Here is a 220,423-nt window from a genome sequence, read left to right on the forward strand (position 1 = left end):
AAGCACCAACGAGGACGTCATTCTGTAGTCTCCGCCAATGAGCGGCTGGACGGGGGGCGGGGCAACAGGCGGACCAATTGCCACAAAATACAATCTGCACTACCACTGTTCTAACCACAGCCCTCGCCTCCCAAACCACTGGAACAAACTCCTGGACAAGGCGTTTGTTAAATGCTTTCTACCCTCCTCGCCCCGGGACAGTTATAGTGAAGTCCCTGCCTCATACCAGAGCTAAGGCCTTCTTCCCACCAGCTCCCATACACCCGCAGAAAGGAGAATTGCAACTTTGCACTTTTTGCCTTCACAGGAACTGGCCGTCCAGCGTTACCTGAGGGGGTGGGACCGTCCCAGTGCGCAGGCGTGCATGCCTTGTGGGGGCGAGGCTGTAGTGACGCAAGGCAATCTGGGAGTTGTATTTTTTTGTGCTGCTGAAACTCAAGTGTTCCTGGGGCTGCCTGAACTACATTTCCCAAGAGCCCCCGCGACATCGGGGCGGGAGGGCTGGTTTGTTAATGAGCTCGAGGAAGCCGCGGCGCGGCCCACCAGGTTCCAAAACAAGGAAATGAAGGGGGGAGGCGGGATTGGGGGTGTTTGCCGGAGCTGCCGCCACCGCCGCGGAGGAGGAGGAGGAGGAGGAGGAGGTGGCTGCGGGGACCGCCGAGGAATCCCCTGCTGAAGGCGGACCGCGGGGCGGCGGGTGTCGCGCGCGTGTGCGCGCGCCCGACTGGCGGCTGTTGGAGAAGTGGAGCGGCGGTCGCGGGGGGGAGGAGGAGGAGGGACTGAGCGGCGGCCCCCGCGTCCCGGTGCCTCTATGGGGGAAGCAGACAATGGATTATGATTTCAAGGCGAAGCTGGCGGCGGAGCGGGAGCGGGTGGAGGATTTGTTTGAGTACGAAGGGTGCAAAGTGGGACGCGGCACCTACGGGCACGTCTACAAGGCGAGGCGGAAAGATGGGTAAGAGCTGGGGCGGGGGAGTAGGCTGGCTCGGGTCCTCGCCCTGCCCGCCCGCGCGCGGGATGGGTGGGTCGGAGCCCGGCCCGGCCGTGCCCGAGGGGCGAGGCGGAGGTGGTCGCGACGCCGCGTCCTGGGACGGACTCGGAGGGACGCGGGTTCTGCTCGCCCTCTCCACCCTCCCGTGCGGCCCCGTCGCGCCCCTCGAACTCTCGCGGCGCAGCTTGGTCGGGGGGCGTCGGTCCCGTCCCGGAGGGAGATTTCCGTGGGCGAGGAGCTGGCGGCGGGGCGCGAGTTGGGATCTCGCTCGGAGGTGGAGTTTGTGGGGTCTGGTCTCCGGGGGAGACGCGGAGAGCTGGGAGCTCCGCCGAGGAGTTGCCGCTCGGGCCCTGCGCTGGTGACGGTCGTTCTGGAACTTCCAATCGGCTGGGCGCCTTCCGGGGGCGGCGGTTTGAAACCTCGCGGAGAGCCCGTCGGGCGGCCGAGCGCCGGCGCCCCTGACAGCCTCGCGGGTCCGGACCCGCTGGGCACCTCCGCCCGTGGGGTCGGCCAACCCGTGGGCCCTTTCAGCGTAGTTCCTCCCAGTGGTTTACCCGACGACTTCCCTCCCCCTCCCCTGGTTTTGCTTTCTCCCGTTCTGGGTTCTGCACCTTCCTCCAAATGTAGGCTCTCCTGGGAGATGAACCGCATTTTCCCCGCAGAATGTAGGAGTTCGTCTAGTTCTCCGGTAACTCATTCCCGCCCCCACCGCGGGGACTCTTAAGTCCTCCACTCCGTCCGCGGCCAGATGACTGCGGGCTGGGATGGTTCGAGCCCCCAGGATCCAGGACGGAATGCGGAGCGATACCGATCTGGGCCCGAACCTTTGTGTTCCTGGGAGTTGAGGGAGAACTGAAGGAACCCCTTAGGAAGCCCATGCTTATTGTTCTCTTAGGAGAAGGCGAGCTGGATAATGTGCTCTTGAGATCGCCTCTCCTTGGCCCTGCAGGGCTTGCGGGCTCGCACTGCCGGACAGGTGGAACCAGCTCAGCTCCCCGCCTGCGAAGAGGAGGCTTCAATCTGTCGTCCCCTCACTGCCCATCCTGGCAGGAATTCCCCTCCCCCCGAACGAGAGCGCCTGGGGACCTCTTAGCCTGCCCCTCTGAGCCTTTAAAGATGGTCAGACTATATGGAAGAGTGTTGTTTTTTTTTTTTAGGCTCAGCGGAACATTTCTGAATAAACTGAATGTCAGTCACAGTGACATCACTAAGTTTGAAGTGCTGCGTGTCGTTCTGTGCACCTTGTAACTGAAATGGTTGATAGGTGGACTCGAGGTAGTGTGTAGGTGTGTGTGTGCTGATTTCATACAGGGAATGAAAAAGCACACCTTATAAACTGCTTCATCATAAAACGTGAAAATTATAAGGTACTATATATAGTAAATAATTTTTTTCTCTTGTTATAACTGAACGGGCCCCATAGTATTCAGTTGTTTGTAAACTCCCCCCCCCCCCCCCCCCCAGATTTCTTTTAGTTTAATTGCCAGGTGTCCTTGAGGTACTGTAATTTGACTTGTATTTTGCTTTTGGATTATCCACTTTACTTGTTATACCGTTGTTCTGTGGGAATCTTAATCAGATACATTTTGGGAAAATACATCCAATTTTCCTAATTGGACATAGACATTACAAAACAAATCAGATGTGCTGTTTTTCATACTCCTCATGCTAACTTTGTAATATACTTGATCTGGAATTTTTAAAAATGTTTTTTGAATTTTTTTTGTTAAAATAGCAAGCAACTTTTAAGAAAAGTTAAAAATTCTGCTTCTGAATTGTATTTGAATAGCATAGGCTACAACAAAAAACAGATAATTTAATTCCTGCTTCTATTAGTTCTTTTAAAATATTTTCCCCTTCTAATAAAGTTATTGAGTTGAATACACTTTCTTCTTGCGTGAAATTTGTTTGACTAGGATTAATGGAGATTCTTTACTAAAGATCAGTTTGTGTATCTTCAAAATATGCTTTAAAGAAAACTTTCAGGATCTGAAAGCATTAGTTTTCCTTTTATTTTTTTTTGAAAGCATTAGTTTTTAACCACTACATTTATTACATGTAAGAAAAGTCAAAGTAAAGGATTTTTTTCTTGGACCAAAGGTCTAGTTGAAATTTAAGCTAAACATCCACATCTCTTGTGGGTTATGGCAGGTTCATTTTGATGTTCATTGATACCAGCAGTTTGAAAAAAAAAAGCGTGATGTTTTAAACTGTAATACGGATTTGCATAGTAAAGGATTTTACACTCTGATTATGGTAAATAACAGTTCAGCTCTTTCCAGAATTTATTTTGGTTAACTCAGAAAAATGTATAGTTCTATTTTAGGGAACAAGAAAAATCACATGGATACCTTAAAGAGAAATTGCTCTAGTGTGTGTGTGTGTATATATATATACTGTATAACCAATAAATTGCTCTAGTGTGTGTGTGTATATATATATACTGTATAACCAATAAATTGCTCTAGTGTGTGTGTGTGTATATAGTATACTGTATAACCAATAAATTGTTCAGGTCTTTAGAAGAAACACTGGAAGAACTAATGTAACATAAAACATCATTAGAAAAGCCTCTGTTTATAGTTTAATATTACAGTTTACAAAACCTTAGGCTGTTATTTCCTTTGAAATATATAATTTTAACTTAGACTATATTAATTATGCTCCATAAATTTAGAACAGACTGCAAAGTGCAAGATTTACATCTGGGGTTTTCACCTTTAAATGTTATTTGTTCCATCTTTTTGTTTTGAAGAAAGAGAATCTTTTCACTCAACTGTTGTCTTTTTTAAAACCAGGCTTAAATGTTATTCTTGAAGAGAAACAAGTTCAGAATATTTCTATATATTTTAGTATGAGAAGAATTTGTAATACAGTTTTTCTTTTAACATTAGTAAAAAGTCACACAATAGTTTATGGTTACAAATCTTGAGACCATATTTCTCAGTTTGAAACACTTTTTGTTTTGATTGATAAAGGAATATTGTTAAAAAGTTCTTTGTCAGTAAGAGGTTCAGACAAACATGATTCCATAGGATAGTGTTATGTCTGAAAACTTGTACCCAACAATACTACTATTCAACTTTGCAGACATTTAGTCTTTTGAACCACTCCAATAAAAGAATGCTCCTTTTTGGAGATGTTTTTGAAAGATACTTAGTAATTGAAAGTGAAATGGCTGACAGAGAAGTCTTACAGAGTTAGGGTTTCAGATGAGTAGTTGATGACTATATGTCTTTAATGTATGCCATGAAACCTTTTACAAATAAATGTAGTAGGTAAATAATAGAATAGTGTTTGCCTGGTTTTGATGGATTTTTCGCATTTGGTTGGTAGTTAAATAGATGATTGTATTTGCATTTTTTTGGAGACCTGAAAATTAAAGATCTATCAGTACGATCATAGCATTTTAGAACTTTCAAGAGTTTCAGGTCATCTTGTCTAATCTCCTCTTTTTACAAATGAGAAAATCAAAGCTTTTAGAAGCTAATTGTTATGCCCACAGTCTCACAGCAGAGACAACCTGAAATCCAGGTCTCTTGACTCTGAATTACTGCATTTCTAATGTGTTTTCCATCCTAATACCATGGGAGGAGAAACAAAAAAGGCCTTCAGTTTTGACAATCTTACTGCATAAACTTTTTCCATGCAAAGGATACATCTATACCAAAGAATATGGAAAAGGGAAAATAATCACATATGAGGGACATTTTTAAAAAGTAGGCATGTTGGCCTCTGGATTCTATCACTGAATCTCTTCATCTGGTTTCTCTTCATCCTCACTGTCATTACTTTTGGTCATCTTCTGATTTGCACAGTAGCTGATTGGTTTCTGCCATTGGTCTTCTTTCCTCACTGTTACCCAAGATCAAAGTTGCTGCAGCAACAGTGTCATTTTCCTACAAAATAAAATAAATCATGTCATATCTCTTACTGGAAAAACTGTACATTCTCTATGGCTCATACAGTCACATCCAATCTTAATTCTTTAGTTTGGCATGTAAAAGTATTTGCATTCAGATCCTAAAGTCTTTATTCTTCACAGTCTTTACATTGCCACCAACTCCCTCTTTTTTTCCAGTGTGTTCAAGCCCTATGCTTCTGTAGCATTGAACTACTCATTTTTTAGGACTTGCTAAGTCTTTTTCATGTTTCATTTTCTTTTTTCTATATTCAAATTAGAGTGGTGTTGCTCTACCATTCCGCCCTCTCTCTTCCTCTTACCCCATAGACCTGGCAAACTCCTGCTTATACTCCGATTTAAATAGTTTTTCTTTTAGAAGCTTTCCCTTATTCACCCAGTATACTCATTAGCTGTGCTTCTGTCCCTCTGTTCTTATGTGTATAATAGCAATATAAGTGATATTTATCTGCTCCTTCAACTAATAGCTACAAATGTGTGATCACAGGGTTGGACAGATAATGCACACTCAGAATTTTTATTTAATTTAAAAAATGCCCTAAATTGGTAAACATGCTTCACTGATATTTTTAGTAATAATTTTGAAAGCCTGAAATATAGTGATGTTGCATGAGATACTTGGTTAAATATAAATATTTCTGTAGCACTAACTAGGTCTAGTGTAATTTTTGTTCTAATAAATTATATGGTGCTTTTCAAGACATTTGAAAAATAGATTGATAAGGAGCATAGGTGAATTTTTTGAATTATTAGGCATTTTTTGGTCTTTTATGCTAGACTGTAGTTATCTATCTTCTGTGCTTTTAGTGCCTATTTTATAGAGATGCTTAGAAAATGTCAGCGTTCAAACATTTTAGGACTTTTTTGATAAAAATTTAAGTATCTTTAGCACTTAGTAAATCAAGCGTGCGTTGGTATATGTTTAATGGGTTCTTTATTTATGCATTGCAAGCCTTTAAAACTATTTTGAGACCCAGAAGAAATAAACGTTCTTTTCAATGAAATTGAGCAGTGGTTGACGAATTTCTGTAAATAGGCAGATGCCACATATTTTAGGCTTTGTGGGCCATACCTTCTATGTTGCAATTACTTGAATCTGCTATTGTAGTGCCAAGTATCAACAGATATTATGTAAACAAATACAAATTAGAATGGCTGTGTTTTGTAAGTAGAACTTTATTTACAAAAACAGGTGATGGGCTGGATTTGGCCCTGCAGACTAGTTTGCCAACCCTTAGATTAGAGCAGTGATGTTATTATTTCTGCAGTGATGAGAACACATTTGTGCTGTCCAATATGGTAGCCACTAGTCACATGTGGCTCAAGAGGCATGATTAGTGTGTCTGAGAAAGTGGCTAGTAGCTATAATATTGGAATGCACAGGTTTAGAGTTTTTGGAATGAGTGGTTTGGCAACACAGAATTCTCAAATCCATGGAGTGACCTTTTAATAAAAATGTGTAAATGACGGTGTGGACAAATGAAATAGGAAAGATGCCTTTTAAGTTATAGGTGAAAATTTGAGGCTGAAGTTGTTTGATAAAGCAAACCAAAGTTGGAACTGAAAAACTCAATTTGTGAGTGGAATCAAGGGTATCTACTTTTTCAAAAAACATTTTGTAAAAAAACAAAAAGAATGCATAATAAATGCATGTGCATAAAAAGGTATATAATGTAATGTAGCCTTCCCTTTGCCAGCCACCTTTTCCCCATTCTAGAAGCAACTTGGTTTTTCTTTTTAGAGAGGTTTTCTTGGGGGCTGTGTGTTTAGTGATAAATGGTAGTACACGTCTTTCTCTCTAGTTTTTAACCTTAAATACAACGGGAAGATTATTATGTATCTTATGTACTGAGATGCCTAGTTCCTCTTAATAGTTTCATTGTATTCTATTGAATTTGTCCTTCTTGATGGACATTTAGGCCGTCTCCAGTCTTTTGCTAGTACTAACACTGCAGTGAATATCCTAGTAGGTACAGTATTTTGTGTGTATTAATATAGCTGTAAATTAAATTCCTAGAAGTTGCTTACCCTTGGAAGTAATGGCTTGAAATGATTTGCTAATACGGTGCTGTATGAAATAAAAAATTTCAAAGACTAGAGACAGGGAGCTGAGAATAAAGAAGATAAATGTTATGGCTTTAAAAATAATTATTAATACATAAAAATGAGTTCTAAATCATTAGTTTGCTGTAGGAAGTGCAAGTTACTGGTTTAGCAGCATGGGAAAGGCATGTCTCTGAGTTTTTGATAGGCAAAAAGTAGACAGACCTATGGGGAGGTTGTTGTGTTTTTAATCCTTACCGGAGGATATTTTTTCCATTGCTTTTTAGAGAGAGTGGGAGGGAGAGGAGGAAGACAGAGAGAGAGAGAGAGAGAGAGAGAGAGAGAGAGAGAGAGACCAACAGACAGACATGGATGTGAGTGACAGAGACACATTGGTTGCCTCCCACCCCGCTGCCCTGCCCCCTCTCCCCCCAAAAGCAGGCCAGGCAGTGGTCGGCAAACTCATTAGTCAACAGAGCCAAATATCAACAGTACAACGATTGAAATTTCTTTTGAGAGCCAAATTTTTTAAACTTAAACTATATAGGTAGGTACATTGTTATTAACTTAATTAGGGTACTCCTAAGCTGGCCTTTGCTAAAAACTCAAGGGGCCAAAGAGCCGCATGTGGCTCACCAACCGAAGTTTGCCGACCACTGCATTGAACCTGCAACCTTGACTGGGAATCAACCTTGCGCAGGCCAATGGGCAGGGAAGATTTTTGATGAATTAAGAATTTTTATTTTTGTGTACTATATTTTTGAAATGGATATGCTGGATAAAGAAATTAATATGTTAAATTGTGTATTAGTTTTATAAAGTGCTCAAGTAGTGCAGTGAAGGTTAAGCATCAATGTAGAAGACTTAGGCAGTACATTAGAATTTGAAGTTTTCTTGGTGGTAAATGAATAGAATCAGAGTATTTGGCTAATGGGTTTTTAAAGATCAACTTGTTCCTTATCTTGTCGTGTTGTGACTGTGTAATGTTAGTGCTGCTTTTGGATTCCAAAACAAAAAGAACAAGATACTTGTTTTTCAGAGAGCATTTAAATATTTTTAAATACTAGTGTGACTGTGTCTTTAAAATCAGGTAGTCTTTTTGGTCTAGAACCATAAAGAGGTAGCTGACAAAGCTATTTAAAGATTTTTGACCATTTATAAATAGCTGATAGTTCAACAGTTCCTGTAATAGCTGTTTTGAGCATGCATTGTGCAGGATAAAAGAGAGTCTCAAGAGAGCAGACAGGATGTAATTCAGGATACAAGTGTGCAGCAGTAGTTTTTATTGAGGGTTTGAGTTCTTACCCAGAAGTCGGTGATTGATCAAAGAGAAATAAAAACCTGTGAAATCCTCAAATAATTGCTATTCTTTTAAAAATGTTTTGAATTTCTAATATATGAAGTCTTTCTAAAGGAAAAGCCTCCCTATAGAGGCTTTAACCTGTTGTGCATTATCTATTTAAAAATATTATTTCAGTGAGGTTCAGTTACCAAGATGAGTGTGATTAGCAGATAGCTTTAATTACCAAGTAGGCCAGCTACCCTAGTTTTGTTCTGTGACCACAGACCAAAGCCTGTCATAGCAAACTGTTTTGCAGATATTTACATTAGGACAGAAAGGTAAATCCATGGCTGTTAAAAAAATAAGGCAAAATTTTGGCCATATACTTGGGTTAATTGCCTCTTTCCGTAGAAAGTTATAATTTTTGTTGTGATTGTTAAGTAAGCTCACCCGTACAAGTACCAAGCAGTTTGAGGCACAAAGTATGTTACTTTTTACAAAAGTTAGTTTCCTCTTCCCCTTTTCCTTTTGCAATGTAATTATTATAGTTTCATTTTAAGAGTTATTTAAACACTGAGTGAGTCCTATTGTTTTGGATTTAGGTGCAAATTAAAAAAAATTGACCTTCCTTCTGAAAAGTTATATATTATAGGGCAGAAAAGTTATACATTGTAGGTTTACAGTTGTCCATATGGAAAATAATACAATAATTAAAAAATAATATAAGAATAAATTTTGCATTTTGTCTATTCACAACTATAAACCTACTTTTGCCCCACTCTGTGTGTAATGTGAGCTTGTGTAACTTAGAAAATCAGAGTTCTGTTAACTAATTTCTCAGCAATTTTTTGATTTTTATAGCATATTTGTATCAAAATAGAAATGTTTTTATGCTATTAAATTTTGTCAGATAATAGTAGCAAATGATTTAAAAAAACTCCAACAGTATAATTGTACTTAAAAGTAAAAGTAGCCGAAACCAGTTTGGCTCAGTGGATAGAGCGTCGGCCTGCGGACTCAAGGGTCCCAGGTTCGATTCCGGTCAGGGGCATGTACCTTGGTTGCGGGCACATCCCCGGTGGGGGTGTGCAGGAGGCAGCTGATCGATGTTTCTCTCTCATCGATATTTCTAACTCTCTATCCCTCTCTCTTCCTCTCTGTAAAAAATCAATAAAATATATTTAAAAGTAAAAGAAAAGCCTTCTTACTGTCCACTCGCAAGTCTCCTTCACTTCTCAAAGGAAACTAGTGTTAACTGTTTGTGTTTAAAGTTTTGCTGATGTTTAAAGTATCCTATATAATAAATTATTTTAAAGTATCCTATATAATAAAATTCTAATATGCAAATCTACCGAATAGCAGAATGACCGGTCGCTATGACATGCACTGACCACCAGGAGGCAAATGCTCAATGCAGGAGCTGCCCTCTGGTGGTCAGTGTGCTCCCATGGGGACCACCACTCAGCCAGAAGCCGGACTCACGGCTGGCGAGTGCAGTGGTGGTGGCGGGATCCTCTCCTGCCTCCGCTGCAGGTGGGCGGTAAGGAGCAAGGGGTCTGAAACTGTGAGAGGGTGCAGGCCGGGCTGAGGGACTGTCCCCCCCCCCCCCCCCCCAGTGTACGAAATTTTGTGCACCAGGCCTCTAGTATACATATAATTCTGTTTCTTGATTTATCCACATTAGGCAGTTTCTGTTGACTTTCCATTAGAAAAGTTGAGCAATTTTGTGAAATCTCACTACTTCCTATTTTCCCTTTTCCCATCTCAACCTTGAAATTTCTTTTTTTAACTTATGGCAAATACTTTTATGACTTTAAATTATAAACTTCAATTTCTTTTTCTTAATTTATCAGGATATTATATGGATCTTCCTGATATGAATATTAAAGAAAGTAACATATTTCTCTTATTCTTTTTTTCTCTGTCTCCCAATTTTTAAAGTGTAATTTTTATAGCATCCTGGTTTATTCATTGCTTTTTGTCTATGGGTTTATTCTAAAAACTGAATATTGGAAACCATTTAACAGTCTTAAAATATTATGATTATGAAAGTTATTTATTGCTGAACGAATTAGGGTATTGAGACCCTTAGAGAAGGAAGTGTAATCTTGTGTGTTAAATAATGCTTTTTGAAATAATCTAAGTTTTAAGGCCTAATGGAAGTCTTCTGGGCATAGTCAGCTAATAGTATTTCTTAATATCCCATGTGTGTTTTTTGTTGGATTCCTTTTTGTTTGTTTAGTTGATTTTTTTTTTTTTTTAGTAACTTTTTCATATAGGATGTGTAGATTTTCTGAGTTCTTGCATGTCCTCATACTTGATTGATAGTTTGGCTGAATATATAATTCTATATTAAGAATATTTTTTTCTCAGAACCCCAAACTATTGCTCTATAGCAATAGTTTTTGGTATATTTTGTTGGTCATGGGAAGTTTTTTAAATTAGAAGCTTGCTTGCTTCTCTGCAATCGCTTAGGTTTTACAAAAATAAAATTAAAATAGCCCTAGTCAGTTCGGCTCAGTGGATAGGGCATCAGCCGCGTTGATTCCAGTCAAGGGCATGTACCTTGTACCTCAGTTGTAGGCTCGATTCCCAGTCCTGGTCTGGGTACATGTGGGAGGCAACCAATCAATGTGTCTCTCTCACATTGATGTTTCTCTGTCTCTGTCTATCCGCCTCCCTTCCATTCCTTCTAAAAATCAATGGAAAGATATCCTCAGGTGAGGATTAACAACAACAAAATAAAATAAAATCTTCACACCTGACTTTCCAGGATGCACATTTTCCCGTGTAGACCAGTCTCCTCTCAATTTTGTGAGTTAAGTCAAAATTACGTGTTCCTCTTTTCCATATATTTTTGTTTGTTAGTGTATTTCTTCTTTTTTAAAATATATTTTTTATTGATTTCAGAGAGGAAGGGAGAGGGAGAGAGAGAAACATCAATGATGATAGAGAATTGATCAGCTGCCTCCTGCACACCCCCTACTGAAGATTGAGCCCACAACCCAGGCCTGTGCCCTTGACTGAAATCGAACCTGGGACCTTTCAGTCCACAGGCTGACGCTCTATCCACTGAGCCAAACCAGCTAGGGCTGTTAGTGTATTTATTGAGCTGTTTTCATATTATTTTTTTCCTTTATGTGAAATTTTTTTTTTTAAAAAAAACTTGGGACCACCAAGTTGTAAAGAGGTAGACTATTCAGTTAGGTTGAGAAGGGTGAATTGATAGCTTGTATTTGTTTTTATAAGTAAATTAATCTTGGATAAGAGTTGCTTTTTTATTTTTAGGAGTTAATACTTGACCACTAGTTTGATACATCTCTGTTTTGGGTGACCTGTTTCAACAGCAGGCCTGCTATTATTCTCCATGACTAACTATATTAGTGCTTATACTGTAATGGAATAAATTGCCTTTCTACATTAAAAAAAAAAAAGATTGGGCTTTGAAATTGTATTATCTGGATTCATAATCCCAGCTATACCACTTATTAGCTGTGTGACGGGCAAATTAACTCTGTGTCTTAGTTTCCTCATCTGTGAAATGGGGATAATAGTACTTACCTGATAGGATTGTTGTGAGGATTATGTAACAAGTGAAGTGCTTGAACCAGTGTCTGGCAGATAACAAACACTGCTATTAATCTTTTTACACGTTGTATTTCTATAGGATAAATTCCTATTAGGGTAAGAGTGTTTAAGACACCAAGTTTCTGTCTTAAAAAGTTGTTCCTTTTGCACTGAAACTGACATAATAACTTTTTAGTATATCATTATTATGATTGTGTCCAAGCTCTCTTTCAATGATCTGTTTCTGTATTTATCTATATTCTTGAGAAGTGAGAAGATTCATATATAAAATTGTAAAACTTTCAACTTTTGATTATAAAAACTTTCTAACATACAGAAGTTTATAGACTTAGTCCTATGATCACCTTTATATCCATTGTCTAGATCAGGAGTTAGCAAAAATTTTTTTCTGTAAAGGGCCAGATATTTTCTGTAAAGGACCAGTAAATATTTTAGGTTTCGAAGGCCATGTAGTCCATGTCACAACTACTCATAATTCTGTAGTTGTAGTGAGAAAGCAGCCATAGACAACAGGCAAATGAATGGGCATTGGCAGTGTTCTAATAAAAGTTTATTTACAAAAACAGGCATGGCTGGATTTTGTCTGGGCTGTAGTTTTCCATCCCAGAGTCTGATTAAGCAGTTAACAGATTGCTACATTTGATTTTTCTGTAAATGTATTTGCATATATATATATATATATATATATATATATATGTATATGTATATGTATATATGTATTTGTGAACCACTTGAAAGTAAGATGCAATCATTATGGCACAATAGCCTTAAATATTTCAGCATGCATCTCCTAAAAATAAACACATTCTCTTGCATAACCATAATATCATTATTTCAGCAAAGAACATTATAATTTTCTTCTTTTTAATGGAACCAAGATTATATAATGTAGCACAAAAAAATATGAAAATCCTTAGATTTGCTTCTCAATCATTGTAACATATTGAATTGTCTTTATCCCCATCCTCTTTTCCTATATTTTTCTTGATTTATTTCTGTAGGTAGAAATCTGGATTGGTAATGCTGTTTGCTAATTTCATCTGACCCAGTTACACAATCAACAAAGGAGAAGTTTTGATTTTTTCCCCATGTGTTTGGTTTATATTTTTTAAAATCTGGGTTATATTTCTTTTCTTTTAAAAAATATTTTTATTGATTTCAGAGAGTAAGAGGGGGAGAGGGAGAGGGAGAGAGAGAGAGAGAGGGAGGGAGGGGGAGAGAGAGGATGAGAGAGAATCATTGATCAGCTGCCTCACTGGGAATTGAACCATGACTTTCTGGTTTATAGATTGAATTGACACTCAACCACTGAACCATGCCAGCCAGGCTGGGTTATATTTCTGTGTTTTATATGATATGAAAGAGAGTTATGTGTGATTTATAATAAAAGAAGAGATCTCATTAAGTTGCTTATCCTACCTAATAATAGACAAATATGCAAATTGACCATACCTCCGACACACCCACAAGCCACGCCCTCATCCAATCAGAGCGAGCATGCAAATTAACCCAAACCAAGATGGCTACAGCCACAGAGAGCAAGGTTTCCTAGGTAGCAGAGGAAGCCAAGCTTTCCGCCTACCCTTGCCAGGCCTAAACTTCCCCTCAAGCTACAAAGTTTCAATTATAGAAGGTAAACAAATTCAAACAAATGGCTGCAGAATGGAGCTTCAGAGAGCAGGCCAGGGTTGCTGCCCGCAACAGGGGAAGCAAAGCTTTCCGCATACCCTGGCCGGGCCCACCTGCTTAAGGCAACAAAGTTTCAATTATAACCCCAACAGAAATGGCTGCTGGCCTCGGAGGGAGCCCCAGGCTTGGCTCCGCTCCAGGCTACAAAGTTTCAATTGTAGAAGGAAAATAAATTCCAGATACCAGGGCCTCCGCTTGCGTTGCCAGGGGGCGTGGCTGGCCTGCAAACCACCACAGGCCCCTCGATCAGGCCGCCCCACGCCCCAAGGGAACCCCCACCTGATCTGGGACACCCTTCAGGGCAAACCAGCTGGCCCCCACCCCTGTACCAGGCCTCTATCCTATCTAATAAAAGAGTAATATACAGATTGATCATCACTGCAACACACAATATAGCTGCCCCCATGTGGTCAAAGATCCTGCCCCCATGTGGACACAAGATGGCCAGCAGGAGAGGGCAGTTGGGAGGCACCCAGCCTGCAAGTGAGGACAGTTGAGAAGGACCAGGCCTGCAAGGGAGGGCAGTTGGAGGTGATCAACCCTGCAGGAGAGGGCAGTTAGGGGTGACCAGGCCGGCAGCGGAGGGAAGTTGGGGGTAAACAGGCTGGCAGCAGAGTGGTTAGGGGGTGATCAGGCTGGCAGGCAGAAGTGGTTAGGGGCAATCAGGAAGGCAGGCAGGCAAGCAGTTGGGAGCCAGCAGTCCTGGATTGTGAGAGGGATAACCAACTGCCCAGTGGGATCGGGCCTAAATGGGCAGTCGGACATCCCTTGAGGGGTCCCAGATTGGAGAGGGTACAGGCTGGGCTGAGGGACAACCCCCCTCCGTGCAAGAATTTCGTGCACCGGGCCTCTAGTAGTCTATAATTTACATTGGATTGTTCTTGTTACATAGTAGAAAAAAATAAGGAAGGTAAAGCCAAATACGTGCATTTAGGGAAACATCGATCAGCTGCCTCCTGCAACACCCCCCACTGGGGATGTGCCTGCAACCAAGGTACATGCCTTTGACCGGAATCGAACCTGGGACCCTTCAGTCCACAGGCCGATGCTCTTATCCACTGAGCCAAACCGGTTAGGGCCAATTATGTGCTTTTAAAGTGGCCAACTATTTTCAAAGTTAATTATGCTTTACTTGATACAAAAATTTATAACACTTTAGATTAAACTATTCCACTCTGTGACAAGTTGTGCTGTAAATTTATCTAGGGTCCTTGCCCTATTTTTCTCTATTCTCCTATCTTTTACCCAAATTTATGCCTCCTGCCATATCATCTCTTAGGCTAAGGATGCAAAGCATCATCTTATTTTATCCTTTTAAAAGCATCAGTTTCCTTGATTAGGAGGAAAAATTTAGTTTGTTGGTATAACTGTGGGACTGTAGGTTACAATGGCATACTGCAAGATGAGGTGCACCTTTCCTCCTCTCCCCCCACCCCTATACATTGCCTTTGCTTTTCTCTTTCCTAAACTACAAGGGCCCTTCTTTTGCTTCTATAACTTGCTTTCTGGGCCCATGCAGCCCAGTTGGCTCACTTCTACTACCCCTGTAACTTTTAAAATAAACTTTCTCTTATAATTTGAAAAAAAAAAAAGAAGAAGAGATAGGGTATATTTATTCTTTATTCTTCTTAGATTAATGATTTACTATAACTATTAGTGGAAGGCAGGTTGATTATTAGGGACAGACTCAAGATTATTGTTGTATCTCTATTCTACCCAAGGGAAACAAAATGTATAAAATTATGATATAAAGAAATGCACAGCAAGTGATTCAGATTGGCTAGAGTAAGTACTTAAGGTGGAGGTTGGAAATACATTTGAGAAAGACTGAGTATGATCATTACATGCCTGGCTAAAGAATTTGGACTTTAATCTGATGGAGAAGTGGAGTATAGTAATAGATTCTAAATGGAATGGAGTCCCAATAGTTCGCAAAATGGAAATAATAAACTTTTTAAAAATATATGTTTTATTAATTTTTTTACAGAGAGGAAGGGAGAGGGATAGAGAGTTAGAAACATCAGTGAGAGAGAAACATCGATCAGCTGCCTCCTGCACACTCCCTACTGGGGATGTGCCCGCAACCAAGGTACATGCCCTTGACCAGAATCGAACCTGGGACCCTTCAGTCCGCAGGCCAACGCTCTATCCACTGAGCCAAATCGGCTAGGGCACTTTTTTTTTTTTTAAATGTAAAAGGGACAAATGCTTGTAAAATGCAAACAAGTAATACAAAAATGTAGGCTTTCACTAGAAATAACCATCCTCTCTAATAAAATGGTAATATGCAAATTAACCACCACTCCGCTACATAAGCCACGCCCACCAGCCAATCAGGGCGAGTATGCAAATTAACCCCAATCCAAGATGGCTACAGCCACAGAGAGCAAGTTTCCCAGGTAACAGAGTAAGCCAAGCTTTCCATAGCCGTTGCAGGCCTAAGCCTCCACTCAAGCTACAAAGTTTCAATTATAGAAGGTAAACAAATTCAAACAAATGGCGGCAGAATGGAGCTTGAGAGAGCAGGCCAGGGTTGCCGGCGGCAACAGGAGAAGCAAAGCTTTCCGCACACCCTGGTCGGGCTCACCCGCTTAAGGCTACAAAGTTTCAATTGTAGAAGGTGAATTAACTGCCACAGAAATGGCTGCCAGAGCCCCAGGCTTGGCTCCGCTCCAGGCTACAAAGTTTCAATTGTAGAAGGAAAATAAATTCCAGGGCCTCCCCTTGGGTTGCCAGGGGGCGTGGCCGGCCTGCAAACCACCACAGGCCCTTCGCTCAGGCCGCCCCACACCCCAAGGGAACCCCCACCTGATCTGGGACACCCTTCAGGGCAAACCAGCTGGCCCCCACCCGTGCACCAGGCCTCTATCCTATCTAATAAAAGAGTACTATGCAGATTGATCATCACTGCAACACACAATATAGCTGCCCCCATGTGGTCAAAGATCCTGCTCCCATGTGGACACAGGATGGCCACCACAAGATGGCCAGCAGGGGAGGGCAGTTGGGAGGCACCCGGCCTGCAAGGGAGGGCAGTTGAGAGGGACCAGGCTTGCAAGGGAGGGCAGTTGGAGGTGATCAACCCTGCAGGAGAGGGCAGTTAGGGGTGACCAGGCTGGCAGAGGAGGGAAGTTGGGGGCAAACAGGCTGGCAGGGGAGCAGTTAAGCATCAACCAGGCTGGCAGCGGAGTGGTTAGGGGGTGATCAGGCTGGCAGGCAGAAGCGGTTAGGGGCAATCAGGAAGGCAGGCAGGCAAGCAGTTGGGAGCCAGCAGTCCTGGATTGTGAGAGGGCAGTCGAACAGGATTGGGCCTAAATGGGCAGTCGGACATCCCTCCAGGAGTCCCAGATTGGAGAGGGTACAGGCTGGGCTGAGGGACAACCCCCCACCGTGCACGAATTTCGTGCACCGGGCTTCTAGTTAACTAATAAACTGCTAACAGTTTGGTGTGTAGCCTCATAGAGGGGACTGTCATGATCAGTTTTGCAGCATTGTGGATAGTGGAGAGGACAAGGGCGGGATGAGAATGGAAGCAGGAAGGCTATTGGAGAGGTCCAGGTGAGAAGTGGATGACCTGTTTCTTAGCGGCAGTTGTGGGAGTAGAAAAGTAGGAAGGCTGGGATGAAAAGTTCAAGGAATATTTAGGAGAAAGATAGGATTCAGTGACTACTTGGATGAGTGGGGTGAAGGCCACCTGAGAGAAGAGGCCAGGATGGTAGTTGAGTTGATTTCCCAGAAGCTGGGACCAAATTGTAGGCTCACTTGAGATGACATTAAAAGGAAAAATAGTTTACCAACTGCATAATGCCAGAGTGGAAAGTGTATCTTTTATTGTTTTCTTCTTTTATTTTTGCAGGCTTATTTAGAAGGGGAGGATAAAAGTAATTTAATTCTGTTTTGATAGATAAGAGCTATTTTATCATGTCCCTTTCTCTTACTAATTGTTTCTTCCTTTAATTAGTTAAGGATAGCATCTTCCTTTGAGAAGTTGCTTCTGTTTTGGTGTGTATGCAAGCATTAGCTCTTGTATTTCACAAAGTTCTTGTTGGAGATTTTTATTCTGAAGAATTGGGATTGGGATTGGGGTGGGGTGAAGGAAGCACTTGGGCAAGTTATTGGCAGAGGTTCCTTGACTCTCAGGGCTGATTGGGCCTTTGAGAACTATCTTGCTTTCACAGAGTGCTGCTGTGTTTCTCACCATTGAGAATAGGGCTCTAGAATTCACATTGTGAAAACCCTGTTCTGTGTTACCTTCTCAATAATGCTGTTCGTATTGGCATAGACTGAGTTCTGGGACACAGTGAAGGACCTTCAGTTTCCAGGTAACTAAAGGATGATTGTTTAATGGCTGGGGGTTGTAGGACTAAGACATTCATTTCTGGGTGAGGAAGACTTAGGTCACTAACACTAACCTCTCTTGCTTTCAAATAGGATTAAACATGAACTTCCATATAGATAAAAAATTCTGTATTTTTAAATATTCCCATAGAAGGGAATTTTATACTCTTTTTTTTTTTTTTGGTTGTTCTTTGCATTAAATATACCAACCAAATCTTCCCTGTTGGGACATTTTTTATTCTAATTAAAATGCTTTGTGCCTCTGTTTCATGGCACTTGTTTGGTTTTATGTTATATCCATTCATGGACATCTTATAGAGTTGCCTGAACATACCTATGCTATCATCCTATATAATAAGAGAGGAATATGCTAATTATCCACTACGCCCTGAGGCGTAACAACCAACTGCATAACGACCTGATCACGGATCTGCAGGAGGGTGGGGCAGCGAACTACAAGCAGGCGGTGGAGAGCTATAGGAGGGGGCAGGGCAGCAAGCTATAGGGGGGGTGCGGGTGGAGAGCTGTAGGAGGGCAGCAGTGACCTACTGGCGCACGAATTTGTGCACAGGGCTACTAGTAGTAATATATTTCTTTTGAGGTTTGAGAAGATCTGGATAAGGACAGTAGTCATAGCATTCAGTTAATTTTCCCCCTAGAATGACTTTCTTGTTTAGACTCTATTATTATTACTATTTTTACTAACCTCTTATGGATGTAGTTATTCATCTGAGATATCCTAAATATGTGGTGAGAAAAACATATTTTGTAAAACAATCATTTGAATTTGACTTTTCTCAGGTGATATTGCACATGCTAAAGAAAAAAAATATATACTGTGCTTGAATACTTAAAACCATTTATAATTGTTTGGTTTCTTACATATAGATAAGTGCCTGGTTTGTGCGATTTTAATTCTATAGACTAGATGGTATAGTGACAAAGTGTGGCTCTAGAAGTAGACAGTCTGTGTTTGTATTGCAGGTCTGTCACACATATATGTCTTTGGTTTTTAGAAATACATGCAATATATATAAATGAATTATAAATGAATTAATACCTGTAGAGCTGTTAAAACTGTCTGGCCCATCATATATGTCTTTGGTTTTTAGAAATACATGCAATATACAAATAGTTATGTGCATTTAGCCAAGTTTCTTCTTTTTAAATGTTTTTATTGATTTTAGAGCGAGGAAGGCAGAGGGGTAAAGAGATGGAAACATTGATGAGAGAGAAACATCGATTGGCTGCCTCCTGCACGCCCCTACTGGGGTTTGAGCCTGCAACCTTGGTTCATGGACCGATGCTCAACCACTGAGCCACACTGGCTGGGTTATTTATTTTTTATTTTTAAAAAATTATTTATATATATTTTTATTGATTTCAGAGAGAAAGGGAGAGGGAGAGAGAGATAGAAACATCAATGATGAGAGAGAATCATTGACCAGCTGCCTCCTGCATGTCCCCTACTGGGGATTGAGCCTGCAACCCAGGCATGTGCTATGACTAGGAATCGAACCATGACCTCTTAGTTCATAGGTTGATGCTCAACCACTGAGCCATGCCAGCCAGACTGGGATCAAAAGTTTCTTAAGCTTCCTGTGTCTTAGTTTCTTCACTTGTAAAATGAGGATAATAATAGTACCTATCTCAGAGTTATAAATGAATTAATACCTGTAGAGCTGTTAAAACTGTCTGGCCCATCATATATCCTATATAAGCCTTTGCTGCCATTATTAATTTATTGGGTGGGCTCTTATGTCTTTGGTTTTTAGAAATACATGCAATATACAAATAGTTATTGTGTCTCAGATCTTAGCTTAGAATGTCACAAGCATTGCCTTAGAGGAGGGTAACCTATAAGGTTGTTTTGGGAATTAAGAGAAGATACATTTGAGATAGATAGTGCTAGGCAAATTGCTAAATTAGTAATATGATAAAACTATCTCTTGGGGACTGTGACCTTCTGGTTGTCATTTAGTCCTGATGACTACTCTAGGCTCTTTTGGTAAACTCTGCCTTTTTGCTTCTTTGAGCTTCCTTCCCTACACAGTAACCCAAATTCCTTAGCTTGGCACTCTGTATTCCCTCTATTCTTAGTTAACTTTCAAATTGTTAATTTAAGTCAAATGCACTGATTTAAGTTTTTGCAAAATATAACATTCTGTGATTTTTAATACCTTATTTTATTTGCTATTCAGTATAAATCTGAGAGATGATGAAGTTCTCATTGAACAACTGGTTGTGAGGAGAGGTTAAGAGACATGCCTGATGTCACAAAGCTATTAGGTGATTTAGCTGGAACTTGAACTCAAGCCACCTGACTTCAGGGCCAATGTATAATAATAGTATATTTCTTTTTTGTTGTTGTTGTTTAAATTTCTTTATTGATTAAGGTATCACATATTTGTCCTCATTCCCCCATTCCCATCCCACACCCCTCCCCACGCATGCCCCCACCCCCCTGTTGTCCTTGACCACTGATTAGGCTCATGTGTATGCACACAAGTCCTTTGGTTGATCTCTCCCCTTTATCCCCACCCTCCCATCCCCTCCCTCTGAGGTCCGACAGTCTGATCCGTGCCTCCTTGTCTCTGGTTCTGTTCTTGTTCATCAGTCTATGTTGTTCATCATTTCCCCTAGATGAGTGAGATCATGTCCTACTAGAAATACACTTATAAGAACCGAAAATGAGATAAGCAATAATGGTTATGCTGAAAGGCAAATGAATCAGTCTGTAGTGAGTTTCTTACTGGGCCAACAGGTCTTTTGAGACCCAATTTCAATGTCAAACAGTTCCTTATGTGTACATGTCAGCACTGACATTTCAGTTCTGGATGGTGGACAAATGGTGGTACTGCAGGTCCGACTTGGTTTGGTCCTGGGCAACCTGCAGTTGACGCACAGCTGATGACTGCTAGTATGGCAAGGCGACGTCAGCGTCTTCCATCTCTGGACTGCTTCTCTTCTGTCTTCATGGCTGCAGTAGTCCTGTCAATTCCTCTCTGTTGCAGGAATCCACATGGTCTCGGAGTTGTTTTCTGAAAATATACAAACATATTCTCGACCAAAAGTTAATAAAGGAATATTTTCTATAAATTTGACTTGGGATCCTTTTTTATTGTTTGCCCAAATGATTTTCCTCAGGTTTGTTTTGACACCATGTGTGTTTTTAATGGGTGTCTTGCTGTTAGCATTACAATTAATTTTCTAAAGTACAAATTTTCTAGATGTAATTTACTTACAGGATATTTTTCCTTACATGATATTCTTCTACTATCCCCCCCCCCCCTTTTTTTATTTAAATACTAGGAGGCTTTTGAAAATGTTATAATGTAGTCTTGATAGCTTTTAAATTTTAATTTTTTGCACTATAATATCACTGCTTTAGGTTCATTACATGTTATGCAATTTTATCATGAGATGAACTACCAATAAAAATTTTAGTTAACACTTTAGGAACTGCTTTTTGTCAAGTACAATTAATTTTTCTAGAATACTCGCTTATTTCAACTAGCCAATTTAAATTTGCCTGAAAACTTGACTACTATTTTACTATCAAATTTATTACTCTTAACAACAATCTTATTTTACCCTGTAAATATTAGTGGAAAGGATTATTTGCCTTCTTGAGTAGGCCCTGAGCATTCCTGGTGGTAGGCTGGATTTAGATATCAAAAACCCACTTCCCCACACCATGAGTACAAGACAACTCAGACAAGTCTTGTTGGAGTGAGAGGGCAGCTGCTGTCGGCCAAGTCTCTGTCTGTTACCCGGGTCCCGATTTGAGCTGGGCATGGGAAGTTAAGCAGCCCTGGGGGCAGGAGACTTCTCTCAGAAGGGGTGAGGGTTCAGGCCCCTGCAAAGTTGGCGGGGGGGTGTATATTTTTTTCTTGACATACCATCATGTTTTAAGATAATACTTTGTTCCTTCTTTCCTAATTTGATTATATTTTCAAGGATTTCTAAATATTACATAAAGATTATCTGCCACTCTTAAATTTAAGAACTACTAAAAATTATCTGATTTCTTTTCTTACATACCAGCTGTATTTTGTAATCTTTTATTTTTGTCATCAGAAAAGGAAGAGATGAAATCTGAGATCTAAATATTTTACCTGGTTAAATCCTTAATTTTTTTTACATGAATGTGTTCTGAAAAGCTTTTAAAGTTTCATACTTATATTTATTTTATAATATTGGGACAAGGTAGATTTCCCCCATACTGCTCAGCATATGTAGTATACCTTGCTCATTTCAACAGTATTGTCAGACTTAAATTAAATCTTGGCCTTAGACTGTCTTTACAGTTCTACTTTTCCCTTCTTCCCTCTGCTTTTGTCCATTTCCAGGTCTGTTTCTAATTGTTTTTCTCTTATATTCCCAACACTCTCTGGTCCTAAGAAAGAATGTACCTTGAGTTGTAGGTAACTTTCATTTTGTGAAGTATATTTTTCCATTTAATTTCTTTTATATTTCTCATATATGAATTGCCTCCTTCAGATACTTTTAAAGATTAAATTGTTACTTTCAGCATATATGAATTTATACATAGTTGGTCTGTTAGCATTTCTCATAGTGTAAATCACTTCTGTTGGTGAGAATATAAATTAGTTGAGGCTCAACTTTTTCCCCATATAATTAGCTGCATAATATATAATGAACTCTGAAAATTATCAACATACTGTTGATTTGCTCATCGTCAAAGCTAAAATCTGATTTCCTTGGCAGATATGTAGACTTGTGATAGTCATTTGGCATTTTATGTTTTGGGCAGTGTAACTTTAAATCTACATAAACTTCTCTGCCTTTTGCCTCTGCTGTGTTCATAGATTCCAGGAGGGCTTCGTGTATGGACCTCAAGCGTTGGAGGTTGCAGACTTTTCAGCAGAAGGTAAAGCAGAGTGTTTGCCTTCTGGTGTCATTGTGTGTGTGTGCTGGGGTGGGTATGTGACAGGTGAGAACTTTTCACAAATGTCATCATAAAATAATGTAGAATGATTCATTAGGTAATTCACTTTCACAAAAATTAAAACCAAGCTAATACTTGTATAATCTTATTCTGTATTACTAAATTCTATTAAAGAAAGGAAAACTTCCTCTCTGCTGTTAACTAAAGAGTAAGAGTGATTAAGAAAAGATAATGTTAGTGTAATTTGTAGTAAATGCTATCTAACTTTCTCAGACCTAACTTCACTATGATTTCTTCCTGGGAAGTTGTCCAAGTTATTATTCATATGTTGTATTCTTCCCTGCTGCTCCTTTTGCTGAAATATTGCTTCACAATATATAGAAAGGCAGCCTAGCGTATGACTCATTACTGGAGGATAGACATTCTTGCTATAGGTCCCATGTGCCAAAAATGTTAGTTTCCAATATGCTAATTAACTCTCTCTTCAGAACTTGTTAATATGCTCTTCTCTCAAGTTAGTTCTTGTTTCAGTAGAGAAACAAACACATCCCACATACTTGTAAGATATGTTTTTATAGAAACCTCTTAATGAGTTACTTTTTAAGAAAATAATGTGACATAATGCTTCTTTGGGTAATGTTTCTTTGATTTTTTTTACAAAAAATAGAAATATTTTTCCATTTATGTGCCAAGTAATATAGATACCGCTTTCTGTGAATTTATGAAACCATTTATGAACTTCTTTCAGGTAATACCTGAATAGTGTTTTTTTTTTTAAAGATCTATAGCAACTAAACAAAGTTCTAATCTTAGACATAAAGTTAATAATATGGCTAGTTGTTAGATTCTGAATGGGAATTAGAGGAATGTTTTCTTATTTTTTTCTGGAAATTATATGTGTTTTGATATCAAGTAAATGGCTGTACATTATACCTTATATTTAAATGTGCACCTTATGTAAAATTAGGATAGTACATATTTATTAAATTTCTACTATATGCCCCAAGCAGGACCACTCCATTTTATTATCAACCCTGTTTCACTATTTTTTTTCCTTTCCTCCTATTAAGAGAAGCTACTTTTTAAACTAGAGGGAATAGATGATTTTTAGGTATTTATTGAGGTTAGCTACAGTTTTACCTCTTAAGCTCTTTCTCCTTTCTTTTACTTTTTTCAATAGCCATTTTGAGGATATTTACCAATAATAGATTGAAAGTAATTTCTTGAAAGGCCTTTTTATATTTCACTTTCAGTCTAGTTGGTTGTTTTCACCACTATTGAATTATTCAGTGTTATATTTGTTTAGCTAAAATGAGTATGGTGTATTTTTCTTTTAAATATATTTTATTGATTTTTTACAGAGAGGAAAGGAGAGGGATAGAGAGCCAGAAACATCGATTCAGCTGCCTCTTGCACACCCCCTACAAGTACATGCCCTTGACTGGAATCGAACCTGGGACCCTTCAGTCCTCAGGCCAACGCTCTATCCACTGGGCCAAACCGGCTAGGGCGAATATGGTGTATTTTGTTGCTAATTGAGAATCTCAATGATAATTCTAATCAATAGTATAGTAATAGTATTAAGATGTATAAAGTACTGCCCATATTAAGGCATAGGAAGACTGCTCTCCGAGTTCTCATCTCCCTACTTCTATGAGAAAGATTGATGAAATGAATGGTTTAAAAGTATTTTAAAAAACATAATGGACTTTATTTTTTAGAGCAGTTTTAGGTTTGAGTGGAAAGTACAGAGTCCTTACCCTTCCCCCCACATCCCTATGATTAATATCTTGCTTTAGTGTGGCACATTTGCTACAATTGATGAGCTAATATTGTTACATTATTAATTAACTAAGATCCATAGTTTACCTTAAGGTTCACTCTTAGTGTTGCATTTTTGTGGGTTTGACAAATGTACAATGACATGTACCCACCATTACAACATCATACAGAATAGCTTTATTGCCCTAAACGTACTCTGTGCTCCACCTATTCGTCCCAGGCTCCCTCCTTCTGACAACCACTAATCTCTCTCTGTCTCTATAGTGTTTTTACAACTTTTCCACAGTGTCATCGTTGTAATCATATAGCCTTTTCAGATTAGCTTCTTTCATTTTGTAATAAGCATTTAAGGTTCCTCCATGCCTTTTCATAGCTTGATATCCCATTTCTTTTTAGCACTGAATAACATTCCATGGTTATTATCCATTCACCTATTCAAGGATATCTTGGTTGTTCCAAGTTTTGGCAATTAATGAATAAAGCTGCTATAAACATTTGTGTGCAGATTTTGTATGGGTATAAGTTTTCAGTTCATTTGGGTAAATACCAAGGAGTGCAATTGCTGGATTGTATGGTAAGAGTATGTTTCGTTTTATAAGAAACTGCCAAACTTCCTTCCAAAGTGACTTACCTTTTTGCATTCCCACCAGCAATGAATGAGTTTTCTTATTGCTCCATATCCTTCTCAGCATTTGATGTTGGCAGTGTCCTGGATTGTGGCCGTTCAAGTAGATGTGTATGTTGTTTAACTTGTAACCCTCTAATGACATGATGTTGAGTATCTTTTCATATGCATACCATCTGCATATCTTTAGTGAGATGTTTGTTCAGATCTTTTGCCCACTTATTTTGTTTTATTTTTCCATCACCATTTCTCCCTCCCCCATATTGTCCATTTTTAAATTGGGTCTTTTGTCTTATTGTTGAGTTTTAGCAATATTAAATCAAGTATTTTGGATGCAGGTCTTTTAACAGATACATGTTTTGCAAATATTTTCTCCCAATTTGTAGCTTATCTTTTTAGTCTCTTAGAAGTGTCTTTTGCAGAGATTCATTCTTTTATAAATTTTATTTTTCAATTACAGCTTACATTCAGTATTATTTTGCATTAGTGTCAGGCACACAGCACAGTGGCTAGGCAATCATACATTCCACAAAGTGTTCCCCCAACACTTCCAGCACCCACCTGGCACCACTCATAGTCACTTCAGTACCATTGACTATATTCCCTATGTGTACCTTACGTCCCTGTGACTATTTTGTAATTACCAATTTGTACTTCTTAATCCCTTCACTTTTTTTCACCCAGCTTTCCAACCCCTCTCCCCTCTAGCAACCTTCAGTCTGTTCTCTATGTCTATGAGTCTGTTTCAATTTTGTTTGGGGTGAATTGCTCTGAAAATTTCAATTAAATCCATCCGGTCCAGTGTGTCATTTAAGACTGCTATTTCCTTTTTGATCTGGAAAAATCTATCCATTGATGTCAATGGAGTGTTAAAATCCCCTACTATGACTGTATTACTGTCCTTCTCTGCCTTTATGTTCATCAAGATTGCTTTATATATTTAGGTGCTCCTATGTTGGATGAATAAATATTTATAAAAGTTATATCCTCTTGTTGGATTGATCCCTTTATCATTATGTAATGTTCTTCTTTGTCTATTATATCCTTGGTTGTAAAGTCTATTTTGTCTGTCCATCCAATTACTTTCAGTCTGTGTGTGTGTCTTTCCTTCTTAAGTGGGTCTCTTGTAGACAGCATATATATGGGTGTTGTTTTCCATTTAGCAACCCTATGCCCTTCCCCCCACCCCCCCTTAATCCGCGTCCAAGGATGTTTCTACTGATGTTTTAGAGAGAGAGGAAAGGGGAGGGGGGAAGAGAAAGAGGAAGGGGGAGAGAGAGAGAGAGAGAGAAATCCATTGGTTGCCTCTAGCACACGCCCTGACCAGGGATCGAACCCACAACCCAGGATGTGCCCTGACCAGGAATTGAACCTTCAACCTTTTGGTGCACTGAATGACGTTCCAACCAACTGAGCCACCATGTCTTTTGATTGGAACATTTAATTCATTTACCTTTATTTAAAAACACACGCGCGCGCGCGCGCGCGCGCACACACACACACACACACACACACACACATATATCTTTATTGATTTCAGAGAGGAAGAGGGAGGGAGAGACAGTAACATCAGTGATGAGAGAGAATCATCGATTGGCCGCCTTCCACAAGCCTCCCCCCACTGGGGATTGAGCATGTGCCCTGACCAGGAATCAGATCATAACCTCCGGTTCATATATCACTGCTCAACCATTGAGCTACACCGGCCAAGCTAATTCATTTACCTTTAAAGTGATTATTGATAGGTGTATATTATATTTACTGTTATTATATTCCTTATAATTATGTTTTCTTTTTACTTTTCTTTCTTCTTAAAGAAGTCCCTTTTAAACATTTCTTGTAATACTGGTTTGGTGGTATTTCTTGCCTGGGAAGTTGTGTGCTTCTCCTTCAATTTTTGTAGCTCCTTGCTTTTTATCCCTTTGAATATTTTATGCCAATCCCTTCTTTCCTGAAATGTTTCTGTTGAGAAATCAGCTGGCAGTCTTATGGGAGCTTCCTTGTAGGTAACTAACTGTTTTTCTGTTGCTGCTTTTAAGATTCTCTTTTTGTCTTTAACCTTTGCCATCTTAATTATGAAGTGTCTTGCTCTCTATGCTTCCTCGTCTTATGTGTCTTTTTCCTTGACTAGTGTAGGGAAGTTTTCAGTCATTATTTCTTCAAATAGGTTCTCAGTTCCTTGCTCTCTCTTTTCCCCTTCTGATACCCCAGTGATGCAGATGTTGTTATGCTTGATGTTGTCCCAGAGATCCTTGAAATTATTCTTATTTTTTAACATTTTTTTTCTTTTTTTTTGCTCTGATAGCATTTTCTGTTACTCTGTCTTCAAAATTGCTGATTTGATCCTCTGCTTCATCTAACCTGCTGTTGATTCCTTCTAATGTGTTCTTCTTTATAGGTACTGGGTTCTTCATTTCTGACTAGTTCTTTTTTATGGTTTCTATGTCCTCTTTTTTGCTTACTATCTCTTTGTGGAAGTTCTCACTGGGTTCATCTATTCTTCCCCTAAGTTCCTTGAGCATCCTTATAACCATAGATTGCTTGCCTCCATTTCATTTAGTTCTTTTTCTGGAGATTTTTCTTATTCTTTCATTTGGGACATCTTTCTTGGTCTCCCCATTTTGGCTGCTTCTCCATATTTGTTTCTGTGTGTTAGGTATATCTGCTATGTCTCCCAGTCTTGGTGGGATGGTCTTTTGTAGTGGGTGTCCTATAGGGTCAGTGGTGCAGTCTCCCTGATCACTTGAGCTAGGTGCTCCAGGAATGTCCCTGTGTGGGTATGGGAGCTCTCCTGTTGTAATTGAGCCTTGATTACTGTTGGCCCATCTGTGGGTGATGTTGACCTTCAGGCTGGCTGACTATGAGGATGGACCCTATAACAGTGTATGAACTGCTGTGCAGGGGGTTGACCCCCAAAAGTGGAATTTGTCCCAGCAGTGTCTGGTGCCTGCTGAGATCTCCCTTTGGGTGTGCCATTTGTGGTGCCAGTTAGGTCATGTTCTGATGTGGTCTGAAGTCTGCCCTGTGGTGTTTTGATTCTGGGGCCTCTTGGAAGGGCCTTTGGTGTAGATTATTGTCAGATGCTGCCTGTGACTAGCTCTGGCTACCTGTTTGGAGCTACAAAGTGATCCACAATTCGTGGTTGCCTCTGCTGGTCCTCGGTGCACCTGGGGGGAGGGAGGAAGCTGCATACCAAGGCTGGCTTCCACCACACTGAGTCCAGGGATAGGTCAGCAAAAGGCCCAAGGCACCTCAAGATCTGCCACCATCTGTTGGCTGTCTGTTAGGCTTAGTCACTGGAAGAGACTCTGGCAGTAAGTATGGAAATTGCATAAGGTAGGTTTTCAGCAAGTTACCAGGTAGGGGCCAGTGGTGTTCACCAGTTTGATACAGATTTAAACTATATACCAGTGGTGTGTCTAGGCCACTCTGCCAAAGTTTCATTGTATACCAAGGCCAGCCAGTACCCGCCTGGGGTCTGTGGACCGACCTTTGTGATGAGGTGGGGTCTTAGGGAGTTGGCAAGGTGAGGCCAGCCGACTTAATTAGTTTAACACAGATCAAGATTGACTTTTGTATATTAAAGTTGTATTCTACAACCTTACTATAATCGTTTTCTTGTTCTAGGAGTTTCTTGTTGATTATTTGGGATTTTCTCCAAAGACAATCACATCATTTGTGAACAAAAACAATTTTTCCCCCTTCTCAATTGGCATACTTATTTCCTTTTCTTATTTTATTGTATTAGCTAGGACTTCCAGCATGAGATTGAATAGGCGTGGTGACAACAGACATTTGCCTGATCTTAGTGGAAAAACCCCATCTAGTTTCTCTATATGAAGTATGATAATCTCGATAGGTTATCCTAATCAGTAGTATAAAAGATGTAAAGTAGTACTCATAGCATGTCAGAGGAGGACTCTTTCTCTCTTCCCAGCCCCTTCCCCTCACCTAAACTTCTGCGAGACAGATAGGATTAAATTGATGGTGATAAAAATATTTTAAATTATGGGATTCAGGCAGTTTTCATATAATGCCTTATATTTAGTAAATATGCACATGACTAAGTTCCTCTACACTCTTGTGAACTCCATTAGGGCAAACACTATACTAGTATATACCTCAGTATATTATTGCAACCCTCGAAGTATTCAAGATGCATAAGTATATATTGAATAACAAACTAATTCTAGACTCTCACTGTCAACCTCTATTTTATTAGAAAAGGCAGATAATAATATCAGCCCTCCAATCCATGAATTGACCAAATATTTGATTGTTAGTTGCAAGGTATTGTGATGTCTATAAAGACATACATGATAATGATAGAAACTTATTATCCATATAGGAAATGTGAATTTCAAATTTCATGTTCAAATTTTTTGCTGATTATCTGTTTGCTAAAAAGTCATATTCTTGTATCCTTCATGAATGTTCTAATTGAAGTATCTAGTCACAGATTTCTTTCATACTCCTTTAAGAAAAGTTTATAGTTTTGATGTAGGAACTGACATTGAGCATGAAGTGGGTGCTGACACTGTGCTAGGTCACTTAGTTATGTGATCTCATTTATCATTAAAATGATTCTGTTGTGTTAGATTTATTATTTCCAACTTGCATATGCAAAAACTGGTAACATGTGGGTATAACTTATTAGCTCCGTGACTCAGTGTAATAGATGTATGATTCCATGCCCTAAGCTCTTTAAATCACACACTACAGAAAAGTTACCATACAAAGTGGTATGGGATGAATGTCATGTCTATAGTATAGAGATGTGCTTGGAGAATGCAAAGAAGAGAGGTTTGGCCTTAAGCTAGAGCAGTGGTCGGCAAACTGTGGCTTGTGAGCGACATGTGGCTCTTTGGCCCCTTGAGTTTTTAGCAAAGGCCAGCTTAGGAGAACCCTAATTAAGTTAATAACAATGTATCTACCTATATAGTTTAAGTTTAAAAAAGTTGGCTTTCAAAAGAAATTTCAATCGTACTGTTGATGTTTGGCTGTTGACTAATGAGTTTGCCGACCACTGGGCTAGAGTGTTCATAAATTTCTGGAAGCTTGACATTGTTTGGAAGGAAGAGAGGAAGGGAGGAAAGGAGGAAGGGAGGAAGGGGAAAAGGGTACAATTTGAGAGATCAGGGACATCAGTGAGTGTGGAAAAGACTGAGAGCCAAAACAGCAAGTATTTTGTGATTTGACAGTATAATATAAAACTATAATAAAATTTATATCATAGTAGTAAATTCTATAGAACAAATTTTGTCTTATTTTAAATGAGTACCACTCTCCTCTGTTTTCCTCTTAAATTAATTTGCTATTAGGTGTTGAGTATGCGAGAGTAGATCACTGAACCATTATATAACTCCTATATTATCAGTTGTCTGCTGGGTTAGAGCAATTAGTGCAACAAGTACAGAGAGAGCGAAAGCCCAGAGAAAAAAATGGAAGATCAAAGGATTTTATAAAAGGATTTTCCTAAAATCAAGAATATTGAATTTATCTGTTCTTCATATCTCAGTTGGTTAAGTACCTCTAACAGCCATTAATATTCTAAAAGTTGTGGAATTGCAAAGGTCTATAGGAGGTATAACAGCTTTCAGAGAACTTAGTGGGGAGACCAGAGTGAAATAATTGGAAGCCACTTAGCAGTGTTAAGCATGAGATAATGTAGTATACATTATTAATACTGTAGTATCCTTTTTCTTAAATGATGTCCTTGAGTTCTATTCTCTCCTCTGTTCTTACATTTTCAATTTCTAAATATTTTCACATCTCTATCTCAGTCCATATCTTCCTTCTAAGTACAAATTCATCAAAATGCCTTGCGGACATCCCCATTTAGACAACACCACAGTACTCTCAGCTTCAATTTTTCTAAAACTACCCCAGTCTTTTTTCTTTTTCTTTTCTTTCTTAACTCAGTGGATGGCACCACGGTCACCCAGTTATCCAAGCCAGAAACAGAATCATTCTTGCTTTTCTTTCTCTTGTTTCTTAACCTCATGTTCAGTTGATACTGTTTCCTAATGGTATTTCAGAGCCATCCCTCTGCCACCATCCTAATTTAGATTATAATCATCTCTTAAATTACTGCAAAGACCTCTTAACTACCTCTTAAGTCTCCCTGTGTCCTCTTCACCCCCAAACTATTCACAAAAGCACAGAGTATTTAAAATCCTTTTTTCCTTGAGAGGAAGTCCAGTTTGTTTTTACTGTGGGCTTACCTGTTCTGCTTGATTTGGTCCTGCCTCCTCCTTCTTCAGCTTTAACTTACTTTCCTCTGTTCTAAGCCAGCCTTACTGAACGTCACATGCATTGTGCTCTTTTGTCTCTGAGCCTGACACATGCTATTCCCTTTTCCCAGAAGAGGAATATAAAGAAACGAAACTGTGGTGATTAAAAGCACACAAACTCTGGAGCCAGACTTCCACTTAACTAACTGGGTCATCTGTAGTGAGTTTCTTAACTTCTCTGCTCATTGGCCTCATCTGTACAATGGGGGTAGTAAAAGTACGTGCTTCACAATATGTTATGAGAATTAAGAGTTCATGTAATTGACGCTGTTAGAATGATGCCTGCTTCATACTAAGAATATATAAATGTAACAGTTATTAATAACTTATAAATGTGTTGTGATACTGGATAGTATTTTTATGTTTTAAAGATGATTCAATATTAAAAGAAAAAATACCGTTTTTCCTCGTAAATTATGAATTGATTGGCTTATTATTATTGATATTCTGTTCTTGGATGGGCAGTAGCTTTATTTTCTTAAATTCTTGTTTTTTTAGCTTTCTAGTGATTAGAATTTGATCTTAGGTTGACATTCCTAAGAAATGGACCACTTAACAACATTAGGTTTTTATACAGACTAATTCAGGTCAACCTATATGGAAACTTTTTAGAAGAAAAGTAATTCTTAATAGCTAATAGCTGACTTTATACTTTATGATTTATGTGCTATGTTGATTGAAGTTTCAAGTAAAGTTCTTTGAAGGAATTCACTTTTTTTCTTTCAAGTTTATTTAAGAAATTGTGGATTATAATGGTTCAAATGGTTTGGGTTCTGGTAAGGGTACTTAATATAATATTAGGAACTAGATTTTCTGAAAGAGAAAATTCTGTTTCTCTATTCACAACTCCACTTACATCCAACATTCCCCAAAATACTTCTGATACCAGATAATGTGTGTATTTTTTTCGATACTAATTCTCTGACATCAGCTGGGTATCCTACAGTTTAAATCAGTTTTGACACTAATTACTTGGAGTTGGTACAGACTCCACAGGTTAAGAGCCCAGTCCCACACAATTGTCCCCTAACCCCACTTCAGATGCTAGACACAAGTGTTGGGTCCCCAAGTTAGTTGTCCCCATCTTCTTTCTGACTTGGCTTCAAATCAGAAGTTCCCATGACTCCCTCCTCAGATTCAATCATTTATTAGAATGCCTCACAACTCAGGAAAACAGTTTACTTACTAGATTACTGGTTTATTACAAAGAATATATAAAGGATAAAAATGAACAGCCACATGAAGGATACATAGGGCTGGGCCTATACCTGGAAGGGTCCCAAGCACAGGAACTTTTATCCCTATGAAGTTTTAGGGTGTGCTGCCCTTCTGGCAAGTGGACGTGTTCTGATTCACCAACCTAGATGCTCTCTGAACTCTGTACTTTAGGGATTTTTATGGCATATTCAGTATGTAGGCATGATTGATTAAATTGTGACCATTGGTTATTAGTTCAACCTCTAGTCCCCCTCTTGGGGGTGGGAAGGGCTGAAAGTTGTAATCACCTGATATGTTTCCCTGACCAGCCGCCTGTCCACTGGTTATCTAGGGACTTTCCAAAACTCAGGTGTGGTTGAAAGGGGCTTGTTATGAATAAAATAACTTATTTCATTTATCCTTCTGGAGCTGTTCCAGGAATAAAAATATTATGGTAAAAGGTACTCCTATGCTCTAATCACTTAGGAAATTACAGGGGTTTTAGGAGCTGTGAGCCAGTGGAGGAAGTTTGAAATATATATTTCTTATAATATCACATTCTGTGTTGTCACAATAGTTAAGATAAGCTATGAAAAACATGCAAAACCTAAATTTTATCAAAAGAAGATTCCTCAGTAGTCTAGGTTTGGCAGAACGTTCAATAGTATGATGAAAAGCTATATATTTAAATATGAAGTATTGCTGTTGACATCTTGACTATTAATTTCTCTTTTGATATGCAAGGTTTCAGGTCTCTCTCCCTTCCTCTCTTTCTAAAATCATTTAAAAAAGACTAATAAGTTTATTTCAATTCAACAATAGTTGAGTTTCTACTATTTGCAAGGCACTTTGTTAGCTCCTAAATAATATACAGAAACTTTTATAGCTGTTTTTATTTTTTTGGTTAAAACTCACCAAGGATATTTTCCCATTGATTTTTAAAAAGAGTGGAAGGGAGAGGGAGATACAGAGAGGAACATCCATGTGAGAGAGACATATTGATTGGTTGCCTCTTGCACACACCCCAACTAGGGTCAGGGAACTTGCAGCTGAGGTATGTGCCCTTGACCTGAATTGAATGCGGGACACTTCAGTCCACGGGCCAATGCTCCAACTACCGCGAAACACTGGCCAGGCTGTCATTTATTTGCTCATTTTGGGAAAATTTCATGATAAAAAATTTTAAAATATTATGGTATGACATAATAAAGAAAGAGTTCCCAAGTAAGGAATCATTACTACCAGGCTGTGTGAATATTGAGTTTATGATATTGAATAATGACACCAATGTAAAACTAATCTTTTTTGAGTTTTGTTTTTCCAAGTTTTTTTCCTTATTTTGTATGTGTGATATGAAGGCTCTTAATCAGCTAAGCCAAATCATCACATATTAAAGAAGAGGGATATAACATTGATTTATGCCAACATTCTTCTTGAAGAAAAAAAATTGTTGGCAAGACTCAGGTGTCATATTGTTTGAAGAATGTCTTACTGGTAACACATGGTTATAAAAACTGGTCATACCGTACCATCTTGGATACTGTTATTCTGATGATTTAATTATTGGAATTTTACTCTTAGAGTTTTGAAAAGAAAATCTGAAGGATGAATTCATAAAATTGTTTGTGAGAGAGAAGTGCTCAGAAATTGTTCTTTCATCTCTTCTTTCCTCTCTCTGTCTCCTTTCCTCCTTGACTCAAGTTTTTTCCTGGGCACCAACAAAGTCATCTATGTGCTGCTTCCTCTAATCCAGTATCTCATGTAGGCTCAAGGCCTTTCAATCTGAAACTACTATGATAGGCCCTCAAGAAACATCTTTAGGATATCTCCTCTTGGAACTTCTCAGATACTTTCATTTTGGGTTGAAAATTTTTTCTATGTAAAAGAATCATTTATGAGTTGAAGAATATTCTGAGATCTGACCCAACTCTTGTTCTCAATGATACATCTTCCCCATCAACCAAGCTCAGAACCTCAGACTTAACCTGATCCAATCATCTTAGTCATTATTTATTCATTTGGTCCTGCCAATTCCTCCTTAAAAATTACTGTCACAAGTGTTCCTTCTTTTCTCTAGTCTTACTGTTACCACTTTGTTATGGAGAATGTTGTACTTGGAATTAGAAGATTTTGTCTCAACTCTGCTTCTAGCTGTTGGCCTAGCTTCTTCATCTTTAAAATGAGGAGGTTGTCTTAAGCCCCTTTTAGAGCTAACTTTCTATTTCACTAATCCAGGTTCTCACCTTCTTACATTTACAGTAACCTCCTAATTAATTAGTTTTTCACACTTCTAATTTCAGTTCTTCCTACTAAGATTAATCTTCATACATAACTTTCATTGCCTTTAGAATAGACTCATATTATCTGGTCTCCATTTTTTTTTTAATTCACATCATCATTTCTCTGGTTAATGGTGTTATCATTTGCACAATTAGACAAAGTAGAAACTTTATCTGTCTTCAGAATCTTTCTTTGATCTACAAAATCAAATTGGTTATCAAATCTGTCAGTTCTGATTCAAATGCCTTTTGAAATCCATATTTGTTCTCTGTCACTATTCTAATCTCCTTCATCTTTTCTAGTCTGAACATTTGATGCAACCTACCAAATATTTGGTCTACCATCACAGTTATCCTTCTGAGCAAAGATCTGTTAATGTACCTTCTCTGTTCTAAAAACCTCTGGCTCCACATTGTTTACATATGAAGTATAAGCTTCTTTGCTAGCTCACATGGTCCATTCCCTTTACTTTTCTATTCTCATCTCTTGCCTCTTGTTGTCATGCCCCCAGCTGCCAGCCATACTAAATACCAGTGGTTTTCTGAAGATGCCTTTTAATTTTCTCATGCTACACTTCTGCCTGGAATTCTGTATCTCCTCATCCCTTCTCTCTGGAAACTGTTCTCTTAAAGGCATTACTCAAGTAGTTAATTTCCTTTCTTAAAGCTCTGGAAGAAATTTTAGTTTCATTCTTTCTGTTCCTGTTATGCATACCTCTTGAGTGCAGAGGGAGTCATATCAGTTATTTATCTATATTTCCCACTCACCCAGAATCTCTTTCAGCTGGATTTTGAACTCAGCTATCCAGGGTAGTCTAATTTTGTTCACCCTCAGAGTTTGGCATAGTGTTGGGGCATGCAATATTTACTCAGTGTTTGTTTGTTGGTTGATGTAAAATAAGTTTGTAAGGTACTTCTGTTTTCCTTAGAAACAAAAATGGATTTTAACCCTATTAGTTTGAAGACTAAAAATTTTCTCTCAGCCTTGCTTGAGCTTGAATTCCCTCATCTTTTTTTAAAAAAGATACTTCTAGATTTTTGTCTGTCAAAGGTTCTTGGGACCAAAGATGGCTCAGAGCTGATCTGAACACCTTATGGTGTTATTGATAGGAGCCAAAAACAAGCCCTGGACCTGTTTAGTTCCGATGATAACAAATGGAGTTTTGGCCAGACCTTAACCATACTTGTGCGTACAGGCTGCTGCATGGTGCTTCACCTTGCTAAAAGTGACTGGAGGCTGGTCACCAAGTTTGTACGTTATTGAAAGGTATAAGACTATCTTTTTCATTAAACCAGTTCCTAAGATTTCATTTAAGACATGTTCCTACTGAACTTGTTTCTTTAGCTTGAGCAATTCTTCCCTGAATTACATTTAAATATTACTACTGAGTCTGGTAGAAATTTTAAGGCAATGATTTCTACAATTTGCACAACTATGTGCTTTTTATTGTTTCTTCTATCTATAGAATTGCTTGCATCAAGAGTTTTTCAGAACATAGTGTCTCAGAGGGAAAAAGTAATAGGATCACAGTGTCTGCCAAATTTTTTATTTTTTTGTTTTGTTGTTACATAATGTTCCTGTTGAACAAATACTTTCTTTGTGACTGTTGAGAGTAAAACCTTCATAGTTTTGCTACACATTACTAACATATAGGAGAAATGGCATTAAATTTAAAAAATTTCTATGTTAAATATATCTATGTTTATAGTACAAATTTATATATTTTTAGTTCTCCTGGATTTATTTAGTAAACTACTTTGATTATTTTCAATATGTAGGTGCTCTAACTTAGCATAGTATCTAATATGCCCTAAAATTTAGAAAGCAGTTTACCTGAAGGCTTTGAAATTGCTTTGTCTGTCTTTACTATAGTAAACAATAAACTACTTTTATTTAGAAATAAAATAGCTTTAAGAAAGAACTGAGCTGCCTGTAAAAGCCAGACCATCATAACAGTATAGGTAAGGTTCACCTCTTTTCAGCCTCTTATGTAAAAGAACAAATTATACCTATGGCATTTAATGTTATATATGCCTGAGGCATAGAAGCTGTGGGGATGACTTGTCACTTCCATTTGAAGGAATTCCTGGAGAGGGGCACTCACATGGATTGAGAGCAGTAAAGTTTCCCTGCCCCGTGTGCTAGTCATTGAAATATTTGTGGGCCTTGTGGCATGTGACCAAAGATTGGCACTGACATAGTACCATGGTGAAAGTGGGTCCCATATGCCCCCTGGGATTCTGCCACTTGTTCATATGGTGAACCTCAGAGGGGCCATATCATCACTTACTACCTGACAGTTAACATACAGGAGAAATGGTAATGATATATGTACTTGGATTCTCAATCTGAAAGTTGCAAATAATTCTTAAGTTTTCAGACCTTGGAGTATTTTATTAATTTAACAGATGGAAGTTATATTTAAATTTATTAAGTGAAATAATTACTGGGTTTGTTCCTAGTTCCTATCCACATAATTCAGAATAAGAAGCTTATACTTCAGTCTGTTCTGCTCAAGCTTTCAAATGCCTTTGACAGCCTCAATGTAAAATTCTGAAGTCATTAATGTGATGTGTTAATTTTGTACTTTTTGATTCACTGCAAAAATTTTATAGTTTCCATAGCAACGATAACCTATCCAGATTGTGTAATATTCTTTACAGTATTAAAAATAAAACTGTGCAATTACATGAGCTTCTGGAAGACTTTATTTAGGGAAACTGAGTATTGAAATACTTGTTTTAAAAAATTCTGCTTTCAAATTAAATTTTTTTCAGAAAGCTTATATAATTTTATTTTTATAATTTATTATACTTAAATATTCTGTAATAGATGCCTACTAGTTAATTTAATTGTTAAATTATGAACTTTACATTGTAAGCATTGTGTTAAGTTCTCAGGCACAAGGGCTCTCACATACCCACACATATATAGGGTGTACCCCCAAAATGCATATACTCTGTAACAGCTGATAGCTTAATTTTGAAAATGTAATGTATTTTAATAAGCGCTGCCTTTATAATTAATTATTCAAAGTGTGTATACATTTTTTGGGATACTCTATATTGTAGGTGAGGGGAGACATTTGGCTTTAATGACATTCAGTCACCTGCTGCTTGTACTTCTTAGTGGCTTCTGAGTAGTTTGAAAGTCTTGTTTTATGTTTGGAGGAAACAGGACAGAGAAAAAGGAAAAATGATCACTTAAGCTTTTCATGTTTTTTACTTTGCTCTTGAAAACATACCTAAGATAGCACTTTGAAAATACTAAAGATTGTTTTAGTAGGTGACTATTTTCTGAGTGTCAAATTATTTTGGCTCTTTTCTTTGTTCCTTCAATTCTTACTTAAAAGACATTTAGTAATGTTAGTACTAAAGCTAATTAACATAACTTTCTCCATCTTAACACAACTGCTTTTCATTAGTTATATTACCTCAACATATGTCTAGATATATGAATATTTTTATATGGTATAACTTGTGTAATTCTCAGTAGTAAATGGTAAACATTTTTCATGTTTCTAATGACCTTCATAATTATTATTTTATTAATTGATAGCAGTCCATCCTGTTGAAATATCTGGTGTGTTTTCTTTCTTTTTAAAAAAAATATATTTTATTGATTTTTTACAGAGAGGAAGGGAGAGGGATAGAGAGTTAGAAACATCGATGAGAGAGAAACATCGATCAGCTGCCTCCTGCACATCCCCTACTGGAGATGTGCCCGCAACCAAGGTACATGCCCTTGACCGGAATTGAACCTGGGACCTTTCAGTCCACAAGCCGATGTTCTGTCCACTGAGCCAAATCGGTTTCAGCTGGTGTGTTTTCTTTTTATTAAAATGCTGCTTATAAAAAAAAAAATAAAAAAATAAAGAAGAAAGTAAAAAAAATGCTTATTTATCTTGAATGCCATGTACTGGAAGAGTAATGGATATAATTTTCACACTGATTGTGGGGGAAAGTAACTGTTACTCAATTATTTGCCCAAAACATAGATGTTTGTGAAAACCTTCAAAAGGCATTTAAGTTGTTTTATTTTTTATTTATTTATTTTTTTAAATATATTTTATTGATTTTTCACAGAGAGGAAGGGAGAGGCATAGAGAGCTAGAAACATCGATGAGAGAGAAACATCGACCAGCTGCCTCCTGCACACCCCCTACCAGGGATGTGCCCGCAACCAATGTACATGCCCTTGACCGGAATCGAACCTGGGACCTTTCAGTCCGCAGACCGACGCTCTATCCACTGAGCCAAACCGGTTTCGGCCATTTAAGTTGTTTTAAATGCATATTATAAATAACCTCTTAATCTGATTTATCTGCTTGTAAACACAGAATGGGGAAAATGAGAAATAGGTATGTAGGACAGGGTGTGGCACCACTAAGGTACTATCATTTGGCAAAACAAAGCATCATGACATGGTGATACTTTAGTGAGGCTCTAATATAATCAAAAGACAAAATTTAGAGAGTATGGGTTATACTCCTCTTATCAGAACAACCCTCAATATGAACCACATTTGTGACATGCAGCTGGGGCCTTAGTGTGGCTGATTCTGGTGTCAGCACCCTGAGGATACTGTGTGGCCTAGCCACTCATCTGATATACTATTACTATTTTTATGAACTGTATCACCATTTTTGAACTGCTGTCTTCACTTGGTTAAGCATCCTGGTAACTACTGTGGTTCCCCACAATCCCTGATCCTACCTCCATTATTTGGAAAATTCACTGTAACTCCTGGGTTTTTCCAAGAGTTCTTGAGATGGTGGTGGAGTTTCTAAGTCTTTCCAAGGCTTTATGTTGAGTTAATGGGGCTTTTTTTAAAAATATATTTTATTGATTTTTTTACAGAGAGGAAGAGAGAGGGATAGAGAGTTAGAAACATCGATGAGAGAGAAACATCGATCAGCTGCCTCTTGCACACCCCCTACTGGGAATGTGCCCGCAACCAAGGTACATGCCCTTGACCGGAATCGAACCCGGGACCCTTGAGTCCGCAGGCCGACGCTCTATCCACTGAGCCAAACCGGTTTCGGCAAGTTAATGGAGCTTTTGAATGTTCCCTATACTATGTGAGAACTAGGGTGTCCCAGCGGGTCAATATTCTTCTATAGTTTCTCCCTCCTAATAAACGATTCTGAGACTATGAAATTACTTTAAACAAATATAGGAGTTTACATCTGGCATTTATTTTTGTAGTTAATGTTTATAAAATGCTTTCATAGACTTCAGATAATTAAGATAGGAGTAGAATTATCTTGCAGTATACTTGAGTTGATATTTATGTTTATTTACTTTTAAAAAATATTTTTATTAACTTCAGAGAGGAAGAGAGAGGAGAGAGAGATAGAAGCATCAGTGATGAGAGAGAATCATTAATCGGCTGCCTCCTGCATGCACCCTACTGGGGATTGAGCCCCAACCCAAGAATGTGCCCTGATGGGGAATCGAACCATGATCTCCTGACTCATAGGTTGACGCTCAACCACTAAGCCATACCAGTTTACTTTTTGAAACCAGTGCCTTGTTCAGTATCCTGTTCTGTTTTAATTTTGAATTTTATGTTTTGGCTCTTTCTGGTATTTTCATTGTGACATGAGTTTATTTTGGTATTTTGTATTTCTGTAGTTGAAGTATCAGAAACAATATGCAGTGCATGCATGTGAGAGTGTTTACATATCACTGAGAGACTAGTACATTTTCATTGTCTTTGTAATTACAATTTTAAATCTGAAAATATATAGAAAAAATAATTTTTTTTGTGTTCATATGCAGAAAAGATGAAAAGGAATATGCATTGAAGCAAATTGAAGGCACAGGAATATCCATGTCGGCTTGTAGAGAGATTGCAGTAAGTGGATATAAATATATTATTTATTCTGTTATTGATATTAGATGATGATTGATATTAATATAAAATAGTTTCATTAATATAAACAGTACATGGATATTTCAAAGATGTTAATGATATATAAGATGAGAAAAGCTGCATAAGCTTTTTGATTACTTGAAAACCATCTTTTGAACATTGATTGTCTTAATGATATTTAGGATTTATAATTTTAGAATTACTGAGCTAAATAATTACTGAGCACAATTAATTTAAATTGTGATGTAATGTAATTAATTTAAAAGGTTTTAAAAATGTATTTTTCTATTACTTTGAAAATTTCCTTTTTAAAAATGCCCTCACACCCCCCCCCCCGAAAGTTAAAATTGTTTGGGTATTTTTACAAATATAGGGTGTCATGGAGCATTAGTATATCTAGTTAGGTTATGTACAGGGACATTTACCATGCCATCTGTATTTATGTAGAGTTTAGTTTAAATGGAAAAATATTTTTACAGTTGATCTTAGCCAAAAGGCTCAGAAACTATGGAAACATGTTTTTGAAATACAATAAAAAAATGAAAATGGAAGCAGGACAAAAACTGTGTCCTTTGATCTTACTGTAAAGATTAAGTATACAGGGATACAAAATCATGCTTTTTATTGTAAGGCAATATTTGTGCTAATAGAAGCTAGAAGCCAACAAAGCTGAAGAAGCCTCTACTAGTATGTCTGCCAGCCAGAAAACATACTGGACAGTGTGAATTGTTTTGACAAGAAGGTGGTTTAATTTGAAAAGGCTGTAACTGCCCTGGCCAGTGTTGTTCGGTGGTTAGAGGGTCGACCTGCTCACTGAAGGGTCGCCAGTGTGATTCCAGTCAAGGGTGTTTATCTGCCCTGTTGGGGCACGTGTAGGAGGCAACCAATCCATGTGTCTCTTTTACATCAGTGTTTCTCTCTCTCTCTTTCTCTTTCCCTCTCTTCCTTCTACTGTCTCTAAAAATCAGTGGCAAAAACAACCTTGGGTAAGGACTAATAATAATAACAAAAGAAAGAAGAAAAGGCTGGAAACTTCCCTCTATTTGGATTTGCTCCAACACAAACGCCCAATCTTACAAAATCTTATAAGTAAAAGTAACAATCTGATGGGAGAGGTCCAGATGAAGCTCTCTGAAATCTGGATGTTTTGTGACTGGGAGCAGAACAGTGAAGGCCTCTTTCAGATGACATTATTCTTCCCGAATTATTCCCATTTTTTCCTTGTAGTTTCAAATCATGGTTTTAAAGGAATTGGAAGTTATGATGCCATTTTCTTTCCGCAAGTAACTGAATGAATTCTGATGTTTCTTAATGAAGCTAGTTTCTCTTTTTTGTCCTTTAAGAGCATGCTGATACCATCAGAGATTCTTGTTTTGTGAACACATTTTGGAAATTGGAAAGATTGTTGAGAGATAAAACAGTGAAAAGTGGCTTGCCATTAAAACTGATGGTACCTGGTAACACATCTGGTTTTGTTGTTGTGATGAAGGAAGCTCAATAGGTCACTATGAATCATTGCTTTTACATTAGCATCACAGACTGTGCCAAAGATCATGAAAAAAGTCTTGTCCAATGTCTTAAAAGTCACTCTTTATTCCTTGAATCATTACCTTGTCAAGAGCTTTTTTTTGAGAAATGGGAGTAGAATATTGCAGGGAAGGTCATTGATTCTCCAAAGAACAAGTCTTAATGCACTGGGGAATTCTAATTCCATTTGCTGCTATGTAACTTGATGTGAATCAGGGTTTTCAGAACAGTTGTCTGTGGGATTGTTAAAGCTACTGGCATATTGTAAAAAAACATATAACCATTCTGCTTACTGTTCTAGCTCTTTATTCTAGAGAAACAGTAGCACCCTTCTAATAGTGGTTGATTTTTGTGAAATTGATTTTTCTTTTAAATTTAATATCCTTTCTAATCTAAGTATCCTTTTTAAGTTGGGAAAGTTTAATCTGTTTACATTAATGTGTCTATTCATATATTTAGAATTCTGTTATCTTATTTTTAAATTATCTGTGTCTGATGCTTTGATTCTCCCCCTCCACCCCTTCTTTTCTGATTTATGAAGTATTGATTGAATTTTCCTTATTTCCTTTTTTCCTAAACTTCTGGTTTGGAAATAACTTATATTATTTTTAGGTTAGTAATTACTCTTGCATTTTTACACACATATTTGACTTAAATTCTCAAGTTTTTCCAGCTCCCTCCATGCAAGGACCTTAGAAGTTTTTAATTCAGCTATTTTCTTTTATTTCTATTATTTTACTTCTACCTTGTTTTCACTTAACCTCTTCCCCAAGCCCCTAGCCCCCAACTTTGTATATTTTTAGTTTCTTAACAGTCAGCACTTAATTAGATCTACTTGATTTTTTTTTTTTGTACACACTCCTTATTGGGGTATATTTTTAGTGTTTCTTTAATCAAGGGCTTGTTAAATGACAAAATTTTTAACGTTTTTGACCAAAAATGTCTACTTTGTCCCCACTTTTGAAATACAATTTAGCTGGATATACAATTTGAAGTTTGTTTCTTCAGCACTTTGAAGATTTCTCCATGGTCTTCTGGTCTTGGTTATTGATGATGTGATGTCTGTTGTCAGTGATGTCTTGCCTTTCTAGGAAGTCAGTGTTCTTCCTGTTTGATTTTAAGGTTTTCTCTTTGCCTGTGGTATGTTCTGCAAGCTCAGAAGAGAAGTTCAGTGTTATTTACATAACTCCTTTTAGTGGTCCCCATGGATTTAAAACATAATTAGCATTGTTGCACTTCTTTCCATAGAGACAATATATGCTTTCTTAATAAATGTAATATGCTTTTGTTCATGAAGAATGTTACTTAGTACTGCCAACTATTTTAGGTTGCTAAAATAAAAATATTTACAACCCAAGAATACTTTAAAATTATTCTTGTAAAAGAAAGATGTTCCATTTTTTAAAAAATATTTTTTGCTTTTTTATTTTATTTTATTTTTAAATTAATTTCTTTATTGATTAAGGTATCACATATTTGTCCTCATCCCCCCATTCCCATCCCACACCCCTCCCCATGCATGCCCCCACCCCCCTGTTGTCCTTAACCACTGGTTAGGCTCATATGTATGCACACAAGTCCTTTGGTTGATCTCTCCCCTTTACCCCCACCCTCCCCAACCCTCCCTCTGAGGCCCAACAGTCTGATCCATGCCTCCTTGTTTCTGGGTCTGTTCTTGTTCATCAGTCTATGTTGTTCATTATTTCCCCTAGATGAGTGAGATCATGTGCTATTAGAAATACACTTACAAGAACCGAAAATGAGACAAGCAATAATGGTTATGCTGAAAGGCAAATGAATCAGTCTGTAGTGAGTTTCTTTCTGGGCCAACAGTTCTTTTGAGACCCAATTTCAATGGGTACATGTGTACATGTCAGCAGTGACATTTCAGTTCTGGATGGTGGACAAATGGTGGTAATGCAGGTCCGACTTGGTTTGGTCCTGGGCAACCTGCAGTGATGCACAGCTGCTAACTGCTAGTATGGCAAGGTGACGTCAGCGTCTTCCATCTCTGGACTGCTTCTCTTCTGTCTTCATGGCTGGAGTAGTCCTGTCGATTCCTCTCTGTTGCTGGAATCCACATGGTCTCGGAGTTGTTTTCTGAAAATATACAAACATATTCTCGACCAAAAGTTAATAAAGGAATATTTTCTATAAATTTGACTTGGGATCCTATTTCATTTTTTGCCCAAATGATTTTCCTCAGGTTTGTTTTGACACCTTGTGTGTTTTTCATGGGTGTCTTGCTTTTAGCCTTACAATTAATTTTCTAAAGTACAAATTTTTTAGATGTAATTTACTTACAGGATATTTTTCCTTACATGATATTCTTCTACTATCCCCCCCTTTTTTGATTTAAATATTAGGAGGCTTTTGAAAATTTTATAATGTAGTCTTGATGGCTTTTAAATTTTAATTTTTTGCACTATAATATTACTGTTTTAGGTTCATTACATGGTGTGCAATTTTATCATGAGATGAACTAGCAATAAAAATTTTAGTTAACACTTTAGGAACACCTTTTTGTCCAGTACAATTAATTTTTCTAGAATATTTGCTTGTTTCAACTAGCCAATTTAAATTTGCCTAAAAACTTGACTACTATTTTACTATTAAATTTATTATTCTAACAACAATCTTATTTTACCCTGTAAATATTAGTGGAAAGGATTATTTACCTTCTTGAGTAGGTCCTGAGCATTCCTGGTGGTAGGCTGGATTTAGATATCATAAACCCACTTCCCCACACCATGGGTACAAGACAACTCAAACAATTCTTGGAGTGAGAGGGCAGCTGCTGTCGGCCAAGTCTCTGTTACCCGGGTCCCGATTTGAGCTGGGCATGGGACGTTAAGCAGCCCTGGGGGCAGGAGACTTCCTTCAGAAGGGGTGAGGGTTCAGGCCCCTGCAAAGTTGGGGGGTGAGGGTCTGTGCCCCACCTCAGTTGACCCCCAGGTTCTCTCCTGATGGCCTCTCTGTGACTGTGCCTGTCTTAGGTTGTTCCTTCCCTGAGGAATCTTACCCGTCTCTGGCTAACCAGCCATCCTCCGGGGCCAAGCAGGGTGATGTGAGGTTCAGTTCTGTCTCCTTGGTAGCCTATGCCCCCATGGCCTCCATGCCCAGCACCTGCCTTGGGATCCCCTCACCTGCTGGCAGGGTACCAGCACTGATCACATATCTTGGGTAACCCGGGTTTCTTCTCCAGGGTGTCCATTGTTTTTGGTTATTCATCATAAGAGAGTGCTGTGAAAAGCAAACTGCATGACATTTCAAGGTTTAGAGATTTGGTGATCATTTATTTTATTTTATTTTTATTTTTAAAATATATTTTATTGATTTTTTACAGAGAGAAAGGGAGAGGGATAGAGAGCTAGAAACATCGATGATAGAGAAACATCGACCAGCTGCCTCCTGCACACCCCCTACCAGGGATGTGCCCACAACCAATGTACATGCCCTTAACCGGAATCGAACCTGGGACCCTTCAGTCCGCAGGCCGATGCTCTATCCACTGAGCCAAACGGGTTTCGGCGAGATTTGGTGATCATTTAAATTAAGTTTTGCCAAGGTATTAGAACATATGAAATGAATGATAGAACCATTGTAAAGGCATTAAACAGTCATTGGACTTTTAATTAATTACATGCTTAAAACCCACATAATGTCTCATATAAAGGAGTTTTCAGAAAATGTTGGCTTGGTTTAAATGATCAAGTTACCATATTTTCCGGTGTATAAGACGACTGGGTGTATAGAAGATTTTCCTGGGTTAAAAAGTCGTCTTATACGCCGGAAAATACGGTGATTTTGATGCTCTTGACCTACTAACATAATGTTGTCTTTTTCACTTAGTGAGTAAGCTACTATCAGATATGTTAGACTTGTGAACTGGCCCTCAGTGCCCCAGAGGCATTGTAAAATGTAAACTCTGAGGAGAATGAAGAAAATATTAGCCCTGGCTGGTGTTTCTCAGTGGTTAGAGCATCAGCCCAGGCACAGAAGGGTCATGGGTTTCTATTCCTGATTAGGGCATGAACCTGGATTACAGGTGTCATCCCTGGCCATAGTTGGGATGCGTGTGGAAGGCAACCAATCGATATGTCTTTCTCACATCGATGCCTTCCCCTCTCTCTCTTTCTTCTCCTCACCCTTTCCACTCTCTCTAGAAAATCAATGGAAAAAATACCATCGGGTGAGAATTAACAACAACAAAAAGAACAATATATTATATATTAAAGGAAAATAGGAAATATCCTACCAAAATATTAACAAAACTAGAGGCCTGGTGCATGGATTCGTGCACATTGAAAGGAAATTAATTAGAAGAAATATTTTAGAGGACAGGGAGGGACCACTGGAGGTTGGCTTCAGGGCATGTCCGGCCCGCCTCACCCTGTCCCTATCAGCCTGACCCCAGCAGCAAGCTAACTTACCGGTCGGAACATCTGCCCCTGGTGGTCAGTGTGCATCATAGCAACTGGTCGAACGAACAGTTGGACACTTAGCATATTAAGCTTTTATATATATAGATAAGTCTGTAGACCTGAAGAATTGGAGAAAAGATGGTTGCCCAATGAATTTAAAAATGAGTATTCACATAAAGACAACCCAATTTAAAAATGGACAAAGCACTTGAATAGACAGTGCTTCCAAGAGTTATTTAAATGATCATTAAGCATTTGAATAGATACTTAATATCATTAGTTACTTAGGCAATCAAAACCACAATGTGGTAACTTCACATTCACTAAAATAGCAATAATAATAAAATGAAAATAAGGGTTGTTGGAGAGGATGTGGAGAATTGGAGCCTTCATACATTGCTGATGAAAATGTAAAATAGTTTAGATGTTATGGCAAACATTTTGGTGTTTCTACCAAAAGCTAAGCATAGAATTACCCTATGAGCCATCAGTTCTACTCCTAGGAGTATGCCCAATAGAACTGAAAACAGGTGTTCAAACAAAAACTTGTACACAGACGTTTGTAGCAGCATTATTTATAATAGCCAAAAATTGGAAACAATTTACATGTCCATCAGCTGATGAATGGATAAATAAAATGTGGTACATACATACAATAGAATATTATTCAGCCATAAAAAGAAGTGAAGTACTGATGCTTGCTATAAGATGGATAAATCTTAATAGCATTAGGTTAAAGAAGCCAGACACAAAAAGCCACATATGGTATGATTCCATTTATATGAAAAGTACAGAATAGGCAAATCCATAGAGACAGAAAGCAGATTAATGGTTGTCAAGGTCTGGGATGAGGGAGCATTGGGGAGTAACTGCTTAATTGGTATGGGATTTCTTTTTGGGATGTTCTGGAATTAGATAGTGATGATAGTTGCACAACATTATGAAGATACAGGAAGTTATTGAATTGTATACTTTAAAATGGTCAAGTTTATGTTATATGAATTTCAGCTTAGTAAAAGAAGAATAATTAATATGATTATAATAATTTTCTTTTTTTAAAATATATTTTATTGATTTTTTACAGAGAGGAAGGGAGAGGGATAGAGAGTTAGAAACATCGATGAGAGAGAAACATCGATCAGCTGCCTCTTGCACACCCCCTACTGGGGATGTGCCCGCAACCAAGGTACATGCCCTTGACCGGAATCGAACCTGGGACCCTTGAGTCCGCAGGCCGACGCTCTATCCACTGAGCCAAACCGGTTTTGGCTATAATACTTTTCTTAGTAAAACATTGCCAAAATAAAATTTTTAAAATCAAAGGAAACTTTCAACATTGGTATTTTGTGCTCAGACAATTTTTAAAATTATATTTGTTGAAATGTATATATGAAGTCAAATAAACATTCTTTCAGGTTTTTTGTTTTGGTCCTCATTCAAAGGAACTTTGATAGTTACAGAGAACCTTAGAATAAAGCACTACAGCTCTTTCTTCCTGTCACTCTGGAAACATGGCATCCCTCAAGGAAGGCACTGGCTGGACCACCAAGTCTTTTAGCTCCACCCCCTGCACAGCAGGGAAAGTCAAAGGTGGGTCTGTAGATTGAGCCATGAAGCAAGTGCAGCTAGATGGCTTGGTGGTATCAAAGATAATCAAACATTATCAAGAAGGACAAGGAGTGCTTTGGGAAAGCCCCAATAGGCCCTGATCTCAGGCCAGGCCTAGGGACCCTACCTGAGGAGTCCTGGATTGTGAGAGGGTGCAGGCCTGGCTGAGGGACCCCCGCAACCCCTGAATGCACGAATTTTCGTGTACCGGGCCTCTAATAAAATTATAGTTATAATCACATTTACATCTGGGGAGACAACACAGTATACACTTAGTTATGTTTTAACTTATATCTTTCATAATCTGGGCAAAAACAGTACATTTATTTCTATTTGAAAATGGTTCTGTTTTGTGATTGCTTATTTCTAAGGGTTTAAATCCAGTAGCTCTAAGGGTGATGTGGATTGTTGTTGGCAAAGCTATAGACTTCTGGTTAGGTATTGCTTTGGTGGATATTCTTGAATTTTGTATTTCCAAAATTTTTGTAACAATCTCTTGTATTTCACTTTGCTTAGAATCATGTATTTCAAGAAAGGATGGGTGGTGGGCAGAGAAAGATGGAATGGGGCTGTCAGGAAAAGGTTTCACAAAGGACAGAGGATGCTTGAGCTGAATCTTGAAGGTGAGTGTCTGAGTATTTGTGCTGGGCATCTAGAGGTAGTTTGGTGTGGCTTGAGGTAGTATGTAAGCAAGAGGCCAGCCAGTGAGAAAGCTGCAGAATCAGGTCAAGGAGCTTCAGTGTTACGTTCAGAAATATTTTTAGGATAACAGAAACTGCTAACACAGTACCACTATTTTTGTTTGATCAGATCTTTTAAAAATTGATCACATTTAATAGATACCATAGATTTCTAGAATTGAGGGATCCTGAAGCATGGAATTTTATGTGAGATTATGGTTTGTCTGTTTTTTTTAATGACTTGGGTCTTACCATGTCACTATATTAACAACTGAAGCTCTGTTGGTAGTTTATTTATTTATTTATTTTAAAATATATTTTATTGATTTTTTACAGAGAGGAAGGGAGAGAGATAGAGAGTTAGAAACATCGATGAGAGAGAAACATCCTGCAACACCCCCCACCGGGGATGTGCCCGCAAACAAGGTACATGCCCTTGACCGGAATCGAACCTGGGACCCCTCAGTCCACAGGCTGACGCTCTATCCATTGAGCCAAACCGGTCTTGGCTGTTGGTAGTTTTTTATTTTAAGAACAACACCCTTCCTTAAGGATCTTTCAGTTCTTTCTTTTTCTTGCCCTTTTCCTTAGTTGTTCCCCCTTCTAACCACCCCACCTTTACTGACCTCTGACTTTCACAAGGTCTTGTTGCCACTGCTTTAGGGGCATCTTTAAAGAATTTGTGAGTTAGAAGTAAAGGAAGGTAGGAAACTGGGGAAAAGATACAATGGTTTAGTAGCTGATTTTCCTATACTCATTTATAAGGAGCCCCTGTTCTGTATCATGAGCCAATGTTGCTTGATTTTTTTCCCCTACTCATTTTTTAAAATTTCAAGTCTTTAACAATTAGATATTTCTTTGAGCTAAAGTTAGCAAGTAATTCTGGAAGCAGTCATATGTGAAGTCTGAGCAGATGTTTATTTTCTGTTCCCCATGGATTGTTCACTCTCCATATTTAAAAAATGTTGAAGTCTCTCCTACCGAACAAAGCTGAACAATCTGAAACTACCTCTCTGAGCTCTTAGTGCTCTTCTATTTATAGCCAGGTGGTTTCTCCTCACCATTAACTATCAAGGACAGCTAGCTTTTGTTGCAATCTGATTTTATTTCCACTTTCAGTGTAGGTCAAAAAGCATTTAATGAATGTCCACCACATGACTGGCCTTGTTCTCTGTGCAATAAATAACTATAAACAAGACAGATGTGATATCTATACTCATAGAATTTATCTTTTCAGTGGAGAAAAACTGTTCTTTCAAAGCTTCCTGGATACCTCCAACAGAGGCTGAAAATCCAATAGACAGTTCTCTCAACACTTGAAATAGTCATCTGTTCTCCCTTGTGGGAGGAAGTAAACCCTTCTTGGTTTTTATAACAATACTAGAGACCCAGTGCACGACATTTGTTCACTGGGGTGTGTGTGTATGTGGGGTCCCTCAGCCCAGCCTGTGCCCTCTCGCAGTCCAGGACCCCTCGGGGGATGTGTGCGTGCCAACTTAGCCGGCAGTCGGACATCCCCCGAGGGGTCCTTAGCGCTGCCTTGGAGGCAGGAGAGGCTCCTGCCACTGCTGCTGCACTTGCCAGCCATGAGCCCGGCTTCTGGCTAAGCAGCGCTCCTCCTGTGGGAGCACACTGACCACCAGGGGAAGCTCCTATATTGAGCGTCTACCCCCTGGTGGTCAGTGCATGTCATAGCGACTGGTCGTTTCGCCGTTCGGTTGATTTGCATATTAGCCTTTTATTATATAGGATCCTTTCTTGGGAGAAGGAGGCTTCTCTTTCTCTGAGCACACATCCTGAGTCTTTATGTGATCCTTTTTTTCTTAAATGTCTCTTTCCCCAATGTTTCATTTCCCAAAAGAGCTCTCTACTAATTGTCTTTCTCATCTTTTCATGAAAAACACTTCCTGAGCAATCTTCTATCTGTCCTGATGACTCCTCTTTTTTTTTTTTTTTTGCCTCTAGTTGAGTTCTCTCATATCCAAGCCCACCATCGATATGCACCCATGAACATCTCAAACTCATCATATCTGATACTAAAATCAACATTGATCCTCATCTCAAAGCTGTAATGCTTTTCCTTGTCTCTAAATTGTACCACTATCTGTTGAGTTGCTTGTACCATCCTGGATCATTAGGCGTTAGTATATCAGTTACTAAGTCCTATTGAATCTGCCCTGCCCTCTTTTTTTTTATTTTTAAATTTAATAAGTCTTTATTGTTCAGATTATTACAATTGTCCCTCTTTCCCCCCCCCCCATAGCTTCCCTCCACCCGGTTCCCACCCCACCCTCTGCCCTTACCCCCCACCTCGCCCTCATCCATAGGTGTACGATTTTTGTCCAGTCTCTTCCCGTACCCTCCACACCCATTTCCCCGTGAGAATTATCAGTCCACTCCCATTCTATGTCCCTGATTCTACTATATTCACCAGTTTATTCTGTTCCTCATATTTTTAATTCACTTGATTTTTAGATTCACTTGTTGATAGATATGTATTTGTTGTTCATAATTTTTACCTTTACTTTTTTCTTCTTCCTCTTCTTAAAGAATACCTTTCAGCATTTCATATAATACTGGTTTGGTGGTGATGAACTCCTTTAGCTTTTTCTTATCTGTGAAGCTCTTTATCTGCCCTTCAATTCTGAATGATAACTTTGCTGGGTAGTGTAATCTTGGTTGTAGGTTCTTGCTTATTCATCACTTTGACTATTTCTTGCCACTCCCGTCTGGCCTGCATAGTTTCTGTTGAGAAATCAGCTGACAATCGTATGGGTGCTCCACTGTAGGTAATTAACTGTTTTTCTCTTGCTGCTTTTAATATTCTCTCTTTGTCTTTTGCCCTTGGCATTTTAATTATGATGTGTCCTGGAGTGGTCCTCTTTGGATTCCTTTTGTTTGGGTTGCTGTGCGCTTCCTGGACTTGTAAGTCTATTTCTTTCACCAGGTGGGGGAAGTTTTCGGTCATTATTTCTTCAAATAGGTTTTCAGTATCTTGCTCTCTCTCTTCTTCTGGCACCCCCATAATTCTGATGTTGGTACGCTTGAAGTTGTCCCAGAGGCTCCTTACACTATCTTCAAAGTTTTGGATTCTTTTTTCTTTTTGCTTTCCCAGTTGAGTGTTTTTTGCTTCTTTGTATTTCAAATCTTTGACTTGATTCTTGCGTTCCTCTAGTCTGCTGTTGGGTCTCTGTATAATATTTTTTATTTCAGTCAGTGTATGTTTAATTTCTAGTTGGTCCTTTTTCATATCCTTGAACTTGTTTCAGTGGGGCTTTGGTGCTCACTGAGTCTGCTCTTGAATGTGTCACTTATGAATGTGAGTAGTTGAAATCTGGTGTTGTCTCACACAGACCACTAGATACACTAGTGTCTGGATCTCCAATGGGGTGCAGGTCAGCTACTGTCTGAGGCCATCCAGCAGGAGCTACAGCGAGAACTACAATTTTCTCCTCTTTGCTTGGGGTTTGGAGGTTTTGGAGCTGTCTGACCAGAGCTGCAGTTTGTTAGGTTAAGCTACGATAGGGCAGGCCATTTATATGCAAAAGCCACTGCGTGGGGGCTTGGGTGGGTTTGTAGATTGTGCGGGGCGGGGTCTCAGGGCGTCACTAGGCTAGGGCGTGGCAAACAACGATGGCTGCCAGTCAGCCATCTCTGTGTTTCCGCGTTTCCAAGTCCCAATGTCCCGCGCCCCAGCGCAGTAAACAATGATTGCTGGGTGCACCTCTGCAAGAAAGTCGCCCTCACTTTCCGACCGATGGCCGACAGTCCAGCTTCTCCCCGTAGGAGTTTGGGTCCCCAGCGTCTCCCCAGAAACTGGAGTTCAGAGTAATCGGGAGCTTGTCTCCCTTCGGGTAAAAAAAAGCAGAACATCCAGTCGCCCACCACCAGCCTGATTCGCGCACCTCCGTACCTCAGCTTTTCAGCGCTTGTGCACGTCTCAATCCTCTTTTTCTCTTTCCTTCTAGTTGTAGAACTTCCACTCAGCCAGCTTTCCCGTGGTTCTGGGTGATAGACGTTTTGTCTTTTAATTGTAGTTTTGAAATTGTTGTGCGAGGCAGCAGTTTAGGTGTTTACCTACGCCGCCATCTTGGTTTCTCCTGCCCTGCCCTCTTTTTATTCACCTCTTCCTTTCTGTTCTTACTGCCATTACCCATATCAGGTACTATCTTCCCTCCCCCTCTTTCTTTTAGACTTATTGGACTCAATGCTTCCAGAGTTAGCCTGGGCCTATGGTCCCAATCTTCTGGACATATGTTGATTACCTGAATCTATTTTGTCATGGAACCCGTGCTCTGAACAACATTTGACTTCTGGATTATTTGAGAACTTAAAAATATAACTAAAAGGAGTTAGTGATATTGACCACACTTTTAATATGGAATGACCATTCAGTTTACCAAATAGTTAATATAAGCATATATCTATATGTGAAAACATTAGGATATATGGAAAAAAATAAATGATACAAGAAATAATTTGTTAAATTTCAAATGAGCGGTATATATAATTGCTATAGGGATTTGGAAGAATGAGAGCTCATTAATGAATGGAAAGGAACAAAGGAAGTAAAGAGCAAGCAAGGGTAGTAGAGGATGAGTGGTAGCTAATAGGGAGGGAGAGATAATGTAAGGTAAGTAGTAAAGATACATGAAATTGAAGTTAGTGAAAGTTAAAAAAACAAATGAGCTTTCTACAGATGGTATGACTCAGTAATATAGATGCTCTGGTTGTTATGTTGGTGAAAACAAAGTCTTAATTTCATTCTGCTGTAGTTCTTAATTTTACTTAATTTAGTGACTGAACTGTCTTCTTAACTCTGGCTAGTCATTTTGTAGTTACCTTCTTGATCAAACTGGTGATTGGGCAATAGATTGTATTTGTAACCTGAACAAACACATCCTTTGACACCAAAAAAACACACACCAAAAAACAAAAAAAACAACAACTAAAAATATGTGCCCTCATGATTTTTTGTTGTACATGTATTTGAACTATGTGGTTTTCTCTCAGTGTTCTGAAATGCTCAGCCTCATTTAAAAAAAAAATCTTTTATTTTGGTTATCTCTTTATGGATAAACAATCTTAACTAAACTTCTTTAATTTCAATATTGTCAATTTTAGAGATGATTAATGTGTATAACTTATACTATTCCCAATACATATATTCATTTTTAGAATTCATTCAAGTCTTACTATATGTTGTATAAGTGTCATCTTAGTACATCTTTTTAAGTTTTCTCTCTGAGTTTTCAGAAATTATATTTTTTCTTCATGACCTTTTCAAGTTGGTCATACTAAGAATCCACATGTAGCCGAAACCGGTTTGGCTCAGTGGATAGAGCGTCGGCTTGCCGACTGAAAGGTCCCAGGTTCGATTCCGGTCAAGGGCATGTACTTGGTTGTGGGCACATCCCCAGTGGGGGGTGTGCAGGTGGCAGCTGATCGATGTTTTTAACTCTCTATCCCTCTCCCTTCCTCTCTGTAAAAAATCAATAAAATATATTAAAAAAAAAAAAGAATCGACATGTAAAAACTCATTTTAATATAAAATGATTCTTATTTTTGAAATGGAAATTATAAGGCCATTAAGATTTTTTCTGAGTATTCTATTCAAAATACTTTTAACGTAATATTCTAGAGCAGTGGAATTCATACACACACACACACACCCCTAGACCATTTCACACACACACACACACACTCACACACACACACACAGACCATTACACACACATGCGCACACACACCTAGACCATCACACACACACACACACACACACACACACACACACACCATGCTGGAGAATCTGCAGGGAGAGGTAAGGGCTTTGCTTTCTGTAAGAACTTTTCTAATACATGTTGGATGCTCCACTTTTCAGAATGACTGGAATTATGGTCTCACACCCCAGCCCTGAAACTACAAGAAACTGTACTAACATTTACAATTCAAACCTAAGGATTTTAATTAATTATTAATTGCTAAATTACCAGTGCCAATAACTGAACGTGTTTCACATCACTATGCTGCTACAGAAGATAAACACAGTGAAGTCAAGGCTTAAATAAATTAATCATTTATAGTTCCTGAAGACCTCATAGGAATTTTAACCATAGTAATAAGCAAAGCTACTTAATGATCTGACCAAAATACAATCCAGGAAATGTCTACTGTATTGTTTCCATTAAGCAGAAAATCCACTTTGGTCCAAATCTGATAAGAAACCTTTATATGCATTATAAGAAAACAGAAGGGAGTGACTTTCCACAAAGGAATTGTTAAAGCATTAACACGTTAAAACGGATGGCCTTACAGGGAGACTGGACTTCAGACAGCATAAGCATTATGAATCTGAATTCAAGTCACTAAATAGTGCAGAAAATGGGTGAGGGGGTAGTAGTAGGAAGTGAGAGTCATACCCAAGAAAAATGTCATTTGTCCCATCAAGATGCCTAGGGCTGGTCCTGATTCATGTTCTTACTCTATTCCTATGTGTGTCTCGTTTTTAGTTGAAAAGAGAGTTGGTCTTATTTAACCAAATCTTTCCTCCTGCTCTCCAAGTGGGATCTATTCACCCCGGCACCAGGGCTACTTGTTTGCCTGTTTTTTCTATACTAAAGAAAATGTCAACTGTATATTTTAGAAATACAAGTTATAATGGTCTGGATTAGGTATAAAACCAAATAGCTTACTACTTTATTTTGCTCAATCAATTGCCAGTTTCAAGTTATTGTTTAGATTTATTAAATTCCTTGAACATTCCTAACACATTAAGTGCCCAGCCTGTTTTGTCTTCCGGATGGAAAGTATAGTGTCAGTCACCGGTGACTGACAGGGCACTTAATGTGTTAATCTTGTTTGCACATTTCTGGTATATAAAAGATAAACCACAGTTTTGAAATTAACATTCTTTCAATGTGGAATGTCATTTTACCAACATCTATATATATAAAAGCCCAACGACCAAACGGTGGAACGACCAGAACGACTGGTCAACCAGTCACTATAACGCAAATATTCCCATCTATTCAAAAGCTCAATTCAGGAGCTTCCCCCTGGTGGTCAGTACGCTCCCACTTTGCTGACTGGGATGAGCAGCTGCTCCCGCAGCAGGAGCAGCTGCTAGCAGGCCCAGGGTGAGGCCGAGTCTCTGCACCTATCAAATACCTGAGACAATCCAGACTCTGGCATGACCCTACCAGCTGATGCAGGCCCTCTAAGATGTGTTCTAGAAAGAGCACGGGGAGCTGGCATAGGCGGATGGCAAGAGGGGACGTGACTGTGGGCCCCCTGAGGAGGTTGTGCTGATGGCTGAGGATCCTGGAGGATGGCTGCCCTGAATATCCCCAATGGTGTCACCGACCTGGCATCACACATCAAGGACATTCACTGAGTGGCTTTGGGATGCAAAGCTCTCCGCCAGGTTCCTCCAGGACACAGAACACACCTTTACCCAAGACATTACCCCAAAATATCAGCTCAAACTAATTTTCTCATTCAGCAGCTGCTCAGAGGGTGGGTCCACAGCTGCTCAGCTGACTGGGATGAGATGCACTCCCACAGCAGGCTGATCCCTGCAGGCCACGCCTCCCCACCAGTGCACAAATCTGTGCACTGGACCTCTAGTATTTACATAAAAGCCATATTTCATGTACTATTGCTTTCATTTTCTCATTCAACAAAACTTGTTGAGTGCCTGCTTTGCAGGTCCTGTGCTAGGTGGTTTTATAAATATTCATCTGGAAAGAATAAAGGATGTGCTCTATTACCTAGTGATAGATATCTGCCATAGCAAATTTAGAATAAAGTAAGGATTTCATTTGATATTTGTTCCTACAAAATGAATGGTGAAGGAGTTCTTAGAATTAGTGTATTCATGACGTGATGAGAATAACCTGCTCTAGTATACTTTCTTGCTGGTTGAGGCTCTGTGATTCTCATTTTCCTCTTTCTTCATTAGGAGCACCTCCTCTGACTTTTCAGACTAGGTTATTTCTATTGTATTTTTCTTAGTAGCCTCATCATAATTATACTTTTAAAATTATTTGTTTAATCTGTCTCCTCTTTGATTTCCCTGTGCATGGAATATGCTGGGCACTTAAATGTTGATTAATACATTTTGACCCCCTCCCTCCCTCCCTCCCTCCCTCCCTTTTCTTTCCTTCCTCTCTCTCTCTCTCTCTCTCTCTCTCTCTCTCTCTCTCTCTCCCTCCCTCCCTCCCTCCCTCCCTCCCTCCCTCCCTCCCTCCCTCCCTCCCTCCCTTCCTTCCTTCCTTCCTTCCTTCCTTCCTTCCTTCCTTCCTTCCTTCCTTCCTTCTGTCCGTCCATCCGTCTTCCTTTCCTGGGTATTGTCTTTCACACTTCTGCCTCATCCTACAGGCTATAATATGTGGATATATCATAACTCAAACTCAGGTCTCTGAGTTCTAGGGCAAGGCCTTATGGGAGATAATGGGCAGAATTCTGTGCAGTGGAGACCTTGGGAGCTTATTCATGATGATTACCTAGGGTGTATCCTTAAGGTGAAGGCCACAACATATGCTAGTTATGATATTCCCCTTTGTCAGAGAAAAACTCATTCGTCCTTAACTTGTATCTTATACACCTGCCTCATTTTTGGTTAAAATGTTAGGGTTACTAAGCAGTTTTATCTTGAGTTTCAGCCTACTTCCCCCCTAAAAAATTATTTGTAGGAAAAATGGATTTAGCCTTTGGGGTGGATGGTTTTGAATGTTCTTTTTTTTTTTGTTTGGTGCCCTGATCAGGAATTGAACCCGTGACCTTTTGGTGCATTGGATGACACTGAACCAACTGAGCCTCACTGGCCAGGGTGGTTTTGAATGTTCTGTTGAGGAGTTTTAACTTTGAAGTCATTTAAGATTTTGGAATGAGAGAGCTAACATTATCAGACTTTTTATTTTAGCAAGATAATCTGATGTCAATATAGGATGTTTTAGAAGAGATAGGAGATAGATCTCATTAATTCTGCAGCATTTGTTGAATACCTACCAGATGTCTGGCTTGTACAAAGCAGTGGAAATGTAGAGATGGCAGACGTAACCGCCTGCACTCTAGGACCTTACAATCTATTAAGGAAGATAAATAGTTAAACTTTGTCATAAATTTATGCAGTTAAGTGGCAATGTTAAGGGAAATACAGTATGGATGGAAATACAGAAGAGACACATCCATTTCTGACTAGGAGTTTCAGGGAAGGTTTCTTAGAAATAGTAATAAATTAGTCCTACTTAAAATATTTTTCTTTTTTAATTACACTTTACATTCAGTATTATTTGTATTAGTTTCAGGCATACAGCTTAGTGTTTAGACAGTCATATATTTTATAAAATGTTCTCCCCAATATTTCCAGTGTCCACCTGACACCATAGTTATTACAATATTGACTATATTCATAATGCTGTACTTTACATCTTCATGACTGTTTTGTAACAACTAATTTGTATTCCTTAATTCCTTCACCTTTTTCTCTCAGTCCCCCAACCTCTCTCCCCTCTGGCAACTATCTGTCTGTTCTCTGTGTCTATGAGTGTTTCTGTTTTGTTTTTTCATTAATTTTGTTCTTTAGATTCCACATATAATGAAATCATATGTCATACAACTATTAAGTCAGGACTCAAACTCAGGTCTCTGAGTTCTAAAACCTGTACTTTTTGCATTATACCTGCTACCTCATTATCACTTCTACTGGGTGACAATGGGGAACATAGACATGCTTGAAAATTATGACTCCGTACCTAAGCAGTATCACTAAAGTAAAATAAAGCAAAAAATTTAAGGCCACTTTGAACCATGACTGGGTTACTGTTTTATAGACCCCTTTTCAGGGTATGAGTGCCACCTGCTGGAAGGTTATGATGTATTATTATGTGCTTGTAAAGACTGGCTTCCAAAAGGCCTGTCACAACTGTGAAAAAAAGTGTCAGGTTTCAAAATGCTAATTCTTAAATTTCAGTTTAGGAATATTGGGGAATTTCAGTTTAGGAATATTGGGGAATTTTGGAGTTAAGTAAATCTACCATAAAATACACTGCTTCATTTATTTTCATTTGTGGTGGTGGTGGGTGGCATAGGGTTTTTTTAAAAAAAATGATATACTCAGTGCTTTACTTGTAACATCTAATAAAAATAGAAAATTTGATTTACTTTGAGATAAGTGAGTTATTGAAGTACAAGAAGACTCTCCATTCAGATACCCTGGAAAAGGAATCTGGAATCCATGGGGACATCAGAGAACAGAAAATGGGAATGAAAGGGGAGGAAAATGTGCAGATAAATATACAAATGGATTCTGTAAACGTTAATCTATCACAAGGCTCCCCAAATTCAGTCAGGATCCTAACTAGTGCTTTAGAGGAAAAAGTTTAGGATTGTAACTTTAGATTGTTATAATTTAGGACAGTGGAAATTAGACACTTTTTATAGTCAGTTAAATACCCTGAATGGGGAATCAGATAAAATTTTGGCATGTTCACTGTATATTCTTCGTTAGGTTCCTCTGGGATCACGTTAGTACTCAGTGAATATCTGGCACAGGAAATGTCATTTAGTGTGGGATTGTTCAAGGAAAATGATGCTATACTTAACTCCTGTTTAGATGTGATTAAAACATATTTATAGTTGTATGATGTCATGTTGTACAAATATTTGTGTGGCAAGAGATTAAAGTCCTTTGGTGAAATAAAGAATTAAGGAAAGTACCTTTCATCTCCTTTCTTTGTGTAACTGCCTGAGAAGCTGTGATAGTGCAATGATACCTTATCTCAGCAGGTAAATTTCTGGAAAGGGCTATCTTTTGGGGTGTGTGTGTAAATTATAAAGGTAATGCTCATTGTAGAAAACTTGTAAAATAGAAAAACAGAAAGATCACACATAATCCCACCACTCAGATAACTATATTAATGCCTTATTAAATTTCCTGTTTTAAAACATTTATATTTTGTTGTCTTTTTATATTACATCACAATATTATAGCACAAGTCTTTTCTAATGGATCTAAAAACTTCCTCAGCATATATATTTGAGGCTATAATATGTGGATATACCATAATTTACTTATCAGTTTTATTATTATTGAACATTTATATTGTTTGCTGTTTTTGTTTCTTTAGTGGTAAAGGAATTTACTTTTTTTTGTTTTAGTAAATAGGGGTAAGGACTATAATTTTGTGTGGCAGTTGTTTAGGGCCTAGCATTTTATGAATACACCAGCCTTGAAAGTAACCAGTGATTGGATTAATATCCGCTTTAGTTCCTCAGGTGTGTTCCTCTTGGTCCCCTTTTCCTGTAAATCATTTTCTTTAGGATTTTATAGCATTTATTGGATTCACAGCCCTTTCAGGAAATGCCCTCATAGTACCCAGGTTTCAGTTTCTACACCAGGTTAAATATCTCACCCTGAGCTAGAGAGAGCTATGTTTCTGCTCTTTACATTACACCATCACATTTATGAGAGACAGTAGAACAGTGGTTACCAGGGGCTGGGAAAAGGGAGATGTTTAAGGTACAGAGTTTCAGTTTCAGATAATGAAAAAGTTCTGGAGAAAGGATATAAAGGCTAGTGATTGTTGCACAAAGTGTCAATGTACTTAAATACTACTGAACTGTATATTCAAAAATGGTTAAAATGGTAAATTTTATGTTAGTATATTTCACCACAATAATAAAAAAAGGTGACCTAGAAATACCATGCAGCTGGAAGAAATAGAAAGATTTCTAGTACTAATATTTTACTGATATTGAGAGATTTCCAAGATAGATTAAGTAAAAAAGGTAAAGTGCTATCTTTTGTGTAAATAAGGCAGACAAAAATATATATTTATATTATATTTGGATAAAGAAACACAGGAAGGATTAGCAAACAATAAAAATTGTTATCTAGTACAGCGATTTTCCACCGGTGTGCTGCAAAAATTTTAAAACATGCAGTACCTGACTATTTAGTCAGGGGCACTGACTCTTTTTCCTTAGATTGTCAAATCAAAAAAAATGACAACAGCCAACACAACAGTAGGCATCTGGTGTGAATGAATCAAAACTATACCTATTTTTTGTCAGATCAGCAAAAAAATATATACCTTTTGGTGTGCCACAGATTTTTATTAATTAGTTTATGTGTGTCATGAGATGAAAAAGGTTGAAAATCGCTGATGTAGGAGGCAGGAAGGACTGAAGTCACTGGGAGCAGAAGTGGAAATGAGACATCTCAATCTGCCCTTTTATATAATTTTGAGTTTTGAACCATGTAAATGTATTACCTATTCAAAATAATATCTAAACATGGGACTTAAGGTAGACTCCCTGTAAAGGTATCAACAAATTATAATTATAGAAAACATAATTTCTAGAGGTATTGATTACATGTTGCTCCATGTGATATCCTCTCTCCCAGACGTGTGGGGTCTAGGCTCTCTGCTCACATTTGGCGTTTTAATAGCCTGATTTAGATGCAGAAGTGAGTTTCAACTTCCCTTCCATTGCAGGCAGCAAAGAGAACATATTTTGGGTAGAGACTTAATAAAGTCAAACTGTCTAAGTTGACCAATACCAAGGAGTCATAAGAAAGGGAGACTAGTTGTGCCTAGAGCAAGGCCTCTTACTAGGATCCAAGTACTGCAAGCGGGGTCATTAAACATGCATATTACTCAGTCTGGGAGCCAAAAACGTTCAAAAGCAGAAAACTGAGTAAACTCTGCATCCCTCCAAAATGTCACTGTCTTTGATTCAGTCATCAATTAGGAGCATTTTATGTGTAACATTTGCATCTGAAGCAAGAAGTATGGTTGTTTAACATTTCTTAGGCAGTGGGAACAGAAATAGAAGCTGATAGCTGAACCAACATCCATCTAATCACCCCTGTCTCCCTCCCCACCAAGGGAGGACTATTAGTTCTTCCTTGGTCATTTCTCTTCCAGTTCCTTTTCCCCACCTAGATCCCCTGGAAATACAGAGACTAGCTGTAAAAAGTGGATGGCTGGCTAGGTGCAGCCCAGCCTATCCCAGCTCTTACCTCTTAGCTGTGTTCCAGGGCATGTGTGTTGGAGGGAGAAGAACTCTGGGAGTCATATTTGGGAATCCTGCTCAGATCATAGATGATAGAACACTTTCCAGCAAAGTTGTCAAGGTGTAGGTGAAGAGAAAGAGCTGAGGTGCAGAGCCAAAATGAGAGAACTGAGGAACTAGGAAATCTATCATTGAAAGTAGTAAAGAATTAGGCAACTGGGAAATAGTCTATAAAAGTTCCTTAGGATGGAGTTTTAGAAGATTTTTTCTTTTTACATGTTTCCAGCACAGGCACTTAAGGTATACTTTACTCATTTAAAGTTACTAGAATGGATAAGCAGTTTATTTATTTTTTGCCTCGTTGATCTGTTTGTATGTTTTCCTCACTACGTTCTGGACTTTGAAGACACAAACTTCAGCCATAGTGGAAAAAGCATGGACTTTGGAACCAGGCAGATCTATTTAAAAGCAAATCTCTTCTCTTTCTGGGTGTTTGGTTTTGGTCAAGATACTTTTATTACACCGAACATCAGGTTCTGTGTGCATCATAGGGTTGTTATAAAAGATTAAATGAGAGAAAACATTTATGTATAGTCATCTTGCACATAGAAAGTATTCGATAGAAGTTTTGTTCTCTCTTTTTTTGTATCTTCCATAGAGTTTCACATTTAAAAGGCATTCAATATATTATTCAAATTGAGTATGTTTCTCTGTACCTGTTAAATCTGAATCCTGGTTAAGGATAGCCTGAGGCAGGCATATTTATCGGGCTCTTACCTTGAGCAGCTAATGTTATTGTTGTTAAATATTTAATGAAGCATCTGCCTTTTATATATGTGCCAATGCTAATTTTTCACTTGCTGGTTTGGTCTGTCTTTCTTGTCATTATTGGAGTCCAGCTTGAAGCTCTTTTTTGTGAAGTCCTCTTCCTTTGCTCTATTTAAAGGACCATTTCACACCAATTTTTATCAGTGGGTATAAGAGTCATTCCCTTATATTCACTACTTTTCTAAAAGCTGAAGCCACACGCTTTACACATGGATGAGTGAAGGGCTTGTTAAATTATCTTTCCTTCTTTTGTCAAATATTTATTGAGTATATACTGTCTAGGGTGGATATAAACAATGTTAATACACAATTCCTGCCTCTCAAGAAGCTTTTCTTCTAGTGAAAAAAATGCACATATCAAAATATATTTAATTATTTAGTGATATGATAATACTTTTGTTTACTATTTCACATTTTACCATTTTAAAATGACCTCATTTTACACACACACACACACACACACACACACACACACACACACAGAAAATGGATTGGAAAGATATGCACCAAGATGTTGACAGAGCTTATCTCTGAGTAATGGTATTTTTGAGTGGTATTTTTTTCTTTTATTTTGCTTATCTGGATTGTCTAAATGTGCAAAAATTGCATTTTAAAGTTATAGGAAATTCATCATTCTCCCCTCCTTGTTAACAGAATAGTGACTATTCCTCTTGCCTGCAGCTTTTGCGAGAATTGAAGCACCCCAATGTGATCGCATTGCAGAAGGTGTTCCTTTCTCACAGTGACAGGAAGGTGTGGCTGCTGTTTGACTATGCAGAACATGATTTGTGGGTAAGTCTAGAATCACTTTCTTTTTAGAACTTTTATATAGGAACAGAGAAATAAATGGATGCACTACATATTGCTAATTCATACAAAGGACAACTTGCTTTGTTGATCGTAGTTCAAAACAAATATAATAAATATAAATGGAGATTTAAAAGAATTTGAGCAATACACATTATCATCTTACTTTACTGAGAAGATAGTATTTGTAATAACCAGAAATTTCACTTCCCACAATGCTAATGAGTGGGAGATTATACTTTTATGCAAGTAATTAATGGTAGTTTACTAATATGTCTAGTGAATTTTGCTCTCTTTTGTGGTAACACAGTAGTTCAAATTTAAGCAATTATGTACTAATAGTTTGTTTCCCTTTCTAAGATAAGGTTAATTTCTTTCAGCATCTTCTCATTTAAAACTGACTCCTCCAAATAGAAGTATTTATGTAGTTTTACAAATATTAGGGGTGTTTTATCAATATATAATGGGAGACAAAAATTCTAATTCCAATTCCAAACTTTTAAAGTTAGGATTCAGGGCATTTAAACATATTATCTGAGGCGTTTCTAAAAGTAAAAAAATTCAAACTTTGCAGTAAGTTTAAATTTTGGATAATAAAATTTTGACTTAATATAGTGTGGTTTGTCATATATGTCAGTTATAAATCTGTTTAGGAATAACTTCAACAGACTTACAGGTCTTGGAGTAACTTTCAGAGTTAATGCTATTACTGCAGATACTGACAAGAACCTCCATTCTTTTCGTGGATATTCAGTACCCATTTTGGCATGTTATGGACAAGGGTGGGGTGGAGATGGAGGTGGAAATGGTGGTGTGGGAGGCAAGTAGAATTTCATTCCTGTCACTCAATCTATAATAATAAAAGCATAATCTGCTAATTAAACCGGATGGCCGAACCACCTCCCGTCCTTCCAGATGACCTTCCGGACGAAGCTGAGGCTGCAAGGGCTGAGCCCCTTGCATGAATTTTGTGCATCGGGCCTCTAGTACTTTTATAATACACAATATGACATGTGGACATAAAAATTAGATTATGGTGATCCAATTTATTTATTTAAAAAGTAAATTCCCATTTTTCTCCTTCCTTTCCAGTAACTATTAGAAATATCTCCTAATTTCATTATGTGCCAAAAGAAGGTGGAACTTGACAACAATTCAAATATACATGTAGTCAGTGTGATACTCAAATGCACTATGTGCTAACTTTTTATAGAATAGTAAAGATTTACAGTTTTTTTCTTTTTTAATCTTTCATTTTGTCAGTAGAGACTATAATTAGTACTATTTTTAAGTAGGCTCTTAAATATCAATCCTTTTGAACCCTTTGGTCCTATTTAATGAAAATCTTAATGATTTCTGTAAATCTAGTCATTATACCCCATTAAAACTGTCACATTCACCCCCAATATCAATTCCATTTTATTGGTTGGCCTTGTTATTCAAATTATTGTTCTTTGTGTCATTATTGGCCTTTAATAAGTATTTTTTAAAATATAGAGAACTTACTACAGTCTTATTTATGTATTATTGACATGACAAAGACTCTTGTTATAGTATTTTATTTTTATTTTTAGCATATTATTAAGTTTCACCGTGCATCAAAAGCAAATAAAAAGCCCATGCAGTTGCCAAGATCTATGGTTAAATCATTACTTTATCAGATTCTTGATGGTATCCATTACCTCCATGCAAATTGGGTGCTTCACAGAGATCTGGTAAGTATGTTTATTTAAAATTAATATGTATTTCCCCTTTCTTTTAAAAGATATTTTTTTCTTGCTATAATTATGATAAACATAGAAAATTTTGAAAATAAGCAAAAAGCAAGAAAAGAAAAACCATTCATAAACCTATGATAAAAATTTACCATTATTAACATTTGGTGTATGTTCTTCCATTATAGCTATAAAATATCAGTGTGATTTTCAACAAGCGATTGGTATAATGTTAATGGGATAGTCATATGTGAAAAAAGTACCTTTTGATACATTTTGGTTTTTTTTACTATTGCTTATCATTAGTAAAAACATTAATAATTAAAAACTAAATTCTCATTGGGTTTTTTTTTTCTTATGAGCTAAACTGAAATAATGACATTTCATCCAGTAAATCGAATGTTGTTATTGGTATTCACAATAAATAAATGAATAAATCTCAAAGGTGGAATGTATTTATTAGGCTAATTAGCCACGATTCAAATGTTTGATTTTACTTTTTTATTCAGTACACATAAAGCAAACATTTATTAATGTCAAATTATATGCTACTCCTCTTTGCATTGTTGTCATTTTTAATTTATGTTGTTCTGGAAAGGCAGTGGGAACTGAATAATTGTAATTCCCATGAGTTTATAATGGGAAGTTTTATTTTGCCCCCTACAAAAATCATTTCATAATAATTTATTTCTTAGGCTTTTGGAGATGCTAGGTATATGGTAGATATCAATCTAAGTCAACTCAGTTTTATTAATTGAGGATAAGTACTTATTATAGAAAGGAATAAATATTAGTACACAAGGAGACCTAGTTAGGACCCCTTGCTACCTAGTCAGTCAGTCCTGTTCATCCATTGTACCTCAATTTTAAACTGAAAGGTTTAAAGACTTCCACATATCCACTTTACTATTAACCATGAGTTAGCATGGTTTTGATTCTTGGGTATGTGATGATGTTCTTAGATTAAAAACCTCCTACATGAATGGTTTTAGATTTTAAGTTTGCAATAATGTAATCTATGTGAGTTATATTTTTGAGGTCACAATCATTTTTGAATCATCAATCAGAATCTTTTATTGACAATTAACTAATTTCAGCTCATCTTTTTTTCACAAAATTATATACAGGCATACCTTGGCGATATTGTGGGTTTGGTTCCAGACCACTGCAATAAAGTGACTGTTGCAATATAGTGATTTTTTTGTTGTTGTTTCTCCAGTGCATATAAAAGTTACGTTTATACTATAGTCTGTTAAGTGTGTAATAGCATCATGACTAAAAAGACAATGTACATACCATAGTTTAAAATATTTCATTGCTAAAAATGTTGCTCATCATCTTAAGCCTTCAGTGAGCCCTAAATCTTTTTCCTGGTAGAGGGTCTTGCCTCAGTGTTGATGGCTGCTGACTGATCAGAGTGGTGGTTGCTGAAAGTTGGAGTGGCTGTGGCAATTTTAAAAAATAAGACGAAAGTGAAGTTTGCTGCATTGACTTGCTCCTTCTTTCACAATGATTTCTCTAGCATGTGATGCTCTTTGATAGCATTTTACCTACAGTAGACCCTCTTTTGGAGTCAGTTCTATCAAACACTGAAGCTGCTTTATCAATTAAGTTTAATCTTTCATTTTATCAATAGAGAATATAACTAGTAGAGAATATAACTATTCTAAGCTCTTTTTGTCATTTCAACAATCTTAATTGCATCTTCACCAGGAGTAGATTCCATCTCAAGAAACACTTTCTTTGTTAATCCATCTGAAGCAACTCCTTACCCATTAAAATTTTATTATGAGATTATAGCAATTTAGTCATATCGTTAGGCTCCACTTCTAGTTCTCTTCCTATTTCTACCATATCTGCAGTTACTTCTACCACAACTTGGTTGTTTGGCACAGGAGGCCTAGTTTTACATGTATCTTGGCTTTCAACATCCTTCCTCACTAAACTTAATCATTTCTAGCTATTGATTTAAAGTGAAAGACATGCAACTCTTTCTTTCATTTTAACTCTTAAGAGGCCATTGTAAGGTTATTAATTGGCCTAATTTCAGTATTGTGTTGCAGGGAATAAGTGGAGGCTGAGGAGAGAGAAAGAGACAGGGAAATGGTCTGTAGGTAGAGCAGTCGAAACACAACATTTATCAATTAAGTTTGCCATCTCATATGGGAATGGTTTGTGGTACCCTCCCCCAACTTATAATAGTAACATCTAAGATCACTGATCACAGATTGCTATGACAATATATACTAATAATGAAAAAATTTGAAATAATGTGAGATTACCAAAATGTGACACAGACATGAACTAAGCAGATGCTCTTGAAAAGATGGCATCAGGGAGAACCAAGATGGTGGCATAGATAAACACCAGTACTTACCACCTCCCACAACCACATCAAAATTACAACTAAAACACAGAGCAACCATCATTCAGAACTGCCTGAAATCTGGCTGAATGGAAGTCCTACAACTAGAGAAGTAAGGAAAGCACATTGAAACTGGTAGGAGGGGTGGAGGTGTGGAATGGTCTGGTCCAACACCCATGTGTGGTATTTTTTTCAATCAGGTGGGATATCTCAACTGCAGAGGCCTCCTGTGAGGAGCAAGGAGTCCCAGCCCCACACCAGACCCCAGCCTAGGGTTCTAGTGCCGTGAGAGAAGCCCCCGTAACTTCGGGTTGTGAAAATCAGGGATTGTAGCTGAGTGACACGGAGGCTGCTGGAGACCCAGGCAGTTCTCTTAAAGAGCCTATACATGAACTTACATGGTCCCACTTCCTCTGAACTCCAGCACTGGGGCAGTGGCTGGGAGGGATTCAGGGACATATGGGGAGGAACTGGATTGTCTGGCATTGGAGCAAGAACTCGGGAGTGGCTCTCTCCCAGACAGTGGTGCTCCCAGGGGTCATTGTTTCTATGCTGAGACCTCCCCCATTGCAGAGCTGACTGGCAGCCATAAAATCCTGCTCCATAGGGTTGCCTCCTGCACAGCAACTCTTACACTATAGTTGCAGCTAGTTCTCACAGCCAATTGGCCTGGAGGTCAACTCCTCCCAGTAATGTCAACAGCAATCAAGGCTCAACTACAACAAGACTGTGCACACCGCCCACACAAAGGCGCACCTAGAGTGCCCAGCTCAGGTGACTGGGGAGGCTAAGCCACTGGCCCCTCAAGACAACTCTTACACTATAGTTGCAGCTAGTTCTCACAGCCAATTGGCCTGGAGGTCAACTCCTCCCAGTAATGTCAACAGCAATCAAGGCTCAACTACAACAAGACTGTGCACACCGCCCACACAAAGGCGCACCTAGAGTGCCCAGCTCAGGTGACTGGGGAGGCTAAGCCACTGGCCCCTCAAGACACCTACTATGCAAGGCCACTCTACCAATTCCAGGAGACATAGCAGCTCTACCTAATACATAGAAATAAACACATGAAAGCAGCCAAAATGCGGAGACAAAGAAACATGTCACAAATAAAAGAACAGAAGAAATCTCCCGAAAAAGAATAAATGAATTGGAAGCAAACAAACCTTAAAACAGTGGTTAAGGATGCTCAAGGATCTTAATGAGAGCTTCAAGGGACTTAGTGAGACTTTCAAAGATCTTAGTGAGAATTTCAAAGACATGAAAAAGGATCAGTCAAATTAAGCATACACTAACTGAAATAAAAGATAATTTACAGGGAATCAGCAGTAGAGGATGCTGAGAATCAAATCAACGACTTGTAATATGAGGAAGCAAAAAAACACAAAACAAAAAAAAACAACAACACCCAATTATAGAAGAGCCAAAAAAAAAAATAAAAAAATAAAAAATATGAAAATAGTGTAAGGAGCCTCTGGGACAACTTCAAGCATACCAACATTCGCATTATGGGGGTGCCAGAAAGAGAAGAGAAAGAGAAAGATATTGAAAACCTATTTGAAGAAATAATGACAGAAAACTTCCCCTATCTGGTGAAAGAAGTAGACTTACAAGTCCAGGAAGTACAGAGTCCCAAACAAGAGGGACCCAAAGAGGCCCACACCGAGACACATCATAATTAAAATGCCAAAGGTTGAAGACAAGGAGAGAATCTTAAAAGCAGCAAGAGAAAAGCAGTTAGTTACCTACAAGGGAGCACCCATACGACTGTCAGCTGACTTCTCAACAGAAACTTTGCAGACCAGAAGGGAGTGGCAAGAAATATTCAAAGTGATGAATAGCAAGGACCTACAACCGAGATTACTATATCCAGCAAAGCTATCATTTAGAATTGAAGGTCAGGTAAAGAGCTTCACAGACAAGAAAAAGCTAAAGTATTACATGAAATGTTGAAGGGTATTCTTTAAGAAGAGAAAGGAAGAACAAAAATAAGGACAGTAAAATGGCAATGAGTACATATCTATCAACAATTAATCTAAAAATAAAAATAAACGAACAAGGAATCTAATGAACAAAATAAACCAATGAATAAAATAGAACCAGCCAAAACCGGTTTGGCTCAGTGGATAGAGCGTCGTTCTGCGGACTGAAAGGTGCCGGGTTCGATTCCGGTCAAGGGCATGTACATTGGTTGCGGGCACATCCCCAGTGGGGGGTGTGCAGGAGACAGCTGGTCGATGTTTCTCTCTCATCGATGTTTCTAGCTCTCTGTCCCTCTCCTTTCCTCTCTGTAAAAAATCAATAAAATATATTTAAAAAAAAATAGAACCAGAGGCATGGAAACATGGAACAGACTGGCGAATCTCAGAGAGAAGAGGGGAGGGGGGATGGGAAGAGATTAACCAGAGAACTTATATGCATATATGCATTACCTATGGAAACAGACAGTAGGGTGGTAAGGCCTGGGGCAGGGCAGGAACTGGGTAGAGGGGACAAAAGGGGGACATCTTAATACTCTCAATAATAAAGATTAAATAGAAAAATTAGAACTGCAATTTCCTCTCCAAAAAAAAAAGGGGGGGGGGAGAAGGAAGGAGGGAGGGAGGGAGGGAAAGAAGGAAGGAAGGAAGGAAGGAAGGAAGGAAGGAAGGAAGGAAGGAAGGAAGGAAGGAAGAAAGAAAAGGATAAGTTGGTGCCAATAGACTTGCTTGATACAAGGTTGTCACAAACCTTCAATGTGTAAATAATGCAAAGTCTATAAAGTGAAGGAAAATAAAATGAGACATGCCTATATTTTATTCTAAATAGCATAGATTAACACATTTAGTTTGTGATGTTATCACCTTAATGTTCACTGGCACTAAAACTCATTATGACCAGGACTCAGTTTTCTCCCATCCAGACTTGCTGCTGCTTTAGTGCCTTCTGTTTTGGTTGTGGCACTACTTTCTTCGTAGCCTAGAAACTTCTTTTATTCCTTGCAGACCCTTACACTCCATATCTAGAATTTGCCTAAAATATCTCCTCTGTTAATGTAATTTCATCTCTAGTGCCTTCTTCCTAGATTAGGCCTTTATTATCTCTTTCTTGTAGTTGGGTTTAGCCTCTTCACTTGAATCTTTGTCAATAGTCCCTTTCCCTTTCAGTCCACTTTAGACCTTTTGACCTCAGCTTCTGTTCAAGAACTTTGAAATAGTTCCTCATTGTTTACAGACTAAAGCTCTAGTTCCTTATTTGGCTTCTAGGATCTTATCAGATGTATCTCCAACTGCCTTTAAATATTTTCTTTAAATATGTACCCATATAATCTTGCACTTACACACTATTCCATTGAACTATTGATTGTTTCTTGTATCCTCCTGAGCTTTCCTGCTGAATGGCCTTTATTTCTCCGGTCTTAAAACTCCTTACCCCATCTCTACATATTCAAATACTACTTATCTTTCAGGACCCACACAGACATTAAAACTTACCCTCATATCCATTTCTATTTGGAAATCATCTTTCCTTCTTATTGGTTGCTATTGTACTTCATCTTTACTTCTCTTCTGGCACTTATCTATTAGTATCATAATAATTTATATAGATTTCTAGAAGATGCTGTTGACCATAAACTTCTTGAGAGAGTAGGGTTTAAGATTCATTTGGTATATCACTATTCCAGTACACAATGGGTACTGAGGAAACATTTCTTTAGTGAATGAAGATCAGTAAGAATATTATTATGGCATGTTTTTGGATCAAGTAACATATATTTTGCATTTCAATACAGTCTCCAATAAATACTTACCATTCCTTTATATGTGCCAAGCCTGGAGGGGGACAGTACAACTATGACTGCATCAAAGACCTCCGTAGGCATTTAGTTTGAGAGAAGAAATATGACATGCATACCGGTATAAACAGTTACACTGTAAGATAGATGAGAGAGAATGTGGTCATGGCTATGTGAGAAGTACAGACCTACATGCTTTCAAGGTTAGAAAAGGTTCTGAGTTGGGGGATAAGGGAAAGCTTCAGAGAGGTACCATTTGACCTGGACTTTGAAGGGTGAGTAGAATTTAAATAGAAATTTAAGGGGTGAAGTTAACCTATGGGAGTATTGACTGTGAAACTTCTGAGATGGGAAAGCACTTAAATTATCCCAAAAGGTTGTGTAGTTCTGTCTGGCTCAAAAATGGATAAGCTGAATTAGGGTAGTATGAGGTAAGACTAGAAAGATATGGGTTGGAGCCTTATTGAAGAAGGCCCTAAATATCAGGCTAGGGAGTTTGTTTGTGTTTAAGTGCTAAATGCTTGTGAGCAAGAGAATGAATTTTCCCTGGATGAATTATTGTTACCTTATCCATAGCATGAACACAATCTTGAAAATATGTTCTGAACATGGTTCTGACCTAGTATGGCACTTGCTTATATTTTACCCACACATTTATCAAATGCTTCTATTCCTTATGTAAGTAACTAATAAGTTACTTACATCCTTATGTAAGTAACTAATAAGTTACTTACATCCTTATGTAAGTAACTAATAAGTTACTTACATCCTTATGTAAGTAACTAATGTAAGTTTCTAATAAAATTTGAAACTTTGAACCAATAGGAATCTAGACTGTGACACACTACTCAATTCTTTTCATTGATCGTGAGTTCTGTTACCTGAACCATATTGTCATGGTTTTGCCAAAGTATTTCCAGGATAGAAGATTTAAGTTGTATGTTTACTTTGTACATATATTCTATAGTAGATAAAGAAATACAAAGTATAGATATGATCTTAAAAGGAGCATGTTGGAGACATTTGAAAAATTATTTTTTTGTGTGAGCTTAAGAGTAGATTTGCAATTTTAGTCAACAAGTAATTTTTTTTAATGCTTCATTTCCTATTACTGTAAGAAATCTGGCTTTACATTATTTGTTAGTTACAACTGTTTCAGAGTATGTACCATCTCTAAATTAAAGGGTTAGAGTGAATATAAATTTTTAATGTAATTAGTATAATTCCTAAAACTTAAAAGGTAAATAAAAACAAGTGTTTTAAACTTGACACACGTTACAAAATCTGAAGCATTACATCATCAACGAGGTTGGTGTTTTCATTGTGATTGATTTCCTGTCTGGAACAGTATTTTAATTATGTCATTTGATCCTAGAGTTTAACACAGAAATAGACTATTTAAAGTCACCAAAAAGATTACTCATATTGAGGAATTGCTTTAAAAGGAAAGGAGAAAAGGAGCTAAATATATTCATCTTGGCTGAGAGACAGTGAAGTAGAGACATAAGTCTATAAACATTTGGAACTTGTAAACACAAAGAGGGAAAAGATGTATTGTAATTTTATAGCAGGATGTAGCTAAGAGTAAGAAGATGAAATATAGTGTGACTCATTTTTATGAGACTACTATTCTGCTAGGTTGGAAGAATGCCAAGATATAGTATATCTTTTTCAAAATTATGGGTTTCTTGAGAGCAAGGATCATATCTCACTAATTTTTGTGTTCCTAGCATTGGCATATTGTTTCTGCTCATAAGTTACTTGAATTGCATTTTAGCAAAACATCTGGTAATTGCACATTTTTCTTTAGCAAGGGTAGAGAAATGCTGGCTAAAGGATAATATTGTTAAGTGGATTTATGGCTCCTTAGTTACAGAATACTGCTACTGAATCAATGACATAAACTGAACTATAAGTTAAACTCTATTTTTTATTTTCTTATCTTAGCACCTGGTACATGATAAATGCTATGTGTTTATTGAATGAAAGATTTGAATGAATGTTCAAAGATGGCCCTTTGTTTCTATGCAGTTGTGAAAAAAAGTGCTGTACTGTTAATCGTGATACTTTGATTAAAATAAGTGCTTGGAAGCTGGAGAATTGTCTAGGAATCTCTGTGCAGCACAGCTTCCTTCATACCTTGTCTGACAAGGAGATACAAGTTTTTAATTGTATTTGTGCTAAACAGGCCTGAGAAGGTAATTGTGTTATACCTAAAAGAAATCCTTAAAATCTTACTGTAGCCATCATGCACATTGCAAGCATTTTAATAATATTTCATAGTTTTAGCCTTGTGCAGTTCTCATGATATAGGAGCTTTGAGATCCTAGACTTAAAAAAATTTATTTTTAAGATAGCTAATCTTGATGATTAAGCCTCAGTTTACTCATTTGTAATATGAGGTTAATGATATGTACTTTATATGGTTGTTGACTTCCTACTCTTAGCCCAGAGTTCCTGAATTTCTCCTAATTTCCCTCTGTAGAAGCTCCTGTACTTTCTTTCTGGATTCCATCAGCAATCCTAAGATGCCCTTTCTTTGAACTGCTTTCTTCCCCAGAATTCTTGTAGCCTGATACTCTTCCTACCTTCTTCTGCTTTACAAAGTAGAGCCCTAATAGAAATATGTGAAAGATGCTCCTCTATTTTAAAAAAGAGTAATCCACATTTCATCCTGTTTATATCTAAATATTGCTAATATTTTTACCAAGTCTTCATATTTAAAAATATGAAAGTTTAAAAAACTTGCTAAAATGAGATCTAAATTAGAGAATCATTTAACTTAGTTTTCATTCTAACTGTCCCATGCTAATCAAATGAATTTCTATTCATTGTTTTTCATTTAACTTATTAACATTCTACTTACAGAATTATGATAGAATGCAGTATATATTTTAATATGACTTAATCATTTTAATTTATTTCAGACTGCAGAGCTAACTATGAAAAAGTAAAGTATGGCTTGGTTATCTTCTAACCTGCAATTTTAGGTGATTTTGGACAATTACAGATCTTGTCATGCTGAAGAATAACACTTAGGATTCCTGTTGAAGACCTCTGATCCCTAACTAGTTCCTTAGAGCCGGGTCCTCAGTCATCTGTGGCTTAGCCATTCATGTCTGCAGTCTGGAGGCCTTTGATTGTGGGGATGTCATCCATGTGCAGTGACTCCTGTCCTGCTGCCTCTACACAGGTCTTTTGAAGATGAGACGAGAGAACGTTTCTTACAATGCTCTGGATACTGTGATACGTACCTTAAAAACATAAGAGGTATTTTTTTAAGAAGGTATATTTGAAGTGTTTTTAAGTTACGGGTTGTGATTTTTCTGGCATGACAGCTTTTCCGTCATTCACACTGATAGCCAGATAACTGGAGCTTTCCGCAGAGTCCTGTACGGCTGTCTGAGTTAGAGCACAATGCTCTACCAGCTGTTTGATGCGCTAAGTATCACACTTCCAAGAGAACCAACTTCAAAGGAGATGTGTTAGACTCACAGTGGCCTATGAGGCCTCCTGAGGTTCAGCTTAGGGACAGGGCTCTGATGATCCCTGATTTGGACATAAAATTTTAGTGGCTTGTATTGACAAACACATGTATCTAGAAAGTTATTTGCCAACCTAAGTTCAAAGTGTTAAAAAACAAAATTCAGCTGACTAAATTGAAAGATTAAATTGGCTTTATTCAACTATTCATGAATCGAGCAGCATCTCATCTAGCAAATAAAAAGGAGCTCTCCTGAGCTATAGAGAAGAAAAGGTTTTAAAGGCAGAAAGGATATTATTAGCAAAGAATGCATTGTTTCAAGTAAGGGTCATGGAAGGGGCCTATCATGCAGATGACCTCACTATTACTGACCAGGTAATTCTACATTGACTGTTAAAGATTACATTTCTGGGAGTGGCTGAAACTGTAATTAGATTAAGTGTTAAATCTTGGTTTCCTGATGTGGAGCCTGGCACAAGTGACTCCATTTTGGACCTTTTGTCTCTCTCTCTCTTTTTTTTTTCTTAAACCTCATCGAAGATATGTTTATTGATTTTAGAGAGAGAGGAAGGGGGGATGGAAGGAGGGTAAGAGAGAGAGAGGGGGAGAGAGAGAGATTGGTTGCCTCCCTTACATGTCTTGACTGGGGATGGAACCCATCACCTAGGTATGTGCCCTGACTGGAATTGAACCTGCAACCCTTTGGTATATGGGACAATGCTCCAACCAGCTGAGCCACATGCAAAGGTTTGTCTCTTTTTTAACAGAGGGCTATGTACCCAACTGACTTTGAGGTCACTAAGAATATAGTCTATAATAATAAAAGCATAATATGCTAATTAGACTGGACAGCCAAACGACCTTCTGGACAGCCTTCCGGATGAAGCCTTCCGGATGAAGCCAGGGCTTCTAGGGCCGAGGAAAGCCGCAGCGGCTGCGAGGGCCGAGCCCCTTGCATGAATTTTGGGCTTCGGGCCTCTAGTTAAGATATATTTCACAGTGACAGCAGTGGCAGGAACTGGTTGGGAACCAAGGTCTACAGAAGGAGTCCCAGTACTTTTGAGGCCTGTGTTTAAAACTGAAGAATCAAGTCAGGTATACTATTTTAGTAAATTAATTGTATTGAGGGAGAACTTATATATAATAAGATACACCTATATTAATTATAAATTGATATATTTGGACAAATGTAATACCTGGGTAATCACCACCACAGGCATCCTATTTTACTGGCACTATAGGTTGGTTCAAGATCCCTTACTGATGGTATCTTCAAGAGGGGATCTTGCATGCAAGGTCTGATGATTCATTTTACTGAGAGATTACAGAGGATAGGTATTTTGTATGATTATATTCTCACTAAGCACACATCTGAGTAGAAGTCTTCTAGAGGTGAAGGCTATAAATCAAGTGATGTGCATTTTTCAAGTGTGTTTTTTTCTAATAACCCTAGCCTGGAGTGCATCTCTGAGAAATTTGGGTTCTAATCCTGGGTCTGCCACTGTTTGTGGATGGTGAACTTGGTTAAGGTTGTAGACCTTTCACCTCTGTTTCTTCATGAGTAAAGTCAGAGGGCTCATTTTGATAATTTCTACCTCTGACATTTGTAATTTCTCGTGATAATGAGACTGAAATTATTTTATTTGAATTGAATGTCACAAATGTAAATAGAAAACTTCTTTCTACCAGTATTGCTCTTCTGTGGATGTACTCCTTAATGAACGGGATAGAACTTGAATGTCTTTGCTGTCTATTTGGCATATATCTTGGTTATGCTCTCTTAAGTGACCTTGAAGTTAATTGGGTGAATAACCTTCTAGATACTTGTGTTTGTCTTGCATTAAGCTTTTCATAATGACTGCTCTTTATTGGTTCTTGTAAGAGAAAAGAAAACCTTATCTCTTCTGGTCAGGCCTGTGACCACTCCTAAAAGGCAAAGACAAAGAAGTGTATTGTTAACTGTTGTTCAGTGCCAGCTTGGCAGGCATTGTTTACTGTGAATACCAAGGTTTGATGAACAGAGTTACTTATTATAGATACCTCTAGGCCATTTTAAGGCAAAGTGAAATTAAGCACTGCTTTTAATATTATAGGCTGCTCCCGATTTACAAGTAGCCTGCACCTACTTGTAGATGTGTAGTTTCAAACTGGGAAGGCATTTTTCACTTAGAAACAGCATATTAAATAGTGATTAGGTTCTCTGAATATAAAGGCCTATTTAACCCTCAATATACATAAAGTATGACATTTATAGATCTATGGAACCTGTCATTTTTTAAACTAAATTATTAATTTATTTCTAGATTTCTGTGGGGGCAAGTACTGGTTTATAGACTTAAATATATGCTTTACAAACATATTTTGACCTCTTAATATATACCAGACATTATGCTGGACACTGGAAATACAGAGATAAATAAAATACAGTCCCTTCCCTCAATGAGGGATTGTATTTTGCCACTGCATGGCAGAAGATACACATAAATGAATCATCATAAAATAATAAGGTTTGAAAAAAATTATGAGGTATAGTCAGGGGTCAGCAAGAAGTAGTGAAAAAAGAGGCAGAAGTGAGAAGTAGGCATCAGATTATGGTGGATATTAATTGTCATGTTTAGAAGTGTGGATTTTTCCTGTGGCTAGTTGGAGCTGAGCAGGACAGATTTTTGCTTAAGAAATGCTCAGAGACAGGGATATGGAGAATTGGTTTGAGGGTGCAGGGACAGCAGCTTTATTAGTCTTGTAATCAGCTGGTTGAGGAATGATGAAGACCTGAATTAAGGTAATCAAGATAGCGGAGTAAGATACATATCTGAGGACTGATTAAGAACAGAGTATGCAGACTTCTTTTGTTGACTGAGTGACTGAGAAGGGAATACCAGAAAGAGACTGTAAAAGTTCAGGTTGAATAAGTTGTGTTTGAGATGATTGCGGAGATGGACAGCATACAGTTGACATATCGCTAAGATATATAAAATTTAGATAGTCTAGAACAGTGGTCGGCAAACTGCGGCTCGCGAGCCACATGCGGCTCTTTGGACCCTTGAGTTAGCAAAGGCCAGCTTAGGAATACCCTAATTAAGTTAATAACAATGTACCTACCTATATAGTTTAAGTTTAAAAAATTTGGTTCTCAAAAGAAATTTCAATCGTTGTACTATTGATATTTGGCTCTATTGACTAATGAGTTTGCCGACCACTAGTCTAGAAGGATAGACTTGGGAGTCATTAGCATATGGGTGATGGCTGAACCCTGGAATAAATTAGAATTAGGATTTTTAAAAAATCTATATTCAGAGGTAAACTTGCATATTTGGGGATAAGTGCTTATTCTAGTTTCTTACAACTTCTTTTAAAATGGAGAACTTACCTAACAAAGAGCCATGAGTACTAACCATTGGCAGTTTTTGTTCATTCATTCATTTGTTTATTCATTCAACAAATATTTATTAAACACTATGCATGGATTTCAACAGATACATAAGTGGTAATGGAAATATCTTCCCTAACCTTTAGGAGGTTGCAATCACAATGTCAAATTCCTTATATTTTTAAATCCTCTCCTATCAGTGAGGTTATTTTAATGGGTAAACGTTATGATAGACTGATGATATTAGCAAATGACTGTTGTGTTTGCTAAGAAAAGAAAGCATTTATAGTATCTTATTCTTAGATGGTCCTTTGCCCTATCTGTTACAACACAGAATCTTACTTGTTCAAGGTGAACAATGGAGAACAGTGTAACGAAAGGAACATAAACTGAGGGTTTTCTCCTGGGAATGTACTTCTGTATCAAATGTGAGGAGAGTTGTGGCACTTCTATATTTAAATAGAAGAATAGTGTACCCATTAATATCAGGGCAGCATTGTTCAGAAACTACTCCGACTGATATTCTGATTGGTTTTGTTCCTATTATTCAGGATTGTAGGCAGTTGCGTTTGTGTTTCTCTATCTTCTTTATTGATGCTGATAAGAGTCGTTTTGTGGGTTTCATATTTTGGTTCCTGGGATGGGGAGTGGAAAGCAAATGCAGATGGATAATTCTGTATCTTTAGACTGTTCTATTTATGATGTGCCAATTAATTGAAATAAATTTAACCTTTTGAAAAAAATTGATTCTATAAAAGGCAAAGGCAAATCCGGAATACATGTAGATGTAAATTCAAGAATTAACTGAATTCTGCTAAAATGCAGAGATTTCAAGAATAGTTTCTGAGGAATCATATTGTTTATCACATTATTTCCTTGACTTTTACCTTTAAAGTACAAATTAAATAAATCCCGAAGCCTTGATTTGTCTATCTGATTTTATTGCTGATAACTTAAATGTGAGGCATCCAACTCCTGCCATTGCTACTGTTTCTATGGTAACTAAAGTGTGCAAACCCCGCAGTATCACTTTCTTTCACAGCTGGCATTTTGTGTTCACAGTAAGAAGAGGAGTTTTTGTAAAGCATAGTCTGTGTTAATTGGGATGTAACTAGGTCAGAACAATTTTGGTATCCTTTATTCACTCTTTTAGGATTGTATGTGTGTTCATGAGCTGCAGTTGCCTTTATTTTCTTTTAAGGCATATACTCTCTTTCACTAAAATTAATCACTGTCAGAGTTAGCCTTTTGAAAATTAAGCATAATCTCTGTAAACACAGCCTGGTGTGGTATCTTGAGGATTATGTGGAGTCGTTCTGAGGTTTTTATTGTCAGATAGACAATAAAATCCTAGCCCTGTAAGCCCTTGAGTATTTCCATTAAGAAAAAGGAAATTTATGTGAAAATGCTTTGAAAAGTTAAATGTATTTTAATGGTCATTATATCACTTATTTTGTTACCATTATTTTGAAACGAGAATCTTATGACCTTGACATTTACAGTATTCCCCTCTTATTCTCAGTTTCACTTTCCATAGTTTCAGTTACCTGCAGTCAATTGCAGTCCTAAAATACTAAATGGAAATTCCAGAATTAATTCATGTTTTAAATTTCATGCCATTCTGAGTAGTGCGATGAAACCTCAGGCTGTCCTGCCCCATTCTGCTTGGGACGTAAATCATCCCTTTGTCCAGTGTATCCATGCTGTATAGCTACCTGACCATGAGTTAACTAGTAGCCATCTAGGTTATGAGAAAGAGAGACGGGCTACATTCATGTAACTGTTATTAACAGTACTAGAGGACCGGTGCATGAATTCGTGCACAGAAGGGGTCCCTTGGCCTGGCTGGCGATTGGGGCCATCTTGCCCAGTCCTGATCGAGGTAGATGGGGGCCGGCCAGCCGAGGAGGGACCGCAGGAGGGCTTCAGGGCATGTCCAGCCCTCTCTCCCAGTCCCAATCGGCCAGACCCCAGCAGCAAGCTAACCTACCAGAGCATCTGCCCCCTGGTGGTCAGTGTGCATCATAGCAACTGGTCAAGCGGTCGACATAATGGTTGACCCATCAGTCGGACACCTAGCATATTACGCTTTTATTATATAGGATGTTGTTATAATTGCTCCATTTTATTATTAGTTAATGTTAATTTCTTATTGCGCTTAATTTAAAAATTACACTATCATAGATATATGTATAGGGAAAACATCTATATATATAAAAGCCTAAGCGACCGTCACAACCGAATGACAAGAACGACCGGTTGACTGATTGCTATGATGTGCACTGACCACCAGGGGGCAGATGCTCAGTGCAGGAGCTGCCCCCTGGTGGTCAGTGTACCCCCACAGCAGGAGCACTGCTCAGCCAGAAGCTGGGCTCATGGCTGGCGAGCGCAGCTGCGCTGGTGGGAGCCTCTCCCACCTCCATGGCAATGCTACCAGGCAGTGCTACCGGGTGGCGGCAGGCGCAGTGGGGCCTGGCCCAGCTGGGGCTCCTCCCTTGCTGCCTGCGCTTCGGCACTGCTACATCCCTCAGGGGGATGTGGGATTGCCAGTTTTAGCCTGATCCCTGCAGACCTGGCCTGTGGGGATCCGGCCCAAACCGACAGTCCAACATCCCCCCGAGGGGTACCTGATTGCAAGAGGGTGCAGGCCAGGCTGAAGGACCCCACCCGTGCACGAATCTGAGCACCAAGTCTCTAATAATATATGTAGTGTTCGGTACTATTCATGGTTTCATGCATCCACTGGAGGTCTTTTCTTTTTCTTTTTTAAAAATATATTTTTGCCCTGGCTGGTTTGGCTTGGTGGGTGGAGCGTCGGCCTGGGGACTGAAGGGCCCCGGGTTCGATTCTGGTCAAGGGCATGTACCTTGGTTGCGGGCACATCCCCAGTGGAGAGTGTGTAGGAGGCAGCTGATCAATGCTTCTCTCTCATCAATGTTTCTAACTCTCTGTCCCTCTCCCTTCCTCTCTGTAAAAAATCAATAAAATATATTAAAAATATATATATATATATATTGATTTTAGAGAGGAAGGGAGAGAGATAGAAACATCAATGATGAGAGAGAATCATTGATCGGCTGCCTCCTGCACGCCCCCTATTGGGGATCAAGCCCACAACCTAGGCATATGCCCTTAGCTGGAATCGAACTTGGGACCCTTCAGTCTGCAGGCCGATGCTCTTATCCACTGAGCCAAACCAACTAGAGCTCCACTGGAGGTCTTGACACTTGTGTTTACTTGTTATGAAAGAGACAGGTGATCCCAATTAAAGGATGTGCATTTAAAAATGACTCTCTGCAATTCTAGATCTTTACTTGACTACAGGAGCCCTTCTCTGTGGATATTGCCCAAGTTCTGTGTTCCTTTCTGCTCCCCTAAACCCTGTCACTACCTTCACCCTCATCTCAGACTTTACATGGAGACCCCACACTTAGAGCTTCCACAGCCTTCAAGTATATCAAAGGTGTTCTCTACTAACTCTAATACTAGCTAGATCCCCCTTTCTCTCTATATATATCCTCATTCCATTGTGGTGCTCATATTCTCTGTTTCTACATAATATTGACTGCAGGAACTTCTAACAAGCATTAGCTCACATTATGTAAGACCAGCTTCCTGCTTTTCTCCTATTTAGCAGCTCATAATCTATTTTTATCTTTTTATATAAAGCAATTTTGCTCCCATATCATATACTTTTTGTTTTTGTCTTATATCATTATTTTTTAAAGGATTTAAGCTCGAAATTTAGGAAATTCAAATTATATAGCAAATGGTATATAAGATGGTTTATTTGATAATTTTACAGTTTTAAAAATTGTTATATCCTCTTTTCACTAAGGCCTTTAAAAGTATACTCTAATTTTGTCTTTATGTTCTTTCCACTTATTTGAGTATTATTTACTGTGTCTGGCTTCTGTAAATGCACAGAAATTAATTTTTTTCAGTCACCAATGACTTACTAATTGTCCAAAAGTTGCCTTTTCACAGCTTCATTCTGTTCTTCATAACAATCACCTCTTCCTTTCTAAACTCTCTTGGCTTCTAGAACCCTATGCTCTGGTTTTCTTAGAGTGGATGCTGTTTTGCAGGTTCTTTCATTGGCTTTTTCATCTAATCACCCTTTATTCCTCTCAGCATTATTTATTCTTTATTATATATTTAAAAATACTATTTCTCTAATGACAAGTAATACCAAAATATACAAAAGCAAACACTATAGAACTACATATTGTAGTAGTAAATGTCAGCGTCTCCAAACCCTGCTATCAGAACACCTGGGCAGAACACCAAAACCTACATATGTATTATACAACTTGTGGAAATTACAGGTTAGACAGGAGGATAAAAAAAATGATACCAATTCTAATCATGTAAAACATAAACTTTGTCCGTTTCACATCATTCTGTATGATTGACAACCCCCTCCTTAACCTTTGCTTTACCTCTCCATTGCTCCTCCTACCCTAACTCTCCTGTTACATTGACTTCTTTGCTCTTTCTCGTTTGCCAGCCTGCTGGCTCTCCCAAGTTTTTTCCTAACTGCTCCAAACACCATGACCTTGCCCTTCTGCAAACCTTGTGGCAGCCCTCACCAACTCACAGCACAGGCCAGAGTGTGCTCAAGTACTTGTCCAATTCTCAGATGAATTGTGCCCAAGGCAGAACAATTGGAAACAGCAAGCCAGCTCCTCTCTTGGGTTTCCTTCTCTAGAATCATTAGTGCCCCATCACTGTTCTTTCTGCTGCCCACTGTTTCCCCCTAGCATGTCTCCAGTTCACTAGGCAAACTCCTGCCTTGGGCCTTGCAAATTGCTCTTCCCTTGGCAGACTGTTCTTCCCTTTAGATTCCAGCAGGATTATACTGTACTTTCTTCAGATCTTATCCCAAAGGTCACCTTCTCAAGGAGGTGTTCTCTGAGTAATATAAAATAATGCTTAAATAATGCCGAAGAAAAAAAAAACAACCAAGATGGTGGCATAAGGTAAACACCTAATTGTTGCCTACCACAACAATTTTGAAACTACACCTGGAAAACAGAGCGCACACCGTCCAGAACCACCAGAAAGCTGGCAGAGTGGAAAACCTACAACTAGAGAAAAAAAGAGAGGGGGACGCTGAGCCTCAGGAGCTGTGGAGGTGCGGAGATCCGTGAGCGTGGAAAGGGCGGGCGACTGAATACACGGCAGGCTTGCTCGCAGCGCGCGGAGAGGGAGGGCAGCAGCCGCTGCATGGCTAGCTTTCTCGTTTGGGAGAAAAACAAAACCTCCCGACTGCACTGAAATCCAGCTGTGGTCGGGGAGAAACTGGTCTGTTTGGCAGCGGGCGAGGCTCGAAAGCTGCCTTCTCTCAGAGGTGCGCAGCCATTGATTAGGGCACAGAGAAACCTGCCCTCTTAGGACGGCGCGACGGAAACCAAGTTTGTCTGCGCCATTCTGAGACTCCGCCCCATCCAAGCTGAGCACAGCCCTCCCAGTGACTGGATTTCTCGTTCGGGAGAAAAACAAAACCTCCGGTCTGCACTGAAATCCAGCCTAAGCTGGGGAGAAACTGGTCTGTTAGGCAGCGGGAGAGGCTCGAAAGCTGCCTTCTCTCAGGCGCGCAGCCATTAATTCGGGCACGGAGAAACCGCCCCTCTTAGGGCGGAGCAGACGGGAAACCAAAGCTTGTCTGTGCCACCCTGAGACTCCGTCCCACCCAAGCAGAGCACAGAAGCTCTCCCAGCGGAGACACTGCTGATCCTCACAGCCAACTGGCTTGGAGATCAACTTCCGCCAGTGATACCAACAATCCCAACCACTCTGAACTCTAATTTCTGGGGACACGCGGGGGACCCAGACGCCTACGGGACTCTCGGCCATCGGTCGGAGAGTGAGAGTGACTTTTCTGTCGGTGTGGACGACACCAGATTTCAACCACTCTCATAAGGGACACATTCAAGAGGCAGACTCAGTGAGCACCAAAGCCCTACTGTGTCTCCAGCACAGCAATTCTTCCGTTATAGACACAGCAGGCCCTCACAACCAATTGGACCGGAGGTCAGTTCCTCCCAGTGTACCAACAGCAATCAGGGCTTTTAACTACACCAAGACTTTCCACTCATCCCACAAAGGGGAGTACCAAGACCGACCACCTAGGGTGATTAGGGAAACTGAGCTACCGGCCCCTATAGGTCACCGACCACACAAAGCCACTCCATCAACACAGGGAGGCAGCCAAAATGTGGAGACATCGAAGTATGTCACAAGTAGGAGAGATAGATGAAAGCAAACTAATGGACGACGACACAGTGTTCAGAACCATATTTATAAGGTTACTCAAGAATCTTCTAAAAACTGCTGAGAAACTTGAAGAGACCTTCAAGGACCTAAATGAGAATACCAAAAAAATGGAAAAGGACCAGTCAGAAATTATGCATACACTGTCTGAAATAAAGAATATACAGAGTAGACCACCGCACCCGAAGAGTCAAACCAAATATCTGGAATATGAGGCAGAAAAAAACACCCAACCAGAGAGGCGGAAAGAAAGAAGAATCCAAAAGTGTGAGGATAGCATAAGGAGCCTCCGGGATGGCTTTAAGCGTACCAATATCCGAATTTTTGGGGTGCCAGAAGAGAGAGAGCAAGATACTGAAAACCTATTTGAAGAAATAATGACAGAAAATTTACCCCACCTGGTGAAAGAAATAGACTTACAGGTTCAGGAAGCGCACAGAACCCCAAACAAGAGGAATCCAAAGAGGACCACACCAAGACACATCATAATTAAAATGCCAAGAGCAAAAGGCAAAGAGAGAATCTTACAAGCAGCAAGAGAAAAACAGTTAGTTACCTACAAGGGAGCACCCATACGACTGTCAGCTGATTTCTCAACAGAAACTATGCAGACCAGATGGGAGTGGCAAGAAATATTCAAAGTGATGAATAGCAAGAACCTACAACCAAGACTACTCTACCCAGCAAAGTTATCATTCAGAATTGAAGGGCAGATAAAGAGCTTCACAAATAAGAAAAAGCTAAAGGAGTTCATCACCACCAAACCAGTATTATATGAAATGCTGAAAGGTATTCTTTAAAAAGAGGAAAAAGAAGAAAAAAGTAAAGATAAAAATTATGAACAACAAATACATATCTATCAACAAGTGATTCTAAAAATCAAGTGAATTAAAAATCTGAGGAACAGAATAAACTGGTGAACATAATAGAATCAGAGGCATAGAATGGGAGTGGATTGATAATTCTCAGGGGGAAAGGGGTGTCTGTGTGGGGGGTATGGGAAGAGACTGGACAAAAATCATACACCTATGGATAAGGACAACGGCGGTGGGGGGGAATCGGGTGATGGGGAGATATGGGGGAAAAAAAGGATAAACAATTGTAATAATCTGAACAATAAAGATTAAAAAAAAGAAAAAAATAATGCCGAAAATAAGACCTCTCAACCCACTCCCAACAGTGCCTATTCCTATTCCTTGCTTTCTTCTTGTCTTTATTATATTCTTAATACCTCATATATACAAAATGATATTTGGAATATTTATGGATTTCACAAAGTTTAACAGTTAGGAGCCTGTAACTTAACCCAATATCTGGGACACAACCAGTAACTTGCTTCTACTCACGTTCTTCCCCTTCCTGTCCTCCTGCCCCCCTTCTGAGAGGTAACAAATATCCAGAATTTTGAATTCATTATTCACGTCTTCGTTAAAACAGTTCATTATATTTATACTAGTAGCCCGTATGCACGAACATTCGTGCAATAGACCTTCATTCACCTGGCTGCCTGCACCAGTTTTCTGCCGGCACCAGGGACCCAGGCCTTGGCTGTGGCCACCGCCTTCTGCCTTCTTTCAGGGTCGGGGCTTGGCCCCGGGCGGTGGCCTTGGGCTCGGCCGAACCCAACATCCCTGCTAAGGATGCAGGAGCCGACCCCCAGTGGTTTCCTGTGATCCGTGCAGGCTCCCCGCTGGTGCCTCGGGCGGAGGCTTTCCCGGCCTTGGGCTCTGCCACACCCCAATGTCCCTGCAATGGTTTCCTGGTGGGCGTGGTTGGTGGGCGTGGCTTGGGCATAGCGAAGGTGCGGTCAATTTGCATATTTGTCTATTATAAGGTAAGATGTATGGCTAACCAGTATATTTTTAAACTTTGCTTGATTTTAAGTTTTATGAAAATGCCATCCTGCTGTATGCAAAGCTTTTTTCACTCAATATAATACTTCCAAGATTTAAACTTTTTGTTGTTGTTGTTTGTTAATCCTCACCTGAGGATATTTGTCCATTGATTTTTAGAGTGGAAAGGGAGAGAGAAACATTGATATGAGAGAGACACATTGATTGGTTACCTACCACATGCACTCTATCCAGGACTGGGATCAAGCCTGTAACTGAGGTACATGCCCTTGAACCCAGGACCCTTCAGTCCGTGGGCCCACGCTTTGTTCACTGAGCCAAATGGGCTAGGACTGATTTGAACATTTTTTTAAATTTTGTTTGTAATTCACTTATGTTCACTGCAATTTTAAAATCCATGTATGACTCTACCACAATTAATTTCTCCATTTTCCTGTTAGCTAGGAATCTGGGTTGTGTCCATATTTTTTTACATTACAAACTGTGCTTCTATGAACATTCTCTAGTGTATCTAAAAATGGAATTACTGAGTTGAAGGCTATGTAATTTTTCAGTTTTTCAGGAAGATGTTGTACTAATTTATTTTCCCACCAGCAGTGTATTAGAGTTTCCCCAGACCCATTTACTATTCAGCAGTTCTTAGTTTTTAACCAATATACTAGGTATAAATGGTATCTGACTGTGATATTAATCTGCATTTCCCTTATTATTAATGAAATTGAGCATCTTTTCCTATGCTTAGTGGTTAAAGCATGGGTTTTTGTTGTTTTTTTGTTTTTGTTTTTGTTTTTTGTTAAATGCCTGTTTGGACATTTTGTCAAATTTTCTGTGTGGTTGTTTTTCATACTGATATGTAGTTCTTTGTTCTGGATAGTGTATCTTTGTTACTTAATGTATGCAACATATACTTCTGGCTTGTGCTTTGTTTTTAATTTTCTTTATCTTTGATGATTGGAAGTTATTTTTTTAATTTATTTTTAAAGACAGTTTTTAAAATTAATTTTAGAGAAAGGGAGAAACATTGATCTAAGAGAGAAAAATCAATATATTGACTCTTCTACCCACTCCAACCAGGAATCGAATTGCCCCCTTTTGATGTACGGGATGATGCTCTAACTGAGCCACAACAGCCAAGAGAGAAGTTACTTTAATAGCCAAATTTATCAGTCTTTTTTTTTAATGGTTATTTTTTGTAACGTGTTTAAGAAATTCTTCCCTACCTCAGGATCAGAAAGATTTTTTCCCCAATAAGTTGTAAAGTTTTGCTTTTCACATTTAAATCCTTAATCTACCTGAAATTCATATATGTTATAAGGTGAGGATTCCTTTTATTTATTTTCTCCATTTGGATAACCTGTTGTATCAGCACCATGTATGGAATAGTCCTCCTTTCTCCACTGATCTGAATATCTTCTTCTCTCACTATCATGGTTCCATCTAGATACTCTGTCCTGTCCCATTGATCATTTTGTCTGTCGCTGTACCAGTATCACAGTCTACTTTCACAGTATCTTGGTTAGTCTTAGCTCTTTGCTCTTTCACATACATTTTTAAAGCAGCTTTTCAAGTTCCACAATAAAAAACCTGGATGAGATTTTGATTGAAGTTGCATTGAATTTACATATAAGTATGGAGAGAATTGATGTCTTTACAGGGGTGGGCAAAAGTAGGTTTACATTTGTTCATATGGAAAATAATACAATAATTAATAAATAAAATATAAGAATAAGCTATTTTGCGTACTCACAATTGTAAACCTACTTTCTGAGACCCTGTATTGAGTCTTATCTATAAACATGGGCTCTTAATTTATTTAGGACTTCTTTTTTATTATTTTATTATTTTTTAAATTTTATTTTAGCCCTAGCTGGTTTGGCTCAGAATAAGTGGCCAGCTAAGAGGCCAAGTAATACGCTAAGAAAAGTGACCCTGCCCTAGCTGGTTTGGCTCAGTAGATAGAGTGTGGGCCTGTGGATGAAAGGGTCCCGATTCAATTCCGATCAAGGGCACGTACCTCAGTTGCAGGCTCCTGGGCCCTTCTGTTACATGCCCCCTACCAGGGCACATGGAGGAAGCAACCAATTGATGTGTTTCTCTCACATCGATGTTTCTCTCTGTCTTTTCTCTCTCTTCCACTCTCCCTAAATATCAATGGAAAAATATCCTTGTGTGAGGATTTAAGAAATAAAAATAATTATTTTATTTATTTTTAATTTTTTAATCTTTATTGTTGAAAGTATTACATATATCCCCTTTTTTCTCCCGTTGACCCATTATAGCCTGCCCCTGCCCTCTGCCCCAGGCCTCCACTGCCTTATTGTCTGTGTTTATGGGTTATGCATATATGCAAACAAGTTCTTTGGTTGATCTCTTCCCACCCACCCACCCCCAGCCTTTTTATTTAGGACTTCTTAATGTCATTTAATATAAGGTTTCAGGATGTTCTGTATAAAAATCTTGTACACCCTTTGATATTTTTATTCCCAGGCACCTTATACCTATTTTGTTGCTGTAGACAAATTATTAAATTACTAGAGGCCCGGTGCACGAAATTTGTGCACGGGGTGGTGGGGTGTCCCCCCTCAGCCCAGCCTGCACCCTCTTCAATCTGGGACCCCTCGAGGGATGTCTGCCTGCTGGCCCGATTGCCCCTAACTTCCCTCCCCTGCCAGCCTGGTCGCCCCTAACTGTCCTCCCCTGCAGGCTTGGTCCCCCCCAACTGCCCTCCCCTGTAGGCCTGGGTCCCCCCCAAATGTCCTCCCCTGCAGGCCATCTTGTGGCGGCCATCTTTGACTACATGGGGGCAGCCATCTTGTGTGTTGGAGTGATGGTCAATTTGCATATTACCTCATTATTATATAGGCCTTTTCCTAGCTTTTTCCCCCCCTGGCATATAGAAATACAGTTGACTTTTTCACATTGCTCTGTTAGCCAGACATCCTACTAAACTCGTTTACTATTGCTCATTTGTTTGTAAATACTTTGGATTTTCTATGTAGATAATTATGTCATTTCTAAATAAGAATAGTTTTGTTTCTGCCTCTCCAGTCCATATGCCTTTAATTATTGTTTTATAGCACTGGGCTTATAATAAAATGTTGATTTTAGTTGATATTAAAGGGAATGCTTTCATTGTTTCCTTCTTAGTTTTTGATACCCATTATTGGATGAAGGAAGTTTTTTTAGTCTAACTTGATAAGAGTGTTTATTATGAATGGGTGTTAAACTTTATCAACTGCTTTTTCACTCTCTCAAGATAATTATCTGTTTTTTAGCCACTATCAAGATAATTGTCTTTAATCTGTTAATATGGTGATGGCTTATATAGATTTTCTTAATGTTAAGCCATCTTGGCATTCCTATCTCTGGATTTGGCTTAATAATATTTTGTTTAATAATTTTGCATCTATACTCATGAGTGAGGTTGGCCTAAAATTTTTTTTTCTCATATGTTATCTAGTTTTGTTGTCAAGGTTATACTGGCCTTCTAGGATGTGTTGGGAGCATTCTCTCTTTTTCTATTCTCTGAAAATGTTTGAATAAAATTGAAACAATCTGTTCATTGAAAATTTGGAAAACTTGCCTCTTTGATCAACTAGGGTCTGGTGTTTTCTTGGCAGGAAGATTTTTAACTACAGTTTCAATTTATTCAGCACTTTCAGGTTTTCTAATTGATTTTGAGTCAATTTGTAGGTTACATTTTCTTGGCTTTGTCTATTTTTTATATGTTTTAAAATTAATAGATATAAAGTTCTTCGTATTCCTCTTTTATCTTTGTAACCTCCACTGGATTTGTAGTTATGTTCCTATTTGCAATTTGTAATGTTGTTTATTTGTACCTTCTCTCCTCTTGCTCTAGTTGTCCTAGAGGCTTCATAAATCCTCCCTATTCATAGATTTCTACCCTTAACTTTACCTTTTTTATTCCTACATTATTTTTGTTTATTCTGTTTAGCTTTTTTTTTTTTTAACTTGGGCACATAATTATTTTCATCTTTCCTCCCTTTCTAACATAAATATTTAAGGCTATAAATTTCCCTTGTAAGTACAGCATTAGCTGCATTCTATGGTTTTGATAGGTTGTACTTTTATTATTACATTTCTGCATATTTTTAACTTCTTCATAGTTTCTCCTTTTACCTCTAAGTGATTTAGGAATATTTTAAAAGTATTTTTTTAAATTGATTTTTAGAGAGAGGAAGGGAGAGGAAAAGAGAAAGAGGAACATTGACGTGAGAGCAGAACATCAATCTGCTGCCTTTTGCATGCCCTCTACCAGGGATCGAGCCCATAACCTAGTTATGTGTCCTGACCAGGAATCTAACCAGCAACCTTTTGGTGCATAGGCTGATGCCCAACCAATTGTGCTACACTGGTCAGGGCAATTTAGAAATATTTTTAAATTTCCAAATATATGGAATTTTTAGTTTATATACACTAATAAAAGAGAAATATGCAAATTGACCGTACCTCTGTGACACCAACCAGCCAATCAGGAGTGAGTATGCAAATTAACCCAACAAATATGGCGGGTTAATTTGCATGCATAGGCATGGAGTGAAGACTGAAGGCTCCAGCCCGAGTGAAGACTAAAGACTGAAGACTGAAGAGGCTTGGCTTCTCTGCTGCGGCTGGAGCGGAGAAGCCTCAAGGCTTGGCTTCTCCACTGCGGCCAGAGCGAAGGCCTGGGTCCCGGGTGCCGGAAGAAAACGGGTGCTGACAGCCAGGGGAAGGAAGGCCTATTGCATGAATTTTAGTGCAATGGGCCTCTAGTACTTTCATAATTGACTTAACGTAATTGCATTGTGATCAGAGAACATAGCCTGTTTGATGACAATTCCTTGGAATTTCTTGAGACCTGTTAGTACATGATCAGTATTTGTAAATACTCATGTGTGCTTGAGAAAAATATGTACTCTTCAATTAATGGGTAAGAAGATGTGCATATCACTGCTAAATCAACCTTGCTAATTGTGTCCTTTGGGTAGTCTGTACCTTACTAATCTTTTGTCTGCTTGACATACCAGTAAATGAGAAAAATATGATGTCATTGTTCTTTTCCCTCCCTGAAGTTATATCAATTTTCACTATGCATGTATATTTTTTCAATTACATCACAAGTTTAGGAGTTGCCTCTTCCTGGTGAATTGAACCTTGTATTATATAGTTACCATCTTTATACCTAATAATATTTTTGTCTTTAAGCTACTTTGTCTGACAATACTTAGCTGATCCAGCTTTCTTTTAGCAATTTGGTTTACTCTAGTCCCCTTGAGAGTCTTGGCTGATTGAGGGGTAGCATCTCAGCGTCCTTACTTTGTAGGTAGCCCAAGGTTCAGTGTTTGTTATTGGCATCTGCTTTCAGGCCCATCCCGCTTTTTGTCACTCTCCAACCACAAGGAAACATTATTTGGGCTGAGGTGTGGGATTGTGGACCTCTTGTGAGATCAGGGATCCTTCAAGGAATGTTTCTTATGTGGCATATGTTTTTTCTGTAATGACAGGGTCCCCTAGAGCATTTAGTCAGCCATAATACCAGGTGTGGAAACTTCTTGTATTCTCCTTGTTTTGTTTTTTCCACAGTACTTACCAATATCTGATGTATTGTACATTTGTTTATTGTCTTTCTCTTCTCACTAGAATGTAAGCTTCATGAGGACAAGGATTTTTCCTGGTTTTGTTTACTGCTGTATCTCTAGCATCTAAACTACTGCCTGATACTTAGAATGTGCTCAGTCAATACTTGTTGAATGGATGACTATGGAGCGGGAGAAAGTGGTGTAAAAAAGCCATGCCAAGTATTTACCTTTTACCTTAAATGCTCTGATTTGTTCCTCCATGACCATTGTCACAAGTTAGGGTGCCCTTACTTTTCCCTAGACTATTATAGCCCACTTCCGATTTGTCTCTCTGTCTGTACTTTGTGATTTATCCATCCCTTCCAATTCATTCTTCATACTGTTACCAGAGTTTTTTCCTAAATATAGATCTGATTACCTCACTAATCTGTGTTGGCTTAGCCCAGTGCTCGGCAAACTGCGGCTCGCGAGCCACATGCGGCTCTTTGGCCCCTTGAGTGTGGCTCTTACACAAAATACCACATGTGGGTGCGCACGTACAGTGCGATTGAAACTTCGTGGCCCATGCGCCCAAGTCAGTTTTTAGCTCTCAAAAGAAATTTCAATCGTTGTACTATTGATATTTGGCTCTGTTGACTAATGAGTTTGCCGACCACTGGCTGAGCCTATAGAATAAACTCCCATTTCTTTTTTCTTTTTTAATATATTTTTATTGATTTCACAGAGGAAGGAAGTGGGAGAGAGAGATAGAAACATCAATAATGAGAGTGAATCATCGATCGGCTGCCTTCTGCATGTCCCACACTGGGGATCGAACCTGCAAACTGGGCATATGGCCTGACCAGGAATCGAACCGTGCCCTCCTGGTTCATAGGTCAATGCTTAACCACAGTGCCACACTGACTGGGGTAAATTCCAGTTTATTTAATGTGGCATTTTATTTCCAACATTGTTTCCAGTCTTATTTCTGCACTGAGCATTCTATGCTCTAGTCAGATCAAAACATTTTAGGTTCTTTAAGTATACCATGTCTGTGATTTTATGTGACCACACCCTTGCTTTTAGGGAGTCCTGAGCCTGAAAAGTCATTCTTTTGTTTATGCTTATCAAAATTTTAGTCATCCTTAGTCACCTAAAGCCATCTCCTTGCTAAAGACTAATATTCATTGAGAAGAATCATTCTTTCCTGACATTTTATTTAGCTGTTTTGGTACTTTCATAATATGTTGTATTCTAAAAAGCTGTCTTACTAGATTTTAAACTCCTTGAGTCAAGAAATTTTCTTTGTTTCCTGAAAGTCTCCAATACAATGTTTTATACATAGTGGGTCTTTGATAAATAGTTGTCAAGCTTGAATTTTGAACGTTCTGTTTTTGTCTGATGCTATTTTTCTCTTCCTGCTATGGTAAACCAATCTTATCTTTTGTCTTCAGTTAACACACTCTAGTGACAATAACTTTCAAATCCAAATCTTCCTATTTTCACTACCCTGGCTAGTCTGACTTAGGCATCTCACCTTCCTCAAACTCAGTATGTCATCTCCTTCTCTTTGTTATTCCCAAACCAGTACTTCTCATAACTCTTCCAAAATAAAGGCATCATCATTCTTCCCAGTCAGATAAACTCAAAATCTTGGTGCAGTCTTTATCAACCTTTTCTTAATTTTCTGACTTTAGCTAGTCAGAAAGTCCTGCTAATTTTAATTTCTCCTTTAAGATGTTACCTCCCTCCGTAACTCCTCCATTTCACTGAGAAGACCTTGGAAATGGAGTTTACAGAGGAGACTCATTGTCTAAAGCCCTATCCTAGCAGTTTCTGTTTCCAGATGTCTACAAATGAGGACAACTTAACAGATGGACACATTTGCAGCCTACTCTTTTCTTTATGTAGCTTTGTATTAGCCTCGGTGTTTATTTTCTTACATCTTGAAATAATATTTTGAATTTCTCACTTTTGCATAAACTATAGCTGAAGCCATGTATGAATTTTAATGGAATCTGTTGAATGTTGATCATATTTTCTTACAGTAGTTTAGAAATATTTAGCAAGGAATATTCCATGTGATTATGTTGTGGTTTGAAATTTTATATAAAATTTTCAACCACAGACACTGTTGTGGGCAGCAAGCAGACAGTTATAATTTGTACAGGTTTTTACATTATTATTACTCATTACTTCTGTGGGATAAATAGAAATGACAGCTTTAATTCATTTGTAATTATTTGTATGATATAATTTTGAATATAAGATATTTCCATAGCAAGGGTGTTTATGGAAAGTTAGTGCTAACTTTAAAAATGTCAAATGCTTTAACTATGTAGAGGGTACTTAATATTTGATTATAGTTATGTTGAAAATACCAAATATTATAAGAACTTTTTCACATTATAAGAACTTTTTTCCATTTTAGAGCATGTCAAAAGAATAAGCATAGTAATTTGAATGCTCTATTTTTATTTCTAGAAACCAGCAAATATCCTAGTAATGGGAGAAGGTCCTGAGAGGGGGAGAGTCAAAATAGGTAGGTAATTATTTCTAAAATAATTTATTAAGAAACTGAAGTGACTGCAAAGATTGTTTCCCTTTTTAATATTCTTATTTAAGTAGTTAACTTAAAAATTACTTTCTCATATTTTTAGAAGAGATATTAGGAAATATAGATAGATAGTTTATAAAACCCCTCAGGTTTATTCCCAAAACAAGGTTTCATAATTCTAAACTGAGGCAAGCAAGCCCACAAAAATTCATTCCCAATCAAAATCCCAAGCATGTGTGTATGTCACTATTACTGTCCTGCACAGTCACCCTAAACATAATCCCCAAAAATGTTATTTTTGTCTCAGCTTTACCAAATGTTCTTTCCTTAAATACATCCCTCCCACTCTCACCTAATACATATAGAGCTTCACAGATATCTTTCCCCTGCCCCACGTATGTCCTGTGCCAGGTACCAACATATCTTTTCCAAATGGATATGTAAGTTTATAGGCCCTTTTACTTGCTAATCTTAGAGTAAGGCACTGAAAAGAGTCTTATCTGTATATTAAAATTTCCTTTTCAACTCTGAAGGATTCATTTATACCTGACAATATTTGGGTAGAAAATTAGCTAAGAAATGCTTTAATTTCTTTTACTAGAAATAACGTTTATTGAATGTTCAATGCTTTTTAGAAGGATTTGAAAATAAATTTTGTTTCATCAACCTGTTGTCTTTGCTATTAGACTATATCATGGTAGGGGTGGTACAAAGTTATGCTAACTTAACCTACTACAAATTCTTTCTGTCCTCCTTCAACCGAGCCAGCCCTGTTGCTTGGTTTTCTACTTCTTCAGTTAATACATCAGCCCAGGCCCTGAAGAAGCTGTTCTAAACCAACTTCCCTTTCTTTAAACCTCTATTCTGAGATTCAGTCATTCACTTATGTTGATGTTAATTAAGAACCAGGTCACTGCTTTCCTTCCCCTTCTCATTCCCTCCCCATCACCTTTACACCACTCCTCACTTGTTTCTCCCTCCCTCCTAACGTTCTTTTTCTTATAGGCATTTATTGAGTACCTACTCTTGCTAGACACTGGTGAAAGTGGAGATAAAGGATGGCTCTTTCCTGTGAGAGACAGTAAAATAAACAGATTACTATCCAGTGTGATACTTTCACATGTTAGTTACTTCGTTATTTTACACAACCACTCTGTATGGCAGATATTGTATATAAGGAGAGCTGGATTTAAGAGGTTGTAGCTTGTTCAGCCTTTCAAAGGAAGGACTTTGAATTCCAAGTCCAGAGTCTCTTTCCCTATCAACATTGCTACCTAGTGATAGCAGAGCTACCTGGTGTAACCTCATCAACCACTTTTTGTAGCACAGCCCTGCCTTAGAAACTGTCAGAGAAGGAATGACTCTTCCCTCCGAAGGCCCACCTGGTGCCCTTCTTAGCTTCAATAATCTTCCTGCTACCCTTCAGCTCCTTATATTATGGCATCACCAGTCTCCCCTTCTCATGTTTCTCCTCTTCACCTTTAAACATTCACGGTCCTCTTCCCAACTTTAAAATAAATCTCATATCCATTTTGTTTTCTGTACCATTTATTCTGTGTCCCCCACTTTGTTCTTACTTCTAGAACGTATATTCACCCATTGGTTCCACTAAAGCTGATTTGTTATAATCTGGCCTCTTAATTTCATTCCTCAATTGAAACTGCTCTCTAAAAAGACACCTTTGAACTCTGTCTTACCAAATCTAGTCACCGCTTTCCTTTACTGCCTTAGCTATTTGTTCTCCTAACCAGTTTGGCCTTGAGACTTTTTCTTGGTCTATATGACATATAATGCTGTTTTTCTATATACCACTTTTGCTGTTACTTCTGTATTTGATTCATTTTGCCTCTTTCTTCTATTAACCGTTTGTTTCAAGACACCCTGGGCACTGGCTGTGGACATGGCTTCCCTTTTCTACAGTTACTTCTTTAGGGAATTATTCTAGGATCTGGATCTCAGATTCCATTCTCTCACCTTAGCTGAAATTCTTATCTCTATTTGTTTTCTATTGGCAACCTACACTCCATTATTCCAGACCAAATTCATCATCATCTTATACTTTCCCTTGTTTGTACCTGTCATCACATTGAGCACAGTCACCCAAACTTAATATCTCCTCCTTACTGCTCCCAAATATCTCTACTATTTCTCAGCATAAAATTCTGTATCCTACCCTGACCATTAAGAGTTTTAGGATTGAAATTCGATCCAAGATTAAGGATAAAACCAGGGATAAAAATTAATTTTAAAAAGGTCAAGTAAACAATCTAGTTGAAAGATTGCTTTAAATTTTAATAACACATTATTTTTAAAAAATTAGTAATACTCTGATTCCTATGTTTAATGCTATAATACTGTTCTTTTTGGCCAAAAAGGAAAGCATAGTTGAATGGAAAACACATTGTGCCCTTCTCTGTATCTGAGCCCTTCCCTCCTCAGCAACCTAAAGACTCCCAGGCCTTACCTAAAATACTTACTGCCTTCTTTACTGTTCACAAACACTCTTCCTTCAGCACCCAGCTCCAGTTCTGCTTTCAGTTTGGTTCACTTGTACAAATGTTTATCCAACATTGTTCCAGAGAAAACCATGGAGACCTAGGCTCTTCTTTCAAGAGACTTACAGTCCAGTAGCAACTTTCCTTTTCTTAACAGTACTTATCCTTTTTTATTTTTGTCTGCTCTGTATTTTGTTATCTCACCTTCATGTAAGCTCCTTGGTGGTAGACAGTGTCTTTTGCTGTTTTTCTATAATTTTATACTGCCTAATTAGCACCCACACAGAATTTTACTACTGCTGCTGACTGATTGGAAATTTCATTCATATCTAATTTTAGGAAAATAACTGTTAGTAATGTTTAAGCTTGTAATCTTTTGTCTGAATTAGTAAGTATTTGAAAAATGGTTTAAAACTCCATTGATTGAAATATTAATGTTTGTTGCATGTAACATTATTATATTTAAAATAATTTTTCTTGAAGTATTAATGTTTATTGCATGTAAATGGCTAATTATTTTGTATCTACAATCTGGTAATAAAAAATAAAAAAAATAAAACTCCTTTGAAGTTCATATAATAGGCAGAGATTGTTTCCAAGAATGTACATTGTGTCCTCTGGTCTTTCATTTGACAGTGAATAGATGTGACTTACAAAAAATTAAGGAAGTAGAAAATAAGGGGGAAAAACTGGCTTTAGCCTTTACTTCAAAACAAAATGTTTTTCAGTGGGTGGAGCAGCATTCTATCAGACTACTTTGCCATCAACAACAGTCAGCATCTGTTAAATTTACAAAGCAGTGCTCTGAAGTAGGTATAATATTGGTAGGATGGTTTGACTGTTTTTGTTTGCAATAGGGAAATTTAGTTAAGGACGAGTAGGCTTTAGCACAGGCTTCCTTGGGCAGCTTTGTTTTTGAAGACCTGGCTTCTTCAAAACATTTCCAGAAAGTCTTACAAATTATTCAAACTCTCAAGAAATAATATCACTGTAAATTAAAGTTTTAATGTATGTTATATCATAGCATTAATTTTAGATTAAATGATTGTCTGTAGTTGAAATTTTATGTACTAATTGTGCATTTTATAGTACATTGGGGCCCCTTATAGTAAAATTATATTGTGTATATTATGTATTTCAAAGTACAGGGGTTTATAATTTTTGTGATTTTGCCTTTGTGACATGCAATTATTACTATAATATTATAATTGGATGTCAGATCAGTGGTTAAGAATGTAGCTGCTAGATTATAATATGGTTTTTGTTTGAGTACTGACATCTTTACTTAGTATCCCTATAACCATGGGCAAGTCATTTAACTGCTTCAGCCCCTAGACCCTTTATCTCAGAAGTAGGGACCAAAACACTTATTAAACCAGTGTTCTTATGAGGATTAAATGAAGTGATATATGATGTATCTGAAAACAGTTTGTAAAACTCTAAAATGTTTGGTAGATGTAAGTTATTTGTTGTTTATGAAATCTTAAGAAAATTAGATGGTCCCCAGGACCTTCTTTAGTAATAAGTATTCTTTTTACTGCTTTTGTACTCCTCTAATAGTCAAATCAGTTAGCTTTGATACAGGTCTTTGTTAATGCTGAATTACAACAAATTATCTCGTACATTCTCTACATGTTCTTGGAAACATGTATGTGATGTGGCTCTCTAGGGGGGAAAGCCCCAATTTGTAGCATTTGCTGTTTTCTATGATGTAAATATTCTCACCACAGCCAATTTCAAGCCACCAACATGATGTCACTGAACTCAGAGTTGAGACTAGATATGTACCAGTCAGCTCTCACGAGTCCAAAAGAACTGATTCTAACACACACTGACCTAAGATTTAGTCCATTTTTAGATGTTTAGTCTTACAGAAGTCATAATTAATCATTGAAACTTAGATTATCTTTCAAATTGTTTTTAGATCTTTCAATTTAAAAAAATCTAAGAATATTATTGTAGCTGTCTCTGAAAGACAGGAATCTGAAACCAGACCTGGATTCTCATTCTGACTCCGTACTTAGTAGTTCTATGACCTTGGGCAAGTCAGAATATCTTTAAGCCTCAGTTTCTTCATCAGTAAAATGGGCACCATAATAGTATCTCCCTCAGAAGGGGAGATCTGGTGCCTGGTACAGGCCACGGGTTGAAAATGGAGGAAAAGGCTTGCTTTCTAAGGGTACTAATTATTGTCATCAACTTTGTATGCTTTCAGTAGCATGCCAAACTGAGTTTCATGTTAATTTATTTTATTTTTTAGCTGACATGGGTTTTGCCAGATTATTCAATTCTCCTCTAAAGCCGCTAGCAGATTTGGATCCAGTAGTTGTGACTTTTTGGTATCGGGCTCCAGAACTTTTGCTTGGTGCAAGGCATTATACAAAAGCCATTGGTAAGTTAGTCTAAAATGATTTAATTACTTGGCATTGAATTATCCTAAATATCAAATGATATAATAATGAAACTGCTTTGTAAAAACTACTTTCTGTCTCTTTGTGAAAGTCCTGTTATCTTTTGTACTACTAGATTTTGCAATCTGTTGGATTTGGATTTTTAACTGTATAGGAGAAAATGGTTCTTTAAAGAAGAAAGCATTTTCTTTCAGCAAATAGAGGTATCTGGTCCATTGAGTTGCTATGGAAATAATAACATGTAAATTTTATTTGGCACTCACCTACTATCGATCAGAAGAACTGGAGAGAGGTTTAGAATTGTTTCTTCACAAACAGAAACACAGGAGTAGTGGGGTGTTGGAGGAGCCCCCTTCTATCTGGAGAAAAGTTAGTCAGCCTTTCCGAAGCAAGAAACTATGACTCATCTTTCTCTCTTGCCATTACAGTTATCAGAATGGCAGTTTCTCCATTAAGGTAGAAAATAGACAGACTCTTGGTATGTTAGCTGTGCTCAGCATCTTGCCATCTCTCCAGGTAAAAAGAGAAACAACTGAATAGGAAAATCTGTTACAGACATAACTCTCTGTAGGATTTAAAGTCGGCTTCAGAACAGAAGCATCAGAGATTTTGCTACCTGGTCACTATATTGTTCTCAGAGGATCCAACTGCAAGCTAAGGAAGTTAAGAAGAGGAATCTTCCTCAAATCTAGAGATTTCTTTAAGAGAGGATAGGGAGGGAGTATATTTCTTTAGATTTTCCTTTTACAGACAAATAAGCACAATTCTTTCTGTTAAGCTTATGAAAAACTTGGTGACACCCAAAGAACTACAAAGCAAGTTCTTACATTTGGAAGATTAGACTGATAATTGACCTACTCATCCTAAAAAGGGAAACAAAAATACTATCTAATAAAGAGGGAATATGCTAATTGACTGCCATGCCTCACAAGATGGTGGCCCCCACAGCCACAAAATGGTGGTGCCCAGTCCCCTCAGCCCCGCCTCATCCAGCGGGAGTCCCCCAGTCCCCTCAGCCCCACCAGGGGGCGGCAGGCAGCAGGCGGCAGGCGCTGCGCGCCTCATCTAGCCAGAGTCCCCCAGTCCCCTCAGTCCTGCCGGGGGGTGGCAGGTGCCACACGCCTCATCCAGCCATGGTCCCCCAGTCCCTCAGCCCCACCTAATTCAGCCTCAGCCCCCCAGTCCCTCAGCCCCACAGGGGAAGGCAGTTGGAGGCAATTGGGCCGGCAGGGGAGGGCAGTTGGGGACGATCATGCCAGCAGGGAGCAGTTAGGCATCTATCAGGCCTGCAGGGGAGCAGTTAGGGGGCTATCAGGCTGGCAGGCAGAGTGGTTAGGGGCAATCAGGCAGGCAGGCAGATGAGTGGTTAGTAGCCAGCAGTCCTGGATTGTGAGAGGGATGTCCGAGGGGTCCCAGATTGGAGAGGGTGCAGGCTGGGCTGAGGGTCACACACACACACACACACACACACACACACACACACACATATATATACCGTGCATGAATTTCATGCACCGGGCCTCTAGTTTTAATATAATAATGTCTTCATTCATTGGGAGATCTGACTTTTGCAAAATTCAGACACCCACAACACATTTATACTTTGTCTGGGGATTGTTACACTAGTACAGTGCTAAAATATTGTAATACTTCATAAATACTGCTGAAGGGTTTTATTAACCTTTTGCACTCGGATGTCGAGTGTGACTCGACACGGTTAGCATTAGAATAAAGGAATTGAGAAAAAAGCAAGCGAGTGCAAAGGGTTAAATAAGTAAAAGAGTCCGTGAGTAACTTCAGTTAGAAGAGTGTAGACCCTTCCCCTGGCAGCTCTGTATCAGAGCTGTCAAGGCCACACTGTCAGCACCTGACAGTGGCAGTTCTCTGAAGGGTGAAGAAAGAACTACCAAAAGCAAATGGAAGGAATAGAGTGGTCCTAAGAATGAGGAGTTAAAATCAGAGCCTGACTCTACCCAGTGAGTGACTTTGACCATAGGGCTGTGTTTTTAGACTTTTAGGCTTATGTTTGCTTTTTCTGTTATTGGGTCTCTTTCTATGGAGAAAAGTAAATCTCTTAGGCAACCACAGAAGGCTCCAGAGGATAGTAAGAGACTGAAAGTGAGCCAGAGAATGGGGTAGTGTTAGTTGGAAGTTACAGGTAGTGCTTTAGAACAGAATTGAACGTGAGATAACCCAGGGCACGGGGTAGGAATAAAGGATGTGATAACAGTAGAAATTTGTATGTGTTGGACTCTTAGCATAAGGTGACCAGGCGTCCCGCTTTTTAACAATTTGTCCCGCGTTCCACGGCGTTTTAAAAAAGTCCCGATTTTTTGGAAAGAATGCACAACAAGCTAGGGAACAGCAGGAGAACGGGAAGGGAATATACGGTTTTTGGCGGCCATGTGGCTATTTAGCCAGGATATGAGTTTTATATTATTTTTGTTAATTTTATAATGTTAAACTTTAATAATAACAAATAATTGTTGAGAACTGATTATCGAGAACTGCTTATCAAAGTTCGCATTGTTGATCAGTTGTTAGAATTCGACCACCATTGTTTGGACTTAATGAACAATGGCATTTTTTGGGATTGGCAACGATGAAAACATTTTGTAACTGTCTCTCAGACGATACACATCGTACTGCGTGCTAGTAAGCTAGTTAAACAAGTGATGTCATTACAAATCAGCTATTCAGATAATTTAGGTAAGTAATTTATTTATTTCATAAATACATAAATTTTCTTGAATTTAGCAGACAGTACTCGTATTATTTATATTTTATAGTGGCGGCAAAAAGTCTAGCGCTGGCCTTGAAAGTGACACTTACGACTTACGTTATGGCAAATTCATGACCTTTTAAACAACGACAGCAATCAACTAAAAAAAAATTCACTCAAATGAGAAATATGCCAAAGAATAAAATAATACTATACATAATTTTTTATTTATTATATTTGTAAATTGTACTTATGTTGAAATTTAAAAAAATATATTACAATACTATTTTTGCGTTCTGTGAAAATTTTTGTTGCTCCATATAGACCAAATTTTTAATCAAGAACCCCCCTCTTCCCCAGTCAATGGTGTCCCGCTTTACCAATGTTAAAATCTGGTCACCTTATCTTAGCAAGCACTGATACAATCGATATCTAAAAGGGATATTCCCAGTAAGAAAGGCAAATTCAGCCAAAATCCTGTAAAACTAAATAAGCCCCCACCAAAGTCTATCATATTCTCAGAGATTCTTTTTTTTTAAAAATCTTTATTGTTCAGATTATTACAGTTGTTCCTCGTCCCCCCCCCCCCCATAGCTCCCCTCCACCCGGTTCCCACCCCACCCCATGCCCTTACCACCCCCACCATTGTCCTCATCCATAGGTGTATGATTTTTGTCCAGTCTCTTCCCGCACCCCCCACAGCCCTTTCCCCACAGAGGATTGTCAGTCCACTCCCTTTCTGTGCCCCTGATTCTACCAGATTATTCTGTTCATCAGATTTTTTATTCACTTGATTTTTAGATTCACTTGTTGATAGATATGTATTTGTTGTTCATAATTTTTATCTTTACCTTTTTCTTCTTCTTCCTCTTCTTACAGAATACCTTTCAGCATTTTATATAATACTGGTTTGGCGGCGATCAACTCCTTTAGCTTTTTCTTATCTGTGAAGCTCTTTATCTGCCCTTCAATTCTGAATGATAACTTTGCTGGGTAGAGTAGTCTTGGTTGTAGGTTCTTGCTATTCATCACTTTGAATATTTCTTGCCACTCCCATCTGGTCTGCATAGTTTCTGTTGAGAAATCAGCTGACAGTCGTATGGGTACTCCCTTGTAGGTAACTGTTTTTCTCTTGCTGCTTTTAATATTCTCTCTGTCTTTTGCTCTTGGCATTTTAATTATGATGTGTCTTGGTGTGGTCCTCTTTGGATTCCTTTTGTTTGGGGTTCTCTGTGCTTCCTGGACTTGTAAGTCTATTTCTTTCACCAGGTGGGGGAAATTTTCAGTCATTATTTCTTCAAATAGGTTTTCAGTATCTTGCTCTCTCTCTTCTTCTGGCACCCCCATAATTCAGATGTTGGTATGCTTGAAGTTGGCCCAGAGGCTCCTTACACTACTATCTTCATATTTTTGGATTCTTTTTGCTTTTCCAGTTGGGTGTTTTTTGCTTCTTTATTTCAAATCTTTGACTTGATTCTTGCGATCCTCTAGTCTGCTGTTGTATCTCTGTATATTATTTTTTATTTCAGTCAGTGTATGCTTAATTTCTAGTTGGTCCTTTTTCATATCCTCAAGGGTCTCACTAAATTTATTGGCCTTTTCTAGAAAATTCTTGAAAAACCTTATAACTGTAGTTTTGAACTCTATATCCAGCCGTTTGCTTTCCTCCATTTCTTTCATTTGTGACCTGTTTCTTTGTCTCCACATTTTGGCTGCTTCCCTGAGTTGATAGAGTGGCTTTGTGTGCTAGGTGTCCTATAGGGCCCCGTGGCTCAGCCTCACCAGTTACCTGAGGTGGACACTCTTAGTGCACCCCTTTGTGGGCTGTGTGCACAGTCTTGTTGTAGTTAAGCCTTGATTGTTGTTGGTATCACTGGGAGGAATTGACCTCCAGGCCAATTGGCTGTGAGGATCAGCTGTGTCTACCCTGGGAGAACTTCTGTGCTGGAGACACCCTTATGAGGCAAGACTTGTTTCAGTGGGGCTTTGGTGCTCACTGAGTCTGCTTCCTGAGTGTGTCCCTTATGGATCTGAGGAGTTATAATCTGGATGGTCCTACTCTGACCCCTGGGTACACTGGCTCTTGGATCTCCAAGGAGGTGCTAATTTAGCCTCTGCCTGAGGCCACCCAGCAGGAGCTATGGAGAGATCTGCAGATTCCTCTTCTTTGTTTGGGTTTTAGAGGTGCCCAGATGAGGCCCAGCTGTGAAGCAATGCAAGCTGCTGTGGGGCCTTGGGCCTTCTTTTGGATATTCTGGGTCTCTCTGACTCAGCTGCAGTTTGATAGGTAAGTTTAGATTTCAGAGGACCAGGCCATTCATATGCAAAAGCCTCTGCACACAGCTTGGATGGGGTGGAGTCTCAGGGCGGAGCAAACAGCAATAGCTTCCAGTCAGCCCTGCCCTAAGAGGCCCCCGGGTCTCAGTGTCTCTTGGTAATCATTGCAAGCACCTCTGAGAGAAAGCCACCCTCGAGTTCCGCCTGCTGCCAGACAGTCCAGTTTCTCCCCGTATGAGTCTGGGTCCCCAGAGTCTCGCCCGGAACTGGAGTTCAGAGCAGTTGGGAGCTTTTGTCTCCCTCCCGATTGAGAAAGCCAGCCGTGTACTCATTTGCCAGTGCTCTCCACGCGCGCGTCTCCATACCTCTGCCTTTACTTCCGCAGCTCCTGAGTCTCAATGTGCTTTTCTCTTCTAGTTGTAGAATTCCCACTTAGCCAGCCTTCCTGTGGTTCTGGATGATGTCCGTTTTGTCTTTTGGTTGTAGTTTTGAAGTGGTTGTGCGAGGCGGCAAGTTCAGGCGTTTACCTATGCCGCCATCTTGGTTTCCTCCTTCTCAGAGATTCTTATACAAAATCCATGGTAAGACCCATTTAAAAAAAAATACACACACACACACACACACACACACACACACACACACACACGAGGCCCGGTGCAAGAAATTCATACACTTGGGGGGCGGGGGGAAACCCTCAGCCTGGCCTGCGCCCTCTCACAGTGCAGGAGCCCTTGGGGGATGCCCTAAGCCAGCAGTCAGACATCCTTAGCGCTGCCACAGAGACGGAAGAGGCTCCCGCCACCACCGCTGCACTCACCAGCCATGATCCTGGCTCAGGGCTTCTGGCTGAGCGGCACTCCCCCTGTGGGAACGCACTGATCACCAGGGGGCAGCTCCTGCATTGAGCATCTGCCCCCTGGTGGTCAGTGTGCATGATAGTGACCGGTTGTTCCACTGTTTGGTTGATTTGCACATTAGCCTTTTATTATAGAGGATATATATATTTCAGAGAGGAAGGAAAGAGAGGGAGATAGAAACATCAGTGATGAGAGAGAATCATTGATTAGCTGCCTCCTGCACACCCCCTACTGGGGAGTGATTGAGACTATAACCCGGGCAAGTACCCTGACTGAGAATCGAACCGTGATCTCCTGGTTTATAGGTTGATGTTCAACCACTGAGACACGCTGGCCCGGCAAGGCCCATTTTTAACATGTACCATTAGGTGATTCTATTGTATGTGGTCCATACACTTTGACAACCCACACTTCGAGAAACACAGTTTTATGAGTATTTTATAATTAAATGTTTTGCTTTTAAAATCAAAATAGTTGTGTTTTTTGAGAAATAAAGATAATTTTTAAAAAATATATTTTATTGATTTTTACAGAGAGGAAGGGAGAGGGATAGAGAGTTAGAAACATCGATGAGAGGGAAACATCGATCAGCTGCCTCTTGCAACACCCCCTACTGGGATGTGCCCACAACCAAGGTACATGCCCTTGACCGGAATCCAACCTGGGACCCTTCAGTCCGCAGGCCGACGCTCTATCCACTGAGCCAAACCGGTTAAGCAAAGATAATTTTTAAAAAATGTTTTTATTGATTTGAGAGAAAGAGGAAGGGAGAGGCATAGAGAGATAGAAACCATCTACATTATTTTTTAAAAATACTTTATTTTATTATTAATATATTTGACAAAGCATTGTGAATATAATATAATCTCTGAATCTGAATTACAGTTTTTCAATGTAAAAAATCAAAATAAGTGGTGGTTTGAAATAGTTAATAAGACTTTCAAAGATGCCTAACTTTATCCTGAGATGTTGGAGGATTGGGGAAACATCTAAGCAGGGGTGGGGAACCTGTGTTCTATCAAGGGCCATTTGGTTATCTGCTTATAAATCAGCCTGCTATATTTGGTCAGACATGTAATTAACTCACCCTTAATGCCTTGTACGTGCCAGACCAAATTTGCGGGCCTTATAGAGCCCTTGGGCTGGACATTCCCCACCCCTGACTGAGTGAGTATATTTAGATAACATCTCTCTTTACTGGTGTCTGTCTACCTCTGTATTTATCAACTTCTGAACCTTACAATTTCTTGAAAAACTGAAGTTGGTAGTCTTTCAGCCAAAAGTTGAGTTTTTCCAAATAATTTTATGTGGTATTACTGTTGGACTCAGACATTCTGCTCTATAGTTATGTAATTGATTGCTTTAAAGAATGTTTTGCTATACCTCATGGTGATATTGTTTTAGTCTATCATATTTGAGTAATAGATTATCAGTTGAATGCTTTAGTAGTTGAATTACTAATAGTGGTTAGGAAGACTTTTGCCTATATATAAAGTAAATTCATTGCTTACTAAATTGAGTTTCCTAAGCTTATCTTCATTAGGAAATACACAGGTAAATGTTTTTTTATTTGGCTTTCAATGTGTTGTGTGGTAATCATCTGTTCATGTCTCATGTATATGTTTTCTTAATACACTTACTGTATTTTGTATATTGCTTTACTGAAAAGTATTTTTATGTGTAGGCTGTGATTATACCCAGAAATTATAACCAAAGAAATATAATAAATGTGTACAAAAACTTGTTTCCCTTTCTTCATAGATATATGGGCAATAGGTTGCATATTTGCTGAATTGTTGACTTCAGAGCCAATTTTTCACTGTCGTCAGGAAGATATAAAAACAAGTAATCCCTTTCATCATGATCAACTCGATCGGATATTTAGTGTCATGGGATTTCCTGCAGGTAATTTACTTTCTTTTTCAAAATATTTGAGTCCTATTTCAAAATTATTTCTTTTCAAAAGCATATTTTTAAAGTAATATATATGTATATATATATTGAGCTAAAATAACTAGGAGATTATTTTATCAAAGTAACACATTATTTCCTTTAACAACATTCAATATTTTTTTTGTAAGATAAAGACTGGGAAGATATTAGAAAGATGCCAGAATACCCCACACTTCAAAAAGACTTTAGAAGAACAACGTAAGTAACTCCATATTAAATATAAGTAGTCATTTCATTGGGAATATTTAATCTTAAAAAAAAACAGATATAGATTATTTAAACTAGAAACCTAGATTTTTTAAAATATTCATTATGCCTATGATTTTAAGAAGATATTACAGATGTTCACATATATGGCAGGCTTATGCTGTAGTATTTAAAAACTCCTAAGAACTTAAGGGGCAATAGATAGTTTCAATGTCTCCTCCATCTTAGCAGGATAAAGGGCTCAGTTCAGGGCCACAACTATGATTTTTATCTTTCTCTGAGTAATGTCTGGTGACTGAATGCTGGGCTAGCTGCCAAGATGACAGAGGAAGAACACATGGCAGCAGGGATCTGAGTAACTGGCAGGGCATTTATGTTGAGTAGAAACAAGAGGAGAGGAAAGGTACATGAAAGGACTTTATTATAAGTGTATATGCTCAGAGGAAAAGGGGAAGGAGGCTCCCTTTTGGGCAACATAATGGAAAAATTTCAGGCTTATAGGAACAAAAGCAGACATCATAAATACAAGTAGAGAATGGCACTAAACATTTTTGGCCCCTCTGTTACACAGTCCTTGGTAGGTCCTTTGCCTCTACCTACCTCTAAAACACACACACACACACACACACACACACACACACACACACACACAAACTCTATGGTTAGATGCCATTGTCAGACTCAAGGGCCTCTTTCATTCTTGTCAAGGGGAGTATTACCCTCCTCTCCTTTCATACAAATGGCATCTCTTAAAGATAGCCTTGATATCGCTCAAGGTTTTCTCTCCTCACTCTAGACACTTTCCCCAGGAAGTCTCCATGATCCCAATGACCACAATTTACTGTCAATTATGCTGATAATTCCCAATTAATATATCCTACTCAGATTTCTTTTCTAAGTTTCAGACCCATTTATCTAATTGTCTTATGGAATCTCAATTTCAGTGTCCACAAACACTTCAGTTAAATGTCCCAAACTGAATTCATCATTTATCCTCCTAAACCTCTCCTCTGCTTTATTTCCTCCCTACTTATGTATCTTATGATACTACTCAATGTACATGATTCACCTAATTATTGAAGCCAAAAGCATGGAGATATCCCTGATCTCACTCTCTTCCATTTTGCTTCCCATTGTCCAAACAATAAATCTAGTCAGTTCTTTGTTCTAAATTTCCTTTGAATCATTGTATTTCTCTCCATTCACCCTGCCACTATTAAAATGCAGACCACCACTGTCTCACCCAGAATCTTGAAATGGCCTCCTAAGTGGTTTTTCTACCTCCAGTCTTCATTCCAGCTCACTGTCTACACTGCAGTCATTGCCAAAAGCAGATTTGATCATGTCGGTCTTCTAGTGCTCTTCAGTCACCATTACTTTCAATTCCTTAATACAGCTAACAAAAGCTTGGCTTCTACATCACCAAATTCATCTCATAAACCACTCTTCACTTTGTGTTCTATAGCCTAGACATTGTGAATTTTTTAAAAAAAACACGTGTTTCTATTGATTTCAGAGAGGCAGGGAGAGGAAGAAAGAGATCGAAACATCAATGATGAGAGAGAATCATTGATTGGCAAACCGGGCACATGCCCTGAATGGGAATTGAACTATGACCGCCTAGTTCGTAGGTCAACACCCGACCCCTGAGCCATGCCAGCCAGGCAGAATCTGTATTTCTAATGTAGGCTCTCAGGTGCCCATGCTGCAGATCTGGAGGCCAGGTTTGTGTAGCAGGGTCCTAGAGCACATAAAAAGGGCTTTGAAATGTACATATGCTTTGACCAAATAATTCCAAGAATTTGTTCTGTGGAAGCAATTCGAGCTGCTAATTCAGTACTTACTATGTGCCTGGCATGTCCTATACCCTTTACCTACATTTTCTCATATGATCGTTATAACAACTCTGTAATGTAGGTATAATTATAATCCTCACTTTGAAATGAGGAATCTAAGCCTTTCATAGTGCTAACTGCCCAAGATCATACAATAGTAACTGACAGTCAGGATCCGGTAGCTGTCTCTAATTCTCACCTGCTCTGCAGTATTGTCTCCCTACAATGTGTACCAGATTTACCTGCAAGGTGAATAATAACTGTTGTGAAACACATTAGTAACAGTAGGAGATATGCAACCACTACAGATAATAAGTTTAAAGAACATTTGACAAGGAAAAATGCTTATAAAACAATATTAAGTGAAAAAAGTTAGGGCAATTTATACAGTATGATCCCCGTTTTATAAAAACAAAACAAAAATCCCTCACTGTTTGTATAATGTGTGTGTATGTGTGTGTATATGTGTGTGTGTATAATGTCAGGAAATTATCAAAATCTTGACAGTGGTTCTTTATCACTGAATGGCTTGATTATGAGTGATTTTAATTTTCTTCTTTATACTCTACTATATTCTCTAAATTTTCTGCCATGAACATGTATTTTCTATTTTTTACCCATTTAAATTTGAAATATTTCATATATAGGAAAGAGTATATGTGATATATATAGCTTATTTAGGATAATAAATGAATACCCTTCTACCTCACCCCTCAACCAAAGAAATAGAACATTACTAATATTACAGAAGTACTCTATGTACCCTCCCTTCTTGTTCATGTCCCTCCCAAAGGGTAGCCCCTGTTCTGAATTTGTATTTATCATTCCTCATTTTTCATTATAGGTTTACTACAAATAAATTATTGTTCAGTTTAATGTATCTTTGAACTTTTTATATAAATAGTATCATACTTTCTGCACTTTGTTTTTCCTCATTCAACCTCTGTATTCATTTTTACTATTGTTAGCATTCTGTTATGTTAATACATAAGAATTTAATTACCCATTCTTTAGAGATATACATTTGGGTTGTTTATAGTTTATTCTATTACCAAAATGCTGCCAAGAACATTTCTTGTCTATGTATCCTGTTATGCATGTGCAAAAATCTCTCTTAGCCTTAGCTGGTTTGGTTCAGTGGATAGAGCGTCGGCCTGCAGACTGAGGGGTCCCAGGTTCGATTCTGGTCAAGGGCACATGCCTGGGTTGTGGGCTCGATCCCCAGTTAGGGACTTGCAGGAGGCAGCCGATCAATGATTCTCTCTCATCATGGATGTTTCTATCTCTCTCTCTCCCTCTCCCTTCCTCTCTGAGATCAATAAAAATGTATTTTTTTAAAAAATCTCTCTTAGACTAGATTATGTACGTAGGAAAAGAATTGCTGGGTCATAAGATATTCACATTTTCAACTCTAATGGTTAATGCATAATTATTTTCCAAAGTGATTGTAAAAATGTAAACTCTTGCATGTGGTGTGTAACAATTCCTATTTCTTTACACACTTACCAATGTTTGGTGTGTGTTCCTTTTTAATCAGAAAAAACATATACCTTATAGGAAAACCCAGTCTTTGAGCTTTCCGTTATATGTATGGTGTAAGTGTTCCCAATGATGTATGATTGTGATGTCTTTACAGATACGCCAACAGCAGCCTCATAAAGTACATGGAAAAACACAAGGTCAAGCCTGACAGCAAAGTGTTCCTCTTGGTAGGTGCATCTCCCCCAGATTGGGAAGTCAGAACCTTAGTGCCGCTCTCACCTCATCCCATTTCCCATGGAATTGTCCCAGCTGTTCCTTCTCTTTAGAAGGACAAGAAATCAGTGGGTGCTGGGCCAGATTAAATATTTTTCTTTTGAGATGTTATCCGTGACTTTCAGCCTTATTTTCCCCCCAATAATTTTATCAGCAGAAAATGAATTAAATTCTAAAACTGCTTTAATGCTAATGATTTTTGCCAATTCCACATAAATGTGTATAGTGTGCTAATCATGCAGTGAGCTGTACAAAATGGCATTTGAATTAATCCTGTTAGACATTAATATAAAAGTCAGAACTGACTTGTAAACAATTTTTTCATGTGTTATCAATTTCTTCTGTGTTACCCTAGCTTCAGAAACTCCTCACTATGGATCCAACTAAGAGAATCACCTCAGAACAAGCTCTGCAGGACCCCTATTTTCAGGAGGACCCCTTGCCAACACTGGAGTATGTACCCTACCTTTTCTGTGTCCTTTGCTCCAGGTGAGGGTGTCGGGTAGTGGCTGAAAGCAAGAGAGCACTTGTTTTGAAGTATTGTACTTTCTTCATTAATGCTACTTTGGGGAAAAAGTACTTACGAGAAAGGTCTTGTATTTTGAAGGAGGCAAAGCTGTGGAGAGGTGTGAATGAAAAGAAGTATTTTAGGAGTGATGATTAATCAGTTTTACAGATAAAAACAAATGGGACAGATGGGACTTTTATAGAAGGTCAGTCAGAACAGTTTAAACGGAACCAGTGGGGACTTAAAAGTTAAAATTAAATAGTGTGTCTCCATCCTCGGTTATACCTACGTATATCGTTGTGCTTAGGTTTGTTAGAGGTACAGCTTTTCTTGGAAGAAAAGTTATTTTCTTTGTTGAAGAAATACAAATTCAGTTATTATTAATGCCAATGAAGTTTGTCAACTCCCTAACAGCAGCTAAGATTTGTTATTGAACATGGCAACGTGTAAAATTAAGACAACGAATTGTTCTTTAATGCTTTAATTAAGTTGTGATGGGAGACATCTAGCAAGCACCAATCACAGATGAAGAATAGGAAATACTTTGAGAAAAAAGTGGAATTTTAAATTAACAAGGTCAGTGATATCGTAGATTTTCAGTCATGACGTTTCTTTCTTTGTAATGATTCTTAGTGTGTTTGCTGGCTGCCAGATTCCATACCCCAAACGAGAATTCCTAAATGAAGATGAACCTGAAGAGAAAGGTGATAAGGTATGAACTGCACAGTACATTTTCACTTTCAGAGAGTAAGGAGGCAAAAAGAGAACATAGGGAAGTATAATTTAACTAGTAGCCCTGCGCATGAATCCATGCGCCAGTAGCTCACTGCCGCCCTCCAGTAGCTCTCTGCCCGCTGCGCTGCCCTCCTTAATTCCCCCTCCCCCTACCCCCCCCCTCATAGCTTGCTGCCCTGCCCCCTCCTGTAGCTCTCCACCACCCACTTGTAGCTTGCTGCCCCACCCTCCTGCTGATCCGTGATCCGGTTGTTACGTGGTCGGTCGTTACGCTTCACGGCATAATGACCATTTACATATTACATCTTTATTATATAGGATAATCCCTATGTATTTAACCACCTTTTATTTAGTTAAATCTGTATTTATGTAGGTATGCTTTGAAATTTGAAATGTAATAAGTTTACAGATAGATGGCCTTCCTGATTTGTTTTATAGCCTACTAGAGGCCCAGTGCACGAATTAGGTATGGGGAGGCTGATTGGGGGCGGGGCCGACCAGGGAGAGGGTGTCCAGGTGAGGGGACAGTTTGCATATTAGGCTTTTGTTATATAGGATTTTATTCCCTGACTCTTCATTCTTGCTTTTTTTTGTTCAGCATTATTACCATCACCTTATGCAGGCTGCTTTTCAAAGCATCATTCTGTTCTTGATACACTTGGAGATATAAGGCCCTTCCCACACCCCTGTACAGAAAATTACTCTTGAAAGACTATTAGAGCTGTTTTAATGAGGACAGAACTATTTCCTATGTGCCTGTGGTCTTCAGTGGGATGCTGTATCTGGTTGGAGGATTACTATGCAATTGAATGGACCTTGGAGAATGAGTCCCATTCCAGGCGCAGCACGTTAACCTTTGAGGATGCTGTAGTCCTTGGCTGCTCCATTTTCCAGCCATTCCAGCCACTTTGGTGTCCCACATAGGTCGCCCTGCAGGTTGGCTCAGTACATCAGGTATTGAAAGACATTTCCTGTTAATTTAGTTCCATACCAAGCTTGCTTTTTTTCCCTTCCAAGAATCAGCAACAGCAACAGAACCAACATCAGCAGCCCACGGTCCCTCCAGCACAGACAGCAGCCCCTCCGCAGGCACCCCCTCAGCAGCAGAGCAGCAGCCAGACCAACGGGACTGCAGGAGGGGCTGGGGCTGGGGCCGGGGGCACCGCAGCAGGGCTGCAGCACAGTCAGGACTCCGGCCTCAACCAGGTGCCTCCCAGCAAGAAGCCACGGCTGGGGCCTTCAGGCGCAAACTCAGGCGGGCCTGTCATGCCGTCAGAGTATCAGGTACTCCCCTGAATTTTATACTTTTAATGTTTATACATTTTATTAAATCAATGCTTTTAGAATTAAGTAGCACTTAACTCTAAAGTTTGTACAAACTGTAAATCCTGTTTCTAGGGCATTATATGAAAATGAATATCTTTGTTATATTTCATGTAATTGCAAGATATTTCTCTTTTGACTTGTTTATCCTGACACCCCAAGAAGAAAAGCTGAGGCAGGCCCCTTCCTTTTCAAAGAAAATTTCTTCTTTTGCACAGACAGCTGCCTTTCAGCTTTGAACCAGAAAAAGATACCTAGATAAGCAATTGAAAAGGGAGAAGAGTGGTAGCATATTTTGGACAAAATAGCTATATACCAGAAAGATTTGCTGTCATTGGAAGGAAATAGTAAATAGCCACATAAACATAGAAGAGAAGAGGATTAAAATGGAAATTTCTCAGAAATAACCATTAAATCTCACTAGAAATAAGTTTGAGACTAGAAAATACTTTCTGCTAAAAGTACTTTGATAAAAAAGAGAACTATAAGTTGTAATACAAATTCTTGAAATTAAAGAAAAATGAAAGGTTTGGTATTTGGGAAGAGAGGTAAAAATACTTGTGAAAACTGCAGGAATCTTGAGGGGGAAAAAAACCACCTTGTGTTCAGGGTAGCAACAAACTAAGAAAAGGTCTAAAAATGAGAAGAAAAACTTAAATGAAAGGTAGAAAGAAAAAAGGTTAGAACCACCGTCCCTCGGGAAACTGGTGGAGGGGGAGCAGTGAGGTTAGAGATAATAGAAAACAAAACCACAGGCAAGGGGGCCATAAACTCACTGGTAAGGAACGGGAATCAAGAAAAACATTAACAGGAAAGATATAATAAATAGCTGCCTAAACAGGCTTTCCATTTTGAACATCTTAAAAAATGAACGTATTTTCTCTCACAGCTGTGTCTCTGAAAACCTCTCTTGGCAGATTCCCTGCAAGCAGAGGGGCCAGAACAGCACTGCCATTTGGTTCCAGTTAAACTAGTCAAGGTTACCCTTTGATCCTCTAAAAGCAGCAGGTCATGAGCCTCTTTGAATTTTCTTATAAATTCAGATCCCCCCCCGCCCAACATTGGTTTATTCTTATCATATGAGCAATAAACCTTTACTATATACTGGCTTATCTTTGTGTCTCTGATTGTATTTGTTAAGGTAAGAAACATTCAAATCTGTAAAAAAAAAATAATAAAATGTGAGTTTATTTGAGCCAAACTGTGTCAACATTTGCTTGGATGCAGAATTTCCGGAGAATGGCGGTTTTTCACCTAGTTTTATAAATTACCATCAAAGGAGGGTATGAAATCTGCTGGTGATAGATTAAAGGTGGGAGATAGCAAAGCGGGGAAACTTCTGGGATTGGGTAAAAAGTAAAATGACAGACACATGCTTCTTTTACATAGGTGGGTACAGGATAGTTATCAATAAACAATTAACAGTAACAATGAGGGAATTTGTGGTCTCCATCCTGGCACTTTGGTTGTGCCCTGAGGGGTGGGGGTGGACGGAGAAGTTGCAAGTTACTTTGACATTCCAAAGGTATGTTATAGATGCAAAAAGACAATAGGCTCAGTTAAGATAAAAGTTGATCTTTGTCAGGGAAGATACTGGCCTAAGACAAAATTATCCACCATAGACTGCTTTTTAATTTTAAGTTTTAATTTCAGACCACCCTTTGTGGTTACTTTAGGTCTCTGAGTTTGCAAGGCCACCACACAGGCCTTCCCTGAGTTAGTCAGGTTAGCATGTGGCCCCTTTTTGCCTAGATATTATAATAACCTGATTATAGTCAATTGTGGACAGATTACTTTACTTTAAAAATTGTTTTTAATTTGTTTATTAATTTTAGAGAAAAAAAAGAGTGAGAGACAGAGAAACATCCATTTGTTATTCCACTTATTTATTATATAGTCATTGGTTGATTCTTGTGCGTACCCTGACTGGGGATCAAACCCGCAACCTTGGTGTATTGAGATGATGCTCCAACCAACTGAGCTACCTGGTCAGGATCCTAATTACTGTTTTTATTCCTTTCAAACTGAAGAGCTCTTCAAAATCTTTTTTCTTTGTCCATCTTGTGCTATTTACTTAAAAGTAAAACAGCATATTTATAAAATGGGTAGATATCTCAGCTATTTAGTTGGATAGATTAGCACGAGGAGAGTGAGTCCCTTTGCATCTGTTTGCAACTCTACCATCATCACTGTGTTTGTTCTTTATCTGGTATGGAAAATCCAGTGTGTGTGTCCAGTCTGCTCAAGTGAAAGTGGTCTTCGCCAGCCTAACAATTACAGGGCTTGTGAGTGGAAAGAACATTTTTTCATAATAAACTTTCAAAATAAAACATAGTTAAGAATGTGGAATTTTGGAAGGCTTCTTACACTAACACAACTAATGAGAATTACATAACTTAGGAAGGATCCGGTCAGTTGTGTTTAACCAAGCCTGTCTTACTGCCCTGCTGACTTGGGCCAGATGTTGCAAGTCCAGTTTGGCAGCCTAATCACCTGAGGTGGGGACCTTGTTGATTTGTCCCTTTCTTAACCCTAGTGCCACCTCAAAGTCATTTGCATTTTAACCACAAATCATAGCTTTATTATGTATATTCTTTCCCACTTTGCTCCGAGGAAGAACTGGCCTTCTGAGCATAGCCAAAGACATTGGTCCCAGCTATTCTGTTTCACCAGGCACCATGTTTTTATTCTATAGACGAATTTTCCTTTCACATATTTTTTCATATGTGCCCTGTGAAGATGAATGTTTCATTTAAAGTAATAAAAACAATGAATTGAAATACATTTGTGTCTGCCTCCTCCTGAGGGCATTTTCATATATGAACATTTTTTTATTCTAAGTAAGACCTGAGGTCATAAAGCCCACTCATTGCTGCCACGCCCTGCCCAACTCTGCCTTGCTTTGTCCTGGAGGTGCTGCTGCTGCCCCCACTCTGGCCTCTACCTCTGAAAACTTTTCCTCTACAAATGATTTCTTAATCACAGCTTTGTTATTTATAATGAGAAAATTAACAAGCATCTGTAGATATTATGGATAACTTTGGCCAAATGTGCCAAATTAATTATTCTTGTTTGTAAATCTCATGCAAAGAATGACTAACCAGAATTAGTCAGTACAGAGAGCAGTGGACAACATAAGTTTCCCCACTGCCTTGTGTGTGTGTGCCAGTGTAGCTCATCTCCCAAAGAATTCCAGCCAAACGTGTGGTTGTGGTGGCAGGCTATGATTGTCAATCAACAAAATGTATTAACAAACTAAGCTGGATCTGATCCAGGAGCCTCTGATGAAAGTGGCTCACTTCTCCATCCCGTTGTGATGATCATCTCTTCTTCCATCAGTAACTCCCTTCTCCCGTTTCCTTCTCCCAGCACTCCAGTTCGCGCCTGAATTACCAAAGCAGTGTTCAGGGCTCCTCTCAGTCCCAGAGCACACTGGGCTACTCCTCCTCATCTCAGCAGAGCACCCAGTACCACCCATCTCACCAGGCCCATCGGTACTGACTCCCGCAGCCCAGAGCAGACTCCAGCAATATGATGTCCGCATTGAAGAGAACCAAAAATGCAAAAACTATGATGCCATGTAAAACTTACCCACGTGGGAGGAAGACTGTATTCTGAGCATCTTGCAGGACTGATGTCTCTTCTTGATTGACTTAAAGAAGATTTTTGTGAAGTTTCCCCAGCACCCTTTCCCTGCATGTGTTCCATCGTGACTTCTCTGATCAGGCGTCTGATCTAATCCCAGCACTTACCTTCTGTAACCTTCAGCATTTTTTTGAAGGATTTCCTGGTGCACCTTTCTCATGCTGTAGCAATCACCATGATTTATCTTTTCAAAGCTCTTTTAATAGGATTTTAATGTTCTAGAATCAGGACTCCAGTGGTGTATATAGTTTTATACTTCATCAACTAACCTAGCAACACAGGTAAAAACGTACCTTTTAAAGCACTACGTTGTTTTCATAAAATATAACTGTTTTGCTCATGGAAGTCTTAAACAGAAATTGTTACTGTCCCAAAGTACTTTACTATTATGTTTTTATTTATCTAGTTTCAGGGAAGATCTAATAAAAAGACAAGTGGTGGGACAGAGGGAGCCTACAACCAAAAACAGCCTACATCTTCGAAGTTAGTATGCTTCATGCAATGAAGAACTGAAGTGTGTGTTATTTTTTATGTAATCATTTACATGGAACTTAGTTCCTAGAATCTTATCCTGAGCAGTAGTCAGTAATGAAGAATTATAAATTTAACTTCCTGTAGCTAAGTCTGTGTTAAAAGGGTTTTGAGAGCTTTGATGAAATGCAGTCCTCTGGTGACCTGCACCAGAGAGCTGAAGAGAACATGAACTGCACTAGGATTCTTTAAGCAGCAATGCTGATCACAGGATGTATTACTTTCCTTTGAAGGAAAAGCTTCTAGTGTGTATTGTACATAAAGTTGGCTTCTCTAAAGAGCTGTTGGTTTCTTCACATGTGGGCCATCTTGAGTAACTTTCTTACATAATCAAGGGTACTCGACAGAAGCCTGCCGATGAATCTGCTTTTAAAATAAAGAGCAGAGTTCTCCATTCGCATTTGCATTAGATATAGAGTGACTATTTTTAAGGCATGTTAAAAATTTAGGTTTTATTCATGTTTAAAGTATGTATTATGTATGCATAATGTTGCTGTTGTTACTGAAACGTAATTCTATCAAGAATCTTCATTGCACTGAATACTTTCTTTTGCCCCTAGGGGAAAACTAATAATTGTGCCTAAAAAACTATGGGCAGATAGTATACAACTAAACTAGATAAAGTGCATATTTGCATTTCCATGATCTATGAATCGGAGGCCGAGTTCTTTCTCAGTCAGTGAAAAGAACCCCTCACTCCCCAGAGTCACAAAGAAATGTAGAGTTAGAGCTCTCCTTGTAATGTAAGGGACAGGACATTTGTGTTCTCTGAATGCTACTAGTAGCACCAGCCTTGTTTTAAACGTTTTCTTAGCTAGAAGAAATAGCTGATTGTTGTATATGCAAGTTATAAGCATTTTTTTACTATTCTTTATGAACTTATCTACCTGGTTATATACTCTGGGTCCATACACAAGTAACATAAGACTTTAGACAGAAGCCAGTATATATTTTGCACTATTGCTGTGATCCTGTAGCCAGCAAGGACCTTACTGATTTCAGCATAATAATGCTTATTAGTAATAAAGACTATATAGTGATGCTCACCAACACTGACACAGTTGCATGCATGCTCCATTGGAAGGAATTTCTGATTGTCTCCATGGTGATTTACCCCTTCCGTTTTCAAAATGAAAAATTAATAGCCCTCTGCCTAATGCAGCTGCATATATAAGGTTCTGCCCTGTGCCCTGAAGCCTCACTGTCCAGAGTTCTGGTCATCAGATGCTCACTCACCCTCACCTGTGCCCAGTGCTGTGCTGGATGGGAGATACAAAGGACAAGACGGACTTGCTGGCACTGAAGGAGCTTATGCCCCACTCCACGATGGGTGGCTTGTAAGTGAAACCATCTTAGAATGCGAAGGTCCTTTTGTCCACTTCTAGACCCACTTGGACAGAGTCGCTATTCCAAATTCTGCTCCACAATAAACAGTGTTATGGAGAGGTTTCTATGTCTAGTTACCTTTGAGAAAGCCAGCAATTCAGTATCACAGCAGGCATTCATGTACATTTGAAATGTTTACAGTAGCCTTTCAATAAGTGGGTGGCTCTTGGTAGGCAGAACACTATTAAGTAGCTGTAGGAAATTAGAATGAAAATAGAAGTTCTGTCCTGCCCTCAAGGGGACCTTACATTTAATGAAAGACATACCCAAGTATGTGCATGAACCAAAATGCCATGTCCCTTCATACTTTATACACAACTTTGAAATACAGTTCTTGTGATATGTACTTACAGGATCATAGGACTACCTAGCATTCCCGGTGTGTAGTGAATTCTACTGGCAGAACTGATGGAGAGGCTATAAGGGGATTTCATCTGTTGTTCCCAGTACGATGTTCTCCAGAATCAAGCCAGATATCCCCATTCCACACAGGACCGGGTTTCTGGTCATTGCACTGGCCCTGGCCCTTTCCTCCTATGGTCCTGCCTCAGAGTTGGTGATGCCCGTTATCTTTTAAAATAATTTTGATTTGTAATTTCCATTACCCTGTAAAGGGGCACAAAGCCTTTAACAAATTTATGGTCCCTAAAACTGGGGGACCTCAAAGGAGAACTATGAAGCTTTTTGAGGTTCAAATTTACCTTTGTAGTCCCCAAATGACCACACTCCTCTTTGAAAATGTATTACTGTCATGTCCCTGAGAATGCAGGGGGAGATTCCTCAGCATATGGGAACACCTAAAGCAGGGGAGGTCACAGGAAGGAAGGAAGCGAAATGAAGGTGCTCTGCTCCCCATATTACAAATCAATTTGAGGTAGCTTTCTGGTGAGGCGTGTGTGTGGAAAAAGGGATTTCAGAATTTCAGGACAGCTGAGCTCAAGGGTAAGGCTGCCTGCTGGCAGGGCTGACACTAGGAGGCTGAAGCAATCCATGTGAGGAAGCAGATCATGCAGTAACATACAGAAACCAAGGACATGTATATTTTTATATCTGTGTGGTTTTAAAACGTTAGTACTTAGAATTTTGGCCTTCTGCACTACTCTTTTGCTCTTATAAACAATTGACCTTTAAGAATGGAAAGGGACGGCATTTACATATGTGTTCACTGCCTCATTCCTGGTGAAGCAGCTGTTAGTTATATGCCTCTAAAACTATGCTGTTTTCTCTGCTAAAGAAAGAAAAAATAGTTGGACAATAAGACTTGCCACTTAGTCTGCTTTGAATAAATTTATGTAGCGGAAACTATATAATGAAGGAAGAAATCTATGAAAATTGCAAACCCCGACCTATCTATGGTGATATCTTTGCAGGAAATGGAGGAAGGCAGTGAAATGGCAGTGAGAGTAAAGGAGGCTTGAAGGATTCAAGTATAAGTAACATTTTATATAAAGCATAGTAGTTTAGGTCCCCATAATCTTAAAGAATATCATAAATATCATAAAGCAAAGTTCACTGTTTTAGGATTTTTAAAAAATGTGTTGTACCTAAGGCCATACTTACTCTTCTATGCTGTCACTGCAAAGGCGTGATAAGTATGTATTGTATGAAAGAAAATCCTTAATGCACTGTTATCTCCTAAATATTTAGTAAATTAATACTATTTAATTTTTTTAAAGATTTGTCTGTGTAGACACTAAAGGTATTACACAAAATCTGGACTGAAGATGTCCTTTTTAACAACAATTTAAAGTACTTTTTATATATGTTATGTAGTACATGCTTTCTTAAACTGCATAGTTTGTATTTCCCATAATTCCTACTTGTGAAGTGTGCTCGTCCTTGTCTCACTTCAGTCACTTCCTGCATGCACCCCTCTTTATGGTTCTAGAGATGACTGTTTGCTCTCCACACTCCGCTGCGAGGTGTCGCTCAGGGCCGCTGCACCCAGCGAGGCCCGCCCGGGGGGTGCAGGACAAGCTGCCGCTTTGGAGCCGAGTGTCCCCCGCTTTTGAGTTGTCCTGGCCTCCTCCTTGAAATGACTGTTAAAACTAAAATAAATTACATTGCATTTATTTTATATTCTTGATTGTAATAAAAATTTAATGGACTTTGTTTTTGTGTGGCTTCTTTAAGTATAAAAAACTCTGTTATAAGTGTGAGTGTTAAAATTTGAACGGTGCGGCTAGAAGCTTTTCCGATCACACTTGTCCTGCAGCGATGCAGCCTCCCTGTGAGTTGCCACATGGTGTTGTATTCAGGGTGTTTATGATCTCACAAAACCACAGAGGCAAAGCTTGCAAGTACCTCAGAAGCAAAATTACAGTTTTTAAAACATCTCCAGGGGTAACATCCTATTTTTGAAAATGAAAATGAAAATGGTGTTTTAGAAGAAAACAACAGGCAGCCTTTTGTGGGGAGAGTGGCGCTGGGCGTCTGTCCTTTTATAAGAACGCTCTGTTGTACCCGGCTTCCCCTTATGGTTTACGCCATGAGGCCTCTGAGTTAATCCAAGGGGCAAAGGCATCGTGGAGTGAGGTGAAGAATGTTTTAAGTGACGCACACAAAATTTCCATTTCTATTTGAAATAGATATTGCACACACCTAACTGCTTCACTGCTTGGCACAGATTGGTTTTTCAAAACTGTGCTGTCCACAGGGTAGAGCTTCTCTTGGAAAGCTGTTTTTTGACCACGGCTGCCTTTCTAGGCAGCCACGTGGGTAAGAGAAAGTGGATGGCTGCACAAACCCCTTACCTCCAGGGAAAGGGACCCGAAAGGTGGGTCTGTCTCCCCAGCGGAGTGTAAGTTCTTTGTGGACAGCGCCTAGGGTTTATTCCTCCTGCGCTCCCAGCAGCTGGCAGGATGCTCGACACAGCAGATAATTCATGTGGCGAGTCCCTAGCATCACTTCTGTACACTGGCATAGAATTCCCAGGTCACTTAATAGGTCGTGTTTATATTTGGACATGGAAGCATGAATATAATTTCCATGAATAATGAAAATGCTAGAAATAGGCATCACTTCTTAAAATAGGTTCATTTCTTATATTTTTGGCTGCAAAGTCAATATAAAATATCACCCCAAAGGCACCATCTAAATTGCATTTAAATAAAAAATTAAGCCAAGTTCGCTGTGCTCACCAACCTTAGGAAGCCGTCTTTCTCCTGGCTGCCTAGAGGTGGGCATTTTAAAGCCTCACAGAGCGTTTTCTCTCGCAGGCAGCAGAGAGCCGGCATAGCCACGCAGCACACACACCTAACAGGAACATGTGTTCATTTGATATAAATGAGAATACAGGGGAAAGAAATGAAAATAGTGACTTAAAGCATTAAAATGTATTTAGCACATTCCTTCTGCTTTTTTAGACTTTTTCAGAAATTGCTGCTGATTTTTTTCACACAAAGATGCTATAATGGACTGAATATTTGTGTGTCCCTCCCTCTTCCAAATTCTTATGTTGAAGCCCCAGTGTCAGTGTGGCTGTATTTGGAGATGGGGCCTTTATAAAGTTAAATGAGTTCATAAGACTAGGGCCTTGATCCAATAAGGTTAGTGTCCTTGTTAGAAGAGACATCCCTGCATCCCTGCTTTCTCCTCCCCATCCCTTTTCTCTCCCCGCTGTGTCTGTCTGTCTGTCTATATCTCTCCCTCCCCCCCACCCCACCCCCTTACATGCATTGGCTGGTCCTGGAAACCCCGCTTTGAAAGATCTGGGTTCTCCAAGCAAATGCTATCCTATAATAAGTTTTCCATTTTGGTTGTAAGTTTAACCTAAATTCATTGAAGCCTGTACAACTTAAATTATAAATGTGCAAGATTGGATTGAATTCAGGTGCAGGTTCCATATTTGAGTTGTAACTGTAGGGTTGTTTCTCTTTATTGACATAATTCATAAGAGTAAAATGCAGAGATTTTAAGTGTACAATTCAAAGAGTTTTGTGAACTGTATACATCCATGCAAATAAAACCCAAATCAAGAAATAGAACATTTCCATCACTCCAGAATGTTCTCATTCTCCTTTCTGGTCAATAACCGCACACTCACAGAGGCAGCCACTATTCTGATTTCTTAAAAAAAACACATAACATTTTTATTGATTTCAGAGATGGAGAGAGAGAGAGAGAAACAGCAATGATGAGAGAGAATCATAGTTTGGCTGCCTCCTGCACACCCCACACTGGAGATCGAGCTCACAACCTGGGCATATGGCCTGACTAGGAATTGAACCATGACCTCCTGGTTCATAGGTCAGTGCTTAACCACTGAGCCACACCGATAGGGAACCATTTTTCTAATTTTTATCACCATACTAGAGACCCAGGACACGAAATTTGTGCACTGGAGCGGGGGGGGGGGGGGGGGCTCCTGAGCCCAGTCTGCCCCCTCTCACAGTCAGGGAGCCCTCAGGGGATGTTTTACTGACGGCTTTGGCCCGCTTCCCCCTCCACAGTCTGGTCTCCCTCTGCGGGCTGATCAGGGGAAGGCGCCACCCCATCACCCCGCTGCCACTGCTGACCGCCAAGGTGTTTTCATCAACACGGACTCCGGTGCCTTCACCACGAAAAAAATGACAACTTTCTTTAGGCATTTTCAAGATGTCTCTTTCATAGGATATGACATTTCTTTCTTTTATTTTTATCCTCACCTGAGGATATTTTTCCATTGATTTTTAGAGAGCGTGGAAGAAAGAGGGAAAGACAGAGAGAAACATCAATGTGAGAGGGACACTTCGATTGGTTGCCTCCTGCATGAACTTTGACCTGGGCCCCGGCCAGGGAGGAGCCTGCAACCTAGGTACATGTCCTTGATCAGAATCGAACCCGGACCCTGCGGTCCGCAGGCCAAGGCTCTATCCACTGAGCCAAACTGGCTAGGGTATGACATTTCTTAGCCCCTCCAGCAGCAGACCTTTGTTTCTTCCTCCAGGAGTGAGGTGCAAAAACCCTAGGTCACCTTCTTGGATTCTTATTACCCAAGTTACCAAGAACACTGTGAGTGGCAGCGTACAGGGGGCTTAGCCAATGAGTGGTCAGAAAAGGTGTTTCCTCTGCAGCTCACATGCAGAGGCGGGTGTGCTGGGGCCGGGCAGTGGCCTCGGCTTGGGCACACCCCCTGCCTCTCTGCTCCGGGGCTGAGCCATCCATGGCTTGCCTCACAGCACAAGCAGTCCCCTCCCACCCACTGCGCACGCAACCTCCTCCTGACCGGTCATGACTGTTATGGTGTCCCAGCTAATTTGCATATTAACTCTTTATATATAGATAGATATTAACTTTGTCTTTTTAGAATTTTATGTAAATGGAATCATACAGTTTGTACTCTTTTGTGCCTGGATTCTTTAGTGCAACATAATGTTTTTAAGAGTCATCCATGTTGGGTATATCAGTAATTTGTTTCTTTTTATTGCTGAATAATATTCCATTGTATAAATATAACCCAATTTGATTAGTCATTTGTCTGTTGATGGGCATTTGGGTTTCCTGTTTGGGATTATTATAAAGAAAGCTACTATAAATATTTCTGTATAAGTTTTGTTGTGGTCATGTTTTAATTTTCTTGGGCTTACTTAGAAGTGGAATTGTTAGGTCACAGGAGGGGTGTGTATCTTTAAAATAAATTTCCAAAGAGTTTTATAATATACTAGAGGCCTGGTGCACGACATTCATGCACTGGGGGGGGGGGGGGGAGGGTTAGGGTTAGGGTCCCTCAGCCGGCCTGCACCCTCTCACATCCAGGACCCCTCCGGGGGATGTCCGCCTGCCGCGGAGGTGGGAGAGGCTCCCGCCACCACCGCTGTGCTCGCCAGCCGTGAGTTCGGCTTCTGGCTGAGCGGCACTCACCCTGTGGGAGCGCACTGACCACCAGGTGGCAGCTCCTACATTGAGGGTCTGCCCCCTGGTGGTCAGTGCACATCATAGCGATTGGTCATTCTGCCGTTTGGTCTATTTGCATATTAGGGTTTTATTATATAGGATGTGCCATTTTATACTCTGCAAGTAATACATGAACTGAGAATAAATTCTGTTATTGTAAGCCACCAAGTTTGTGGTATAATTTGTTATAGTAACCATAGAAAACTAATATAGATTTTGATCATGACAGATTATCATTTTTCTGATTAGCTTTGTTTCATTTGCTGATATTTTGTTAAGGACTTTTGTATCTATATTTGCAGAGTATATTTATTGTTCTTTAAGTTTCTTGTGATGTCCTTGTCAGGTTTGATATCAGGGTTATGCAGGACTCATAAAATGACTAGGGAAATGTTCTCTCTTCCTCTGTTATCTGAAAGAGTTTGCACAATATTTGCACAGCATGAGCTTGAATAATGTTGTTTCATTTGATGTCATTTTGTTATAATGTTGACGAGGAGAAAAAATCTATTCCCAGTCAGGGGCAGTGTCTGTGAGGAGTTGTCCCCAGGTCTGCACGGGTGTTCTCCTGGCCCTCCCATTTCCTCCCATATGCCAAAGATGTGCATGTCAGGTGAACTGGCGTGTCTACATTGTTCCAGTCTGAGTGGGCGTGGGATGTGTGCGTGTACCCTGCGATGGAAGGGTGTCCTCTCCAGGGTGGGTTCCCACCTAGCGCCCTGAGCTGCCAGGATAGACTCTAGCCACCCACAACCCTGAATGGAAAATTATTGTCTTACTTGTCTTTATTAATTGTTCTCAAATGTATGTAAAGTTCACATTAATTTCAGTGTTTAATATTACAAGTGTTTTGGGTCTTTAGAAGTTTGGAGATTTTTTATGACCAGAAATATGCAGCAGGAACTTAACTCTTGTTTATATCAGTTAACCTATGGTAAATTGGCTTTGGTTATAGGTCGTTTTGCTTAAAGTTGCAATTTCCAAGAACCTATGGATGACGTTAAGGGAGGACCTACTGTATTATTTCTTCCTTAAATATGTGGTATAAGACACCAATGAGGCCTTCTGGGCTTGAAGTTTTCTTTATGAGAACTATCTGAATTATAAATTTGATTAAAGGATATAGAACTATGGAGATTTTCTATTTCTTCTGGAGTCAGTTTGGTTAAGTTGTATTTTTCAACAAATTTGTTTCATTTAAGTGATAATGTAAATATCTTTCTTAAAATATATATTTAGACATGGAACTGTCAAAAGGAATGAGCATTTTAAGTTATGATAACATTTATTGTGTTAACTTTCACCAAGCACTTCCTATATGCACTTTACATATATTAACTCGTTTAATTCTCACAATAGCTGTAAGAGGTGGACACTATTATTGTCCCAATTTTTAATAAATGAAAAATACCCCAGACAGAGTGGATAAGCAGCTTGTATAAGTCACACAGCTGATAAGCATCAGAACCAAGCTCATAAGCAGTTATTCTGGTGGTTCTCAAAGTGTACTCTCTGGACCAGCAGCATCAGAATCATCTGGGAACTTGTCAGAAATGCAAATTCTCAGACTCCACCCCAAACCACTGAATCAGAAACTCTGCGGGTGGGGCCCAGAAATGTGTTTTAATGAGCTCCAGGTGATTCTGATGCTAAAGTTTGAGACCCACTGACTTTCACCACACTCTTCTCACAATACTCCCAAGTTACCTTCCAAAGGCTATCTTAATCTACTTTTCCTAATAGAATGTGCAAGTGCCCATATCTCTTGGCCTTACCGAAACTCACTATGAGTAATCTTTACATTGTGTACCAGTCTTATAGGCAAAGGGTAGTGTCTTGTCTCTTTAAAAAACATCCTAATTAAGCCCTGTTAAGGCTCAGTTGGTTGGAGCATACAGTCCCATACACCGAAAGGTGCGGGCACATACCTCGGTTGTGGGTCCGGTCTCCTGTCGGGGCATGTGCAGGAGGCAACTGATCCATGTTTCTCTCTCACATGGATATTTCTCTCTCTTTCTCTTCCTCTCTCTCTAAGATCAATAAACATATTCTCCTGTGGGAATAAAAACAACAAACACATCCTACTGTTAAAACTATGAAGAAAATTTCATTTGTGTCTCATTCCAAGGAAAAGAAAATGCTAAAATATTAAAAGGAAAGTAAAAGGAATACTTTCTAACAAAAGCATTGCAGTCAGTCCTCCTTGCAGTGAGAGTCAAGTCCTATCCCTTCTGCTGCCCTGCGGGGGCCCTCTGGCACCCCGGACCTTCCTTTTCGGAGGGCAGTCAGTCCCAGTGCTTCTAACTTTGCGAGGCAACCACGTGCTTGAGTGCTAAATTAACCTCATTCTTTGAGAGTAGGGAGAAGCAAATGGGTTATCTTCTATAAATAATACAAGATTTGTTTTTGAGCATGAAATACAAAGACCTTTTCAGCTTTTGTTAATGATAACCCTTTTCTAAGTGTTGCAGAAGACCAAAGACATACCAAGCACGCTTCCTAGAGAAAGGGAGGGACCCCGTTTATTAACACTAGTGGACTCCGGGAATAATTTCCAAATCAGAGTGAAGAAACACGCAGAGGGCTTCACTTTTTATAACCTTCTGGGGTCTTTGTCTTGCAGATACGGTCCCCCCCCACACACACTTTTGTGGGCTTACAGAAAGGCCCCCAGGTATTGGGGGTCCCCAGGCCATATCCGATGATCTGTCCTGGGGCCAGCGATAACGACCCTCCCTCCCCCGCCCCCCCAAGGGCAGTGCATTGTTCACAGTTTTTATGGCCTGACACGTCTTTTTTTTTTTTTTTTTTAATATATTTTATTGATTTTTTACAGAGAGGAAGGGAGAGGGATAGAGAGTTAGAAACATTGATGAGAGAGAAACATCCATCAGCTGCCTTCTGCACACCTCCTACTGGGGATGTGCCTGCAACCCAGGTACATGCCTTTGACCGGAATCGAACCTGGGACCTTTCAGTCCGCAGGCCGACGCTCTATCCACTGAGCCACACCAGTCAGGGCTGGCCTGACATGTCTTGCAAGACCAGTTTCCTCCTCATAAGTTGTATGCTTTTCTTGGACCTCTGTGCACCTCTTGGCACTAGGTGCCAGCGTACTGAACATCACTGAGGATGAGGGATAGGAGCAGATTCATAGTTCCCCCTACTGATAGCCTCTAAAGTGCTTACGGGGCGCTGGCTGACGTGGCTGAGTTGGTTGAGCATCATCCCTTGAACATCCCTTGAACAGAGGTTGCCGTTTGATTCACGGTCAGGGAACGTGCCTGGGTTGTGGGCTCGATCCCCAGTAGGGGAGTGCAGGAGGCAGCAGATCAGTGATTCTCTCTCATCGACGATTCTTTCCCTCTCCCTTTCTCTCTCTCTAAAATCAATAAAAACATATTTTAATAAAAAACAAAAGTGCTTAGGGGAACCTAGTCCCCAATCTCAACATTTTTTTGAAAGGGTATATCTTTCCCATATCCAGGAGCTGAAAAAAACCTTGATTGACCAAATGTCCCCATGAGTTGATTTTGTGATGTTTCCCATTGCATTTTCACCACATTGTAGAAAAGACCATAACATCTGAGCTGGTTAAATCTCACAGGGCTAATTTCCATTTACAGTCCCAATAATTATCGAGCTGTAAAATTCACATGGGTTTGGAGACAAACTTAGCCCTGAAATACAGCTCTTCTACCTCTGAGCTGTGCAGCCTAGGGTAAGTTATTTACCTCTCTGATCTTTTTTTTTTTTTAATATTTTAAAATTTATTTCAGAGAGGAAGGGAGAGGGAAAGAGATATAGAAACATCAATGATGAGAGAGAATCATTGATTGGCTGCTTCCTGCACGTCCCCTACTGGGGATCGAGCCCGCAGCCCGGGCATGTGCCCTGACCCTGGGAATCGAACCGTGACCTCCTGGTTCATAGGTCGAAGCTCAACTACTGATCCACACTGGCTGGGCGTCTGATCTTTTAATATCTATAAAATGTCAAAAAAAAAGCATCTACCTTTTAGAGTTTAAGGATTAAATGAGATAATATGTGGTGTGTCTAGCAGAGTGCCTGGCCCATAAAATACTCTCAATAAATGTGGATTCCACTGGGTTTTTCTCTTCCCTCTGCAATTTCAATGTGGTTGAATGTGTACTTCTAGTAGTAAGAAGAAATTTACCTCCTTCATTTGATGATCTCTCTCTCTCTCTCTCTCTCTCTCTCTCTTTTTGTGTTAATCCTCATCTGAGGATATTTTTCCATTGATTTTTAGAGAGATGAAGGGAGTGGGGGAGAGACACAGAGAGAGAAACATGGATGTGAGAGAAACACATCAAATGGTTGCCTCCTGCACATGCCCCGACTAGGGCTGGGGATTGAGCCGGCAACCGAGGTACATGCCCTTGACAGGAATCAACAGGCCAAAGCTCTATCCACTGAGCCTAACTGGCTAGGGCTGATCTCTCTGTTGACAGAAGATGACATCTACATCTGTGCAAACTACTAGGTCAGCCATTTGAAGGCCACCGCCCTTCAAGCCAGGGAGCACTCTTACAGGCAGAGGGCTATGTAACAGGCACCAGCGTTCAACTTCTGTAATGAAATGCTATAAAAAAAATGAGGGACTCCTTTTGGTGGCACCACCCATCACCTCGTTTTTGTTCTACCTCAACAAGAAGTCCATTAAATTGTGTTTCCACACCATTTACAGCTGTAGTTATACCAGCAAGAGCAGCTACCACTTTCGGGCATGCAATTGCAACATGAAGTAGAAGCCACCTACCTAGTTTGGATCCAAAGAGAACATGATTCCTCCATTTCCCCACTGTGGCTCTCATAAATTACCATCTGTGCTTCCAACTCAGGGTGACCAGATCTCATAAAATCACGGTCCAGAGATTTGCAAAACTCCTCAGCTGTGAAATACTTTTGTACCATTCATATGCGAAAGATTGCCAGGAACAAAAACAACTCCTGAACTTTGCCTTTTAGCCCTTGTCTGCTATGTTTGGAAGGCCTGGCCCATTGACAGGAGACAGACAGGGAAGAGAGACAGAAGGAGATCCTCTCTGTGTACAGGGCGAGGGGTCCCGCTGATCAGAGCAGCCCCCGGCGGGTGAGTCTGGCGTTCCGGGACTCCAGTCTGCTGGGGAGTGTGCCACGTGGAAAGGCCCGATGGAGCTGGAGCAGTCTGGGCCCAAACTTCAAACCAATAAAACAAAGTTCCCTTCCAGAAAGTCCTGCACTTGGGAGAAAGTGCTGGAAGCATCATTTAAATTGAGCAAGGCGTGGGCTGCAAGACCAAAGGAAAGAGAAGGTCCCAGTGAAAACAGGGGAGAGAACAGAAGAGGTGGGCCCACAAAACCCAAACCTCACGTATTTGGAGAAACATGAGCTTTTAAAATCATGAACATTACCACTCTACCCATATATCTAAAAATCTTCCCCCCCCAAAAAAAAAACAAACACTTGATTTTCCAATGGCTTAAATAATTCTACACATTTTTTCTGCATAAACAAGGAATAGATTTATATTTGCTTCTCAACCCACACTATGTATATGAAAAGCTCTTTTTGGCACAAACAAGGAGCTTAGCACTGATTGTAATGTATGTGCATATATAGTTTTCATATATAATTACTTATTTGCAATTCATGGGAATTTTCATACGAAGATGATCCAAAAGAAAACTATAGTTTAAGTGGGGCTCCTGCCAACTAAATTATGTGAAAAGTTCTTGGACAATCGTTGAAAGCATGTTATTTATTTCTAGCGAGGACTGGACACAGGAAACTAAGTTGTTAAGCAGAAATTCAGGGTGTGTCTGAGTTTCTGTAGTCTCAACACTGTCGGGTGACTCTTCTTGTGAAGTTGCCCTACATCCTTTAGCTATTCTATTGCCCTTTTAATAGTTGGACACCAACGAGATAGAGCACTTGTTAAAGCGAGGAACGTGTTTCTGGTTTTGTTCATCTGTGAAAGGCCCAGCATCTTATTCATGGAATGAACGTTCAATACATTTGCTAAGTGAGATGATTCAGGTTGGGCATATGAAACAACTTCCTACGTTGAAACTCTCCTAAGTGGTTAGTGGTGTAAGCGAGGCCACATAACCTATGAGGGAGGAACAAATTTTCCTCTACCCCCACGGTTCTTCTGGCAGGCCTAACAATCAAATAGGCATGAGACAGATTAGCAAGAGAAAATAACCAAATTTAGTACCTAGAACCCCAGAGAGCCAGAGACCCCGCATGCAGGAGAGGTTCAGAGACAGAAAGGGGGATCTGGGTATACAAGACATTCTGAGCCAGGGAGGAGGCTTCAAGGGGTCAATGCAGGATGATAAGAACAGCAGATGTTTAGTAAATGGTTTGCCCTGCCATAGAGATGAGTTGAAGAGGTTATCACTGATAATCTTTTTTTTAAAAAATATATTTTATTGATTTTTTACAGAGAGGAAGGGAGAGAGATAGAGAGTGAGAAACATGGATCAGCTGCCTCCTGCACATCACCTATTGGGGATGTGCCCGCAACCAAGGTACATGCCCTTGACTGGAATCGAACCTGGCACCCTTCAGTCCGCAGGCGGACGCTCTATCCACTGAGCAAAACCAGTTAGGGTTGATAATCTCTTATTATCTTCAAGAACCCCAATTCAAATTCTTCCAGGTAATTAAAGGGAAGGGTAGACGTTTCTCTTGATCCTGAAGCTAAAATTGCCTTTAGTTCAAAACAATCTGCATACCACAGAGGCACACCTTGGGGGGACTAGCTCAGAACCCTGCACCCTCACTGTAGGAAACTATTAACCACTATGTTGCCCTTGGGGTGGTTGAAGTGCCATATGACTTGGATTGTTCTTATCTCCATGTTTGGTGGGAAAACAAAATAATAGAAAGGCTGGACATCTTATCTGGAACTGCCCCTGGCCAACAGAATTAACTTTTGTTTGCTCCAGAGGCGAAGTAATGAAAACAATGGATCTGGAATCTAGATCTTTTCACCAGATCGAGTTTCAGCAAACAAGTCAGTCTCCAGCCCACCGCAGCCAACACACCCTTTCTAATTCAGAGAAGGGAACAAACAAATTCTGCAACATTTTTATGCTCTTTTTAAAAGGTAGCAAAACATGCCAAAATAAAACTGTCTAAAATTCTTTTTATAAATGCACCAGCACATAAAACCTATTAACACCTAAATCTAACTTGAACTACTGCTACAGAAGCTGAACGAATAGCCAATATCCAGCCCAGGTCCCACAAACAGATGTCTCATGGAATGCTACTTCTGTTGGGTTGTTCATAGATTTTCACAGACAAAAGTTTACATGGTAAAATACATCTGGAAAAATCTGGATTGAAGGCAAAGTACAGGCTTTCTAAGAGCGTTTAATATGCTGATGACATTGTGAATTTCCAGGAAGGTGATTATGGCCCATTTTTCAAGCTTATTTGATCAAAGAATTTCCTTTTCCTGCACTTCTTCTGAACAATGCTCTGCAGAAACGACGTGGAAGTCCCTGGTTGTGGCAGACACTGCTGTCGCCTCCTCCACAGGCTTCCCCTGCTCCCTCGTTGTCATCAGAAGCCTGATTTGTTCCCTCGGTCCAGAGCAGCCATCTCCTTCCATGTAGGATGGGCCCCTCTTCAGCTCCACAGGATGAATATGGATGGTATCAAACCCAACACATCAGTCTCATTCCCTTTGCCAAGCTATTGGTTCAAGTATGAGCATGTCATGCAATTCTGGCCAATAAAATTTGAGGGAAAACCTTCTGGGAGTGTTTCTAGGATGATTTGCTTCAAGCTTGAAAAGATAACCAAGACACTAACACTGCCTTTTCTATCTCTGGACTTCTACACTAATAAAAGAGAAACGTGCAAATTGACCATCCCTCTGCTACGCCCACCAGCCAATCAGGAGCGAGCATGCAAATTAACCCAACAAAGCTGGCAGCAGCCACGGAGCTGGAGCAAGCAGGAGGCTTGGGTTGCCCCCGGCAATGGAGGAAGCCAAGCTTCCCGCCCGCCCTGGCCACTGCTGAAGGAGGGACTGGAGAAAAAAAAAAAAAAAAGGAGGGGCTGGGAGCCTGGGTCTCTGGGAGGCATGGCCAGCCTGAAAACGGCCCTCAGCCCCTTACCCAGGCTGGCCACGCCCCCATGGAGTAAGAGTCCCTGTTGGGGGGTGTGGCCAGCCTGCAAACAGTCATCAGCCCCTCACTCAGGCTGGCCAGGCACCCCAGTGGGGACCCCCAACCTGAAGGGGGTGTGGCCAGCCTGAAAATAGCCCTCAACCCCTCACTCAGGCTGGCCATGCCCCCATAGGGTGAGGGTCCCCACTGGGGGCATGGCCAGCCTGCAAACAGTCATCAGCCCCTCACCCAGGCTGGCCATGCCCCCCCCAGTGGGTCCCTCACTCCGTGGGGACGTGGCCGGCCTGCAAACCACCACAGGCCCCTCGCCCAGGTTGCCCCACGCCCCAAGGGAACCCCTACCCTGATCCGGGACACTCTTCAGGGCAAACCAGCCGGCCCCCACCTGTGCACCAGGCCTCTATCTATACTAATAAAAGGGTAATATGCTAATTAGACTGGGAGACCTTCCAGGAGACCTTCTGGACGTTCTTCTGGACAAAGCCATGGTGGCGGTGCGGAGGTAGAGGTGGTTAGAGGCCAAGAGGGGAGGGCAGTTGTGGGTGATCAGGCCGGTGGAGGGGGCCGTTGGGGGTGATCAGGCTGGTGGGGGACGGCAGTTGGGGGTGAGCAGACCAGCAGGGGGGCCAGTTGGGGGCGAGCAGGCTGTCAGTGGGGGTCAGTTGGGGGTGATCAGGACAGCAGGGGGGGCAGTTTGGAGTGAGCAGGCCAGTGGGGGTGGGGCAGTTGGAGGCGAGCACACTGGCACGGGGGGCAGTTGGAAGTGATCAGGCTGACAGGGGGGGCAGTTGGGGGTGAGCAGGCTGGCAGGTAGAGTGGTTAGGGGCAATGAGGCAGGCAGGCAGGTGAGCGGTTAGGAGCCAGCAGTCCTGGATTGTGAGAGGGATGTCCAACTGCCCGTTTAGGCCTGATCCCTGTAAACCAGCAGTAGGACATCCTTCAAGGGGTCCCAGATTGGAGAGGGTGCAGGCCGGGCTGAGGGACAGCCCCCTCACCCCCCCCCCCCCGTGCACGAATTTCGTGCACCGGGCCACTAGTCTGGTAATTGCGGCAGCCAGCTCAGGACCACGAATGTAGCCAGCCTAGCCTCTGAGGCCACACTGAAACTCTAGGGTCACTAAGAAAGGTGGAAAGAGCCGGCATCCTTGGGAACTGCACGAATCACTGATTTTATGAGTCTTGGAACTGCCCTATCTCTGCAACTCTCTTCTGGGACATTAGAAATATCCTTTTTTAAAAAATCAATTTCATTTGGGTTTCTCTTTCTTTCTTTCTTTCTTTCTTTCTTTCTTTCTTTCTTTCTTTCTTTCTTTCTTTCTTTCCTTTTTTTTTTTTTTTTTAATATTTGCAGTCAAAATCGTCCAGATATGGGGGACTAACTAGTCAGAACTTTAATGTGATTGGCTGGAGAACAGAACATTCATATCATTGTGTTTGAAAATGTTAATTGTTAAAAAGCAGTGGCTTATTACAGACTGTGTGTCTCCTACCATTATTACCAGGATCTGCAATCTTTATATTTAAATGAATGACTCTCATATTATCATGTTAGTGTCTCTAAATTAGAAAATTAAACATTTATTCTGCAGCAGCAGCGATAGGCTATGATAATAAACATAAATCATCCAAGTGCTGTGGCAATGAAATCCCTTGAAGCCCCTTACACAGCAAAACATGCACACCAGCACCATGTCTCTCCGTGGCTGCCTGGTGGGGCCGCATGATGTCTGGGCTAAGACTGCTCTCCTCTCTACATTCAGAAAATTCGCAGAGTCCTCCCTCTCAAAGCTCCGGGAGAGGTTCCCCGCCTCTGTCCTGCAAGTCCTACTCCCCCATGAAAATCCTGCTTAAAGTCCCATTTCCATGAAACCTCCCTAATTATTCCAGCCTCCACGAAGCAACCTTTTAAAAACATTCTTCCTCGGTGCCTATCTAAACCATTGACTTTCCCATATTTTCTCTTATTGGTGAATGTTTTATGAAGCTCCCCCCCCCCCCCTTGAATGAAAGTAACAAAGAGAAGATGGAAGTGATAGGAATATTGTCTAAGTTGGTGGTTGTCAACTCTGTCAGAACCCAACATCCCTTTTTTATAAATGTTTTTGTAATGCTCTTTAATTATCATGACAAAGGTCTGGGGGAGGGGGAGTGTTGGTTCTAGTAAGATCCACACAGCTGGGAATGGGGATTATTACGAGATAACCTAAAACCTGATCCTAGGGCTTCAAAGGCCCTGAAAGCCTGAGGTACACCCCCAAACAGCAGGTATTGGTTCGTGGCTGTGGTTCTCAGGGGGGTTCTGCAGACCAGTCAAAGGAGTCAGCAGGTCAAGCAGGGGGTGGAGGGTAATCTGCTTCATCTTCAGGTGTTTCCACTTTTCCCATTTACTATACTTCTGAACAAAGGGTTCCTCAGTTTTAAGAAGCAAATGTTATATGTTTTGACTGTTTTCTCCAGGTTTATAGTTTCTGGGAGAGGATGTGTTGACTTCCTCCCCCCATTATGCCAGAAATGAATGTCCCAGTTGGTTCTTTTTTTTTTTTTTTTTTTTTTTATAGTTTCTACCGCTCTATTGAGTCATTGTTATCATAGTTTCCAGTGATTCTTTCAACATATTTATAATAGCTGCTGTGAAGTCCTTGCTAAATCTAACTTCTGGGCCCATGCAGAGTCACTGAGCTCTGCTGGTCACTCAAACCTGAATCTCACATCTCAATGTTCAATGAACACATTCGCTTCCTGTGATCAAAAGTTCATGGGAGGCCCTGGCCAGGATGCTTAGTTGATCATCTTGATATGCCAAAGTTGCAGGTTCGACCTCTGATCAGGGCACATATAAGAAGCAACCAATGAATGTATAAATACGTGGAACAACAAATTGATGTTGTTCATCAATAAATTTTTTTAAAAGTTCATGGGAACTTTTTTTTAAAGTTCATTGTAAGTAGCTTCTTTTAAAATTCACCATGAGAAAGCCCTGTCCAAGAAACCTCTCAGGTGGTGGACCTGCTCATCAGCTCCTATTCTTCTCTGAGGTTGGAACAGCTAAGAATAGAGGGCTCTAGGGTAAAAAAAAGTAGTATGAACCATAGCTGGATGGCCTGGATCAGCAGTCAGGGCCTTCTGGAAGAATTGCAATGACAGGCATCACCAAGAAAAGAAAAGTCCCATCAGCTGGCATGTTGTCCTCTTGCAGGCTGCTCACGAGAGAGGGCATGGTGAGCCTGGACGCAGAACTTGGGGAGATGGGATCAGAAGATTCTCTGGCTTCAAGCTCGAGAGGCTGATTACTATGATCCATTGCTACTCAAAACACTTCTGATACCAAATGTGTGAGTTTTCCACACCAAACAATTATCCAGTTCTCTGCAGACACCAACTGGGAGTCCTACAATTTAATTCAATTCTCACACTAACTACCTGGAGTTAGGCCCGGTTTCAGGGCTCAGTCCCACAAGATGGCCTCCCCTTCAGAGCCAATCCTATGTCTAGGCCTCTTATATTTCTGAGTGACTGGCTATTCATCAGGGATTCCCATGATCCCCTCCTCAAGTTTGATATAATTTGCTAGAAAAGCTCATAGAACTTAAGAAAACAGTTTACTTACTCTTACTGGTTTACTATAAAGGCTACAGCTCAGGAGCAGTCAAATGGAAAAGAGGCTTAGGGAAAGGTATGATGGGGAATTGGGGCCACAGAGCTTCCATGCCTTTTCTGAGCACATCACCCTTCCAGCACCTTGATGTGTTCCCCATCGTGGATGCTCTCCAAACTCTGTCTTTCAGAGTTTTATGGAGGTTCCATCATGTAGACATGATGGATCAAATCATTGGCCATTGGTGATTACCTCAATCTCCAGCCTTTCTCCACTCCCTGGAGGTTGGGGAATGAGGTTGAGATCATGCCTTGGTCTTTTGGAACTCTGTCTCCATTATGAAGCCATTTAGGGGACACTCTTACACTTCAGAGATTTCAAGGGCCTTAGGAACTCTTGTGTCAGGAACTGGAGACTGAGACCGAGTGTACAACAGAAGATGCTCCTATAACCCCTATCACTCAGGAAATTACAAGCATTTTAGGAGCTCATGCCAGGAACTGGGAAGGAAGACCAAATCCATACTTCATATTATATCACAATGTCACATTGATGCATTCATCTTGCAGCCAGATGCCCTGGGAGCCTGCCTCTGGGTTAGAAATTCTCAATTCCTCAGCCAAGTTCCAGTCCCCTGACTGTGCTCCTGTCTGCCTTGTCTTTATCTGCCTTGGCCTCTCCTTGCCTGGCCTTCCTTGGCTGACCCACCCCCAGCCCACTGACAACTCTATTTAGACATTGAATATATTCCATCTGGTGACAGGAGAAGCTTCTGAGCCTGGGAGCTACTTGTAGACAGCTCCTCTTTGATCCATAGACAGTTTAGCCCTCATAGAGTAATATTACTTCTCACATTTCCACTTCCCATTGGAGCTCACTTGAGCCCTCAAAGGCATGACAACTTCCTCATCTGGATGGTGAGCCCGGGAGGGACACAAAGCAGCTTTGGGTGAGGCGGGCCTGGGCCCAGCTCCTTCTCACCAATTGTGTGTGTGCTTTTGAGTGAGCTATTTCTCTCTCAGAGCCTAGAATACCGACTGTGAAATGAGGATAATAATACTTCATAGGGCTAATATGATGACAAAATGAGATAAGGTATGGGCAGCATTTGGTTAAGATGTTAATGATAGCCCTAGCCAGTTTGTCTCAGCGTCAGCCTGCAGACGGAAGGGTCCTGGGTTCGATTCCAGTCAAGGGCACGTACCTCGGTTGTAGGCTCCTCCCTGGCCTGGGCCCTGGTCGTGGCTTATGCAGGAGGCAACCAATCGATATGTTTCTTTCACATGGATATTTCTCTCTGTCTTTCCCTCTCTCTTCCACTCTCTAAAAAATCAATGGGAAATATCCTCTGGTAAGGATTAAACAAAAAAAAAAGATGTTAATGATAAACATTATTGTCTTTCCTATCTCTTCAAAGACTGTATTTCCTGTGTAACTCCTACAATGTCTAGACCAGTGCTTGGTTCCCAGCTGCTGCCCAGTAAATATTTGTTAGGGGAATTACACCCTGCTTCTCTATTCTACTGCATTTTTGTTGTTGTTGTTGTTGGTGGTGGTGGTGATCTTCATACCATGCTCAGTGCAGTTTTAGGGGTTCTGAGGAGGTGCCCAAGAGCCCAGGTGGGTCAGGACAGGTAAGAGTTAATAAGGATGAAAAGTAGAGGAGAGAGTAGCTGGGCTACCTTGTTAGCTAGTTTACATTTTAAATTAGTTTGGAAACAATATTTTCTTTTTTTTCAAAAGAGGGATTCTATGATTTAAAGTTTGAAAATAACTGCCTTATACTCTGGATAGCTTAAAGGAGGAATTTAATTTTATGAATGGCACAAATGTCTCTATCTTCATTCTCCCAAACATTAGCCACTATAATGAAATGAAATTAAAGTTCAGTTGAATTCCTCGGTTTCACTGGCCACATTTCAAGTCCTCCACAGCTCCATGTGACCGGTGGCTACCATTTTGGACAGTACGGACATGAACATTTCCATCATTGCAGAAAGTTCTGTTAGGTAGCACTGGTCTATCCTATATAATAAAAGCGTACGTAGTATACAAATTGTTCCCTCCACCAGGAGTTCATCCGGGAGTTCAACCAGGGGGTGGGGCCGGCTGGGGGAAGGGAGGGAGTACTGGGCCAGCAGCTGGCAGCCACTAGGGACCCTACTAGTGCACTAATTTCGTGCTCTGGGCCTCTAATAGTTTATATTATTTAAATCATAGAACTTAATTGACAATGGCTGTGTACTTTGTGCTGCAATGTTTCTAGGCTTAAAGGTTAAGTTGAGTTGCTAATAGATACAAGTTTGGGTCCTGCTATAACTTGCCATATGGCCTACTGGACTAACTTCAGGTTCCCTGTTCTGAACCAGGGAGGTCTGGGCCACATAAGAGTTTTCCATCTATTTTATCTCCAAGGGTCCCTTTGATTGTGACTTTGTTCCCTTGGATCCACACCCATGTTTAAAATAAACTGCTTTATTAGGTAATAATTGGCTTACTTTTCCACTTTTGTTAACCAGTGCTATTTATAGTTACCAACAAAAACCTCTGATCAGCATAAGATTACCAGGATTCTTATTTTGAGTTGAAATCATTCCAGCCCCAAACTTAGAAATGGGATATTGTGGTTAGATTGGCCTTATCTCTGGTAATTGTACAACTTCCATGTGGTGTTTTTGAAATATTGGAAATAATGTATTAATTACTCCTTCCTGTCACTGTTACTACTTTCTAGCACGCTTAGGGCTTAAGGAGCCCAAGTTAGGAGTCTCTTGATGACATAATCACTTAACATTTTTTTAAGTTTTTAAAGGGATTGTAGGTCAAAGGAGGTAATGATCCTAAAAGTGCATTTTGGGGATTTAGAAAATTAACCAAAGAAAGCCAAGTTACCAAATTCATGAATCAGACTGAAAATCTAGAATAGATAGACTTTTCCGTGTCCAAAACAGGATGTTCAGTGTGACTGCATTGTAAAAGCATATATTGGGTGAGACTTCTCACTACTGCAGAGTGGGTGCCAAATTCTTACTCCAAAAAATAATATATAAAACTGGGGAAAACTGTAGAAAACAGCAATTTCAGGGCTTTGGAAATTAATCAAAGGTAAACAACAAGTTGAGAAGCATTTACTCATGAAAAACTGCTAAAATTGTATATAAAAATGATGATAGTCTGCGGCCTTCATGCCTGGAGCTGCTTTCTCCCCTGTGCCCCAGCACACTTAGCTGGTAATTTTACCAGGGCAATACTAGCTTTGAAAACCAGCAGCCTCACTGTCAGAGGGGGATGGATTTGATTTGGATTTGAAGATGAAAACCCATACCCAGCTGTGTTGTCAGGAAAAGCAAACTCAATAGAAATTGAAAAACAACAACAAAAACCCCTCACAGCTCTGCTAGCCTGAGATTGCAGTCCTGGTTGGGGGTGAGCAGCGGACCAGCCAGAAATTTAATGGGGGAAATCCTAGAAATGAGAGAGCCACAGAAAAACTGAACAACCTCTCCACACATTCCTGATTGACCAGGAAACTATGCATATATACAGGGGACGGCCGAGAGAGCCTGGAAGAAAGGAAAAGTCAGGCAGACTTGAAAACTGACTGAACTTTGAATACATTCCTCAACCTACACAGACTCATCAATGGAGGATGGAACTTATATAAACTTTAGGTGTTTGAGCATAACCTTGGCTCAACTGTGCAGACACAGGGACAAGACTTAGGGAGACAGGCTAAAAATTAAACATAAGAATTAAAAACAAGAAACTGAGCAGAGACATCAGTGGCCACAAACTGCAGGAGACACAGTTCTACAGATTAAGTCCAGGAAAGTTGATAAAACCAATAATAACCACCCGTGTAAAGAAATCAGAGTCCAGAGTTGCTACAGTATATTATCTAAGATGTCAAGTTTTCAACAAAAATTATGAGACATGTAAATAAACAAAAAATCTAAACCATACTCTAAAAAAAGTGTGACCCATACTCAGGGGAATAAAAGCAAACAATAGAAACAGATTCTGAGTAGGCCCAGAAATTAGATTTATCAGACAAAATATTTTTTTAGTAATAAATTAGACTATTCATATTGCTTCATTAGGCCAGACAAAGATTTTAAAGAAGGCATTATAAATATGTTCAAAGAACTAAAGGAAACCATGCTTAAGAATGAAAGGACAATATAATGACAATGACTCAACAAATACAGAATCTCAACAAAGAAATAAACATGCAAAAACCTAATGAAAAATTTGAGTTGTAATATATAATAACAGAAATTTTAAAATTTACTAGAGTGGGTCACAGAAGAAAGAATCCAGATCATTAGGAATTATTCAATCTGAAGAACAGAGAGGAAAAAGATTAAAGAAAAATAAACAGAGCTGCGGAGATAGGTGGGATATCAAGCATACCAACATACATGTAATCGGAGTCCCAGAAGGCTAGTGGCAGAAAAATATGTAAGGATATAATATCTGAAAAGTTGATAAAGACATTAATCTACAGACCCCAGAAGCTCAATAAACCCTGAGTAAAATAAGTAAAAGTAGATCTACACCTAGACAGATCATAGTCAAACAATTGGAAGCCAAAGACGAGAGAAAATCTTGAAATCACTGAGAAGAAAAAACAAAGGAAAATATGATTAATGGTCAACTTATTAGAAACAGAGGTCAAGCAGAGTCCTCAGTGAAACCCGGGGCTTCTCAGCCCCCAGCCAGGCAGAGGAGACACCTTCCCTGAATCATGGGGACTTCTTTTGCCACGTAACATAACTCATTCATAGGTTCTGCAGGTTACGACATGAATATTGTTGGGAGGGCATTACTCTGTCTAATACAGAAGCCTAATACAGCAGATCTCTGACTTTTAAAAAAAATTTAAATTCTGTATTGTTGAAAGTATTACATAGGTCTCCTTTTTCCCTCATTGACACTCTCCCCGGCCGCTCCTGCCCCCCAGCACATGCCCTTACCCCCCTAGTGTCTGTGTCCATTAGTTATGCTTATCTGCATGCACACAAGTCCTTTGGTTGATCTCTTACCCCGCCTCTCCACCCTCCCCTGCCTTCCCTCTGAGGTTTGATGGTTTGTTTGATGCTTCTATGTCTCTGGATCTACTTTTGTTCATCAGTTTATGTTGTTCATTATAAGATCTCCGACTTTTGAATTTCACAAACTGTTTAAACAGACAGCTGTTCTGGTTATTTGTTTCTGTGTAACAAATTACCCCCAAACTTAGTGGTTTAAAGCAACAAAAATAATTTATTTTCCTCACAAATCTGCAATTTGGCCAGGGCTTGGTGGGACTCATCTTGGCTCCACGAAGTGTTGTCAGCGGTGGTCAAGGGGGTCTCTGGCCAGAGACAGTACTTCGTGCCCCCAGTTCTTGTCATTCTAGGAACGAATTCAAACAAGAGACAACAAATGGCAGCAAAAGCAGGCAAGGATTTATTTGTAGGCAAGAAATACACTCAGATAGGACCTGAGCGGGCAGCTCAGCTGGCCCCGGTATTTGGGAGTTTAGAGTATTTACACCCCTGTGCTGGAACGCCCCGAGGCAAGGAGCAAGTCACCCCCTTCCGCATGTCTCAAAAAAATGTATCTTTAAGCTATAAGGCGCCTTCATCTAGGTGTTTTGCCACCAGTTACACCATATCCTGGAGGGGCTCTAAATCTCTCCCGCTCACAGAGGGGCCTGCCAACTCCATTGTCTATATCCAGTGTGTCAGGTCTCACACATACTTCCTCCAAGCCCCTACTGCCTCTCCCAGCTCATATCTACCCAGCTGCCTACTCTAACAATGTCCGCTGTGGCAGCTCCACCAGGGCTCTAGGCTGTACTTCCGAAAGGGCTCACTCCAGGACTGGCAAATTGGTGCTGGCGACTGGTTAGGCGCTCATCTAGTGCGGTTGGCCCGGGGGCTGGCTTCCTCTGTATGTAGGCTTCTCCTTGTGGCTGCTTGGGCTTCCTCACAGCATGGCAATGGGTTCCAAGAGTAAAGTTCCAAGAGGCCTGGGAGGAAGCTACATGACTTCCAGTGACCTACTTTCAGACACTCTATCTAGACCAGGCGTCCTCAAACTACGGCCCGCGGGCCACATGCGGGTGTTTTTGCCGTTTTGTTTTTTTACTTCAAAATAAGTTATGTGCAGTGTGCATAGGAATTTGTTAATAGTTTTTTTTTTTTTAAACTATAGTCCGGCCCTCCAACGGTCTGAGGGACAGTGAACTGGCCCCCTGTTTAAAAAGTTTGAGGACCCCTAATCTAGACTGTCATGTGCACCACATTTTATTGGCCAAATAAGTCAGTAAGGCCAGCCCACGTTCAAGAGGAGGCAAATTAGTTGCACCCTCAGTGAGAGACCTGCCAAAGGATCTGTGAACATCTGTAATCTACTACACATATAAACAAAACAAACTCACGAACAGACGAAATGGAGGATCAACTAACATTGCCATATTTTGTTTTGATAAATAGTAATATTAAAAAGCAACTCTCCAAATATTGTCTATTATCCAATCTGTTTCTGTTTTAAAAATATATATTTATTTTATTGATATTTTACAGAGAGGAAGGGAGAGGGATAGAGAGTTAGAAACATCAATGAGAAACATCGATCAGTTGCCTCCTGCACACTCCCTAATGGGGATGTGCCTGCAACCAAGGTACATGCCCTTAACCAGAATTGAACCTGGGATCCTTCAGTCCCCAGGCCGACACTCTATCCAGTGAGCCAAACCGGTTAGGGCTCCAATCTATTTCGTAAAACTACTTTTTTTCTACCAAAAAAAAAGTAGAAAGGACATAGTCCCAGAACAGATGACAGTTTTTAAAATTGAATACATTTAGCCTAAATGAAAAACTCACTGTGCTATACTTGTTTTTCTCACTTCAGCCCAGGTAGAAAACTAGGTCATGGATAGGTCATCCAGAAGGGCTTCGAGAAACCACCAGCCATAAGGCATGAGTGCTTCTGTGGTTCTGAGCAGCAGTTCATGCCACCCCCTCACCCTGGCTTGCAGCCAGACTATCCACGAACCCAAAAACCCTATGTTCTGCTGGCTCTGGAGACTTACTACCCTACTCAATTCCCTGTCCCCAGGAAACTGCTGATGGTCTCATAGACAGGATCTGTCTGATGCTGTTGGGGTTTGCCTTGGGGCAGCCACGATAGGACTATTGTTGGCAGTGTCAGGCTCTCGGCCCCAGCCTGGACTTCTTTCAACGTGGCTTTTGCTTTGTGGGCTGGGCTATTCTGACTCTGCAGGCCTGGACTAGGCAGTGATACAACTGGCCTGAGGTCATGGGAAGCCTGCCAGAGACCTCCGCCATCACCTTATTTTAGTTTATCAGCCATCACCCTATCTCAGCTTATCAGAATCCCCAGGGGAGGTTTTTCAGAGCCAGGCCCCATCCTCCTTGAAATTCTGATACCTCTTAGGTACTATGGAGCTTCCAGGTCCCAGAATGGAAATGCTTTGCTAGATCAATAATAGACCTTTATGTGGTTCTCTGAGACCAGGATGAAGAGACTTCTGGGTCAAGCCAATGAGTGTTTCCATACCTTGCCCGCCGCAGCCAGGCCCAGGAAGGGCACAAGGACTGGCATCAATGAGACAGCTCTTTTCCCCCATCACCATTTATCCCCTCTGTGCCCTCGGCCACCTCCACCTCCACCTCCACCTTCACAATCACCACACTGTTGTCCATGTCCGTGAGTAGTTCTCTCTCTTTTTTGCTCAATCCCTCCACCCGCCCCCCCCCCCCCCCCCCCAGAAGAGCTGTCTGTCTGCTCTCTATCTATGAGTCAATGAGACAGTTCTTAAAAGGATAACTGAGGTTGACCCGTGGAAGAGAATTACCTGCTCACCATCAGCTACTCATGTGGTTGAGGACTGATTTCTTAATTGCCTCTGACCTACACAGAAAAGCATGTTGAGGTGGGAGCAGGAAGATTCCATGGCAGGGAGACTCACCCTCTCCATTATCTCCTTTTTTCCAGGGCCTCAGTGTTTCAGGGAAGTTGAATCCTACTCCATTTTCACTTCACCAACGGCCAAGTGGGGGGGAGGGGGGGCATTTCTAAAATTCTGATGCAGCCTGACCAGTGTGGCTCAGTGGTTGAGTACTGACCTACGAACCAGGAGGTCATGGTTCGATTCTAGCCCATGCCTGGGTTGCGGGCTGAATCCCCAGTGGGGGGCTGTGCAGGAGGCAGATGATCAATGATTCTCTCTCATCACTGATGTTTCTATCTCTCTCTCCCTTCCTGTCTGAAATTAATAAATATGTTTTTAAAATAGAATGCTTGATGAAGAGGGAGGAGCCAGCATTCGGAGGGAGGAACCAGCATTCACTGTCCACCCTACATGGTAAATAGTTTGCTTTTCGAGAAATGACCTCAACATGGACATCTGTTAATTAAAGTTATTATCGGAATAAAAGGGCAAACTAGAAACCAGAATCATTGTCAGTTCATGAATCTTAGAAAGACAGCTTGCTTTTAAGGACAGGTGCCGTGAGGGGGTGAGAGTACATCCCCTCGGGCCTAGGCGTTTCCTCAGATACAGGACATCCAGGAACGGGGCTGCGGGGCACCCTCCCCATCTACTGCTGTATCTAAGAAGCAGGTCAGCCAGCACAGGCCGGCACAGAGCCCTCTGTTTGCAATTAGCACAAAGAGCCAATTCACCAGCCCACAAAGCTCATCCTCCATAATAATCCTAATTAGAAACATTATCCATAAGGAAGGGAAACAATTTACACAGACTCCAGCATGAGCTCATGGCAATAGAGTTGTTTGTTTTTCAACCCTCAGGCTATAGACACACACGTCTCAAAAAATAATGCATATGTATTTCAAAGACTACTATTTGCAGACACTAAGAGAAACGTGGCAGCAGCAATATGTTGTGGTAAAACAGCCTCAAATCTCTTCCCCTTGCAATTTATTTACTTCTTCTGCTGTCCATCTTGGTGAGTGTTAGGATTTTGCTAGTGGCTTAATATTTCAAAAAATAATTTACAACCTGTTTTGTCTTCTCTCTTCCCATCTAACTTAGAAATGGAAACATCGTTCTGTCTGCTTTTTGTCCTTCTTTACTGGGCAGACCCTGAGGGTGTTCCCCTTGCGAATCGAAGCAGAAATCAGCGCGCCTTTCTGTTGAGCAGAGATGCTGCCTGGAGGAAGTCAAGTCAGCGCATTTTGCACGTTAACATTGATGTTACTTAACCGTTGCTAGGGGAGCCAGAGGGAAAAGACAAAGAGCACAAACCACAGCGTTTCACTGATATTTTGCCATCAACACTCTTCTCTCCTCATTTGGAGCCGGGTTTTTTGTTTATTCACCCCCCCCCCCCCGAAACTATAGTCTCTCTGTTTGTTGTGGTGGAAGGGAATTATTCATCCTGGCTTTGGGGGACTCATAGGGGGTGTCATCCCAGCCTCATCTTCGGTAAAACCTCACTCTCTATGCCTCTTCTCCTTTCTTTTGCCACTGTCTACCTCTTCTGCCTCTTCCCCTGGTCCCTATCCACCCGCAATCGCTGGTGGAAAGTGCATGGCCCGTGGGTCCACCTTGCCTGGGCTCAGCTCCTGGCTCCAGGTATGTGATCGTGGGTCAGTTCCTTCCCCTCTCTAACCCTGCTTCCTCCTCTGCAAAACGGGGGGTATGCCGCCCCTTCCTCATGGTCCTGTTTTCAGCCTTAAATGAGATCTTGCATGCGGAGAGCCTGGTGCCGAGCAAGCGTTTGATAAATCACGTTAGTCTTGTCATCGGTATGCTCACGGCTTTCCAGGTGTTCTTGGCTGGGCCTCAGTGGCCCAGGTGGCAGAGGATGGCAGCGCGCCCAGAGCACACAGAGTGGGTGTTCCATGGGTGCCCGGTGATGAGCACCCTTTTCAATTCGCCCCCAAACTGTGCTGAACATGGTGATCTCGTGGATGCTTTCGAAGGCACCTCGGGACCTCCCTGTGCGATGGGGTTGCTGTAGGCCGGGTTGACCTTTTACTGCCCTCAGGAAGAGGGGAAGACTCATCGAGGGACAACATGCCACTGTAGCCCAGCTGTCTCCTGCTCTCTCCCCCCCCCCCCCCCCCACTCCGGCCCCAAGGGAGGCCGTGTCCCATGGGTTGAGATAAAGGTCTGTGGAGGGCAGTGTGGGCAGTATTAAGTAACACCCAGTGAATTTGCCTTAAAGACAATGTTTGAAATAGTTTTTCCTTCCACTGGATACAAAGTGTGTTTTGCCGTGAGGCCCTTCCTGATGACCCAGTTTTATTTCCCCACTCGTTCAGCCGTTAGAAGATTCTCCACTTTCAGACTCGCCCAATTCAGCTCCGTCGGAAAATGTCCAGGTTCATAAAGGAGTTAAACTAATTACCACAGTATATGGTACACAGAGGGGTGTGTTTTTGGGCTGCTTTCTTGGACATAACATTTCTTTCTATGTTTCCCTACGTGGACTCTGCCCTGGCCCTGCCACCTCCTCTGCCCGGGGAGCCTGGCTCAGCTCGGCCACCGAGGAGCCGCCGACACCTGTGGCAAAGGGGGAAAGCAGTGCACTTGAGTGGCACAGACCATCGCCCGGGCTCTGAACCCAGGAGCAATTGCAAGTAACTCCCAACACGAACACTGCACTCACAGCACAAAGACAAGTTCCGTTCCTTTGTGCTTTCCAGAGCCTTTGCCAGCTCTTTGGTCACGTTGCCCGGAACTGTGTGGTCCTGCAATGAAAGGCCCCATTGTGATGACTCGTCAACAAGGCCGAGCGCAGGTTCCCCGGCATCAGGACCTGGGTTTTACGTGCTGAGCAGTGTGTGCTCAGTATTGTGTTAACGCAAGTGGGGCGGGGTCAGTTCCCTCCCGAGGCTCCCAGACAAAGAAAAATAGATACTTATCTGCTCAGCGATCCAAATGAGAGGTTTTACAAATGACCTGAGAAATGGGCTTATTACTTTCATTGTTTCCTTCCTTCTTCCTCCGCTTTCTCTCTGACACTTGTCCTCCTCCCAAAACACTTCCTCTCATGGTGACCCCAGGGTTCTGTTGGGAATTCTCACCCTGCTGTGTAGATGAATAAGCAAAACCTACTATTATACGTGCTCTGAAAACATGGACAAAACGACTTGGAAAAGTTTCTGATACAGAATTCCAGCTGGAATTGGAGTGGTTCTTCCGGGTAAAAGATGTTTGGCTCAGTGGATAGAGCGTCGGCCTTCGGACTCAAGGGTCCCAGGTTCGATTCCGGTCAAGGGCATGTACCTTGGTTGCGGGCACATCCCCAGTAGGGGGTGTGCAAGAGGCAGCTGATCGATGTTTCTCTCTCATCGATGTTTCTAACTCTCTATCCCTCTCTCTCTTCCTCTCTGTAAAAAATAAATAAAATATGAAAACAAAACAAAACAAAACAAAAACTATTTCCAAGTAACTTAACTGTGTCCCAGAACAACACTCAGAAATATTACAAAAAAATAAAAGAATATCCAGCATTCAACAGGGTAAAATTCAAGCAAGAGAAACATGAAAAAAATTATACCAAGGCACATCATAATTAAATTGCTCAAAACTAGTGATAAAGAGAAAATCATATATATATATATATATATATATATATATATATATATATATATATATATTGATTTCAGAGAGGGAGAGATGGAAACATCAATGATGAGAGAGAATCATTAATTGGCTGCCTCCTGCACACCCCACATTGGGGATGGATCCTGCAACCTGGGCATGTGCCTTGACTGGGAATCAAACCATGACCTCCTGGTTCATAGGTTGATGCTCAACCACTGAGCCATGCCAGCTTGGCCATAAAGAAAGAATCTTAAAAGTAGTCAGAGAAAAATATTTATGATATGAAACAAAGATAAGCATGGCAGCAGAATTCTTGTCAGAAACAAAGCAAGTGACAAGACAGAGGAACAATAATTGTTTCAGTATTGAAAGAAAAAAGTATTGTCAACTTAAAATTCTATACCCAGCAAAAGTATCTTTCAAAAACCATGTAAAAACTTTTTCAGACGTACAAAAATGGAAAGAATTGATCCTCAGAGACCTGTACTATAAGTAATGTTAAAGTAAGTTCTTCAGGCAGGAGGGAAATGAACCGGATAAAATTCTGGCTTTCCACAAAGGAATGAAAAGCTCTGCAAGTGGAACTTTGTTTACTTTAAACATGTAACAAGCTATTTAGTAGAACTCTTTCTGTTGGCTTGGACTTGACTACTAGTACCCAAGAGTGAGAACAGAGACGTTCTCAATACCTGAGCCAGCATACATAAGAGTCAGAGAACCAAGAATTCCCATGAGGAGACAGATGTGACCCTGTTACCACCAACCACTATCTTCTACCTAACAAGACTAGAAATGAGAGCGAGAGAGAAGTCAATCTAAGGGTCACTGGAGTATAGTAAGAGTCCTTCCCTTCCTGAGGGGATGGGAAAGGCGGGTAGCTATACTTTCTAGTGAGGAGATTATAAGGAAATCCTTCATAAAGATTGGGATATAAGTTAATTCTCTAGTTGGACATTTGATTACAAAAAAGATTTGCTGATTTACCAGCACATCATTAGGAGCAGAGAGAAGAGTCTTGGAGAAAAAGAAGGGAAGACAGAAAGAAGGGTTGCAGGGGGCAGTCTGAATGCACCCAATTTGTTAAGGCCAGGCAATGAGTTCCCTGTGTTGAAGTGCATGTTACTCAGCAAGTAGTTGAATTTGTTCCATTCCCATCCTAAGACAGCTCTCCAGACTCCTCAGGGAGTTTGAATTCAAAGAGTCTGTAGAGCATACATCCAGAAATAGTACTGAAATAGTACTTCAATAAGCCAGGGCCCAGGTCCAAGCTCGCATTGCATAGGGTGGGAGAGGGGTAGAAGTGAGAATAGAATCAAGTTTAGAAATAATGTTTTAAACGTTATTTACTGAGGCTTAAAATTGCAAAACAACTGGAAAAGTATGGATCTTCTTAAGACAGCCTTAAGAGATCTCCTGTTACCCATTGGATAAGGTCAACTTGGTATAATACATTTGGGAAGAGTGTTTAAGAAAAATAAAAAGCTTTTATGTCTTTATTTAAAAATATATTTTATTGATTTTTTTTTTTACAGAGAGGAAGGGAGAAGGATAGAGAGTTAGAAACATCAATGAGAGAGAAACATCGATCAGCTGCCTCCTGCACACTCCCTACTGGGTATGTGCCCGCAACCAAGGTACATGCCCTTGACCGTAATCGAACCTGGGACCCTTCAGTCCGCAGGCTGACGCTCTATCCAATGAGCCAAACCAGTCAGGGCAAAAGCTTTTATGTCTTGAAAACCAAAAACCAAGATTGTCTTCCCTCCACAGGCACAATTACCTTTGTGAAGATGCTTTTCGCCTTAGTGCTGTGGTTCCCAGCAGTGAGTGAGGTGCTAATGAGGCCAGGGAGCGGCTCAGGAGATCACTCCACCGCCACTCCGGCTCCTGGTGAACGCCCAGCACACCTGGTCCGCGGGCTGGTGCCTTTTCTCCGCAGCTGTTCTGTAGTGAGTGGCCTGTCTTCCTGGAAGGAAAACAGGACGAGTGACCTGGTCCAGCTTTGAGCCAAGGTCTTCCCTGCCATGTGTCCCTTTTCAGCAAAGGGAGTGGTTCCTGGGTCCAAGCTCGGCTTTGGAGCCATCACTAGGCCCTGGAAGCTGCTGTCCAAGTTGGTCCCATAGGAGGGCCACAGGTGGTGTCTCTGAGGATGGGGTGGGGGTGAGCACCCCCCCCCCCCCGCCCCAGGCTCTCCTGAGAAAAGCCCCTGGCAGCTGAGCTTCACCTGAGTGAACTGTTTTACTTGATTACTTCCTTTGACTCCACAAATTATCCATGTTCTTAGTAGAATAAATTGGAACACACAGGTAAACACATGGATAAATAAATGCCTCCCATAATCTCACACCAAACAGCCATTGTTAACATTTTTTGTGCTTTTCCTCTCAGATTGGGTGAATGTATGTCATATACACACACAAACACAGAACGGATTAATATTGTGCACAGATGTTGTGGGGCATTTATATTGGTCACAACTTTTATTCTCTTAAATAATGAAAACGCTTGCACATAAGTCTTTGTGTCTATTGTTTATGATTTCCTTGAATAAATTCCAAAAAGTAAGCTGTGCCAGGGAGAGTGTATGTTTTTAATGGCCAGCAACTGAATTCCGTGGAGGACTCAGAAGAGTGAGGAGGCAGAGGAGGGGCTGGGCCTCTGAGAAGCTGTTCCGCCCTTTTCTCCTGCTTACCTGTTAACCCACCCCTGCCCGATCCACACTCCCCTTCTCTCTCTCCTTAGTGCCCCTTCAATTCCTTCATCCTTTGCCTTTTCTACCGTTTCAGCCATGAACTTTCCCCTCCTGTGCTCAAATCCCATTCTCTTTGGAACGTTCTCTCCATTGCTCGGCCTTCCTCCCTTTGTGCTGCTTCCTGACCAGCTGCCATGCGGTGAGAACGTGGCTGCAGCAGCCTCACGTGCACACCCTCTGGGATTTCTCTACCACAGGGAAGTGCCAGTGTCTTTTCTTTCTCCGTTTTTTTTTTTTTAATATATATATATAGTATATTTTTATTGATTTCAGAGAGGAAGGGAGAGGGGGAGAGAGATAGAAACATCAATGATGAGAATCATTGATCAGCTGCCTCCTGCACGCCTCCCACCGGGGACTGAGCCCATAAACTGGGCATGTGCCCTGACCCAGAATCGAGCCACGACCTCCTGGTTCATAGGTGGATGCTCATCCATTGAGCCACACCGGCCAGGATGAGTGTTTTTTTTTTTATAGTGGGTCCCACCATTCCCTGGTGACGCATTGCATTGATTTAGGTCACATGCTCATTTCAGAGCCAGTGAGCGTGGCTGGAGAATACAATGTTTTGCTTGACCACATCCGGGCCACTTGGAGCCCTGGAGCTGGGACTGAAGGCTCACGTCACCCGTGGGAACTGAAGGTGGGGGAGAGGAGGAGCCTGGGAGGAGAATCCAGCCCTGATCTAGGCCCAGTGGGACTATCCTGGAAGCATCTGCCTCAGGAAAACAGTGGCATGCTGCCTGTAGATAGCTGGGGAAAACAGGACAAAATGTGTTATGTGAAGATTTTGCTTTTAAATTGAATGTGTCAGAGTCACACCTAAGGAGTGGCTGAAAAGAATATTAAATAGATGAAAATATTAGGTGAACACAAATCTGAAGGGCATATAATAGCTTATCTAATACTACAGGTGTTTTTTATTTCTTTGAAGAAAAATCCCTCACGTGTCTCGTAAACACAAACAAGATTCTAAGGCAGGGGTCCTCAAACTTTTTAAACAGGGGGCCAGTTCACTGTCCCTCAGACCGTTGGAGGGCCGGACTATAGTTTAAAAAAAAAACTATGAACAAATTCCTATGCACACTGCACATATCTTATTTTGAAGTAAAAAAACAAAACGGCAAAAACACCCGCATGTGGCCTGTGGGCCGTAGTTTGAGGATGCCTGTTCTAAAGGAAGGACAGCCCAATCTTTCCTTCCACCTAAATTTTCAGTGTTAAAAATAATCTCATTATTAACGAGAACCTCTCCAGACCCTGAGCTACGCTCTTTACATCTTATTTTTAAGCCCTAATGACAACTTTGCCAAGTATTTAATAATCCCATTTTACAGATTAGGAAACTGAGGCTATGGGAGGTTAAATCACTTTCCCAGAGGGATGCAACCAGTAGCTCCCACCAAGTAACGCAAACCCAGGTTGCATATGCCAGAATATCTTTCTCTGCTAAGAAAACATCAAATTCCCTAAACACGTGTTCAGTTGAATTTCTGAGGGGGCTTTTAGTGCTCAAAGTACTTTTATATCTTTAGAAGCTGCAGCTTCAGACTGCTTTTGACCATCTCAATGGCCACCGGGACGGAAATAGCACTCAATGGAGAATGGATCCAAAGAAGAATCCACAATTTCAGACATTGTATAGACAGAAAGATACACTACGTGGGTCTTTTCAAATGCTTTAAAGCAGTGATTTTTCAACCTTTTTCATGTCATAGTACACATAAAATAATTACTAAAATTCTGCAGCACAGAAATAAAAAAAGTTCTATTTTTTGCCAATCCTGACGACAATGAAAAAGATATAATTTTGATTCATTCACACCAGATGGCTGTTGTCATTTTTTTATTTGACAATCTAAGGGAAAAGAGGGCAGTGCCCCTGACTAAATAGTCAGGTATGGCATGTTTTAAAACTTTGTAGCACACCAGTGTGCCTCTTACTGGTTGGAAATCACTGGATCAAAGGATGCCACACCTAGGTTTCACAAAATCACTGTTTCCTTTTGGTGTGGCTGGATGGGTGAGGGGTGTGTGTGGGCTTCTTAAAAGCATTCTGATGCCCTCTCCTGGTGAGGTCAAGGGCTGGGAAGCGGAACGCACAAGAAGCAAGCACCCAGCGGAGCCCCGCACATCCTGTCCTCTCCGTGCCTCTGTTTCTGCAGGCTGGAGTTTCCTTCCAGTGCCTGCATCAGGCCCCTCGCCACGTTCCACTTCTGTCATTCTCACTCACAAGACTTCAGGCTTGAGGTGATAGTCTTTGTTACCGTCTTATCTGCTACAGGAATCCAGAGCAGGAAAGTTGATGCTGCCCCTGGCGGGTGAGTCACCCACAAAAGTCTGAATTCTCCAGAGGTGATGGTTCCCCTCCAAGCTGGCGAATTCCATGCGCTGACAAAGCCCTGTTTGTGACCCTGTCAGATAAGAACAATCTGGGGTGTGTTTTCTGTTTGGTACAGGAAACAAGAGGTGGGTGACTCCACTTTGTGGAATTTGGCAATCTCCTCTTCGGTCCGTATCTCTTACTTTGTTACTCATACTTTACCAGGAAGAAAAGAGGTCTTTGAGAAGACTGTGAAACCCATATTTTGAATGTGGAAAGGTAAGGCAGGAAGCGTGGGATGTGTCTAGAGGACAGACAGTTCATCCCTTTGGCTGGAGCAGAGGGTACGTGGCGGTCAGGAGAGCGTCAGTGTCAGCTCAGGGCGGGCGGTGAAGGCTCAGCTAAGGAGGGTAGGCTTTATTCTCAAAGTAGTGGGAGCTAGTGAAGGTTTTTTGTTTTTTAATGCAAAGGTACACACACACACACACACACACACACACACACACACACTTTTCTTGACTTAAGAGAGGAAGAGAGAGGGAGATAGAAACATCAGTGATGAGAATCATTGATCGGCTGCCTCCTGCAAGCCCCCTACTGGGGAACAAGTCCGAAACCCGGGCATGTGCCCCTGACCGGAATTGAACCTGGGACCCTTCAGTCTGCAGGTTGACGCTCTATCCAATGAGCCAAACCAGCTAGGGTGCTAATGAAGGTTTTTGATGAGGTGGGTTAGAAGTGTGTTTTAAGGATAATAATGCATTAACAATGTGTGAAGTGGAATGGAAATAGAGAACGTGGACACAGGGAAACCTGAGCGGCCCACTAGTCTTCCAGGCTGCAGAAAGGAGGCAGGAGAATGTCAGAAGGGGAAAGGCGTCTCAGGGGTGGGGCAGGGCATGGAGCCGCTGAAGGGATGGAAGTTACAGGATCAGAATGGAGATGGAAGGCAAAATGGTGCTAAGGTTTCCCCACGGGGTGAGTGGGAGGAGGGTGCCATGTGGAGATACAGAGGAAACATGAGTTTGAAGGAAGAGACCATGAGTCCCTGTTGGACATCCTGAGTTTGAGGTGCCCATGGGCTATGTAGGTGGAGAACAGAGGGCAACTGGAACTGTGTGCCTGGGACTCAGAGGCCTACGCTATTAGCTCAGCTTTTAGGCCAGGCTTCAGCTTCAATGAGTTGTCTGCATCGAGGAGGTGGCTGAAGCCACAACATTGAATGAGAACATGGGAGGTTTCCCAGGGAGCAATCAAAACCAAGGGAGCTGGGCAGATCCTTGGAGGATCCTGACTTGCGGGGTAGGGGGAGAAGGAGTTAGAGAAATCGTTTAACCAGAAACTAATAGGGGCCTGGGAAGCTGAGGGAAGAGTTCTAAGAAGGGAGTGGTTGGCAGCTGGGCCTGCGTGGCTCAGTGGTTGAGGGTCGACTTATGAACCGGGAGGTCACAGTTCGATTCCCGGTCAGGGAACAGGCCCAGGTTGCAGGCTCCATCCTCAGTAGGGGGCATGCAGGAGGCAGCCAATTGATGGTTCTCTCTCATCACTGATGTTTCTATCTCTCTCTCCCTCTCCTTCCGCTCGCTGACATCAATAAAAACATTAAAAAAAAGGGGAGAGGGTGTTCGGCAGCCTCCACTTTGGTAAAGGAGCTGAGAGAGTGAAGGATGGGAGCTGGTGACCTTTGGGAGAACTGTTACAGGATGGTGGTGAAGGTCAAAGCCTGAAGAGGAAGTGGGTGCAATCAATGCCACGGAACCGTACATTTAAAAGTGGTCAAATTGGCAAATTTAATGTCATATTTTACCACAAAAACAAAGAGAGAAAAATGTAAACATTTAGAAGGCCATATTGTTCTCTACACCAGCAATTTTCAACTGGTATGCCACAAGAATTATTAAAACACACACTACCTGACTATTTAGTCAGGGCACTGACCTCTTTCCCCCTACACTGTCAAATAAATAAAATGACAACAGCCAACACAACTATAGCCATCCTGTGTGAATGAATCAAAATTATGCCTTTTTTTTTTTTTTTTGTCAAACCGGCAAAAAATAGAACATTTTTGGGTGTGCTGCTGAATTTTAGCAGGTAGTTTATATGTGCCATGAGATAAAAAAAACGTTGAACATCTCTGCTCCACACTTCTCTCTGTGCTTAAAATATATAATAAAGCGCTTTAAAAAGTAAGTGGAGAAAAAACAAATTAATCGGTGAGTCAGAGCTGGGGGGAGCGGATGCAGATTCCTCGTTGGGGACGTGTGCTGGCTGATGAAGGAACAAAGGGGTAGATGGCACAGCTTGAAAGAGTAACAGGATAGAGACCATTTATTTTCCTTTCCATAGGCACCTTAGATATGTTTCTAGATTGAGTGTGAGGACCCAGGGGGAGGGAGAGAGTGAAGGGGAGGGGTGGAGGGGAGTAGGTTGAATGGTGGTGCCCAAAAGGATTCATCTCTGTCCTAATCCCCTAATCCCGGGAACTGGGATTGTGACCTTATCTGAAAAGAGGGATTTGAGATGAGATCATCTGGTGATAAATCCAACGAAGGGACTTAATAAGGAACAGAAGAGAAGACACAGAGAGACCAGAAGGCCATGTGAGGAAGACAAGGCAGGGATGGGAGTGATGTAGCCGCAGGCCAAGGACCGCCTAGGCGCCTCCTGAGACCCTGGAGGGAGCATGGCCCTGCCCACACCTTGAGTTCGGACATCTGCCCTCCAGCACCATTTCTACTGTTTATGTTTCTGTGTTAGAGCAGCCGAGGAAACCAGCGTAGGGGTCAGGGCTTAGGGGTGGAGGGCAGGGAACTTGGCTCTAGTTCGAGGTCCTGAAACAGCCCTGGGGCTGTGTCTCCCAGGTCTCAGCGTTCAGTGCCCAGCCCAGGGCCAGCACAGCTAGGTGCACAATTGTTAGTTTGGTAACTCGGGGATCAAATAAACAGAACAGGATGTCACTCACTGAAATATTTTCCTGTTGTCTTTACGTTTTTCCTTTCTCTTCCCCACTCAGTTTTAGAAAATCAACAAAGATTTCAGGATTGATGTCTTTCTCGTTCACCTTCCTCTTATACACGGAGAGTAGAGCCACATGGTGGTCCCCAGGGGATTCCAGGGGAAATGCCCCTGGGAGCTTGCACCTCAAGGTCATCCACACAGGCCAAGTGACAAGACAGGGAGGGGGGCTGGGACGGAGCTGGGCAGCAGGTGGTGAAGTGGAGAGCTCGGGGTGGGGGGGGGCCTGCCGATGGGCCTTCCCCCGTAAATGCTATGTGGTGAGTTACTGATTCGGACCCTCCCAATCCTTCCGAATTCCAGGGATAGAGAGGGCCTCCCTGAGGGGTGGGAGCTCAGCAGCCCGGGGTGATGACGATCCCTTTAGTCACGTATCCCCTGCCCAGCACGCTGACCTATGTGGGTGGAAAGCATTTCCCAGGGAGAAGCTGGAAGACAGACAGAAGCTCATAAAGTGCCTGAGGACAGGACAGACTGTGCCCCACGGTGTACTAGTAGCTTCCGCACGCCCGAGTCCTGTGAACGCAGTGGACGCCCAATAACCTCTTTTGCTTTTATATCTAGGAAAGAAGCTTGACTCTTTTAAACTTAACTCATAGCCCACGTACTTCCCACATGGAGCATTTCATCATTGTAAAGCTACCAAAGTAATTACAGTTTTTAAAAAGCATGCTTTGCCCTAACCGGTTTGGCTCAGTGGATAGAGCGTTGGCCTGTGGACTCAAGGGTCCCAGGTTCGATTCCGGTCAAGGGCATGTACCTTGGTTGCGGGCACATCCCCAGTAGGGGGTGTGCAGGAGGCAGCTGATCCTTGTTTCTCTCTCATCGATGTTTCTAACTCTCTATCCCTCTCCCTTCCTCTCTGTAAAAAAAAAATCAATAAAATATATTTTAAAAAAAATAAATAAAAAGCATGCTTTACTGAAGGGCTCTGGCTAGGATCTTCGAATCTGTGCCCCCGAGGATCTCCGGGGCAGGACTCCAGGCGGGTGGTGTAAGACTGGCTGTCCTAATGTGCTTGGCAGTTGCTAGAACAGGGACTGTTTCATTTCTCTAACAGAGGAGTTAACAGGATAAGAGGTTGTTCGACTGGAGTCCATGTACCTCAGAGGCAAACCTTTCCTAAACCCCACTAATGCACAACCTCAGCCCACAATTGGATTCAATTACTGCGTGGAAAGAAAGGCATTTTCTCATAAAGCCACTCTGTTTCCGTGCCGGCTGCGAGCTGGGTCAGCCGTGACAGAGACAAGCCTGCGCATTGTTTGGGTTGTTTTTCTTTTCGAGCGCGTCCACTGGTACTGCCAGGCCCCAAGCTGTTCGGATCGGTGATGCGGGGGCCAGCTTACTTGTGTTGGCTTTCGGCCTTTTTGTCCAGCGTTGATGATAGAAGAGCAAGCCGATGGGTGCCCTGCATGACCAGTGGACCTCCAGTCCCTCAGAAACGTTTTCCTGTTGTCTTTACTTTCTTCCTTTCTCTTTGGGCTGCCCAACCTGGCTCGGGGTTGCATGTGCCCCGGTGCCCTTGAGGAATAGTGTTTGTGAGGAAGGCCCACATTCTAAGGAAGGAGTGTGGGGAGATCATAGGCATCTTTAAAAAAATATATATTTTATTGATTTTTTTACAGAGAGGGAGGGAGAGGGATAGAGAGTTAGAAACATCGATGAGAGAGAAACATGGATCAGCTGCCTCCTGCACACCCCCTACTGGGGATGTGCCCGCAACCAAGGTACATGCCCTTGACCGGAATCGAACCTGGGACCCTTGAGTCCACAGGCCGACGCTCTATCCACTGAGCCAAACTTGTTTCGGCAAGATCGTAGGCATCTTGACAGGGGTACAGCATCAGTGGGTTTGGGTGTCACTGTTCTCAAAGATTAATAATAATACCTAAGATATATTATGATGTGCTATGTGCTAGCCTGTTCTAAGAGCTTTACATATATTAACTCACTTAATCCTCCCAACAATCCTCTGAAGAGGTACTATCATTATCTCTAATTTACAGATGGGGACATTGAGGCACAGAGGGGTGATGTAATTTGCCCACGGTTATACCATTAATAAGTGACTCAGAGCCCAGGATCTTGGTCACTACATGGTCAAAGAGTATGTTGCAGAAACTTTAAGACAATGATTGATATTTATTAAGCTACTAAACATATTCTACTAAACATATCTATACTAATAAAAGCCTAGGTGTTCCTTGCACCCTCACACAATGCCCTCATGTCATCACAAGATGGCCACCACAAGATGGCCTGCGGGAAGGGGGCGGGCAGTTTTGGGCAATCAGGTCAGCAGGGGAGGGCAGTTGGGGGCAAACAGGCCAGCAGGGGAGGGCAGTTGGGGCAATTGGGACAGCAGGGGAGCAGTTAGGCATCAATTGGGCCGGCAGGGGAGCGGTTAGGGGGCGATCAGGCTGGCAGGCAGAAGCGGTTAGGGGCAATCAGGCAGGTGAGTAGTTAGGAGCCAGCAGTCCTGGATTGTGAGAGGGATGTCCGACTGCTGGTTTAGGCCTGATCCCGCAGGGGTCTCAGATTGGAGAGGGTGTGGACCGGGCTGAGGGACATCCCTCCCCCCCCCACCCTGCACGAATTTCATGCACTGGGCCTCTAGTTCTAAGTTCTAAACATAAGCTACTAAACATTATTCTTAATGCATTATTTTCCTTAATGCACCTGAATGACACATTTGTATTGTTATATATTTGTTTTAAATCACAAGCCTTGGAAGACAAGCAATGATTGCTGTGGAAAGGCAGTGGGCTTCTGTAAAAGATATTGCACCCAAGGAGGCTAGGAACCAGCTGGCTCAACTGGCTGATCCGTAGCTCAGGTTTCCTACTTGAGCTTGGCTCTCTGATAAGAAAATCTGGGGCTTCCAGCCCCACTGGCATGGCTCAGTAGTGGAGTGTTGACCTATGAACCAGGAGGTCACGGTTTGATTCCTGGTTAGGATACTTGCCAGGGTTGCAGGCTTGGTTCATCCCCAGTAGGGGGCGTGCAGGAGGCAGCCAATTAACGATTCTCTCATCATTGGTGTTTCTATCTCTCCCTCTCCCTTCCTTTTTGAAATCAATAAAAATATATATTTTAAAAATCTGGGTCTTCCAGCCTGGAATGAACATGTGGATAGCTCAAGCTCCACCCATCTGCTTAATTCACTGCTATAATTATTATTTTGTTGCCTCTCAGCTCCAAACCCACCCTCCGTTACCTGCTCAGCAGTGATGGGCCTGCAGCCAGCAGCAGCTCTCCTTTGCCAGCTGGTGAGGTTTAAGCGTGTTGGCAGAGGTCCTGAGGGGACACTGTGAGGGGGAGGGGCTTCTCTTCCAGGTCCCAGTGGGCCTGCTCCATCAGGCTTCCCAGCGGGCACATCTGTTTCTGCAGTGCAGGTAGCCAGCACAGTGTGCCTCCCAGGGGGCAGCTTCCCAGGGGACCTCCCTGGGAGTGACTTCTGTGGGACCCCACAGGAGGCTGCACGGTAGAGTGCCAGAACTGGGGTACCTCCCTGTGGATGGCGTCCCTGGTACTCCCCGGGGGAGGCCTGCAGTGGATGCTGGGGCATGGTGCCCTACCCCATGGATGGTCTCAGCACTCCAGAGAGCAGGTTTCTGGAAGGTCTCACCAGTGCAGCCCCTATGAACTTTCCCACCATCCAGAAAGCCACCATCATACCCTCTGCATTGAGGTCTGGACCTCAGCCCTGGGAGGAGGCAGCCTCCTCCTGACTGTTCTGTCTCAGCCCCGGGGTAGCTCTCTGGGTCTGCTATTCCTGTTTTCCTTAGTGCTCTGTGCACCTCTTGCTAGCCAATCTCTTGTTCTTCCAATTCCCTGTTAATAATTACTTTAAAAATATATTTTTATTGATTTCAGAGAGGAAGGGAGAGGGAGAGAGAGATAGAAGCCTCAACGATGAAAGAGAATCATTGATTCTTTGTAGAAATTACTCTGAGTTATGTTTCCTGTTTAAACTCTAACCAATAAACTCATCATGTTTTTTTTCAGCCCATCATTTAAAATAAAAATGTAGCCTCCTTTCTATGAAAAATATGTAAGAATCATAGAAGAAACAAAAACAACATAAAAACATGAAAACACTTTCACTATAAATTTGCTAATAAATACTAATTTATAATAATAAAAGCATGCCCTAACCGGTTTGGCTCAGTGGATAGAGGGTCAGCCTGCGGACTGAAAGGTCCCAGGTTCGATTCCAGTCAAGGGCATGTACCTTGGTTGCGGGCATATCCCCAGTGGGGGGTGTGTAGGAGGCAGCTGATCGATGTTTCTCTCTCATCGATGTTTCTAACTCTCTATCCCTCTCCCTTCCTCTCTGTAAAAAATCAATAAAATATATTTAAGAAATAATAAAAGCATAATATGCTAATTAGACCAGCCGTCTTTCTGGGCGACCTTCCGGACGAAGCCAGGGCTACAAGGGAAGCCCGGGTCCCGGGTGCCAGAGGGAAGCTGGTGTCAGCAGCTGGGGGAAGGAAGGCCTACTCTTGCACGAATTTTGTGTATCCAGCCTCTAGTAATTAAGTAATAAATTTACAAAGTTAGAAAGCTCTGTATCTCTTCAATTCTTAGCTCTGTATCTGCATTATTCTTATTCACTTGTAACCCTTGTGTGTAATCGAGTCTGTGCTCTATGCTTATCAGTTTGACATTAAACTGTTTGAGGTAGTCCCATGATCCACATGGAGCCAGTGTCCACACATTTACCATCAGTCCTGGCAATACAATATTCCATTTTTTTCACATGCTGAAGTTTGCTTAGCCAGTTCCTAATTGAAGGATACTTAGGTTGGTTCCTGCCTTTCCACATTACAAAAAGCACAGCTTAAAATATCTCTGCTTAAGTTGCAGCAGCCTCACCTAATTTGTTGTCTGTCTCTCCCTCATTCTCTAACAGGTGGGCTCACACACTTTCCCGCAGGCAGACAAGAGAGGATGGGAAAAGGGATGAGAAACAGGGGGAATGCCTGCCCAAGATGGAGACAGAGCTTTTTACTGGAGGAAAGGCTTCGAGAAGCAGCAGGTACTACTCAGGAAGTAGCTCCCGCCAGGAATGGAACCAGCTTCAGCCGCCGGGCGTGAGAACTGGTTGGAGTGGGGAGGAACTAAGCCTCGGGAAGAAAGTCATTCCAGAGACCAAGCTGTCTTTTCTTGAGTTTCTCATATTGTAACTCGTGACTAACGCATTAGTCACACTGAGCACGAGGAAACTGCACAATATAGGACACTGCACAATATATAACTAGGAAAACACTTCAGTGCTCAAGAATAGCCTCAGAGCCAGGCAGCACTTGAAGTAATGGAGAGTGGGAAGCACATTGTGATCCCTGCTCTCTGACATTCTGAAGCACTAACAACTCAATTGTTTCCTGAATTCCCAGAGAGTCAGGAACACCAAAAACCCCTTCATCAACTCAACTAAGTGACTGTTAACCTCCTAGTACAATCTTTTTTTTTTTTTTTCCCCCACACAAAAATAGGGTTTCTGGTATGATGCCCAGAAGGGAACTGAAGCATGGTACCCTTCATATTGTTCATAAATAGTATTTATCTGAAGATTCTTTATTTCTCACTCATTCTTAAAAAGATTTTTCTTGCATATGCCACTCTCAGTTATTTTCTCTGATCGCTTTGAAGATATAGTTCTACAGTTTTCTGGTTGCTCTGTAAGGGTGACAACCTAATTGGTTCTTTGTACGTGATCTGCCTTTTTTTGGCCTGTGGCCTTTAAGATCTTTTTGAGTTTAGCCACAACTAGAGGCCCGGTGCACGAAATTTGTGCACAGGTGTGGTCCCTAGGCCTGGCCGGCAATCGAAGCGCGAGCCGTCTGGCATGGAAGGGCAGGTCCCAGCTGACCTCTGGGCCCTGGGCAGCACCTGGGCCCCTGCTCACACCCACCTTGGCCTGGCACCACCTGCTCCACCATCCCGCTGTGTTCCCGCTCTCATTGGGGCCTATCGGGTCAGGCAGCGCCTCCACTGCCACCCGCTGCCAGTGCCGCATCGCCGATGCCTGCCATGTTCCACGCCGCTCCCTAGTGGTCAGCGCATGTCATAGCGAGCAGTCGAACTCTCAGTTGAACGACTGCCCGAGGGGACAATTTGCATATTAGGCTTTTATTAGATAGGATGTGTCTGACTGTAGATTTTAAAAAATTTATCCTGCACGGTATATATTATGCTTCTTGTTATTGTGGATTCATATTGTCCACCAGCTCTGGATCTTCTCATTCATTATCTCTCTGAATATTGCCTTTTCACCTATTCTCTCTAGTCTCTTCTGGGACTCCTATGATCAGTCTAGTAAACCTTGTCTTTCAGTCCTCCATGACTCACCCCTCTTCCACACTTTCTCTCTTCCTGCCTCTCCCTGTGCTGTATTCTGGATGATCAATTCAGACACACTAGTTAACTGATTCTCTTTCAGCTGTGTCTTCTTTACTGTTTAAACCAGCCATTGAGTTCTTATTTCCAACAATTACATTTTTCATTTATTAATGTTACTGCAGTCTTTTTCAAATCTGCCCGGTTATATTTCATAGTCTCTTGGTACTTGCACACACAGATGATCCATCTTGGATTTCTTTAAACATTTCATATACAGTATTTAAAAATTTTCACTTGGTAATTCCCGTTCCAAAGATTATAAATGTACTGTTTGTTATTTCTGCTTTCTCTTATATATGGTGGCTTATATTTTTGCTGTTTGGTGATCTTTGATTCTGAACTCATTTTGCTCCATCTGTGGGAATTCTAAGGGCCTAAACTGGAGTTATTTACTCCGGAAGAGGTTTTTATTTGCTTCCTTCAGGACCCCTTCAAGAGTCAGGGTTTAAAGCGGGAGACTTGGTTTAGCTTTTGCACCTTGCAATGGGCCCAGAACTTAGTGCTCAATTTTGCCCTGCACTTACCACCTCCCACTTGGATTTCAGCTCACTGCTCATTTCTTTGGACTCTGGAGGGTTCCCTGGCTCTCTGCTGGCCCAGCAGTACACATTAAAAACCACATAGTATTCAGGATCTAATAGACTTGTGGTAGGAGCGCAGTGGGGAGTCAGCTCTGCCATAATGCTGGGAATGACGTCATATGCCATGACACCCAGGCCACACAGACACAGCAGCAAGACACCCGTGCAGGAGACATAGCCTGCTCTTCAAAATTTTAAGGCAAAATAAAGATATAATAAATAATTAGAGAAAATTTCAAAGCTCTTGGTTTCTCTTTATATATAGGGTGTCCCCCCAAAAATGTATACACACCCTTTGAATAACAATAAAGGCAGTGTCTATTAAAATACATTTCATTTTCAGCTGTTAAAGTGTGTATACAGTTTTTTTGGAACATCCTGTGTACACATACATATATGCACACACAGCATGTATTTATATACATAATAAAGAAGTTACAGATGGGTGAAGAGCTGAAACCCAAAGTAAGTATTAGATTTCCTTTAAGGCCCTAGCTGGTTTGGCTCAGTGGATAGAGTGTTGGCCTGTGGACTGAAGGGTCCTGGGTTCGATTCCGCTCAAGGATACATGCCCAGGTTTTGGGATCCATCCCCAGTGGAGGGCATGCTGGAGGCAGCCGATCAATGATTCTCTCTCATCATTGATGTTTCTATCTCTCTCTTCCTCTCCCTTCCTCTCGGAAATCAATAAAAAAAAATATTTAAAAAAAGAAAAAAGATTTCCTTTAAGGACAGAAACTGGTTTTCAGGGTGAAGTAAACAGCATTAACAGAGACCAAGAGGGAATAAGTAAGGTCTTATCTTTGAGTCTCTGTTTCTAAAACAGGCCTCACCTCACTGTCATTTTATCCCTCCGGCTTCATAATGATAAGACTTAGGTAGTAATTTTTCACATGAATATCCCTTTGACAGTCCCCTATAATTTTCTTCTTTACAAGATGGGTGCTCCTTGGAGTGCTGGTCTTCTCAGGTGGCTTTTATATGTGGACAATGAACAGGGCATTTACTCTCCGTAATGATTTTCCAGTTACAGGTGCTGCAGTCCAGCAGCAGCATCTCAAAGAAGTGCATCTCGCTTCCTACTTCTGCGTGCGAAGTGAACGCGTCTTCCTTTCAGTGGTCACTTATTGAGGCGGCTTTGGAGAGCACCGGCTTCTGTTTTTTAACGCTACAATCCCCCCCGACACGACACACCTTCTCCTTGGCGCAGCCAAGTCCTCGGGCTCAGCTTCCATCTCCATCTGTGGGGCCGCCCTGCACTTGGTATTTCTCTCGTCTTCAGAACAAAATGACCCAAAACAGGGCCCACTTCTGGGTTGGCAATTAGTTGTAGAAAATCTGGGCTCTGAACAAAAACCACATTTGAAAGAGTATGGCTTTCCTTTTATTGGCTTTTGCTCTAAAAAGCAAAGGCTGAAAAACAGCTGTTAGCTGTTTATACAGTATTTTTTATGGAAGTGTTAGACAATAGCTGTTTTCTTCTCCACTTAGAATGGCACATTTTTTTCTCGGGCCATTTAAGTCCTCTCTCCGTGTGGCCTCAAGTATTGGTATGCACCTCCTCTCTCTCCCTAGGTTTCTGGAGGAGATCAAGGGTTTTTTTCCCTTTCTTTCTTCAGTTTCTGTTTTTTGTCGTGAAGTCAGACTTTGGTTTCCCAGAATAGCTGGCTGAGTTTGGTACCAGGTCAGAACTCTGCGGGTAGTCTTTGGGGCCAGCTTGACACAGGTACTCACACAAGACACCCTAAAGGAAGTTTCTCTGGGGGCACAGGTTTGTGGGTAGATCACATGAACAGAATTAGATATGGATTTAGCTACTGTCATTTAGTCTGGATCCCTGAGCTCTGATGGCTGGTTTCCTTTATTTGGAATTCAGAAGGTAATTCTTGCCAATCCCCGCTTCCTCAGACATGCTCCAAGGACATCATTTTTCATCATCGCCCTCACGGTCCAGAGCAAAGCCAGATCAGCAGGACTCATGGGCAACTTGTAGATGAGTGGAAAACAGTCCTTCACCTGAAAAGGACACAGACAATATGTTTTTTTTTTTGTATCCTCATCTCATGTACATGTTACCATAGCAATTCTTATTACATAAGGCAGTGGTAACAACTACCAAGTTACATGTTATTTCAGGTTTTCCTGGGATTTTATTTGCCCACAACCTGCTTCCTTTTAATCAAATTAGCTTCTTTCAGGTCATCACCTTGTATTGATGTGTTTGTGGGGAAATAGTGTAGTTTATGACTTTTATTTTTTTAAAATATATTTTTATTAATTTCAGAGAGGAAGGAAGAGGGAGAGAGAGAGAAACATCAGTGATGAGAATCATTGATTGGCTGCCTCCTGCATGCCCCCTACTGGGGATCGAGCCTGAAAACCAGGCATGTGCCCCAACTGGGAATTGAACCATGACCTCCTGGTTCATAGGTTGAAGCTCAACCACTAAGCCATGCCGGTTGAGCTGGCCAATTATTCTTTTGAGCAGGGGCCAATGAGACTACTCAGAGGAGGGTGATTTCTATTTCCCAAGGAAATCTGTGTGGGAATGTTACCACTTTTGCCATGCAGAGCAGAGATTACATGTGGTGTTTGGCAACAGGTTTATTCGGTTACATTCATGCCCACGTCCACTGTATGTGCACACTCTTTGCAAGGAGAGAATAAAAAGCTATAAACTTATTTACTGATGGTTGCATAACCATCATTAGTTTCATAGTTGAGTAAGTTATGCGAAACAGTGCTTTCAGTTATTTGGTTACCAATCTGCCCCAGGAGCAAGATGATTCTGATAAAATGTTTATGGGCTAGTAAATTTTTTTTCTACTAATTTGCAAGGCTATAATAAAACCCATGAACTTGATGGCCTGCGGGAAACATAGTAAGAACTAGTAATTTGGAGCAAAAAGGCCGCTGAAGGCCCTTACAGGAAATGACTCCCAGAAAAAGAGATGAATCACGGTCTCTTAAACAGAGGAGAATCATGCTAAGTTTGTACTTAACCAGTTACAGCCTGAGAAAAGATTTTCCAGAAGGAAATGGTGGAAATTTCTGCTTTCTATTATTCTTGCTTTAAGGAATACAATTAATTCAAGTGTATAAAAACAATATGCAAATGAAAACAATTACTGGAGTACAATGTATTTTGTTGTGTAATATTAACCTTTAGGAGCGTCAATTGTTTTGCACGGTATGAACAGTCACACTGTGCCCTCTTGTGGCAGAAATGTTGCAATTAAAATTTAGAAGACACCCTGGTGTATTGATCAGATTTGTTTTGGGAAAGTTTGTTCCAGGGGCAAGATGGTTTGCAGAAGTTGTTTGGCAAAAAGCGTTGTTGTTGGGGCACCTTAGAAGAGCATGTATATCTGGGTGGGGAGCAACAGTTGAAAGAAATCCTGATATTTTATTAAATGCAAAGAAATACCCATCACAGAAGGCTGGTATTTTAATTTTATGTTGATTGTTAAAATTTACTGATTTTTTTTCACAGATACAGAAAACCAATATGCAGAAACCTGTTGCTTTTCTATGCACTTATAATAAACTATCATAAAGAGAAATTAAAAAACAATCCCATTTGCAATTGCATCATAAAAAATAAGTACCTAGGAATAAATTGAAACCAGGAGGTGAAAGCCCTGTACTCTGAAAACTAGAAGACACGGATGAAAGAAATTCAAGAGGACATAAATAAATGGAAAGATATTCCTGTTTTTAGATTGGAAGATTTAAAAGTGTTAAAATGTTCATACTACCCAAAGTGATCCACAGGTTCAATACAATCCCTATCAAAATGCTAATGGCATTTTTCAAAGAAATAGAAGAATCCTAAAATTTGTACAGAACCCAGATAGCCAAGCAATCTTAAAAAGAACAAAGCTGGAAGTATCATACTCCCTGATTTCAAACTATATCACAAAGTTATAGTAATCAAAAACAGTATGGTATTTGGCATAAAAACAGACACATAGATCAATGGAACAAATAGAAAGGCAATAAATAAACCCATGCATACATGGTCAATTAATTTATGACAAAGTAGCCAAGCATATACAATAGGGAAAGGACAGACTCTTCTATAAATGGTGCTGGAAAAACTGGACAGCAGCATGCAACAGAACTAAACTGGACCACTGTGTTACACAATAGACAAAAAGTAACTCAAAATGAATTGAAGTCTTGAATGTAAGACCTGAAACCATAAAGCTTTAAAAGAAAACAGGCAGTAAGCTCCTTGACATTGATTTTGGCAATGATATTTTTTTTGGATTCAACACCAAAGCAAAAACAACAACAACAACAACAATAACAACAACAACAAACACAAAAGGAAAAATAAACAAGTGGGACTACATCAAACTAAAAAGCTTCTGCACAACAAAAGAGATCATCAACAAAAGGAAAAGGTAACCTACTGAACAGAAGAAAATAATTGCAAATCATACTAGTATATCCAATAAGGATATAAAATCCAAAATACATAAGGAACTCACACAACCCAATATCAAACAAACAAACAATCTGATTGAAAAATGAGAAGAGGATCCAAATAGACATTTTCCCAAAGAAGACTTACAGATGGCTAGCAGGTACATAAAAAGATGCTCAACATCACTAATCATCAGGGAAATACGTATTAAAACAACAATGAGTTCTCACCTCATACCTTTCAGAATAGCTCTTATAAAAAAGATGAGAAATAACTGCTGGAGGGGATGTGGAGGAAAAGAAGCCCTCATGCATTATCGGAAGGACTGTGACGTGGTGCCTTTACTGAGCAATTCAGGTACCTTTCGTGGCACTGCATTCATTCAACAAACATTGGCTGAGAGCCAGAACCAGGCAAGGAGGTCAACATGTGACAGTTGATGAAATCCCTCACCGACCATATAACCTGTGGAGGAATACTCTTCTATAAGAATAAGTCTCAATTTTATAATTGAAGTAATTTTTTTTTGGGGGGGGGGGGAAAGGATGCTCTTGGGTATCTGGTGAGAGGAGGTGAAGAGAAGATAAGTTTCGAGAACTGATGAATGAATTTGCAGGAGGATAGGAGGTATACATTTTATAACTTGGAACAGCCACAAACAATTCCTCCTTAAGTATCACTCTCCTTTTTACCTAAGTTATGCAGAGTTAGTTGCTACTCTGTTATGGACTTTGTGGTCTTCAACCAGTCCCTTAATTTATGTGCAGTGTGTCCTGGATGAAATGCTCTCCAAGGCTCCGCCACGTGGTGCCATGATTCTGCCACGGAACCTATCTTTCCATTATGAGCAGTAACTGGAGAAGTTGTTTTGTCAAAGTGTTGTAAAAAAAAAAATCCATCTCACATTTTACCTGTTTCTGTAAGCCTCTAAATCACCCTCCCCCTTTCTCCTTTTATGGTTCTAGGTAAATCCAAGGCCATCCTATCTAATAAAAGAGTAATATGCAAATTGACTGTCACTCAAACACGCAAGATGGCCACCCCCATGTGGTCAAAGATGGCCGCCCCCATGTGGACACAAGATGGCTACCACAAGATGGCCAGCAGGGGAGGGCAGTTGTGGACGATCAGGCCAGCATGGGGGGCAGTTGAGGGTGACCAGGCCTGCAGGGGAGGGCAGTTGGGGGAACCAGGCCTGCAGGGGAGGGCAGTTGGGGGCAACCAGGCCTGCAGGGGAGGGCAGTTGGGGGCAACCAGGCCAGCAGGGGAGGGCAGTTAGGGGTGACCAGGCTGGCAAGGGAGGACAATTAGGGGTTACCAGGCTAGCAGGAGAGGGCAGTTAGGGGCAATTGGGCCAGCAGGGGAGCAGTTAGGTGTCGATCAGGCTGGCAAGGGAGTGGTTAGGGGGTGATCAGGCTGGCAGGCAGAAGCAGTTAGGAGCAATCGGCAGGCAGGCGAGCGGTTGGGAGCCAGCAGTCCTGGATTGTAAGAGGGACATCCCTTGAGGGGTCCCAGATGGAGAGGATACAGGCTGGGCTGAGGGACCACCCCCCATGCACGAATTTTGTGCACCGGGCCTATAGTTATTAAATAAACTATAATTGTAAAAGACATGTGAAAATGTACACGCTTTGCCCTCTCTGCTCTTTAGCTAACAGCAATCAAATCATGAACCCCAGCAGGATTCTGTTCCAAATCTTATCTGCAATTATTGTTTTGGCTCATTTCTTTCATTATTCCAAACAGAACCACACTGAGCTCACACACTTTTGAAATGACCATTTGTTGCCTCATACTGCAAAAGGTTGACCAGGATTTTCTATCTCAGAGCTCTTGTTTTCCCAGAGCGCATTTATATCTTAAAGCTACATTTCCTAATGCTTGTTGCACGCTGATTTGTTTGTTTCTTTCAAATGCCCTTCCTTAATGGATTTCAAGTAAATGCAGTTTTTAGTCTATTAAACTCTCCCCCACCTTTTTCTCCCCATCTTTACCCAGATTGACTATTTCTCTATTTTGCAGGAAACAAAGCAATGATGAAGTCTGAGCAATTGCATTGAAGCAGCCGTGTAACCATTTCCCATTAAGGGCTAATTACTAAATACTTGGTAAAAGCAATAATAATCTTTTTGTTTTATTGTTCTGACCTTACATGTTTTTATTCTCTCACATATCCTTGTGTAGTTCAATTATATTTGTCACACATTTTGAAAAATTAAGTGGTTCTAAGTTCCTTCTGCTATTGGAGGGAATTGATATGTGATTGCACAAATAATTCTATATTTTTCAAGTTAGGATAAATACTCAAGTGCTTTTCTTCATGAGCTAAGGCCCATCTAGTCTTAAAGCTTATTATGAGTTTTCCATATATTTTTGTATGAATTAGTATTCTATGTTGCAAATAACTGAAAGTTCCTTAAACAATAAAGAGAAATATTGGCCTCTGTAACAGAAAAGTCCAGAATAGTTGGCTTCAGGTAAGGTTTGATCCAGCAAACAATGTCATGGAGGAGAAAAGGATTAGCGAGTATCAGAGCATTTAGTAATAAAACCATTAGGTTGGTTTTTAAGATTTTGTGATTTTTTTAAATGTATTTTCAACTTTTGAAATTTTTAATGCATTATGATATTTTTCTTATTCTAAATAATTTTGTATTCATAACTTTTAATCCACTAAAGTGCTTTCTATAAATTGTATAAACTTCAAGTTTCACAAAACCTGGATCTATCCCTGCTGAAGAGAGGATGAGAAAGTTGCTCCCAGAAGAAAAAGTTTCATGAAAATGAAAGTGAAGGGACATCTAATGATAAAAACAAGATATGACCACTAAATCCTGATTTGAACTTCCTTAGCTTTCAGTTCTGTGTAGATGAGTCTGATAAATATTTTTATTGGTAATGAAGCGATTTAAAGTTGGGGACAAAAAAGAAAAGGTGGGGTCTAAGTGTTAAATTTCTCTGGTTGTACGCCCAGTGATCAACAAAGTATTTCTTATGTAAGAACATATTGATTTTCTAATGCTTCTTTCCAGAACTGTGATTCCAAAATGATTATACTGTTTTTATTTGATTATACACAAAAGTTTCACGGAAAATTCCAAGTTCCATGAAGGAGTTAATCATAAACTCAAAGGACCCGATATAGAAATACCATTACAACAACAGCAAAACATGTTTATAAAACAAAACAATGATCTAAGCCATGACTACTTGGTCCACTTATTTCAAATAATTATTTATTGGCTATGTCCCTGGTATGAGTTGAAATAGAGCTTTAACCAAAGAAATCTTGTCAGATGTCAGATTGTTATTAATTTAAGAACTATCAAATGTAACTCAGTGCTTTCTAGCATTCTTGAAGAGCATATGTTTATTTTAAAGGTTGATGTAGAAAATGCATTTTATCAAAGAATTGATGTGAAATTCCTTGGGAGGAAAATATTTGAATTAGACTGCCCACCTTGACCTTTCCAGGAAAGGCTTGAAATTCATTTTGGTTTTTGAAATTAACTGAAATTCATTCTCGGGGAGAAAGCTTGTGAGGATGAACTAGGTCAGGTTTGTCTAGAGACTGCTGTCAGTGGTCTGGAGAGCAGCGATCTTACTCTTACAGAATCTTTGGCCTCTTCCAGAGCGTCTTCATTGGTAGTTAAGGGTGACAGGTTGGTTTGTTTGGTACATTTTTTAATAACCTTAGTTTGAGACCTCTTGGGGTATACTGGGAACAAATCCAAATAAACCAACATCTACCTTGTTTGTACTTTGCTGTTTGTCAGCTCACCTCTCTCAGCACAGTGTCTTCATTTGTAAAAATTGGGGGGTTATTCCAGAATGATCTCCCAGGTCCAAGCAGCTGTGACATTCTGTTATTCTAGGATCCTACCATGTATACATTCTTTATATTCTATTCTATAGTATTCTATACTAATAGCATATAGATACTTGCAAACAAACGTTAAAGGCTTGACTAACATGGAAAATAGGTTCCTAAAGCTTAGAAGTCTCCCTTAGCTTATTGTGAATATACTGGCTTTAAACTTTTCTGGAAATTTTCTGGGAACAAATAGTTCCTTCCAAAATTTCTTAGAAGGCAGGAGACTTTTCTCCCCGCTTGGCAGTTAGACCACCCTGCCTCACTGGGAATATTTCTGTAAATGGTTGGTAGGCCGCAGAATCACCTGCGGGTTTGTTCAACACAGATTGCTGGGTCCCACTCCCAGAGCTTCTAGGGTGGCCTGACAATGAGCATTTCTAACAAGTGTCCAGGTGATGCTGCCGCTGCTGCAGGACCAACTTAGAGAACCACTCATTTTCCCATTTGGCTGACCCTTCCCTTGAAGGATGGAGGACACTTAAGGTCTGTGGCCATTATGCAGTAGGAGGTCTATAGATTCTTGTCCCTGAAGACACCCCCCTCCTCCCTCCCAGGCCTGAAAACTCAGAGCCACCACACTGGGCAGTCCAGCCAGACCGTGGATGCTCAATTCCAATCTTTGGTCTGAAAGATGAAGGAGGACTAGAAAATACTTTCTTCTTTTCACCAGTGGTTTGTACTGGGCGACTTCTTATTTGAGTGGACTAGAGCCAGCCAGCATTCCTGATCTTTCACCAGTTGGTTCTAGAAAGGCTTTTATTTAATCCCGATTATTGCATTTCATCCACTTATTAATCTATCTGCCCATCTACCCATCCATCTAAATAATTCATAATCACCATAGAAAAACTGGAAAGTAAATGTAAACAAAAGATAAACAACATTCAAAATTCAATTAGCCCCCAAAAATCACTTCCAAACTTTTTTTTCTGTGACTTTAGAAACACACATTATAAAAACGGGATCTTATTGCTTTGAAACATGCATCGCCATCTATTGTGAACATCTTTCCATGTTAATAAATATACATACAGTATACCATCATTTTAATTTATAATTATTGGTTATAAAAGTAATAATTTCCTAGTGTTAAAAACTAGACAATTCAGGATTGTGTAAAAAAAAGTCTTACTGTCCCATACTAAAACATTATTTTCATTAGCTGCAGAGTATTATATTATATAGAAAACATTGTAATTTAACCAGTCTCTGAGAACATTTAGCTTTTAAATTGCTTCCTTTTGTTGCTTTTATTGTAAACTAGAGGCCCGATGCACAAAATTCGTGCAAGAGTCGGCCTTCCTTCCCCTGGCTGCTGGCACCGGCGTCCCTCCAGCACTTGGGACCTGGACTTCCCTCGCAGCCCCAGCTTTGTCTGGAAGGACATCCGGTCTAGTTAGCATATTGCACTTTTATTATTATAGATAAGCAAGGGGTTTTCCTCCTATGAATAGTCTCTTCTTATCATTATTTATTTCAAGACTCAAATTGTACCAGTATTGGCTAGTGGGAAACCCTTTTGTATGACTCCTGCTGACCCTTTCACAAATCTTCATCAGCTTTGAGCACTTTCTTCCTTACTTTCTGCCCTCACAAGATATTCAATGTTTACTTTGCAATGTCCTTTCCCCAGCTCTGGAATCAGTTATTTCTCCAAGGAGTTCCAATTCCTTTTAGTTAGATACTAGGGGCCCAGTGCACAAATTTGTGCACCGTAAAAGGAGCTTATGGGCTGCGAGGCTGCAGTAGGCACAGGGGCGGGTCTTGGCCCATCCTCCAAGCCCCCGCCTGGCCCCTGGTCCCCTGTCTGCCTGCAGCCCTGTTCCCATTGCCGCTGCTCCCACATGCTAATGGTTCTGGCCCTGCTCACACTGGCTGACGGTGTGGAGCAATTAGGGCCAGCGCCATCAGCGGGTGCGAGCGGTGGCTGCTGCCCCAATCGCCTCTGAGGAGCAGGATAGGAGGAGAAGCCCTCAGGGGCGACTGGGGCCGGCAGCCGCTGCTCACACTTGCTGATGGCGCCAAGTGATTGGGACTGGCACCAGGCATTGGCAGCGGGTGCAAGTGGGGTTGGCACTGGTAGTGGGTGCGAGCAGCAGCTCTGGCGCCGGCAGTGGGTGTGAGTGGGACCAGCGCCGGCAGCAGGTGCAAGTGCCGGGTGGGACTGTGGCGCGTGGAAGCAAAGAATTGTCTGTAACCACCAGAGGCTCGCCCCAGTGACAGCGACCGGTGCCCCGCCTTGGTCTGGGGGCCCTGCTCACCTGATTCACCATCCCACCGTGGTCAACACCTGCCATGTTCAGCACACGGCCCCTGGTGGTCAGCACACGTCATAGCGACCGGTTGTTTGGTTGTTCCGGTTGTTCTGCCGTTCGTACTATTTGCATATTCGGTCTATTTTATATATAGAATAATATTGTATTGAAATTTGCATATAGACCTTTGTACATTTCTCTGATTATTTTCCCACTTTAGTGATATTTTAATATCCTTATGGTTTTATGGGTAATGTATGGTTGTCAAATTTAGAAATAATAAACATATTTTTATCTGAGGCAGTTGAGACAAGTAGATGTTTGATTAAATAAAAAAGTTGGTAAAGCAAGGAATAGTTACAAAACTAAAGAGACTTTATGAAAGATACAAATTACTACAATGCCATTTAAACTTCCAGAACAAAGGAAGAATTAAAGTATTCAAATTATTTTATATGAAGCTAACATAACAATTGATAACAATATGCAACAATTATTGCTCAAGAAAACCATAGCACGATCTCACATATGACAATTCAGAATATCAATCCAACAATCCATTATATTAGCAATCAGACTTCAGTAGCACATTAAGAGAATAACAACATTAACAATTAGGACTTCACGAATGCAGGGGCTATTCCATATTAGGAAATCTATTATTATGATAGAAGGTTAATATTATCTTTCTAATAGGTCGTAAGAAGGCATTTGATAAAATTCAATATCCATTCCTGGTAAACATGCAGTAAGCTGGCAATAGATTACTATTTATTTAGTAACTATGTATTTAGTAAATATTGCTGGTTTACTGCATATTTACCAGGAAAAAAATGAATTATTTAGTCAATGGCCCTGGATAAACTGGGTGACTCTCTGAAAATAAATTATATTGGATCCATACTTCATACCTTATACTAAAATAGATTTCAGATGGGCCCAAGACTTAAATATAAAAAGTAAAGAGAAGTAGGAAAAAGCAAGGAGATATTTTCATCTTGGAGTGGGGAAAAATCTCTAAGTATGTGTGAAACCCAGAAGTCTTAAAAGTTTGTTAAATTGAGATATATAAAAATAAAAATGTTCAGTCTGACAAAAATCACCATAAGGAAAGTCAACAGTCAGAAAACAAACTGGGGGGGAGTTTGCAGTTCTTACCACACATAAAGGTTTTATTTTTCTGTTAAAATAAAGGGCACCTATAAAACAATAAGAAAAATACTAACTATCAAAAAAGGAGGTAAATTGTAGAAGAAATACACAAAAGGCTTTTAAATACATGAAAAAATAATCTCACACATAACTAGAAAATGCAAAAAGGAAAGAAAAGAAAAAAAAACTATAAAGAAAAATTTGACATGCTAATTTGGCAAATCTCAGAAGTTTGCTAACATACTGTGTAGGTGAAAGTGAGGGGAAAACAAATACTATTACACATCCTAAATGGAGTGTAAGTTGGCACGATGACCAGGCAGGGCAATTTGGCAATATTTAGCAAGATTATAGATATGAGTATATATTCACCCAGCAATTCTTTTCTAGGAATTTAGCCAACAAATAGCTCTCATATGTGCAAACGGCATATGTGCCAAGTTAGTCTTTGTAGCTTTATATGTAATCACACAAAAATTGGAGCAATCTAAATATTTAGCAATAGAAGTGTGGCTTTAAGTCCAGCCACTGTGGCTCAGTGGTTGAGCATCAACCTATGAACCAGGAGGTCACAGTTCAGTTCCTGGTCAGGGCACATGCCCAGGTTGTGGGCTCGATCCCCAGTGTGGAGTGTGCAGGAGGCAGCTGATTGATGATTCTCTCTCATCATTTAAATTTCTATTCTCTCTCCCTCTCTGAAATCAATAAAAATATTTTTTTTAAAAAAAGAAGTTTGGCTTAAATAACAGAAATTTATTTTCTCACAATTCTGGAGGCTGGAAGCCTGCAATCAGGGGGCCAGCATGGTCAGGTTATGGTGAGAGCTCTCTTTCTGACTTGTAGAGGGCCACCTTCTCACTGTGTCCTCACATGGTAGAGAAAGAGCAAGCTCTCTGGTGTGTTTACTTATAATAGCACTAGAGGCCCAGTGCACGAATTTGTGCACCAGTGGGGTCCCTTGGCCTGGCCTGTGGGATCGGGCCAAAACTGGCTCTCTGATATCCCCTGAGGGGTCCTGGATTGCGAGAGAGTGCAGGTGAGGCTGAGGGACCCCACTGGTGCATGATCGGGGCTGGGGAGGGATGTGAGAGGCTGGCCAGCAGGGGAAGGACTGCGGGAGGGCTCCAGGGTGTGTCCAGCCTGTCTCGCTCAGTTCTGATTGGCCGGACCCCAGCAGCAAGCTAACCTACCAGTTGAAGCGTCTGCCCCCTGGTGGTCAGTGCATGTCATAGTGAGCGGTTGAGCAGCCTTAGCATATCATTAGCATATTATGCTTTGATTGGTTGAACAGACGACCGGACAACTGGACACTTAGCATATAAGGCTTTTATTATATAGGATTAATCCCATTATGAGGGCCCTAGTCTAATGACCTCATCGGAACCTAATTAACTTCTAAGGTTTTCATTTCTAAATACTATTGCAGTGGGGATTAGGGGCTTCAACATATGAATTTTGGGTGGGGATACAATTCAGTCCATAGCACCAAGTAATTGAAAATAGCAGTTGCCTCTGGACCAGGAAGGAAAACAGGAGCGAGGCAACAGGACGGTAAAGGTGATTTTTCATGGTTTACTCTTTATTTCTCTGTAATTCTTCAACATCAACTAGTGTCCAACAAGTTATTCAATTTTGACACTATCTACTTGGAGTAAGCATCAGATCCCACAGTTAAGGGGCTCAGTCCCACAAGATGGCCCTAACTTCGGATGTCACAGGTCCTGGGTCACCTGGGCTTCTGACAAGCCAAATTGGGGGTTCCTGCGACTTACTCTTCAGGTTGGATAATTTGCAAGAATGGGTCACAGAACTCAGGAGAACACTCTATTTACCGTACATTTAGCAGGTTAATATAAAGGCTGCCAATATAATATACATATAATATAAAGGATGCCAGGTGAAGTGGCTAGAAGGGTCCCGAGTGCAGGAGCTTCTTTGTTTGTGGAGTTGGGTTGCACCCCCTCCTGGCACATGGATGAGTTCCCCAACCTGGAGGCTCTCCAAACCCTGTTTAGGGATTTTTATGGAGGTTTCATTACATAGGCCAATGATTGATCAAGTTATTGGCATTGGTTACTGAACTCGATCCAGCTCCTCTTCCCTCCCCCTACATGCCCTGACCAGGAATCGAAGTGAAGACCTTTTGATGCACAGGATGACACTCAACCAACTGAGCCACTTCATCTGATTTATGTTGTGGCCTTTCTTTCTAGTGTAATTAGAAATAGCAGATGAAAGTCCAAAATTTTCCCAATCTTTTTAAAAAATATATTTTTATTGATTTTTTACAGAATGGAAGGGAGAGGGATAGAGAGTTAGAAACATCGATCAGCTGCCTCCTGCACACCCCCTACTGGGGATGTGCCTGCAACCAAGGTACATGGCCTTGACCGGAATCGAACCTGGGACCCTTCAGTCTGCAGACCGATGCTCTGTCTACTGAGCCAAACCGGTTAGGCCCTATGTATTGAGTGTGGCTCTTCCACAAAATACCACGTGCGGGCGCGCACGTACAGTACGATTGAAACTTCGTGGCCCATGCGCAGAAGTCGGTTTTCGGCCTGGGTGAGTCTATTTTGAAGAAGTGGCGTTAGAACACCCAAGGGGCCAAAGAGCCGCATGTGGCTCGCCAGCCGTGGTTTGCCTACCACTGGGTTAGGGCAAATTTTCCCAATCTTTTTCAGTGAACTCTCCTTTTGGTGCTTTGAAACAATTAGGATCTTGACTGGTCTCGGTGGTCCCCACCTTTCCTCCTAGGTTAGCCTTTGGCAAAACTACTCCTTCCCCCTCTCCCTACCACTGGTACCTCCTCAGCATTTCCCACCTTAAGTCTTTCTAGTTAGCAGGAATCAACTTTTAAACACTCCACTCTCAATTGTTTATTGCTCACTGATTAGTCAGCCTAGGAGTATTTGCATTTCCAAAGAAAACGTCTCTGTGACAGGTAGGTGAGGAGCTGGCCTTTCCTCTCCTTCTCAAATCCTTCCAACTACAGATTTGTCTTGACTTTTGTGCTTAAGACTCCACCAAGGGAGTTCCCTTTGCCTTGTGGTTAAGGTAAAATCTCTGACACAGCCTGCGAGATCATCAGAATCCATTCTTTTATTTTATTATATTTTATTGATTTTTTACAGAGAGGAAGGGAGAGGGATAGAGAGTTAGAAACATCGATGAGAGAGAAACATCGATCAGCTGCCTCTTGCAGACCCCCTAACTGGGGATGTGCCCGCAACCCAGGTACATGCCCTTGACGGGAATCGAACCCGGGACCCTTGAGTCTTCAGGCCGACGCTCTATCCACTGAGCCAATCCGGTTAGGGCAGAATCCATTCTTTATGTTCTATCTTGTGGACTCCTGTCTTGGAGGTCAACCTGTTGGACTGCTCTGAGAAAACGACATTTGTGACCCAGAGTGGAGTCCAGAAATGTACATACGGGGCCACACAGCATGCCGAGGAGAGATGAGGAGCTAGATCTGAATCCGGGCCTTCCACTCACCTCTGGGCGATGCTGGCCCTGGACTGCCGCAGACCCAGTCACCAAGGCCTGAGAGCCGTGGGTAGGGGCATGCCATTCTGAAGATGCGGGGCTCCGGCCCGACCCGAGCCGCTCTGCGTTCCCGCCTGGGGCTGGGGGGTGAACCCCCCGGAACCGCCCTGGCCTCTTTCCACCGTGGCGACCCCGCGACCCCGGGGGCGTTGAGGGATGGAGGCGCTCGGGGCCCACAGCGCGTTGGGAAGAGGCCCTGGTGGCGGGGAGAAGCCGGGGCTGCCGGCGAGGGGCTGGGTGGCGGGCTGGTGCGGGGAGAGCAGCCGACGGACAGGGCGGGAGAGCTCGGCCCCGCGCGCGGCCCGATCCCTTGGACGCGCGGGGACGCCGCAGGCTGGGTGGCCCCCGGCACGCGGCCGCGGGGGGCGGGGTGGGGCGGGGCGGGTGGTTACGGCGGCGACCTCGGCGCTGGGCGGGGCGGGGTGCCCCCAGCCCCCGGCTCTGGGCGAGTTTGGCGCGTCCGGCTTCGGGGCGCGGTGCGCGGCCGCACCATGGGACACGGCAACTTGGAGCTGATTTTTGACCGCGTGGGGCACTTTGGCAGGTGGGGAGTCGGGGGAGCGGATGTGGGGTGCGGGGAGGATGGCCTGGGGGAGCGGGCGCCGCGTGAGCGGAGGCGTCGGTGGCGTCTGTTTTTTCGGTTGCCGTGGGGTTCCAGCGCTGCGCTCGCGATCTGGAAACGCCTTCACCCCGTGTGTCCCCGGGGAGTCGGGACACCCTCGTCCAGACCCCGGGGCCAGACCCACTCCGGCTGCGGGACCTCCCCACAGCGAGGAGAAGGGCCGTGGGGTTCGCTTTAGGAAGGCGGTGGCGGGGCGGGAGGAACTCGGGGCGCACGCTCTTGGGGAGCTGAAGCCGGGAGGCCCCGTGGGAGAGGCCGGGTTACAGGAGCAGAGGCGTGCTCGTCCCCGGCCGCCCGTGTCTCTAACCCTCCAGTTTCCTCTCCCACCTCCCGGGCCTGGCAGGTACCGCCCCAGGGACAACCAGTCGTCAGTCGGTTGCCATTGATAGGAGCCTGGTATGGGCCCGGTACGGTGTGCCAGGCAGTAACACACAGTGTTTCGTTTGATGCTGCTTTCCTGGTCCTCACCCACAGGGTCAAAGGTAGCTCTCGGTGGTGGGAGAAGTGGAGAACAGATTTTGGGAGACAGTGCCTAGCCCGCCACAGCAATGTATGCAAAACTCTTATTGTTCAGTAAGTTCTCAATATCAGGGCTGTTGTTGTTACCCGAGCCTCCGTCCTGGAAGGGTCGATGGTGAAAGCAGCTTATAAGAAGGAAAAGGGTAACAAGTCAAAGCTTACAGCAAAAGGTTTGCAAAAAGTGTGACTGTACCACGGTACCCCATCTTTTCTCTCATATTTTGCTGTAAATGGTCTCTTTATTTATAGATAGGAAGGGAGGGTATTGTGTTTTATTAGCCTTCTCTTAAGGAAACCCACCTCTGGCTGGTTTGGCTCAATGGATAGAGCGTCTGCCTGTGGACTGAAGGGTCCCAGGTTCGATTCCGGCCAAGGGCACATACATTCCTGGGTTGCGGGCTTGCGGGCTCCATCCCTAGTAGGGAGTGTGCAGGAGGCAGCCCATCAGTGAGTCTATCATCATTGATGTTTCTATCTCTCTCTCCCTCTCCCTGCCTCTCTAAAATCAATAAAATACTTTAAAAAAAGAAAACCTAGTGAAAGTGTTAAGTAGAGATCTATAATTACCTTTAATTTCTCATTAGTCATTTCTAAGATAAGGAAGCACTTTAAGGGAGGAAAGCAGGACACCTAAGAAGAATTAAAAAGCACTTTTGGGACTTGTTCTAAAATTGTACTGAAGTTCCATAAACTTTATGGCTTAAGTCCCATGGGAGAGGGAATTGACACTGAGATGCAGGCATCTGTGTTGGGAGACTCTAAGAACCCGGATCCCCGAGTTGTCCTGGGGCGAGGGAAGAGATGGTTTAAAATGTCAGACTTGGCCTGTGGAGCCTGCGGGTGACTTCAAAATATGAACCTTTTTTTTTTTGGCTCTTCTTTTTTGACTTCCCTCTATGAACATCATAATAGCTAACGCATGCACCCACAATGTGCCATAGTGCTTTACATGTATTAAATCTTTCCATTCCCACAACAACCCAGACGAGGAAACGGAGGCATAGCAAAGTTAAGGATCTTGTCCAAAGTCCCATATGGTGACAAAGTCAGGATTCAAACCTTCACAGTCTGGCTCTGGAGTCCACCCTTTTAAGCCCAGTGGGGTACCACCAGTTATGCTTTTTTAAACAGAATGGCATAAATCTAGAACTGAAAGTTTCTTAACCCGTCACCCAGATTGCATGGTCCATTTTCAGGGAGTTCTGGTCATTTTTGCTTTCCCTTGCATCTGGGTGTTCTGCCTTTTGTGTCTGTATGCTTCTTTTTCACACGCGTGTCTCTCCAGCTGTGTGCACTGTATCTGTAGGTCTGTTGTCCTGGATGGGTCTTCGTTTGGGCACATGGACGACACCTGATGGTTAACAGGCTTTGTAAGGGACAGAGTGATATGTTAGAGTACTAGACACCTAAGGAAGTAGGGTTTTGTTTTTTCAGGAAGTTATCCTTGCAAAAGAGAAAGGAAGGTTTAAATCGAAAGAATGCTCAGGATCTTTTATATTTGGAGCACTTCCTTACTTTCTGATATTACAAAATGCTCCAGGTTTAGTTTGTATTCTCCCGCTCCTGGTCTCTTTTTCCTGGTTTCTTTTATTGGAGAATGGTATTTAGAAATCAAGATGGGGCCCTGGGTGTGCTTGTTGCTATTGGGACTTCATTGCTTCTAGGCCCTCTCAACAGAACTATACATATATGCATATGTACTAACCTGTGTGTACGGACATCTATACTTATTCTGTATTTATCCATCTGTACGTATGTTAAGGTAAACATGATAAAGACCATTCATATTTGCTTGTGTTCTTTTTTTAAAAATCCACATATAATAACTTGCTCTTCTTCTCTTTTCAGGTACCAGATATTTCTCTATTTCACATGTGCCTTCCAGAACATCTCTTGTGGCATCCACTACTTGGCGTCTGTGTTTATGACAGTGATCCCCAGGTATGCCTGCAGGCCCCCAGGCAATGTGAGTCGGGTGCTTTTCCACAATGTCTCTGATTGGAGGTTGGACAACATCTGGAAGCTGTCTTCCTCGGGCCATGAAGACCAAGTTGTAGTGCAGCTACAGGACGGTGAGATCTGGGAGCTCAAAAGGTGTAACCGGTTCCGGAGAGATAACTTGTCGAGTTTGGACTATAATTATAATGGCCATAAAAGTCGCTTTCCTTGTTTGGATGGCTACATCTATGACACAAGCAAATGGGACAGCACCGTGGTGACTCAGTGGGATCTGGTCTGTAACCGGGAGTGGTTTGCAAAGCTGATCCAGCCTACGTTCATGGTGGGCGTCCTGCTGGGAGCGCTCATTTTTGGCTACCTTTCTGACAGGTACAATGAAATAGTTAGCATTGCTGCTCGGTGTGGGGTTTATTTCCCTATCTGGTTTTCTAAGGGGACAGAGGATTAGGTTAAAAACTTTAGTTATTTTCATGCTTCCCAAAATAATGTGGTGAGAGGACGGGCTCTGAGGACAGTCTGCCTGCGTTCAAACCCTGGTTCTGCTTATTAGCTGTGGCCTCTGGGAAAATTGGCTCACCCGTGTTTTAGAATTGTGTTTGTAAGCGGGAGATGAAAACGATAGCATTCACCTCAAAGGGTTATTGTAAAATTAATACAGAAAAAAGTACCTTGGGGGAGGGGGTCAATCAGGGGGGAAAAGGAGACATATGTAATACTTTAAACAATAAAAAAGATAAATTTAAAAAAAGTACCTTGGACATTTAACCACTCAACATATACTGGTTATTACTTTTTGTTTGTTTGTTTTGTTTGTTAAATAGACTTGTTGTTTAAGAGGTGTACCTGGTTCTGCACAAAGACTTCACATACTGGAATTACCAGGCATAGATAATAAAGTAACTATGTTTATATTCCTTTTTTTTTTCTTTAATCCTCACCTGAGGATATTTTTTCCATTGATTTTTAGAGATAGTGGAAGTTAGGGGGAGAGAGACAGAGAAACATGGATGTGAGAGAGACATATCAACTGGTTGCCTTCTGCACATGCCCTGACTAGGGCTGGGGATTGAGCCTACAACCGAGTAAGGAACATGCCCTTGACTGGAATCAAACCTGGGACCCTTAAGTCTGCAGGCCCATGTTCTATCCACTGAGCCAAACCAGCCAGGGCTATGTTTATATTCTTAAAGAAATAGAAGACAAGTTTTAAAACATTGCTAAAAGTCTGGAAATTGTATTTTAAAATGACATAAGATTGAAGAATACCTACCTAGAACATCTAGAAATTAAAAAATAAAAAGGGACTAACAAACTTCCTGGGTACTTTTAACAACCTATTATACACAGCTAAAGAAAGAATTAGTAACATGGATGATAGCTGAGAAAAAAAAGACAGAATTGGAAAATGTGAGAGATTGAAATTTATGGAATAAGGTATGGAGCATATTTAATATTAGAAATAAACAGTGGAAGAGGGCACAATTCTTATCACCAACTCAGTAAACAAGAAGAGCATTTAATAAATTTCAAAATCCATTCATGATAAAACCTAAAAATAGAAGAATGTGCCCTGCACATCTTAATTGTGAAATGTTAAAAGCTTTTCCTTTGAGATCAGCAGCAGACAAGAATATGTGAAACCCCACTTCCACTTAGTATTGTTCTAGAGATTCTAGCCAGTACTATACAGCAAATAGAGGGAGAAAAAAGAGAGGGAGAAGGAGAGGATGGGAGAAAGACATAAGAGAAGAAAAAAAGGTTTATTATTTGTAGCCATTACAATCCTTCCTATCCCTCTGCAGGAATACACTGCAATACATGTGTCTATGATGTGGTTGAAGGCTGTTTGGCTTGTTTGCAGTGCCGGCTGTTAGGAACAATACTGTAGGAACATTCTTATGTGTGTACCCATATGGACATGTGCAAGAACATCTCCAGGGTACATTCCTTATAACCTGGGGGCAGTCCACGTTACCGGCTTCTCTATAGAATGCTAAAGTATTCTTTGGTTTTCCTGATTTGCATTCCCAATTTGCATTCATACCAGCAGGGTGAGAGACCCTATTACTCCATATGCTTGCCAACATTTGGTATTACAAGATGTTTTACTTTTGACAACTGGTCAGAAATAAACAGTATGATTATATGTCATTGACACCTTTTTCATCCTTTTATTAACCACTTATATTTCTCTTTTAGGAAGTGACTTTAAATCTTTTCCCCATTTATCTGTTTCCTATCTATATATATAAAAGCCTAAGTGACTGTCTAACCATTCGACCGTCCGACCAGTAGCTATTTGGCGCAATGACCACCAGGGGGCAGATGCTCAATGCAGGAGCTGCCAAGCTGCGGTGACTTGGCAGCTGCAGTTCTCAGGTGACGCACCCCGGAACCAGAGAGGAGGGAGCCTGATTCCCGGGTTTGTCACCTGAGAACTGCCCTCTCACAATCCAAGACCCTTCAGGGGACGTCAGAGAGCCGGTTTTGGCCCAATCCCTGCAGGCCAGGCCAAGGGACCCCACATTTGTGCACCAGGCCTCTAGTTGATTTAAAAGTCCTTCGACTATTCTGGATCCTTATCCTTTAGTTATACGTAAAACAAATAAATATTTCATCTCCCTCCCTCCCTCCCTCCTTGTGTCTTCTTCTTTTCTCTCTCTTTTTAATACTAGTATATTTTTATTGATTTCAGAGATGAAGGGAGAGAGAGAGAGGGAAACATCAATGAAGGGAGAGAATCATTGATTGGCTGCCTTCTGCACACCCCACACTGGGGATTGAGCCTGCAACCTGAGCATGTGCCCTGATGGGAATCGAACCATGACCTCCTGGTTCACAGGTCAACACTCAATCACTGAGCCATGCCAAGCAGGTGTGTCTTTCAGATGGACGTGAAATCAAATGTATCTATCCTTTCCTTCATGGTTAGTGCTTTCTGTCTCCTGTACAACCCCCTACTGGGGGGGGGGGTCAAGCCCACAACCCAGGCACGTGCCCTGACCGGGAATGGAACCGTGGCCTCCTGGTTCATAGGTCGACACTTAACCACTGAACTACATGGTCGAGCTGTTCTTTGTTTTTAGACAAAGAAATACCCTGCCCCAACTATAAAAATATAGGGCAAGTAAGCACCTTACTTTATGAGCAGAATGTAGCAAGATCTCTGTCTATAAGGGGGCTTAGCAAGAGCTGCCTCAGCCTTGGTGGGCAGCACCAGCTCGGCTGGGAAGGTGACCCAACAGATCAGAGAGTGGGAGTCCTGGGAGAGAAAGGACACATCCTCCCTCCTCTTCCCCCAAATCCCAGAGTAGTGGGTCTCCTGGGGATCACCTGGAGTGATCATGTATGTATATTAGCAGCTGAGGGAGCGACCTCGCCACTGAAAGACTGGCCTCTTGAAGAAATAAGTCTTTACTCATGGTTTGCCCCAAATGAATGAATAACAATAACCAGAAATATGAGCTATTAAAAACCATGGGAAACACATCTTTCATGAATTGGGGTGGATGTTTGCACTGTGACAGCTCTTATCTTGCTTCCTCCGCTGTTGACTCTTCTCTTTCAGGGTAGGAAGGCGACTTGTCTTGTGGTCCACAAGCATTGGCATGTACTTCTTCGGCATAGCAGCGGCGTTCAGCTTGGACTATTACAGCTTCATGCTTGCACGCTTTCTTCTTGCTATTGTGAGTTGTGTTTTTTTTACCCTTTTAATTGGACACGGTGTTTCACATTGAAGATTAACTCTCTCAGATGTGCCAATTTAGAATCTAGGGCGAGAGATCAAGGTTTAACCTTGGTTCACTCCCTTGCAGAAGTTCTTTCTGTGGAATATTAATGCCCTTTGTTCAGAATGGGACTCATTAAAATGAGTAATGGTTGCCTACTAGGCAGAAACTTTTCTGTGTGACTCTATGCCTGGCACAGGGTCCACATTCCACAACTGCTAAGGCATTATTTTATTTATGAGCAATTAATTATATTGGTCTCATCAGGCCCTGCTTGTCTGAGCCAAACGGATGGGTAAGGTGTTAAGAAAGTCATTCGAGTATTGTGCAGTAAGAATGAAAACAGGAAGGCATTAGGCCTTTATGTTATGGGGAACCAGGGGAGCCTTGTGAGAAAGGCATGAGTTTTAAGTACAGCTTTGTCATAGGTTGGCTTCTTAGCTGTGTGACCGTGGGAAAACATGTTATCCTCCTTGAGGCTTAGTTTCTAAACTCTTAAGTGGTGGAGAGTAATACCTGCTTCACAGGGCTGTTATCAGCATTCAGTAGGATTAAAGTAAACGCCTGTGGCACAGCACCTGGCAGGGAGGAGGCGCTCTGTGCAATAGGGGCTGTCACTGGAGGTGGCCAGCGCGTGAGGATGTTGTTTCCACACTTGGTGGGGCTTTCAGACAGCTTCCAAACGACCAAACAGCAGCAGGGATTCTGTTTGAAGGTCAATGGTCAAGGATAATGGAGTGATGTTTTTTATCTGCAGGAAGAGCTTGTAATCTTACTGAGCACAGAGAAGGGAACGTATCCCCTCTCACCAAGGGGTACAGAAATTAACATCCACAAGGGTTTCAAAAGAGTATAATTCGAATATTAAAGGATTAAGAGAGGCCTTTGGGGAAATTGGTGGTGCTCTGGAATAATTTTGCAAAAATTAACTTTATGATTGTGCTATAAAAGTCAAATGTGTAATAATTTTCCAGGAAAAATTCTAATCCTTTCACCACTCCCCTAAAAAAAATCCATCATTTGATTCATTCTTTTTGTATTCCAAGAATGATCACAGACTTCTATTATAATCTAAATATTGTTAAAAATGGACCTGTTTTATTTTATTATTTAAAAAAATCTTTATTGTTGAAAGTATTACATATGTCCCCTTTTTCCCCTCCTTTGATCCCCTCCAGCTCGCTGGGCCTATTTTCAAAATAAATGTTTTTCCCCATTTTTTTTTTATTGTGATAAGATACACATAACATAAAATTTACCATCTGAACTGAAGTGTATCGTTCAGTGATGTTAGGTACCTTCATATTGTGCAACCATCACCATCACTCATTTCCAGAATATTTTTCATCTTGCAAAACTGAAACTTCTGTACTCATTAAATAATAATTCCCCTTTCTCTCTACCCATCCCTTTAGCCCTTAGCAACCGTCATTCTACGTTCTCTCTCTAGGCACTCCATATAAATTCAGTCATAGAGTATTTGTCTTTTTGTGATTGTCTTATTTAATTTAGCATAATGTCCTCAAAGTTTACTCATGTTGTAGCTTATGTCAGAATATTCTTCCTCCTTCCTTTTCAAGGCTAAATAATATTCCACTGTATGCATACACCACATTTTGCTTATCTGTTCATCTGTTTATGGATACTTGTGTTGTTTCAACATTTTAGCTACTGTGAAAAAGGCTGTTATGAACATGGATGTACAGATGTCTCTTTGAGACCTTGCTTTAAATTTTTTGTGGCTATATAACCAAAGAGGGATTGCTGGGTCATATAGTAGCTCTATTTTTTAATTTTTGAGGAATTCCCATAGAGCTTTCTTTAGTGGTTGCATCACTTTACATTCCCACTAGCAGTACACAGGGTTCCAATTTCTCTCCATCCTTGCCAACACTTGTTATTTTCTGTTTTTATTTTTGTATACTAGCCATCTTAATGGCTATGAGATGGTATCACATTGTGATTTTGATTTGCATTTCCTAATGATTAGTGATGCTGATTGGCCATTCATATCTCTTCCTTTGGAGAAATCCCAGTTTTTTGTTTGTTCATTTTTGAATTAGATTGTTTAATTGTTTGTTGAGTTTTTAGAAGTTCTCTATATATTCTGGATATTTTTTTCTTACCATATATGATTTTACAAATGTCTTAATCCTTAGGTTGCCTTTTCACTCTGGTGATAGTGTCCTCTGATGCACAGAAGTTTTAAATTTTCATGATGTCCAACTTATCTGTTTTTTTTTCTTTGTTGCCCCTCAAAATAAAGTTTTTAGTTAAATCTTTTTTCTTCCCACTACTTACCACAACTTTTTGTCCCTGTTTAAAGTTTAGGATTTAATAATAAGGACCTCATGCATATAGATAAATTGATATGTACAGTTACAAGGAACTGAGAAATAAATTCACAGTGTAAAGGAACATTTAAATGAAACAGAAAGCCATGTCTAACCTTTATTCATACATAACCTCTTACGTTTTGCCATGGAGTGTGGAGAAGGTGGAGGAAGATGAAAGGACCCCTTTTCAAATGGAAGGATGGATCGGATTAGGTGCCCTTTTACAAATGTGATATGGGTTCCAGAAAACAATTCTTTGGCATTTTCTTTCTTGCCTACATGTCACTTGCAGAGATGTCAGACCACTTAGGAGTTGTAAATGTGACCTTAAATCTGGACCCCCTACCCCCTTTTGTTTTTCAGGTTGCAAGTGGCTACCTGGTGGTGGTGTTTGTCTATGTGACAGAATTTATTGGCAAGAAGGCTCGGACGTGGGCATGCATCCACGTGCATTCCTTTTTTGCCATTGGAACAATGGTAGTGGCTTTGACGGGCTACTTGGTCAGGACCTGGTGGATCTACCAGATAATCCTCTCAACAGTGACTGCCCCCTTCGTCTTGTTCTGCTGGATGCTCCCAGAGACTCCTTTTTGGCTTCTTTCAGAGGGAAAATATGAAGAAGCACAAATGGTGGTTGATCAGATGGCCAAGTGGAATAGGGCAGGCACCGTTAAACTGTCAGAAATTTTATCCCCGGATCTATACAGTCCTGTTGATAGAATGTCTCCTTACATTAATAAGCACAGGCTCTTAGATCTGTTTCATGACTGTAATATTGGAAAAAGGACACTTATTGTTTGGCTGATTTGGTTCACGGGGTGTTTGGGATTCTATTCCTTCTCCTTGAATTCTGTTAATCTAGGAGGCAATGTATATTTAAACCTCTTTCTCATGGGTAAGTAGTTAAATTATATTTACGTGTAACAGTGAAATGCAATTTCTGCTATGTTTTTATTGTCTTTTTTTTTCTACTAGGAACAGTACTGCCAACTACATGATTATTGTCTCATATAGTGTTATTATACTGTAACACATGTATATACAGGGTGGGCAAAAGTAGGCTTACAGTTGTTCATATGGAAAATAATACAATAAATAATAATACAAGAATAAACTGTGTTTTGTGTACTCACAACTGTAAACACACTTTTGCCCCACCCTGTATTTTCTTTTTAAAAAAGGCAAATAGAAGAATTTAGTCCTTTTCTTTTCTGCCTCTTCTTGCTTGCTTCCTTCTTTTACGCCCCTCCCATCTCAGATCTCTCTCCCACGGGTAATTGCTGTAACATTTGGCTTTTGCCCTTTCAGATCTCTTTCCATGCATATCCATATATTTGTGCAGATAAACGTTTCTTATTTTAACATAAGTGAGGTTACTCACTGCATATTGTTCTTTGTACGTTGTTTTCCTTTTAAAATGTAATATGTCTTGGAAATCTTCCGGTTTCTTTCCTCCTTTTAATGTCCTTACTTTAGAAATTTTAGTCAGCAAAAGCACTTAAATGCATTCGGCTATAATTGATGTTGTGGTTCTTCCATTTTAGCAGCAGGTTAAAAGTGGCTTCAGATGTTGCTGTGACCATTTGAGGGGTGACTCTCAGGGTAAACCAAATTCACTCCAAACATGAGAGAGATCGTGGACATCTATCTGCACTTGCTCATCTAGTCGTAACTTCTGGTCCTGCAGGCTGCCTGAGCTTGATATTGTCCTCAGAAAAACCTTGCTTTCACCTTTTTATACACAGGAATCATCCCTTCTCATTAAAGTGCTCTGATGACATCTATTTTTGTTGATTACAGCTCAGTAGGAATTGTGAGGGAAGTCATTTTAAGGAAAAAACTCCACACAAAAACCTTTGTTCTCTTTTGGGGCAAACCATCAAGCTTGTAGAAAGAGCCCATCTTGACTTCATCCCCATTCTATACATCAGTTTGAGAAATGAAGCAGTATTCCTAGGACAGAGCCGCAAATGGTAGGAAAATGAGGCGGGGACGGGGGAAAGCTGAAGTTTTAGATCTTTATGATATGGTTTCTTTAAAAAAATCTATCTATCTATCTATCTATCTATCTATCTATCTATCTATCTATCATTTATCTATCTTTGATTTCAGAGAGGAAGGGAGAGGGAGAGAGAGATAGAAACATCAATGATGAGAGCGAATCATTGATTGGCTGCCTCCTGCATGCCCCACACCGGGGATCGAGCCCAAAACCCGGGCATGTGCCCTGACTGGGAATCGAACTGTGACCTCCTGGTTCATAGGTCCACGCTCATTCACTGAGCCACGCTGGCTGGGCTGATATGGTTTCTTAATTTTGATGGAGATACACATCCTCAAGAAACTGGGTAATTGCATAACTGTAAAAACGTTTCCAAGACAAATCTACATGGTTTTATAGTCTCTTCTGTCTTGGATTTCTCATATCCTTACCCTTTCCAGTGGTCCTCTTGCTGACAGGTACTTCCATGCTGTGACATTTTTGAACAAGCTTTCATTCCCTGAGGTGGTTTGGGGCTGGTGGGAACTTCAGCTCTGGTTTTCTGCCACTTGCAGATGATAATGGTTGGGATTAGTGCAGCGAGGAGTGGAATGGGGCCCGAGTGATGAGAGAGAGATATATCATAAGGTGAAGAAAGTAATGGCCCATTGTCCTAATCCCAGAAGACGTGGGCCTCATTGCTTGCCCCGTTTCTTTCCCAGACACAGCCAAGCCAAAAATCAGATGGAGTGTCAGCATCCTGAAGCAACAACTCAAGGGAAGCCAGTGTAGTCCGCTTTCACTGTCCCTTCGCGCTTTCACAGCTGCTGCCCCGCAGTGCTAGACTCCAGGAGGTCGTCTGCTGTCTTTGCACACAGTGCCGTGCGGGGGACAGCTCCGCGCCCACATGCAGGACGGTAGTGGGGAAGGAAGGCTGCAGGACAGGGCCCTTGGCTCTCCAAGACCCCCCTTCCAGTTCCTGAGCTGCCATTTACTCTTTGGGCTCAAATAACTTACTTTTAGTTGTCAAGTAGGGATAACAATCCTGGCTTACTCTCAGGAAGCTCTTTAGAAGATCACTGTCTTATTTGATCTTGAAAAGGTGCTTGATAAACTCTTTAAAAAAAGAAAAAGAGTAGAGTAATACTAGTAGGTGTGTATCTACTGTCCTGGCCCGGAGACATGGAACTGACAGCAGCATCTGTGAGAGGAAGGCGCTCCCCTGGAACTGGTTATTTTTCACGTTAACGAGAGAGAGAGAGAGAGGGAGAGAGAGAGAGAGAGAGAGAGAGAGAGAGGGGGGGGGGTGGCTGTCTCTCAAATGGGGCTCAGAATGTTGTTGTTATTATTTTTTGCTTTTGTCTGAGTCAGGTTTTTTTCCCTGAGCAGCTGCAACTGCCTGCGGGAGACATCTAGGCCCAGACCTGCCTCTCCAGGTGCTTGCGAGCTTCTGTAGATGAACGGACAAATGCTCTTCACTCCTAAAAGGAGGTGGCGGGTCGTGTCCTGCGATTAGACTGCTGCAAAGGGAGGACAGAACAGAACTCTGAATTACAAGGAAGATCTGGGCTGGCTCCTTCCCCAAAGGAATTGTTGGCTTGACTCAGTTTTGCTGCGAGATCTTTCTTTAAGATCTTCTGGCTGATGAATAAAAAAGCTTTTTTGTTTTTTGTTTTTTTGTTTTGTTTTGTTCTGGTGCTAGGATTTGAACTTTGGTTCTTCAAGGGAAGGGCTTTTATGTCAATTATGGATTCAGCTCTTTAATTTTTGTTGTGGGGGAGTGAAAAGAGGTCCCAAACCAGCCCCTGTTCTGTAGGTGATTCATATTAGATTAAAAATGTTTATTGTTAGGTTTAAAATCCACCAAGCAGTTACATTAGTTTATGTACTTAGCTGACGCTGGATTTTCTACTTTAGTTTCTAAGTTTGACGTTACTGATACACCCTCCTCCCCAGTTTTGTCAAGCCTAAGGAACCAAAGATCAGAAATTATCTATGTTGTCTATTAATTTTACTTATTTATTCATTCAACAGGCCTGCCCTCCAGGCACCTTGCTGTGTCCTGGGGGAGCTTACAGCTTAGTGAATAGGTGAATAGAATAGAATAGGTGAGTAGAATAGAATAAGTGCTGGACTGATTACATTAGCATTAGTGCATTTCCCAGGAAACATCCTCCAGGGAGTGTTACGGGGTGGGGCCTGTTGCCTCTCAAGCAGCTGACTGTTCTTAGCGGCCCCTGGAGCAGAAATCCTGCTGATCACGCCTTTTGGGGCCTGGGTTACAAGGTGAGGTCCCCTTGTACAGAGGGACACCATGGCTTACAGAGGGCCCTTTTGCTCAATGACAGGTGCAGTGGATATTCCTGCCTACGTTTTGGTGTGCATCGGGATGGACAGTCTGGGGAGAAGGAAGGTTCTGGTCATCTCCCTTATTGCAAGCGCAGTTTTCTGTGGTGTGATTATGATGATTCCCCTGGTGAGTTATTTTATGTTTTATTTAAGGAATGGTTAGTTATATACTATGACAGTTTGATGAGAGAATTTTTAGCTTATTACAGTAAATATGAAGATCAATTTAGATAATATGGACAGCATACATACATAACATTTAACAGTATGTTTTCTTTCAAAAAATTCTCTGTTATATAAGTAGTACATGCTCATTGTTGAAAATTTAAGGAAAAAAATAAATATATATTTTAAAATGCCCATCATCCCATTTCCAAAGATGGCCAGTGTTGTATTTGGTAAACACGGCAATTTTGAGTGAGGAAAGTAGGTACCGGTACCTCTCAGCGATTATAATCCTAAACATTTATTCACTCATCCAGCATCTATTGTGTACCAGGTGCTGTTCTAGGTGCTGAAGACACATAGTGAATCAAGTTTCTGTAAGTATAACAAATAAAAAAAAAGGAAGAGGAATAGAGGATGACTGTGGATGGTGGGGAGCACACCTGCATGCTATTTTATTTTATCTAGGCTGATCAAGGATGGCGTGCCTCTCAGAGAAGGTGGCATTTGATCAGAAACCTGAAGGAGGGGGGCCTAAGCCGCAGTCTGGCCTCCCTCTGCGGGAGGCAAGCGGCTGATCAGGGGAAGGCGACACCCCATCACGCCTCTGCTGCTGCCACTGACGGCCGATGCTGCTGCCTGAGCCTCGAGCCTTGGGCAGCCGCTGCTGCTTTGTCCGGATGGATATCCGGAAGGGCGTCAGGAAGACATCTGCCCTAATTAGCATATTACCCTTTTATTAATATAGATAGTATCTCAACATGTAGCACAAGGCATTTTAGGTTTTGTATATTGTTTGACATTACATTCAAGCTAACCAGTGACTTCCTTTGATGGTGATACTTTACTGAATTATCAGGGTTGGTGACTCGAATGTTTTATGTAACTGAAATTTCCAGATGGTGATTAATATGCAACGGATATGAATACAATAAAACTACTCAGGAAGAGGAGGTTTCCGCCAAGTTGAGGGAGCTTCATCCATACTTGTTTTTGTTTGTGTTTTTAAATACTTTGCATTGATATTAGTTGAATTGATGGCAGCTGCCTTTGAACTGGTGAAATTTCTCCCCAAATGGCAGTGATAACACAATACACATTTTTTAAGTCACAGTAACTTATTCAACAAATATTGTCTACAATACTGATTAATATGACAAGGTGACACTAGCTGCTTTAATAGAGACATCCCCAAATCTCATTGACTTCACATAATAGATGGTGATTTCTTGCTCATAGAAAGTCTGATGTGTGTGTACCTGCTTGGTGGCAGTGGGAGTGGTGAGGAGAACATGTCTGGCTCCATGGAGCCATTCAGGCACTCAGGCTGACAGAGGCACTGCCATCCTCAACACATGAACTCCAGGTCATCCGGTGTCAACATCCAGCTGGCATATAGGGGGAAAGAGAAGGGATGGACTATGGGAGGTCCTTGTGAGCCACTGCTGGGAGTGAGACGCAGTTGGAGGCAAAGCGAGAGGTTTTGCTGACGAATGCATCAGCCAAAGGGCGAGGGGCGGGGTGGAGAGTCTGTACTAACAGTTCAGTTACCACTTTCAAATTATTTTCTGAAGGTAATTTATACACCGTGGGATTACTGCTACACAGGGCACAATTTGTTTTTGTGGCTCTTTGATTTATTCTGCTGCCTCAGTTCCAGGAGCCGGTCAGTTATTGGTGGAACCGGCATGTCTGGATGTCTGGATGTTTCTTGTTCCACAGCAATCTCCCCAAGAGATATTCTTTCCTTATTTGGTCCTTTGAAATCTCCAAGGCTGAGGAGGAGGCACAATCAAACTTTCCTCTAAATTTCATAAAGATGGAAAGCTTTTGCAGGCCACGAGCAGAGTTTACAAAATAAATTCAAACAGAAAAATAAAACTCCTCACTGTTCTGAAAAATACTGGAGGATTAAAAAGTTTTAAATAATAATTTTCAAGTTTTTATATTTTTCTTTAAAAATATTACTTATGACGGTCTTTCTGCTAACGTATTTTTTCAGAGGTACTATTTTTGGATTATGTTGACAACTATGGCTGGAAAATTTGCCGTAGGAGGTGCGTTTGGCCTCATTTACCTTTACACAGCAGAACTGTATCCAACCGTGATAAGGTAGGAGTTACTTATTTTTCTGTTGTTTTCCCATTATCTTTCACTTACATATCATTTCCTCGTATTTGGCCTTTGGGTATAAATGCTTTACTTTCAAAGCCATTACCTGAGCTCTAAGATATGGGGAAATTACATGATGCTCATTCCTAATCTGAAACTTTGTCTGTACTTCCATTAGCAAGGGTAGTAAAGAAATTGTTTTGAAATAACACTCTGTTATCCTAAAACCATTTTAAATCTCAAATATAATTGACTTACGCTGACTGTCCATATGACGCAGGCTAATTTTCTCAGGATGTGTCTCTTGGTGTTCTGATTCAGTTGTATTAGTTTGCTAGGGCTGCCATAACAAAACCCCAAAGCTGGGAGGTTCAAGCAACAGAAATTTATTTTCTCACAGTTCTGGGAGCTAGAAGTCCAAGATCAACGTGTTTGGCAGGTTTGGTTTCTCCTGGGGTCTCTCTCTTTGGTGTAAGAAAAGACACTCACATGAAAAGCACATTGTTTCTTATAAGATATTTTATAAGGTTATTTAAATACCTTTTAAAAAATTCTTTTTTTAATCAGAGAGAGAGAGAGAGAGAGAGAGAAAGAGAGAGATCAATTGGTTGCTTCCTGTATGAGAGCAGACTGGGGATCAATCCCACAACCTAAATATATACCTGACTGGGGATTGAACCTGCAACCTATGGATGATGCTCCAACCAACTGAGCCACCCTGCCTGGGCTAAATTTCTGGCAAAGAAAAGCACATTAAGATATCACTTGACTTTTTAGAAATAAAGAAAATGTTCCATAGAGATAAGTCTCCCAAATTCCCACTTCCTACCCCAAACAACTTCTAGCTCAAGAAATTGATGTTGTCCTCAATAACAGACTGACTGAATAGATATGAGGGCCTCATCTGCATATCAGATGAAGAATAGTTTTTTGGGTCTTGAATTATCTGCACGCTTGTACATACCACTGCAGAATGTGGATTTAAATCACAAGTGATTCTTGAAAAATTAAAGTAAAATTATTTCCAAGTATAGTAAGCCAAGCTTAAGTTTTATTATTTACTAGAGGCCCAGTGCATGAACTTCGTACACTTTGGGGGGGGGGGGGTCCCCTCAGCCTGGATTGCGAGAGGGCGCAGGCCAGGCCAAGGGACTCCACCAGTGCACAAATGGGGCTGGGGAGGGATGCGGGAGGTTGGCCAGCTGGGGAGGGACTGCAGGAGGGCTCCAGGGCATGTCTGGCCCTCTCGCTCAGTCCCGATTGGCCAGACCCTAGCAGCAAGCCAACCTACTGGTGGGAGTGTCTGCCCCCTGGTGGTCAGTGTACGTTATAGCGAGCAGTTGAGTGGCCTTAGCATATCATTAGCATATTATGCTTTGATTGGTTGAATGGCCGACTGGATGACTGGACACTTAGCATATTAGGCTTTTATTATATAGGACTAGAGGCCCAGTGCACGAAATTCGTGCACGGGGGTGTGTGTCCCTTAGCCAGCCTTTCCCCTCTCCAACCTTGGACATCCCTCACAATCCAGGACTGCTGGCTCAGAACCGCTCGCCTGCCTGCCTGCCTGATTTCCCCTAACCGCTTCTGTCTGCCAACCTGATCACCCCCTAACCACTCCCCTGCCAGCCTAATCGACGCCTAACTGCTCCCCTGCTGGCCCGTAGCCCCTAACTGCATTCCCCTGTCGGCCTGGTCACCCATAACTGTCCTCCCCTACAGACCTGGTCACCCCCAACTGCCCTCCCCTGCTGGCCCGATTGCCCCTAACTGCCCTCCCCTGCCAGCCTGGTCACCCCTAACTGTCCTCCCCTGCAGACCTAGTTGCCCCCAACTGCCCTCCCCTGCTGGCCCAGTCACCCCCAACTTCCCTCCTCTGCCAGCCTGGTTACCCTTGACTGCCCTCCCCTGCTGGCCTGGTCCCCCCAACTGGCCTCCCCGCAGGCCTGGTCCCCCCAACTGCCCTCCCTGCAGGCCTGGTCCTCCCAACTGCCCTTCCCTGCTGGCCTGTTCGCCCCCAACTGCCCTCACCTGCAGGCCTGGTCCCCCTCACCCCAAACTGCCCTCCTCTGCAGGCCTGGGTCCCCTCCATCTGTCCTCCTCTGCAGGCCTGGTTGCCCCTAACTGCCCTCCCCTGCTGGCCTGATCGCCCCCAACTGTCCTCCCCCACAGGCCTGGTTGCCCCTAACTGCCCTCCCCTGCAGGCTTGATCACCCCCAATTGCCCTCCCCTGCAGGCCTGATCACCCCCAACTGTCCTCCCCTGAAGCCTGGTCTCCCAACTGCCATCCCCTGCTGTTCTGGGTCCCCCCCAACTGCCCTCCCTTGCAGGCCTGGTCCCTCCCAACTGCCCTCCCCTGCTGGCCTGATCGCCCACAACTGCCCTCCCCTGCTGGCCATCTTGTGGCGGCCATCTTGTGTCCACATGGGGGCGGCCATCTTGTGTGTTGGAGTGACAGTCAATTTGCATATTACCTCTTTATTATATAGGATTATTTGCTGGAGGGTGGACAGGGGCTACAGGAAGTTGTCCATCACTCTCTGTGTCATCTGTGTTCCACTTGTCTTCCATTCTTGCTATCTGTCTTAATTCTCCTCTTCTTTTTAGGACACAAGCCGTGGGAAGTGGCAGCATGGTGTCCCGTGCAGGAAGCATCATAGCCCCATTCTCCGTTAACCTCTCCAACATTTGGATCTTTATGCCCCAGGTGTTTAATCACTTTATAGAAACTTGCTGAGATGGCAGAGCAGCTTCTATGGGTGGTGGGAGCGGGCCAGGCTGCTGAGGGCCAGTCGGAAGGAGAGCTGAGAGAGGAGGCAGTGACCACTCTGGAGAGGATGGGCCTCTGTGGCTTGTTTTAAAAGATACCATTTATTCACTGCTTACCATGGGCCAGGCACTGTTTTAAGTGTCTTGTAGGTGTTAAATTTAATCTTTTCAACAGTCTTTTGGGACAGGCACTGTTAGTATTTCCATTTTACAGATAAGGAAACCGAGGAGCAGAAAAATCAGGTAACTTGCCCAAAGCCACACTGGTAGCAAGTTACCGGGCAGAGTGGGTTTGGAGATTATAAGAGGCTTGGGGACTTTTATTTTTACTAGCCCGTGGCAAGGAAAAGGTCAGAAATCCGTGAGAGGGAGGGAGGTCACAGGTGGAGGAAGACCCGGAGAAGGAGGTGAGAGGCAGTGGGACCTGGAGAGGATGGAAGGCTCCTCCTGGTCCAGGGAGGAAGGGGTGGGGAGGGGCGTTGTTGGGGTGTTTGTGGGAGGGAGGGAGCTGGCCAGGGGGGCAGGAGACCAAGTCTCCTGCTTAGAATGAGAGGGGAGAATGGAGGGTTATGGATTTTCTTGTAATTGCCTATTGTAGTTACTACCAAGCTAAAAAGAACAATCCAGTTCTGTCTTGGATCTTCCGTTTGATTCCATTTCTTGTTTAGACGTATTCAGTGTTTTTCAGGGCTCGTCTGGGCTTCAGCCATTAGTGACGGTACCAGCTATGTTTGAGGCATCAGAAAATGCCTTTAAACATCCTTTGGAATGTCGCTTTAAATCCCACTACTGCTTCTAGGCTTGCTCATGTGTTTCTAAGAACTAGATTATCAGCATTCTGTAAAACCAAATAAACAGCTGATCTCCCAGGGCATGTCTGCTATTGGTGTGGCCTCACATCATGTCACAGTCGCTCTGTGTTTCATCTTTCTCATTCTTCGAGGCAGTGGAAGCTGCCAGCATGCAGATTTATCGGAAAAACCATGCCTTAAGTTATTTTTATGGGCTCTTCCCAGGCAGTATCTTTTGCTACAGGAACTAAAATTATGTACCAAGGGTGGAACACATTTGTACAGACTGTATAAAGAAATCCACCCAACGTCTTCATAATGATCAATAGAGAATAGACATGTAGACTTTAATTTCTTAGTGTGATTTGCATGTTTAAAGACAAACACCTGGTGTTTGTGTAAGAGGTTGCCTTTTATGTGTCAAAATCTGGAAAGAAATAGTGAATTTTTCTAGGAAGTCAGGTGGACCGCCCCCCCACCCCCGAAGTAGCAATTCATTTCCCTTGCCCGTGTTTGTTTCCCCCTTAAACTCTGCAGATTTTGGTTCGTTGAAATATTCATTCTTGCATGCATGACTTCATTCCCCATCATTTATTGAATGCCGATAGAGTACTGATCACTGGGGCAGGGACAGGGTTGATTAAGACAGTCCCTGGCCGTGAAGTCCCAGCCCACGGCTCAGTCGCTGGGTTTCTCCACAAGGCTCTGGAGTCTGGGAAAATGGGGCAGACTCTGTGTAGCAGTTCCTGGGACAGTGCCTGCAGGAGTGATAATGCAGGCAGCAACTGGGATTTATTGAGTAGGTGCGCCACCGTGGTTAAGGAATGAACTCATGAGTGATCAGATGAAGCCTTGACGATGAGTTCAAGAACACCCAGTCCAGCCTCAGTAACCAAAGGTCTCACTTCGGAATAAAAATGTCAACTGGCATGTCAAGTTCAACTCTGTTTCCCTATGAAAAAGGTTTAGAATTATTATTCGCTGAAAGTCACATTTATTTCTTGATGTGTCACTTATTTCTTGTGTCTTTTTTTTTTTTAATGCCTTCTAGTTGCTTGTTGGGAGTTTGGCCTTTGTGAGTGGAATACTAACACTCAAACTTCCAGAAACCCTACGGAAGCCTCTGACAACTACTTGGGAGGAGACGACCATACTGGATGCAGAAAAAGAGAGCAGTTCAGGCAAACTGTTTCCCACAACCAGTAACACGGATTCTGGACAAACCAGAAGTGATTAATTCAGGGGATTCTGGTTTGGTGAATGACTGTGCTATGCGTGCCGTCTAGCTCCTGAAAAATTGTTTACTGCCTTTGTATTAGAGAAATATTATTCTCATTTCCTGCAAAAATTTTTGTAAGAAAGTTTTAAAACAGTGATTTTGTAAAAGAAATAAAAACTAAGATGAGGATGCTCATGTTTTAGACTGCTTTCTTGTTGCTGCAAAATATTTTTCCATGTTTGTTCTTCTGTGTCGTTGTTTTCTCAGCCTTTTCCACTCACCACCGGAGGGAATACCCCATCCTCCAGTCCCATCAGGGTCCCCTCCTTCCCCCAGGCACTGTCAACTGTGAGTGTGTTTCTTTCTTTTTTCTTTTCCATATTATTTTTATTTATTTATTTATTTTTCAATTGCAGTTGACTTTTAACATTATTTTATATTAGTTTCAGGTGTATAGCATAGTGGTTAAACATTTATATAATTTATGAAGTATTCCCCCCGATTTTTCTAATATCCACCTGACACCATGTATAGCTATTACAGTATTATTGACTATATTCCCTATGCTGTACTTTATATCCCCATGACTGTCTTGTAACTATCGATTTGTACATCTTAATCCCTTCTCCTTTTTCATCCAGCCCCCCAACCCTCCTCCAATCTGGCAACCCTGTTTGTTCTCTATACCTGTGAGTCTTTTTTTTTTTTTTAAATCCTCACCAGAGGATATTTTCCCATTGGTTTTTAGAGAGAGTGGAAGAGACAGGGATAGACAGAAATATCGATGTGAGAGAACCACATCGATTGGTTGCCTCCTGCACTCGTCCCAACCAGGGCCTGGGCCAGGGAGGAGCCTGCAACCGAGGTACGTGCCCTTGACCTGAATCGAACACAGGACCTTTGGTTCACAGTCTGACACTCTACCCACTGAGCCAAACCGGCTAGGACTGTGAGTCTTTTCTGTTTTGTTTGTTTATTTTGTTCTTTAAATTCCATTAAAGCGATAACTATAAAAGAAAAGATATCTTGCTTTGCAGCACTCTGAGCAAAGAGGGCTTCAATGTGTAGTCAAATGTTTTTGTGTTTGGTCCAGTTAAGGCACACACATCTGCTAGGAGCCAGGAGTGAGTATTGTAGTCGGACATTTTACTTTCCCAAATTTGAAAACTTCTCTCCATAAGTCTCAGAGACGTGAGTGCCCTCCTCCCCTCCTTCCCTGTGCCATCCTAGAGCCATCCACAGCGGAATCCCTGGCCCTGCGAGACTTGGCTTCCTCACCAGCCTTCTGAAGAGTTCAAGTCCCATTGGCTTGCGGCCCTTTGTTTACTGTCAGACTAACACACCAGCAGGGCCGACGCCTGCCAAGCCCCTGACAGCCCTGCAGAACAGCAGGAGGGGCTGGGTGCGCAGGGAGCTCCCTGCCCACTGCACAGGGGAGGTCCTGGGCACCTCCAGAGCTCAAGGTAAACTGTGTGAAAGGTGGCTGGGGAGGAGTGTGACCCTGTGCTCGCCTGCCGTCCCGGAGATCCCTCAACTCTTCAGACCTCAGCCACTTACCTGTAACGTGATAACGTAAGGTCCCACTGGGTGGTCCTTGCGTCCCCTTTTAACTCTCGCCTTCCATGCGCCCGAATCTGCTGTTGGTTTTCTGAATGACCCCTCATTTACGTCACACTTCTGTGCAGCAGAAAAGGAACGACCCATTAGCTGTATGTGTACACAGCTTGCTTTCTTGGTTTCATTACAAATGTTTTCTTCTTGTCTTCCTTTCAGAGGCAAGTAGAGTCCAGACCGGGGCCGGGAGAAGAAGGCGAGCTCTCAGATATTTCCCATGGTTCCCATTACCTTTGGGAGACAGCCTCCATCCTAGCCCGACTTAGGGCACTTTCTCACTCCACTCACACAGACCTCCCCATGGAGCCACCCACCGTTTGCTCAGCTCTCTCTGAACTTCCTGCCTCTGACTTTGCTCACACCATCCTCCCTCCCAACATTTCCTACCCTCCTCTTCTCTGTCCCTCCTGGACTGGCCACTTGGGTCCACCAGGCTGCCTCTCTCCTGAGCCATCACAGCGCCCACAGTGACAGTTCTACTTATTAGAGGACGGTCTTATTCTGCCTTGTTTCCTTTCTCGGGGGAGAAGACATCATTTTAGGAACCCTTGAGTCTCTCCTAGTCCTTGCAACATGCCTTGGACAGAGTGCTCTGCACATGTTTGTTGGTGGTTGGTTTTATAGTAGATGCTCAATGAAATATATATACCACCTTACAAAGAATTTTACCGTACATACCCCAGCTCAGCGGATGCTCACAACAACTTGTAAGAGAAATCTTACTTCATGTCCAGTTTTCAAATGGAGACATGAAATTCAGAAGTGAGAGGACTCGCTCAAGGTAAAACAGATCTTCTGTGTCACCTCCGGATGTGCTTTGGTGAAGACCTGGAGCCTGGGAATCTGACATTCAGACTGGGCTTTCCCATTTAAGAGACCTTGGACCCTTCCTTATTCTCTTGGAGCCTCGATTTGCTCATCTGTGGATTGGGGATAGTAACAGTACCTATCTCACAGGGTGTTTGTGTTAATGGTGTCATGCATGTGCCTAGCAGATGGTTAAAGCTAAATACACAATAGTTACAGTTTTATTATTATTACTTCGACACATCAAACTGCTTTCCTGTAACATAACTTGTTGACTGTAATGTTACAGTCTGCCACACAGTGGACACTCAGCAAATATTTGAATATGTGGACTAAAGGATTGTTTAGTTTTTATCCTAGATGTTTCTCCTAAATAATTTTTCCAACTGCAATCAGGGCATCATCTAAGCCAGGGATCAACAACGTTATTCTGTCCTTACCCCCCCTCCCCTTCCCCCTCCCGCTCAGACCCAGCAGAGCCAGGAACCTATGGGAGATGGCAGCCACATGAGGAACCGGCTGGGAGCTGGACAGCTTGGGCCGTTGTTTACCACGCCCACGAATCAGCTGCCGAAATCCCAGGCTGGTGGCTAGGTGGTTTGTAAACTAGAAAAAGGAGAACTGCTGAGTAGGCCCACTTCCAGGTTGGCAGAGCCCCAGCTTCACAGTTTACAAGAGGAGGTCAGTGTCTCCTTTCTCCAGGGAAATAAGGGACAGAGACACAGGCGTGTGGCCAATGGAGAGTCAGATTAGAGGGAACGTCCTTAGCCATGTCCCCAATGGGAAGCAGCTTTGCTTTCCCTTCGTCTCCAGGCACTAGGCCAGCCACTCACTGGGAAAACAAGTGCTGGTGCCAGAGCCTTCTGTGGTTCCAGGCCGCCTCTGCCGAGACAGGTACTGGGATCCCCCCGGCTCGCGCTCAGGGCTCATGCTATACACACGCAGGGAGCGTGGGGTGTGTCTTAAAGGGATCAGGTGACCTGACTCACAGGTCACTGGGCCAGGCTGTACCCACCTTGCTGGTTCACATTTCTTCTCCCTGGCAGCTGGTTATTCTTAGCCACGATTACTTTCCTTCTCAACTTATTAGAACCGTTTTGGGAAAGTTGCGGGGCAGGGCGGACGTAGGGAAGCAGGAAAGGCAGGAAGGGAATAGGTGGCTGCCTTCTACCTCCGGGGCACGCGGGCAGGGCTACACTCCTCAAGCTTGCCCCCTCTGCTGGTCGGCCCCTTGCCCAGGACCCTCCCCAGCCCCGCCCTCTGCCCTGGCAATCCTGCTCTTTCTTAGTTAGCCAGCCCGGTGTGGAGCAATCAGATGAACGGATGGCCGAGGAAATGCATGCATAGCTCAAGAAATAGAAATAACTCACAGAGCACTCCACGGGAGGACTTGACGGTATCAGACAGCGTCCGAGGCGGAACAGCCCACTGACAGCTGAGCCCCACCCAGTTTGTACATCTTAATCCCTTCTCCTTTTTCATCCAGCCCCCCAACCCTCCTCCAATCTGGCAATCCTGTTTGTTCTCTATACCTGTGAGTCTTTTTTTTTTTTTTTTCACCTGAGGAAGGTGAAGTGCGTGCACATGGCCATGGTTTATATCACACGACCCGATGCCCTGGCTACTGCTGATTAGACAGAGAAGGGCCGCTGTGCCAGGGGCAGATGTACAAGTTGACTCAGCCCAGTGAGCTGGCCTGCTGCTAAACATTATCTGATAGGGGTGGCAATGATCAACTAGACAAACTGTATTTCATCTCTCTGGAGTCTGAGCCTGAGACCTATAGACAGAGAGCAAAAACAGAGGTGGACAGAAAAGCAGGGAAGGCATGACGGACAGGTAAGCTGACAGAGGAGCAGGGCTCAGTGGCGAGGGGGTGGGAGGGTGTCGAGCCCTCATCAACCCGCTCGTTCCCACACTGAGTGCTGGTCTCAGGCGCCTGCCCAGCCCAGGCTTCTTGTATTTCCATAGGACGCTCAGAAAGAGCCCTCTTTGTGAGACACACTCTGTGGGTCTCTCTTATGCACCACCCAGAGGAGTTAATACAGAATCCATATGGCTTGGTTTATAGATGAGGGAGTCCAGGCTAGGAGACCATGGGTTGCTCCCCGGCTTACAGAAAAGCCTGCTCTCAGAGGGCGGGGCTTCAGGCATAGGGTGAGGGTGAGGGTGCGAGTGTGGAGCTTGGGAAAGCAGGGACAGAGGTAGGGAAGGAGGCGAGGAGGGAGGAGATGCTGAGTTCAGTCGTTCAAACTTTCTGTCAAATGTTGTTCTGTTTGCTGCTGTGTCTACCTTGGTTACTTCGCTCACCTTTCCTAGTTTTTACCCAGAGGGCAAGTAGTGTAGGAAAGGGGGGCAGAATGAGTAGAAACATCCCCTCAAAGGCAAACCTACATAACTGTCGTATGTTCCAAGGCAGCTCCGGGCTGGTTTTGCGCTCATGTCTAAAACCCCACCAAGACCTTGCTGCCCACACCCCGATGCTTAATGGGAAGAGAACTCACAGGGAGCTCTCCTTATCCCACGAGAAATGCCAGCAGGAACGGTCTTACTGTGAGAGGCTTTGGACCTCAGGCCAAACTTTGTACTGGATGGAATAATCCCTCAGACGAGATTTAGAGCTCACACCTTCTTTCCTCGCAGGCCCATGGATCCAGTCCGGGTTGCCGTGGTGGGGGCAGGGGTGATGGGGCTCTCCACCGCTCTGTGCATTTCCAAACTGGTCCCGGGATGCTCCATCACAGTCATTTCTGACAAGTTCACTCCGGAGACAACGAGTGATGTGGCAGCTGGAATCCTTATTCCCCACGTTTACCCAGGTGAGAGGGATCTTCGTTCCTCTGTCCGACATGGTAGATGTCAGGTAGAATGATGATGCATGTGAGTGTCATGTGAGCTTTTAACATCTTATTGGTTCAGCTGTTAGCAAAAGCTCAGTTATGCTGTAAGATAAGAGCCACCTCCAAACTTCAGCAATTTAAGAAGCAAGGGTTTATTTCTTGCTCATGGTATATGTTTGTTGAGCATCAGCAAGGGATCAGCAGGGACCTAAGCTGATGGAGCAGCTGCTGCTTGAATGTCATCAGTATCTGTGCGGGGGGGGGGGGGGGGAGCTCTGGTGGGGAGGGGTCTCACCTCCGCAATTAAAGGCTCTGCCAAGTGACTTTTATCACTTGTGATGACAGCTCATTGGCCAGCACCACTCACATGCTCTCTCTCCCCTGAGAGGAGGCCAGGAAGTGCAATTCTGTAAGGCTCAGAAGATGGACAGGCAGAGTACTGGGTGAACAGCACTAAGAACTACCACAATGGGCAACTCTAAGACTTCCCACGGATTCCAGTAATGACCATCAAGCCATTCCCCCTGTGTGTAATGGGACCAAGAGCCTCATTTCTAAGCCAGAATAGAACAACCAGTCAGTGTGTGTTCAGGCTGAAAGATGCACCGAGTCTGAGTTTGTTTGTTTTTGCTTGTTAATCCTCACCTGAGGACACGTTTTCTTCCCATTGATTTTTTGTTTTTATTTTTTATTTTTTAGAGAGAGTGGAAGGGAGGGGGAGAGACACACAGAGAGAAACATCAATGTGAGAGAGACGCATAGAGAGAAACATTGACGTGAGAGAGACTCATCGATTGGTTGCCTTCCACATGTGCCCCGACCCGGCCCGGTGGTAAATATCTTCTGTGCTCATGAGTGTCAGCACCATCTGGGGACCATACTGGTCTTACAGGGTCGTGTGAAAATTCAATGGGTTAATATACGTAAAGCACTTAGAACAGTGCCTGGGACACAGCGAGTGCTATATGCTTCGTTGCTATTGTCATTACTGCTACTCGGGCTACCGGTTCTTTTTACCAGCACTAGAACGTGAACTAGGTCACCAGGCTTGCTCTACTCGCTGTTGAACTGGGTAGAGCAGTTCTTTGGGGATGATTTCCTGTGGATCTCAGCCACTATTTTGTTTTTCAGGTTTTGGGTGGGAACAGGGAATGGATTTCAATAGAGCCCCATACACTGGCCTAGATTGTTGGGTTTAATCTAATTTAGTTTTCTTTGGAGTTTATTATCTATTTCTTCCTGATTTCCACCCGGGTGGCATAGTCCACAGACTTGGAATACAGTGTTGAATACACAACGGTCACACGTTTAAAGACAGCACAGGTTCACTCCTAACAAGTTTTGAAACCCTGCTACTGAAACGCTCTCATTGACCTGGGGGTTTGTCTGGGGAGCAGGGTGACTCCAGGGGCATGCTCACTCTCCTGTGAGCCACAGGGACATCTCTCCAAACAGAGCTGACCAGCATCCTTTGTGCCTCAGTTCCCTCATCTCCTCTGTGCTGCCCCCACTGCAGCCCCTCAGAACCACTGCTCCCTGGCCTGGCCCTGGACTCCCCCCTACGAACCTTCCACAGGATCCAGAGGGCCAAATACTTTACCCGCAGTGAGATTTATCTGTACCTGCGTTGGACACTCTTATTTGGGGGCTGCACCCTGACCCTTATTTCCTCCCTGACAGGCCTGACTCCCTTCTAGAAGCTGTGTCCAGGCCTCATCTCCTGGGCTCTGGCAGGGTTGCCTGGGGAATAGGGAACACTGGTCCACAGGACTCTGACAGAGAGGCGGTGCCTGGTGCGGTCCTGCACGCCCCTGCTGACCTTGGACTGCTACTCTAAGCGGGCCCGTGGTTCATGGGGTGGAGCGGGAGGGAGGTCACGGCAGCCTGGCTGGGGCTGCAGGGAGCCCTTCCTGAGGTGCTCACCTTCACAGTACAGGGTGTGTTTCCTTGTGGCAGGAGGGCGAGCTCTCCAGCTTCCCATTGGTGTGCGTTCCCGTCTCTGTCCTGGCTGACCTGGGCCTCACAGGTCTCCCTTCGTCACCCACCATGTTTTCAGTCCCCAGGAAAGTGGCCCTGGATTCTTTCTCCTCTTGTTGTAACTGCATGGCCAGCTGGATGCCTCACCATGAACTGACTTCTGCTCAGGTTGGTTACAGACCCTTCAAGGACCTCTGCCCAAGACCACCTGCCAGCTGGCTCACCTACCAGCTTTCCCCCTCATTGGTTGGTCCCCCCTTTGTTGATTATCAATGTACAAACAGATGCTGACAGCATGCGTCCACATTCAGAACTCTGGTTGCTGATAAGTCCTCCACAGTGTGGTACTTGATCTAAATGTTCCTCTTCGCCTCTTTATTCTTCTCCCCAGCGTCTAGAAGGAGCTTATCTGAAGCATAGTCATTATAATGTTCCTTTCTGTTCCACTTGCTTCTCTCCCTGATTATAGACACACCCATCCACAAGCAGAAGCAGTGGTTTAGAGAGACCTTTGACCACCTATGGGCAATTGCCAATTCTGCAGAAGCCGGGGAGGCTGCCGTTCATCTGGTGTCTGGGTAAGAGAGGAGAGCTGAGATTATTTTAGAATTTACAATGATCTAAACAGACTTTAGAGTTCAATATATATTATTATCGAGTGTCTGCTGTGCGCAGAATGCTGACCTGGATGTGGGAGGATTTAGAAGAACATTTTAGGCTTTACTCCAAAGAACTCGAGAAAGGCAAATTATGGTGTTAGACTTTTTAATAATGAACATCCATTACAGTGTCCCAACAAATACTGTTTTGAGTTTCCTTGGAGGTTATGCAGTGATTTGCAATTATGGCCGCAAAAGTATGTCAGGTAAGCAGTGAGGTGGGTTATGTGAAGATAATGTGGCTGATGGAAAGCAAACAGGTGTGACACCGAATGGGAGCAGAGACCCAAAATATAGGGACACCTTATATATTTAGTGTCCTTGGAGAATGCTACATTCCAAAAGTGTAAATTTTGTAGGTCACCAAAGTTACCTTGTGAAGTGCCACTTAGGAAAAAAATATTTCTGATATGGTTAACCAACTCCTATTGACTCTTCATATCTGATTTCAGGAGATGCACAATTAAACAAAAGAGTTTAAAACTAAATCCTATGTAACATTGCTAACACAAACTAGCATTTAAAATATTGCAATATCTTTCTATGTGGTCTTAAATAGAGATCACTAATCATTCTGTCACTTTTAACTTCATGACATAACCTATATGTCATCTGTGTTATCCTGTGTTATAACACAGTCATGCCCTACAGCCTTTGAAAGAGCTGAGAGATGTTTGCCTTTTGCTAAATTCTTAAATCCACTGCACCCTTTGTGCTATTTCTAAAGCAAAACAAACAGACAACTCCTCCCAAACAAAAACAAAAACAAAACCCTGTCCTCTCTCCTCTTTTGAGATGTCTGCTGACATTTTTTGCTGGTGAACACCCCTGCATCAGGCAGATTTCTACCCTTTTCCTTTTCTTGCCCTCCCTCACCATCACTAATACCAAAATATGTTGACATCACTAATTCCTCAAAGTCTTTGTCCAAAGTAGCAACTTTCGCTTCTCTACCTTCCGAAGATAGATGGTTCTATAACTGTCTCCAAAACCAGATGATGAGCCATGTAGGAAAATGGTTCTCATTGATAGATGACCACCCTTCATTTTTGTCAAAACCAACGTGGTCCAGTCTAATTCACAAACTTTGGCTCTCCATAATTTTTAAAAACAGCTGTGTCCACAATTTAAATATCCTTTCAAGAGTAAGACTTTGCCACCACTGAGGTTATTATAAAGAAGGCACTTTAAGCTATTCTAAAAGAGAGCTCTTTATTTCCCCTCACATGAGTGATTTTTATCCCACTTGCTTCCAAAAAGGATTTGGACGAGGCAAGCCAAGACCAGGGCACAATGTCCTATGCATCTTTGGCTTAAGTATGTCACTTTATTAATCTGTTCATTCCTTCAAAACAAGTTTTCAGCATTCATCAGTGTCAGGTGCTATCCTAGGTATTAGGGATATAAAAATGAGCAATGTAATACATACTGCTTGGCATATAGTAGGTGCTCAATAAATATGTATGGAGTGAATTTTTAAGAAGGACAGGCATGGTCCTGCCCTCATATAGCTTATGGCATGTGGATAATGTCCTAAATTTAATGAGTAACAAATGAGACACCAATTATGAAAGCAGTCATCTGGAGAATAAAGTTGCTCTGGGATTTTATGAGAAGCCACCAGGAAAAAAGTGATGTTTCCGTGCAGACCATCCAGATGAGGGTAGGTTAGTTCGGTGATGTGTAGAGGTGAAGGGGGCAGAGACAGGGTCGAGGACAGAGGAGGCAGCATTCTGGGGAGAGGGAAGAGCACATGCATAGACCTGAGTCTGGGGTGACTGTGGTGTGTTGGAGGGGTTGAAAAATTTTAATGTAATGGGTAGCCATTGAAGGATTTTATACAGTGAAGTAACTGATCATAATTACATTTCAAAAATATTCTGTCTGTAGTGTGGAAGACAGATTTGTGGAACGCGAGGTGATGGTGGGATAGATTAGCTGTTGATGGTGGGGATAAAGAGTAGATGAATTAAGAAATGCTTAAGAGGAGATTTATTATTATTATTATTTAAAAATATTTTTATTGATTTCAGAGAAGAAGGAAGAGGGAGAGAGAGATAGAAACATCCATGATGAGAGAGAATCGTGGATTGGCTGCCTCCTACATGCCCCACACTGGGGATCGAGCCCACAACCCAGGCATGTGCCCCCAACTGGAATTGAACCTGGGACCTTTCATTTCACAGGTCGACGCTCTATCCACTGAGCCAAACCGGCTAGGGCTATTATTATTATTATTTTAATGCCCACCTGAGAGAAGAAGGGAGAGAGAGAAAGAAAAAGAAACACTGATGTGAGAGAGAAATATCCATCAGTTGCCACCTGTAGGCACCCTGACCAGGGATCTAACCCCCAGCCTGGGTATGTGCCCTGACTGGGAATTGAACCCAGTCTTTTGATGTAAGGGATGACACTCCAACCAGGCCATGGCTTAAGAGGAGATTTGACGGGACCTGATAGTTGATGGCATGCAGAGGTTGAGAGAGTAAAGGGTGATTTTTGGGTTTCTGGCATTAGCACCTGTGTGGATGGAATCCTATTTTTTTTCTGGGTTGGATAAGATTGGGGAAAGGAGTAGGGGAAGTGTGTGTGTGTGTGTGTGTGTGTGTGTGTGTGTGTGTGTGGTCATTGTATGAGATATGAGGTAGACATTCAGTGGGGAGTAGGAAACATGGTGGGTGTGGATCTGATTTTGGAACCCATGAAAGAGAAGTGGGCTGGAGATGTAGCCTGCTGAGTGTTCTGCCTACAGATGATGGTGAAGCTATGGAAGAGGGCAGTCTAGCCCAGAGAGAGCTTGCAGCACAAGCACGCATTACAGAGCCCCGAGGCAAACTACTTAGTTATGAATTACATCATTAGCAACCATGTACAGCACTCAAATTATTTTCCTGGCTATTTTAGAGCAGCCATGTTTTACAACATTTATTCATATTGATGAAAACACTTGTAAATTCAACATATGCCTCACAGCTATTGGTAGGATTATTACAGGCTTCTTGTTGTCAATCAATATCATTTCAGCCTCATTCACCCCAACTATGACTTCATGGTAACAGAACTTCTCCGGACAACTCGGCTTCTTATATCAAGAGCTAAACGGATGACCTACAACTTACGTCATAATTTGCACCCCAGCCTCCTGGACTCTCACCATTGTTCATTCCAATTTAGATATTTTGTTCAGGAATGAGGCCAACCTTTAAACTTTTGATGGTTTGCATATAATTTATGTCAAGCATTATGCAAAACAGAAAAACCTTTCCTCTAATATGCATAGTCATAAATAAGTAAGAAAATCTGGGCGAGAGCTTTTTGGAAAAAAGAGAATTAAATCCAATCTTTAAAAGATACACTACCTTTTAAATGTCTTATTCCCCTCACTCATGAACATTTTAAATTTAGCTGCTGAGATATCTGAACCCAAGAGAATGGAAGAATAGATCTTATGCTCATGTACAGGAAGTGTGATTTTTCAATGCTTTAGAGAATGTCATATGGGGCTCACAAGAGATGTGTTATTTCACAAAATTTCAGGAAATTTATTCTCCTAATATACTTCAGCTGGCAGGTATTTCGGAGCATTCCTACTGAAGAAGTGCCATTCTGGGCTGACGTGGTTCTGGGATTTCGAAAGATGACCGAGGCTGAGCTGAAGAAATTTCCCCAACATGTGTTTGGTCAGGCTTTTACAACACTGAAATGCGAAGGTTCTGCCTACCTCCCATGGTTGGAGAAAAGGTCAGTTTACATGGCTCTTTGCTGCTTCCTTCATCGGTCATAGCCATAAGTAACTTCTTAGTTATTCATAAAATATATACTGAAAATTCTCTGTGGTCCCTCAGAGCTCTTGCACTGTGTTTTGTTGATCACAGATGGCTAGGGCTTTGAAAACAATTTGAAGACAGTGCTTGAGTCATAGGAGTGAGTCATACCATTCTTTTTAATGAGTAACATGTCCACCTTCTACTTGTAGTGTGCATCTTGATGCACAATTTGGTTCACCACCACCACCACCTCCACCACCACCACCACACACCAGTAAAACCAACTTATTGAAATAGTATCTTAGTCTCCTGGCCTGTACAATGGAGACTAAATTAGATGATTTACTCTCGTTCTTTGAATGAGAGAATCCTATGCTTATTATAAATTATTTTTGAGTATTTTTCTCATTGGTGATAAAGAAAATAGCTTCATTGTTTTCTTTTGTTATAAATAAGAACTCTAAAACTGAGGGCTTATATAAATTATGTCATTCCTTCCTCACCAAGGTTAGCCCCAAATACCTTCAACTTGCATTTTGGCTTGGTTTTCAGGATTTCCTATTTCCATTAGGATTCCTCTCTCACGCAGCCTGGATTTTAGGCTTAATGAAAATGGACACTTGGCTTTTAGGGTGATGATCAGAGGACTTGGGCTGGGGCTATTTAGTGAGCACAGCTTTTTGAACCCTCCCACTCCTTCCCCCATTTCCTCCTGGGTGGTTGGGGCAATGGTATCCTCCCTGCCTAGGGTGAGGTCAGTTGCAGGAAGCTCCAAGAACAAAGTCACCAAACTTCTTATACCCGCAACCATGTCACTCAAAACCTCCAGAATAACTACTTCATATGATCGTAAGGCAGCCATGTAGGCACCTGATTATCTAATTTAGCATCTAGCTTCCGGGTGCAGTTTCCTCCTACATTTTTGTACCATCTTAATGCATTGGCCATGGCTATACAGTAATGACTGAGTATCACCACGTGGTCACATTACAACTGCACAAGGATGACTGATCCCTGGGCACATTCAGTAAGTTTTCTTGTGAGGCATGAGGGCTGGGAGGGACCCAGCACAGCAAGCCTGACAGGGCTTCCCAACACCCTGTGCTCTATGCTAATTTAAGAAGTTTCCAGGTGGAGGATGAACTTTCATCAGTAGCTCAGCCAATAAGGCACCCTTGAAACGGAAAAGAAGGACATTTACATTTATTGCATTCTTTTTTATTTTATTTATTTTATTTTTTAAATAAATCTTTATTGTTCAGATTATTACAGGTGTTCCTCTCCCCCCCCCCCCCCATAGCTCCCCTCCACCTGATTCCCCACCCCACCCCATGCCCTTACCCCCTGCCACTGTCTTCATCCATAGGTGTAAGATTTCATTTATTGCATTCTTACATAATTGTCATAAAAAAACATGAGAGCTCAGCACTCTTGTCTCTAGGTTATAGCTGAGAAAACAAGTGCAGTGGGTTTAACTAATTTGCTCAAATTCCAAGTCTGGTAAATTCTCTTATGTTTCTGAACTAGGAGAATAATTTTGAGTTCTAATTGGGATGGTTGGAACACAGAACATAATGTCTAAATATTAGCCCTCTCATGCTAGCATCCCTGTGGTAGACATAAGGGGGAGCGTGTCAGCCCTGTCCCAGCCATCCAGTTAGGGAGACTAATACAAAGGAACATGCAAGACAAAAATGTCCAAGGCAGTTACTTTAGGTGCTAAATAAAGGACACAAACAAGAAATAGGTGGAGATTTAAAATACCCAGATTAATTTGGTATTTATTTGGCATCTGGAATGATATAGAAACTCTACTGCACATAGAAAAGACAGCCCGGCTAGTGTGACTCAATGGTTGAACGTCATGGTTCCATTCTGATCAGGACACATGCCCAGGTTGTGGGCTTGATCCCCAGTAGGGGGTGTGCAGGAGGCAGCCATCAATGATTCTCTGTCATTGTTGATGTTTCTATCTCTCTCTCTTTCTCTCCCTTCTTCTCCGAAATCAATAAAAAAAATATTAAAAAAGGACAAAGTACAGAATTTGTAGCTGTGAGTACTTGAAACAGAGTTTATCCCTAACACCCTCCCCCCCCCCCCCCCCCCCCCCCCCGTATATAATCTACTTGGCTTTGAATTTTTGAAATAGGTTTTTATTTAGGTTCCACTTTTGGAATCCCCAGTTATGAAGCAATTGGTGGCTAGAATTCGGCTTGCTTGGGCCATGGACGCTCTTGAGGAGTTTGTTTCCATGTTCCTGTCCATCGCTGCCTGTAGAGGGTTGAGCAGCAAGTTGCCAAGGCTCACCTCCCGGTCTCTTGATCTCCCCAGGGTAAGAGAAAGTGGGGGCGTGCTACTCACCCGGCGAATAGAAGACCTGTGGGAGCTTCACCCGTCCTTCGACATCGTGGTCAACTGTTCGGGCCTTGGAAGCAGACAGCTTGCGGGAGACTTGGAGATTTACCCCGTGAGGGGCCAGCTGCTTAAAGTCCAGGCTCCCTGGGTGAAGCATTTTATCCGAGATGGGAGTGGGCTGACGTATATTTACCCCGGTGCATCCAACGTAACCCTGGGCGGAACTAGGCAAAATGGAGACTGGAATCTGTCCCCAGATGCAGACATTAGCAGAGATATTCTTTCCCGATGCTGTGCTCTGGAGCCCTCCCTCCGTGGAGCCTGGGACATCAAGGAGACGGTGGGCTTGAGGCCCTACAGAGCAGGTGTTCGGCTGCAGAAGGAGCTCCTGGCCCAGGATGGCCGGAGGCTGCCTGTGGTCCACCACTATGGCCATGGGAGCGGGGGCTTCTCCATGCACTGGGGGACGGCTCTGGAGGCCGCCAGGCTGCTGAATGAGTGTGTTCAAGCCCGCAGGACCCCCGCTCCCAAGTCAAGGATGTAAGTGCCATGAAATGACAGCAAATGGCCCAGGAGACTATTGACCAACATATAATTTCTGTTCAAAATGAGAAATGATACAATGTGTATGAGTAGATTTAGAACTAGTGCTAATCTAATCTAGTGCTATTCTGGTACTAGGTTTACATCTATTACTAATCACATGGAACATAAAGCTCTATTTCTATTAAAAATAAAGATTTTGATAAAAAAGATGACTTTTAGATCTAGTGTCCAAGACTCTATGCTAATTTACATGGATGCTGGAAGCTGTAGGGATTTCGACATATTTGGCTCATAAATCCACAGGAGGAGATAAGGCATGGAAATCACTGAGCTCACTGCCAGTTACAGAGCTGCCCATGATGCTCACTGGTTGTAGTTGAATGAGATTAAAGTCCTTGTAAATAAAATTACATGATCACGTGATATAAGTTTATTACAGTTAATGAATGACTCCTGCTAGAAGAATTCCTGGTAGAAGACACAGTGGCATCAACTCCATAGCTGTCTGGGCTCAGTTCCCTAAGGGCCGTACTTTGCATTACCACAGGCAGTTGAGAGCTGGCTTGTTGTATGGTGGACAGTGCCCAAGCATTTCTGAAGATTGAGTAGCATGTGCAGCCAAATAACTAATTTGCTAATTAAGATGGAACAATCGTTCTGAATGAAATATAACCAGAGTTTTTCGCAGGTTTTTAAAAAAGTACTGGGGAGGAGGGGGATGTGCCTCATGATAAAATGAGTTTGGGAATTAAATATATCTAACTGGTTTCTTGATGCGGGCCTACTCACAGCCATTAATCTGTTCATGTGTATTATGAATTCTCAGGAGGGTTTGGTTTGAGTGAATGGCAAAGGAGATGCTCTTCGTTGAGATAAGGGAGCTTGGGAGAAACAGAGGTGATTTTAATTTCAGGGGAAGATGGCGTATGTTTAGAGATGAATTCTATTTTGAATACTCTGAGGGAGATGTGGGGTTTGCAATGAGAATGTGGGAAAGAGAAAGCCCCTAGTACAGTTTTATTTTTGCTGTTTTGTTCACTGAGCTTTTGCATCTGACTTTGAAGAAAAAATTCTGCTGGGAGAGAGAAAGAAGGTGTATGGGAGAGGGGTTGGGGCAGGAGCTGGGGTAGTGGAGAAAATTCAAGTGTGGGTTCTTTTCTATAGATTTCCACCAGGGGGTGGTATTGTATTAAATTCAGATAAATTGGTAAATCTGAAATTTAGAAATGACTGGAAATAAAAAATGGATACCAGGTGAGTTGAGAGAATATGTGATTCTTTTGAGGGTATATGCCCCAAATGCCTGTTGTTCTGAATTCTGTGTCAAGTTCTTGATAAATGTACAAACTTATATGACATACATACAGACACACTAACACACACTCTCATTACATGAAATCTGTGAGAAATGATGTTATGATAAAATGGCATTTTAAAGAAGGGGAAATAAAGTTTTAATGGTAAGAAATAAAAATGAAGAGTGCTGCTCAGAACAGGTAGTCTTTCCGTCACTTCCATGGTGGTTTGGAGTGTTTTGGATTTGTAGCTTATGCCCCAGTTTCAATAAATGCTGCATCTTCATGTCGTGTAGGCAGGCTCACACTCTATGACACTGTCTACTTGCTACTCTCAGAGTTTAGTTGCACTCTGCATTTTATATTTCTAACGCCCAGCATGACAAGACTGAAAGATCGGAGGCTTCCTGAGAAAGTGGCCATGGCTGCAGCCCTGTTTCATTTCCACTAGTGGCTAAGAATGTGCTCCCAGTATTGCTCAAAGGTTTCGGTCACTCGCTGCCAACCCGGCTGCACATCAGAACCATGTAGGAAGTTTTGGAAAAATACTGATGTCCAGCCCTACTCTATTAAATTAGAATCTTTGGAGGTGGGGTGGGCTGTAATATCGGTGTTTGCTCAATACCACTAGCCTTCCCTTCCTTTCTTGCCTTCTCGGGGCATCGTCCTGGGGATGTGCTCACATAAGCAGGGATGTCATAGGCACGTCTGGGCGAGGTGGCCAATAGGAATTAGCTGTCTCCCAAAGTGGGTCTCTAGAAATGCGGGGAATCTCCTCGCTGCCTGTAGACAGCTATCTGTCTTTGTCTGAAAGATGAGAGACAATTTTCAAACGGGCGATGGCCAGACCATATGTAAAAATAGAACGCTGACCCACAACTTGCAGCAGCCTGTCCAGTAAACCAGACCCTTATTTATAATAGCCAGTCCCAGGAGTCAGCCTGCTATAGGTCACATTTGGAGGAAGCCAGGTTGCTATCCTATATAATTAAAGCCCAGCAACCGAACAGTGGAATGACCAGAATGACCTGTCGACGAGTCGCTATGATGCACACTGACCACCAGGGGGGCAGATGCTCAATGCAGGAGCTGCCCCCTGGTGGTCAGTGCGCTCCCACAGTGGGAGCGCTGCTCGGCTGACCCAGATGAGTGGCGCTCCCACAGCCGGCCATGCCCCCCACCAGTGCACAATTCCCATGCACCGGGCCCTAGTCTTTAGTAATAATCCAGAAAGCTACACAATCATTTCTGAAACAATTGGCCCCACATGGCCAGGAACTTGATTAATAGCTGACAGGTCCCCTAATTTTTGTCCCATTTCTAACGTAGGACCAACTAGAGAAAGCTCAATATGCTCTCCTAACCAATCACAGTGGATGCCTTGCTTCTTGTTAGCCGTCTGCAGCTTCCCAGGGTGGCAGCCTCCATTCAGGGCACACCTGCAGGTCCTTTTTTTCACTATTAAGCTTCCAACACCTCTGCCTGCCTTGATGTGATGGCTGCTGACTCCTTTGCTAAAGCAAGTTCTTAATATAGCCATTGCTTTTCTCATTTGGCTGGCTTTTTCTTTTCTTTTCTCTTTTTTTATTCCACAAAGATTTCCTGAGGTCTCTGGTGATCTGTGCTAAGGCCTGAGAATGGACTACTTTGCTGTTTTTTTTTTTCTTTTCTTTCCTGTTTTCTATTACAGACCATTAAAAATTATTTTTTTTTCTGAACATGGAGAACAACTGATTTCTTTCTTAAGTCCCTGTGTTTGACACAGTGTCTAGCATTGTGCCTGAGCTCAGACCTGCTGCTTCTGTGACCCAGAGCGACCCGGCAGCTGAGAGGGCACCGGGGTTGCAGGCACGGAGCTTCTTCAGCAGACAGAGGTTATGGACACACTTTTAGGATTTATTCACTTAGGAAGAAAAGAAGCTGCACAGAAAGGCCATAGCCCAGTAGAACACGACAGAAGAAAGGCTATTTTTAAAAATTATATATGGTATAGTCTTCCTTTTATGGAATAGACTCATTCCAACCAGTTGCTATTGAAACCAATTTTTCTCAACCCATTAAGAGCTGTTATAGAAAAGGAGGGAAAAAATGATGATGGGACCTGTGTCCGCTGGGAGTTGTAGTTCTGGGAAACCTGGTCCAGGACTCTCAAGAATGTCAGGTATTTGAAATGAATGTAACATACCCCCCCCCCCCTTTTTTTTCCTCACAGCATAGCAATTTTTTCTTGATTCCTCTCATCTTTCTTCTTGGGGTTGTGAATGATGGAGACACATAAGGAAACCTGTTTCCTCTGGGCGTCATTCACTTAGGAAAAGCCGATTGAGATGTTCAAGCGGTCCCTTTCTCCTTGAAAAATCTCAGCAGTTTGCCACGAGGCCTGGGGGCTTTATTATCCCAAGTGGCTTTGCCGCCTATAAATCATAGCCCTAAGCAGCTAAAGGAAATGAGTTAACCAGATCCCAGAAAATATGTAACCAGTGTTTCTTCAATTATTAGCAGAACAACTGACTCCCATCTGCTCAGGGCACCTGCTGACCTGGCCTGCAGCCACGTTACCCACAATTCCACCGCCCAGAGCCCATTTCTCTTGCATTGTAATTTTACCCTGGTGCATGTTCTGTGATATCAGCCCATGCCGAAACTTTTCATGCATTCTAGTATTTCTTTTCCATACAGACCCAAGCTGTCTGGCAATGGAACTCAGGGATTGTGGCGAAACACACCATACAGTGTGCCTACTCTGTTCAGGCCCCTTTTCCTAAATCTGCTCAGACCTGGAAATCCACTACCTGGTATGTCCTGTGTCCTGCCTCTCTGGTCACAGCTTATTGGATCATAGGGAACTATCGGTTTCAAACCCCAAATAGTTGGCACGTATTTCTCTCTGGACGTAGGCAGCCCAGGACTGTCGCCAGGACTTCTTCAGTGACCCCGGCTGTGCACATTCAGCTATCTCCAGGATGTGGCTCTGTGCTCAGGGCTCCAGGAAGGCGGTGGGAGCTCAGCCAGCACACCACCACGTCCACCCCCAAGGAAACCTCCCAGAAGACTCATGGAGCACATTTGCTTCTATCTCACTGCGAGGGATTCAGCCTCAGGCCTACACGGAGAGTCTAGGGAAGCTGGGAATGTAGTCCATTGGTTTTTGACAATGGAAAGTTCAAGGTCTGAACAGGCTCGGCTAAAAGTATCAAATTATAAATAGGGTTGAGTCAGTCAGATCCTTACGAATTTGTACTAAAGGATTGTGTTTCCTAGTATTGGTAGGCTCTGGAGACCTGGAAACATGGGCTGACAGTCCACGTTGTTCAGGTTGACGCAGAGGAAGTCAGGTAAGAAAGAGAGGCAGAGAAAAGCAGAGAGTCCCAGTCCCACCACCCCCTGAGATTCTGATTTATTAGGTCTGGAATCTCTATTACTTATTTATTTTTATGGAATTTATTGGAGTGATATTGCTTAATAAATTATGTAGGTTTCAGGTATACAATTCTACAATGCATATACATGAAATCTATATGTTTAAAAAGCTCCCCAGATGATTCTGATGTAAAAAATCAGAATCAGGGTGTCTCAATCTTGGATCCACATTAAAATGACCATGGTAAGGGAGTGGGGAGCTTTTTAAAAATATTACTGCTATCCCTGCTCAAGAGATGCTAATTCTGCCGAAACCGGTTTGGTTCAATGGATAGAGCGTCGGTCTGTGGACTGAAAGGTCCCAGGTTCGATTCCGGTCAAGGGCATGTACCTTGGTTGCAGGCACATCCCCAGTAGGGGGTGTGCAGGAGGCAGCTGGTCGATGATTCTCTCTCATCGATGTTTCTAGCTCTCTATCCCTCTCCCTTCCTCTCTGTAAAAAATCAATAAAATAAAATAAAATAAAAAGAGGCAACCGACCCATGATTCTCTCTCTTCAAAAAAAAAAAAAAAAAAAAAAAGAGATGCTAATTCTGTTGGTCTCAGGATGGGTCCAGGTATCAGATTTTTGTTTTGTTTTGCTCTCCAGGTGATTCCCATGCACAGACAGGGTTAAAGACCTCTGGTCCAGACAGTCAAAAGGGATTTTTTTGTTCAAGGAAGTTAACCCACATTTGAGTGGGTGCAAAAGTAAGGCAAACCATGGGAGACCAGACATATGGAAAGTGCCATGGGTGGGCAGGATGCAGGGATCAGGGAGGGAAGGGCTGAGCTGAGACAAGGCATCAAGCTCACCAGAAGACCTTCTGGCCAATGTAGTTTCCAGACACAGGACGGATGTTCTTATCTTTTATCTTGTTCCTCTCCTTCTAGGAGCCAGATCCCAGGTACAACATACCTGGAAGCTGCAGAGACCTTAAAGGCAGGGAAGAGACATAGTAGCTGCTCCCTTACCAGACGGCAGCCTTACACCCCTGCGTGGTCCCAGTAGACTAATGCCGGTGGAATGTGCAGACCTGGGTTAGGGGGTGGGGTGGGGGGTTAAAGGACATACCGGCTTTGATTCTAAGAAAATTTTCTTCATGCTTATTCCTTCTTGCTGGTTAGATAACTGCCTGAGAATGCAGGCCATGAATGTATTCTCTGTGGTATACGCAAACTGAGATAGATGTTAGCAGTATGTAGATAGGTTTTTGTAGTTTTTAAGGAAAATCAACCAGCAAGCCAAAAAGAGACCTTGTTGAATGAGGCTTGTTGAACTGAGTCTGCAGTTTGCAGACTCCTGGTCTAGTGAATGGTTTAAATGTTTTTCCATCACAGGGATTCCCTTATTTTTAAGGTGCCTTAGACCAGGGTTTTTGGTGGAAAGGAGAGAATTTATTTAAATGTGCTCGAGGAGATACTTATCTGGAAGGGGAGATACTTACCTGGAAGGGGAGATACTTACCTGGCAGGGGAGATACCATGATCACGAAGGTGGTGTTCCCAGGGCAAGGCTTATCCATTGCACTCCGGATGTGCTGACCCCTGCGGTTTCCCCGAATGTGGGGGACTGCGTTTGTGCTCTCCCCTGAAAAATAAATAAATAAATAAATAAATAAATAAATAAATAAAGTGCTCAAGGAGAAAGGAAAATTATGATAAAATATGCCCCAGTGGAACCCAGGGACAGGAAATTAATGCAGGCATTTTTCTTACAGCATGAGTTTTTGCCATGTAAATTGG

At 41.4% G+C, this 220,423-nt stretch overlaps 3 protein-coding genes across 7 annotated transcripts; all 3 read left to right on the forward strand.

Annotated features, from left to right (window-relative positions):
• Positions 1-601: 601 nt before the first annotated feature.
• CDK19 (cyclin dependent kinase 19) lies at positions 602-121,417 on the forward strand. Of its 4 annotated transcripts, XM_079781120.1 has the most exons (14): positions 879-955; positions 22,686-22,747; positions 40,726-40,801; positions 63,588-63,698; positions 65,288-65,428; positions 94,597-94,654; positions 99,425-99,556; positions 107,193-107,336; positions 107,513-107,582; positions 111,063-111,135; positions 111,537-111,634; positions 112,323-112,401; positions 113,442-113,708; positions 117,117-121,417. In XM_079781120.1, exons 3-14 carry the CDS (start codon positions 40,778-40,780, stop codon positions 117,246-117,248), a joined length of 1,329 nt encoding a protein of 442 aa, XP_079637246.1. In that variant the 5' UTR covers positions 879-955; positions 22,686-22,747; positions 40,726-40,777; the 3' UTR covers positions 117,249-121,417. The 4 variants fall into 4 exon arrangements, with proteins under 4 accessions (XP_079637245.1, XP_079637246.1, XP_079637247.1 ...); XM_079781119.1 differs by lacking the exon at positions 22,686-22,747 and having other exon boundaries at positions 602-955; XM_079781121.1 differs by lacking the exons at positions 879-955; positions 22,686-22,747; positions 40,726-40,801; positions 63,588-63,698; positions 94,597-94,654 and having other exon boundaries at positions 65,295-65,428.
• A 57,872-nt stretch (positions 121,418-179,289) lies between these two features.
• SLC22A16 (solute carrier family 22 member 16) lies at positions 179,290-199,607 on the forward strand. Of its 2 annotated transcripts, XM_079780186.1 has the most exons (8): positions 179,290-179,409; positions 181,855-182,334; positions 185,534-185,651; positions 188,393-188,924; positions 192,359-192,486; positions 194,527-194,636; positions 197,247-197,346; positions 199,251-199,607. In XM_079780186.1, the coding sequence occupies exons 1-8, from the start codon at positions 179,357-179,359 to the stop codon at positions 199,434-199,436; spliced, it is 1,707 nt and encodes a 568-aa protein (XP_079636312.1). In that variant the 5' UTR covers positions 179,290-179,356; the 3' UTR covers positions 199,437-199,607. The 2 variants fall into 2 exon arrangements, with proteins under 2 accessions (XP_079636312.1, XP_079636313.1); XM_079780187.1 differs by lacking the exon at positions 197,247-197,346 and having other exon boundaries at positions 199,251-199,417.
• Positions 199,608-202,535: 2,928 nt separating this feature from the next.
• Positions 202,536-215,277, forward strand: DDO (D-aspartate oxidase). The gene is made up of 5 exons (XM_079780272.1): positions 202,536-202,733; positions 204,483-204,658; positions 207,126-207,234; positions 210,880-211,056; positions 213,414-215,277. Exons 2-5 carry the CDS (start codon positions 204,487-204,489, stop codon positions 213,979-213,981), a joined length of 1,026 nt encoding a protein of 341 aa, XP_079636398.1. The 5' UTR covers positions 202,536-202,733; positions 204,483-204,486; the 3' UTR covers positions 213,982-215,277.
• Positions 215,278-220,423: the final 5,146 nt, after the last annotated feature.

This window comes from Cnephaeus nilssonii (genome assembly GCF_951640355.1).
Source record: "Cnephaeus nilssonii genome assembly, chromosome: 9".
Classification (NCBI taxonomy): Eukaryota; Metazoa; Chordata; class Mammalia; order Chiroptera; family Vespertilionidae; genus Cnephaeus; species Cnephaeus nilssonii.

Excerpts from the sequence above, each read along its gene's own strand:
- CDK19 (XM_079781119.1), top strand. The coding sequence starts at position 828 with ATGGATTATGATTTCAAGGCGAAGCTGGCGGCGGAGCGGGAGCGGGTG. Across the intron at positions 956-40,725 it reads AAGGCGAGGCGGAAAGATGG|AAAAGATGAAAAGGAATATG; the intron begins GTAAGAGCTGGG and ends GTTCATATGCAG. Across the intron at positions 94,655-99,424 it reads GAGGGGGAGAGTCAAAATAG|CTGACATGGGTTTTGCCAGA; the intron begins GTAGGTAATTAT and ends TTTATTTTTTAG.
- DDO (XM_079780272.1), top strand. The coding sequence starts at position 204,487 with ATGGATCCAGTCCGGGTTGCCGTGGTGGGGGCAGGGGTGATGGGGCTC. Across the intron at positions 207,235-210,879 it reads GCCGTTCATCTGGTGTCTGG|CTGGCAGGTATTTCGGAGCA; the intron begins GTAAGAGAGGAG and ends AATATACTTCAG. Across the intron at positions 211,057-213,413 it reads CTCCCATGGTTGGAGAAAAG|GGTAAGAGAAAGTGGGGGCG; the intron begins GTCAGTTTACAT and ends TGATCTCCCCAG.
- SLC22A16 (XM_079780186.1), top strand. The coding sequence starts at position 179,357 with ATGGGACACGGCAACTTGGAGCTGATTTTTGACCGCGTGGGGCACTTT. Across the intron at positions 179,410-181,854 it reads CGCGTGGGGCACTTTGGCAG|GTACCAGATATTTCTCTATT; the intron begins GTGGGGAGTCGG and ends TTCTCTTTTCAG. Across the intron at positions 192,487-194,526 it reads TGATTATGATGATTCCCCTG|AGGTACTATTTTTGGATTAT; the intron begins GTGAGTTATTTT and ends GTATTTTTTCAG.